Here is a 288,358-nt window from a genome sequence, read left to right as displayed (position 1 = left end):
CTCCAGAGAAGAGCCCTAACAAGTACTAAAAATGAATCTGTGGATTACTCTATTCAGTTCTGACAGTCACATCGTAGAAAGAGTGTGGAAAAATGGGGTGACCTTCAGCAAAGAACAAGATTTTAAATTCCTCTCTCTTTCGAGGCAATGAATCTTGCACTTGTACCTGCACAGGCTTGCCATGTCAAGGGATGTACCACTCACAAGCATTACTCTAGTCATAAAATGAGGCAGATACTTTTCAAATCTAGCTCTGATATTTTATTCTATGGCTTCCTGTGGCTATGAATTCCATACACTGAAAATAGATATGTCTATAAATCACCTTTATAACCATTGTTGAAAAGAAGGTGTTTAGGGAGTTTTCAAAATACAGGTTTTTTTCCTGACATATGGTAAAAGCTCCATTGTGCACAGGGAATTCTGATAGACTTTAAAACTTGTAACAGGAAGCATCATAAACCATAATAACTACAGTGAATCTACCCAGCTTCTTCTAAAATGTAATGAGCTAAAATACCTCTCTCCTCTTTGGAAAGATCATTAAATATCTTTTTATGGGATATCTAGTAACAGTTACCAATTTTTCATATGCTATAATACTAATATGGGTGTTCCCCCACAATTATAAATTTGAGTTCCTTCACACAAAAATTAGTTTTAATGGTAATAATTTGTCCTTAATAAAAAAAAATCATCATGTGCTAACAAAAATAAATATTGGGAGCATAGAAATTTTATTTGAATAATTTTTTTCTCTAATTGAAGAAAACATTGACAGCTCATCTACTGTATCTTTAAATACTAAATAGGAACTTTGAAAGGAATTAACAGTAAAGGATGTGAAAGACAGCATGATGAAGGAATAAAATTCATCCATAATATAATTTTCTTAGACCAATAACTTCTGTGAGTTTACATGGTGGATATTTTGCAATATTTAAATGCTTAATATGTTCAATGCATGTTTTCATACCAGTAAAAAGGTAATTTCTAGAAGCCTCAAATATAGAACAGCATGGGGGAAAAAGTAGCTCTTTTTATGCTGCCTCAGGGAAGACACAACACACTGTAAACTGAAAGACGAAGAACACACGTAAAATAAAAAATTAATAAAATTTTAAATAGTCAGGTTTTATTTCACACAAACAGAAAAACTCATGGATTTCTTCTGTACCTTCAGGACCTTGAGAGTAGGAAAAAAGCTCTGTAAATTTTGGCAACCTCCTTCATACTGTTTTCACTCAGTCATCAGAAAAACTTCAGATAATTGCTTCTTAAAACTGTAATTCAGCACTGCAAAACCTTTATTGCAGAGCAGCCCTTGCTCTGCCAGCGGTGCCATGCTGTGCAGCAGTGTCAGTCCTTGCGTGTCACCTGCACAAGTCTTCAGCTGCCTACACAACCTGGAATCTACAACCTCTTAAACTGGCCAGCTACATGGTAGCAACACTGATAATAATGTGCCTAAACTAGGGCTCCTGATTTTGGACCTCTCTGATATAGGCTTAATGAAACGTAATCTTTGGCCAATAAAATTAAGCAGAAAGGCTGTTGTGAGGTATTTTCAGAATCTAATTACATGGAACTCTGTAAATACCACATCCTCACTGGTTTTATTGCAAAATGCTGGTCATCAACTTTCTTGAAGACCGACGTAATTCAAGATTGCAGGACTTCATGGTTTAGGACCAGACATTTCACATCTTTTTATCACTGTTTTGAATAGCAGTTCTCAATGCTACCAAGTAAAGAAAGTCATCATTGGAGAAGGAATAGATAGAAAGGATTAATGTGAACAGTTGAATATCTAGAACTGCCATTAAAAAGTTACAAAAATATTGTTTAAAGTAATTTAATTTCATTCAGAAATGGGATAAAACTCAGGAAGTACAAAGGCTTTGTGATCTGTTCAACAGTTTTCATGGAGAAAATTACAGCAGCACCATGTGAGCTAATGTGCATATTATTGGAATTGCACTTATTTTCATTTGTGGGTTTGGTTGCTTTTTGCATTCCTCAGTCAGGAAGCATTTAAAACCCCAAGGCTGCTCAAGTCTAATTTCTGTTTGTTATAGAAATGCTAACAGACTTCTACCAATTGCAGGGAAGCAGCCACCACTTCACAAGTTTAAAACTTAAACATAAGTACAAACCCTTCACCATCAGGCTCACTGTTCTCAGCAGAGTTTCTCAATCACAGGGCTATGACCAATTAGCACAAGCTGTCCCATATTCCCATCTCCTGTTTTTTGCAGCACTTCAGGGTGTGATTCTGCCCTTACAGATGGGATGTGCTATTCTCCATATGGATCATGGTGTTGGCACCTCAGAAATCTTAGAATAGAGTATTGCAGTTGAAAGGGCCCTATAAATTCATCTAGTCCAACTGCCAATGGCTACTACATTTACTAAATTTGAATATGCTTAAAGCATGTATAAAGTATAATTTATTAATATAACTATAAAAAGTAGTGTTAAAATATGTAAAGTAATCCAAAAATATACTCTAGGTTTCTTTTTAATGTGTATATATTTCTATGAAGGAGAATTCATGAGCTCTTGTCCTAATTTTTTCTTAATTTGCAAATATCATTAATACTTTCACAGTAGACTTACTTCTATGCCTAAAAGTTGATCAAATCATCTAAGCAGCTAGATTTCAAGTACTGTGAAAATTAAGCATCTCTGTGCCTCCACAATACTTCAAAAAGAAACACAGACATTTCAATTTTTAGAGTATATGATCCATGGTGCAACCTTTGGAAAATACTAGAATATACATCCAGAATGAATGAAATGTCTACTCTGAGCCCTTTTATCTACTATAAACTATCTAATATCTGAAGTAAATTTACCACTACTTTTGTGACTCTTCAGCATATATATAAGTGAATGACTGCATGCCTGCTGTGGCAGTGTTTGCTGCTGCCCCCACTTAAGCCATAACCACCAGAGGTTGTTGTGTTGGCTGCATCTAGCTTACGCTGAACTTTGGGGGACAGATGACAACGGGGCAACGGGGTAGCCAAAGGCTGTCTGGAACAGTGGCCCAGATATCTTGCTGGCATGCAAATAAGATAGTAAGTCATTAACTTTGATATCTTAACTAAGTACTATAGAGGATTGATTGTGTTTATGTAATCCTTTAGACATAAACTATTGACTGAGTGGATCCAGACACACCTGTACTTGCCTCTGAGAGGTGGTTTAGGACACAAGGGAGTCTTTTCTGAACCTAATGACTCAGCTAGAGTTGAGGCTCCTAGCATTTTTTTCCTTTTCTCTATGCAGTAAATAATCTAGTGTACCTTGCCATCAAATCTTGTCAAGCCACTGTTGCATTACTATCAAAGTTTGTTATATCAATAAAGTGTATTGTTGCTTCTCTCTTACAAGTGAAGGACATGGCTCCATCCACAACACCTATAATAAAGAGGAAGGTTTTGATATACAATTTATTATCAGCAAAAGGAGGAAAAGCACATGATGTGTTATAGCCAAAATGTTAAACATACATTTTTATACTCTTAATTACTGTCACGTGCTGCTTTCTTCAACTTGCGTCACCCTTAGCAATGATATTGACTTCCACCTCAAACTTAGTGACTGCTGGTTTTTGTATTTATTTCACTAATTCACATCAATGAAAACATCAATGTGCTGATAGTTGATTAGTGACTCGTATTAGTCCTTGCTTCTCATTCTGGAATGATTTACTGTACTCAAAAGGGAAGCAGATTGATTCATTTAAATGATCTCATTTAATATCTTGCACCAAATGTCTGGGAGAATAATGAATTACAGCTTAGGACAGCCATCTTCATTTTGTCTCTAATAATTTGAAAATCATTGAGATGTTATTGGTTCAGAATTGAGTACTATGGAGCTTTTATTTTACGTATTCATTCATTTCACCTGTGGGAACAGACAGGATGAGCGAAAGTAAAATTAATAATGAAAAATAGGGTGAAATTTGTGCAGAGACTAGGCAGAATGAAAAATAAGCTCAGAGTTCTGTTTAGAAGCAGAGAGAAGAGAGAATAAAAAAAACGCAGCAGTAGAGTTGTCAGCTTGAAGCCTATAAACAGGTAACAAAAAAGTAGTGATGTCCAAAAACTGAGTTATACCAAAGACTTTCTAGGATGTGTAGCTCATTCTCACAAAAGGTTGTAATTCATGAGATTTGCTGCATCCTAGTAAAAACTACTACACTTAAAAGAAAAACCGTCACATAAATAAGCCTTTGAAAGTTAGGGTTTCAGTTCCAGTCCTCTGACAAAGATTACTGCCTAGCTTTGATCAAAACATTTACTTTTTCTGTTTCTTAATTCTTCATTTATTATTAAGAATTAAAATATTTCTCCTACTTAGAAAGGTTAATGAGGTCAAACCCACTTATAAGTGGTTAAGTGACTTCTTAAGCCTTCTTGCCAAGTCATTTCTTCCTAGCAGATCCATTTCACATAGGACTTTCCACATCATATACAATCCAGTGATAAAGTGCATAGTGTGCATAGGGATCAGTGTGCTGAGTCCAATTGCATGAGGTTCAACAAGGCCAAAAACCACATCCTGCCCTTCAGTCAACAACAAACCCATGCAGAGCTACAGGCTGTGGGCAGAGTGGCTGGAAAGCACAAATTTCATAATGAGTGGCTGAGAGAACTGGGATTGTTTAACCTGTAGAACAGAAAGCTCAGGTGAGACCTTATCACACTCCACAGCTATCTACAAAGAGATTCTTGGGAGGTGATGATTAGCCTCTTCTCCCAGACAGCTAGCAAGGGGACATGGGAAAATGGCCTCATGTCACACCAAGGGGGGGTCAGTTTGGATATCGGGAAAAATTTCTTCACTGAAAAAATGTCCAGGCATTAGAACAGACTCTCCAGAGAAGTGGTGGAGTCACCACCCCTAGAAGTATTCAAAAAAGAGTAGATGTGGCTTTCCATGATGTTGCTTAGTGGGCACAGTCGTACTCAGTCGAGTGTTTCACTAGATGATCTTACAGGTCTTTTCTAACCTTAATGATTATATGATTCTATGATATACCTGATGTATATCCTGCATCACTACTCACCGAAGGAGAAGGATTTTTAAAATAATTTTCCATTTTCCAGGAAGCCATTTTACAACTAAACTAAGCTCACAGCTTGCTGTCTTCTGTCACCAGCCTTGCCAAAACTACAAATCACCATACTCATTGCAGGCACATTGTTGGGATAGAACAACGGCCTCTGAAGGCATCAGCTTTTCCATCAGCTGTAGAAAGAGTGCCCTGGGCATTGCAGGGTTAAAGCTTAGTGTAGTCTCTTTAAAATGGCTAGTTTATTTGAATTTAATTGTGATTTAACAGAGAAAAAGAATTATAATGACAAAATCTCCAGAGGCATGTGTGTTGACAGCTTTGCAGTTCCTTTCATAACCAAACAACTACAATCAGCAAAAAATGCAGAATAAACAAAAGCATACAGATCAGTTTGGGAGGTTTTGTTGCTGTTTGCATACAAGCACCTTTTTCTAAATTCTGATTCTCCTTGAGATTAACAGCAGCATTCCACCTATCTTCAGGACTATACAAAGCTGCTTCACTGAGATGTTGTGCTGCACACTATTTTTTGGAATTATTAGATATACAAAACAATAGAAAAAAATCACCTAGAAAGCCTAATTTTAGCAGGCTTCACAAGACTCCTCTTGCTTCCTATTGTTTACTAATTGAAACAACTCTACCATATTAGGAGTTGATTTGCATTTGATACCAAGAGTCTGTTTAAAGCTGAATGCTGTCAGGTCTTTGTTTCCTTCACAAACAATAATGATGTTCATTTTATATATTATTGCAATAGTGTTGACCATTTCTTGGTGATCATTGGAATGCCTATTGCTATGTTTTACAAATGGTGTCTTTTGGGAGATACAATACATTCTCTGCAAGTCCTTGAGAAATGAAACATATCACTTATCTTTCAGTTTTCTAAATCAGCAGTCATACTTTTGATAAGAAAATGATGAGTGAATAATGTGTTTTTCTAGGTAAACACAAATTATTGATATGCAAATATCAATAAGATAGTTTTAAGATCATGATGTAAGAACATCTCCACAAATTAATATGAAAACCTTAGGACACTTGGATATTTGATTTCAGACACGAGAATTCTTACTGTTGTTGATATCCAACACTTTATTATTATTATTATTATTATTATTATTATTATTATTATTATTATTATTTTGTATACCTTTACTACCATTTTGTATATGTGTACTACCATACATGTGTAGTGTCCTTGTTATTTTCTATCGTGTGCAGCCTTGACTTTGAAAAAAGCTAAGTGCACATTTAAGTTCAAGCATCTGAGCAGTTTTATGAGCTTCCCAAAACCAAAGCTTATAACTGGGCTAAGAATGCCACTCAGTTGTTTTTGGTTACATTTCCCTCCAAATCCAAGGTTTATCCTTCATAACAGTGAGTACAAACTTCTGAATCTTACACAAGATTTACAGGCATTTCACAAACACCCCAAATAACAACATAAAATCAAATACAGAGACCTGTTTTTTTAAGAAAAGTCATAAAAGTGATACTGCAGACTTGAGAATGTTGCCTGGGGAGAAAAATTCAGCTACAGTATTCTAATAAAAGCAACTACAAAACAAAAAGCAAATTTTATCTGGATGAAAACAGTTACTTGGATAAGAAGTCATTCTGCAAGCATGTTAAATGATAACAAAGGATTCAAAGGAACCTATTTATAAAACAAGGGATTGCATTATGACAAATATTTTGCTGACTTTACATTGGAGAAGCATAGAGTATGCTTTGATGTTTCAGAAATTGCTGTTTCTTTGCCCCTTTACCCACACTATTCTGATCTATATAAAAGGTAATTCACATATTAAAGAGGAGCCAAATCAAAGATGATTATGTGTGTGAGGACTGCAGAAATAATACTAAAACACAGAAATAATGGACAAAAAGGTCAAGGGAAACCTTACACAGAGGCAGGTTTGCAAAATTATTGACCATCCTTAATCATATGCCCATTAACTTCCAAATGGTGTCTGAAGGAGCCAAGCAGAGTCAACCACAGCAACTCCTGCTCAATGCACTTAGTAGAGGTCAACAGATTCTGCCTGTAGTTGTGAAAAGGATATGTTTCCTGGGGGAAAAATAAGGTAACTCCACATTAGTCCATAAACCCTGGATACAATTAAGCTTTAATAATAAGTTTAACATTTGCTAAAAACGTTTTTGCAGCCTTTAGACATGCTAAATATTGCTTCTTGTAAAAAATGCTGCTTGTAAAAATCTTGAAAAGGTTCTGAGAAGCAATTCAATATTTTTCTTACACGTTTGCCTCAGTGAAGCAGGTGATGATCTACAAAAGCACCTGCATCACAAAGAGCCACAGTCTGCTCTTACCAGTCTGCATCCTCTCCCATACAAAGTGGATTCCTTGCAGGGGGCTCACATGCATGTTGAACTTTTAAAGATGTGAGTACTATAAATAGAATAGGTGCTTAGGAAGCTGAAAGAAAACACAGTATTATATTTTGACATTCACATTTGATGGTCAGAATCGTTAATGTGTATTGTTGATTACTTAATTTTCTTTTGGTGACATGTTTCATTCTGAGATATGCTTCTAAGAATGATGTGAAGCTACTTGAGAAGGAAGGAGCACAGCTCTATTTGACCATTGAACGGCTTTGCTGCACAGATAGCAAGATCTGATCCTCTAACAGCTGGGATAGCAGGTGCACCTTCTACAAGAGTTACTCCTACAAAACTACTGAAGAGTCTTTTGACCTGAGCAACCAGCTAACCTCAAAACTCTGCACAGCATAGCACGGCATAGAAAAGAATATATTTGCAGTTAGAAGAGACCTAAAATTATCATCTAGCCTACCTGGCTGACCACTTCAGGGCTGACCAGAAGGCTGGATTACTTCCAAGCACAGGAGTATTTCTTATTCACTCTACAAATCCCCCTCTTTTCCTGTATGCCTTATTTCCTGAACAGTATAGAATGAGAGCTGCTTGCTCTCATTCTACACTGAATAAGCAAGTTTCCTTGCTCTAGGGTCCTGGCCAGACCCTAGAATGAGCAAGACCCACTGAATGAGCAGACCCACTGAATGAGCAAGTTTCCATGCTCTAGGGTCCTGGCCAGACCCTGTTTCTCCCAGGGATACCTGGGATTACCTCCTGTTAACCTGGGGTGAGTTCAGACTTCACCAGCAGGCTTAACATAGATGGTGGTGATAACTCCATCATTAACCTTTTCAAAATAGCATTGCCAAGCCATTTTGAGATCATTGAATCAGATGTCTGAAAAATCATATCATCCTAATAGTACATAAATAATTAGTGTGAAAAGAAAGGTATTATGAGAATTAGAGTCCTGTAGATATGGAAAGAAGAAGCACACAGAAGAAAGGTAGGAGAAGAGAGAAATGAAATAGGAAATTAGAGGAAAGACATCAGATAGACAAGAAAAGAATATGACTTGCTCAAAAATGACTAGAGACTGAGATTTCTCAGATTTGGCTGTACAAACTTTAGGTGGCCAAAAGACCTTGATTTCTTGGGAAAGTGTTAAGTCGTTCTTGAAAGCTGCTCTTGAAAGCCGTTCTTGAATGCTGCAACCTCTGGTTAATTAAACTGTATAAAGCAGGCAAATCTCTTGTAACTTTTGAGCAACTGAACCCTAAAATCTTCTCTAAAAGATGTTGTTCCCTAAAACAAATTATGAGGAAATAGAAAATCATTAGGTATTAGAATATAGAAGGAGATAGAACATAAATAGTGCAAGAGGTTTTTAAAAATTGTCTATTTACCTGGATACAAAACAAGGTTGTAAAAAAATATCAGTAATGCCTATTTGATAATGGTGAAATTATGGGGGTTTTTTAACATAGTTTATCCTTAGTATCTACGAGCAGCTGTTACCCTGTACCATCCTTAAACTACCAGCATCATTTCCAGTCAGGAATCACAGAATGCATGCAGATCCTTATTTTTGAGCATATTTGAAATATTAGTTAGGTGTAAATAGCAAGCAAATATCTGTATTGATCATCCTTTCCTTTTCATTGGCCCTAATTATTTGTTTTCCAAGATGACCACACACATAAGGTGGGCCTGTATGTATTTTCTCCGTGAGGCATTGTCAGACCTATTTTTCTAGTAAGTAATCCTGTCCTTTGGCAGCCAATGAGAGCACTTGCTCCTGAATCTAAATACTCATAATAGTAGTTAAAGTCAATATTTAGGACACAGATTGCTGATTGACTTATTCACAGTTCTTTCTCAGGCCTTCCAATCTGCTTTAGAGACGCAAGAGCAGTGCAACTCTAAAAAATCAAATAAACAGAGAAAAAAAGGGGCTTGTTCTTAAGACATTTGCTAGCTGCCTCTTCAGATAAGGAAACACACAGCACAATGTGTGTGCTGGCCAACCTCCAAATCCCACCATGAATCCCTGGAATAGATCCCAGAATTTGAATTTGATCAGGGGATGCCTGAAAAGGACAGGTTTCTGGCCTTCCATGAGGAGAAGCTATTCTGTTTTGGGCAAGGGGAGATAATGCTCAACCTGAGAAAATGTGCAGGTGGTGGCTCTGAAAGACATTTACAGCTTACAGTATTGAAACATCAATAGATCTCCTTCCTCATCTGTTAGAGCCAGCTTTCCCTACAGTATTGCAAAACACATGTACAAGGCAACTTGCTTTCCTTGCACAAATCCAGCATGTCAAGGATGAATGCTGGCATGTCCTCACTGCACTTCAGCATCATCTACAAACTGACTTTCAACATGCCAGTGTGCCTTTGCTTGTCAATCTGAGAAAGCCACCAACACATTTAAACCACATTAAGGCTGCATTCATTTCCTAAGAAGCCAAGTTAACTGAAACGAGATAAAAAATAAGTATTCAGGGATAAAAAAAAATTAACTACATGTGGTGCTATGTAGCTGTAATAGAGCAGCTAGGGGAAGAGCAAAGCTTGTTAGCAGCTGTTACAGGAACAGGAGAGACAATTAAAATTCCAGCTGCAGAGGGTGAGAAATGTGCAGTCTGGAGTAAAAATAATAATCAGGCACAGAGACCTTCAGAGGAAGTCCATTGCTTTTTGGTCCCAAAAAGCTGATGTTCTTAAAGGTCAACTGCAGTCAGTATGACCAAGCTATCAGCATCGTGCTTGACACTGCAGTCCCCATCTTCTCCTATGTCAGTACCTAGCCTAGAGAAAGGGCCTGTCCTCAAATCTCTGAGTCAAATGTGACAGAGTTCTCACATTAGGAGTACTCACAGTTCTTTTGAATATCTCTGTCCAAAAAACAGGAGGATCACTATACCATTAAACAGAGTGTTCTACTTTCAGCTCAGAAATAAACGATTCAGTTTGGGTATAGATATAAAGTTTCTCAGCACTTTTCACTGATGTAATCTTTCAGCTATAGGAACTAATGTCTCTCATTGTCAACTTCCCCTCAACACCTCCCTCCCTCTCTATGACAGCTGACAGGCTGTCAGGCATATCTAAACTCTTGGACCAAGATACAACTCCAGCCCTTCCCTGACTTTTTAAAACAGGACAGGGGAGGCAGTAACGTCCCCTTTCCCCATCTCCCAGACAAACTACATTTGTGGAAAAATTAAAATAAAGTGATTTAGAAACAGATTTGTCACCATGGCCCATGTCAGCAAGGTCACAGGCCTGGATTTTGAGGGAAGACTCAACTACAAGAGAAGATTAGCTCACAACACTTCATCTTGATAATATTTGAGTCACCAGCCCTCTACGAAACAGTTTGCAGTATAATTCACAATTCTCAAATCATCATGCCAACGTTGCATCTTTCAATGGCAATCATTATCAAAGAATTCAAACAAACACAGTGTCAGAAGATGGCATGGGACAGTTTATTGCAGTTTCAGGATTGAATGTTAGCATCTATGTACTATAGAGTACCTTCTCCCTGTTCCATCAGCTCAACAGTATTTAAACGTCTTCTCTCCATTATGCTATGCTAAAACTCCAGTATATAAATTGGGAGCACAGTTTTGCCTACATTGTTTGGTATCTTTAAAACCTCAGACTGATCACTGTTCATGAAACCTATTCTAGAATCACACAACAGTTCTGCAGAGTATTATAAGAAACAGGGAAATGGCTCAAGAAATATTAATTAAAAAGCAGAGGAACCAGAAGAAGGTCATTGTAGATAGCAAGTATTTCTCACCTACAGGAAAGGATGAGATATTTTTGACTCTGTGAATAATGTCACAATAGTCATTTAGTTAACTGCCATAGATGCTGAAGTAAATTTACAATACCAATATTTCTGGACTCAAGAGAGGATTTTGCTTTCAGGGGTCTGTGCTTTTGTCTAGAGTATATAAAATAGCCTGTCAGCCTTTACTTAAGAGACCGTATGTCCTGGGGTGACTTTATGATGCTGAATTGTATCCCCATTTGTCTATTTAGTCTAGAAATACGTCTAGTCTTAAAACTAGATCTGAGAGTGAAGTGGGGGAGAAGGAGAAGTGGTGGAATGTCTGAGCTGGCTGTATTCAAAAAACATTGAGATAAGAGTTTCATCTTTCTCTCTCAAAGACTGTGCTGTCTGCAGCATGGACAACAGGAGAGCGATCTCATTTGCTTTGTAGTTAGGTGGGGTTTTTTTAGCTAGCTGGTCTGTGGCTTTTCCTTTTCTTGGAACTGATCACTCCTGCTCTGGACTGAAAACCCAGAAGAGCATCAAGAGTTCTTGCCTGTGGCCCACCAGGGCCCAGAACATGGCATTTTCCAGAGCCAGAGGGACTGATAGAAGACTGAGTGAGCCGAGCTACACGCCGCGACAAAGACTTCCTGAACTTGCCATCCCTTCGGAGTAGTGAGAGGTTTTATTGTTTAATATTATTCGGTGTTAATACTTTGCTTGTTAAATAAACAGTTATTTTCTACTTTTTTCTAAGGAAATCTTTTCCCAAACCAGTAGTGGGAGGGGCTGCTTGAGTATGCTTCCAAAGAGGGACCCCTTTGGAAGTTTCCTCACAAATATGCCCTAAATCAGGACAGCATACCATTGGCATTTTGTCACTTTCTTTCCAAATCACTTTCCATTCCTTCTTATGATCGTGGCTTGATGCAGCATTCACTTCAAGACTCCCAAGCACCGCTAATGCTGTTGGGTTTCCTACTGGATTTACTTTTCTACTGATGTAGACTGAGATTTCTGTATTTGGAGTCCCATAGGAACCTACCCTTGTAAAGTCCTAAATGATGATCTTGTCTGGCAATCTTTCAGCTTTTAGAAGAACCTTCTTTACAGCATTTTCTCTTTTTTTCCACTTCCAGCGTTCTAGTAATAACACTGCTTTTCTAGTTCTTTTGCTCAGCCAAAAAATCTTAATTACTTTATGCATCCCTTTTCATTTTCTATTCCCCTGAGGGCTTCAAAGGTATTGATGAACTAAATAAACTTTACAGGATCCACTTGAAATAAAAAATGGAGTTGATTCTGTTTCACACACTTTCTAATTACTTTTACATTGCGGATCAAGGAAGTTAAAAATCCACATAGCAAATCTACATGCAAAAATATACACAGAAACCTTACCCATGGGTTTGACAAAAATATCAGGCTTAAACAATTTGAACACAGATGGACAGAAGCTCATTTTCAAAGTTCATAAAAAAACAGAAGGTCTCTTCCCACTACCTTTAGAGTTAGCAAGCATACCAAAACCAGCATAAATATCTTCCTCCTGTTCAGATTTGACAGTCACACATCATTCTTGCCCTTTCCAGTTGAAGCTAATGAAATACTGTCACAATAGACAACTAATCCACAGTAATGAGCTTCTAAAATGGGGAGATCATGACTGGATTTTAACTAAACTACATTTACTGATTTTATTTCCATTCAGAGATGACTTTCTACCAAAGAAAGAAATTAACAAAAAATTGAATATGATGCCACAGGAAGAAATTAACCCAAAGCTGTAAAATTCCTATCAAAGGAAAATTGAGAAGTAAATGTGTTGGAGATGGAGCTTAGTATTTCTGGTTACAGAGGCATGAGAAAAGGAACAAAGGAGAAAAACTCTCCTTTCCTTAAATGAACTTGGAGTCATCTTGATCTTACCCTGTGTGTACATGCCCTCCGAAAGGAAACACAGTATCTACTTCCACTGAATGGCAGAAAACACCTGTGAGGACAAGATTTCAATTTCACCCAGGCTAAGGACTAGATCCCACCAAAGTGTCAGGCATATTCAAGTCAGATGGGGTTGAACAGGCTCTACCATGTACCTTCCCAGTGGGGCCACAGAGATTCTGGCCAAGATTTTGCTGATAGCTGTGTGTCTCAGAAAGCTGGTAGGTGGAAAATTCCTGAATGCTTGTGAAAGACTTCACACATATAGACTCGTATATACCCAGTTTCTAAATGAGGGTATAAAAGTTGTTTGCACACTGAGGGCTAGACCAATTCCAAGAAATTTTAAGTGCATCCCAACACTACTGTGGGATGCTCTACTAAATATGCCCAAGTCTATGAACCAAGTATTTTTATCCACTTACGATTCAGATTAAGCATCTTTTCTCCAAAGCAAACACCTGCAGCTACACCTTCAAAGACAATGCAAAGTCTTCTTTTGTTTTTATTTTCAGCCTTAAGTAAGGATAGCTCTGTCCATCCTACATTGAAAAGTTAGATTTTAGATCATTTATGCAAGAACTGAGAAAAATAAGGTCTAGGCCCTTGTTCTGGGATTTTTTGATAGCCAGATTTTCCACATATCTTAGGAGAATGCAACAGCAAACAACTTGTTGTGCAGCATGTGTGAAGGCATCCTTTAAAACATTTTCAGCAAGTAGGTGTGTAATTTCAGGTGCTTCTTAATTATGTTGCAATTCAGAATGGAGGAAAGAGATGGGGCTGAATGAGGATGGCTAAAGCCTGTTCCAGTTTTAGCATGATTTAGTGTAAGATCTCTAAAATGAAAAGTAAGCATTTCAAGAAGAGCCTACCTGAGGCTCAGAGACAGAACTAGCTGAGCCGAAGATGCAAACTGAGTTATAAATTTACCAGTGTGTGAATACAGATCTATATTTGATGGCAGTCATATTTTATTAATTGGATAGAATTTTTTTTATCTGAAAATCAACTAGATTTGTAGAAGTCAAGGAGAAGGACATGATAAATAAAATTTAAACAGCGATGAGGATCAGATCTTTCTTATATAAGCTTTATCCTGATGTAACTCAACTAGATTTTGATGCCTTATAAAGACCACATAAAGTAAGATGGATATTCTACAGCTGGTTAATCTGTTAAGGATTCTAACATTTGATAAGGCAATGCACACCATTCCTGAGTTGTCTTTCCTAGAAATCAGTGGGAATTTACACTTTAAAATATCACAGTATGACTAATAAACAAGAAGGCCATGATGATACTGATTCAGTGTAGAGATTTCCTGGGGAAATCTTGGAAAGGGCAGACTTAATTAAATAAAATTAGATAAATAGTTTAATTTCTGCACAAATGAAGTTTGCTAGAGACACTGCACATTGTTGCCATGAATTGTTTTATAGTTTGTCCTAATTTCAGCCAAGGACATGAGGGGGAGGAGCCTAGAGCCACGTGGGCATGTCTAGGTTGTTGTTCTATGGCACTGCCACCATTGTTGGGGCTGGGAGTAGGGGATTCTAACTTCTGAGAAGGTGGGTGTGGCTTCAGGTGGAGGAAGAAGATGCCTCATTTTGTCCTTTTCAGGGGAGTGAGTGGCAAAGGGAGCAGTGGGGTAGCTCTGCCGGAGTCCTGACCAGAGGGTTTGTCTGCCATTGGTTTCCAATGGTCTTGGTCTGGGGGGAAACACACACACAGAGGCCATTAGTTCTGTGTGTCAGAGGGCCAGGCAGTGCCAAGTCAGGCTGGTCAGTCGGTGAGCTTTTTCTGGATACAAACCACCCTCTTTTTGTATACTTTTGTTCTTAATGTTTTTGCTGTTACTGCTGGTTTTCTTGCTTCATTGTTATTTCCAGCAAATTCTTATCTCTACTTGGAATCTCTGCCTTTTGTCTGTCACTGGAATGGGTAGGGGGGAGAAGCAGTTTGTGGTTTTTCATTTTAGTGGAAGCCCTGATATGATCCCTAAACCATGACACAGTTTACAAAGCAAATGTTACTGTGGTATTAACAACTTGTTCATAAGCCTGTTAGAAGCAGTGTAGATCTCCAGGCATAGATCAACACACAGAAAATGCACCCAAAAGATTAATATGTTGAAAATGTTAGAGAGATGGTATCAGAATTAACTGTTTGACCCTATTCTATTTGTATTACTTGGAGAATTTCAGATAAGTAAAAAAATTACCTAAAAGCAATACCAGATGTTTTTCAGTTTTTATACTATAATTGTTGTAGAACAGTTTAAGATTACTTAGATTACTAATCATATAAAGAGAACAAAAGTAGACATGTCTCTTAATCAGTGTTCTTAGGGGAATTACAGCTTCCTTAAACAGAGGAATTATACACATAGACATAATCAAAATGCTTTTTAATTTGATTTTCAAGACTGTTATAAGTTGTTTCTGTTCAAGCCACCTGTGTATCTTTCACAAAATGGAAGCTGGAGTCACATTTGGGATACACAGTTTGGCAGATATATGTTCTTCACACTTTGCTTTTTTTTTTTTTCTCTTGCATGTGGCTGTTTACCAGAACAGAAATGTTTATAACAAGGAATCCATTTTTGTCTATATGAAGCACCATAATATAGAATATGATCTGAAGATAGTCTGAAGTATTCAACAAAGTAGCCATGCCATACCAAAAAATGAGGCTTTTCATCTTTTAGAAAATTACTTTGAATGGCTAGAAATTATATACCAGTGAAAAGGCAAATGTGAGGCAGATATTCAGCACTTGCTTTACTTTGTTCATTCATTACCAATTTAGCAGGGTTGACAACATTTTTTCATGTGATGAAATTTTGATTTGTATTGAAACCAAAAATCAATTTGCTTTCTGATGGACATTAGTTTCAGTAGAGCAAATGTAAAAGCTTCACACCTTTCATTGATGCCTGAATTAGGCCAAATTAAAGGACTTGATATGCTTGATTGAGTGGTTATATGCCACTTGTCAATATTACTAAAACAAGCCATACTGAAAATCACAAATTAGTAACACTGAAGGAGCACAGGGAAAACTGCTGGAAGATATTTGGGATAATGGTATTTTCTAATGGTGTAGCAATAGATATGTCAAATCATGAGAATTGCATGCAATTATGCTTCATCTGTGTTTAGAGCTTTGACCCAAGTTTCCATTAATATCAAGAGGAATGCTGGAGGAAAAGTCAAGGTGAAAATAACCCAGTATCTGTATCAAAGTGTTCACATTTGACTAGTCAGAACTTCTGCAAGTAAACATCAGCTTTGAATAACTCATCTCCTGACCAAAACCAAAATGCCGACACAGCACCATTTAGGCCCTAAAACTGTACAACATGACAGTGAGTGAGGTGGCAACAGCTCTTTTTAGACATGTTGTTTAATACCTTCCCTCACGAGGAAGTTTTCAGAAATTTACAGTTTCAGAGTTTAAATTATCTCCACTGGGTTTTTTATTTTGTTCAATATTTCTACTAGATCTGAGTGATTTTTCTAAGCAGGAGGCCTAAGAATAGTTGGATTTCCAGTGACTGCTGTCTTGGATTGATAGATATCCATTGGATATCCATTCTTAATGCCTTGGATATCCATTCTTAATGCCATTCATGTGATATTTGAATGTAAGCACTGGTGATTGCAACAATTTAATATAGAAAATGGGGGCATTCATTGTTAAATCACCATATTAGATTAATTTCTGTGCTTGCTTTCATTTAACTTCTTCATTTCATTAACTTCATTCAGGAGTTTTCCTGACATCTCAAAGTAACAGTAGCAGACCATGGATGAGTCTCTATTAAGCAAATTGTTGTTTCTTTTTTTGATCATCTGTTTCTGCAAACTCTGGAAAGAAACCCGTAATAAAGTGAGTGCAATGGAATTAAGATCCCTTGTTTGGAAGAAAAAGATTCTGACTTCAATTATTCATGATAATATAAAATCATAAAATTATTTGGCTTGGAAGGGACCTTAAAGATCATCTAGTTCCAACCCTCTGCCATGGCTAAACCAGCTAAAGACCCCCAGCTCCTTCAGCTGCTCCTCACAGCACTTGGGCTCCAGACCCTTCACCAGCTCCACTGCCCTTCCCTGGACTGGCTCCAGCCCCTCAGTGTCTTTCTCACAGCGAGGGGCCCAGAACTGGACCCAGCACTGGAGCTGTGGCCTCAGCAGTGCTGAGTGCAGGGGGACAATCCCTGCCTGCTCCTGCTGGCCACACTATTGCTGGTACAGGCCAGGATGCCACTGGCCTTCCTGGGCACCTGGGCACACACTGGCTCATGCTCAGCCAGCTGTCAAGCAACACTTCTGAGTCCTTCATTTACTCATTATTTTAGTTTGTGACCTGACACCTAAAGAGAATTATGTGAGTTCTTTTTAGTTTATGTAATGCAAATCACGGCAAAATATTTTTTTATACAAAAATATTTTCTAACACAATAAAAGCATTTTATCTACTAATCCTCAATTTCTTCTTCTTTCCTTGGTCCAAATAGTGTTTCTCCTGAAACTAGATATAAAGATAGGTTTGGAACTCTTACTTTCATCATGTCACCTGAAATACTTCTGTAGAGAAAGTCCTAATGTCAAAATAGACTTTTTTTTCTTTTAATTTTATACTGCAAGTTCATCCAAGGCATTTGACTCAAGAAAAGCCAAAAGTTACTTCTGCTATGATTAGATAATGTTGTTTTTTTTACTCAGCCACCTGAATTAAACACCTTGAAAAGCTTCTCAGTGCTAGTCTGATTTCATCTTGCAATCATTACCATTATTTAAACTATTCATGATCACTCATATACATCATAGTTTTATTCATCCATTTCAAGAGAGATTAATTTAAGCTGGAATATGTGCAGAGAAATCTTGCTAGAAATGGGCAACTGAATGGAGACCTTATGTTTGGAAAGGACACTTGAGATAAAATACATTCATTTAATTCAGGAAATAAAATATAGAAATCAGTCTGTAAAACCATCAAGGTGACAGATGAGAGGGAGAGAGGAGAGCTAGTTTAAGCTAAAAATATTTTGCAACAGAAAAAATTAGTTTGAGCAAGACATAAATAAACTTTGTCTGGATTTTTCTTAATAATGAAAAATAGAAATTGTCTTGCACCTGGGTAGTAGAACAAGAAACAGCTGATTTCATCTATCTACCCCATAACACAGAAAATTCAGTTCTATTAAAGTCTTTTATTGTTTCTTAAACAATTGTTTCTTCTACAGACTCTCTATAGATCATATCACTCACACTCCATATCCTGTTTATTAAGAACAAATCTCTATTCAGCCAGTCAGAGTTCCTTCTTCACCAGATATTGGCTCAACTATCCTTAGGAAAGGTAGTGAAAATGCCCCTCAAAAATATCAGTTTGTGGTGGTTGGTGGTTTTGGTTTTTGTTGTTTTTTTTTTTTTTTTTTTGCTTTCTGCCTCCATTCCTCAGGAAATATTGTGGAGCAGTCCAGTGTATAATCAGAGACCCCTAGTGTGTGATCTGCTTGCTAGACAGCCCATCTAAACCAGTTCTCTCAATCAGGTGCCAGGTTGGTTCTTTTCTTTTTGAACAAATCTACTGTTTCTGGCTGCATAGGTGCACCTCTGTGAATATTAAACTGTCAGGAAGGCAGAAGAGCAGAGAGAGTTAAGGAGGTACACCTTAAAGCTGAGAAGACTAACTTTGATTAAGATAAGCAACACCCATTGTGCTATAGAAAATTCAGAAGCAGTTGATGGGTAGATCTTCTGAATCATCACTAAATGTATTCAGCAGTACGTTTGAGGATTAGACATTAAAGCTGGGAAGCAGACCTTGGAGGAAAAAAAACAAAAACAAGCTTTTTTGGGGATCCTGTGGGGCATCCCCTAAGTTAGGGAGACACAAGAAACTTCCCTCAAAAAGCTGTTAAGACCCCGTTGGCTCCTTACCCTGTTCCTATGTCTGTTCCTGTGTCCCTGAGCCACTCCCTCCCTATTCCCCTCTTGGCCATCATCTTTGTACTGCCCAAGAGCACGCTTCAGCCCTGACCTCTGGGGACAGAGGGAAACCTGGGCCCTCAACACGTGAGTGCTCTGGGACTCTGAACATCTCACCGTGCAGCTGAATTAAACATCTCTGGATATTATCCAAAGTCCCTTTTTGCTTTTTTGCCCTGGATTTTACTAGCAGATATTCAGGCTGCAAAAATCTTTGGCCACCATAGCATATTTGCTTATTTTAAAAATTGCTAATTGGATTTGCTGTTCTGCAATTCTCACCACTCAAGCAGTCCAATCAATACATGTGAAGCAAACCAGTTAATTTTAGGGGTTTTTCCTAGGCAATTTATCCTTGGCATGTCCAACTTCTTTCAGTTAAATTTCAGTCCTTGCGTAGCACTTTGGGAGCACAGTATTCAATTGTCTTCTCATGCATGTTCATCCTAAGGTCAGCTTCAACTGTGCATTCATGTCAGATCAATTGTATAGAAATAGAAATAAGTAGATCTGAACAATAGTATTGTCACAGTTCAGGGTAAACTGTATTCTCTGATTCATCCCTGCATCTTTGTAGATGTCCCTTTCAAGCAGCAAGTCTGTATCCTGCACAGCTATGTTCCAGTGTACTGTCTCTGGCTAAGATGGAGTTAAATTTCCTCATAGTATCCTATATTGTGTTGTGCATTTGTGGCCAAAATAGTATTGAGAACACACAAACGTGTTGGCTTTTTCTGAGCAGTGCTTGCACTGCATCAAGGCTTTCCCTCCCCTCCAAAGGCCAGTAGGCTGGGTGTGAGCAGGAGGCTGAGGGGACACATCTAGGACAGCTGACCCAAACTGGCTTGAGGGACATTCCATACCATGTGACTGCAATCAGCTGCTGAGGGCAAGGAAGGAAATGTGGGTACAGCTATGGTTATGCTCTTTGGTTCCAAGCAACTGCTATAGGTGTGGATGCCCAAAGAATGGCTGGACCTTTGCCTGCCAATGGGAAGTAATAAATATTAAGATGCCTTATCTCATTCCATGACCTTTTCTGTTTTTATTTTCTGCCCCTTTTCTTTTGAGAAGGGAGAAGAGAGCAAAAGGCTGAGGGTCAGGCAGCCAGCCAAGGCAAACGATTGATTTGCACGATTGATCCTGTTTGTATTGTAACCCACAGCTTACAACCACAGAGTTATGTAGGTTGGAAGGACCTTTAGGAATTTAAACTCCTTTGCTTGGTGCTGGCTGCTCATGGATTTCTCCAAACAAGCTCTGAATATATCGAAGGATGGAGATCACTCAGCCTCTGTGGAAACTGATTACAGTGTTTGATCATACTCTTGGTGAGGTTTTCTTCCTAATATTGACCCAGAATCTGCCATCTCCCAGCTCTTCTCTATTACCTCTCATTCTTCTTCTGCGTCCATCTCTTTTATCTCCTATTTCCTTCAATTGGATAATTGTGGACAGTACTAGATGCCCCCCTGAACCATCTCTCTCCAGGCTCAACAAGACAAGGTCCCTCAGTATCTTTTAGCAGGGAAATCATTCCAGCTCCTAGCCAATCTTGATCCAGTTTATTTATGTTTTTCTTGTTCTCAGCTATCACCTGGGTAACATTACTTCAGGGGAGAAGGCACTTTCTCAGACTATGTTCAGGTACCTGCAGTTTTTATGACTCAGATACAAATCATACATAGATACATAACAGCCTTCTTAAAATGAAGGTGTTAAGCTATTGTAACAAAGGGACAGTATTTCCTGAGAGAGCAGCTGGCATTCTCATCTATCTTAAAATCTTTTGATCTCCTGATGATAATGAAGCTAGTTGTAACTTCTTCTGGTCCCACAAGGTCCTGTGTCTCAGCTGGCTGTTCCAAAATAATTACTCTCCACGGAGCAAGTGTTCATTTTTAGACCTGCAGGAGAGTTCTTTTGATCTCCTGCATGCCAGGAATGTGTCTGTCCTTCTTCAGAATAGATTCCCAACTCAGTGTTTTCACATGCAATGGTATCAAATTTTGCCTTGCTTCCTGTGCTCTGACTTGAACCTTTCTTTTTGTGCCTTTAAAAAAGAAAAAAATCTTCTCATTTACTAAAAGCTGCAATCTTGTGAAAATGTATCAACAATCAGTTCAATATACTGACTAAATTGCTCCTTATCAGTACCATTTTAAATAGATAACTTGAGTCTTCCAAGCACATATGTTTTAAGAAGTTTCTCAAATCTCCTTCTGGATTATAAACTAATATTAAATATTAGTAATTACTTTTATCAGAATTCCCACTGTGTCAGGCTCCCAGAAGAGAAGACACCAAAGTGGCTATTTGGTATTGAGTCTTTCACACATGGGAAATGTTTCCCATGCAGCTGAGCTCAGATGTACAGGTGTTCTTTCTATATCAGGCTGCCTTCTCTAAGGATGCTGAAAACCCTCCTAAGACCAGAAGTTAAAGAAAGCAAATCATAAAACCTCTCAGTTCTGTCTTTTAATGCAAAAGCTGAAACCTTCCAAGATCCTGATCTGAGCACTCAGAAAGTATTACAGAGTAGCCCCAAACAAGCTTCACATTTGCTAATCCTTGTTCTCATGGGGGACTTCCACTTATCAGATATCTGCTGGAAATACAACCCACCAGAGAGAAAACAGTCCAGAAGATCCTTGGATGTGGGAGAGATCTGCCAGACGTAGTGGGTGTGCCAAGCAGGAGAAGTGCCACAGTGGAAGTGCTGGTAATGAACAGAGAAGCACTGGTGGGTGATGTGATGGGTGGAGGCTTCTTTGTTACAGAGATCACAAAATTATGGAGTTTTTGGTTCTTCAGAAACAAGAAGGAAGGTCAACAGAATTGCCACCTTGGACTAGTGGAGGTCAGACTTTAGCCTGTTTAGCAGTCTGGGTAGCAGAGTCCCTTTGGATGCAGACCGGAAGGGCAAAGTAGCCCAGGAAGGATGGCCATCCTTCAAGAGAGAAATCTTAAAGACCAGGAGCAGACTGTCCCTGTGTGCTGAAAGATAAGGTGCTGGGGAACAAGTAGATTGGAACTCAGGGAAAAAAAAATGAGATTTTTATGATCTTTGGGAAGAGGAAGGCAACTCAGGAAGATTCCAAGATGTCATAAGGTTATGCAGGGAGAAAATTGGAAGGGAAAAAGCCCAGCTAGAACTTAATCTGGCCACTGATACAAAAGACAATAAAATATGTTGCTATGAATACAACAAAGAAATAGCAAATTGCACCAATAGACATTTAGATTAGATATTCCAAAACTTCCTTTACAGAGAGGGTTGTGAAGCACTGGAACAGGCTGCACAGGGAAGTAGCTAAGTCACCATCCATGGAGTTATTTGAAAGACATGTAGTTGTGGCACTTGGAGATGAGGTTTAGTGGTGGACTTGACAGTGCTGAGTTAACAGTTTAACTCAACGATTTGGAAGGTCTTTTCCACCCAAAACAATTCTGTTATTCTATATCAAGGATCAAAATGAATTAAGGAAAAAAGCCTCAAATAAAAAAAAATCAAATACTAGAACTAGATCAAACATGAGTTTTCTTCTGATGTTGCTCAAAAGGCAGAACTTCTTTTATTTAAAAGGTAGTGCTTTTTCTGAAGTTTTGTGCAGTGATGACCTGGAAACACCAAAGACACCAATGACTAAATACTAAATAGCAAATAGTGAATAAAAAATAATTAATACATAAAAAACCCCAAAAAACAACAGCAACCCACAAGCAGATAAAGAAAAGCAAGTTCCTTGAGGATTATTTATAGAAAAAGCCTTATTCACTGGGGGTAATTATTCAAATGTTCTGGTACTGATGATGGAACTGTGTTCAGCAAAACACTCTTCATGTAAGGCCAGATGAAGCTTCTGGCCTTACATGAACTAAACACTGGGCTGTCCAAAATGAGTTGTTACACATACAAAAATGGTCCTATGAAATAAATGGAAGTTTTTGCTCTTTTCAGGTCAATAAAATGGATTATTCATCAAGTCAAAGGCACAAAACATTACAACAGAGTGTTCTGAGCACCAGAACTGCTCGTTCTTGCTGAGGTAAGATGGCAATCACACAGAAATGTTGTGAGGAGAATGTAAAAATTCAGAAATTAGGGCTTTTTATTTCAGGAAAGCAATGCAATACAGGTACTGTGGTCTAACCAGCAATGATGGTGTGCTCAGCCAGATGTGGATAACATCTTCAAGTTAAAAATGTTCAACTTTGCTCTGAAGAGATGAGATTCAGTCTGAAATGACAGACAAGTTATCTGCATTTCAGAAAGCTTAGCCTGTGGGAGGACAGGAAAGAGCAAAAAAAATGACATAACCTACTTGATCTTTTTGTGGACTTCTGTGAAAATTAAAATCTGTGTGTATACAATGAAAACACACACAATTGAACTCTGCATATTTAGAAAACAAGCTCAGGAAGTATTCTGAGATGACAATTGACTGTAGAACTTATTAAGCCTTTTTAATGAAGCAGCTTTTAATTGTGCTTCTCTGATCACCAAAGATACTGATTAAATTTTCTTTTCACTGTACAGGGAAGATAAATCAGAGGCACTTTAGCATAAAGAATATTCAGCCTAGCACTGTAGCACTAAAAGCCTATTCCACCTGATACGGTTTTCCTGCTATTTGTGTCTCCTGGGAACTGCAGGTTTGAGTGTTTCTGTAATATTAAGCAAAAGCTGAGGCTGTACTTCTAATCCTCTGCTCTCCACCCCCCACTTCAAGACAGACATGGAGGCGTTGGAGCAAGTTCAGAGAAAGGCAATGGAGCTGGTGAAGGGTCTAGGGAGTAAATCAAATGAGGAGCAGCTGAGAGATCTGGGGGTGTTTATCCTTGAGAAAAGGAGGCTCGGGGGGCCCTTACCACTCTCTACAACTGCCTGAAAGGAGCTTGTAGCAAGGTGGGGGTTGGCTTCTTCTCCCAAGCAACCAGCGACAGAACAAGAGGAAATGGTCTCAAGCTGTGTCTGGGAAGGTTCAGGCTGGACATCAGGAAGAATTTTGTCACTGAAATGTGGAATTGGAACAGTCTGCCCAGTGGGGTTGTGAACCCACTTTGCCTGGAAATATTCGAGAAGCAACTGAACATGTCAGTGCTGTGATTTAGTTGATATGGCGGTGTTTGGTTGAAGGTTGGACTTGATGATCTTGGAGGTCTTTTCCAAACTGAATGATTCTATGAACCTATGAAACTTCAGAGGAGACTGCGTCTTGCTTATTTAAGGAGGGAAAGGTTTGCAAAATCACATGGAATGCTAGAGATATTACATCATTAAGCCAATTAATTTTCAGCAAGTGTCTCCTATCTTCTTACTCACTGAGTAGAAACAAAACAAAAAAACCCCTAATGTACCTCAAACAAAATCACATTTTAAGAGCATTACACTGCAGGTTATGTTCTAAGCAGCAGCTATGAGAGGCAGTGATTTTTGATAGGTGAGCATTTGATCAACTGTCAGAAAGAGAACTCACATCAATACCAGCCCGAATCAATGCTGTGACATGCACGGACACTTTTCACAGAACTCCAGTGAGCAATGCTGCTTTTCTCACTGATTTGTCCCATTCAGGCTGGCAACAATGAATCAAGAAAGCTGTGTAGACAAATCTCTGATGATCAGGTGAGCGATGTGGCTGAGGAAAGCATTAGTGCAGGAAACCCCTGCAGACCAGGCTGTGTTTTCCTGTCTGACCTCCAGTCAGGATGGAGAACAGTTTTTGACAGAGTGGCTTGGTTTATGGGGCTGTACAAAAAATACTTGCTCCTATAAGTAGTGGCTCAGTAGCCATCCTGTACTTTCTCTGTGCTTTTCTCTGTGCATAATATAGGGGGAGTTGTTCTTTGAGGCTCTTTCAGAATCTTATTTTCAATGTCACTTCTTACCTCTCTCAAACAAAAATTCTTGAGAATTTTTCCTCAAAGTCCTCTATCCTAACAGCAACTGTTGAGCAGAATAACCTCAGAACAGACATGAGAAGTGGCATTTTCATTAAAACAACTGCAATTTCCCTGCTCCTTGTATAAGTTTATTATTCCATTATTGATGTTGGCCAAGATCCAGGCGCATTGTACCATCGTATAAAATGTGCTACAAAGTGAATTTGGTACTACAATAAAGTGCTTCTGTCACCCCAATTATGCAAAGCAACTGGTTGACTGCAAAACTGCATCAAAAACTGAATTAGGATCTTTCATCCATTTATACAAGAAATGCCAGCAGGAAATACATGTTTATTTTGTAGTAGAGGTACTATATTACCACTACTATAGAAAATTGAGTCTGTATGAGAATGTACTTACCATAATGTAAAAGAACATTTTTTTTACTTTGGTCAATACCTCAATGGCTGTGAACAATGTCCTGCAGAATAAAACCTGACTTATCAAAGATATATTTTTAAAAAGTCCAAAAGAATCTTCTTACCCTAACAACTTTATCAAAGATAAAAGATTTTGATTCCCTTTTTCATATTGTATAACAATATATTCCATGAATATCCTCAATAATATCAGTAGAAATCCTTTGGGTTTAATATGTTATTAATTTTGATGGTATTTTAATCTCACTTTACCTAAACCTCTCATCTGCACCACAGATACTTAAATTTTGGTGAGGATCCAATGATGTCAGCAGGTGAGTTGAGGTTTGAGGTTTGAGTTCTTTCTTAGTGAAACAAATAAGCCACAGAAACTTTCTGAATGTTTAGGTCATGTTAAATTTTGGAGGTACTGAATAAGGAGGTTGCAGAATGTTCATCATCAAAGACCTGTAAGAATATGGTACACAAATCTTTTGGAAAGAAGGAAAGAGACTTTATTTGGTCTTGGGACAGACTGATGGACAAGAAAAGTTCTTGAGCTCACCTCTATCCCCAGTGTTTCTGATTCCATGACATGTGACAGAAGACCATATCTATATGCCATTCACAGCAGTAAAATCCAAGTCAAAACCTCAGGTTTTGTCCTGAATGACCAACATAAAGACAAATGTGACATTTTGTTTTACAATTGCAGGATTGGTTTTGAGGTATTCTTTCTGAAGAGGAAGAATACTTTCTTATTTTCACTGGAATATAATTTAGGAAACTCAGTATATTCTTATACATTCCGGACATCCTTTCAGAGGCTTTTTAATAGAACTTCTATAATCTTCCTGTCAAAAATTCATATTTTGATATCTTTATCTTTCCATATTCATATCAGCTGGAGCCATACCAAGATGTATGACATTTAAATGCCCTTTTGCTGGGATTAGGAAATAGTTAGCCACATGCAGAACCTCTGGGCTTTTTAAACATGTGAAGAATCACTTCAAAATTGCATTATTTTTCGTATTACCTGTAGATTTATATTACATAAGTCTGAATTAAACACCTAAAATCTCCATAAAGGCAATACAGGCATGTTTTCACAGCATCTACCTAGTAAGTGGAAGAGCCTCATGTTCTGCAATGAGTGCATCTGAAATGCTACTTACCAAGGCTATTTCCAGCTATGGGATTCTTTGACTAGAAACACATGTTGGATTTAAGACTGTACACACTCTGCTGGAATATTCATATGTTTGTAAAAGATTATTTGCCCAGCTATGCAGGATGTACCTAAAAATATTTGAATAGTGCTTGATTATTTGCCAGGAATTGACACACATTATATAATTACATTTTATGTAAGTCTCTCTACATCTGAAACCATTCCAAACCACATCTTTTTCTCCCTGCTTGCGTTATAGCCCTTACCATGAGTCCAGCAGTAACTCTATGTATTCACCAGGTATGCTTCACTTCTCATGACAGAATCCACAGCCAAGATTGTAATTCCATGGTGGTAACAGAGGACAGTCCTGGGATCTGGTTTACACTCCTAGAGCTGTTTATTCATCTATCTTTAAAAGATTCCTTGACCCTGTCTTTCAGCAGTGCTTAAACACAGCCACAGGATTTCCCCTTTCCAGTAAATATGCAAATTTTAAGTAAGAACTGATTTGGAGATAACTTCCTGCTTACTTGAACTCTTTTTAGTATTTATGAACCTGGTGCTCTTTGTTGTACCATGTTGCACCTTCAACAGGAAGGCTGGATGCAAAGTCTTTCACAGCATAGTCTTTAACGTGGCAGAAAAAAAGAGATGTTTTTTGATGGGATAAGGAGGAGCTCTTTCCTTTCTTGCACAAATATAAAATAAATTATATACTAAAAGACTGATTTTCTACCCCCTCACAGCCTTCCTTATATTGGTGGGCAGTACTAACTTCCCTAACTGTGCTTTTAAATAAATACAGCCACATTGCCCACTTACTGCTGATGCAATATGGTGAGTGTTCATAAGGTTTCTGGGCATGGAAATTTCTGCTTTTGTCAATGACGAAGAAGCCTAAATGTTTACAGATGGCAAGACACTGTTGAGCTGAGATGGTTTTGTCACCACAGCACTTGAAGCCTTGGGGTACTTCACCATCTTAATGTTCAGGCACTTATCTGGGTAGACGTAGTTGCTTTGTGGATATAATTTTTGGACTCATTCCTGAATGTTATCAAAGTTGCACTCTATTTGCCCAAGTACTTTTTTCAGATCTCTCCATTTACCAAGTCACTAGGAAGTAGGAAATACAAAATAAAGACACAAATACTGGAAATGTGTAACCCACACTAAAAATAAGGCAATTAAAATTCATCATAAATGTCAGCAAATAGTTCCCTTACTATATTTTAAAATTGAATTTGGACATGACAGTTGTCAAGCCACAGATTCTACCAGTCACACATGTCCACTATTATTACAGACTCATCTATATGCCTGAGTTTTTCTGTCTTCCCAGATTTCTGGAACACAGAGTATTAAAACAGAAATGTTCAGAAAGTGGGGCATTTTAATAAAGTTTTTTATAAATCCGTAACTTTTAGTTCTTGCTTTATTGGTTATGTCCACATGACCTGTATAATAAGATGCAATAAGCCTGATCTTGCATGTTGAGGAAAAATACTGCATACTTCAGAATGTATTACTTCAGGAATCATCTCTTGGAAGGTGCTATTCTCAGAAAAAAAAATGAAGTAACTTTAGCCAAAAGTGAATCAGTCATCCATGCTTATTTTACTATTCATTATGTTCAGCTCTGGAAAAATAAAAAAGCATTGTTGCAGCTAATAACAAGCATTTTTTTTGTTGTGGTTTGTAAACATTTGCAGCAGTACATAGTTGCTTTTCTAACTTAACTTCATTACAGGGAAGGGACAAAGCTGGAAACAAGACAATTCACAAGTAAACCTCCACATGATGTATGACTAAAATATGAGACAGGATCAAGTAAGAGCACATGTCATAGACCTTGAAAGTATTTTAGTGATTATTAAATATGGCCACTGGCATAAAAAATGAACTGGTTGCATAAACTTATCAATCATTAATGTAAAACTCCTACTGTGTGTCTCAATACCAGCTCCAGTCCCACAATCTGTTTGCAACACTTGGATTTAACCTCAGTGATAGCTGTAGTCATCTGATCTGATTGACAGTATTAAACACAGACATCCTTTTCCTGTGAGATTAAATTTGTAGAGGAAATGCACTGTGGTACAAACCAAAGACCATTAAATTTGATGTATGTGCTTTTTTGAAAAAATGCTTTGTTTTATATACCACTATGGTATACTGAGAGAGACTCCTGAGTGAGAAGATAGGCACTGGCTTTCCAAGTGTTCTGCATAAAACTAATGCTCACTTGTACAGAATTCCCTGGGTTACATCATTCCTCCACCACCACCACATCTTAAGGGCTGAAGAACAGGAAGTTCTATGAGTTTATCTTGCCTCTCCTCAAAAAAACCCTGCCCAAAGTCCTTCAGCCTAGACACTTAAGCATTTAAGAAAAGGTTGAAATCATAAAGGCTCAAAAATTTTTAATTCCTTCACTGTTTTTGAGTAAAGAGAAAATTGAACTTCAAGTATTCAAGAACCTAATAAATCTGGGTTATGACTTTATTGTTTCTTTATCCAGGAAGAATAAATCTGTACAATTTTAAATTGAAAAGAAGATGGGGAAAAAAAAAAAGTTTTAAATGTCCTTATATTATTTCAAGCTATAACTCCTTGTTCCTAAAATATGTTTTTGCCCTTTTATCTTCCTGCCAAGTGGGTAAAAAAAGATTATTTTAAAAAACAAGCAAAAAAGTTATGTTTTTTTATAAACTTATTTGAGGGATAAAAGGATACCAAATAATTTATTTTCTTGTTTAAAGGATGATCAAATAGGGAATTCCAAATATTCCTGTCAACAATAGAATATACAGGGCCTAGATAACCCAAAATTGTTCATGTCAAAGCTTTCAATACTAAATGTTTTTCTAAAAAATGCAACAAAAAAAAAATTGCTAGTACAGGTATTTGTGCATAGGACAAGAACGGTTTTGACAAATACATTATTCATAGCAAACCATTGATTTAGATCCTGTCTTGAAGTACTACATTAGCTGTCAGTCACTTCTGCATATATATTGGATGTCACATCAAGACTTCTGTGTTTTTTTGGCTGAAGATCTTCTTATTTATTTTGATTGTTTTAATGCCAAGAAGTACAGAAAATGGCATTAGCTAGTAATGCAGTCAAATATTCACAAATAATTTCAAATACAGACAAAAAAAAATCTTCCTTTTTCATCAGTAGCTTCATGCTTGGATTACAAGACAGATTCTTCTTTCATTTGTTGCACTGTAGATTCTCCTTTCCTAGACTGAAACATTGAAGAAAACATAAGCTCACATTACTATGTGAGTAGGGTCAGAACTCCCTTTTCTTGAAACAGTCTTTCTGAAACGCTTGATTGCAGTGTGATACTTACCAAACTGTAATTATCAACAGGGAAGAATATCCTAGGCTGCACTTTCTAAAAGCAGTTTGCTTAGGTCAGAGCATTTATGGCAGTATCAGCAGCAAAGCTCCTGGCTCCGTGCTAGGCTGGGTGCATGCTCAGGAGGAGTAGCTTGCATATTGCTCATGGGATGCTCACCACAGCTTGAGAGCTCTGGCCCAGACCCATATTCATATTTGGATGACACCAGGGGTGACGTCAGTCTTGCCACGAGGCAGTGCAGGCACTGTCTGTGACACCTGGTGCCTGACGGGGCACACGGTGCGAGCGCCCTGCGAGCGCAAAGCGCAGAGTGCTGCCTTAAAGCACCTCTGCTGAGCTGGGGAGGTTCTGGAGCTCTGCACCAGGTGTGCACCCCCGTGGTGATGGAGATGGCAAAGGGGAGGCTTGTATTAGCAAGTGCAGTATTTGTGGCATAAATATGCAAATCTGCCTTTCTGTGGGGAAAAATTAATAGAGGTGGTAATGATCATCATCATCTTAGTTGTTCATATTGCTTAAAAAAAAAAACTTGAGTGGGATTGTTATTGCATTTTAATTGCTCTTTGCCAGTTTTATTGATTTTATTCTGACATACATAGAAGACAAAGTAGATATACTGTAACTGCTAACATTTAAAACAGAAAATAACATTTTTTAGCTGCAAATTGGGGTATACTACAGCACATCAGGAGATTTCTTTGTTAATTATTTCTTGTCTTAGACATGCTCAGAGGTCATTCATTGCTTTCTAAATTTGCAAGCTTATTGCAGACCAGTCCAAGGTTATGTAATTCTCCAAACATAATTGTTCTGTGTACAATATTAGCTAATAAGTAATTATAACTACTAGCTGCTCCCAGCTGATAATATGCTTAGGAAATTCATATATTTGGAGTTGTCAGTTTAGGTCAAATTATTTAAGAAAAGGCTTGACTTAATTTGAGAAAATGCCTGACGTAAGAGAATGCCGAAAGGGAATATTCAGATATAAAGAATTGCATAGCATGTGCTGCCCTTAAAATTGAATAATTTAAAATCTAAATCTCTTAAAATTTACAATTCTTGAGATATTTTTTGTCAGAATATGGATTTGAAAAAACGTTATATTGATAACATTTTGACAAAGTACTGAAAGCTCAACTCTAGGACCCCATACCAGGTAGCAAAGGAGTGACATGGTTTGCATCTATCTTTAACTGAATTACTACTTTGAAGTCAATAATTGTATAGCCATCTTGGATACCAGAGGAAATTTTTTCTAATCGTGCTTGATATATATTTACTTTCAAAATAATGGAAGTTTTATTAACTTAAATAATTCTGCCTTCAATTATTTTCTTCCATACATTGGAGCGTGTTGTTTTGGAGCTTTTCCTTGAGTTTTTAAACTGTTAGGACACTATTTTTGTAAGTACTACATTACAAAGAAAAACTAATCAATAACCAGCTAGGAAATATTAAGTGCCAAAGAAAGAAGGATTTCAAAATGAGAAAAAAAAAGGTGGGGCAAAGGGAGGAAGGAGCCTGGTAACTTAAAATCCCCAATGTTCTGTAGACACTGAAAAATCACTGGAGAGAAAAATTCAGAATTGAGTTATTAAAATTATTGCAGTAACAGTTTAGCAAAAGATATAGTTCTGATTTTAGTCCAGAACACATGGCTAGAAGTGGAAAACATCACAACTTTAAGTGATTTGAGAGGCCTTTCAGCTTTGAGATGTTTAATGGGACCACCCATCATTGCAGCAGAGCAAGTAGTGCCAGAGAATAACCCACATTAGTGCTCAGAGGCCAACAGACACCAGATCTCCCAGGAGCCTCACAACTAAGTACAGCTACCTGCATGTCTCTCAGTGTCTTTATACCTTGAGACCAGTATGGTCCCTTTACCATTCTTTCTCTAACTAATTTCAGCAGGATTTTAAAGCATTTTCCATTTATTTGGATTTTGTACCAAGGTAAATGGAACTGGACCAATAGGCTGGGAAGTAACATTGGCATTTTTGCAACAAAATATGCGAACATATGTCATAAAATGTCATTTCTCCAGAAGTCAACCTGAAAAGGGTGGAAACCAATGAAAACATTTAGTTTAATAGCATGTACTCATCATCTTTTTTTAATTCTTCTAGGACACGCAGAGTTCCATACTATCTTCTGGAACTGTACAAGTTAATTTTAGGAAGCATATTATCTACACCAGAAAAACTCCTTGCAAATGTTATTTCTTGTCCCAATACGTAAGCTTTGCTTTATCTGTTTATCAGCTGTTGTCACCTCAGAAATACTACTTGTTGTACTATAACTGCACAGTTTTTTCAGCCTTCCCTGAAAAGAGTTTTGAGCTTTTGAATGCCTTTGTGTCACATGTGTGAGGACTCAAAGAATGCAGTTGCATGTCTGAAAACACGGTCCCAATAAGATAAGTCACCACAACAGGAACTTGAGATAAGCACAGTTGGCAAAACAGGAAGGCATTAATTCCAGGCCTAACAAAGGTGAGGGTTTAGAATCAGCACTCTGGACAAAATGCCACTGTGCAAACTGTAGAAATTTAAGATAAGACTTATCCAGACAAAAAAAAAAATGCACAGTGGAAAACTGGGAAAGAATACACATGCCAGCCCAAGTTGTGGGAATGGAGTCTATGCCCATGGGTACCTGGGACTGGATTGTATAAAAGTTCCATAAGAACAACTGCCATCTACCCCCACCAAAGACCAGGATGAAGAAGAACCAGCAGGATGCCACAAGAATCTATATTGTGGTGATATCTTTTGCTTAATCTCTCTCTGTGTCTCACTCCTCTCTCCCTCCTTCCTCTTCCTATTTTTTTATCTTTCTTCCTCATATTTACTGTTAAATAAAATCTGTACAATTGACTTTGCCATATGGTCTTGCTTGCACCTTAATTTAGGAAGAAGCATCTCTGATTATATTCAGATCCTAACAACATAATTCTCCTTCACATTATATTTCAGAAGAATGAAAAATCTCCTCTGCCACTTAAGGCAGTATCTTGAATAACATCATGCCAACAAAACCTGTCATTTTAGAATAGACATAACTACAGTATCAAAGTATTTTTCCTGCTGAATTTGCTTTCTCAATCTTCAGAGACTTCACCTTTACTCAGAAAAAGCATGCTGTCAGCTGAACTGTAAAATGTTGTGAACCTGATGGGCAGCCTTTACCCAAGATGTTCGGGTTGTTACAAAAGAAAAAAAAAGGCCTTTTTGTCTGAGAGATTTCCTGTTATTTGTTTGCTTTTCTTGGCGGAAATTGCAAAATATGCATTTAGTTCATACTGTGCATACTTCTCTGTAGAAATATGTATGCCCCTGTATGCCTCATTTGGCTTAGAGTTGCAGTAGTTCTATACCCATTCTTTAAGTTCTTCTTCTTAGTTCCAATGGGTTGAGCTTTCAAGTCTTTTTTCTTTGATGCACCTTCTAGTTGCTGGTGCTTGTTAAAAGAGACTGCAAAAGACCATGCTAGAGCCATCACACCACAGAAAGGCTCTAATATACCAGAGAATATGTGCTCACACTCTATGTGAGCTACTCATCCAACCAATTTCCTATATTTCCTCAAATTAATTGCTCTGCTGCTCTACTTCCTTTTTTAAAACATGACCAATGGAAATGTCACATCTAACTGCCTAAAGTTTTGAGCCTTTTTCTAAGGATACTCATTACTTAATTTTCACCTTAGACACTAAAATATTCTTCTACTATTTTAGCTATGAGTGAACAATGCTGTCGCCTACTCCTCTCCCTTTCAACAATGATCTCCAAAGGAACACAAGTGCATCACCGCACTTGTATCTGGTTTTGATCCTCAGCAGAGACCTCTGTATCCTTTTGGTCCTCAAATTCACCTTGTTGTCTCTATGCACAGTTTATAAACTATTGTACAGCTTACTCTGTGAAAGCAACACCATTATCAGTAGGTAAGTAGACCCAGCTACTTAGGCCCATGTAAGCTGTTTAAGTTCCTTCTTTACAGCAGATTTTTTTTTTTTTTTTTTTTGGGAAATCAATTGAATATTTTGTGATGGGCTCTTTGTCCTCTTTTAAATTCATGTCTCTTCATACAGTTTGCTGGAGTCAGTCTCTGATAAGGCTAACCCATAAATACCTGACAGGTAAGAGGCAATTTCCATCAATACAAAATCTGTAAAGGGCAGCCAGAGTTATTTAAGCCAGGAACAAAAGTGGCTTTTAGCTGCCTGAAAAATTATATATTCTTTGTGAGACTGGTGAATCTTAGGACTGGTTCACTAATAATGTGGATGGTGATATCTCACATCATAATCACTCCACAAAGTAATACATCTTCACTCCAAATTTGTATTTAATATCTAAGAAGTATAAGATGGCCATATATTTGGGAAAGCATGGAAGCTTTCTTTTTTTGAGGAAACTGGCAAGTTCTGGTGGTGCAGTTTATAAGCTCATATTCACATTGATAAACTCCTACTTAACTAATTTATCATACCTATCCCATCAAACTTACTTTCAATCTGGCCTTGAGTTTCAAGCTAATTAAAAAACATCAGAGGTGTTCATAACTTCTAAAGACGCAGCTTATTTTCACGAGAAAAAAAAGTAACTTTAAATGACTAAAGTAGTTTCTTTCAGTAACATGCAGTTTTCCTGACCAAGCACATTTTCACTTGGGCTTGGTTTCACATACTACGTTTTTAGCCAGGCTCTAATTGAATGAGAGAAAGACAATTAGGTATTTCACTTGAAAGGGGTAGCTGTTAGTCCAATACCAGTCTTCCCCATTGAGTGCTAATGTTACTAAGGACAGAAGATTTCCTTTAAAAGTTAAGAACGTACATGGCAAAGAAAGATACATAGCAAAAAGGGAGTTATTTCAATGCTTTGAATAATTTATTTGAGGTTTACCAGCATCACAGTATCTGGTTTACTCATTTCACATAGCAAAGCACATGCCTGGTCCAGTGCTTGCAGGCACCATTTAGATCTTTAGTGCATAGTATATTATGAATATTTTCTAAAGTTAAAAAAGCATTCTTTTCTTCCCACAGCAGAAAATTATTCTGGTACTAAGAAAAGTGTAGCATTCAGCAAATATTTAGAACTTTTAGGTAAATCACTTGTTAAATTCTTTAGTTTTCCCTCTTTGCTGGCTATTCTAGCCAGCTACAATAAAACAGCTAACCTGTTATAATGTTTGGAGAGAATACACAGTAGAAAGCCCAGGGATGGAGCCAGAAGCCAGGTTTGTTTCTGAAGTAGATTCAGAAGCTACCTTATGGATTTTCAGTAAGTGTGACAGAAGAGTTGGAGACTACAGCAGGCTGGATTCTTTTAGCCACAACTGAAAGAGAGATCTGAGTCCCTTTGTACCATTTTGACTTCATGAAACCTGTAACATGCTGTCAAGTGACACAGAAGTCCAGCCTTTCATCTAAGTAAATCTGGCTGCAGGAAATGAGCCAAGTCAAGGTCACAATGTAGGGGAGAAATCTTGGATTCAAGTTCCATATGGAACCTCTCTTTGGGAGCAGGAGATTACTCTTGTGCTGAACAGCACATTAAAATGGGAGCTAAAGTAACGTGAGGATTGCTCTCAACATCTGTAACTGTGTTACAATTATGGAATCTTTCACAGGGTTTCAGCAGCAGCCGTCTTATGGCTACAAAACCTTCACTGGCTAGTTTGAACTTCTGACAAATCAACCAAAAAGCCCTTTGGTATATAAACATCTCCATGAGGTCCTAGGAAAGGCCAGTTGGCATAGGCATGAGTGCTGAAATGTGGCATCCACTTCATTTCTATTAATAGATTGTGTCACACAGAGTGGAACAGAGGAGTCAGCCAAAAGAGGACAGTGACAGAAATAAGCATAAGGTAAAAGTTATATAAAGATCTTTTTCTGGCTTCAGAAGAACAAAAGGGAAGCTGGGTGTGGGTCTAGGCCAGGAGTTGTTCCTGTGTTGCTCTTCAACAGTTTTCATCTTAATTTCAGAAACTCAGTGCCATGTTTGCTCACCAAAACTATGATCACCAAGTTCTACAATCTTCATTTCAACAGCTTAATCAGTGCATTGCCAGGGAGGGAAGGGAATGGAAACAGTGGGATCAAAATGAGAGGCTTGTTGGAACAAGCTTAGGAAAGAGAAGATGTCTACTCACATTCCTGAGATTTATGCTTTTACAAGTCATAAGACCTGAGGAGAACAGCAGTCCAGAAAAGGAATTTTGACATTGATGAGGCAAAGGAAAGGCACTGAACTTTTGGTAGTAGTTGTAAAGCAATGTGTAACAAAAGAGAGAAAGCTCTCCTGGCACAAAGGAATCTGCACTCAACTCAGTTTGTGAGTCAAACACAGACCAGGAGATTGCACCCATGTTTACATTTTGGGATACAACCTGCTCTCGGTGACTGAAAGCCAGAGGCACAATACAACCTGTGTTTATATGTCCCAAGCAATCTTCTAAACCATGGCCAAGCACTGCCCAGGACAGAAAAAGCTGGCACCAGCCAGAATTGTGCCAGGGAGCTTACAGGTAATGATACATCAGCACTCAAATTGTGCTCTGGCACAGTGATTTTATTTATCAGGGAAGTAGCTCATGAAGCTCTTAGGCAGTAAGAAGAGTGCTGCTATGCTATGCAAGACAGGATTATGGCTATGACAGCGCTGTGCAACATCTGAATATAACTTGAAATGCACTTTCAAGTAAACCATAGCTGCAGTACTTGAAGCTTCTGAAAATTTATGGAATTAAAATCCTTTACCCATGTGAAAAATAATCCCTTACACTGGATGACAGGCAAGTGGTAAATAGCAGACCGCTACAGAGCCTGACAATGTCAAACAATCTTCTCCTGTGCTATAGGAATTCATTCATTACATAGTTTTCTGGAAGGGACACTTGTTAGGCCTAATTTGGGTTATATTATGGATACATAGTATTATGAATTTTGGAGAGAAAGCACATTTCTGTAATTTTCTGGAATTATCATGTGTGGACACAAAAATTTTCTATTTCATTAAAGCGGTACATTCAGGCTTCTCTGGAGGTTGCAGCAAATTTTGGAGATTTGTGACATCTTTCTGGAAGGTCGGCTGGTGGCATGCTCTTCTGGGAATGCAGAAGAGCTGTATCATTCAGATTAAGTCACAGAGAATTGACTCTGAATTCTCAAGCAGTTTACTAAACTAGAAGAGATTATAAAAATAGGAAAAGTGAGAAGCCAACAACAGTCTCTCTGAGGGCATCCAAGGCAAGCTCAAGCACATTTTAATGAGTTTGTTTATGGGAGTGCAGATACTACTTCTGGAATTACAAGAGATGCATCCATAGAAACCAATTTATATTACCATTCCACCTGTGCTGTTTCTAAGTTGAATGAAACAAAAGATGGGGTGATGAACCCTAAGCAGGAAAATACTTCTGTCTTACAGCAATTCAAAGTGAAATACACTGCTTTTTTGGCCCACAGGGTCACTATTTGAAGATAGTCTATTTTTGGGGGGGGTCAGGTAAACCCACAGCACTTCCTAATTCCTGGAGATATTAATTACTTATATTTCAGTTAATATCTACAGGTGGGTAAATAATTACACTGTGAAGAAGAGAACTGCCAGCTATCTGTGTGGGCAAGGCTTTACTGATGACGAGCTGAGGAACAGGGAAGCCCATAGCTGCTGTGCTCAGATTGTACTTGGGAGAAGCTGGAGCATCCCAGCAGAATGCTGCAGGACAAGCCAGCAGCCTTCCAGTTGCTACAGCTGATATGCTCAGATCCAGAAGAGGTTTACCTGGTTCTTATAGATCATACAAGAGTAAGGTAAAAGGTTGAAAACACACTAAATTGTCATCCTAAACATTTACCTTTCTAACATAAGGGGCAGCTATACTTTCCCCAGTCCTTCTAAAACCTCTCTGAAAGAAACATGCTAGGGTCTGTGGGCAGTCTCTTCCAGTGTTTCATTCATTTTACTGATATCCAACCTGCCTATTTCTACTTGAAATTTACTAAAGCTTGTTTGTTGTAATAAGATTCATCAATCTGACTGCTTATGCTCCATCCACATGGAGACCTTGAGGTAACACAACAGATCCTTGAAGGATGAGGGAGAGGATGACACTGCATTAAACCCCCATCCTTGGATCCTGGAAGGGTCTTTGCTTTAATGAGTCAGTCAAATGCTGCAAATTGTTCGCAATTGGTAACTCAATTAGCTCTTTCTTCTTTTTTAAATGTTTTGTGTTTAACTAGGTTTTCTGCAAAAATGCAGTATTGCCAAGGGGATTACTACTCAATGAAAGTCAGAGCTTCTTGTTTCTGAATGGACTGCAAAATTCTAGAATTTTCCTATGAACTGCTACCTACATTGAGTACCTTTTATTGCATATAGAAATGATGGTGCTGCTGTAAGATATGTTGATGCTGTCTATGGCGCCTGCTGCCACAGCTGCCTTCAGACTATATTCAAATTCATGCCAAAAACCCTTAGGAAATCAATAAAGCTGCTTCCACTTGTACTTTCAAACCAACTTGTCTGAAATTAATCTGAGTAGAACTTATATGGACTAACAAATGGAAGAAAATTATTATAAATCTTAAATGAACCAATTCACATATAAAGGAATCTGAGATTTTTAATCACATACAGAGGTATGCAAGAATCAGTTTTCACTGAAGACCTAGATTAAAACTGTCAAATTTGAATGGCTCAGATTTGACTCAAATATACATATCTGGGAAAATAAAGATATAAACAAAGTTTTTTGAACTACTGAGCATATGCAGTACCTATTGATTCATTGAGGGGTAAACAGAAGACATTTTATGCAACATTTATGAGTTTTAGTAACATTATACTTGTGCTGCTAAATTCATTGCTTTATTATCATGAGACAAGGTTTAAATGAGACTTTCTCACACAAATGTCATAAGCACTAGTGTGCTTGCTATCCCAAATGAAGTCCATTTAAACAACTTTGCATTTGAGTGCTGCGTTGATCCCTTCATATTTATTGTAGGGTTGGATCTGTTTTTATCAGGTGAACTTTTTAGCAGGATTACTGATGTGATAAACTGGGCAGTTGGTCTTAAGACCATTGTTTTATACCACAAAAAACATAGATAAAACTACAGCAACAATACCTTTGTGTTACAGGCTTTACTTACAGTGAGCACTTGGAGGTCTGTCTGTGTAAGGACCGAAATAGTTTGGGTTTTAAGTACTCTTGGTAGTACTAAAAGGAGGAAAATAACAGAATAAAAATCCTAACAGGAAAAAAAGCCAAAACTTAGCCAGCAACCCGGGAGCAATATTTCATTCCAGTAGTTATCCAGAAATCTGATTTCCTTTGCTTTGTGTCAGGCACTTAGCATTATTGTTGCAGTTAAGGGAACTTTATGAGAATGATTAAAATAAAACTTCTTGGAGAAGAGGTGCCACAAGAGACTGCAGCATCACTCGGGAAGTCATTTATCTACTGTGAAAACACAGATCTCTTGCTTTATTAAACATCTCTGTACAACTCCCCTTGATGTCTGCAGCCAGATATTCACCTGGCACAGTTCCACTGAAATCAATGGACCCATATTGACTTACACAAGCTGAAAACCTGTACCTCTGAGTTTATTACAACATCACTAAAAGGACTGATTAATTGTAGGATGTCATCACAATATGATAATAATGCTCAGAAACCTCTCCAGAGTACAATAGAAATTTGTTATTTCTTTCTGCAGAGCAATTGTTTTATGTAATCTACCTCTTTTTCAGTTGTGGGGGAGTTTTTTGCTTTATTTTTGAAATACAGATGGTAATCTTGTTACCATCTCTGGTTTACCCTGCAAAAAACATCATGACATGGTTGTTTGTATTTCCTGAAATCCTGATTGTCATTGGGTCTCAGGCACACAGTGATCCTCTTGAAGAAGTGGACACATTCTCCGTTTGCCAACACCCTGCAGAATGGGGGGCCTTCCTGTCCTGCAGCTCAGTCAGTCTCAGCTTCTGCCCCCAGTGAGGGGCTTGCTGCCTGTGCTGCTGGCCAGCCCTGATACAGTGCAGCTGGGACAAAAACTAAGCTGGGATCAGGCTTCTGGGAAAAAAGCTGTGCAGGAGAGACATAAAAAACTCTGTCAAGGCCCTCCCCAGCTTTACTCATGCACTTAAGCTGTACCTATTTTCCTTGATTCTGGCTAGAGCCATGTTGGAGGTATGCCCATGCCTGGCCTACATCCTGACCTCCTGATTTGACCTGGTTACAGACCCTGGTTACCATCACCAGACCTGCCCTGTTCTCCTTGCTTAGGCACAGTGAGACTGACCCTTTCTTATGAGAGCACTGTCCTACCCCCTTGCCATTAACCCAGCTCCTGCTTGCCTTCCCTGGGCTTGCCTGGCCTGTTCTTGTTGCTTCTTGAGAAGATGAACCCTTAAATACTGCACAGACACTGCTACTGCAGCAGGCATAAATAAAAGAGATATGCTGTTGCTTTTCCAAAACTAAGATAAACAAATGTCCCTTACAGGATCATTCTTATTTAATAATATATTTAGCAGGAGTAGTAAAAATTGAGCCTCTCTGTTTGTTTTGCTATGCATAAATATTCTGTTTACTAAGAGTTCAGAGTCTCAGAAGCCAAATGGCAGAGAGAAAATCGCATCCAAAGCACCATAGTCCAAGCAAATAATTTCTCTGCTTTTGCTTAATTTTAGTAATGTAAGTGGGTAGTGGCATGTTTCCCACACTGTAGATGTGCCAGCTGTCCTGCATGAGTGTGAGACACACTCAAGGCTTTACCCCAGCCTCTTGTCCTGAGGAGTCCCTGTAGCTCCAGCAGCTGTGACACAGTGCCCCTGTCTCCTTCCCTCGCCACGTGTGAAGATACAGAGACCAAAGGAGACCAGGTCCTGTGGTATAGAAAAGGTTGAGCATCTTCATGAGGCATCCCACACAGAAGTCACAACAGAAGAATTGCTTAGTCCCCTGCAGCCTCATGCCATAGTTCCTGTCACAAACTCAGCAAGGGGAATTGAGATGAACTGGAGCAAAGGGGCAGGGATATATCCCCCACAGGATCCACCTTGCTGAGTCTCAAGGGCTAGGTTAGAGGAAAAGCAGAGGTCTGAATGAAACCATCCTTGTCTGGCTTATCTCCTAATTCTCTGTTTCATGGCAGATTTGGGTCAGGAGAGGTAAAATGAAAAAACCCCAAGGGTAATGAATTTAATGCATGAGGCTCCAGCCCTGGCTGCATAGTGTAAATATGAAAGAAATAAAGCCCAAAACTTACTTATAGGACTGCGATAAAAATGTCAATAAAAATGTAAAGTCAAAATATTTTTAACAGACAACTCATATTAGAATTAAACTGTGCAAAGGGCAAGTTCTCTTTGCACAGAGGAGTTTTACAGTGCTGCACACTCAGTAGCAACACTAAATGTTAATAACATGAAAAAATTAGGTACAAGTCTGATATTTTGGTGTTAAGTTCCTCAGCATGAGTAACCCTGAAATGGCAGCAGGCATGACACATGTTCATCCTAATGCAGCTGCTGACATGAAATGGTGCTTTGAAGTGTTTTGGGGAGCCAGGATGGCAGCAGTGTTTCCATCAGAGGCACCCAGGTCCCATGACATGACAAACATAGATCACTGCAGTTTAGCAGTTCATTAAGCATTTCAATCATGCCTTGCAGTTCTCTGAATAGTGCTCTTTCCAGTACATCAATTTTTTTCTCTAATTATATTGATTTTAGCAAATTGCAGTGTCCTTCTGTTGATTTTCAACTATGTATAGCAAAAACTTGCAATGTGAGAGAAAAAACAAACTCATTGTGCTCTAGCAAGTTATTCTATACTATTAGACCTTTCATGGAACAAAACAGATACATCAGAGCTAAGAACATGTGAAAATATTGCAGTTACTACAAAAATAAACAGAAGCTAAGTTTTTAAATTAATATAGACCTTGTATCCATCACCCAGAAAAAAAAGACCAGTCAATTGTCTAAAGCACCAGCTCTGTAATTACACACCCATTTATTCAGTGTGTGGAGGATTTAATTGCCTGTGCCCAGCTCTATCTTTGGGTCATCACAATGGACCGACCATACCGTGTGCCAGCACCTGCCATCTGCAGGCTGTCCTCCCACACCAGAGACCTGAATTCTAGCCCACACTCCCAACTAAATCATATTTTTATAAGGCAGAGAACTCCTAAAATCTGCACAATTAATTAGGGGCTGCCATACAACCTCTAGAAAATCATTAACACAACCCCTATCTTGTTGCTTCCCTACAAAGACAAGCCATGATTCCCCTCTACACTTTCATTTTACAAAACAGTTCAGTATTTGTACTGCCAAATCATGCTAGAGGTAGGACTTCTGCATTGGTGGAAGTGCTCTGAAGTCAATGTAGCTAAACAGTATAGCTCCAGTCATTCAGGGTAGGAAGAAAAAGTACTTTGGTGTTTAGGAAGTATATTTCTCTTCCTGTTTCTTTGAACTTTTTACTCATTTTGGTGAATGATTTCCTAATAAAAATATGTAAGTATGTTGGGGAGCCAATAACGAAACCTGGAGTGAGTGTTTTAACAAGCCAGACAGTACCACGAGTATTTTAAAGAACACTGGAACCCGGGCCATTCATTCAAGAATGAATTTATATTCATTCTTCATTCATCATATTTCTATGATGCATAGAGCCACCTGCTGCATTTCTGGATGTAGGGCCCATATGGTGAGAGATAACTGGCTCATCACTGCAGGTAAATGTCTTATCTTTAGAGGAGGGTGTAACACAAATACACATCTTTCTGCAGTGTTCCCTTCTGGTTACCTCTGAGATACTCCTGGTTCACTGTTTTGGATTTAGGCCTTATTAGAGTAAATCAGTCCTTTATTTGATTTAGTTCATATATTTTTCAGATAGTTTGGAATTTTTTTTTGCATTGATGAGTCATGACAATATATATAAGAAATGTTTATTCTTCTGTTCTTTGTTTTGGGAAAATTATTATGTGTTCACATAACTGGGGTTAATCTAGCATCTAGCAGGCAATTTGCTCCTACAATTTCTGACTTTCTATTTAGTATTAAAAAACCCAGAAAGATACAGTTTATAGTTAGTTATATTTAGCTGTTATCCTCTGCATATTTAGTCCTTATCCCAAGAATTTTAGATGTATATATATACAAATAATTTACACAATAGAAGCTTGAAATTACATGTTTAGGGGCATTCCACATGACTTGCACTGCTTTGTGTTTAGAAAACTGTAAATCTACTTTCTCTATAAATCAGGAGACACCTTGGTAGGATCCATTACAGGGACTTACCAGCTTAGTAAAAATGCGTAGCTTCAAAACTCAATTTAAAATCTGTTCAGGTACTTGTTAACCTCACTAAAAATCAATGGACCAAATCTCATACATCTTATACATATCACCAGAATGCCACTTAAATCAAAGAGTTGCCTTAGGTAAGTGAGGAAGGCATTTGTCCAGTAGGGTTGTTAATTCAAGTAATCCTGCAGGCTTATGTCTATCCTTGTTATCAGACACTCAACAATGTCAAGTTAATTAATTTATTTCCTTTCAAGTGTTTTTTTTCCCCCATCAGTGAAAGAATTCCATGCAATGAGCAAGAAAAAAATACATAAAGATAAGCATTTTACCTTCTGTTGTGACCTGCAGTCTGCTGCCAAAGAGACTGAGAAAACAATACCAGTTCACATTTGGGGCATACCATGTGGCAGCCTTCAGCTACAGTTCTTATTGAAGCTGCAGCGTGTCAGGCACAGCAGCATCACGTTCCGTGATGGTGTGACCTAGACTAAGGCCACGATAGTCCACAGTTAGTCTCCATTTTCCACTAGATCTTTTCATTGGCCATGTGGGATTGTTAAAAGGTGAGCAGGTCCTGCTGATGGCTCCTTGGCTCTCCAGTCAACAAATCAGCTAATGCCTGGGAGCCATATTTGGTGAAATATTGCTGTCGGTGCACTGTTCTGGTGGCAACTGGTGCCTGTTGTTCTTCAACCTTCAGCAACTCCACAACACAAGGGTCCTCTGAGACACTGGGCAAGGAAGACGCCTGCCAGATTTCCTCCATCTGCAAGATTGCTATACAGAAAGCCCAATGTTTTGGGTCCTTGAAACGCCCTCGTCTGAGTGGTGTTTCCAGGACTTATTTCCAGGAAGGGTCACTTCGGCCTCCAAATACAATTAGCTGTTGGCCCACTCCAGTCATTCCAGAAATACAAATGGGTTCTGCTTCTCTGTAGCTTGGTGGTGTTAAGATACACTCTGCACCAGTATCCACTGGACCCTTATACTCCTGTTGGCCTGATGTACCAGGCCATCAAAACCACACCACCCAGTAAACTCTGTTGTCAATTTGCTCCACCTGGCTGGAGGGCGGGCTGCTCTAGTCCTGATCATCATATTGGTTACTCACTTTTTGTATGTACAAAACAGAATTCTCTTTGTTAAGATCAGAATAAGCTCAGCTCTTCTACTTTGGGAAACTCCCTGCTGAAAACTGGAGCAGCATTTTTTCTGAAGAATCCCATTTTGCAGTTGTTTTTCCTGCAAATCAGACACCTGTGAGGGTGTCAAGGTAGGTTTTCCACCCTGCTTTCTCATGTCTTCTCTGTGGTCACTCAGGTGAAGGCACAGGATGGTCTGTGGTGTGTCATTACTCTCCTCTCTCTTGAGCAGCAGAGCTCTAACTCCTGATAGCTGAGATTATGGTCCGTACAAGTGTGGACTAGGACATATCCTGTCTGAATTGCTGGAACTCTTGGAACACTTTCTCCACATCTGAGACACAGGCACACTGGGGGAAGAGGGAAATCTTCATGTTCCTGGAATTGGACAGCCAATTCATTGACTGTTTTTCTCTCTCCATCTTTCCAGGTCATTACAGTCTGTGAGTTGGAATATAACAGTGGTGAACTCCATGAAAACTTCAGCCACCTGGATGACATACACTTGATTTCATCTGGATCTTTAAATAATTTCTCATTGCTCATCATAAATCACTTCCAGCATGGCTAATTCCCTCAGGTACTGGATACCTTTCTCAATGGTGATCCATTTGCCTGAATGACATCACACCTTCCTTGTAGGGAGACCTTCCCTTACTGCCTAATAGAAGTCACATCCACAGCCTGAGGTCTTGTGCCCTTTTTCCAATCACTTTGTCAATTCCTTGTCTAGGAAGGGATCCTAGCTTCTGCTATCCTAGCATTGGAGCAATCAGGTGATAATGTGCTGGTCTGGATAAAGCTGAAATCTTTTCACATATCTCACAGCTCTCTCAAGGATAGGGATCAGGTGGTTACTGCCTTGTTTATGAGTTTTTTCACTTACCCCTCTTGTTCTCATGATGGCACTTTGAGAATCCTGCCTTATCTTCTTCTTCCTTCTTCCCTTTTTTGTAGGAATTTCTTCCCTTATTAAAGAAGCTCACTTTTGCATCCAGTATTTCTTCTCATGTATGTTGAGGCAACTGTTACCAGTACGGGTTGGTGCCGTGGTTCAGCTTTACACTTGCCAGAGTTGGAGGAGCTGCAGTGCCTGTTGCAGCGGGCTGAGCAGCCCCTGTGCCTGCTGTGGTTGCTGCAGTGTCTGACATTTTGTCATCACATCCAGAGGCCTCCTTTTCCCCCTAAAGAGTGTTGAGCAGGGCTGGATCTTCATGGGCCAGCCCCCAGCACGTGGCAGTGGTTTATTTCTCTCTGGAATTTTCAGGGTCACAGCATATTTTTTCCAAATATTTTACCAGTTTTTCTGGATTCTGTGCTTTTTAGGGGTGAAGTCCCAAAACATTGAAGGTGTCCACATACCTAGATTCCTGCCCATACTATCCCACACATCCTGTCACTCATAACTATCCAGCCTTGGAAAGATCTCTGAGTGGAATTCTTAAATATTTGTTTAATCTTAAACAAGACCTGAAATTAATCTTGTTTGAACATCCCAAGGATTCAAAATTCTCAAGAGCTATCGTAACTAGCCTGGAGGAGAAGGGGAAGGTGAAGTAGCAGGGAAGTGTTCCCTCTTGTCTCCCCCACAGATTGGCTCTCTGAGGAGAAAAGGTGGAGTGTAATTGTTAATAGTTTCTGAGAGATGGTTCCCAAAATACAGAGATGAGTAATGCTGAGTACAAATACCAGATTAGTCTCACAACCACTAATTTTATGATATCATAAGCCAGTGTTACACAGTAGAGCAAAATGATAACCTTAATCCAGCCCCCAGGGATGATAAAAGCACAACAGGGAACACATACAGCAACTAAGGTCTTACATAACATAACCCTGAGAACAAGCATAAATTCTCTGGGAGCAGATAAATCAGCAGTGTGATCAGCAACTATTAAACTAATACAATGAACTTGTAAAACTAAAATTTTTTAATATATCTCTGGTCAGATCTGTCATCTCAACCCTTAGAACCCGCTGCAGGGTACCAAAAAGAACTGCTGGGGTTTAACCCCAGCCAGCAGCCAAACACCACACAGCCATTCTCTCACGCCCCTCTGGTGGCATGGGGGAGAGAGGGAAAGAAGACGGAAAGAGGTAAATCTTGTGGGTTGAGATAAGGACAGACACTCTAAAGGGAAAGGAAAATATTATTAATTATAAGAGAAGATATAAAGCAAGTGGTGTACAACGCAGTTGCTCACCAAGCACTTGCTGATGCCCAGTACATCCCTGAGCAAGGGGCTGCCTCACCTTGTTGGCCAATTGCCCTTAGTTTTATTGCTCAGTAGAGTGCTGGCTATGGTATGGAATACACCTTGTGTCTGTTTGGACCAGCTGTCCTGGGCATTTACCCTCCCAGCTCCTTGTGCACTCCCCACTTCCTCACTGGCAGGGCAGCATGAGAAGCTGAAAAATCTTTGAATCAGAGCAAGCCCTGCTCAGTAACAGCTAAAGCATCAGTGTGTTATCAACATTATTGTCATCCTAAATCCAAAACACACCACTGCATTAGCCACTAGGAACAAAAATAACTATCCCAGCCAAAACTAGGGTACTAGTTCTTTCTCTCCCTCTTTATTTCCAAGCTGACAGCTCTGAATCAGCAGGACTATCTAGTATCTCTAAAGTTTTAGACTGACTTAAACTTGGTTCCCACAAAGGACTTCAGAGGCCAAAGAGTCGAGCACTTAGGGAGATGCTGTGGTGAAAAGTAAAGAAAGGCCAGCAGTGGAGGAGTGGAGGGAAGTAATCACAAAAATTAACTTCAGCCCTGGGGATACCTGACCTGCTTCTCTAAGCTTCTTTATAAAGAATGGAGGATAATTATGGAACAGACAAGTCAAAGCAGAAACCTAATTTTAGGCTGTCTGAAACTGCAACCCCAAGGGAACTTCACTCACCATCACAGAGCTCCAATGTCCACATTTTAAAAAGTGATCTTCTAAAAGTAGTCTCTGAGCAGAGTTCAAACACAAAAATCATTTAAGAACTGGAGAAAATATCGTTCTTCTAGCTTGGTCTGTTTATCTTATCAGGAAAGAAGACTGGGATGTGACTAGATTAAGGTGTATAAATGCTTTCAGGAGTAAAAAATACTCATGTATGAAAGGGGACTTTAAAAAAGCAGAGGAATACACAACTAGAACCAATTGTCTCGAAGCAGAAGCCAGAAAATTTAAATTAGAAAATAACCATACATTTTTAACAGGGAGAGTGAGTCGGTACTGGAACATACTACAGAGGAAAATGCTGGATTCTCACCATGTTCAGAATTTAAAGTCAGAACTAGGCTGAAAGAAAAGTTTCAGTGAAACTGAGGGTCTCAGTGCAACATCACTATCTGATACTTAATGACCCACAATATTCAGGAGATTAGATAGTCTCTCTCAACCTTAAACACCATGAAGCTTAATTCTATGAGTCTGTATCAGTCACCAGGGATGTAGGTTTTGTATAAAAAAATACTCCCCAAATTCAGCTCAACAGTTTGATAACTTCTGGTATCTTTCAACACCGACCAACCTCTGAAAGATTTCTGGACAAAACATCACTTCTGCTGAGAACTGAAGAGTCTAATGTACACTGAATACAACCATTGCAATAACTGTTTATTAATAATGTTTACTATTCTTTTATATATAGTTCTTGAAAACAATAAGGTGGCTGTAAATTTATGGCATAAATTACCATATTATACATATGATATTTAGCATCTGTAATTTGCCTACAAAGAAAGCTACAGAGAGGGAAACAGAGTATGAGTATATTGTTGTGATTTGCAAATATTCATTAACTGACACTCACTCTAATGCTGTGAAGTGAGTAAATATTATTTGTGAGATTTTACAGAAATATATGAGAAAAATAATTTTTTTAAAAAACAATGAGGAAAAGAGTGTCAAAACCCATATAGGAAGTCCTGACCCTCTTGATGCAATTTGCAAATTTGAGGGAAAATAAACTTTAAACCAGCTTCATATCTCAGCTTAAAACTAAATCTATCCTAAACACCTTGAAATGTTTTTCGTTCATTTGGTATCTGACCTGAAAATCTGTGCTTAAAGAAGTAAAATGATCACTTCAAATATATTTATTTTCTCATTTTTCTGCACTATGTCTTATTTGACAATCATGTTGAATTACCAGATAAAAAATTCTTCACTCTCTGCTCACTTTATAGGATTTTTAATATATTTCCCATGAGGGTAAAATGAACTAAATTCTGCTAACAGACACATTTGAAAATCCATAAGAAAAATGTCCAGGGAGAATGATAATGGGCCTTTATTCCTGGTAAAACAGTTTATTTCAGATGTTACCTTCAGCTAAGTAATCTGATGCTTAGGTTTTCCTTGTACTTGAAAAAAGAAGCCCAACATTAAGGCAAATCTTGTGAATTAAAAAGGATTAATGTTAAATAAGAAGTATCTAAATTATTTGAGGTGAAAAATGTAAATTCTGTAACTTGTAACACTCTAATGGAAAATAATACAAGGATAGGGGAAAGGAAAAAGGAAAGGAAAAGGAAATGAAATGAAATCTTGTGCACAGAAAAGAAAGACTTACAAACACTCTGGGAAGAAGATATGATCAAAGGAAATGCAATTAAAAAAAAGAAAAAAAAATCGGAAATTTAGTGACTACAAGAAAATGGACCTCGATTACATGAGGTGCAGTGCAAAGGACCAAAATATGCCAAAACTAACCTCACAGATGCTGCAAAATCACGGGGAAAAATCAAGGAGGAGGACAGAACTTTGAGGGGAAGATATGAGTGACATGGCAGTGATACTGAAAAAAAAAACCCAAAAAAATCTTCGCCAAAGTCAAAGCCATCAAAAGGCATGGCGCGCCATCAAGTGCAGGGATATGGACAAAAGCTTGCCAAAATTGATCTCCATTGAAATCTTGGAAACAGAAAAGGAGGACTTACGAACACTCTGGAAAGGACATATGATCAAAGGAAATGTAATTGGAGAAAAAAAAAAAACAGAAAATTGGGAATTTTTTTCCTTGTAGTCACTATTAGTGACTACAAAAAAATGCTCTGGGAGGAAATGAGGTGCAGTGCAAAGGACCAAAACATTCCAAAACTAACCTCACAGATGCAGCAAAAGCAGGGGAAAAAATTAAGGAGGAAGAAACAACTTTGAGGGGAAGATAGGAAAGACATGGCATGGATACTGGGAAAAAAAAAATCTTTGCCAAAGTGAAAGCCATCAAAAGGCATGGGATACCATGAAGTGCAGGAACATGGACCAAATATCCCCATTGAAATTGCCAGCAAACTCCCCAATAAATTGACATAGTCTATTAGTTTTGGAGCTCTTTTAAGGGATTTCCAACATAGTCATTTTGACTGGGTTTGACTTGAGCTACTGGGGAAAGACAAAAGCCACTCAATGAAACACTGAGTTTTAATATCAACCTTTGCAACCATGTGGCTGCACTCTCAGTGCCCACATGCACTCTTACACTGCCCACATGTTTCATGGCTTTTCTCTACCTTCATATCCAAGAGGAAGAGGAAGAGAGGAAGGATGAGCAGGAAGCCATGACAAAACCATGATCTCAACCTCTTCCCTACTCTGGCCCTCAATTTCACACAATTCCTCCCCTTAGCCACTATCCCACCTTCCCCTCAGACTAAAAACTGCAGTAGCTGAGAGGTTTCATTACTTGAGCAGACAGGCCACAAAGCTTTCCTCCCTCTATCCCTGGTGTTCCCCTGCAGGAATTATTGCCTCATCATTTCTAACTGACTTCCTCCATGCCTTTTCACTCAAGAGCTATACAGATTTAGCAGGGCTTAGCAGTCTGCAGCAGTTTTCAGTTCAGCCACTTGCCAGCCATTTAAAATTTCTCTTTCCAAGGAAATGGCATTATCCAGAAAAGTGACATATGTGACCTGGGAAGCACTGACCTTGCCTTGATTTCCTGGCAAGGTCATTGCAGTATATATTTGTTTTTTTGTAGTACTTTCCTTATATGTAACAGTACTTATTTTGCTAGGCTATCTACTTCCAGTGCTGGGTAATACATTTATCAGTTATCTGGGTGAGAGGATCAGAGGCACCCTCAGTCACTTTGCAGGTAAGACCGAGTGGGGGAAGAGCATTGATATGCTGAGGGGTAGGAAGGGATACGGACAGGCTGGATCGATGGGCCAAGGCCAATTGTCTGAGGTCCAACAAGGCAAAGTGGTGTGAGCCTTGGCTCATAGCAGCCCCATGGAGAGCTGCAGGCTGGGGCAGGGTGGCTGGAAAGCTGCCTGGTGGAAAAGGACCTGGGGATGCTGGCTGATAACAGCCGAACATGATCCAGTGTGTGCCTGTGGCAGGACATCGACCCCCCTCCCCTCTCTACCGCTGATGCTTTATGCACAGATGGTGAATAAAGGGATCACCCAGGCTGAAAGGCCCAGAAAGGGGTCATCTCTGATGCCAAAAGGGCTCAGACCTCAGCTAAGAATCAACATCTCAGCCTGGAGAGCTGATGTTGGAAGAGATAAAATAAATATTCTTGACTGAGACACTGTTTTACAAACTATAAAAGACACACCAATTATGACAGAGGCAGAAGCTTTCTACAGACACACCCTGAAAGTGTTTGAGACTTCTCCCTGGAGTCTGTACACAGCTTCTGCAGTTACTTCCCTGGGGATCAAGGGAAAGGATCTCTATGTGTGCCCCACCAACAACTGAATGCTAAGATGCATTAAATCCTAAGTTACATTACTTCTTCACTAGCTGTAGCATTAATAAGCACCTTTAACCTTATGCTGTATATGTCTCCTAGTAGTTTCCTTTTTGTCCTTATTCCTGTGTAGTATTTAGCTTGCTTTACGTCTTATATCTGTTTGTTTTCTGTCTATTAAATAAATAAATCATTCTATAATAGACCAAATCAGCCATTACTAAAGAACGTGTGAACGAGAGTGAGTTTTGGGGTGCAGACTGCCTCAGTAATGCCTGCTGCCAGAGGCCTGGGCAAAAGGCAAGGACTTATCTAAAGCCCCACATCCATTCATAACAGAGCCCAGGTGTCCAGGAAGGCCAATGGCATCCTGGCCCATATCAGCAATAGAGTGGCCAGCAAGACAACAAAGTGATTGTCCCCTGTACTCAGCCCTGCTGAGGCCACACCTGGAGGGCTGTGTCCAGTTCTGGGCCACTTATGACAAGAAAGGCATTGAGGGTCTGGAGCACATCCAGAGAAGGGCAATGTCCACTCTGCACATGACAGCTTCTGATCACCACATCACTCACCAGTCCTTCTCTGTCCACAAACAGCAGGTTCAGAGGGGCACCTTCCCTTGGCTCACTCACCAGCTGTGTCAAGAAGTTCTCATCCATATATTCCAGAAACCTCCTGAATTGTTTTCTCTCTGCTGTGTTGCATTTCCAGAATATATCTGGTAAGTTCAAGTCCTCCATAAAAACAAGTGTCAGTGATTGTGAGACTTCTCCCAGCTACTAAAAGAATTTTATAGACTATTTTGTCTGCCAGTATTATAGAATATTTGGTCAGTTGCTTAAGCAAAAACAAAATACTTGAAAAATGTCTCTATTAATGCAAACATGCATAGAGGAAATCACACATAATGGATACACATCCACAGTGTCAAACATCTTCACATTGCTCTATTATGAGTCATACTAAAGTACTGTCCTCAAACCATGTTTTTCTAAAATAAACCTCAGCATTGGTTTGTGAGATGGAGAGCAGACTTACTGATTTCTAGCAGCAGGAAACATGTTAGGTTACAGGTCATTTAAACAAATTGCTTTTGACTTTTGAAATGTACAGACTGCCTTTGCTGAAGGACCTGTTGGCATGATAAGGCATTTTTGAGATGCATTAAACATGCTAGTTATACAAAAGAGCATGATGTAATTGTTACAGTAGTACAGAAGGCACAGAGGTGAGTATGAATATTGTTCTCCAGATTGATCAGTTAGGACTTTGCATAGAAAATTTGACCCAGAACATAAAGATCAATTTATTTACCATTTCAAAATAGCAAGCTGTATTAATCTATCATCAACAATCCAAACAGATTATAACTAGCATCCTTAAAAACAAACTGAACTTTTTGTGCAAATCTTACAGGATGGGTTAGATATGCTAAAATTTTAAAATTCCTTTTTCTTTCCACTGTCAAATGGTCTTCTCAAATGACAATAATTAACACATTCAATTTCATCCTGGAGCAATCTGTGGTAGATCTCATGATATATTACCTTTCAATAACTTTCTGTCAAACTCTTTTGGGGAACATCATTTTCTTGAAACCATCAAGAAGGGAGCCTTGCTGCTTCAGGCCAGTCAGGAGACAGATGTGTTGGAAACACAGCTGTGGACTATGTCATTTGGTGGGACAGTGACCAAGCCACAATGCAGCTCAAGGAGATCCATGAAGCAGAAGAGGAAGGTCATTGAAACAGCTTTTGTGCAGTTAACCATAACTGCATTTCACTTACCATTCCAGTCAACCTGTGTTCATGCTACCAAAGACAGGGTGCCTGAAGTCAATTTTAAATGCTCTGAGTTTGTAGCCCTTAGCAGCAGAACTAATAACTAACTAGATGCCTCTTCATCACAGACCAGCTCCTTATGCTAAGAGCAATGAGATGTTTCTGCATTCATGCCCATGCTGCATTTCAAATCACTTTATCAAATTATGTTTATCAGCACATGGCTATGTTCCTGCAGAAACTGCTTCAATTTGAGCATATTTGCCCTTGCATCTGAATGTCATCAAGGATGTTCTCCAGGAATAAGTTTGCATGGCTATTGCTTCTTCATATTCTCTTTCTACATTCACCTCTGGTTATTGTCTTGAAGAAATCAGGCAACTACTTGTTGAGGAATACATCTGAAGTTTCTTTAACACTACAAAAGGTTAGCTTATACAACAATGAAGAGAAACAGATGTTATTTGTTTATGAAAACAAATTTCCAGATGCTTCAAGATCACCACATTGCGCAAAGCCTAAACTGCTTGCTTTTATTGTAATTACCCTCCAGTTCACTTCTGCCATCACCCTCCAGTGTGTGCTATACTTCCTTACTTCAGTTTGTATTCCAGGGTTTCATGTTATTTGAGACATGAACTTTGTCTGCTAATAAAATTTCTAGAAACATCTGCAGAAAAATGGTAAAACAGAAATTGTAATAATGGATCATAATAAAAATATCCCCATATCCAGAAATACAAAATCCCAACCAATCAGGTAGTATAACACCTATTAGTTCTGAAATTGCTTAGGAATGAAGTAGCTGTGCTTTTAACAAAAAATATGTACTTTCTCATAAATGTCTTACCCCAATAGCAGGAAAATGTCAAGTTAATGCGTTGGTCACAGCCTGTTGTTCACACAGCATGTTTCCACACAGCAACAGCTTCTAAGTCCCCAGAAGGAATTTTCTGGAGTGTTCCATCTGATAATGAAACACTCTACACACAACACATTATTCTCCCTCACAGAACAGTACAAAACCTTACCTGCAACCTCAGCAAAATGACAAGTCCTCAGCCCTGAGATGTTTGCCAAGACCAGTTGTGCAGTGTTTTGCTCTAACACCTGGTACAGTGCAAGTCCCTGACAGACGCTTTGCACTGTAGCATAAAGAAGACCTGCATGTAGCTAGTGTCCATGGAAAACATAAAGCCTCAGCCCCTTGGTAAGTGCAGATCCAAAAGAAAACTCTGTGCAGCAGTTTCCCCATCAGATATAAAACACCCAAAACTCAGGTTCCCACTGTCCTGAGAAGAGCCTGAACTTGGGCATCCCATGTACCTCTGTGACTCTTGTCACATGGAATGTTGGGAACCCCTTAGAAGGCTTGATTTCATCTACAGTGCCTGCATAGGTTGATTAACTTAAGGACTGACCAGACAGATGGTGGTACACTTGATTGCCCCAATCATCTCTGATAAGGTAGTCATTTTCCACAGGATATGCAAGACTTCATAATGCCTATACCTGCATATGATCATGGATGCAATACGAATTCAAGACTGAATGTGACATGAGTTCATGCTTTAAATGTTCTATTGATCCCTCTGATCCTACCCATTGTGCTGTTACAGCCATAGACTGCTATTCAGAGTAGTGCCACTGAAGCATGTTAGACACTATTAGCTATGTCTATTGAAAATTCACTCTGGCATTCCAATGCCTTGGTGATGTACATACCGTAAAAGCATGCAACAGTGAGTATTGCCAACCCTGTTAACATTTTTACATGGGTAAAAATTATCCTGAAGATGTTATTTTCAGTGCTGAAAATGTTAACTTATTATTCAATGTATGATACAGATACAGTTATTGTTTATTCTCCTACTACAGTTTTAAGGGGTGAAAGAAAAGGTTATCATTCAGATGAGCTACTTCTCTGAAACTGTGAGACAGCAACCAATTATAGATGCCTCAGACAGATGGGATTTTGCTCCTACTATGCAGGATCCCAATTATGTCACAAACACAGTGCCACAAGGAACAAATAAAGAACTGGAAAGAATAAGGACGTTGTTTAGCAGATGCATTTGTGTAACTCATTCTGGGCTTACACCTGTGTAATGGTGGCCTGGTTTTCTAAAACAAGCATGTCTGCTCATTAGTGGCATTGGAGCACCCCTCAGTGGGAGCAAAATGTTAACTTATCCCCATGTAAGAGGATAGCCTAGAGATATGAAGTGTGTAAAACAGCTACTGTGCATTCCAGGCAACACATGACCAATTCAGCATATTCATCATTCAGGTCATTGTGAACAGAAATGTGAGAGATTATTAGTAGTACATGCCGTCTTTACCTCTGGAAGGTACTACTTCATACAAAGACTTCAAATTTCTTCTTTTCACCCATTAATCATAGCTTTGCCCAAGGGTTTAAAAAGAAGCATCAATAAACATGGAGGGTTTCCTTCAGACCTTGTCAAACCAGAGATCAAAATGGGACTCACCTGCCACATGTCGGAGATTCTCAGAATTCCTTCATTTCCTTCCTCTGTGTCCCATTTAGGCCTTTTGGAAAATACACTTGTTAAGAAGTACTGCCGTCCTTTTTGATAGATGGGCTTTGTATTTCTACAGAACATTTTGTGTATAAGCGTTTGAGCTAGCTGAATCACTCCCAGCCTACACTGTACATTTTCAAAGGGACCATAACCACAGAGAAAGGAAATTACAACTTTAGCTTTATTGGAAGTGCTGTACCTGGCTCAAGTTAGTTAGCCAAGTGGATAAATGAATGAGTGTACAAACAACTAGAAGTGACATTTCAGTTACTTTTGCTAGACTGAAAACCATTAATCTTGTAATTAAAGGGTCTGAGATTGGAAATCTTATTAGAGTGTTTCTGTCAATTAAATATTTCCACAATAACTCTGGGTCTGGAGCTCAGGTAAAACCCATCTTCATCATTTTCTCTCTGGCCAAAGATTCAAGCTGGGACCAGTGTACCCCCAGGCACTCATCACAAGTAATTACCCTGCAGAGGGAACACAGCCAGAGAAATGTTACAGCATTACTATTATTACTTTTTCTGGATTAAGTAATAAATATTTTAGAGACTAAAGCTAGCCCACATGAAATGACAAATGAGCATACGCCAAATCCCCACCTACTCAACTGTGCACCTTTAGGCCTCTCCTGCCTGAGATAAACAGCAAAAATAATTCCCTTCCCCACCACTGTGAGCTCTTATTTTCCTTAACAAACTAGAATCTCCTTCAAAGCTAAAATCTACTGTGATATTAGTTACTTTTATAAAAGTTTCTAGTCTGTTTGCAGAGCAAGGTTAAAACAACTTCAGACAGCACAATAAAGGATGATTTCCTTCGTAGAGCTAAGGGTATTTCTCATTTTTCAGTTTGCAGAACCCCAGGCCTGTCTGAGACAGGTGCAGGTCCTTGTACAACAAAGTTAACCTTCCTGACCGCAGGAGCACATTTTCTATATGCTTTTGCACAGTATTTCAATGCTATTAAGAATCCCAAATATTCATAGACCTCAGAGTAAAAATCAACAAAACTGTTCTTTTTCCATTGCCATGTCATGCTTTGTCTCTCATTTACTAATCATTCAACTGGCAATACTTTCTCATAACTAATTTTTGTGCCAGAAAATTTGCAAAAAGTAGACAGTAGAGAAACAATAATGAACATTGTTTGAGCTTTCACTACATTTTTCCTAAATGTAGATAAACAACTTCAATTTTAAATCAACAAGTATGGTTCAGGTTTTGGGAAATATTTAGACTTCTTAGAAGTTATTTCTAGTAATTCTAATATTTCTCAGTTTTTTATAAACTATCAAAATTCTAAAAAAAAAAAATAATGCTGATTTTGAAAATTAGCTGGATATAGAGTATATTCTCAATTCCATTTTTACACACATTTTTAAAAAAAGTTTGTTTGCATGTGGTAATAATAAAAAATATTTTCAAAATTCCAAAAATTTTTCATAGGTTGATATGGATCAATACATTATTTTATTAGGAGTTTTAAAAATATTGACAGAAGGATTTGTCACTTGAGAAAATAACATAACAAACACAGAAATTCCACAGATGTTAAAAGTATGTTTTATTTGTCTATTTGTCATGTAGCATCAGCAATCTACATATTTGGTGTATCTGAACTTTCTCAGGTCATGAACACAGGAATAAAAAAAAATCTCTGTTGTATTGCCAATATTTCTAAAATGCAATGACCTTAAACAATTCCCTGAAAGCTGTTTAGCCCCACCTGAACTATGACAAATTAAACCTTTTGTGAATCAGAGGTGCATGCACCATTCCTCCAAATATCTGCTTTTCATTTTGCAGCTTCTGCTTCCTTAAAAGCTTGTGTCATATATTCTGCTCCAACTTTAAACCACAGTTATTCCCTCTTTTTGTCATTCATCTACAACCAAATAAAACATTTTACAGACATAAAAAATGAAAACTAAAAATAAGACCCTGATGAGGTGTTTTCTCATCTGTTTACTGCTAGCATTGCTTTGGTCTAGAAGATTCTGGGGAGGTTCTTATTTCAAATATATATTTCTGTAAGGAAACAACATGGATTTCACATAGACTGTTACCTCTAAATAAACATTATGAGGAAATTCAGGAGCATTAAATGCAAGAATGCAATCATATAACTTATTTCTAACAAAAGTGTGACATAGCAAAAGTGCTGATAGAGACAAGCAGTATAACTGTAAATGTCTGTAAAGCTTACTTTCACTCCAGCCTAGAAATGCAACTGCAAATCCCTTGAGAGATCCAGGTGAAGTCCACAGAGAGAGCCTGAGTGCTTAGAGGCAGATTCTACTCACTTTTTCTAAAAAAAGATATCTTAGAAACTCAGTCTCAGAGGTGTTGTTTGAAAGAGGCTTTACACACAGAACTTGGCTACTCCTTGAAAAATGCAACCTCACAAAATCAGACTAAAAGAGTTTCATTATGAGAAAATCCCATCTCTAATCTGTTAGAGATGGGCTGGATTCTTGGGGGGTGAGGTTAAGAAATCAGGTTGTAATGATAACTAGTAGATTTTTTTCTGTCCATAGAAGAACGCCGGGACAATTGATCAGATTCCTTTTTCTTGGAGCAAAACTACTATGTACTCCTAAAATAAAAAACAATATACCAGATGTCACTTCTAATATTTCCCAGTTTTAAGCTTCTTACCCAGACACAAAGCTTTGGGATCAGCCTGTTCATCCCCGTGGTGTTATCTGTCTATGTAAGGCCAGCAGGTGCTCAACACAGCTTCCCTTCTCCCAGAGCACCTTTTATGGCCAGTGCTGTCTCCCTTAACCATCCTCCAAGGTGACCATGCTCTCTTCTTAATCTTGTGTTAGAGCTCTCTATACCTACACTCAGGCAAAACAAAACAAAACAAAACAAAACAAAACAAACCCACAAAAAAAAACAAATCCACAAACAATGTACTTGGTATCAAGTAACAAACAGACTTTAGAGAGTTTTCATCTTCTTTTTGTATTTCTTTTTTTTTGTCTTTAGGTTTTTGGTCATGGTTTTGGTCTTGCCCTCTTCAGATTGTTCAGCTTGGAAAATAGAAGACTTCAAGATGACCTAATTGTGGCCTTCCAGTACTTGGAAGGGAGCCTACAAGAGAGATGAGGAGAGACTTTTTACACTAATAAGAGGGGTGGTTATAAACTGAAAAAATTAAATTTAAATTAAATATTAGGAAGAGGGTCTTTACTGGGAGGGTGGTGAGGCACCAGAATGAATGTGTTGTCTAGAGAAGCTGTGGATGCCCCATCCCTGGAGGTGTCCAAGGGCAGTCTGGGTGGGGCTCTGAGAAACCTGGTCTAGTGAAAGAGGGATTGGGACCAGATGATCTTTAGGGCTCCTTTGAACCTAGGCCAATCTAGGTGTAGAGAATTAAAAAAATCAGAGAATTAAAATTTCTGATTTTTATTTTTAAAGGACTAAGTTTTGTCATAAGAGACCTTCCAGGTCCTGAGCAGGCTCAACACAGCTGAGTGCTACAGTGGCATAAATATTAGGCAATAGTTTGTATCTCCTTGTGCCCACTGCAGTGGAACTGGGCCCAGACATTTATCTTTTAGAAAAGTCATATGAAATGTATTGCAAATTCAATTCATATTTATTTAGTTCCACCCCTTCAATATTATATGGTCTTTAGAACTAAATAAATCTTGAGGTTTTTTTCTGTGTTCTTAAACCTAAATTTAGTGTTTGCTGGGAACAGTCTAATAAATTGTTTAGTGGGAATCTGAGAAATTCTGGGGAAAAAAATGTATAATTTCTGGTTAGTTCTGTGAAACTTTCCATCAAAACTGACAAAAAACCACCAGAAATAACATTTAAAAATGCATCAAGGAGCTGACACAGTAATTTTCTCCCCAAGAAATCAACACAACTGCTGATATCCAGTGCCATTTTTTAGCAAAAAATGAAGTTCATTCTTTTAAACAATAGTTGTATCTCTTTAATTAAAGCTAGTTAGACAACTAACTTTTATCACCTGGTGGAACCTTTTTAGTGGGCTATCTTGCAGAGGTTCAGACACAGTTTTTTCTTGTAAATTTACAAACTCAACCAAATCAACAAAATTTCACCTAATTTGAACACCACAGAGCACTTGTCCCAAGCCACTCAAAGCACTCACTCACTTCAGACATAAAAGAATATGGCTTTGTGGTATCTAAGATGTTTAAGATGCATGGAATTTTAGTTAGCACTTTGACCCACATCCTCCTAAGAATTCATTTTTGTGTGCTCCATATGCCAGAAGAATTTGCTGCACAATCTCTCTCCAATAGAGAAGCCAGAAGGAAAAGCACCCTACTGGTTTTGTTCTACTGCTTATGGCTTATTCTTTTACCTCCTTCTCTAGACAGACCCTTGACTGTAAGACTGAGCCAGAGTTTAGTGTAGTTCTCATCTGTAGAACTCAGATCCAATACTTTATTCAGGTCTTAAGGCATTTTTTTCTCATAACTTCAAATATTTAGCCAATATTAAGGACTTAATAATGAGATTAGTAGAAGTTAATAAGAGATAGCAAAGAGACTTCAATCAAGCAAAGAAAGCTCTTAGCTCTGATTGACAAAAGCTGGATGCAGCTTTATTATTGGTGGCATTAAGTCTATTGACCAGAATCTAAATCCAGGAATATTAATACATGCAGAAATAAAAAGAACATGAGCTGAAATTCAAATTATTTCTGACATTTATGAAAAGTCTAGTTGCAATACCTTGTCAGGAAAGGAAGAGTTTGCATTCTGTGGAGTGTCAAAGCAAAATGCATGCCCTTACAGAGGATCTACTTAAACTATTCTCTTTTATTACTTCAAATTTGTGGTTTATTAGTTAACCTTTAAAGTGCTTTTCTCAATATGCCTCTTTGAAATTATATGCTAATAGTTTCAAATTCAATAAACAAACTGAAAAAATCCCCAAAGCATATGTTTGGTTAGCTTATGTTAAATATACCTCAGTACATGAAAACTATTTGACATATTTCTATTAAAAAAAAAAAACTCTAGGGGGAAAAAATTATTGTGCCATGGAAAAAAGTATTTTCCTAAATACAAAAACTTTCCCTTTAATAGGATACCTTGCAAACACTGAGACACTGATCAAATGTACTGCTTCTCCACTGTTACCATAGCATTAATACATGCCCAAAGCATTCTCAGTTGAATTCTATATGCATAAAACTAGTAGATATTTTTAGCAACACTTTGTTCAGAGACCATCCCAGTTTCATCTGCAAAATTTCACAGCTTAATGTTTTATATTCCTACTAAACTTTAGGACAAATGGAAGAAAGATTGTGGAAACTCCAAATTTTTAGAAAGTGTCCTCTGTCAAGTCTGCTCCCAGTAGCAATCTTGCATTTTTTCCCTTCCCTCTCAAAACACACAGTCCATGAATAGGCAGGATTTTTTTCTCAAAGGTCTCTACTTTTCTCAAAGAAAGGTGATAAGGATAAAAGGACTGGGGGACAGGCAGATTTTCAGTCTTTCATTTTAATTAATCCCTGAAGTTTCTGTCCCGTGTTACAGAAGCTGGGAGGTCTGACCTTTTTCAAGTGTTCCCAGAGGAGAGGTAGATAAGGGATAGGTTTCAATAGCTGGAACTGTAGTACTCCTGGGCTTATTTCTCTCTGCTGAAAAGGCCAACTTGGAAGGGGAAGGGGGCTGGGGGGCAGTGCAGGGTAGGGAGAGAAAAGAAAAAAAAGAATAAAAATTAAAAAAATAATAAGAGAGAAGAGGAAAAATCAAAACTAGATAAACTTAAAAGCATATTAAAGCCTAGCTCAGGTAGCCAGTTATGCTGCTCTTTAGTCACTGGAAGGACGCGTGATGTCTGCTTCCCAAGATGATCATTCCCATCACAGGAAAATAAACAGAGAGGTGCTTAACACATGCAGGATGAATAACCTGGGGCAGCTCTAGAAGGGACTCCACCATGATGGGCCATCATCTTCCCAAGAGAATCTAGAAAGTGTATATTTGACACTCAACTCTTTAGCCAGCTAATAGAGGAAATGGACCCTGCTCTTTATCTGGTACTCAGTGGATAGCTACATCTTTCATGCAGTGATTCCCCCAAGCAACACAAAAATTTTACTCAAATTCAGGAGGCCTCTCAGAGAGAGTCAGTCCTATTCTCCAAGTTTCCAAATGATCCCCCGTGTGCCTGCCCCACACACACAAAAGGACAGGCAGGCAGTGCTGAGGGGCGCTGTGGTGGCCCTGTCTACCAGTTATATCCAAAGGGAGCAGATCACAATTCAGGGCTCTACAGGAACTTATCTGACTCATGGATGATTTACAGTTATAAGGCAGCAGGAGAGGATTTCCTTTCTTTTTCTATTTCAAGCTATGCAGCAGCACATAAGAGGCTTGGCATGGACATGAAGGAAATGAGCTCAGATTGTTACCAGCAGCTCTTCTGCTCCTGTGCCATCTCTGTTTTCCTGCTGCCTCTGGCTCTCTGGCCAAGGACAAAGGATCATAGTTTGGTTCAACTACTGCCTCTAAGATTCCCAGCTTGATCAGCTGTCATGATAATGAGTAGATGGTGAGAACAAGTTAACAGAAAAAAATCCATGTTTCCACCACTGAGCACTGCAGTTACTAGTATCAATTAAAACAATGCTTTGGAATCTACTCTCTCTGTCCAGCTGAGAGCTCCTGCCCAAAATTTATGCCAGTTGTGTCCAGCCTGACTTCCCCTGAGTCACATAAAAATTAACATGCTCAGATTAACCTTCATCACTGGAATAAAATTCTTGCATTAGAATATCAAGAGTCTATTCCACCTGTTTGGAGTATGTGGGAGCTTACTGTGCATAGCCCAGTGTGAACACTTACAGAAAGCTCTGAAAATTTTGTAAGAAAAGTCTAACAGGGCTGAGGAAAGGTGATGCAGAATAAGCACAGAGAAGCAATGAAATATAAGAGGTTAGCAAGGCAATGCCATAACAAGAGGCACAGCACAAGCAGACATGGTTAAAGGGAGGGAGTTAAAAGACCTGCAGATATCTAAGCAGCAGGGCTCACCTAAGAAGAGGTGTCTGCATTTGAAAAGAGCATATTTTTTATTTGCCTAGGTCTCAGGAAAAGAGAAAAAAAAAAAAACAAAACACAGATCTCAATTTATAGAAATTTTTCACTTGAGAGAAATGTTCATTTTGGAAAAGAAAAAGAAGAAAACAGAAGAAAACTGTGGCAAGGAGGGACTAAGTATCACAACAGAGTATAATTAGCACTACAATGAGTAAATGGCCACCCTGCTTAGGGTGTGGAAAGTCCTAATAGAGACAAATAGCATGGCTGCCTGGCATGGTACATGAAAAAATAGCTTCAGCTCTTTTTCTGAAATCACTGAATCATAACAGTTCACCTATGTAATGACTGCAGAGAAAAGGTATCTGATCTAAAGGAGTGTTTTATCTATGTAGGACATTTTTGTCCTGAAAGCTGTCAGAATCACCATCCACCTGAATCCTAGAGCCTATTCATTTGAGTTGAAGAACAAAGAAACGCATCTTGCCTATCCTTGTGTTAAACATGAAAAAGTGTCTTGACCGAAAAACAAGCAAAGTGCCAGTCTTGCAAGTCAACCCAAGCTTGACTTAAGGTAAATTTTCAGTAAATTTTGGATCAGATGTAGGCTTAACCCCAAACATCTTTCACAAGCACTTTTAGACCAGAAGTAATAAATCATGCCTTTCACACAGGTCTAGCTCAGTCCCTGCACTAGGAGAGAAAGAGGAAATCCTTTTCTTGTGTCCAAAGGGCCAAACCACTTCAGCAAAGCAAAAGGAATCCCTCAGCACAGCTACCACATAGGTCTACCACATCAGTGGTGTGCAAGAACAACTTAGTTTCATGATGGCCCAGTTTTCATTTCAAGGCAATTCTAGGCATTCACAGCACACAACGTGGTGGAAAATAAGAGTCTTTGTAAAAATTCCTTAAGTGAAATATATAGGATAATGGCAGATACACCATTTAAAGGCTACTCAGGAGTTTCTCTCAGGTTTTGTATGTTGGAAAGTTAGTCATTAGTCTTCCTGTAATGGATCCAAGCCACTGGTTTTCCTTTAACAGCAGTCCTACAGGTACAGTGAACTGAATCAGTACATAAAGTTACCACTATTCCCCTGAGAAGACAGCTGAAATCACATGCCAATTAAATTTTTTTCAGTGTGTTCACCTAATAGCAAAATATGACACAGTCCAGTAGTGTTTCATATATAAAAATAGCTTTCCAGAAATAGTGGCTCTGCTGTATTGGAATTTCCCAGAGGACCAGTTACTGTTGTTTTATATGTTAACACACTTGCTGCAGAGTGAAAGTACTGAAACCAAATACATTAAGCAGTAGTTTTCTTATTGCCTACAAATGGCATTTAAGCAACAGTAATACTGCTTTAGACTTGAAAATCTTGTGCTTTCAAAATTTTGGCAAGTTATTGGAATAATTCTGTGCTCCATTCCCAGTGCATAAATCTCAACACAGTAGTTATATTCTCAGTCAAATTACTGCAAGGGGAGGAAGCCTTGCAGTTGTCTGAGTGCAATGAGTTTGGCAAGATAGCTCTATTATTGTACTTTTTAATCTGACTTGTTTTTTCTCCACTGCTCAGCAAGAGCAAGTAATCAGAACAGAAAATGATTCCAAAATGTAAATTAGTGTGTCTGATGTAGGGAACCAGTGCATACAAAAAGTCTTGTATCAAAAACATTTCTTTTTCTAGTTCACTGCTGCCAATTCAACCCTTGAAATTAAAGAACTGCTTTTCTAATTCTAGTTACATTAGTGTTTCCTTTAACTATGCAGTACATGGGCACACACATATCATGTATTTTCATTTAGAGGCTGCAGTTTCTATTAAATTTAATTACTTCTTTCTGTTTCTAGGGTAGCTTGAAAACAAGAGCAGTTTCTATTAAATACCATGACATTCCACAGAAACATACATGCTAAAGGCATCTGGCAAGTGTGGCTACAAAAGGAAGCCTTACCAAGGCCCTGCACTACTGCATGCACATACATGGAAGATGACAACAGTTGAGGCATCTCAATGCTAATAGCTTAGACTTTTAGCCTAATGAAGCACATATTCAAAACAGTTGAAACCACAATCCTTCAATCACTGCATCTTGAAAATGTCACTACAGTTATTCTAATGACTGCGTTAAGAGTTCAGAACTTGCAGGGTCAAACCTCTAAGTAATGTTGACAGGTATTGCTTGAAATTTTGTTCAGTCATCTTCACTATTTTTTCTGGCATATGAATTTCAGGTTATGGTATTTAAATAAAATGGAAATAAGAATAGGAGCTAAGCATATACTGTTAAAATTTCAGAATGTATTACTTAGAAGATGCCTTCCACTGTTTCTTAATAATTATTTTTTTAGGAAAGAGAGTAGATAACATGTATGTAACACCACTGAGGTATAAAGATATAGAGACTACAAAGGATAAAAGTATTTCACTCAATAAATATGGAAGAGTGGATCAGTAGGTTCACAAAGAGTCACTAAACTCTGTAAAAATTCAAGTATGGATCTGATTGCAGAAGTTGAGCTCCAGCCCCTGCTTTGACACAGTGCCATGTGATACAGGGAAAGATCTGACCCTGACCCAACATATCATTAAAATCCCTGTATATCAAGGAACATGTACTGCTTCACTGGCTTTGCTGTAGCTATGTACAGACACTATTATTATTTATTATTTGCATTGTGATAGCTGCCTTCAACAACCAAGGCTTGAGTGAGCTAGTCATTCTAGCCCTGGTTCTAGAGACATTTACAGGACTCACAGTTTTCATCAGAGGCAGTGTATCAAAAGACACAAGCATTATTGGGAAGGATGACATTACAGACAAACAAACAAATCGAGCAGGGAAGTCTGCTGAAGTCACACTGTTTCTTTGTGTAAAATTATAATTATCCTAAAGTATATTTCAAAACAACATTCTATATTAGGCAGGAGATGCATCTGCACAATTGAAGATTTTAAGTATTCTTGTTTGAGCAAAGTGCACAAAATTTCTAATAATTTCTTCACCTTTTTGCACACCTGTAATTCTTCTACAGAGAGTTTTTCTAAACCCATTTCAGATTGTGATTTGTGTTTGGGTCATGGACAGAATAAATAAATCACAGTCACCTAAATTAATTTTTCTATGTGGTGCTACCATTTTGCTTGATTTATTGTCATTATGCACATAACAGTTTTAAAAGCAAGTAATATTAGATTATTCGGAGAAATAGATACCAAACACCCTTTATGAAACTGGCTTCTATTCCCTGTTTGATTTTAATAAGAAAGCATTTGTTGAATGAAAAGGCTTTTAACCTTGAACTAAACAATGCTTCTTGGAAGAGCCAGTCATTATTTTGTTGGATGTGATCTTGAAAGTGAGGCATTTGCCCTGAATGTAGGGCAAAGCAAGAAAGATGCATTTCAAGTGCAGCGACAACATGCTTCCGTAACAAAATTGTCAACAATAATGCCTAGAAGTATGAAAAGAGTGGAGCTCTGCATTTGGCATTGTAAGGAAAAATAATTATTTCTGAGAAATTTTATTTATTAGAACTAGCTATGTTCTTTGACCACATTTTCAGCTATGCCTTAAGATCATTTAGGATTTCAGGCTAAATCCCCATATTTAAATTCTCTCATTATTAAGTGTGTTTGAAATTAAAACTTCAATCTAGAACATAATTTCTGAAGTTAGCACATTAAATCAACAGAGTAAGCCCATATCTTCAATCCAAGCATACCAGTGTAACTTTTAATTCAATTGAACTTTGAAGGTTTTGCCCAAACACTGACTCCTATAAAATGTTTCAAATATAATTCTTAGAACTTACTACCATCTTAACTATGAGAACTAAAAATCAAGCTTAAAAATTATTTAAAATTGTGTTTACAGCAAGTATTCATTGTGAAAATGTAGCTTAAGGTATCCAAATCACCAAAAATTGTGTTTAGATTATTTTGCCCCTGCTTTCAGACATCATGATTATGCTTCATACAATTTGAAAATTTCAACTATATATTTGCTTTAACTGTCTCCATAGCTAGAGAAATTTTTTCACCCTGCAAATTATTAAGCCATCAAAGACTTCTGTAGTAGATGGGAAAGTAAGTAATATGAAGGGGGAAAGAAAATCAAACAGTACTTGGTAATGTTTCTGATTTTACAGTGAAACTCAACTGACAGCTGAGCTTTAAGCACAATTCCTTGATTATATGAAAATCCTAGTTTTCCTATTTTCCTTTTAATAAAAAGAAGAAGAAACATAAGTTCTACCAACTTCCCATTTCTGTACAGATTATTGAAATTAAATCCTAAAAATATCCAAATCTTGTACATTTTTCAAAATAACTGCAAGTGTTTTTTGCAATTCCATTGCTTTAAAGCTATGACCATTTTGGAGAGAAAACCAAGGCTGATTTCAGTGGTTGGGTGATATCCCAGTACTCGGGTATTTGAAAGCAGATGATTGAGTAGGAAGATCCACTCTGTTCTCTGATAGAGCAAAGGCTCTGCTTTTAGATTCATTGATATGTCTCACTGAAGACAAAATCTACCAGAAATTTACTGATGCATTATGATAAAAATTTCTTACAAATATCCCTTTTGCAGTATCTGCAGCAAAGCTGAGATGTTTTTCAAAAACTACTTATACATATGAAAAAATACAGCAAACTCAGAGTTTCAGCTTTAGCATTGCCCATGGAAGTAAAGCACCTGTTCTTTCTCCAGACATCTTGTTAATGATTGTAAATACACCTGAGTTTCAAGGTAGAAGTCAGAAAGTGTGGGAGCTCAGCACATCACTCCTGATGTCCAGAGCTACCGAGAGAACCCTTGGGGGGGCTCGGGAGTCCTGGAATGTTGCCAAAAGCACTTGGTGGCTTGATTTTGATCCATCTAGGGATGTGCCACCGATGTATGAGGAAATGGAACCTGCGAGAATCACTCGGATGTAAATGGTGAAGGGAAGATATCATTATAGGGTGAATCACGAATTTTGGGGTTTCGGTACAGAGGGGTTGTAGAGACAAGATGGAGGAATCAGGGCGTGCCACCAGGCTCTTCTTTCTTCTTCCTGTCTTCCATCTTCTGGAGTGGTGTTGGCATTTGGGGATTGGTCTGGGATGAGAGTGTAGTTAGTGACGAAGATGATAGGTATTGGGGACAAAAGGTAAATATGATATACGTAGTTTTTGTTATAAAAGATGCGGCCGCCTTGGGGGTGGGCAGAGTGCCTTTGGCTGCCGCGCTGGTCAGATCCTTCAGGCAGAGAAAGGACTTTTTAGATAAGAAATAATAAAAAATTCTGAAGACCAAAAAACCTAGCATCCAGACTCATCTTTGAAGCCCAGCGTGCAAGAACCATCCTGAGCGTGTGTGGGGGCAGAGACAAACAGCCAAACCCCATAAGAAAGCAGATGCTGAAAGAAAAACTGACACTGCTTTGCTCACCTAACAACACAGCAAGGCTCTGTGTTTAGGGGGAAGTTTCTAGGAAAGAAACACAAAATACATGAGGGAGAACTCCAAAACATCAGCCTTCCTGACACTGACAATAGTTGCTGACAATAGACTACTTTCTAGAATAACATAAGCAGCTGCTAATTCAAATGCTGAAGATAAAGGACATCTGATTTGAAAACAATACTTCTTCCTGCTTTGGAAATTTTCCTTAGAATGGTCTCTGCAGGTGAACCACAACCTATCTAAGAATCTTCTGCCACAGGGCTAAGCAAATTTGAGGAGAAAGACCAGATTACATGTTTTGCACTCAATAAAACTGTGCAAATATTTTCATAGTGGACAGTTTTGAAATCTGAAATGCTGCTGTAGGTTTTCTAAGCACTATGCTAAATAAATGGTAAATTTATACTTCTAGAAATTGAAAAACATATCCTGTTATACTAAATGCTCTTAGCACAGTTACACAGAGATTGCAACAGGGAAACATTTCAGTCGCAAATTAAATTTTAAAAAACTTCCAATGGAGTTTTCAAAAAGAGATCTTGGGTGCTTTTTATTTTTGTAATGGGAACAGACGATCCTTTTGGATATTCTCTCTGAGGCTGAATATCCAATTCAATTACCAAAGAGCTGAATTGGAGAAGTTCTTATGAATAAACAAAGAGACGTTTCTTTTGACTCTTGAGCAAAACATACTGGAGAAGCATTCAGACTTCCTGTGTAACCATAGTGACATTTGTTGCTAGCTCATTTCTAAATATTTGCAGGAAAAAACACCTATCAGGATTAACCAAAAACTTGAGGGAAGTAGATAGGGGTTTTTTTGCAATTCTGTGATCATTGTTATACAGGATTTTAGGCAAAGGAAACATCTATTACTTTCTTGGGCATGCTTATGCAGACTTCCCCATGAATTTGAATGGAGAATATCTGACTATTTGCTGAAATGTAACAACCTTGAGATCTTTAACAATATCAAACCACTGCTATTTTTATTACTCTAAAAACTAGTATCTAAATCCATTGCATATTAGGACAGACTAGAGCAGAATAAGCATCTTCAGCATTGTCTAAAGCTCTACTGAATTTTTTTCAGCCACATTCCTCTCTCCTATAATTCAATTGATAGGAATGTTTTTGCAATTGCACCTAAATTTAAATGCTCACAGCTTAACATTTTGTAGCACTTTTAATCCAGTACTAGAGAAAGAAGGAAATGCCAAGAAGAATTATACTCAAGTTTGCCAGGTTTTAGCTGGCAAAATTACTGGCTCGTGACACAAATATTTCCAAATGTGATGAAGGGTAGAGAGAACTACTGGAAAGTAAGTTTCTAGATTTTAGCGGTTGTGGAAATTTGCTGTAAATGGGCAGAACAAGTATTCTTTGACTTCTCCCTATTATCATAGCACTCCAAATCCCCCAAATACAAATTCTGATGTGAGATCTGAAAAAGTAATCAAAAATCAAGTATGAGGTTAATAATTAGCAGTTATTTTATCTTTGTGCTGATCAGGCATATAAAATCTATATAGCTTTGTACTGTCTCGATGTACATCAGCTCAAAGTATCACAAGAGCATTTCAGCTGCATTTCTGCTCTTCTCCTTTGTGAATTCTTGTCTCCCAGGTCTCACAAGACTGTTAATTACTAAACAACTCATATATAAAAACTATTAATGATAACCTTGCATTGTCTCTGCCCTTGAGAATGTGTATGGCCTATCCAGAAACTTTTCCATGGGTTTCATTACCTTTCCCAGCCCCTGTATTGGTTTTAAAAGAGCATTGGAGTTAGATGTAAACAAACAAAATTTTTTGAACAAATACTTTTTTCCATTTCTTTTCCCCTCTGGGTCTGTTCCCAGACTATTGTATGAATTACTGAGTGTATCCTGCTATTACCCTCTGTGGGAGAATTGTCATTTACTTTCCTGCAACCTGGATCAGACTATAAGTTATATAACTGAAAGTTTCTGCAAGGGGGAGAATATTTTATGGTTAATAAATGAAATTTCCTCACACAGCTCAAAACAAAGCTAGATAGTAGCAAATAGCAACAAATATTTAGTTCTTATTGTAACTTTTTCTCCTCATCACAAGGTCACCTCTAATAGTCATTTACTGCTGTCTTATAAAAAAAGCTGTAAAAAATTATTCCCCAGAATTGTTAACTATTTGCCTCTAGGAAATGCCATGAAACGTGGGTTCCCACTTAACAGGGAACTATACTGCTTTTTGTCTGTAAAATTAATAAATCCTAAATTCTGGCAGGAAAAGAACTAATACCATGACTTGTTTCCAAGTTCCTCTCCATGGCTATGCTACTGGGGGGTTGGCCCAACATCACAGAACTTTGTTACAGTTTTAAGCCAACCATTTACTCAGCCCATGCAGAGTAGGAGCCCGCCACTGCCTCCTCCAGTAAAATCTTTTTCTCAGTGGACTTCTGGCACCAGCAAGGTGGAGATACACTAGTGCTGTAATGCAAAATATCTGGTTCATTTGATAGGAAATAAAGAGGGAACTGAATTTAAATTAACATCCTCTTGAAACTTTGAACTGCAAAATAGCATTTGTGTTCTGTTGAGAATTTAAGAAACCTCCTATTTATTAGCATTAAATTGAGGTCTTAAAAACTCATGTGATAAATAAAGCGTGTTTTAAAAAATTCCTATTGATGTGGTATTTCATTTACTTGGAAGGCATATTTGACAAGAAAGAGTATTATGAAATATTTTCATTCCCTTTATTTGACAAATATTTTATAACTGGTGGAAGAACTATTTCAAAGGAAATTGTGGAAGCAGGTTTACTAAAGATAGAAGTGAGCTCCAAGAAAATATAAAGAGCAAAAAACCAAAGATAACATTTAAGCAGTGCTGAATTAAGGCAACTGAGAGTGTTTGAAACCAGGAAAAAGTCAAAGATCAGAGTATGAGAAAATTGAACCCTTCTGGAATTGCAGAAGAATCTACTAAAGGGCTTAAAAAATTAAGGTAATAACGGACATATAAGACATTTTTTTAGCAGCACTTCAAGGACTGGATTCTAAAAGGCAATTGCTGTAATGTGTGACCACAAAAAGTCCATGCAGTGAGGGTAATGAAGATTGTAAGGGTAGTTTAATAAGTAATCAATTATAACATTATATTCAAAAGCTTTGGCAGAGGTCACTTATAGAGAACCTTGACTATTGTATTGTCTTCAGGCAGATATAAAAGCATAAATTTTAATTGTTTTGAATCATAAACATTGAGATTTTATTCAGCAATTAGGTTTACCATTAGCCTTTTCATTACTCAGAGAAAAAATACTACTTTTCAATACTTTTCATGTTAAAAAATGCCATGACTGAAAGTGATGGGTCCACAACAAATATATGTGTATGCATGAGAAACTTCCAAGAGCTACCCTGAAAAGCACTTGAGAATCAAGCAACCATGTAACTGAAGGATTACAAGAGACAAGCAGAGTACAAGAAGATAGACTCTGAGTAAACAACTCATAAATAGTCCAAAAGCAATTTTTAAAAATATCAAAAAAACCCATTATCAATTAGTGAGCCAAATCAAAACTCATTGACACAGTAAAATAAGTTTATTGTGTAACTTACACCAGTCTGGTGGGTTAGCTGTTTCTATATATTTGCATTAATGAATGTATTGATATCTCCTTTATTAATATCTACCTTTTCTTTCTCCTTTATGAAAAACAAGATCTTTCTGTAATAGAATTTCTTGAGACTGCAGCAAAAGGAGCAAAAGTCCAAGAGAGAGAGGTGGGAGTCCATAGTGACTCATCACTACAAAGCAGAGAAATAATGAGGTGAATCAAGGGAATACAAAAAGAAGAAAGGTAACAGGACTTGTGGCTGTTAAATAGGCAGTTTCACAGGCAGTGGCAATGTGACATGGGGAGGAGATAACAAGTAAAGCAGAAGACCCCATGGTAGCATTCTGAGGTCTTGAATATTATCTTCTGTATTGTTTTGTTTTCAAAACAGACAATATTGTGAAAGAGCTAGCGGTTTATAACACAGAATTGCACAAAATGCAAAAGGCTGAACACATGGATGAAAGGAATTCTAAATAAACAGTAAAATCTGTAGTCAGGAAATGCAGAGAAGATATGGCTTGAGATTTACACAAAGAAAGCAACATGAAATGAAAGCACATTATACATCCCTAGAGGTAAGCTGAGGGAAATATAGATCAATTATTTTAAGAGGAAGTGTGAATAAATAATGAATAATACTAATAATGTCAAAAGATTTACTGCCTTTTTGGTATGAGCCTTTGGACAAAAAGATTGATAGCAACCGTGCATGTAATACAAACTTAACAATAGAGTAGTTCAGGCAAGCACACGGGTTACAGAATACTTAGAAATATGGGACGTAATCAAGACTGTAAATGGGATGGATTTCCATCAACAGTTTTCAAGAAAGCATCAAAAGTGATTTGTGAATCATTTGGGATTAGTTACCTAAGAGAATTTGAAGGGAGAGAAACAGAGGTGTCAGTAAAAACTGGAGGGCTGGAGGACACTAAATAAAAAAAATTAGTCTTTTTTTCCCTTCAGAATGAGGAAAATGTAGGACTGAATATAATCAACCCAAAAAGATATTGTGGAAAAGTATTGAACAATCATTCAACTAGCCCCTGAAGGAAATGTGATAGGAAACATCCCAAAAGGAAGCACAAAAGCATACCCTGTCAAAATAATCTCATCTTACACAGTGCAGAGTCAATACGGAAAGCAAAAGGTATTTCATATCTTTATTATGGAAATGCACTGCAGCTAGGATTACCTTACAACAGTGACAAGACCAGACAATAAAGCCGATTAAAGTCTAGTGTTCAGTAGTTTCTAGCTGTACCTATCAAATTCTTTTATAGGTTTGTTCTGGGCTTTCACTAATAGCTTGAATGCTGGAGTAGAGAGCACACACAAATAATTGCACTAAGAGCAAGCTGGGTGAGAGGAAGCACTTCAGGAAAAACAACAACCTTCAGAATTTTTTTGCTCAATTTACAAAACAATCTAAAATTAGTAAAACAAAATAAAACTAAAGAGGAACAAAAAAAAGGCAGAAAAATGCTAATGATGGATTGAAAGTATACTAGGAGGCTGAAAGCAATCCAATCTATATTGTAATCTAACATGAACCAGTCATGCACTTATAAGAGTCTTGTTTTTCTGCTGCCACACCTCTTCCCTTTTTCAAGGGAAGACCATTGGTATATTGATTCTGCAAACCATATCAAAGACAAAATGTGAGGGAAAAATAACCTCTTTTGGCAGGTTTTCAGTTCAAAGGCAAGAGATGAGGATGGAGAGAGGAAGGCTGCAGAGGTTGGATTTATTGCAAGTTTATTCACATTTAAATTGGGTTAACAATGTAACACTTATTCTAAAAAGTTCCAAGAGGAAGACCAGATGTAAGACATCACAGACAGCAAGTCACAAGGCACCTGCTCTCCAGCCCTCCACGGCACCTCAGGAGAGCACATCTAAGGAAGGCGTTGATGTTGTGAAAGAAATCCAGAGGAATGCAGTGAAGATAAATCTTTGAAAGAACTGAGGAACTCCTACCATTGATGGGGATGGGTTGGAACCAACATTTTACAATCTTGATATGCTGGAGACTATTTCAAATACCTCAGGTTCCTTATAGGTATGTTTTAATAATTTTTTTTTTTTAACATTTTATCGTTAAAACTTTATAATCTAAAAATGCTTTGTGTTTTTTGAAAAACTCTTTATTTTTTAATTTGCAAAAACTGTATAGCTGTATATCTGCTTTATCATGTCCTGTTATCTGTATTCTGTGTAACACATTTTATGTAACACTACTGTCTGTGTAGCTATAAGTTACATTCCAGTAATCTGAACCTAATCTTATATATGTGTCTTCATTTTCTGACTGTTTTTCCAAAGGTTTCAAGTTTAGAAAACCTTTTCAGTTTAAAATAGAAATTAATGCATTTTCAAATAAGGCTATTTTCAGTTGTTTTCGACAACAGAGGTGCTGGCAAAATTTCCATAAATAAGACTTCAAAATTACTGCAGAATTACCAGAAATCTTCAGGGAAGAAGGTGATATGAAATAGTACTATAGGCAGACTCATGACATTTTGACTTTTACAGCTCCTAAGAGTATATTCAAAAGACCGTTGAAATAATGGTTAAAGAACTCCACTGAAAGGCAGTCTGCTGCCACCAATAAATTTCTTGGGTAAAAAAACCATGAGAAGATGCCTGGAAAGATATTTCTGTGGAACCTGTGTAATCAAATTTTAGCTTACTAGTCTTAGTCCATTTGTGGGACTCTTGGGAAAGACAAAAATAAGAAGTCCTTTGACAGGATCCCCCCTCAACACACTTTTCTCTAAACTGAAAAGACAGAGATTTAAGAGACTTACCATTTGCTGAAGGAGGAATTGGTTGGACAGTTGCATCCAGAAGGTGGTGGTCAATAACTCAAAGTCCAGATGGGCATCAGTGTCAAGTGGTTTCCATCACGGGTCCATATGGAGGTAAGTGCTGTTTAATATCTTTATCAATGCCATGGATAGTGGGACCCAGTGCAGCCTCAGCAAGTTTAACAAGCTGAGTGGTGCAGTTGACACACCTGAGGGACTTGATGCCATGCAGAAGGATCTGGACAAGCTCAAGAGGTGGGCCCATGGGAACCCCTTGAGGTCCAAGGCGCAAGGTTCAGCATTTGTGTCAGGGAAATGCCCAGTATCAGTACAATCTGGAGGATGAACACATTGAAAACAGCCCTGTGAAAAAGGGCCTGGGGTACTGGTAGGTGAGCCAAGAGTGTACATTCACAGCCCAGAAGGTCAGCAGCATCCTCAGCTGCATCAAAGCAGTGTGACCAGCAGATCTAGGAAAGTCATTCTACCCCTCTGCTCTTCCCTTGTGAGAACTCAACTGCAGTATTGCATCCATCTCCACAGTTCTCAGCACAACAAAGGCATGGAACATGCTGGAATGGTTCCAGAGGAGAATCGTGATGATAAACAGAGGGTTGGAACGCCTCCCCTATGGAGTCTGAGAGAGATGGAGATGTTCAGTCTGGATAAGAGAAGGCTCTGGGAAGACCATACTGCAGCCTTAGAGGGAGGTTTTAAGAAAACTGAGGACAGACATTTTGGCAGAACCTGTTGTAAAAGGACAAGCAGTTAAAATGATGGTGAAACCCCAGAAGAGATTGTCCACTGGGAGGTGATGGATGTCCCATTCCTGGAAATATTCAAGGCCAGGTTGGATGGAGTTTCAAACAATGTGATCTAGTTGAAGATGTCCCTGCTCATTGCAGGGGATGTTGGACTAGCTGATCTGTAAATGTCCCTTCTAACCCAAATCATTCTATGTTTCTATGATTTGATAAGACTGTGAAGGGCCTCCAAGGGCTGAGGTGTGGGAGGGAAGGCTGGGAGGAGCAATTTTCAGTCTTGGGAATAGTCAACCAGTTATCTCCTCATGGAGAATGTAAAAACTGGATTAAATCACATCATATTGTATTGGAATTATTTCTCTACTCCTAATACTCATAAGCATCCCACTTCAGTGTAACACAGTTGTGTTAATTTACTAACTCTGATGGCTGAAATTCTGGGAAAGCTGTACTCTCTTTTATGAGATGGAAAAAAAAGGAAAGGAAAAAAAAGAGAGAAGAAAACAAAGGCTTATGAGCTTCCCTAAGGAAAAGAGGAAAAATAGTTAATCCCATCTCCTGTTTTACTACAAAGTGAAGTCATTAGGCATATATTAAATGTTCAGTCTCCAATTTCCATTTCTTTAATTTGAACCACAAAGTACAGGAAAAATAACTTTTTCCAGGACAAATATAAAATATGTGCTCATTCTCAAATAAGTTCAGTGTTTTCTTGGCTATTGTTCACAACTCTGTAACAAGCTATTCTGTTGGCAATTGTTAGAGATGGATCAATAATTATCTTTGTCCTAATGTTTCGCTTAGATGGAAGCAAAGAAGTCATTCTTTGCTTTGAATTGCAGAAAATAGTGAAAAAAATCAAAGGAAAACCCAAAATCGTGTTTATCAGAAATATTTATTAAGCTGGTGATTGCCATAATACCACCAAGCATTATAATAATATTAAATATTCTGGAGGGTAGCTGGGGTTTTGGTGGTCTGGATAGGGAGGAGGTTCTCTCTCTCTCTTCTCCATTTCAAAACCTCTTGCTGCAGGGCTGCTCCCACTGGGGGTGCTTATCACTGAAGGCAGTGGAAGCTTGCAGATCCCAGAGACAGCCCCAGTCCCTGCCATGAGTACCAACTCCACCATTCCCATGACAGGGTTCCTCATCATCAGGAAAGCTCTGCTCTGCCATTTTTTGCTGGCGCTTTCTGTCAGCAGGGAAAGTGAAGAGAGCTGGAAAAACAGAAAAGAAAGTGGTGAAAGCACCCAATAACTATTTTCTACTAAAGGAAGCGTGCCTTGAATCTGTGCAGGTAGCTCACATGTCCATTCTCCCTTTAGTAAAGGCAGTGTGAGTGATTATTGACTTAGTAATTCTGCATCTGTCTTTGTGACTGCTTTGGGCTGAGTTGCAAAAACCAAAATGCAGTTTAAATGCTCATAATCTTGAAAGAGTCCAGGATTCTAAATATCTCTGCCCTGCTTGCCAGAGATCTCCCCCTGATCCTGCCCACAGCACAGAACCTCACACCAGTCCCTCAGTGCCATCAGCCCCTGCCCCAGGATGTCTCCAGCTTCCCACAGCCCAGCCCAGCCCAGCCATGGGCTGTGGGCCTTGCTAAGATGGGCCCAGCCTCTGCCCAGCCTCATCCCCAGGGAAGTGTCCAACATCTGGGGCTGGTGCTGTCTGGTGTCCCTGGCTTCTCTGCTCCCAGCTGGGATGGTGAAACAGGCCTGGCTGCCCATCCCTGCCTCTGCTGATGACATCTTGGGTGGCTCCCAAGGGAATTCATACCATTTTCACAACTGCCTGCAGACACCTGCATTGCAGACAAATAAATGCAGATGTTCTTATCTGAAGCTAACTCACATTCCTGGAGGTCATTTCAAGAAAATGTCTGGTGTGAGGTTTCCTGGACAAAAAATCGGTTTGACTTTGACTAATGTGAAGTTTTTATTGGTGATAAGGAATTTGATATAGCTCAGTACTACTTCATAAAACCCTGCAGTTTTCCTCTGGGTGAAATACCTGGACTTCTGAATCATTCAGCAAGATGAGTAACATGACCCTGTCAATCAGCTCAGTATCTCCTAAAAATCCATAAAAGTTTATTAAACCTTTGAAAGGCAATAGTTGCTCTCTAATTCTATCAGAGGCTTTGTTTCTCTGAAGTGACCAGCAAGAATACTGGAACAGACGGATCTCAGAGGTGCAGCTGAAGTAATAAATGGGTAATTATGATTTTTGTAAGATGACCCATATTTTCTGACAAGTTCTTCTTTAAGACTCTAAGAGCCCTATATTTCAGGGCTCAATTGTATATTGCTACTGTCTGTACTTCATTGCATGGAATTATTTTATAAAATAAAAATCTTATCTGGACATCACAGTCTGCTCTTAAATGCATTGACTCTTGGGCAGGAACAGACCTAACATATATTTTAAAATCTGAATGACAAGAGCTTTGCTAGTATTTTATCAAGAATAGGTAAGAGATGGCATTGATGATTTTCAGCCTGCCATGTCACCTTTTCCTTGTGTAGAAAGATAGCAATTGTACCACTATAATCAACTAGTGAGATGTCATATTCCCAAACAGATACAAACCACAGTTTATATCCATGAATAAATGCTGCAGCACCATAATTAAGAGGAGCAAGAGGCAATGCCTTTATGGTCTGGTGAGCAGTGACTTGAGCTGATGTATAGCTTTCTGATTTCTTCTGAAGATGGTGCTGCTGCTAGCACTTGAATTGTCTCTGCCTGTGTTTCTTTTTTTTTTTTTTTCCTCAATTGCCCTCTGCAGAAGGTTAATAATAGGTTTAGAATGCCAAAGTTTTGTAGCCAGTGAATCACTATTTCAGATTAGTCAGTTAGTGATGTGAAACCAGCTGCTATTTTAAGTGGAACACTTACACTTCCCCCCCACCTCACTCCACAGATGCTCTTCAGTTGTATGAACAAATTGATCATTTTGTTTCTTCTGCAAGCCTTCAGAATATCACTAATTTCTTATTTACCACAATTTTTTCATCTTGTGTAAGTAACACTGTAGAAGCATTACAGTTACCCTATATGCTCTGCACTGTTCTCACAGCTGGATAATGAAAGAATGAATGATATCCAGCACAGAATTAAAATTCATAAGTATGGAACTTGGTGTAGACATAAAACTGCATTCTGTCTATAAATATCCTGTAATGATGCTGTGAATTACTGTACTTAAGTTATTTTCAGGTTAAAAATTCATTACTCCTGCTATGAAGAACAATTACAAACAGATTAGTAAAACCAAGCTGATTTTACAATTATTATTTTCTTCTGACAGTCATGCTATTTGCATTTTGTATTTCCCTCGACCTAGACAACTTTTATTAGGAAATGTCAGCCTGAAGCAGCTGCAGAGAGTCAACAGCTGAGATTTGCATTGGTTTCTTTATGTCTTCTGGAGATTTTCTGCTCCCTGTTGTGCATTATAAATATCAACATAAAGGAGCAAGATGAAGTTTTAGACATTTGATCAACCTCAGGAGGAGTCACTGTCAACAGGATTTGACCAAAACCCTCTATTTCCAGACCAAAGGGGGAAATGGCTGTCACTACAGAATAGTGACATTTTTAAGCCTGCTTGCTCCTCTTTTTTCTTCTACCCTATCATTACGATACTACATCATGCATGCTCCTTTGATCTCCAGTTTCTCTCTGCTCGCAGATCATTCTAATTTCAGCTTTTGATAGGTCATTGCAACAGTGAAGAATATGCACATAGTTCAACAGCTACAGTGTCATTTTTATAAGTAATGGAAACACAACTACTTTAAAACAACATCTAACTCCACCAAAAAAATGTATAATTTAATTGACTAGTTAAGGAAAATATGAAAATAATATCTTCCCCAAATTAAAATTTAAAAATTATGGCTTTTAACTTCTTTGTTTTTCAGGAAGAACATTATAACAATTACTCAGCTTGAAATAACTCTCTACATGATGTGAGAGAAGATCTCATGAGCTGAGAGATTCATGTACTGTGTTGCCAGTGTTGCCAACTCTTATCTTGTCTTTCAAACTATGTATCACCTGCAAGTAATTGAAGCCCATCAACTGAGAGGTTCTAATGTATCTATCAAAATTCAATCCAGATTTCAAGAATCCATTGTTGACATCCTTCATTCAATAGAGCTAGATAATATACATTCTTGTCTTACATCCAGCATCATGGTACCTAAAATAATGGATAAAATTTGTCGTTCAACCTGAAGACATACTTGCTAATTCTAAATGCCTAACAATGCCAAATAACAGGTAAATGAACTTCTATCCATTCCACATAAAATTGACTCTGATAAAGACAAGTTAAAAAATGATCAGACTAGTATTGAACTACTTTCCACTGCGTAATGTTATATATTTTTAAATTGTGACTGACACACTTTTGTGATCAGAATAAAATGTTATTTATACATAATAGCACAGGAATATACATTACCTCAGCAAAAGATTGATGTAGAAATAAATAATAAAGATTGGTATAGAATGAGTTAAGCTAATCATTTCATGAAGTTTGAGAATTTCCAAAAAAAATTCTAAACACTTTTTAAGAGTATTTATGTGACTTCCACATATTTAGAATCACCAGATACATCCAAGTATTATTTGAACAAAACAAACAAGTATCTGATTTCACTTTAAACCTGACATAGATTAATTCAGCACTTGAATCTTTGTCACTGGTATTGATGAAGAATAGATACCCAAAAGCCATTGGATTGAGTCTCCATTTTAGAATTAGTATAAATACTATTTTTTCATCATTTCTTAAGCTTTCCAAATTGGATTACTAAGGAGAAATTCTTTATCTCTATGAACTTTTTTCTTTTGCTTTCCATCCCCAAAGTACTGAGGCAGATTAAACAGCCAAGAATAAACTTTTCTGAACCTTAAGAATGTTTTGTCTGGATTTGATTCAAAGTTAGGATTGATTCTTCTTTCATAAAAATGAGTTAATTCCTCTCAATATACCATGTCTGGCAATGTAATACACATCCTAATGGAGACACATATCTTAAAAATATTGAAGTTCAAATTAGTAATTGCTTTATGTAAATAGTTGCCGTGGGGAGGAGGAGGGAATATTACCTGTCAGCTTCCAGAAGCAGCTGAGATACAGTTTGAAGAATGTGTGGCTGATCTGCAATGATTTATTAACACTCTATATTGCCTAGTTGTGGCTGTATTAGCTTGCCAGAATGTCTACTATATACATATGTTGATTTTCTTTTATAAGAGAGTAGTTAGAAAACTGCCAAGAAGGGAAAATAAAGATTCTCAATCAGCATCCTGCTGGTAAATATTTCAAAGGCACTATGAAACAATATCTGAATTATTAGGCTATTCCAGGGAGCAGTCAGGTCATTTCTTTTGCTAAAAGTAAGAGCAGTAAGATCAGAGGACCAGTAACATAGTAAAGCAGTCATTTTAGAAAGGAGGTGGATGCTTTATTTCACAAGATTAAACTTTGAGCTTCTGACAGTGATAAAAAGAGGAAAAATCTGTACACAAATAATTTCTACTAAGCATTTTAGCTCCAGTGAGGATGCAACTGACCATAATTAGGTTTCATGGTTAAATTAACAATGTGAAAGGTGCAGAATCCTGACCTTATTTCGTGCAGACTCTGAAAAAAAAAATATCCCTTTTAAACTCCCCTTTACAAATCAAAATCTTTAAATGAAGGTCACCAGTACATGCAGACAATGGTTTTTGCAAAGAATTTTTTTTTCCTAACATTAGTGATCAATAAGATTGATGACCAATAAAACCAAATTGCACTGCAATATGAAAGGACACATATTTTCACTGAGTTTGCTCTGTTGTTTTTTTTTTTCCCTTCCTGCTGTTTTTTTTATACTCTCCTAAGCTTATAATGGAAAACTGGTTTTTAAATGTTTTTCTACGTTTAAACTTCTCCCTTCATGAAGCAAATTGCCAAACAAAATTACTGTCCTTAAACTTTGAATACAATGCATTGAAATGCATTTTATTGAGTTAGTTTTCATAAATTTTCTCTCAACAGAGAGAAGTTCTAAAAAGTTTGTGCCACAGTTAAACTACAGGGATAGGAGCCTCTCAAAATCATGTAATTAGCAGCCACAGGATCTTTGTAAACAGGTAATGTCAAAGGAATCAGAGGCAAGCTAGCATGAAATAGTAAAAACAAGTGGCTTCAGCAGCAAGTAATCAGCATCACAATAGGGAATATTCAGGAAACAAAGAGAATTAATTTTTAAAGCTTTAGTCCTTCAGACTAAAAAAACAATCCACACACTTCTGCATATCCTTCAATTTACATGTGTGAGTAGTAGCAAGTTGAGTAGGAAATGCAGAAAGTTAAAGAAAACTTGCAAACAATTCCAGTTGCTGCACTGATGTTCCAGTGGCAGCAAGATCAAACAAGCATGAAAATTCTAGGAATAAAGCCATGCACAGTTAGCATAGATACAATTCAAATCAGAAGGAGACTCTGCTAAGTGCATGGGGACAGAAAACCAGGATCAGAACATAGTACAGTCAAAACAAAGGAAATGAAAAGGCCTAATACTCTGCAGTGACCTTCTGAAGTGCTGCAAGGCAGTCTCAGGAGGTAGGCACAGCCCTTTATAAAAGAACAGAAAGACAAAAAAGTTCTAAACTCAAAGTATTGCTCAGTAAGGAAGCTGTTCTGGCCAGAGAGCAGAAAGCAAAGCTCTGTGAAGGCAACCAACAAGAAAGTAGCAGGTAGGACATGAGGTGTCAAAATATGTACATTAATTAAACACTTCATAAACTTGAGAGAAAACTGGGTGCAGAAAATATATATCAAAAATCCTTTGGGACTGCAGAGGAGACTGAAGTATTTTGATCTCTGTCAAAATTAGGGATGCTGATTCCACAAGCAAACAAATAGTAGGAAACTCACCCTGCTGGTACCTTCATGAGAGTAGAGTCTCAGCACTGAGAATGAGAAGGACTTTGCAAAAGCAGAACCATCTGAAAACATATGAATAAGGTAATCTAAAACTCAAAGGGATATACATGATTGAGGAAAGCATACCTAAAAGGTTTAGCTGAGTCTGTCATGCAGTATTTCAGCAGCTTTCTATACTGCATATTGCACTGACCTGCATTAACTTTACTTTTCACTTTTGTCCTGAGTGAGTTCTCCCAAGGAAACAAGACATACAGAACAAGCATTTTTTTCTGTAGGAAAAAATGAGCAAGGTCACCCCACTGTATAGAAAGAGGCATTAATGGCTTCTCAGTATCTTCCAAGAACAAATCCGTTTATGTATGCCATCACAGTAAATTCTCAGCAATCAGAGCACTACAGCAAAATTTATCAATATGCAATGTATTTCACTTCAAGCAAAATTTTAGTACTGTTTTTGACAGCACCTTGAGGTATGCTTTGGTAAATGGTAGCTTACTAAAGGTAGCCTAAAACCATAAAAACTGAATAAGCACACTTGTTTAATTTTCTTTTCAAAAGACTAAACTATGAAATGGGAAAACATATATCATGTTTTACCTAAGCAACAATATCCTTTTGTGGTTGACAAAATATATGGAAGAGGTTTCTTAAAATCAAGTTGCCTGCAGTCAAATACACATAGAAAATGAATTGTCTGCAACTTTCTCACAAAGGGAATAACTTCCATTAGGTCAGACTAATGTGATGCCCCTGTTGACTTACAGGTTATAATTTAAACATAGCTCCTATTTCCTTAACTGATTCCTGGCTCTTGCACAGTGAAGGCAAGTGTGAGGACATTGACTAGAGCACACAGCATGTTCTTCCAGAGATATCTCATTTCAGTAATACTGAATAGAATCCAGATAAAATGTGTGTTCAGGGTAGATTGAGTACCTGATCCCAATTTTATGGTGCATACAAAATATATATCGTATATATAAAAATATGCATTATATTGACTTTAAACAAGATGCTAGTACTTTTGAAACCAATGGACTTATCAGTGTACCTAATGACTTTACTGTTTGGGACACAGAGTAGCCCTTTTTTCCCCCAACAGTTGATGTTCTCTTTGCTATTTCCAGAAGGCCAAAGACAACATATATAGAGGTACATAAGCTGCTTCTGCCAGAAGACTTGCTTCATATTTGGCTTTAGCCTACCTCTGGTATGGCTTGCTCATGCTACAAATTTCTTTAAGCAGGCACAAGAAGTGTTGCACAGTTCAACTTGCTCATGTCCCATCCTCTTTTACCCTAATGCCCAGAGGAATACTACTGGTTTTCAACAGGTATAGGCAAGGATGCCTCAGGATATTCTGTTTCTGCCAGGCAGGCCTGTGAAAATTTTGCATGAGCAAGTGAAGGAGACTATGTCTTTGCTTCAGTTCAAGTCATACAAGTACAATTTACCCATCTATTCACTGACAATTTCTGATTCATGCATTAAAAATTACTCTTCATGAGTCGGTCTGCATCAATATGCTGTCTTCCCATCTTCCCCTTCCTTGTTCCCTACTCCCAGAAGTTTACCTGGGTTTTCTCACTGTCTATATGATATCTGGAACTCTTCTCCCAGAGCCCCTAGCCACCTGTCTAGTTCTGAGGCACAGGAAATGCAGATGAGCAAGTATCTCTCCCAGTGTCAGGCTGGAGAGTCAGGACTTCAGAAGAGAACGCCATCCACACAGAATGCAGTTTCAAGGATCTTCCCTAGGACTGGGTAAAGAGGCTCTTCTGTTTAGGACTCTGGCTTCAGTAATTACTATAAATAGTACATAAGGTGACACCACTATCAATTAAAAACAAAAAACCATCCTACCCCCTGCAAATCTCTATGAAAAATTATTGTCAGAGATCTATTGACAAGGTACCGTAGTTGAGACCTGAAACAGAGAAAACAACTTGTTATTTTCTTGAATGCTGAAAAAGGACACCAGTGGGAGCTGTGCTTTAGGGAGACAGCAACGTGTTGGGGTGGGACTTCAGGGGGCTGCCACCAATGGCTCAGTACTCCCTGTGCACTTACTTGGAGACAGACAGCCTCTGGTGGGCAGATTTCTTTCAGGAAGCCAAAATAGTCTCTGATTGCTGATGCACTTAGGTATTTTACTCGATCCATTCCCTAACCCATAGACACTATCAAGAAAAATATCCAAAATAGAAAAGCAAATAACCTTTATTTTTTGCAAATTAATGTGAAAAAAGAGAATTTTTATCTTCCCTAATGGAAATCTGAAACAGTAGTTTTACCCAGACACTTTATATGTTGTAGACACTGGACACATTTAAATACCCTCAGGGGTCTCTTTGCTGATAAAAAGCATTGCCAATACAATCATGATCCTCTTCACAATTTAAATTCATTTAAATGTGGGAAATAAAGGCAGGCAAAGAACATGAATGGGAACAATTACAACAGCAGGCAAACAGCAGACACTACATATGGGGATCTGTCAGGCTGCTTCCTCTCCCTTTCTGCACTTTTCTTTCTCCAAGCACTACTGAATTATTATTTAGTCAGCTTCTCTTATTTTGTCAACAAGCTCACTTAGCACATCAGTGCTTTCTATTCCCTTCAGCAAAATAATAAAAGATTGTTACCTAATAAGTTTTCAAGGACTAATAACTTCAGCACAGGTTTTCTTGTTTAAGCAACATAAACTGCTTAATCTGGTAGGGCAGAAACTAGGTCCCCAGCTAAATTTCAAAATCTGACTAATAAAGAGATAAAGGATTCATCTCTTTCAAACAAAAGGTTTATTTGACCACAAGGGAATGGGGGGAAAAGTTAAGAATCTAAGCTAAAGGTACATGAAAGGAAGAGAGAAGATGGAATAAAAGAGAAGGGAGGTGAGAGAAACACAACCCTTGCAAAAGTCCCAGGTTCTTTCTGAAGCAAACACAGTATAAAGCACTGTTGGAATTTAGGCCCCCTCAATTTGAATAACCCAGCTGTGATCAAAGCAATTGTTCATCAGAATTAAATCAAAACCACACAGAAGTGTTTGGAGCTTAAGAACTGTTATTGCAACAAGATGACAGAAAATACAGAGTCAAGAAAAGCAGGGCTTCAGCAGCAGTTTGACTTTTTCAAGGAAAATTGTACTGCAATAACTAGTGGAGAATCAATATGTTCCTAACTGACTCTCCTTTGCAATTTTGAGTCTGTTTTGCCTCAAGTATTTCCTTGTATCACAATAAATGAGGCAAGGTTTCAACTGTAATTTTAATATCAGAGGGTCAAGTACTAGTTCACACAAGTAATAATAAATTTGCAGCCAAAATCATCCAGACAAACATTGAGGACTGACAAATTCCATGAGAAAAAATGTGATATCCTTCTCTCCTTTAGAGAAAAACTGCACTGGCAAGGTCACTAAAAGGGTCTCTGATTAGCTTAAGAATAAGTCAACAATAACTTTTAAATTTCAAATTAAATTTAAAAAGAAAACACAGAATAACCTAGAGAAAAGCAATTTTTTTTAGCAATTTAGAATAACTTAATAAATTGTGAAGAAGTATTTGGACTAAATATGCCCCTAACATCAGCACAAGCACATTCTTTGAGTAAGACAGGATTAACATTGTCACTGACTAAAACATCATCACTCTAGCAAAGGAATATAAATGGTTTCTCTCCAGCAGGATTCTTTAAGTGATAAACCCATCTCTTATCAGAATATATACATTACTTGGTCTTTATTTTAAAAACATTGATCCAAAAACAATATTGAAATCTTAAGTGCAGAAAGAACATTGGACTATTAAATTACATGGTTGCAAAAGGGGCTGTTGCAATCTTTTGCCATGAGATAATTAGTTTTACTTCCATCTTGTTCAAATTCACTTTAAAATTAAGGTGTTCAGTTCTGAATTTCTGCCAAACACTGCGACAAAACATAGGCTGCAGCTGAAGTATCAGGAAACAGAGAGAGGGAGCTGGGAGCCATCAGCAAAGCAAAAGAACATTACATTGTGCTTGTGAAAAATTGAAGTAGGAGACAGCATATAAAGAGAAGAAAATATAATCGTTGCTCTGCAGAGCCCTGGGATGGAGCCATTCCACAACAAGCCAAATACAAAGGAAGAGGAGGGGAGAATTTGGTCAACAATCTAATGATGATCTCAAAGACTTTAACAGAGCCTTGATAAGGTACAAACGGTTGCCAAAGTGGCAGCAAAATATGGTTCAGTGGCACAGAATAGTAATTATGGAACTGAATAGAAGTTCTGGTTTAAAGTAGAGATGCACATGCCATGACAAAAAAGTAAATACAATGAGAAAGAAGACCTGCAGGAAAGTATAAACAATGTCTCAGCAATTACCCAAAAATGAGAAGAACAGTGGTCTTCTTCTTTTATAGGCATGGAAATGATCTCTTCAATTAACAGATACAGAATGGAACATGAAACAAAGAAGAAAGACAGCATATAAAATTACAGAAGCTGGCCTAAGGTGGCAGCAGGTAAGGCTTGTTACTGCTCAGTACCCATTGGTATAGCTTTTGTGTCATTTGTTTGACACAAAAAAATTCCTAATGGTCACAAGAAAATAGCCTGAAGACAACAGTGTGAATAGAAAGGGTCAGAAAATAATAAAGACTAAATAGACAGATAAAATGAAGAGCTAGAAAGGGACTTTTTACAAGGGCATGTACTGCTAGGACAAAGAGAAATGGTTTTAAACTGAAAGAGGTTCTAAACTGACTATGTAACAGGACTAGTTAGATAATAGGAAAAAATTCTTTGCTGTGAGGGTGGTAAGGCACTGGCACAGGTTTTCCAGAGAAGCTGTGAATGCCCCATCCCTGGAAGAGTTGAAGGCCAGGTTGGATGGGGCCCTGGGCAGCACATCCCATCTAGTGGAATGTGTCCTTGCCAATGGTAGGGGAGTTGGAACAAGGTGATCTTTTAAGGTTCCTTCCAACCCAAAACACGACATGATTCTGTGAACCTGCAACATGGAAAATTGAGCACATTTTCACTCTTTCAGGCACTACGTGTCAATGGAGAGTGCAGCACTTGGACAAAAGCAGTAGGAGGAATTCGTATTCCTGTTGACTGCAGAATTTTCACTTGTGCATAATGCAGGATGGATGGTTGGACAAGCATCCTTCCAAATACTGCATTTTGCTTTATTTTGAAAATAAATGTTAAAACTCTTGCAAAGCACTTGATAGTAAAATACTGGCAAATACCTGCTATCAAGACAAGAAATCATCTCATCAGCAAGCAGCTGAAGGATAAGTGCCTCCTCTTGACTAGGAGATGGAGAGCTATGAAGTCCTTGAAAGATATTATATTCAGATGCAACAAAGGACTTGTAGGAAGGCCAGTTAAATATCACACACATCTGTGCTGAGAACAGAACCCAGAGCTAGGGGATGACACACTGACTCGCCCATGCAGCCCACACTCAGCAGGATGCACTTCTCAAAGGAGTGCTTGGTGGCTCCACATTTCACATAATAAAACTGCCCTAAGGCTGGAGGGCTCCTCTGGGGCAGGGAACCCTAAATTCAGTGTCCTCCTTATCTGGCTGTCCTAGTCTCTTTCAAAATTATTTGTTGCATGCACATGCTTCTCCAGTCTGTGAGGGGAGTCCCATCAAAGGGAAGCCAAAGCAAAACAACCATGCACAGTATCACTGTAGGGAATGGGAGGAGGGAGAGAGAGACTCTGTTTCCTAGGGAATGAACTAGAAGATGCAGGCTTTTTCCTTTAACTCAGCAGGTTTTTTCTGGATTTTAGTTTGGGCTCTTTGGGGTTGGAGTATTCTGTTGGGTTTGTTTGTAATTTGTTTTTCCCAATAACAACTAGGAAAAATCCTCTCATAAGCATCCGATGATGAAAATGCCATAAGAAAAAGTTCTGCCAGGATGGAGGACATGGATTTAGTGTTATCTTTAAAGCAAGAGAAACTTAATTTTCAGGTTAGTAGGACGGCACACTAACCATAAAATCACTGCTACCCATGCACTGAGAGTGCATGGTACAAAGGCTTTGCTAATGCCCATCAAACCATCCCATTGAGCCTGGTTCTGCAATCTGTTCAACCTGACTCTGGATCCTAATCACTTTTAGTCCTGAGGTAGGGGCTGATCTGCTCAGCACTGCATGCTGTGCTACACCTGCTCAGATGAGCAGTCAGTGCCTAAAGAATTCCAGGTACGAGGAAGGAACCATTAGGACAGAACACATGGAAAACTTAGTAGGGACTATATCTTACAACAAGAACAAACAAATTGAAAATAATAGCACTCCTTGACTTCATCCAGCATGAAACAAGTCATCAGCCAGTTTATTTTCTTTGTTTTCCTATAAATCACCACAAAAACTCTAATTTTAGCCCTTCACAAAAAGTAGGCATACTCAGAAAATTTTGAGTATGGAGTGAAATAAAAGAAAATAATCAAGCAAATTAGTGTCCTCTGTTAAAAAAAACCTAGAAATAAATATAAATTATACTAATATAAATATAAATTATATAAATATCTATAAACAAAGCAGATGACCGCACAAATGACTGATACCAAAGAGTGAGACACCTGCTTTCATAAGTCATACATTGCAGGGCTCACAAACTAAGACAGAATTTAGGGGGAATGTGTTCTCCAGTTCAGGTGAAGAAACATAATAACAGCGATTTTCCCTGGGTCAAAAAATGTCTGCACTTTAACATCCAGTGCAACAAGCATCAGAACTCATATGGTGTCAGTTGTCTCTTGAAATAAATTACTTCCATGCTCCTACAGATACAGTTACTATTAGCAAATGGAAGTGTAGGATTTTATAAGCTGTCAAAAGTATATACATACATCTTGTCATCTTGAAGGTCATCTAACCAAACTTTGTTCTTTTCAGCACATAAAAGTGAGAACAGATTCCAGAATCAGATCTTTTTCTATGGAATAAAACATTTAAGTTTTAGCCTAGTCACTATTTATTTTAAATCACAAATTTTCATATCTCATTATTATTAATAATAATAATAAAAATCAATATTGTTATCTTTTTATTATTTTTGACATTAACATTACTTTTTCAGAAAAGGCACTGGAAAATCTTTTCTCAGAATATTTATATAATTCTGTCCTAAATAATTGCTTGGAGAAACAGGACTAATACATGCATATGTTGATACCATATGAAGCATGAGTAATGCACATTCTGCAAGTAGAGTGTTCAATCTGACTCAAAACCTTAAAAAAGGATGCTTCGGAGTTAGAGAAGGATTTTTTTCAAATGTGCAAATTTCAGCTCATTATATATAGGGGCATAAATAAAAATGAAATTTAATTTTAATCGTATTTAAATTGTCTTTTGTATAAAAATGCTAACCATAAACTTTGCAGCTGATCTTTGGGTAGAATTTATTTTTCCTAAGTTCAAATAGCTACAGTATGGACATTTACCTCTGAGCTTCTCCCTCTGTCCTTCCCACATAATTGATGTAGAGCAACAGGCACATCCAGGGAATCATTCAATTGATCTGTTTCCACTGTGTAGGGTAGGATAATACACATCACACCCTGGGGATGTCTATTTCTTTGCAAAGACTATAAAGGGAGCTTCAGGTGACTAATTCACAAAGGTACTATAGGTATCTAGATTTGTTCAGATGAAACCCACCCTAAACGTGTTCTTGAAGAGAAATGTGATGTATCTCAAGGCAAAGAGAATTACCTAGGATAAAAAGAGCATATTGAAGAAGTAGGTTAGAAAAAATAATTTAAATTTCCAGGATCAGTAGCTAAGAAATTACCATAATCAGATCTCCTGTAAGTTCTGAACTAAGGCTCATTATATTACCAAAAATCAACTTTAAAACGAATTTATTACCTTACACAGCCTGGTAAAATATATGGAGAAAATGTGGAGTGGAAAGACACAATCCATGAGAAACAGCTGGAATAGGCATTGCAAAACCAGGTATGAGACATAAAGACCATTTACCAGAGAGGGAAGGGACACTTGCCTGTTCATTTCTATTTGAAACCTGAAGAGAAAGGTTTTTATATTGTTAAAGATATCAAATTCAGTCTTTGAATTTCCCTCACTCTGCTAGGACAGCAAAACCAAACCTCAAAACATTCAGTAATCTGTGAATTGCACTGAAGTACTCCAGGACAATGTAAATAAATGCTTGACTTGGTTCAATGGTGCACACATGCCTGGAAAAAGGCAGGCAGTGCCTGAATTCCTGCTGGCCAGGACCTATCCCTCTGCCGGGGGTGGGACTCTCCATCAGCTGGGAAGGAAGGAGGAGCTTTGAGGACACCCGAGCTGCCCGGGAAAGCAACCAGAGGAGATGTGCTGTCCTTGCTTTTGGAGGTTTTCAAGACCTAATGGGACTAATGAATTTCCTCAGTCCCTTCCAACCTGCATGATTCTGTGTGCATATGAGCCTTTCAAATATGCACATATCTTAAAAATCAAGTATCATTACTTATTGATTGCTATGAAATATTAATTCATATTAATTAGCATAAAAATCTGATTTTCAAGGAACAATGCATAGTACAAATCTTCTAAATGAAATAGGGGCAAATATGTTACACCTATGGAAAACTGAATATTAGAACTCTCTCTGACATCTTTTTCCTTCTGCCTAGCACTGAAGGTGATATTGCCTAAACAAAACAAGAAGAAAATGTATAAACATGCTTTTATTGACACACAAAGTCAAAATATAAGACTTGTTTCAACTACTTACAAGCTGTGAGTAATCAATCTCTGTTCTTTTTGCAGATAGAGAGATGGTCCTCATGAAACCATTTCATTTACAGCTACTTCTATCAGAACTACCAAAATTTTGTAAAAATTTTCCTGATTAGGTTTATTTCTTTTCTACTTACTTCTTTTAGGTTTTATTTATTTTCATTTTTTCAAGAGGACAGTTCAGAAATATGCAAAGAAAAATCTATGTCCTGTTTATATTCTTGTATATAAATGCTACTTACTTTAAAAGTAAAATCTTGAGCTCAGACTAGCTAGTCATGTGAAGTCTTTAAAAAAAAGATATAAACCACAAACCTTAAACCTAGTACTTACTCTAAAAATCTGCAGTAACTTCATTCTGGTAGAGCAACATCTTTCATACTGGCTATAGATTTTATACATAGACAATCTGTAACACTTTATATTTAGTTTAGCAGTCTATGCTTAATAAAAACAAAAAATGCTTTTCTTAGTTTGAAAACTTGATGCTGTAGTGTAAATAATGATATGGAATGACAGCAGTGAAATCAAAGTACTTCTTTAAATACACTTGATGAATGAAAGGGTTTTAAGAGAGCAGTAGTAACTGTATTAGGTTTTGGGGGGTTTTTAAATGTACACAATTTCATGGGCCATTGGTCTGTACTCACAAACAGGAAGTCATAAACTTCTGTAACCTCAAAGAAAGGAATTTGAATTTTATCACTGAAAGGAATTTGCATTTTATCATTGAAGTTGGGAATATTCTCTGTGGGATCTGATTTTGCCTTAATTCTAGCCTCTATCACTGTAGTTAAACTTCAGTGGTACTGAACTTGATATTTTTCAGTGTGATAACAAATTCAGCCCCTAAACAGTTGCATTCATTATGTAATGGTGGCCCATTAATTAAATCTGAGAGATAGAATCCACTGATCTTTTATTTCAAAGCTGAAAATCTTTTTGAGGTGACCAGTTTAACCTCTAAAGATAATTTTGATATTGTGGGTATAATTCATCCCACATTCATTTTCATCTGAAAAGTAATCCAGGTATCTAAACATGGGTGTCTCTACCTACTTGAGATTTTCCAGGATGTCTAAGCCACCTACATGCGGCTAGAAGGAATGGCACAGAGCCTATTTAGAAACATGTATCTTTCTTTACAAGAAAGATGGGGATGGGGATTTCTTGAACTCGAGAGGACATTCAACACTTAAGTTAGGCAGCATAATTCCATTCTGGAACATATTTATTAGTACAAATATTAGCATTAGCTAAGTATTATTTAAGTCTGAACTGTTTTATTAATGTCTTTTTATAGGCAGCAGGAAGAAGTAAACAAGTAAACATTTCAGAATATATTGCTTATTAATTATTTTGCTTCTCTATATCTAGGTCAAATGACATACCAGAAGCAGTCATTTCTGTGCACTGAGTATAAAGAAAACCCAGTAATTGCCTGTCCCTCTGTGCTTTCAATCACTTTTATATCTACTGAGTATATAAGTGGGCATTATGATATCATATGATTCAAGTAACTTCCTTTCTCCTATCTAATCTAAATGGCCTTTCCATTAGTTACTAGAGCACTGCGTGATGAGCACAGAGGAAAAGAGCAGAGAGAGAGAGCTAAGAGATGTCTGGTTTAGACTGATAGCACTCTTGAAGAGAGGGAAGATTCATAACAAGGATGAAGGATGCATTTATTCTGCTTCACCATGTGTTATGATATACAGAAGTATAATCACAATGATAGTACCAAAAAAAAACAAAAAATCGACAGTTGCACAGTATCTCCAGGTGTAAAGTAAATGTAAGAGTGTGATACATGAGGCAACTGATAGTCTCAAGTGTACCTCTCAAAAGGGGTAATTTCAGATATTCTGCTCAGAGGTAAGCAGTTAGTGACCACATGCTGGTTTGTAAATGGTTTACATTGAAACATTTGTGTAGATAACCATTTTAACACTAGACATTTTTTCCACCAAAGACTTTAATTCAAACCTTTGTTTAAATAAATTGTGTTTGATAGGTCACCCTAACCTTCTGTGGCTACTGTTTACAATACATATGCTAAAAAATTGCCACAACTAGCAATCCAACAAGGGAAGTCAAGCTCTGCTGATGAGTCAGGGATGAAGTTCAGTGAGATAAAATGAACAGTACAGGCTCAGCTCAGGACGCTGATTTCATTCTGCCATCAAATGTACAATTATTGATCTTAGCAGTTTAAAAGAAAAGCATGTATTTGAGGTAGCTGGCAGCAGCCTCCCAGTTAAATTGCTTGTCAGCTGGCAGACTATTCTGTGAGCTTTTTTACAGAGCAGTTCAGTAAATGGACACTGTTTTTGTATTTCTCACCATACCTAAGAGAGTGAGTAATCTGAACAACTATTTAAATATTTTCAGTCACAGCCCCAAATGGGGTGTAAATGCAGCCCATTGCCCTGAACAGATGTAATGCAGACTGTGTGCATGGAACCTGCTGCTTGCCAACTAATCAGGAAGAATTCACCACACCATTGTAGCCTTCTGTTCAGCTCAAAAGATGTGTAAGAGAACAAATAGAGAAAATCAGTGACTCCATCACAGATTTGGGCCTACAGTGCTTGGGAAGAAATTCTTTGGGAATAACATATTGTTGATATGTGATAAGCTTTGGCTGAGGTGGTTCATAAATAGATTTACACTGTCAAAGGTGCAGTCTTCCTCCTTTCTTTTTCTCGTGTCTCAAAGAAATTCAGGATAAGAAAGGGGAGACAACAGGGACAGAAAAGCTTTTCCTAAAAGTGTAGAAAAGTAAAATATTGCCAGAAAGGGAGATTGAAAGAGGTAGATCTAAAACATAAAGGTACTTATGTGCAGGTTTGTACCTGATCTTTACAAAAACACTCCTGCAGCACATCTTGTTAATAGAGTATCTGTAAAGGAATTGAACATGGGCTTGTATGAAATTATCTTATTCCTTAAAAGAAATCCCAGCTGAGGTCTGAAGAATGAGAGCACAAACTGCTAAAATCTAAGGGGCAGAAATACCAGGACTATGTAGAAAAGCTTGTTGTCCAAAGAGAGATGGAGAGGGTGAGAAGAGTCAGAAGAAAAGTAGCAATTAGGAGAAAGAAAAACCTCAGAGAAGGAAAAGCCCAAAGGACAGAAATAGGCCTTAGAATGGCAGCCCAACCAAGTGGAGAGATAGCAGTTGTACAAACTCTCTAATGGGGTATATATCTAGTGTCAATAAGAGATTTTCTTGCAGGAAGAGCTTAATAAATAGAAAAGGAATACCTTGGTGGAGAAAAATACAGGTGATATCAAGCAAATCAATCTCCAGGGCATACCACTACCACCCTTCCAGGAACTGCCCTTGAAGTTGTAGGAATATTTATTAATACAGTCTAGAGCACAGTGACCGTGTTTTATTTTATGCATATATAACATCTCACACAGAGGCCTTGATTTCTTGAGAGCACCTTGATATTAACACGATAAAAGTGCTTCCTACAAGTATTAAATGCAGTAAACAACAGAATGGAAGGAGAGAAGGAGGAACTAGATGACCATGCATACTCTCCACCCAAGCACACCCTAACATAAAAAGGACTAAATGTGAGCTGTTTTACTGTCTCCCCTTCCCACTCCTTCCTGGTCAGGAAAACCACACCTAGATAAAAATGAATGTTATGGCAATAGCAGAAGGGTTTTCCTGTCTGTTCCACCTGTTAGGTAGGAATTAGCACGGTGATGTATGTTCTGCATGTTTGTAAACACTCTTAAGGTGACTATAAATATAAGAAAGTAACTAGCATGATTATGTCATAAATCACTGCACTTTGCAGAAAAGGAAGCTGAACTTAGATAACTTAGGAGCCAATTTACATGTATGCTTATCACTGTAACTACATTGTGACATGTCTTTCAATTGCTCCTCTGCAGAAGACTGAAATCCTTAGATGCAAGGTCTAAAGTTTGGGTCATTCTGATTGTATAATGCCCAAATGTGTCCTGCAGCCACTGCTGTTAAGTGGCTGAGAAGATGCATGACCCCACCAGGAAATAATAGCTCAGCATGTTGCAAGAAGCCCACTTGAACTCTTCTGGAAAGAACAAGCCAGTCATTCATTATCCCACAGCTGAATCTATTGAAGACTTATTAACACTAATTCACAAGAAAGGGGCTTGTTTCATTCCCAGTAGGGATGGAAAAGCTGGTCTAGACTGTTATTAAAAGACACCTGATATTAAGGTAGTACCTCACAAGGTAATACAATTTTAAAGTGATATTAGTAAGATTGTCTGAAATATTTTTGACCTCTTTATAAATATTACTATTGTATTACTATGTAATTACTGTTCATGTCCAAAAGAAACTTGCCTTAACTATAATATTTAGAATAACCTCTAGAGCTCCAAAAATTATCTGAACTTACTCCAGTTATTCATGACCAAAAGCTAAGTCTGCCTGTTAAAATTTCTTTAGTGCTTATTTTAGGAATCCAGACTGGTTACCATATAAAAATCTATCATGAACTAATCCAGAAAGAATTAAAGAACATTGCAGTTTTTCAAGGTATAATCAAAAACATTAAAAAATACTAACACTTCCAATTTAAACATGGCTGTCATAGGAAACCAGAAAGTAGAACAGGAATTAATTATATTGATGATGATTTTTCTGTCTATGGAAGCCAACAATAAACAAAAGCTCTAGACTGAAACTGGAAACAGAAGCTGGAAATGCATTATGTATTCCTTAAGAACTTTGAAAACCCAACAAAACACTTAAAAATTGGGTTTACTTGTGTATTTGCATTAAAAAAGCTGTTTCCATTCTAGTTGCACTGGTTTCCTTTGTTTAAATCCACATGAAGGCAATATTCTGGGACAAAGCCACCTTGAAATATTTTCTTAGTCAATAAAGGTGAACTGACAAGAATGATAGAGCAATTTGGAAATCTATAATGGGCTACATTTTCAATTTTTTAAAAATGTCTTTAGAGCATTAGTTAAAAATACATTTTTAAATATTTGGTAATAAAACCGTCTTAATTTTACTTTTTAAATTACTCATAGTCTAATCAAACTTTAACCTTCTCTGCTATGATTGTTTAATACAGTCTGATGCCTGCTGGCATGTTTTAAAAAAGCTGAAATGTCTAAAATAGAGAGAAATTATAGATGCACAGTGTGGACAATGCACAATAATGAAATTACAAAGTTCTAAAAAAATTGTCAATGCACTTGCATTTTAATTAACAGTTTCCCAAATTACTTTTATGGACATCATCTTTGGATTTCATTCAGTCTTAGGAACAGCCTGGTGCAAAACTCAAGACTGACAGGGAAGCATTTATTTGCTTATATTCATTAACAAAGTATTCTCAGTGTGTCTTTAAATGTAGTTTAGGCTCAGAGTACCTATCCAGATGATATGGAGGTTGGTTTTGTTCTTTCTCAGAACCTGAAGAAACAAATGGTCCCCAGAAGAGGATGGGATTCAGACAGTTAAACCCTTTTAGTTTCTCATACTTCATGTGCTCCTTCAGAGCTAGGAGCACTAATCTTCTTGGCACACCACTCTCTGAATCCTGCTCTGCCATGCTCAGCCTCTGCCCTGCTCAGCTCAGGCAGCCTGACATACAACTCTGGTGCCCGCTTCAGGGAGCAGGCTAAAAGGCTCTTCAGAGCTCACTGACTGAGTTCTTCTTGTTTTCAAATTAAATAATTTGCCTGACAAAAGAGAAAATATTCCTAGTAGGATCAAAAAAAATTTTGAGTCACTGGCATTTTTTATGTGCAGATACAGAAGGCTTCATAAGGATCCTTATCACACCAAAATGTGACAAACACTGCAGTTGGCACCAGGTTGACATAATGCTGTATTATGGTATGTGGAATCAATACCCTGTAACACTCAAGGCACTATTTAGATAGTCGAAGGTTTTCGTTCTTTAAAAGAGACTTTAAAAGAATGATCACTTTTAAAATGTGAATAAACGGTTACAGAGCAACAAAGCTTTTTCTGAGCTGTTAGGAGAGCCTCATAATAAAGTGATTACATCTGGTTGTCTATTATAACATCTTCCTATTAGTAAACCACTTTTAATATCTCATACTGAAGTTGCACACTCAGGACCTGCAAGCATTTCCAAAAGTGACCATGAATTTTCAAACTGATTATAGCAACCTGGCAGAAACATTTTTAAAAGCTTGACCTGGAAAAGTGCTGAGCCATTTTCTAAAGCTGGACAGCCTCAAACCCAATTGTTTTTAGGGAAAGCTGTGGCTACTCACTACATTTTAGGAATACTCAGCATTTTGCAGGATTTAACTCTGAAGATCCTCATCGAAATTCAATGAAAGTTCGTTTCCTAAAACTCAGTGTCTCTAAAATATTTCAGTACTTGAAATCAATGTAGTCAGCTCCCTAAATGCATTTGAAACTCAGAGTTTTCTCTTTCCAAAGTGCAGTGCCATGATGTCTGACTCCAGTGTAAATGTTCAGAATAATAGAAGGATATACTGATGGATTTGCATGTCTGCCATCTTCTGCAACATATTTATAACTGCCAAGGAAACAATAAGTTAGGAGGGGGAAAAGCATTTAGTAATAAGCCCAGACAATTTTTTTTTTTTTAATGTGTGCCATTTGTAGCAGAGATATCTCAATTTTGCAGTGTTAAAGGAAAATAGAACGGAGAAGAGAAAATAAAGTTAACATAGTAGGTAACAATGGAAACTTTATTTATTGATCTAAGTGTGTTTGTGCCCCTTATAAAAGCAATACAGGTGCATTCCAGTTGTTTCACATGTAAATAATATAGCTTTTAAAATTTCAGCATTACTTTGAAAAAATGCATCACTACAGCATTTCTTCATAAGTAATACCAGAACTGGGCACTCAGCAGACACAGCGCATTGCCCCAAAGGGAATAAGCATATGAAACTTGCATGCCGTTTGGCAGAAGACAAAACTAACCAAAAATGTCCTTCTGCTATTTGAAGAGCCTGACAAGGCCTTCACTGATGGACTCAGATCTAAGGCCTCATCTTCCATGATTTCCCTCTTCAGCACTTTGCAAAGTCATCAGTGAAGAAAAGGAAGAGGCCACACCAGCACAGTAGCAAGATATGGAGAAGTTCAAAGTCTCTTCAAAATACAGCCTCCAAGTGTCTGTTTGGCAGGTGGACCAATCTTTGTTCAGAATTTTCCTCCTCCACCTGCCTCCTCCACACTCCAAGCAGTGTAGCTCTTCCCCACATCTCTCCAACAAAGGAAAGGGAAAGATCACCATCCAGGCCTTGGTAACTCCAGCAGAACTGCCTATGCAAGGTCATTATTACTCAGAGTATGTTACCAAACTTTTTGTTAGGATATTATAATAATCCATGTCATACCTGTGCCAAGCCTTAGAGGAACAATTTGGGTGTTAGTCTGATGGTCTCTAATTAACTGATGTGCCCCACACTGCAGCACCAGGAGCACTGGCCTTGCCCTGGCAGAGCCCTCCTCAGCCACCTCCTCGTGCAGACACTGTGCAAGAAAAGGAAGCAGAAAGATAAGACAGCTGATGTTATGAGTTTGCACTGTGTTTTCTCTATATAAAAACAGAGTTTAGCATTACACATTTTGATTAATTTGGAATAGGCATTTTGTCATGCAATTAAAAAGCAATTAGACCACTGTCCTGCAATATTGACTTGATTTATAATCTGCTGCTTAAGTAAATTGTTTTAATATCTCTCTTGAGTCTTTCTCCAGATCCTACTTTTTATTAATACATGCATTTTAGGAGACATTTAATCTCATTTTAAATAAAAGGAAAAGAGAAAATGAGTGCAATACATATAAAAGCAGATGTCAACCATTTATGCTGTAAACCTAATCAAATTGCAATTGGGATGACCTCAGCAATCAAGAGTTTTCTACATGGTTATGTTTGTTCCTGTCCCCCAGATCCCAACACCTGGGCAAAAATGAACATAGTCTATGCTCTCAGCAAATAAAACCCAGAGCAATCAAAACCAGCAGAAATGCTTGGACACCCCGAGCAAGGAGTGCAGCCCTGGTTCCACCTGCCCTACCTCATCAGCTCGTGGAGCCTGGTGCTGGCTGTGAAGGGTTGTGGCAGCTGTCACTGCTCTGCTCTTCACTTCAGGGACATTGCATTTGATTTTGGATAATTCTTCCATCAGCTGCCACAAGAGCTTCTCTTCACACAATGCATAGCAATCTGGAAAAGTTGTGATGTTACAATTTACTGCTAAGTGAGCTATTTGTATTTGTGAGCTTAGGCTTATTCTGAAGATGATGAGTCAAATAATGGGTCAGTCTTATCCTTAGTAATTCCAGCCTATGACCAGTGATATTTAAGTCTCTTCTACATGCTTGGGATTCACCACACAAACCTCACCTGCTAAAGCTACACCTCATCTTGCAGCCTCATGGGGTTAGAAACTGGGCAGGAAAGAATTCAAACCTTGAGTCTAATTGTCTTGAGTGTAACCTCAGCTAGGTTCACTTCACTTTCACTTTTAAAAGCAGAACTAAATATTTTCTAATTTAGAAATACTATTGAAGATTTCCATTCTTTGGTATAAAAAATTCATGGTGGAGCACATAGTTCTATACTGTAGTAATATTTTTAGTATGTCATGTCCACTTCTATTTATCCTTTTCTTGTATGCACGGCTGAAAATATTTATATAATACAAAGACAATTTTAAAAATCCAACTGCATTCATTTCCAGTTTAACACAGTATCATGTAACTGTTAGAAAAGTGTATATGCTTGTATATATACAATTAAGCAAAGCTAAATCTCAAAAGCTTACTGGTTCAGGGAAAAAAAAAAAAACAGCATAATTCTTACTGCTATTTCTTTTTTTTTTTTTTTTAATTATTTCAAGAAAACACTTCTCTTGTTTGTATGTATTTACCAACAATGCACAAAAGTGTGCTTCAGTTGCTTTTTGATAGTTTTCTTTATTTTAAAATCAATCTTCTCACCATCACATCCACTGTAGATGACAAATTCTGTACATGTAATAGTGTAATTTTAGAGCAGCTTATCTATTTTTCAGAAAAAAACCCAGCTATGCTGTATTGTTGTACCACATACATGTTGCCATGTACATAAAGTATTTTAAGGGTGATTTGAATCACATAGGACCAGCAGGCAGTTCATTGAAATGCCTGTGAAAAGACAGTTAACTCACATTGATTTTAACTTCTGCAGTAATAAACACAGTGAGAAACTGGCTTGTTAAAAGCCAAGATACTACAGAAAAAAGAATAAAATAAAGTTTAAAAACTAGTTATAGATTTTTTTTAAGCTAAAGTTCCTTGCTTCTGGCATCAACTGTATTTCACCATCCAAAGAAATTTCAATCCTCCTTTACCTGTTAGCAAAAGTCACATCTAATGGAGTCTACTGTCCTGGATAACAAATGAAAGACTATGAATTTCTAAACAAGCACAGCACTTACAAGAAGCAGTAGAGAGTTTTGATATAGCAGTGACTGAGGCAGATGTAGCTGCAGAGAAACAGAAAGGTGAAAGCAGAAATTCAGAAACAGGAGGGAAAATTCAAGGAAATAACAGGTTCATTCATCTGAGAGTGGAAGTTGATGTTAAATGGAAGGAAAATATCTTCAGAAATGCCCTTGATAGATGGATCAACATGCTCTAAATAAAGCCATAATACATATTATGCTGGGAAATGTGTTGAGGGGGCAGCTGAAATAGCTATATATTCCCAGGGTTGCTCCTGAGAAATATATTTTCAGGATTGAACAGAGAAGGCTCAAAACAGTATACGTTCATTTTTGTATTGGCAAGTGATATCCAGTATTAGATTTACTGTAAAACTGTATCAAATAACTTCACAGGTTTTAGAAAGATTACCTGATTGATAACAAATTTTGCAAGGAGATAAAAGCACAACATTCCAAAACCAAACCCAACAGAATATATTTATCTCCAGAATAATATGAAGTATGGAAGCCAACAATCAGGCCATCAAATTAGATGCCGGGTTTAGAGCTGCCGATTCCTTACTGTCAAAGTTTGCAAATATTGGCCTTTGTCTGCAGTACCACCTAGTGTCAAAAACTCTTATCTCTGAGCTGAAAAGAGCTGGATTGAACTGCATCTATGCTCCTCTATTTCCTTCATTCAAAAGAACTAAACCATGCAGGAAAGGTGCCCAGAAGGCATTTTTCATTATATTGAGCCCAAGGAAGAGTCTTTCATACTTTTGTTTGCTTTATGGAAACAGAAATTACAGCCAAAATAGAGCTTTAGAGCAGACAAAAATTCCCCAAATGTTATGCACAATTTTAAGTATGGGTAATTTTTTCCACAGTGTGAAGTAGAAGAAATGCTATAGGGCATCTCTGCACTGGAAGTGAGAAAAAAGTTACAGTGGGCAAGGGTATGGTAGTATACTCTGGGCACTGCTTTGTTTTTGTGGGCAAGTCCCAGAGTGGAATCAGAGAACTCACTAAGAGAGGCACTGCCGGCATGCCAGAGAGCCAGCAGCTCCAGAAACAGCCTGAACATTCATCTTCCCACTCTACACATGTTAATTTGGCCATGTACACTTTTTTTTTAAACCAAAATATTCTCCCCAAGATCCCAGGTTCCCAGATTGCCTAGGGAGGTGACCACGCATGGAGGCTGCCTTCTGTCTGTCCATCTGGCAGGGAAGCCTGCAGGGCACAGGAGCAGGGGAGCTGGGAGCCCTGGAGCCAGCGCACCTGCCCGCCTGCGGGGCAGGAGAGCTGCCCAGCTGCCAAGGCAGGCACCTGGCAGCTCCTCAGGAGCAGGGGCTCCAGGCACCTGGCAGGCTGTGGGAGTAGGGCAGCCCCCTGCTCCTGGGCCTAAGGAGCAGGAAGCAGAGGGAGAGACTTGATGGCCACCCACTCTGGGGGTTGCCATGGAGCTGGGGAGCTCCCAAGCCTGGCAGCTGGGAAGCAGCCAGGCTGGCACGGTGACAGGTTGCACCTCACTCAGCCTAACCAGACCTGGTGGGATTTCTCCCCTCCAAACCTTTCTAGTGGAAACTGGCTTTGCCCCAGAATTTCTTACCCACTCTGTGACTTTCCAAAAACACAGTGTGTAGAAGAAAAGTTCCTGAAGTGTCTATAAGTGCAGAAAACTCACACACAACATGAATTCAAATTAAGTTAAAACAGATCCAGCAAATGTGAAAGGATACGCAGCAGGTACATTTACTGAACCAGAACAGAGTGTGTTGACTGTGAATTCCCTGGAGATGCAGCCAGCCTTTGTACTAGGGCCTCATGTTACTAATGAGTAAATGCCATGGCAGCCCAATGTATAGCTTATGGGTTTAAGGATAAATTTAATACAGGAGCAGGCCAGAGAAACAACATAAAGATTAAATATACAACAAAAATGTGCAGCAACATCAGTTATTTGCAAAGCTGAGGCAGGAGGTGTTAATTACAATTATAGATGAGCCATTTAGTAATTCACATTAGTGAGCATAGAGCAATTATCAACCTGCTGGTTTTCATGCTACTTATAATATCCATTTTTTTCCTATTTTTTATGAAACATAATGGCTGTATTGAACAATGTAAAAAAACATTAAAAGATATAATGCCTATTTAGGTAACCTACAGCTGTGATGCTCAGTATTATCACAAAGACATTCCATTTGGAGTAAGACACTAGCCAGAAAGCTCAGTGTTTCTGTTGCTACAGTTAGGTAGAAAATACATAATGGGCATTTCACAGATGGACAGATACACTTTGTTTGTAGCATTAAAATTTACAAATACAAATTAACCTTGACTGGACCTGAGGCAAAAGTACAGTTTAAATTATACACCAGTAAAAAATTAAGTCCAGGAGTATCAACATCAGTACATCTGCTCTGGGGGAAAAAAGTCACCATCAATTGATTGAAGAAATGTAGTCTCCAAGCCTGGCAAATATATGATTCCGACAAGATTCCTTCTGACTTGGTTTAACATGGCTTACCCTGGAGAGACCATGCCACCATTGTGTTAGCAGGCTTATCATATAACATCTCATCGTGTGGGGTACTAGAACTAAGGTGCTGAAGACAAGTGACCTTCTCAGGAAAGGTCACTTAGTGCTTACAAGTCACAGCCACGTTCTTCACCACAGATTTATTTCAGCGTCAAGGCTCTTGTCACACTGATAGTGCCCAGGTTCCCGGAGGAAGATGGAATGCCGGTGTAGCCCAAAGGTCCTGGAGATAGATGACTGGCAAAACTAACCTTTCTCAGTGTACTGAAACACAAAGCTCTGTTTTATGCTACTAAGACCTTGTGCTTTGTCCTGTGTACACACTGCAATGAAAATTCTTTCCAGTCAAAGGGGAGCTATGCATCTGTGACTGGGCTTCCTCGGAAGGAACTCTGCACATTCAGACTTACAGGATGCTCCACTGGTATGTTCCTGACAGTGCCTTATCCTTGATCAATCAAACCTTAAGAAATGTTATAAAACCACTGTTTGCTTCATACTGAAGCAGAACATGAGCCACATTTTGAAGATGTAACACTGTTGTTTCACATAATTTTCATATATTTATGCCATTAGTTTGGTCACATTGGAATTCAATACAAGGATATCAAGCAACTGTGCAATTTGTCTGAAAAACTGTACCTTTTTTGACAGATGCTTATCAATTAACAGATATAACTAGGATATTATAAATAAGCTACACATTTTCTGCTTGTTTAACAGTAATTGAAGCTGAATTCATTGAGCACAAATGACATTCCTCCTTGGTTAATGTGCAAAACAAAATTTCGCACCATTAGCAATATTATCATCTTCCTATTCATGTTTTGAAGTATTTGTAAGCTTCAATGGAAATAATAATGGTTAGAACTAACTAAATAGTTTTAACTAATTCCATTACTGTTTACTCATATTTTAAAAGAAATTTGAGTTGCATCTGCACCATTTCTGTGTTTCATTTCCGGATTACATTTAGCAAAATCACCTGCCTAGCAGAAGATTTGTGTATTATATAAGTCAACATGGCTGCTATTTTGAGAGCTTAGCCAAAATAGAAAGGAGCATACCCTTCATACCTTCTATGCAGCAGTATATATACCTAGAGATATGATATGAGTTTTTCTTCCTCCATTACCAAATAGGCAGTCACCCTGTCTTAATCTGGGGTTCTCCAATCAGCTTTTGATCAGATCAAATTTCCAAATGAGACGTTACCATTTTCAAGTCTTTGAGTCTGAATGTGTTTCATAGAATGTTTCCATCCTCCCCAGCCTGAAATTCCCAGTATTTCTGTGATGGCACTGGTACTCATGCGATGCCAGAGCAGAGAGCTACAAACAAATTATGATTTTCATCTTTATTCCTTCATTTTCTAAAACTCAGTTATCAGAAGGAGACATGTAAAAGGCAAGAGTCACATGTGACTTTTCAAAGAATTTCTGAATCATAACACATCTTTCACTTGTGAACACCACACAAAAACTTGGAAAATTATTGCAAGGTTTTTTTGGGATTAAGAATACATACATTATTAAGGATATGTCAGTGTAATTCTCATGCTGTGATCTCATAGCTGACACCAATTTGTGGGACATAGTCACAATTTGTATTTTGTTTGTATAGGCATAGTTGCATTTGGCTTGACGTGACTAAATGCTATAAAAAGAAGTAGTCCAAATACAAGAATCTATACCATACAAGAGGACTGATGTGAGGTAGCTGAAACACTGAGCCCAATCCACTTCCAAACAGAAATTGACTGTGTTGGGGACCAGATGATCTTTAAGGTTCCTTCCAACCCAAACCATTCTATGAATCTATGATTTTATAATTCTATGTCCTAGTTACAATAACCAGCAAAGAGTTACCAAACAGACTTTCGGAGGTCTTGGTGTTTGAGGTTACAAGTGCACCCCTGAGATGATCTTGCCCTGAACAGCATTGTGACTCATAGAATTATTGATCCAAACAACATTTAACCTGAGTGGGGGCAGCTCTGTGCTCTGCTGTCGTGCCTGTAGAGCCTGGCCTTCGGGCTGTTGTGCTGCACATACCACATGGCTGCAGGGTAACCTCGTAGCCACAGCAGAGCCCGTGTGCAGCTCACACACAGCACCAGCATTAACATCACCTCTCTGACCTTCCCTTTAAAAAGTGCACCAAAATGGTCTCATGTGAACCCCCTTTTTCTTCTGACAGTAGAAATTCATACAATTGTTTTCTTTTGAGAACAGTGTGTAAGATCTCAAAGGATCAAAAGGAATGTACTTCCCATGGATAGGATCCACACTGTATGTGCCCTGGTTGGAGATCTGTTTGATACAGTGCATCTAGGGTTTCCCAGCATCTGAAGGTGCATAAGATTATCTACACCATCCTCTTTTCCTCTATAGTATTAATACCAAAAAAAAAGAAAAGGGGCTTTAAATAAAAGTTGACAGACTCTGAGTGCCTTTCATTCTGGGATTATAAAGTATCAGCACCTTCTGCTGCAAAATAATACCATGTTTTCTTTCTAAAGCCTGCAATAGGAAAGTAGAATTGGTTTTCATTCCTCTAAGTTCATGGGGTTTTATTTTCCTTCATTTTCAAATATCTTAAAATGTATCATGAGATAGTTACTGAAATAAATCAGGTATTAAGGAAGACTGATCATCCATGTTTTATGAACATCCAAACTTCAGTTTTAACAGCAGTAGGAAATAGAAATGTCATTTTGTTGTAGCTCCTTGGCACTTATGATCACAGCATGTCCAATTGCTGGCAGAAAGACGGGCAGCTGAGATGCCCTGACACACCATAGTGCAGACATCCATCATTATGTCACCTTTCGCTATCGCCTTTTATTAAAAACTAAATTAGAAGACTGACTTAAATGTTATCAAACTCGGTCAAAAGCTAACCCCTGGCCACCAACCTTGCATGCAAATTTTGAAGCAGAAAGAGCAATTTCTAAGGGTTTCTTAGGATAAAACATGGAAGGTAGGCTTATAATGACAAAGTACTACACCTTTTCAGTGACAGTGGTGTGAAGCATTATTAACAGCTCTATTTATGCTATGGGGAAAAAATAGACCTGAAAGAAGAAGATGCAGGAAGTTTCAAATAGAAGATAATATGAGTTTTTTACCTAGGATAAGTCTCTATTTCACTCCATAATTTTTAAAGTTGAAGTTAAAAGTGGCTGCTAAAATAGGCATTCTTCTGATATAAGAGAGGGTGAGAGAAAAGATCTAAAGTACAATTTTTTTCAGCTTTTCTGGAGCTTAGTATGGTATAATTTTTTGCTATTTATACCTATTCAAACATGCACAGCTCAGACACTGAAACCCTAAGCACTTGACTGAATGTGCAGAAGAACATAAACACTGTGTCTCCAGTTGCTCTCTTCCCTTCTCCCTTGGTTCATGGGGAAAGAAAATTGGATCTGCTCTGGTAGCAGACTCTTAACTCTTGATATACTTGTATGCCTGTTCCAGGCAGGACTCTGTGGGCAGAAAACTGATTGTGATGTAAGATACTCAGGTTCAGAAACAGTTTCCATCAATCACTGGTGTTTGATGGGGGTAGTTTTTAATTGCTATTTTTAAAAATAAATAGAAATTTTACTATTTAAAAAATAATAAGAGCATTGGAAACCAAGACACTTGTGCTCCCGAATCTTTTCTGATGCTCTGTAAAACCAGTGAGAGGGACAGTGACAGAATGAATGGCATCACATCTTCCTTGGCTCTGCAACATCTAACACAGGAAGAATGAAGGTTCTGCAGACTGGTTATTTTCCTTATTCAAGGTGTATTCATATGGTTACATGTGTGGTTAGCTATTACATTTCACCAACACACTGGTTAGCTAACCTCACTTTAACATGCAAAGTTATCTGTACTTCAAAGTGGACAACTGGACCACAGCCTAAGTTTATGTGCCTTAAAATAAAGCAGAGTAGGGATCACATGTGCCCTGGAGATGACAGTCATTACCCAGTACCAAGAATTCACTTTAATGTGCTAGCAATAAAAGTTAATAATAAAGAACAAAAAAAAAAAAAAATTCAATTATCTTCTCCTTTTGATAATTAATCCACTTTTTTTTTGAGGGGGGAGGGGGGAGGGATGGGCAGTGGGAGGGGAAAAAGACAAAATTTTATCTACAAAAATAATCCGAATTTATAGGCATTTGATAGTTTTTCTCAGTCACTGGAAGCACACAAAGTTTAATGATTGGTGAAATATTAGTCAAGAGAAAAAGCTGAAAGACAAAACCCATATTGGACTTTGTTACTCCCATCTCTTCAAATGTAATGCACACACTTTACATAATATAATTAATAGCGATTCCTTTTCCAAAGGTCCTAATGACAGCAACAGAAATGGCATGCTATTGTCAGATCTTATGTTGCTTTAAATAAATGCTTAATCTATAAGCAACTCTAAAAATGGTCTGCTTAAAGGAACTGGTCCCAGAATACTATTTAGTAGCATGTCCTATGTGCAGTGCTATCTGAAGTGCTACAAATCCAATAGGAGGCTATAAAATGTTGGTTTTCCTTTCTAAATAGAGCCCACAAAGCAACCAAAGTCACAGAAAGCAATCTGTATTGTCCTAGTGTTATCACAAAGAGCACTTTCAAAATGACCCACTCAGAAAGCTAATGTACCCTATGATACAGGTAAAATATAATTAACTTTAACCCTATAAAACATTCTGATAAATATCTTATTTGTTAGACTACTTCAGCAGGATCAATCTAATCAGAAATCAGGTTACTTTCAGAATTGGCTAAAACTGCCACTACGTGGCCACAAAGCAGTGAGAAACAGACTGTTCATTAAGCATGAAGTGTCCCCTGGCTTCCCTGCATTTACTAGAAATATGACCTGAGCTTATGGAAAGGTCTTCAGCCATTGTTTCCCTAAAATAACAGCAAACAGAAGGGCAGTTCTCATACAGCTGCTGATACCACTGAAGGACCTGTTACATGGCTCGCTGCTTGATCTGTAATGTGTGATAAGAAATTTCTTTTTACAGCTGAAGTGCCTCCAGATCACATTTAAGGATGATTGGCTTTTCTTAATGACGGCTGCTCCATTTCAAAAATTCTGTACCATTAGTTATGCTGGTGCAACAGCACTGGAAACTAATCCCCTTCCAAAGCAGAAACAAAAATTCTGTCCAAATTAGCAAGTCTTTAAGACAAATAGAGGGTCAGTAGAATGAAACAGTCAGTGTTAGAGAGCAAATATCCATGGTTTTTTATATATTTCATTTGCTTTAATCTAGTCCCATTGCCCAAATGTTCATTTGCAGGTGGACTTCAGCTTTCAGATTTTATTTAATCTAAAATCCAATTCCTGTGTACTAAGGCCACTCCACAGTGTGAACTGAAGAAAGCAAGTGAGGGATGTCAGGAAATTAATTTCAAACATTCACTCCTGAACACTATGTCCATATTTTCCATAAATAAAGGAGGACTTTTCCTGCTGGTCTAAATTTACTTCCTTTTTAAACAGCATAAACTCCATTGCATCATTCCCTGCTCATTCAAGAGCTGACATTTTTCATGCTCATATTCAAAGCCAACTTGCTTGTACTGGAAAAAGTCTATTTCATGAACTTGGTATAAAAGTAACATCAAAGGCAAATCAGAACAAAGTATTTCTTCTTAACACGAGACTGCATGTCCCAAACAAGACTCCTGCATTTGCATCATTCTTGTAAAGTGATAGATATATTCATATATATTCATCATGCCATAGACAAGAGCTGCTGACACTTAATGCTATTTCTTCATGTTCTGAATTTATTAACATTATTAAAAAATGCAGCATCAACCACTCTATGCATGAAATTTGTACTTGTTGGACATTATTAATAGAGAACACAAAGCCTCTATAGGTATATGGATGTACATGATCTTTTAAACTATGGTTCACACTGCAATTGTCATTAATTTTAGAAGTCATCCAGCCATATTCTTGGACAAAGCTTTGAGAGTCCAAGAGTAAGCTCACTTGTACACAAGAATGATAAATGTTTTCCTCACAATTTATATTCACCAGCATAGTGCTCATCATTTTTATGTAATGTAATTCATTGTAATGACTTCTAAATAAATAAATACTTTAAAATAAAATAAAGCAGGGAACTTCAGGCTTGTTCGAATTTTTCAGTGAAACGTCTATTGTTTGGGAGAGACTATTTATGAAAGGTCTTGGTGGGATTAGCATGAATTACACTTCCTAGGAAATGTTTCTGATCTCTAATATGGACATGCTAGACATACAGAAAGCAATGCAGGCAACAGAAGCACTCACAATCACAGGAGATCTTTCAATGTGCCAGACTTTTAGGAATGCTTCCTTCTCATGATACTTTTCTTATATCTGCAACTATTTATTAATCCAGAGAGACACTAAAACTGTCACACATGCACTAGAGAGGTGGTCTCCAGACTGGTTTGGTTGTTCACTCCATCAACTAAGCATTTCTGAACACAGGCCCAGTATTTTTTAATTAATTTATAAAATTTATATGTTTACTCCTGTACTAATATATTACATATATCATAAAAATACATGAAAATAGAAAAAAAAAGTGTGAGATAAACAGCTATTTAAAAATTTATTTAATAACAGTAAAAAATTCATAGAATCATACAATGATTTGGGTTGGAAGGGACATTAAAGACCAACTAGCCACAGCCCTTCTGCCTTGGGCAGGGATGCCACCCACTAGACCAGGTTGCTCGGGGCCCCATCCAACCTGGCCTTGAACACTTCCAGAGATAGGGCACCCACAGAGTTTCTGGGCAACATCAGAAGTACTTCCCCACCCTTTGAATAAAGAACTTCTTCTTAAAATCTAACTTAGACATGCCCTCTTTCAGTTTAAAATCTTTGCCTTTTGTTCTGTCACCTTCTGCCTAGTATAACAACTCCTCTCCTTCTTTCTAATGGGCCCTCTTAAGGTAGTGGAAGGCCACAATGAGGTGTCCCTGCTGTCTTCTCTCCTCCAGCCTGAACAAGCCCAGCTCTCTCAGCTTGTCTTTGTAGAAGAGGCGCTCCAGCCCTGTGATCATCTTTGTGGCCTCCTATTGACCTGCTCTAACAGCTCCATGTCTTACCTGTGCTGAGATCCCAGAGCTGGATACAGCACTGCAGGTGGGGTCTCACCAGAGCAGAGGGGCAGAAACCCTTCTCTCACCCTCCTGACCATGCTGCTTTTGACACAGTCAGTTGGATTTCTGGGTTGCAAGCACACATTGTTAGCTCATGTCTGGATTTTCATTTTTCCCCCAAGGCCTTTTCAACAGAGTTGCTCTCAATGAATTAATCTCTCAGTCTGTGATCATATCTGGGACTGCCCCAACCCAGGTGTAGCATCTTGCAGTTGAACTTTCTGAGCTGCACAAATTTCTCAGGGGCCCACTTCTCAAGGTGTTTTTTTTTTTTCCCTACACTCCAATGGATTGTTTTGAGCATCCTGACACATGTGCACATCCCTCTTTGGAGGCCACAGAACAAGAGTACTCAACTCAAAGATATGAGCCTGAATCCTTTACCTGAATCTAAAAGTGCAAGGACTTGGTTTCTCACAAAAAATTCTTCCAAATAGTCTTGACATTGCTTTGATAGTTAAGATGGTATATTCCTTTCATTTGAATTCTTCTCTCTCACCACTAGCAGGAATATGCATCATTATTTCAGCTATCATAAGTCTTGATCATCTGAAAGACAGCTCACTGGAATTTCAGTATGTAGTAATGACATCTGTATTCAGCAAAACTGCTCTTATCCAATAGAATCCTCCAAAAGTTTTCTGCTAGTACTTCTATAATAGCGCCCAACTTACTCTCAAATTATTCTTATTACCCAGCCACCTTTCATATATACTCTCAGGCACAAATAAACAGTCTTAAAGTTGCACACAAGAATGCTTATTCAGTCTTGTTTAAGCTCTTAACATAATTGCTTAATACCCATTTCTAAGACCCAAATACAAAGTCCCCAAAAGCATACTAGTCTTTCTTTACTGAATACCTGTCTCTGCTTCCCTGATTTCCCAGATGCTCCATTCAAGTCACTAATACGTGTGCAGAGTGCCTTTTCCAGAAATATATGAACCTCTCTCTTCCCTAATGGACCACTGCTAACCAGGTTTAGCAAGTGGGAGCCAAATCTCTGCCCATGCTGTGGTAAGCCTGAAAAATCTGTTGTAGTCAACAACACAACTAATTTAGTCTGCTGTGATGGTAGGTTGTACACCATTTGTATAATGGCAAGCTCTTAGAGAACTCACATAATGGCTGGAAAATAGAGCTCATCAAAGGAGATTTGGGATTAACCATATGGCTTTCAGTTACTGTGAGGGGCAAGGTATGCCACCTGCCTTCAAAACTGATCTGCCGAAAGCAGCAAATAGTCAGAAGGTGGGCCAGGCTAGGTCTGGACCCCTAACGACCAGACAAATCAGGGAGCAGAGACATTTAAAGCTCTGCTTATGGTCTTGAGCCACGACTAAAAGTTTCTTTTTTAATAAAAAGCATTCTTACTGACACAAACAGACTTATCCCTGCTGGGTCTTCATCTGGCCCTGCGATACTTTTTCCTATGTATGAGTTCAAGATGCAAGAGAAGGCACAAAAAGTTCATTTATTCATATGGGAAAGGAAAATAATGTTGTTTTTAGTCAGTAAATTTAAAGTCACCTAAGACATGATTATGCAAACCTGCTGGTAAGACCTAAGACCTAAGGCAACCTTTTTAATACATTGTTGTGAAATCCCAGACATGATGTACAATCATAATTTAATCATGGCAATAATAACATTACCTTTAGTAATCAATGAACACAATGAATTTTACATTGCTGATATAAAATCATTAATATGCTTTGTCATTCCAGTGTATCAGCAATTAGTTCATTTTGCAACAGTCATCCTACTATACCAGTTAAAAGGAAGCTCACTCCGGGGCTATATTATTCATACAGAAATCTTTCCCCCAGTGGAGAGACAGATTCCAGTCAGACCCTGGGTGTTCTGCCTCCCTCTTATGTATGAAAAATTGTGGAATTTTAATTCAAAATGCAGATAAATTATGCTATTTAAAAATTAAATTCTTCTTCACAAAGTTCACATTGTGTTTACAACTCCTTTTTCTGGACATTTGAGTAAGAAAATTTTCATCCATACAGATGCCCACAAAAAGCCATTTCTGAATCTATAAAATGTATGTGTTTTAGCTTGTTTCCAAAACAATAATTGTCTTAAGTGGTAGTGGAGACTGCTTATATGCTTCAGAGTGAATTGAAAACAGTATTATAGGTTTTGCCTGATCAGCCACAGCCTGCAGATGAGATTATGTTTATGAATTCCTGAAGGAAGAAGACACTGTTCTAGATCTACACAAACTGATCCTAATGCTCTTTGACCATAGCAAAATATTAAGAATCTATGTACAATAGATAAGTCATGATTAGGTAAAGTGTGCCCTTCCAATAACAAATAACTCAGAAATTCATTCTCTGCCAGAGAATCTTGTTTAAAATATTTTAATGCAGAAAAGACTTTTTCAAAATACAAATACCTACGTTCCTTTCTCAGGGCAGGAATCACATCCACTTCAGAGTCTGTGAAGTTCAAGGAAATCCTTATTGCTGAGAAAACAAAAGGAACTACTGACACAGTCATGTCTAGTTGATTTCTTGGAATTATGATGATACTTGGTCTCACTGACTGCAGCAGCAGTCTTTATTGAAGAACTGTTAAGAAATCTAAGTGTAACACAAAAGCCTGGTTTGTCAAAAAATGAACATGGAGGGAATAGGGAAAAACAAAGAGAGCAGGACAGAAGTCAGATCACTGCTTTAGCATTCTCCTGAGTACTGAGAGACAGTTTGCCAGTACACCTGAAACCTAGACTTGAAACCATCCGTGGGACCTGTGTAGTGTCACTGCAGATACTGCTTCTTTTGAACCTGGTCAGGGATATGTGTTACAATATGGTCTCCTCAAATTTCCATGGTTTACAAATTCACATGTTCTTTCTGTTTGCAATGTCACAGTCACACAGTAAACTAAAATGGCTTTTTTCTGATTAAAATTTTTCTTCAGCAGCAAGCTGCAGACCTGAAACGGTACCTAACACTGAGATTTTTTTTTTTATATATCCATTTGCAGAAAATTAAATATGTGGTTTATGTCCACTTTTATGCTTAACATAACAGCAGCTATATCAAAAAGCTGGTATAGATCTGGTCCAAGCTTTCATAGATTATTCTGTAGATGACAGAGTGAAGTCCCATACAAATGTTTTCAAATAAACACAGACACTTATTTAAAGTAGTTACACCCAGGATAGGTACTTTTTCCCAGAAATAGTACCTGCAGTCTGTTTCTGAGAACATCTTTGCTTTAAGTGGTTTCTGTAGTGTTTGTAAAGCCTCCAGACATACAAGCCATTGAGAATACAGCTGAAACTGTGAATTGTCACACCCTACAGCAGTTTGTAGTGTTGACTGCAAACAAAAGTAAAAGTCAGACCAATTATGCCTTGAACACTAGCTGTGCGACACTGATAACCGACTAACCTTTTTCATTCCTGTATTTTTGTAATACCTCATGCATAGGATATGCTTCCCTTTCATGCTCCACCCACTCCTGGCCTAAGAGCCCTCATTCAGGTTAGGGTGACTTTCACCTCCATTTGTTCCATAAGGTCAGACTCACTGTCTATTTACTTATTTTCTAACAAAATTTTCACGTTGTCCAATGCAATCTCATAGAATACTCACTAAGTGTTGCAGATTTTCTTTCTCTGCTTTCAAGTCTCTTACTGAAACTGATTTATAGCTGAGACCACTGGCAGCCATGCTAACCATGATCTCAGTGTGTCCTCACACACTCATTTTAGGAAACAGTTCTCTTGTCCTGTGCATAGACTGTAAACTGCTTAGGAATTATATACTACCCGAGACACAGTCTAGGAGCAGCGCTCCTATGTGCAAATAGAAAGATGTTATAGGATAAAATATAGTAATTTTTGTAAGGAACATCCAGATGAGAAGCATTTTTAAAAGAAGAACAGTACTTCACAATGCACCACTCAGGCTTTTGATCAGTATCAACCCAAAAAAGGAGAATGACATCCACTAAGCTGGTAATACAGATGAATCACTGAAAGCATCCTGGAGTCATTTTATGGTAATCATTCAACTTAAGTCAGGTAAATCTACAGGATACAAGGGGAAGGAAAGTTCAAGACATAACAGAAGAAGCAGAGGGGTGGGGAGATTTTAAAGAAAGAATTCTTTTATTTATCTAACATACAATTTCCCCATAAGAAGTTCAATTTTTCCACAATGCTTACTCCACCCTTATATCAAATTACTTGGACCATAAAGAGCTCATTTAATACAGCCATTTTTGTTTACAGTGTTTAAAAATTCATAAACTTACTGCATAAGCCCACTTGCTGAGATTCATGCAAAATATTCTTCCCTGAAAACAGTGTCATACCTGCATAAAAGAAATTTGGTCATAAAATGAGGGGGAAAAGGTGAAAAAATTATGTGCTGAACTACTTAGAATATTTAACTGCCTCAATTTATACTGAATAAAATACGGTAATTAAATAATTTTGGAGCTTATCAGAGTAATATATATTTTTTAAGATTAATTTCCATTAGACATATAGTGATCCCTAACAAGAAGCAGGATGTGCCACAATGCCTACTTGCCATGAAACCCAGTTTGCATATATGTAATATAGATTTTTCTACAGAAATAAAAAATAGATTGCTTGTTTGGTTGTGGGTTTTTTTCCTAAATGGAACATTCAGAAAATCAAGAATTCTTTACAGAAAACAAAAGGAAAATAATATTTGACGGCAGCATAAGAGAGGAATTATCAATTAAGAAAAAAAAAATTGCTTTTTTCTTTTATTTATTATGGAAGCATTTGGGGACCTTACACTTGGATCAGATAACTAGTGTGTTTGGAACTGTGCAAGAATATTAAAAAAAAAAAAAAAAAAAAGAGGGAGGAAAACATTCTTGTTCTTACAACCTGAATTTCATCGTAACTTCATTCTGATTTTATGACACTTAGGCACTTAGGTACATTGAGCTTTGTACTACATTCAGAATGGAAAGCACACATGCAATTTTCAGTCGAGTGCAATTTTTTTGCTTTATTCAAGTTACAATAGGAAAGGTCTGTTTAGGTGTACAAGCACTTAAAAAACTTTAGATAAAAGCATCTCTCTTAGGTAATTCAGAATATTTTTGCATAACAAGATAAAGATGAAAGAAATTTGCTTCCCAAAATTGGGACAGAATATCAAGAAAGCACATGGATTTGGTTCTATAAGCTATCTGAACAATTTTTCATCATTAAAAGTCATAAAAATCTTGAAAATTTCTGATATGTTCAAAAAAAATCAGGGTACCTAACCACTTTTTTGGAACATGATATTAGAAGAGTTCCAGCTGTAGTCAACCCTTGACTTTGTGATGATATCGAAAAATATTGAAAAAATAGTGTTGTGACATCAGCCTCAATGTGTCATTATCTGTGGACATCAAACTTGGAAAGTACAACTTACCAAGCCTGGGATGTGCATGATGCCAGAAATTTTTAGGAAAAGAAGAATGTAAGCACAAGAAGTTAGTCATTGTGTTAGACTGAAAACATCCTCCAGAAATGTCATCAGGAATTCTGTTTTCTGAGACATCTGCTAGAAGAAGATCTCTTCTTGGAGATTGAAACTTTGCCCATTCTATGCCTGAGTGATTCCAGGAAAACAAGATTCTCTGCTTAATGATCTCAGAAAGCATGAAAAAATTATTATAATTGCTACTAAATAAATATTCCATTTTGTTGAGCTTTGCTTCATGCTTGCAATACCCTGATGGCAAATACTGCTCTATCTTAAGTACCAAATGCCTTCTTTTCCTTGTCTGTATAAATATTATTTTCAGTCTGGCTACCAAGAGGAACTGACATTAACTTCAGTAAGTAACTTAGCATCAATGAAATAGTTTCTTTTTGGAATTTGGCACAGCAAAACATTGAAACTGCAATTCTCTGCAGTGGCCATAACCTGAATCAGAAAATTAAGACATAGATATAAACATCCACCATAGATGTATGTATGACAGGTTTATCCTTTCATTCTTACACTCAGCATACTAACCCATGCACAGTTATGAAGTTCGTCTCTTGTTTGTGATTAGATAAAATTAAAAAACTGGATTTGTGATATTACACATTATTTTAATGGTGAAGCTAAAAGCATTATGAGTAGGACAATATTTAACTCAAAAAAATCTGTCCACTTGCCAACTCACTAATTAAGGAAAGACACAAGTAATTGTGGTGAAGAGTATTAATGATAAAAGGAGAATGCAAGGCTGACTCAAAATCATAGGAGTTGCAACAGTCAGATGTTGTTGCTTCTCAGATAGTTTTCCAAAAGCAGCTTTTACAATGCATGATGCTGCAATACCTTCTCCTTATGAGTTAGGAGATTGGTAATTATTTTTCTAGTCAATTCAACCAGTCAGGTAGCCAAGTTTGCAAAAGGTAAATCTTCCTTTCTTGTTGCTTGTCTCCCTTGTCACCTTATGTTGGCTCATTTCCCTTTCCCTTCCTAGAAAACAACTATTTGCATAACATTCTATTGCAAATGTCAATGAGGGTTGTTTTGAAATTTTTCAGAGGTATTTGTTATTTTTATTTTGTTAGTCAGACAAAAAAAAATTGCATTTTAAGCAAGATGAGAGAATGAGTGAAAAAGAAATCCAGCTAGAAGTGTGATTAGCTCTGATTTCAAGATAAGCCAATTTCTTGCTTCCCGCTCTGTGGGACTGATTGGCCGTACAAAAGATTTAAAAACTAATACAGTTGTTTTGATCAAGAGTCTTCCTTGGGAGCTGGTAATGACACTCAGATACATTCCCAATGACACCTGAGAGGAATCCAAAGGAATCAGCAAACAAGTTGTGGCGCATTCTTTACTGGCTACATTCCACTAAAAAATGGGAATATCTGTTATGCACCTTTCTCCCTAATATGAAACCCAAGTGAAGCTGGGGTAGCAGTGCTTCATTCAGGGTACTTCTCTGGGATCCCAGAAATGGCAATTTTTGCCTGACAAATTTGCTGTGGCACAGCCCGAGTTCTATGCTGAGCTCTTCAGGTTTAGTTGAGAATGTTTAGTCTCCACTGTGTATCCAATGTTCTCCTGTAGGTTCCATAGTCCAAGACAGGAGGAGGAGGAAGATGCCTGCACAGCAGCTGCCTGTTCACACCCAGAAAGCCATCTCCAATGGCTCCCCCGTTTGCACATGAATAAAGAGAGGCAAATGGCTGGATCACTCATAGTTGCACACTTTGACAAAATTATTCAGTCATTGAAGTTGGAAGAAAGCCTTTAAGAACTATGTAGACAACAGTGCAAAAGAAAACCTTTTGGGGGAACCAAAGCTATGCTTTCTTCATATGCTTCTCAGTGAATTCATGCTGAATACAACCTGAATACTCTGTAAATACATCAGTCAGTGAACTGTTGTTTCACTGCAAATGTATATTCCTCAACTGATCTATCAATATAAAATAATGTTGTGAAAATACTGCTTCATCTTTTGGATTACTTCTCATGCCTGATTTACATCTTTTGTAGCTTCTCCCAGTTTTGTCCTGGTTTAGGGCAAATTGGAGAGAAAACCTCCAAAGGGGGTCCCTCCAGAAAGCAAACCCACACAGCCCCTTCCCCCAACCAGTTTGGGAAGGATTCCTTGGAGAGAAGTGGAAAGAACCTGATTCTCCTTAACTGTCCTTTTGTTGCCCTCGATAGCCCTCTATACTCTTCTCGGGATATGGTTATCCATCATGATTGTGCAAGAATAAAGATTTTACAGGCTAGAACCTGTCTATATATAAATAATACACTGAATTCCATGCAGCAAAATTAAATATAAAAGTGCACATAGGCCCCAAAGAGAGAAAAGCTCATCATTCAACAAGGTATCACCTCACGTTGGTTCCAGGCAAGTTAATTCTCACACTAGGAACAACAGGTTGCTTAGCAACAGGAAAACACAAGATAGACAAACTGGTATATTATATCCAGTGCTTCAGAAAGGCTAACTTTACAAAGCTCAGGAAAATTTGAACACAGATAGAGCTGATTAAGAGGATTCCAAAGGAAGGTCTCGCCAGTGTAGTGCACAGTGGCTCGAATGGTTTGCTTTCTCTACTGAAAACAGTTACCAGATACATCCTTGTGCTAAGTTTCCTTTCCACAGACCTGTCGTATTGCCATACCCTGGCTGACCCAGATCATTGTCCTTTGCTGTCATTTCTAACTGATCCGTCCCTAGCTTCTGGAAGAAATTCCTATTATTAGTCCCTAAATGCATTAGCTGGCACTTTTCATTATTAAATGTAACACCATTCTATTACTGCAGTCTTTTAGGTTTTCCAATTTCTACTTTGTATTGATAATACTTCCCAAATTTTGTCATATGTGAATTTCATTACAACATTCCTACTACTTCTGCCAAGATTCTTAATTAAAGAATTATATGAGATCAACCTCCAAAACCAATCCTTGAGGAAATCTACAGACAACCTATTTTTCATCACAATTATTCTTTCAACCAATGTGTTGTCATATTGTCTTTAGCCACTTCTCCTGTATTTTTATCTATTTTGCTGTTCTTCATTTTAACTAGTATCTTCCCAAATGGTGATGTATTGAATGCTCAGATGAAGATCAGATAGAATGAATGAATTTCCATTACTTTTCATATCATCTGAGACTGATAAAGAGGCTTACAATGGCATGTCTCATAGTTAGGAGTCTTAAAATGATTAGTTGACAAAGCTTGTATGATTTACATACATATTAAAAACATTAGGAAGTAGGAAATTTCAGAATAGATATGTAATCAGCTAAGGAAACATCTTCAAAGAAATAAAAGTTTTCAGCATAAGACGGTTGTCATCATAACAAAAAAAAATTGTGGAGAAACACAAAAACTTAGGACAGGAATACAATTAATGTCAAGAATTTTGATTTTATAGGAAACAGGCCTTTTCAAATGAAAGTGATTTCATTCTTTCCTAAGACTGACGAAGGGAATTATATACTCTTAATATATAGCCTTGAAAATTATTTGATGTGCATTGCACTGACAAGTGATTAATAAATGAGCACCATATGCTATCAATGAAGCATGTGGCATAGAGTTTAAAAGTTACCAAGGACAGTCTATACTTGGAATACTAGACTGACTCCTGGAGTCATCTAGAAGGATGTGAACTATTCTTTCTCATCTGTATTATATATTATGCCACCCAGCAAAGCCACCCAGGTTATAGGCTAGCATTTCTAGTTTTGGTTTTTTATTTCATGAAGTGGAATCAGAGAGATTAAGAGATATGAAGTCCTGTGAGAAAATTCCAGGGATCGTTCTTATTTGGAATTTTTTAATACGCAAAGCTTGCCTATGAAAGTGAGCTTGAAATACCTTTTGAAAATGTAGTAACTTGTTAAGCAAGCAAAGTCAGATTCATGCTGGAAATTCAAGAGGGTCCCTGAAAAGGGGATAGACCATTTCTGCGATCGTGCTAAAAAACTGACAGACAAGGAAGGCTAAGAACTTCGATGCAATGGCAATGTGGTTAAGTCAGTATTGGATTCAACCTTACTGGAATATACCTTCAAGAACTCTTCTCACTGAATAGTTTTCCATTGACTAGGCGTGTTTTTCGGGCTGTCCCAAAGTCACTGGTCACTGGTTCAAGGCTTGGTTCTATTCAAAATTTTTATTAGTGAGACAGTCAAAAATTATTACACAACCATGCAGTAAGCAGAGTGATAAATAACGATGAGGAAAAGGCATCATGCAGAACTGTCTCTCTCACTTGCTAAGTTTGGCTTCTATTAAACAGCATAGAATTTACTAATGAAAAATGCAAAGTTCTATTTGAGAAACCAAAAGTAGAGGTAAAATCCACAAGCAGGATGGATTGTATCCTGAAAATTAGTGACTAAAAAGCATGTAAGAATCATAGTAGAGTATCAAATAAGCATAAACAGCTGGTGCATGCTACCACTATTCAAGGAGATTGCATCTAGATCTAGTCTATTCAACAAATTCAGTCACTGGGGAAAATGTGTCTCTTCATTTGGCTTCTCATGTGCTAATCAATTCCTAATTATCTTCAAACATATTGACCTGCTCTCACTGTTTGTGCCATATAGATTAATGAATGACATTCTAAAGAATACAATATTACACTTGGAGAGCAAGGGATTCATGTATTATTCACTCTGCATAAATATATACTGTTACCTCTTTTTTGATCTAAGCCAAACTTTGGAACTTGCAGGTTGTTTGTATGAGGAGATGCTGATAATGCAATCTTGTTTATTTACAACAACATTTAAAATTAGGAAACAGAGTACTAAATAAGTCTCTCGGTTTACAACTCTGCCCTGGAATTCTCAAATAAACACTGAATTTGAAGCACATTGGTATATTAACAATGGATCTAAGTATTTTGCACAATTTAGAAGGTTAATCTTGAACTATACATATTTTCAGAAAGTAACACTTTAAAAAGGAAAACATCCCTTATCAACTATTGTCTTACTCCAAACCTTGGACTTTGCCAAGGATAGATACAAGACCTTATTTGCAGAGACATGAACAGTGATAGCACAGTTTACAAATCTCTCTCCTAAGAAGAGACTGTATTTCTTACTGTGGATTTTCCAGTATTTTATGTATTCTTAGGTACTCTGCATCATATGGTTAAGCCCTTTACTAGAATATGTGCATAAAATACTCTTTACAGGAAAATATATAACTGTTGCTGCATCAGGGCCCATATGCTCGCTTATTTCATAGGAGCACGAATGTGCTATTTTAATTCTCTCTTTACTGCTTTCATCTGAAGAACATTTTCCCCTTCTGGTCCATGACTAACCACATAACTAGAGCTATTACAATATGAAGAGAAGTAGAAGCCAAGGGGGAGAATGTGGCCAGAAGAAAACATGAAGGGGGAGATTCTTGTACTCAACTGCTGTGAGTATCATGAATGGGGGCCTGTAACAAGTGCTTCTACACAATGGATACCAGTGTGAGAAACATCAAGAGAAATTACCAGTTCTTGTGTATCAGTAGAGAAATTATATCAGATAGAGAAATGCGGTGGAACAGCTCCCATGATTAAGTGTTGCAATAGCTTTTCATGCAAGTTTTTTACATCAGAGGACAGATCAACACAGGTGACATTGTGGTATGTATCTGCTACATATCACCTGATCAGAAACACCAAGACAAAAGCTTCTTTAGACATAACACTTTTATGTGCCCTGGTAGCATGGGGACTTCAGCCACTCTGCTATCTGCTGGGAAAACATACAGCTTGGTGCAAACAATGTGTGAGATTTTTGGGGTGTGTTGTCAAAAAGTTAAGTTGCTCCTAATGAAGGGGATCAGCTAACTAGGGATATGCTCTGCTGGACCTAGTACTCTCACAGAGCTAAGAACCAGCCAAGGATGTGAAGGTCAGGGGCAGCCTTGGCTGCAGTGATTTTAAGATTTCACAGTTTAAAATTCAGAGAAAAAGTGAGCAAGACAAATAGTAGAATCACAACCCTAGACCTAAGGAAAGCAAATTTCAGCTTGTCATGAATCTGCTTGGCAGGGTCCCATGAGAAACATTTTCAAATAAAAACTGAAAACTTGAGGAAGAACATACTTGCTTTTTGAAATACTTATAAGTTCATGACACTTCTACTGTTTAATGTTCATACTTTCACTAAAGTAATAATAGTAGAGAGAAGAGTGAGGATCATTAATCACTATATACTCAGCTCTTCAAAAATGTGACCTAAAATTAGAAGACTGGGCTAGAGTCTAAATATGAAGACTGAGCAGTGATTAACATTTGCATAAGATATGGGCATATTATGCATATACTTCTTAGAATTAATATCTAATATTTGTATGATGATTTTTAAAAAACTGATGTGTCATAATTGGGCCCTAACTGCATAGGCAACCATGTATACCAAGGTGGGAAGTCTATCAAGAAAACATAACACCTGAAAATGTTCATCAAAATGAATTTCAAAATGTTCAGAAGTCTATCCATTGTAAAGTACAGATTTGGAAACATAACCTCCAATTAACAAGTACAAGACAGAGGGTAGGATAGCATATACAGGAGCCGAGCCAGAAGACTTTAAACAAGGGAGAACATTTTCTCTAGAAGGCAAATTAAACTAGGCTCCTACTCTGAAGCATTTCATAAATGGATCTCTACTAAATACTGATGAAGTCTAGTGAAATTAACCTCCTGTGCCTGAAGCTAGTCATTGTAAATACCCCCTAATGTCCTCCTTGATACTATGTCTTTATAAAAAAGTAGATCAAATAATTGGACAATCATAAAAATATGGCAAAGGTACTTGGGCAGAGAAGGAAGGTTTCTTTGATGTAAATTTGAATTTTGAAGTTCAAGAGATGCATGATGACATTATAATAAATCAGATGGAATCCTTGTCGTTGAGAAGACAAAGATAAAAGTAAAATATAAATTTATTCTACCTCCATTTCTTTCTCTTTGACCATTAGCTGTAATCCTAAACTAATGAATAAAGGAAAAAGCACTAATGCTAATATTTAAATATTAACATATTTTTTACTTGAAAAGAAGTAGAGTCTTTTTTGCTGACCTTTATTTGCCATTTAATTATCCTATTCTGCACAAAACATCTAGGATGAACTCATTCTAGGATACTTATGAAGGCAAGAAATGCACATTTAAAATTTGCTCAGGTACAAATCACAGGACCAGATTCTTTCTAAGTCAGAATTTAAAGCACAAAAAAAAAAAAAATCTGCTGGATACAAGATAAGCTAAGCTAAATGTCTAATGAGGCTTGTTTACACAGTACTATAATAAAAATTTAGATGCTATGTATGAGCGCCCTAAGCACGTCACACCGCCATCTAAAACATTTTATATCACCTTGAAGGTCCTTTAGACAACAGTTTGAAGACAGTTTTTTGCTTACTCTCTTGGGTTTTTTTCCTATTTACATTCCTTGAATATGTACAAGGTTAACTTTGAAAGAGCTGATGCATTCCCTCTGTGCTTTCCATATTGGGAAAGGTATTTTGGATATGTATCTGTTTTATCTTTATTTGAAAGGGTTTCACAAATAGATTGCTTTATATTTCTCATCATGATCAAAAGAGAAAAAGACCTGGATAAGGCATGATCAAAAGAAATTTTAAAACAATCCCATAATACTTTATTTGAGCATAAATAAATAAATAAATAAATACTAGTCAGATAAGACTGAAGAAACAGATGGCAAATAAAAATAACATACAAATAACAATTAACTTATGACTCTGCATAAGACCTTTCATGCAGTACAAAGAAGCTACAAAGTCAAAATCAGTAGCAAGTAGTGGGCTTATTCTTTCTACATAAAAAAAAAAATCTGGTTAGAACTGAAAAGATATTTTAGTAAAGATATCTTGTTTCTTCAATTTTGCATGGACTTTTGCATATCTATTAAAGTTTGATATGCAGAATGATTTTTACAAGGGTAAAGCAACAGAATAACTAGCATCCATGTGAAAGGAATATCTTTGTATTCAAAATAGAAAGGAGAAGAAAAATTTTTGAAATGCCAGCCTCATTAGTGCAGTATTTGGTATATTGAAATTAAAATAATAATATTTAAGGCTAGAAATTGATTCAATATTGAATATTCTTCAAAAGCTGTGCCTTTGTCTTTAGGAAGATTTCAAACTTGTAAAGATTTGGGGATACATTCTTAGTGAGCAATGCTACAGGATTCCATGCAATTTACAGGATAGAAAAGTGTATTTTTTTTATTATGGATGCTTTAAGGCAATTACAGTGCTGTAAACATTCAGTATTTATCACTGGGGTGATAAATTAATCCTCCTAATTAATTAAATCCACATGGCAAAAAATTCATTGATCAGTATTTGATTACTATTTGAAATAATTCTGAATATTCCATATTATGATAATCCCCATATGATGACATGGAATTCACGCAGCATCAAATAGGAGATGACTTACTCATATAAGAGCTGAGTTTAAAAGCTTTTTGAGAAAAACCTCTATGGATTCTTTCTAAAATCAATAGAGAAAATAAAGTTCTTCAGAGAAAAAATCAGAACAGTTTAATTAGGGTACAAGTCTGAACCATCCATAAAAGAAGTCTTTCAATTAGCTATAACAAAAGCTGAGGGAAACCTGGGAAACATAAGCACTGTCAGTATAAAATTGGAACTGTGGCTGCTGAATGGTTATTACACCTTAGGGTTCAAAACTTTAAATTAATTATCATTAGGTCTAAAGGAGAGAGGAGAAAAAAAAATCCCTAAGGTTATATCCAAATGGATTAAAGTAGAATGGAAAATAAATGTTGCCTCACACACCTTCTAGTCCTGAACTTCAAAATAAGGACTAGGGTATTTATTTCCTATGATGTCCCAAGTGATTTCCAGATTTATCATTATTCCCCTATATTCATATTACCACTGAACCTGTGGTCACTGCCAGATTGTCCAAGATAGTGTTTAGTATCTTCACAATTTAAAGACAAGACAGGTAACATTAGGATGGGGGGGCTGAACACTAAAGGATGTATGCTAAATTACTCATCTACATCAGGCTATTCTTTCTTCTTTTTTATAGATAAGAATAGTGGGTCTGTTAATTATTTGCTTTTGGTTGACATTTTCCTAGCACTCTGCACTTAGCTGCATATAATCTTGAAAAATATTACCAGTTCCACCTGAAACTTTTTAATTCAGAGAATAAATTCTTTGGGAAAGTCTTTGTCTAGTTTAATCAGCTTCTCCTGGGGGTAAGTTATATTATAAAGTCAAGGAAAAAGTATTTTGAGGAGTATTTGTCCTGTGAAGATCTGGTACTCAAATGCTTTAACTTAAGACATATTTCTAAAAGGTGTCTTATCCAACTTCACACAAATATAGCTTCAGCCAGCACAGAGAAACACTTTCTGATAGTTTGGATGGCTGTGGACCATGAGGAGCCCAGGAGCAAATCCTGTTCATCTGTACACAGAGCATGAGCACTCTCCTCTGCATTCACTGAGAACTGAGGAACTGTAGGCATTCAAAATGGAAGAAGAAACAAGATGAACCTAAATGGGCATGAGAGACTGAATTAGGACTAAAAAGCATAGCCCACCGGTGGGAGAGCAGTTCAAAATTGGAACTAGAACTGCTGTAGGTGATAACAATCACACAATGGTAGAAACTACAAAGAGAAATCACAACTGGGTTAGAAAACAAGGCAAGATGAGGGAAAAACAAGAGTCAGGGAACAGGATGCAAGTAGAAAGAACTAAAATGGTTAGTGTACAAAATTAGCTCTGAAGGCATTGGGACATTGAGATTGGGAAGGGATCTGGAAAGGGCAAGTGGTGAGGCAAAAACTGGGACTAAGCAAGTTTGTGGAAAAGATAGGGACTGACTGCACCAGAAGATCACGTGTGGTAGAATTCTGAAGCAAGGGGAGTAGCTGGATAATGCCTTGGTGCATCCTGTCACTATGGAAAAGGCATAGGAAGTGTTTTGCATAAAGCCTATCTCATCAGTTGAAAAGTCTCCTGATAATTCAATAAATTACTTAATAAAGAAGGAATCAGCAGGTAATACAGTCAAGTGTCCAGAGAAGAAATGCCCATTGTTTACGTGCTATTTGCAAAGCTCTAAGCTTCTCAATTTGTAAAAAAGTTCTGGATCCCAGTACCAAGAGAGGGGTCTACAAAATTGAAGTTCACTTTATTTTCTACATCTGGCAGTGACAAACGACCAGTATGGCTAGAAAAACTTAATGCACTTTTTAATCATATACTACTATAAGCCCTTACTCTGGTGTCACTAAGGAAAAGATGATATTAATTTGAGTTTGATTGGGTAATGAACATGGTCATCAGTAAAAACAGGAAACTACCTCAATAGCAGCTTGAAAAATTCACCATCTTCTGCTTTTAGTAAAATTATACAGAGCTAACCTTTTCTGTTGGAAAATAACACACTTCTCAAGCACATGCAGCGATACAGTAGCATTTTGTCATTTTCCTTTTTTATATGGGGGATGTATTTATCTTTCAGCATGATAAATAACAAGTTCAACAGAACTGTGCACATTAAATGATGCCAAAGCATAAAAGTGGCAATGCTGCTTCATGTTGCAAGAATATAAGTAGATAAAATGTATGATAGTTCAAAGTATTTTCAGGACCTTTACATTTTATTATTGGTATGTAAATAAGTGTTAAAATATGAAGAAGATAAGGCAATTTTCAGTGCTATAAAATTTATACAAACTAAATTATTTTTTTAGATACGAGTGAGAGGAGACAAGGCAATGCCTCGCACATCAAACACATTACCATGACTTTTACATGCCCTAAGATACCTACACTGACATAGTAAATTTTATTCACTTGTTCAAAATATTTCAGCTTTCTGAAAAAAAAAGCTGAAAACAGCTTTGCAAATTTCTCTTTAAGTTTTCCTTCCAAAAGACATGATGATCTTCTACTATGTAAAAAAGAAATGGGCAGTTGTTCATAACTAAACAATAACAGGAATCTCTATCCCTTTCGACTGCCTTTCATCAGTTTGTTTTAATATCCTGGCCCATCTGGTTTTCGTCTTGATTGTTAATCTTGCCACCAGATATCAGCAAAATCTGAGAAAGTATGCACAACCTCCAAAGTCATAATGTGGACTACACAACACATAATCAGGAACACTTACAAAATGATCAGAAAACAGAAAAAAAATGTTCTCTCATCTTAGGCTGTCCTAGCATTTTAGGAGATACATAATTTTAAATTGCAGTTGTAATTGTGAAGTTAATGGCATCACTTTGAATGTCATATTTCACTTAAAGATAGTTAAACTTTTGGGCTTCAAATATTCAGATATTGTCATTGTTCTAGTATTTTTCCCTCTTTGTGGCTGTCATTGCAACTAGGATTGCTTTTAAAAGGTAATATAACTAATTTGCTAAAATCCCTTTAGAATAAATAATTTTAAATTTTCTATTTTATTTTTAAAATTAATGCTATTGTATTGTATTTTAAAGAAATGCTACTGTATATATTCTATGTGTTATACTTGTTACAAAACATGTATGTGGATAACTACCCTTCAAAGCACTTGATTTACTATAAGAAAAGACTGTAATGTTTTGCAAAGCATTTTTTCCATCTTAGCAGAATCACAACCTTAATTGAAAGTCAGCAAATGTTTCTAGGCATCTGTAACAAACATTGTGAACAGGATGATTCTAATTACACATTTTTTCCTAGAGACCATATCTTCCTGCTCTAAATCACCTGTGTTGCAGCCCTACAAATTCAAAAGCAGATGAGCACCATCTAGCTGTTTCTGTATCAAAACTGCTGTTTTCTTCTTTCAAAGTATGTACTAGTTTTGATAGTATTCTTTTAACAAACAATAAGATGTTAAATAATCATAATTGGTTTAAGTGTATTAAAGCACAAACTTCCTTTATACTGTTAAATATTTATTGCTAGATGAATGCAAGAAGATATTCTCATAAACCAGGAACTTGGTAGATTTGTCGTGCTTGGCTCTATTGTGTGTGTATGCAGGTAGGATTTGTGGCTAGACAGAGGAGATCTCAGCATCACACATCAGCAGGAATGATCTCGGGAATTCGTTTGCACTGTTTTCAGAGATGTGAGACCTGCTAGTACAGTCAGGCTCTGTCAAAGTCCTTAGGAAAGGGGAAAATAGCAGATCTATGAGATACAGCTTCCTAATGTGGGATACACAACCATGGCTCTTCAGTCTTTCCTAAAGAAAATGCCTATCCGTCAGGTGGATTTCACTTTCTCTTTTTCAGCTGTAGAATGTTTTAAAGGGTTTGGGGAACACAATCAGGATTTTTAGTCCCAATTTCAGCAGCATTCTTGTTGAATACAGCAGAAATATTTCACACAGACTGCAAGAAAGTGCAGAATCAGGATCTTTGTTGTAATCAGCTCACCTGCAGACTAATACAGCAGACTATCCACTAAAATTTAAAATGGGTAATTTTATATATGAATTCTTTAGTTTATCAGCATGCTTCCCTGCAGTATATATACTAGCCCCACAGTAAAAAAAAAAATTTTGGTAAAAACTTAATACCTAATGAGAGCTATATAAGCCTGCCTATAAAAAAGTCTGGCAGGAGATCTAAGAAGGTCATTGTATCATTTTTACAGTTTCCCAACTAAAAATTATCTTCATGCTTTAAAACCTCCTAAGGCTGCATATTCAAAGGCACTTGGAGACCTACACTATATTCTAGACATTCATTTAATACATCTAGAAAGAAGACAGAAGACCTATCCTGAAATATGTCTATTTCTTTGCTTTTGGCTGTTAAAAAAAATCTCCAAGCTACAAACTAAACAAGTTCAATCATTGGACCGGGATAAATAAAATTACCTATTCTTAGAGACAAGATAATACAAGTAAACCAAAGCTGAAGAATTGTGTACAGGTCTATAGATGTAATGAGGGAGTTCCTATGGGACAGCAAGAAAAACAAAGCACATTTATATATAAATCTTCAGTGTTATGGTAGAGTTCGTAAAGAATTATTTATTGGCTGAAGAAAAGAAAGGACTAACAAGCTGGAAAAACAATGACAACTCCTTAAAGGTAGAAGTTTGTTTTAACCAGTTATAAGATTCACTTTTATTAGTTGGTAAGCTGCGAAACATAGCTGCTAGAAATTCAATTCTTCAATTGAAAGAAATGTTAGAAGCAGCTTTCCATGACTTTCCATGAGGTCAGATTTAACATGAAGTGAGATAACGCATTTTAATATTGTAAAGAACATATAAAGTTAAAATCATCAAAATGTACTTTCATGACCTAGTGCTAATGGCAGTGCTTCTTTGGCTTTGTTTCTTCAGGAACCAGTAAACTAGAGAAATTTCAGACAGACAAAAAAAAATACTGTAAAACTGCAGATGGTACCTCATTTTCTATTCGGATCCTGGAATATTGAACTTTCGTAATCTGGATCCTCTAAATTATTCTGATCTGTGAGATAAATACAATTTAAAATAAATAAACAAAAAAAATAAGTACAAATATAGAAGAGCTGGTAATTTCACGTTTTAAAAGTTAAAATACCCAACACATTCTATAGACCAATATTAGGACCGTTATGCCAACCAACACCTACTATGCTTCTTAAATCAAAGTGTGGTGATCCTGAATTAGCTTAAAAAAGCCAGAAAAATAAAGAGAAGAAAGTTCAATATCTTTATGAGTCTGCTACCCCACTGGAAGTGGAACAGGGTGTCAAAATATTAAAACAAAGTCACTGGCAAATTTCCAAGGTAACAGCTGTAACATACCCAGCAAAGTCATAAATCATAACAATGTCTGCAGGAACAGAGACCATCTGAATAAACCAAAAATGGTTATGATTCTCTGTTTCTTGGGAACATCTACAATCTTAGCTAATACTTAGCTAGGTTCTCGATGATCAACCCAGCCATGGTGCTCCAGATCACTATGTGCTTTCTGCATCCATGAAGCAAATCCTTTGAACATCCAATCTAAACCTACGGAATTGGGTGTGCTTGTACAAGCAATCTCTTTCATAGATATCTGTAAGATGCCAAAGGCCTTCCTATTGCTTTTTCATCTCCTTTTTGTCTACACAAATTAGTTGATTCACTTTACTGTCCCAGATGCTCCTGCCTTTCATCAACCACACTGATCACATTGTATCAGTATGTGAAAAAACAGAGGTAATATGTGAGACTGGGGAAAGTCAAGAAATAGTCTGAGCCCCAAGACAGCTCTGTCTAGAGAGAAGCACAATCCAGCCTGGTAATGTCCCATTTTATTCCACTCCCAGTCCTTATTCACAGTGAAAATTTTGAATTATCCCATGCATTTCCAATGGCAGGTTCAGTCCACACGACTGCCAATTAAGGAATGAATATCAACCTTCTTGCAGACAAGAAAAGACTACAGTATAGACATTTTAAGCACTCAAAAATGCCACAGATAATTAAAAACATTCAAGCCCACTCTGTGAGCATTGAATAAATGCAACCCTTTCACACCATGGTATCAGGGTTGCATTTATTTTGAGGACAAGAGCTGTCACTCCAGATGAGCTATGAGAGAACAGAAGGACTCTAGAGCTATGTCTAAAACTGCATTTTCCTACCTGAGCTAAGGGTACACTTATCATAAGTGTCTCACTTTTGGTTCACATGACGTGGACTCCTGCAAGCTGCAGTCTTCTTTTGGATCCAGAGAAGCAGTCTGGGTAAGAATAATGAATACTGCAGAACTGACCTGCTCACTTACACATGTTCCTCTGAATGCCCCAGTTAGCTGCTGGCTAAGAACCAAGGGGCAGGTATCTGCAGACTTTGGCATTTCTGCATCTGTTTCTTGTCCCAAATTAGGCTGGTTTGGTTTTGATTTTGGGTTTGGGTTTTGTTTTTCCATTTGTTTTCAAGAGAGAAAAGGCCAGACAATGGCAAGGTCAAAAGAGCAGCAAGGCGGGTGTTATGATAGCACGTCAAAGGAAAGTACACTCGGAATTCTGGCAACAGGGATTAGTCTTCTCTGTTAGGAACTAACACTAAAATTTTTGGTTGATTTCTGAGCTTAGGTGGGGGATTTTTATAGTCTGTACAACTCCCTGTTTACTTATTTACATACGGATTACTGCTACAATATTTGTCTAAGGACAGATTCAGTTTACACCTCAAGTATACATTGCAGTGAGCAGAGACTGACCTGTTTTCAGCTGGGAGAAAGAGGTGGCATTGCTGGCAGGCAGGAAGCATCAAGGATATCATTGTTGGGGCCAGGCAATATTAGCACATGCAAGTTAACACTTTTCATTTCCAATACTAATGAAAGTCCTATTTTCTCTTCTGTGTGTAATAGAAATTTAGACCAGGCTGCATTGAGCTCTGAACAACCTGGTCAAGTGAAAGATGTCCCTGCCTACAGCAGGGGCTTTGGAACTGCATAATACGTTTCCTTCCAACCCAAAACATTTTCTGATTCTATAAGAACTCACAGTCACTAAGCAGTGGGTTTGCTTTGTAAAAGTAGATGACCAATTCAGTAAGCAAACTACATGGCTGATTATTCTCATAATATTTTTTCCTTAAAGATCTTTCTTTCTTATGTTTATGAAGAAGTGTAGTAGCTAACAGTCATTGCCAAAGATCTGCTTCCTTCCTGACAAACTTACCTGGACCTCAGCCATGTTCCTCCCCTGTTATTTTCTCATTTCCCTGAAACTGTTTTGTTCACTGTGTTTCCTTTTGGTTTCAAATACTGTTAATGAGAGAGTAAAGCCCTTTCTTAAAGAACACATAAAAATCTATTATGTTTACTCCATGCTCTGGTCAAAACAGCAGAGCTGCACCATTTTATCACAATTAATTACAGCCTTTTGCAAAAATGAAACTTGAGTTGAAATGTTTCCATTGAGTTTAACAGGACATAAGGGCACCCAAGGAAAAAGTAATGAACAATTGGTAACTAATTAATTCTGATAGCATTCCTTTGCTGCAGGGTAGTAGGAAGGATTAGATCAGACTAAGAAAACAGATGCCACTCCTGACATGTTGAAAATATATAATTGCTGGTTTCTCACATTAAAAAGTGAAAATGTTTACATGAGCTCCCCTATATTACTTTGTTGGTGCCTCTCATATTCAGAAACTAAACCTTCTGGTCCTTATTGATGAATCACTTTGGTTAGCCTTGAATTTAATAAAGAATGTCTTTATCTCTGTTGATCAGATAGCCTACTTTCAGATCAGGAGAACAAGAGCAATGTTCCTATGATGTAAAATAAAACTACTGCAAAAATTGCTAGCTATTTTCCTTTTAGTTCCTAGGTGACTTCTGAAACTCAGGTAATATTGAAAAGCAATACAAGAATAATTTTAAAAAATTAAGGAACTGCTTTCCGCACAGTATTTTAAGTTTAATCATGGTCCTGATTTTTTCTTTGTAACCAGAAGCTTTGATCAGCTTTGATTCAAGATTATCTTCCAGCATGCTTCTTTCTTGTGATGTGATGGATACAGCCTCTTTTTCTAAAATCCAATCTGCTTGTTTATTAGCAATAGTTTCTTTCTTCATTTTTTCTCCCAGCCCCTACCCCCCAAATATGTACATTTTCTGTGTTCAGCAAACATAACTTTTGCAGTAATGCGTGCCAGAGCCTAGCTTCACAGTCAGGGTGTAGTGATCCTGATGTTATCATCACAGACAGGTCTGGGACTTTGACATGATTTTCCTTTTTCTCACTGAGGCCAGATATGAATAAAGTCCTGAATTCATTTCTCATACAACATAGGGTCACAGTCTGGAAAAAACAAGGATCACCACTGAATAATGCAAAGTAGAGGAGCCATGCATAACATCACTGTCAAAAATGAGGCTGTAATTGACAATACGCTGTCTTTAATAACAAGGCACACTTAAGTTTCTCATCCTGAGGAGTTCCTTCCGTCCTCCCCTCTTTTCTCCCCTTCCCCTCCAACTTTTTCTCAAATAGATCACTAAAATGAAGTAACATTGTTCAAAGAAATGGGTGTTGGAGGAGAAAATGTCACTTTCAACCTGGACAAGATTAAGCAGTGTGAACATCTAACAGCTTAGTGCCACAAGAGGGGACAGCAAATAACAATCGTATTACCATTGTGTGTATGAAAGGGATAATTTCTTAAGCCTATTTCACCTTCAAAGATATTTCATCATGGATATACTGTATGAAATATGTGTGTCCAACTACTTAAGGTCTCTGCATTTAAAACAAGAGGAGAGAAATGTTATCCTTGCTGTAGTTGTAAAATTCAAAATGCCCTTGGCATTTATTACACTGGAATTATGATGTCTAATTTGTAGTAGACTTGTCAAACTATTGGAAAGCATACATCATTCCAGTAATATTTTCTCTAGGCTTCTAATAAGACATCCACATTCTAGATCCAAAGTGCTTCCCTTATAGGAAATAGAAAGGACACAGACCTCACTCATTCTATTGTTTCTCCCAACCTTTGCTGCTCCTGAAGTTTCTTTCTGTAAGAACACCTTGTCTCTTCCTCAGCCCTAAGAAACATTACAATACTTTTTATAACCCAATATATTGCCAGTAAGAACTCCTTGTTCCAACTGGAAGGCAAAGCAGATGAATTCCACATCACTGAGTATATTCCTAGAGCATGAATACTTTTACAGTCCCATTTGAGACTCTATATAATGCTTTTTATTTGAGCAAGTCTAGTGATGCAACTTTTTTCGCAGTAATATATTCACTCCCTTATTGCCTGACACATTTTTGCTGCTATCTGCAAGTCCTACATGAGAGTGCCACGAGTTATTTCTTTGCCCTGATGTTCTGCTATTTTTTGAGAATTTTGGGTTTAGGCCTCATTTTTACAAATCCTTTAACAGTTTGAGATGTTCAACCCAAACATGTCTTGCTTCAGAGGAAGGCAGATGATACATGTGACAAATTAACATAATGCAGCATGGTTCACATGATGTCTTAGTTCACATGACGTCTAGCTTTGTGTTACACTGTATCAGAACTACATGAGGTGAAAGAATTCAGAAACTTAAGTAGTTAGATAACCACTTCAAAATTATCTCAGACTTTGTAAAACAATATTTGATCTAAAATTTTGGGATGTCTCATAAAATAACAGTCCTGTTATCTGTCTCTGGGTTTCAGTATCTTTCATTCTGAGGATCTCTTCAGCTTTTCCAGTAGATCTTAGTGTCACTTTAAATTTTCATATCCACTGGGTTATTGCATAACAAATACTGTTCATATTCCAAATCCCTGTTAAGTGATCTATATATCTGTAGCCCACTCTTAACTGCAGAGCACCCTTTTATCTTTTTTTGCTGTGTTTTGAACAGTCTGACAAAGTTGCTGACTCTTCTCATAGCGTTCATTGTTTCCTGATGATACAAAAATATTTTATCTCTGCCTTGATGAAAGAGAAATTAGAATCCAACTTCAAACAACTGAAAAGCAAATGGGTTAATCTTTAATGCTCCCAAGTCTCCCACCTGCCATTTACCTTCTTATAATCCATTCCTGAATCTTTTCCGTTTAATATTAGCTGGCCCATAATCATTACTAGCTTAACTAGAATTGCATAAAAGATTCATTTGGCTCCTCATGACCAAAAACATGTGATGAGTAATAGAAACAATCAAAATGGGTTGGCTCTGCTTGAACATACATGGACATTCATCTAACATTTGTCATTTGTTCCTTCGCTTCTTGCCTACAATCTGCTTTCACATGTATTGGGAGTTACACTTTGTTCTGCTGCACTTCATCCACCCATTTACTGTGATAACAGGTTAGCTAAGCAGAGCTGGAAGCATGCAAAACCTTTTTGCATTTCTTAGTCTAGATGCTGTTTAAACATATTTGAAAAAGAGGAAGGAGATGGAGAAACAGAATTAAAGCAAAGCCATTTTTAGGATCAATAATTTTGTTAGAACATACAACACAAAAAGGCATTAAATTATGAGAATTTCAGTTGACTCTATCAGTATATTTTATAAATGCTTTGTAGCATTCTGGAGGACAGCATTCCTAGTAGTAAACTATTCACAGAATTCTAGAATACACCAAGTTGGAAAAGACCCATAAAGATCATTGTGTTCAACTCCCTGTCCCTCACAGGCAATATAAAATTAACCATACAACTTAGAGCATCAACCAGGCATTCCTTGAACTCTGTCAGGCTTAATGCTGTGACCATTTCCCGTAATCAACCACCTGCTCAGTGAAGACCCTTTTCCTAATTTCAGTCTGAATTCCTTTGACATAGCCTCATTCCGGTTCCTTGTGACATATCACTGGTCACCAGAGAGACAGAAGCATTTCCCTCTCTGCTGCCTGTCTTGAGAAAGCTGAGAGGTTTAGATTGCCATGAGGTCACCTTTCTCCAGGCTGAACAAGTCAAGTGATCTCAGCTGCTTCTCCTAACCCTTGCCCTCAAGAACTTTCAGCATCATGGTCCCCCTCGCCTAGAGACTCTCTAATACTTTGATGTCCTTCTTATAATGTGATACACAAAACTACATACAATCATGTGGAGGCTACAGCAGTGAAGGGCTGAGGACAATCACCTCCCTTGACTGGCTGGCAGCTCTGTTCCTGATGCACCCCAGGACATGGTTCACCCTTTTGGCTGCCAGGACACAGCTGACCCATATTCAATTTGCCACCATCACTGCTGAAAACAAGCAAAAAAGGCATTAAACATCTCTGCTTTGTCTATGTCCTTGCTTAGGAGGTGACTGATCCCAACAGACCGATATTACTTCTGATTCTTCTTTTGATATGAACATATTTTTAAAGCCCTTACTGTTGTCCTTCCCAAATCTAATCAAGCTTTGGAAACAGGAATTTTATCCCTACAGTAAAGACCAGCATCTGTACTCCTCCCATGTTGCCTGCCCTTGTCTCCTATGTCCATATATTTTCCTCCTCTTCCTAAGATCTAGAAGATCCCTGCTCAGCCAGTCTTCTGTGCCACTTGACTTCTGACATTTTGGAATTGCTTGCCTATCAATCCTGAAAAATCTAAAATTGTCCATTATAGAACCTCATCATAGGACTCATCCCATCATTTTTGTCTTGTGCCAACAATGTCATAGATATGGGACAGAGCCAAAGCTTCTAGTTCTTATTTTTTATTCCTCATGCTGTGCACATTTTTTATAAGGACATTTCAAATGTACTTGATGTAATGAGCACATTGTGGACCTCACTAGCACATGATCCTTCAAAACTTGGCATGCCACATCCACGCTTATTTCTAGGGAACTTGGTTTTATCCCCTTCCCATTTTAAATCTAGTTTAAAGCTCATGCCATGAGCTCTGCTAACTGCTATGCAAAGATCCTTCTCCCCTTTGAGACAGGTGTATCCCATCTGCTGCCAGCAGGCTCAGTGTCACACAGACCAACCCATGATCAAGAAACCCAAAATTCTGCCAGAGACACCAGGCTCACAGCTAGGTACTGATTTGCTGGTTCTTCCAGTGTCTTCCCTCATCATTTCCTGCAAGTGGAAGGATAGTGAACATTACTTCTGCTCCTGATCCCTTAACCTATTGTCCCAAGGCCCTGAAGTCTCTCCTGATTGCCCTCAGGCTCCTTGTTGCAACTTCACCAGCGCCTACAGGAAAAATCAGTAGTAGATAATAATCTGAGAGTCATACCAGAGTATGAGTTTTCCTCATCATCTCTTTAACCCAGGTCCCAGGAAGGCAGAAGGCCTATTGTTTTCTACAAGATCGAGTTACAGGTGGTTTTGTGCCAGGTGTTTTGTTTCACATCCAGAACACCACAGTCCTGGTCTACAGCACAGGGTGAAAGATGGCATGGACCACTTCCACAACACCTTACGCTGGTCCAAGTCAGATGAGCTTCCGCCCCTCCTTGGATAATGTGTTCCCATCCCTGCTTCTCACTGGCACTATTGCTCAGAAGTCATGCACTGACTTAATTCAGGGAGGTGATCTAGGTGAACATTCCTAGTATTAAAGGATAAATCTGGTTGGAAGGGATTTTGGGAATTTGTCTAGTCAGGTACAAAACTGAACTCAGACAATATTTGCTTGGGTCTTTGTGCACTGTGTTCTTGAACACTTCCAAGAACAGATATTCCACAACCCCTCTGGGAAACCTGCTCCATTTCTTGGCCCAGTTACCTCAATCTCTCCTCAAAGACCAGATGTTCCAGTCATCCTGATGACCCTTCACTGAACTTACTACAGTTTCTCCATGTCCTCCTACAGAAAGAACCCAAACCACACTTCATTATTGCCATAAGTCCTTCCCGTCCAGGTGCAGGATTTTGGATACTTGTTGAACTTAATGTTCCAATCAGCCCATTCAGGTATCTCTAAATGACAGCCTTAAACTCAGCAGTACAGATATTACCCATCAGTTGGAGTCACAAACTTTCTTACAGCATCAAGGCTCTGAAAACTTGAAACTTTAGAAACATAAAAATATGTATTCTCAGTCAGAGTTTATCTAACCCAGTAACTTGTCTCAGAGTTTCAACCTATTTATGGTTTCAGGATTTCCTGAACTAGGCATACCTGTTAAATACTTAGTAACCCACCTGAATTCTGTGACCACTTCTGCCAGCCATAACACTGAGCTGCTAGGAGTTCTACAGTTTAAATTCCTCTTGTGTTGAAAAAAAGCACATTTTCTTTTTGTCATGAACACGACTTCTACTGACTTGTTTGAATGCTTGTACTTATTGGGAAAAGAGAGCAAACAGCCTCTCCCCAGTATCCCTCTGCAGGTCACTCATCAGTCTGTACATCCCTTTTTACACATATGCCCTCACTTAGCTGTTTTCCAGACAATATCAAGGCCCACAAAACCATATGGAATCTATCACATACTTCTGCTCACACCAGTCACCCTTCTCTGAGCCTGAACCCTACCATATCCTACTTAACTTGAGAGACAAGCTCTGCTGACAGGATGTAGGCAAACTATAGTTAAAAGTATAGTAATATTCTGTTGTCTTTGATAGCATGAGTTCTAACATCATTATAGTGCAAGGATTTCATACCACCAGGGCTTCATACCTCCACAATGTTTCTCGCAGGCAGCTCCTCTAAACACTAACTGTTCCTGGTCCTTGCAGCAATACCCTGACTCCAGATCCCACCAATCCACTCTTTTATACCATTTGTTCTTATTGACTACAGGCATGGCCTGTTAAGATCAGGCCTGCTTCTAATCTTTAGTAATTGGTCCAGCAGCAACTCATTGGGGGATAAAACTACCTTCTATACCACCTTCATTTACCCATACTGTATCCCCCTACAATATTCCTTGCTTTGCTGCCTATTCCCAAAGAGACAGTAACAGAAAGCTCCTTTCCTGTGTACGCCATGCCATCCTTTATACAAGTTAGAAATTCTAATTGGCAAGTAAAGAATTTCAGATGCTTTCAAATGAGCTTGGATCTTTTGACCATTGGTCTCTTTGCTGTGCAAATTGCTTCTGATGAGTCAGCTGCAGCAAATGTGAGTCCTGCTTCAGTTCACAGCCTTAATTCCAAATTTACCCTACCATCACTTTTCTGGAGACTCAGGTGGGCTGTGGTGCTTACAGTAGGGGATGGAAACCTTAACTTGCTCCCACACGTTCAAGCAAGACCTGCCTGAACACACACAGGAGGACTGTGTTTTTAAACAGTATATTTTGGGTGGATTTGCCAAGTGAGAGTAGAATCATGAAGCATTAGAGACATCCGTTGTTAATGCTGTCTTCCATAGTTCAGAGCTGCACCTCCATGGAGGTGTATGAAAAACAAGAAGCCTGTGTTCAGTAGTACAGTCCTACATTGTTTGGGAAAATCAAAAACCTTCACAACAGAATTTTAGTACAGAGGTCAGATAAACTGGCTTTTCCACCCCTTAGTCTCAGCTTGAACTGCAGGCAGTGAAAACTGCTCAGAGGGGAAATGCATAAGCCTTCCATGCCATCATGAACAACACAGACACCTGCTTATTAGCATGTTGTTGAATCATACTCTCAATTACATGATGGGCTGTTATTTTTCAGCATGTTGCTGACTTTTTCTTCCACTATAGGCCTCTGGGGTCACAGTGCATAAAAGACATTGTCTTACTGGGTGAATTAAAACAAGGATAGATCTCTATCCTCTTATCACTGTTTCACAAAAGCAAAATAAAGCTGCTGCTGTGTCAGCACATTAGCTGTGGATATAAAAACAGTGAATTTCTAATTACAGGGTAGAAAAAGAAAATAAAACTTGTCACTGCCTTACTGAAAGTAAAAAGTATTAAATGCTTTTTCATTTCCTGAAAAAGGTCTCATACTTACTTCATGTCATTTTCTTAATCATGAACTTCACATTGGAAAATTAACAAAGTCATCTCATTGATGAGAACATTGAACAATTTTGTAAGACTACACAATCCATAATGTTACACTTTCTTTATGGCAAGAAATAAATATCCCTCATAATTTTTCCATGTTCCATGAAACAGAAATAAGGCCTGACAGTAGCAGTAAATTTTTTTTGTCAATGATGAACACACATACATCTCACAAGCATATGCAACTTTTTTTCCCAGCATTGCTCACAATGGCTATTAAAAAGCTGTGTTTTCTGATTGGTGGGTTTTTTTTACTAATACCCACTGATAGTCTACATAATATATACTAAAATAAATAGGAAAATTATGAGATAGGAATTTCCTCTTGTCTGTTTAGAATAAACTATTCTGCAAAACAGAAATGGAAAGTTAAAACATGCCTTTTTAAGCATCAGCTAGAGGAGGAAAATAGGAAAACAAACAAGCCACTGTTTGCAGTCTCAGGAGGCATTCTGCTTGTGGAGAAGCAAAGAGACTAGAATGCCTCTGAGGCTACTGAGGTGTGACTCCTCTGTCTTATCATCCTGGTTTAAAAGACAGGTGTCTGCCAAGGCAAGCAGGAGCTTTACTGGAATGGAAAATGTGACCCCCTTCCCTCCAAGTTCTTATAACTTTGAAATTACGGGGCTCTCAGGCAAAGATATTGGCAAAGGAATAACAGTTTTACAGAATTATATATACCTATATATACTAGAATATATATATAAGAAGACAAACAAACAACAATAACAGCAGCAACACCAAACAGAACCAGAGACCCAGTGACAGCCCCTCTCTCAGCCGCAGCCTCTTTCCCCTTCGGTGCAGTTCCGGTCATAGCCAGCAGGGGCGCTGGTGGCTCCCGGCGGGCAGGGCAGGTGCAGTGACTCCCCGCGGCTGCAGGGGGCGCTGTGCCGCGAGCTCAGAGTGGGTAATGGCAGGCGCCAGGAAAGGGTTTCCTTTATTAATTGGAAACTAATGAACAAACAGTTACAATCCCAACCCTCATGAGCTGGAAATATTAGTTCATCACAGAATAGTTATGTAGTCCTGAGAAAAGGATCCCAGGGTGGAGTATGTAAAGTATATCTGTCAATATATATGGCACAAAACACTGCACAGTTTTGTACGCTACTTTTCAAACTGAAACAGACACAGATAAGAACTGTTAGACTTACCTAACAGAGAAAAAAAGAAGTTTACCTTGTCAGAGTAGAAAATGACTGTTGATGTGGACAATCAGAGCTGATTTCTGGAGCTTCCTCCATGAAGGCAGCATGCAAGTTTCTACTTGCTCCAGCAACTTCTTCCCACCTCTGCATCTCTAATGGCATAGTAGCATTGTAGAGATGATAACTCCAGTTTTCATACAAGTATTCAGGTCTTAAATACACAAACTGATTGACTGGGATTTACTGCTTTAGAGGAAGCAGCTGTTTATCTGGGACATAACTCACAGTTGGAAATTTAAGATTAAAAAAAAAAAATACAAAAAATTAAAGCTATTGTTTGCACAAATTGGAAATAAGCTCATAAATCCACCCAACCAAATAAACAAACAAACACTACCCAGTGATAAATATACAAAATCAGACTTTACTTAATAATAGCAAACCTCCTTATTTGTTCTAGGAATCTGTCTTATGCTTAATGTCTAGTCCCAGGGAGTAATGCATAGCACACCATCTGAATTCTATGTCTGAGAACTTGTCTCTGTGATATAGCCTTATAATTACCATCTCAAAGTTCACATCCAATTTATTTCAATAAATTAAGGTCTGTTTGAGAAGGAATCTTTTGAATTACCAAAGCAACACTTGAGAATACAGCTCTTTTTTGTATTTTACCTAAATCTGGAAAATTATTGCATTGATAGGATTTTTTTTTAGGTTTTCAAGACTTTTTGGATGGCTGGGAAACATTTAGATGTTTATAGGGCTTTTACTTTTTTTTGAAGTATTACTTCTTTTTTATTAGGAGGTCAACTGAAATGTAACTTTCACAGTTCCTTCCTTTCTCAATATAATTAACCTGTAAAACTCTTTCTTCCTCTTACATTCTATAACCTGTATGTCTTAGTAAGTACTGACTGTAGAGAAATCATGTCAATATAACTGTTAATACTATATTCCTAGCTTCATAGACACCATGACATTACATATTATCAAGCCAAATAACAAGCCTATTTAGTGGGCATTTACATTATGTTTACTTAATGTTAATAAGCCACATTCATTGTCACTTTCAGAAGTTCATTGTGGCATGAAAGCTAAAACACCCTGATGTATTCAAACTGGCAAAATAACAGCTGTAAAAATATAGTGTTGCATTATGTAAGTACTAGAGGATGATAAATTCTGAGGGGTAACTGACAGAAAGACAATACTGGCACAAGAACAGACAACTATTAACTACCAGGGGAATTCTGAAGTTTAGTCACCATCTGAGAATTAAGTTCTTAACTTAAATCCTAAAGTAACTCTTAAGGTCAAAACTACAATCGTTTAGGAAAAAAACTGTAAATCTGTGGGACAGTTTCAGTATTCTGCATACTCATTTCCGTGATAAAAAAGGTGGACATCCCAAACCCAGTGTTCTCATGAGTAGTCCTCGTCTGCTCTGATAATGAATTACATCCTCTTGCAATTACTACTTTTCATTGTCTCTACCAGTGTAGAATCAGAACATGCAGGTGTAATTGCACATTTCAGCACATTTGCCTTTATAATCTATAAAACCTGCTACTACCTTTCAGCTAAAGGCTCAAACGTAGCCTGTGGGTTTTTTTACAGAGGGTTTTCAATGCATGTTTAAATCTCCCCTACCTCCCCTTCTGGACTTGCCTCCAGATCAATGTTTATAGATGCTGCATTAGACAAGACTCCCTTTCCTTAAGGCACAGTTGAGAACCTTGGTAAAAATATTTTATTATTGCCTAGCAAAGAACTGTGTAACATACTGATGGAAGTACAAAGGAGAGGTAAATAAAAACAAGCATATATATGTAGATTGACTGGTTACTTTATACACATAGTGAATACATAAGTGAAAGGAACATATTCAGCAGAGGAAGCACCCAAGAACTTATGCTCAACGCTTGCTACAGATCTACTGCAACACCAATGCCCTGGAAATGAAACAAACTGTATCAATGCCAAAATATTATGTACTAGATTAACAGATCTTAAGATCTTCAAGATCTTAAAAGATCTTAAAAAGCATTAGTATAGCCATCTGCTCAGTAGACTCCTAGGAGTTAAGATTTGAGTCTGTCCACGAAAGTATGAATGTGCACCACAACAAAACCTTTTTAGGTCAGCACTGTCTCTCCAGCTCAAAATGACTGAAAAAAAAGAACAAAAGAAAAGAAAAATGTGAAGTGTTCCCTGTACCTTCTCAGAGTTTAGCAATACACAGTTCAAGGCCCTGCAAAGGGAAAGGTGTTTTTGTACATTTTTGATAGTCTTAAACTGGTTTTCATTAATTTGCTAGATTTGCTTCAGAAACCATGCGGTTTGCCGGCACTCTGAACACTTCCACAGCCTCATGAGGCACAATATGGAAATATGTCTTCTGAGAAGACCCCATCTGGTAGTCTCTTTTGGTACTTACTAGCTGTTGTTGGGAACATACCTCTCCATGTTCACCTTCTGCACACACTCATGATTTTAAGACCTCTTGTACATCCCCCTTTCACCGTTTCTTTTCCAAGCGAACAAGTCCTTGTCTGAATAGTTATTTCTCACATGGAAATCACTTAGTATCCTGTTGCATCTCTGTTGTTTTTCCATGTCAGCTATATTATTTTTCAGATGATGAAATTAGCATTAGATATTGAAGATTTCAGAACAGCATCAATTTGTATGACTATATAGTAACTCCTGAACTCTGTGAGTTGCAAAAGTATGCAGCATCATTTTCCTCTATGTGCTCCTTCTTTCTCACAACAAATCTCCTTACACTCACTAATTCCCTTATTTCATTATACATTTTATCATTTTTCCTTGAGAAAAGCATGACTTTTTCTCTAATTTCCCTCTGTTATCACATTTGCTACACTCCAGCCTTCAAGCACTATAGCTGGCTCCTGTTAGGGTTCCTTAACTATAGTTGATAGCACAGTTGCTCTCAAGCAGTTTTACATGCTTTGGTAAATACTGTCTCACAGTGCTCTTTACTAACCCCTATTTTGCCGCCTTTTTATGTTATGTGTTTTCTCACTTCACAGGCTGCAGTTTGGGGCCATCACAGAGTTGAGAGACCAGCAGTTCTCTGATGCTGTACTTTCCTACAAACTAAAATTCTTCAGGAATGAAGAATTTTCATTCCTCTTTAGGACTCCTTATGGCAAACAGTCACACAGAAAATTCACTCAGTGTTTGGCTTTGTCAAAACTTCGTGACATCCTGGCCTCTACCAGCAGTAGTGTGGGCAGCAGGACCGGGACCAGTGATTGTCCCCCTGTACTGAGCACTGGTGAGGTCACCATGTGCTGTGTCCAGTTCTGGGCCCCTCAGTTCAGAAAGAACATTGAGGAGCTGGAGCAAATCCATAGAAGGACAGCAGAGCTGGTGAAGGGTCTGGAGCCCAAGTGCTGTGAGGAGCAGCTGAGGGAGCTGGGGGTGTTTAGCCTGGAGGAGGCTCAGGAGGGACCTCTGCTCTCTACAACTCCCTGAACTGAAAGGTAGCTGCAGCCACCTAAGCGTCAGTCTCTTGTCCCAGGAACTAGTGACAGGATGAGAGGACATCGTTTTAAGCTGAAGCAGGGGCGGTTTAGGCTGGATATTAGGAAGAATTTTTTTAACGGGAAAGGCGATTAGATATTGGAATGGGCTGCCCAGAGAAGTGGTGGAGTCACTGTCCCTGGAGATGTTTACAGAAAGACTGGATGTGGCACTCAGTTTACAGACTGGCGTTGGGTCACAAGTTGGACTCGATGATATCAGAAGCATTTTCCAACCTAGTTAATTCTGTGACACTGTTTCCAGCACAATGGGGTGTGCCAAGCCTTCCCCGACGCCGGAAAGGGCCGGAGCTCGGCCGAGCACACCCCATTTCCGACCAGGGCCGCGGGACGCCGCGGCCGCTCCGCGCCCCGCAGCGGCACGGCCGGGACAGGGCCGCCGCCCGCCCTGGTGCGCAGGCGCGGCGGGGCCATGCGCGGAGGCGGGTTTGAACCGTGGCGGGCGCTGCGAGCTGCTGGGCTGTGCCGCCAATGGAGCCCGCGCTGAAAGGTACCACACGGTACCTCCTCTCGGCCGCTCCGGGAGAAGCCACCGCACGGCGGCCGAGAGGAGCCGTCGGGCTGGCACGGGCTCCGTGCTGCCCATGCCCCCTTTCTCCTTGCGTCCCTTGCCCCGGCGCTTCCCGGCAGGGCGGGTGGCGGGCCGCTGTGGAGGCCCGGCCCGCGGTCGCGAGGTGTCAGGACTGCCCCGCGGGCCGCTCTGACTCGCCGCGAACCCGCCCGATCCCGGCGGCGGGGCCTGGTGGTCGGCCCCGGGTGGGAGCGGGCTGTGCCCGGGCGCAGGCCCGGCCCCGCTGCGTGGGCAGCGCGGCGGGCAGGGGAGGCCCCCTCCCTCCGCTCGTGTGCCGCTGTAGGGTGCTTCCCGGCGGGGCACTGCCCGCCGACCCCTCTGTTCTTCCTACTCCGGTCAGTCGTGGCTTTCTTCTGCATCTCAAAATTTCTGCCTCGCTAAGTTGCCTTCTCATGGCCGCTTTCCTCTGCGATCACCGCCTTCTCTGAGAACTTCTAAGGCTGACGTTCGCAAGAATCGATCTCTACTCAGAGCTCTTCTTGTTCAAAAAAGCGCAAAGCACTTCCTCATTTTCCTTTTCATTTGCTATACAAAAACTGTAAAAAGCTTTGCCTTTTGCTGGAGTGTATTTGATTAGCTAAAATTGACTAATGATTATGTATTTAAAATGCACCTTTGATCCTACTGCAAGTGCATGGAGTTTTAAAGTAGCATCTCTTTAAGTTCCTAGTTAGATCTTTACTGAAATGTTCCGATGTGTTTTTCTAGGAGAATTTTAGCTATGAAAGTTCGAAAAAATTTGATGTAGGAGGAAGATATTAACTTTTCAAATTCAAGTGCATTGTTTTTCACAGCTAAACTATCATGGACGAAAGCAACTCTGGCAGAATCTGCCTCGGTGTAGTAGCAGAATGAACACAGTTAAAAGCAATTTGAGGAGACTTGTCTTAAATTCCCATTTATATCTGAAGTCGTAGTACTGATAGTAAGATTTTTCCCAGTGCTTTGCATGAGGAAGTGCTTTGCTTCACATTTCTCTTGTATGTCGAAAATATTTCTAGTAATTGTAAAAATACTTTAATCCTTATAAGAGTACTTCTATTGTTATGAATCATTGGAGCATTTTTCTGGTTTTCATTTAGAAAGAAGATAGATGAGACTACATAATAGTTAATCAGAAGGATATGCCTAGTTATCTTAGTAGCTAAGATAATTAAGCAAGATTTGCTAAGGATGACCCTTTTAAAATTAAACTCTTTGTTTTATTCATGAGTTCTTAGACTTGTCTGGCATTTGCATGAAGTTGTTTTTGGTGAACTGCCATTTCTCCAGTTTTTGGAATTTTCCTGATTTGCCATTCAGTATGGGAAAGTGGCATGGCCAGTGGAACTTAGGTCACTTTGGTGCCTATCCTATGTAAAATTAAAGAAGGGATTGGTTTGAGTTTTATTTGTTTATCCCTCCTGGTCAGTAGTTCTGTCTTTGGTTGGTTGCTTGAAGATATTCTCAAGCAATGCAGACTTGATTCCTTGAAGAGTTTATTAATCTGCTTGATGAAGCAATCTAATTAAATCTGAATATCTCAAGTTGCATTTGGCAACTGGTATAAGACTTTATTAGCCCCTGTTATATGTACTTAATTTTGGGTGTTTCAATATAAATAAAATGAAAAATTAAGTCAATTGGAAACTGTTAAGTAATATTTCTGCAAAATTTTCTGGGAGTTTGGATAAGGAATAATTCTGTTGTGGTGATGACATTTTGTTCTGGAAGTTGTGTTGTATCAACTGGTTTTCAAATTTTTAGCTAATCTGAAGATTAAAAGTGATTAAATAATGGTAAGGGTGAGCAGTCATGTAAAGATAATGTATTGCTTGTTAAGCTGGTAGTGTGTTTTAAATAGATGAAGTAGAAAGTTAGCTAATGTCAGACTTTTTAGTTATTTCCATTACAATTAATTTAGGGGACATAAATACACTAAAAAAAATTCTGCTGCTGAAGTCTGACACTCTGTTTACTAAAAGCTGTATTTGCAACAGAATGCAATATGTATAAAAGAAACTTTTTTTGGAAAGGCAGTTTAACCGGTTTTGCCATGGTATATTCTTCATTAGTTGTTGTTTTCTGTCTTCTGATCCAGGTGTTTCTGCCTTTGTAGAAGTTTGGTCATCTAACAGAACAGAAAATTACTCAAAAACCTTCGAACAGCAGCTTCTTGATATGGGAGCAAAAGTAAGAAGATACTTTGAAATAAATGGAATAGGAAAGATCTTAATTATAAATTAGCTTGCTTGTTCTACTTGTCACATATATTTCTTTTTAGTATGAGTTTTTAAATGGCAAGTAGGCAGAAAATCAGAGACCTGAGAACAGACCAGTGTGCTGTAATATTCTTGCTACTGACAGATGGGAAATGCATTTAAAACCTTTCTACATCTACAGACCTCTTTGCATATTAACGTGATAGCATGCTCCTCATGAGAAGTATTGGGCTTGCTACAGAGTGTGGGCAAAGCAAATCTAAGTCTTGAAAACCTGTGGTTTACAAGCATGTATCTTAAATTGTTTTGTTTTCGTCAACTTCTAAACAGCTGCTCTGTTGTTAGTAATGTTTCCTAACCCAAGTACCATGACATTATATTCTTCCATTCACTCTCCCCCAATTTGTATCAGTTCCAGAAAGTGCTAGTAAAAATACATCTTAGGAGTTTCAGTATATGTCTCAATGATTTTTTTCCATACCAGATATAGTTGACTTGTAGGTGCAAAAGATATTTAATTGCCAGCTGTAACATTTCAACCAGAGACCAAAGTCAAACTGGCATCTTCCCTTCTTGCACATTGTCACTGGTTAATGGAGATTTTTACAGCCCAAATATTTTTTTCTGTGTGACTGTTTGCCATTTATTTGAAAAAAATACTTGTGTGGACTCCCAGTGCTCTTTAAAATGGGCATGTGTAGATGTCTCTTACTGTAATTTAGGAAATCTTGCTGCTCTCCCCAAATCCTCTCCTTCTGTATGAAGTAAGCTGAGTGAGTGTGACAAAACAGTAAGGGTAACTGGTTTTGTTATTAAAGCAAACACAACTCTCCATAAATAACTTGAGTAAGAAAAACAAGAAATATTTCTATGCTGTACTGTCAGACCTGTGTAATTCTATTCTTATGATGTAAGACTTTTTTCTCACAGAAAATATGGCAGAAGCATAAGGCTTCAAAATTCTTCAAAAGAGTCAAAATAACCAAATGTGGTGCAGGCAGATGATACAGATGAGCCTATTTATTATATCCCTATGACTGAGTATGGATGGTTGTGCCCCTTCCCTATTCCAGGCACTTCCCTGTTATTGGCTGAGTGTGGTACTAAGCTGGCTTGGGTCACTGTGTCAGGAAATTAAATTCTAAATTAGTTTTTTTCCTAGATTATTGATTCTGACATCTCAAAGTTCAGCTGAGCAGCAGAAGACACACAGGGTAAGGGGAGAAGTGGGAAAGGTGAGAGGGATGTGTAAGGTGGTGCTCCTCCATAATTTGGAGGCAAAGCTACATCAAGCATCCTTAGGACATGGCTGTGAGCCAGATACTGGCAGAAGTGAGTAAGCAGTTGCATCTGGACTAATAATTTATTCTATAAGAGACTAATGGATCATTTTATACCTAGATAGTGTAATGTCATGGGGTTTTGTCTTCTAAGAAGTCATAATCAGCTTGTCACCAGCAATGTTTGGAAAAGCTAAATAGTTTTCTTAAAGCTAAATACAGACCCAGCATGTTGTAGGCAAAGTATAATGATGCAACTGAGGGCACAACAGAAAATTATGGAGCTATTTCTGTTTGGCTTGAAAGATGCTGCAGTAAAAAAATAGTTCTATTGATGTAACCACATCAACAATCACAACTGATCAAGCAGTTCTGTGTGGGGTGCTTGGTCTCCACAATGGAAGCCTTGTTTGTGAAAAATGAAGTATCTAGAAATAAAAACATTGCTTGCCAATGAAGGCTGATAACTGAAAATTTAATCATTCGTGCTGACTTTTAATTTTCTGTATTTCTCATTTTTGAAGTGTTCCCGTATAAGTTTTGTTTGTAAACAGCGTTTTCCCCAAAACTAAAAGTGATTTTCATTGATGAAAAATTAGTTAAAAAGTGAGGTTAGCTTTAAGCCTGAGTTCTTTTGCCTAAAAGATATTTTGTTATTTCTTTGGATAGTGGCGTCTGCTTTCTACCCTGGCCGTTGTGTAAGAAATTATGTTGCACTATATAAATAAAAATGTTGCAAAATTAGTGATACATCTGGAGTGGGGAGCTGAAAATGGTAACCTAGAGGAGACTGAAAACAAAGGGCTATTCCATCCCTTTAGCCTGCGTTAGCTTGCCTAATGAGACTGGAGTTTTGATTGCTTGAGGCTTCTTGTGAAGTTGGGAAAGATCAAAAGGGTCCTTAATATAATGTTTAGAATAAATTTTTACGCTAGTGGTGTATGCACTAAAAATGGGCTATGCTAGCCATTTCCTTAGCATTTTCCAATTATCAGACTTAAATATGAGCTCTCTTTGTATTTCTGCAGGTTTCAAAAACTTTGAACAAGCACGTCACCCATGTAGTCTTCAAAGATGGACGTTTGACTACATGGAAGAAAGCACAGAACATGGGTGTAAAAATAGTTTCTGTACTCTGGGTGGAAAAGTGAGTACTTGATGTTATAATAATGTGGCCTATTTCGGAGATAATATTTTATTAATAATAATTTTCTAGTAATTTTAAATTGAAAAACTTAAATGCAGAAACGGTTTTATTAATGTACTTGAAATAGTTATGAATCTGTGAGTAAATGATAACTTTTCTGTGACATTATTCCTATTATAAAGCATGTGACTTACACAGAAAGGTAAAATGTAAACTCTTAAGAAATGAGTGTGGTAAAGTAGTTTCATGTTACATTTGTTATCAGTTGTACTCCTTTGCTCTCAGATGGCATATAGACAGTGAAGGCCATACTTACATTGAATACAATTCTTCCATTTTCATATGTAAAAGCACATTTCATCAAGGGCATTGTGCTGTTTCTGTAGTTAAATCCTGTAAACAGAATACATCCTAGCAAGAAAGTAAAAGATCCATATGTATTCTGGTTTTTAAGATATTTGGCAAGTTCAGAACAAAACTTTATGAAAAGTCTCTTCTACCATATGGAAAAAGTTAATTTTTTTTTTTTTTTTAAACTGAGAAAAAATTTTGTCTGTGCAAGTGGTCCTTTAGCATTTGCTAGTCTATAGCTGCTTCTCTGAATTTGCAAAGTGCTTGTGAGGCCTACCTTAAGATTTCAGATAAAGGGTAAAAACACAGTTTATGAATATGCATGGGTCAACGACTCCAATTGATAAATCAATGGAAATTAGCATATAAATCAAGTAAAGAGAACCTTACCTGTACCAGTTGTCATATGCAGGGAGAGGTAGTGGTCTAAGTGCAAATATTTTGGGCTTGTTTTTTTAAAAAAAGGGGAGCACAAGGAGAGAGGGCAAATCTATGCCCTACAGACACCTAAATGTAGGCCAGTACAGCCTGGAAACTTGTGATGCAAGTCCACTAGCCAAAAAAGAAATTCATGCAAATCTGCAGACACAGGTTTTGGTTTTTTTTAAAGTATGTCAGATATAGAAGTTACAGTCACACAACCCAGTCAGCTTTAACACCAAAGAAGAAATACCTCAAGTTCCTGAAAATGAAGGTGATGCAAAATTTTATTTATGTGAAAATGTCTTTCAGGGACCTGGTGCTATTTGAATGTGTGACAGTGATGATGATTTCAATACTGTTGTAAAATTGAATATGTTCTTCATGTGGCTAAGTGTATAAATACAGAATTTGAAATCTTAGTCACATGAACTATAAATTAATGATGATTTGGATGTGCTGTAGTAAAAAGAATCTCATAAATGTCCAGATGAGTACCACCAGCAATGGAAGACTACTAGAGTGCCTTACAGGGGAGAGTCTAGGACATATCATACAGAAATATTCTTTCTGTGATAGCAGTTCCACCAGAAGAGTCTCCTCTACACTGCTGGAAGGTGTTGAGTGTTTGAACACTGTAGAAAGCTCCGGCATCGAAACAACTGGATATGTGATACTGTAGGGGACATAATGGAGTTTTGAAATCCAGGTGTAAAAGCCTCAAGAAACTTTCACTTTTGCTGGGTAACAGCAACAAAGGATGAAGAAAAGAGAAAACATTTAGAGGGAAAACTTAGGCTGTTTGGTAGGAAGAGAAGGCTAGCATCTTCCTGGTATCTTTTAAGTTTTCCTGTTAAAATTTTCTGACCAAAGCAAGGTCTTGGTACACGACTTAGAAGATGAAGTTTGTGGGAACTTGGGGAGTCATCTAAAATAGATGTATTTTATTGCAGAGGAGGACCCAAGCTGTGAATTATGATTGAATTTTTCTGTAATCTTTTTCTTTGGCTCTTTAGTTTAAAGTAAATGCCAAAGGGTACAGAAGAACATACAGCTTATATTGCTGTATACTGTAAGCAGAATTCATGAGAATATCATATCCTTGGGCAAAATGTAAGTTAAGAGCACTGAAACTTGCATAAGAGATAGCAATGAATATTCCTACTGTTCATGGGGTTATTCAAATGAGGCACAGGCAGTACAAAATTGAAATGAGTCAGTGCTAGTATACAGACAAAATTTTGGTTTTTGTAATAAGAGAAGAGAACCAGAGTGCCTGACTACATTAACATGTCTAGTACATCCATGTCTCAGACACTGGTAGGCAGAAGATGGAAGATAATTTATTGAACCCTGGAACAATGTAAATAGGAAGGACTGAATAATATGTACCCATAAAATTATGGTCCTGTGTGAATGGAAACTTAGTTTAAACCAGATAATTTGTGTAGGCAAATCATGCAGAGTTCCTATGAGTTGAAGTTTTAGCATTGCTGAAAAAGCTGGCTTGATTAACTGGCTTCTTCATTCAGTAGCAAGTGGAACGTTCTCAAAATGGTCAGAAAAGCTGCAAAATGTTATCTCAGCAAGGGAATAGTACATATTAACTTTCTGGTGTAGACTGGAGGTTGGTGACTCCTGTAGGAGTGCAGTGCAAAACCAAGTATGTTAGTTGTTGCTTGGTCTTAATTGGTTTGTGGATTGCTGTTCAAACTATGTCAAAGAACCTTTTCATAAGTATGTCTACAGTATAAGTGTTCATACTGGAACACCAAACCCAAGAAATTCTATGACAATGCTTAAATTTAAAAAGGAGTCTACTTAAAATGGAAAAAAATCTGTTAAGAAGCTAGGACTGAAGGGAATAAAATTCTTGCTGGTGTCAAGAAGGCTGTTTAAAGCAGTCCTCTTGAGCATATACCATAGCATTGTTACCTCAGCAGTAGTCAAAAATCAAATTAAATAAAACATAAAACTTCATATAGTGGAATGATAGCATTTTATCATGGTTATATTTGGAATGTTGCCAAAGGATGGCAATGAGCTTGACTGAAGTTATAAAATAGTTTTCTTACAAGATGTGATTGAAGAGACAAGAATGCTTCAGTCTGGAAAATGAGTGAAGATGGGAGATTACTGTGAACACAAAGGTTTGTGTAGAGAGGCTGAATGGAAAATGAATCTATATTTTCCTTTCCAGTAGAAAAGTTGGAAAGCATTGCATCAATACACATGGAGACAGATTCAGAGAAAACAGTAAATAAAAATAACACAGAGTTAGACTGTAAACTCCTTGTTGCAAAATCAGAGTGAGCAAAGATCTACACAGGATAAAAAAATTGCTGAAGCAATTAAACATTTCATTTATCAAAACCCAAGTATAGTATTGCATCTAACCATCTGACAACCAGAAATCTGTGAAACTCAGTAAACTGGGAATGTTTGGCTTTGTTTTTATGTTCTTTCATTCTCTTGGGAGTCTTGATATTGGAGGATACTGCAGGCTGCTGCAGTATATATTTGATCTGGATGCTATTTTTTGGATGTTGGAGCTCTGAAAATACCAGACAAGGAAGCAAGTAATAAACAATTAGTCCAGCATTTCCTGATTCTTCCTCTTTGTGGAAAATACTCTCACATTTAACAGCTGGCCAATCCCTACTTCCAGCCTGTTAGACTTGTACCCCAGTGTTGCCTTCCCCTGAGCAGTGCTTGAGCCTCTCAGATGAATATGCCCAATAGCTTAAAAGTGCTGTAATACTTCATTTTGTCCATAAAAGCCTGAAGCATTTGAAGGGTTTGTGCAGTATTTGGTGATCATTGCATTGTTGAATTCTTACTGGATTTCTAGTGCTCTTTCCAATGATTTACCTCAAACTTTTCTTGGAAGCTTCTGCTCCATAACATGAGCATCTGTTTGAGCCTAAACTTTATGCAGTTCTACAGTTTAGGAAGTAATTTGAGAAGACAACTCTTTAGGGTGAAAATTAAAAATCAGAAAAATTTATGACTGCAGAGTAAAGTTATTTTAAATTTTAAAATTATTGTTTGTTTTTGCTTTCTTTTTTTATTTTTTTCTTCTAAGAATGATAGATGTGTCTAACTTTAAAAATAGCAAACAAAAGTCATGAACTTGCTGTCATGTAAAAAAAATTAGTGTAATGCAAAATGAGTGACATCTTTGGGATTACTGAGAAAAAGTTTTTTACTGCTTCTTCAACACAAGTACTTAAGTGAGCAGCCTAAAAAAAATCAAAACCCAAGAACAAAACCCCATATAAAATGGAATAGCTACAATCTGCCCAAATTAGGCACACTTAGTACTTCCACATCAGACGTGTAATTATGAAGCTCTACCTGTGTTTTCTTAGCAGGATAACTCATCCCACAAATGAGTTATATAAATCATTTATATTCAGATTTGTCTGCAAAGTAAAAGATTCATAGATTTAATACTAAAATTTTCTTCTGTTTTGCTTCTCTGAATCAATGAAATCTCTGAATTAATGTAACTTTTCATGTAGTCAACATCTGTGCTGATTATTATCCAGAATTTAATAACAGTTACTGAAGTCCAGCTGGTGAATCTCTCTCTTCGATGCACCTGAGAACTCTAAACTCAGTGAGTTTGACAAATACTTGCAGTGGTTTGTCTCTCTCGTCCATTCAAAGCCGAGCAAGGATGAGGCCATAACCCTACAGGCTCACACCGTGTAGCGCTTCCATCACTAGGTGTCACCAGAGCCACATGAGCGGCTACTGCGAGCACAGTCCTACAGCTTGGAAAGGTGTGGAAAATAACATGAGTGGGAATCTTGCCCTTCCAGAACAGCAAGTTGAAGGGAATCATTGCATTGGCACAAAAATTTGGATCCCATATTTGGCGTGTAATAGATGGGGAGTGGGGGGGGAAGGGATAACATTACAGTACTTATCTTAAAGTAACACACTTAGAAAGGGTTGGTGTTTCATTATTGCAGGGCTCAGACAACTCTTCTTGCAATAATGGTTCTCATTCTTCAAAGGAAAACAAGAGAATAAAAACCCACCAAACCTTCTCTTATTTCCTGTACAGGTGTCGAGAAACTGGAGTCCATGTTGATGAATCCCTATTTCCTGCAGTAGACACTAATGAAGGATTTCTACTACCAATAAAGAAAGTAAGCATGTGGGGTTTTTTAAAATGGGCCTAGAATAAAAAACTTGAAAGTTTGAACTTTACTTTTTGACCTCAAGGATTTGAACTATTTTCAGAACATTCTGTAAACTCTATCTGTCCATCTGAGTAAGAGTTTCAAAACAGTCTATTGCTGTGATCATGTGAAGAAAGTATACTACAAATCAAGTTTTTGTATTGGTAATTAAAAATATTAAGATTTAAATTCAAAATATATAATGATGACTAATCAAAAAACCACGACTACTATGTAGCTTATGTTTTACAGAGTTGCAACAAATATTTTTAAAAACTACCTTTAAATCTTTAACTTTGCTGCGAGCAAAAGAAAAGGTCTGTTAGGTTCTTTCTTATTTAATATTAAAGTTTACTTTGCAAAATGCTAATTGCTGTGATTATCTGTGACTCTCAAGGAGATTATAAGCAGCATAAATACCAATAATAAATACTCTGACAAAATGGTAGGCAAAATAGGTGGTGTCATTATTTTGGCAGTTTTGTACATAAGAGTTTTGTCTGTCTTGTAGCATAAATGTATGCAGCCAAAAGACTATGTTGAAAAAACTCCAGAAAATAATAGAAAGCTTCAAAGAAGGCTGAACCAAATGGCTAAAGAGTTAGCTCTACAAAAGACAGCAGTTAATGCTGGTAAGAATATTTTTTTAACTAAGATCCGAAGATTTTTTAAAGCACTTGATGGGGTTTCGGTGTTGGTTGGGGTTTTTGTGAGCTTTTTGCATCTTGCCATGAGAAATTAAGTTGATGTCATTTTTACGGAGTTCTTTGCAGTTCTGTTGTGTTAAGCCATCTGTAATGATCTTGATCTAAGAAAACTTTTTTTTTTGCCAAGTTTTTTTTTTTTTTTAAAGAAATAAACTTCATCTCAGGCTGTTACAGCATTCAAATATTAATATATAAATACAATTTCTTTGTGCAGATACGGATGTACCAGTTTTATTATTTGAAGACAATGGTTCACTTATATACAGCCCTGTTAATAAGATAAAAGATCAATGCAATGAAATGGAAAGAAGAATAAAGGATATGAAGGAAAAAAGAGAAAATCTTTCTCTTACTGGTAAGAAGTTGAATTTTGCTTGGTTATGAACACGCACAAATGGCTCTTGGTTTTATTGCTGACTTTTTTGTGCACCTGTGCTCTTGCCTTTAGAATTTTTTTTCATATCTTGATTGCATGTCTGGAACACAGTGGTTGCAAAATAATTTTTTGATCACTAGGCTGCTCAAGAGGACTAATGTTTAAGCTGGACTTTCTAGCTATGTATATTGATATTATCACCTCTTGCTTAAACTTTACAGTGAAACTCTACATCTTATTTCCTCTTAAATTTAATGTGGATGCTGTGCAAGACAAAGATTGTAATGTTATTACTCCCACATCAACAGTTTAAAAAGGACACCAAAACTGATGAGATATCTGTTTAGGTACTGAAGAACAGGACTTGACTTTAAAAATAAATAAATTTGAATAAACTAATCAAAATAAATCCAGTCAATTTTTAAATAAATATTCTAATGAATTAAATCTAGATTGTAGTTTTCAGATTTTTTTAGTGTTTGCATTGCCTTACTGAGAAAATATTAAGGTCTAGGTCATTAGGTTTTGCCAATTAGTATGAAAAATGTTGAATGTGGAACATCTTTTGGTAGGGCAGCATCTGTAGTATTTGAAGTTTTAAGATGTGCATGTCAGCTAGAACTGTCAACTTCTAATTTCAAAAAAAGTTGTGAAAGTAAAGAAACAGTACTACATGGATGAAAAAATAAATCTCAGTTTATTTCAGTGAGGCTTATATTTGTTTTCTCTCCAAATTTTAAGGTAAACCTTCAAACATTAAAAGCATTTCTGCTATATCAGGACGTTATTGCCAGTTGCAAGATTTCACAAATTCTTTAATGAAATGCCTCCAGAGGCCTTAGAAATATTAGTAATAATTTCTAAATAGTTTTACATTATTCTTTAGTTTCAGAAAAATGTGCTGCTGAGTTACCTGGAAAAAATGCTTACAAATACTAATAGCTTTTTTGTATTCCTAGGTTCGCAAATGGATCAAACACTTCCAAGTACCTCACCAGGGGACTGCCCACTTTCTAGTTGTATCTTAACTAATTCAGAAGATGAGCTGCTACCTGGTAACTAACAACTTAATATATTATAGAAATTAAAAATAATACATGGCCTTTATATCTTACTTAAAAAAGTACAGTATACTGAAATGAGAACTGTATCTATTTTCTCGATCTTTTATGTTTAAATCTGAATTATCTTAGTTTTTCCATACTAAAGAAAGTATGTTGAACTATGAAGAAAAATGGATCATGAGGAATACCACTAGGTAAATGCTCTGCCTTACCACTGTATTCCTTGCCTCACTTCCTCCTCTCTACTCATACCATTCTCTATTAAAACCTTTCTGTCCTACATGGTATCAATCTTCTCTGCTCTTAAGAGTGATCATGTATAGAACACAGGGTTCACGCCAAAGAGTGTGATGTGGGAATCTTAAAGGAGATCTGAATGAGGGTAAAACCTCAGAGAACTGAAATGTCTTCCAAATTTTCAGTTGAAAAACATGAATTTGAAAGTTAGACTAATGTGTTTTTAAGATTAAGTGATCAAGTTTGAAGAAATAACACGAGTAAAAATAAATCAGATTTTTAAATGTTTTATGGTTTAAGATGGATTAAAATAATTTGTTTGCAAGATAAGAACTTCATAAAATTATTCTAATAAATTAGGGGTTTGTTCCTGTGTTTTGGTGTATTAGCAGGGCAGAAGCAAGGAGATTGTGAAGTCTGTTGAGCTACATCAGTGAACATCTTAATAGTATTGATTATGTATGCCATAGGTTTGTGCTTCAGACCTCATGTCATCTGTCAGTCACAGGGGCAAAGAGCTCATGTCAGATGCTGGCCTTGATCTCATTAGAAAGGTGAGGAGAAGGGAGTCTTTAGAATTTGTAATAAGGATCTTTGTAATAACTGCAGTAGAGCAGTTTGCCTGCTCTCCATTCTCCCTCAACAGTAAGCTATACTACATGCTATTTTGAGGTGTTATATTTTATTGACATCATACAGGAGTTCTGTCCTGTTGGCTTACCTAAAAATACAGTGGGTATCTTGCAGCCTGCAGCAGCTTGTTATGTCTTCATGCAATATTAGTGAGAAGTGATAGCTGAATACTGGAAGTAGCTTGGCTCTGCCAGCAAACTCTTTTACTTTGGTAGATTAGTTGTGTGCTGATGAGGTAGAACATTGTGATTTGAGAGCTTTGCCTTTCATATGTCCCTTCAGCTTTGCAACTGCACAATGTTATTTTACATTAGGAGCAGACCACCAATTCCCATGACAGCATTCAGTGTAGCTTCCATCTCCAGTGCTCTGTGGCAGTGTTCCCTGTGTTTGTGCTTAAGAGATATATGAGATTGGGTAATAATGGTTTAGAAAGTTCAAGAAGCCAGGTTAATTTGAGGATTGAAGCTGACTTCATCAGTTGTTAGTATGAGAGACTGATCATATCATGTGAAATTTATCTCTATATGTTTTATTTTTCTTTATATAGTTAGGTACACTGTATGTTAAAAATTAGCTATATCTAGTAAGCAAATAACATCAAGAACTTACAGAAGGAGTATTCTGTGATGTTGCACTCAACAGCTACTTAAGCAAAAGCTTCTGTTGCAATCATCTTGTAGAACAACAGGATTTTAAAAAATGTATGTTGAATAAATGTATGTTAGCTTGTTTTGGAGGAATTTGTTGTGAAGAGTTATGAATAGATTCTGTGTAACACCTAACACAAATTAATTTCATAAGAATAGCTACAAGAAATAAGTCTTTATCCACATTCTTAATATCTTTAATTCATGGTTTTGATGTATGTGACATGATAGTATGGTGTTGTGTTTAAATCCATCTTAACTGCAAAATCTTCAAGGTGGTACTAATGCTGTGGTAGCAAAAATTGTTATTGAGTTTCCACTGTTACTAAAGCTAACTTTATCAGCATATAATCTTGCTTTCTCTACAAATCCAAGAGGAATAACGAGTTGCTCTTTTGCTTTTTTTTAAGAAAGCAGAATGGGACTTGTGGGTGCTTATGACCAGGTTAGGGGATACAATAGCTAGAACTGAAGGTTCTTTTCAGCATAGAATGTGCTTTGTTTCTAATCCATTTTCTGTTCAGTTTTCGTTGACTTGCCATATAATATCCAGAGAAGTGGCTAATTTTTTTTCCAGTTCAGGAATTCCATATATATTTCACTAAGAAAATGATACTCTTTCTGTTTTGTTCAATACATTTATATTGCCTCTTTTTTTGTTTTGCAGAAGAACAAATGCAAGACTGCTTGAACTCAAGTTGTGATTATCTTTGGAAAACTGAAATGGTAAAGACACAGAGAACAGAGGTAGCAGAGCATGCCTGTGATACTTGGACTGATATTCATGTGTCCATGAGCACATCAGTGAATTCTCCATCACATGGCCGTGAGGAGAAGAGATTAACATCAAAACAACGTGCCAGAAGTTTAACAAAGAAACAGATTATACAGCCCACTTTGGATGACAGATTGTTTTCAGAAAAAAAACATGTAAAATTTCCAAAGAAAAATCAGAAGAACAAGAGCAAGAGTACTTCAATTGCAAATGAAAGTTCTCTTCTTGAGGGCTTCAGTCATATTACTCCTTCCAAAAATATAGTCCAGTTAAATACTGTTCCTGCTTTGATTGACAATCTCTCTAATTTGCCTATGAATAGTGAAGACTTAAATGAATATTCACTGGATAAAAGCTTCCCTGGCAATAGAAATTATTCTGTTGTTGAAGACAAGAAGAGGAAGAAACTACAAACATTCCCAAGTTTGAAGCTGGCTACCTCAGAACTGGGTGCATCAGGCTCTATGGGGTTCTTGCAAGCAATTACTACACGTAGCAAGTCTTGCTGCACTGAGGAGACTTCTTATGAAGACTTCTTTTCATCATCTAATTCAAATGAAAAGGAAGTACAGATACAAGTACCAAAGGAATCACAGAATCCTCCTGAAGTTTGTTGCAAAGACTCTTTTACAAGCATGATCCTACCAAATGTGAGTTTCTGTGAGCCACATAAGACTACTAAGATAAGTAGGAAGATGTCTATTTCAGTAAATGATTTTCCAGGTGGTGAAAAAGATGACACTGGAGAAGCTCTAGATGCTGATGATGTAAACAGGCTGCCACAGCATGCTCATGAAAAATCCTACAACAGTGTAAATGACTGTGCTCACACTGCTGGTAAGTTACTACATAGAGCTGGAAAATCAAAAGATATCATACTGCATTAGACATACTAATGCAACTAAATTGCAAAATGAACTGCCATTCCAAAAGGAAAAATACTTCAGAAACACACCAGAAGAAGAAAGTACTGTGATACTGACTTAATTACTGAGTCAAATAAATGAATGCATAGAATCCAAAAGAACACCTATTTGTTTTCCCATACCTTACAAAGACAAAGTCATAGAAGATAAGGAAACTGCTCACTGTACACAAAAAAAGTAATGTTGAGCCTTGTTTCTCTTAGTCCCCTAACTTTCTGTTGCTATTCAAAATCTGTTTAAGAAACCATGGTCTTATCATAGGTTCACTTGTTCAAACTATTTTTATTTTACAAGTGAAAATTGTTACCAAAATTGCAGTTAGGATCATAAAATCTTTGGTGGAAAAATATATTTGAGTTATCAATGTGTAACTTGTGCGGTGAAATAAGACCTGCAAGAGTTTCAATGTTAGCATATTTTTTTCAACCATTACTTTTTTATATGGAACTGATCTTAATTTTTAATTTTAAGAGCATTTTTTATATTTAAGCATTTTCAAGTTGGTTTAGCATAAAGTATTTTTATGTAAATGATACTAAAATATTGAATCTCAGGAACTTTTCTGAAAGATGCTCCTGACTTGCATTGGAATAATTTTCACATTTTGATATTTTGAGCTTTGTCAAGTTTTACATGAATATTGAATATTTGTAACTATAATTGTGTATTTTAGTAATTTATCTTCCCTAGAAAATTCTGTAGTAGTGCATCAATTAATTATATAAAACTAATTACTAACTTAAAGGACTCAACAAACTTGCTTTCAGACTTATGAAATCCAGTGGGAATGTTGAACCATACTGTGCTAATACATGTGAATAATAAGCTGCTGAACTGTGACTTTTGAGTTCATTACACCTGTATTTTAATATCTGGAGTGCATAATTTCTTACATAGTTTAAAAAACAGTGGATGCAGGTGTATGTTATAAATGTACACCCATAAAGGACAACTTTCTGCTCCAAGTGATAGATGAGCCATGAAGTAGAGGTTCTATGTTGGATCTTGTTCTCCCCAAGAAGGAGGTGCTGGTGAGGAATATGAAGCTCAAAGACAGCCTTGGCTGCAGTGGCCATGAAATGTTGGAGTTCAAGATCTCGGGGCAGCAAGGAGGGCGTACAGCAAGCTTACTACTGACGTGCTGGACCTAATGAAATGGATTTCCCTAATTTCACCAAAGTATAATATTTCCATAGATTTACACAATGTGTAGGCAAGTAGGACCTCAAGTTTGACAGCTTGAATGAGCTCACTCACTTAAAAATTGAAGGAATCAATAATGTAAGAGAAATTGTGTTTTCCCTAGTAATGCAAGTTCTGTGGTAGAAAATTAAAATCTTGTATTACACTTACTCCTGTGATTCTCTATGATGGAATAATTGATTTTTAGTAATTATGGGTTAAGCATTTCCTTTTTTAATTAAATGTAAGTTGTTTCTTATTCCTATTAGTAAATTAATTGTAAATTGAGGTTTTTTTCTGTATACTGTACATTATTTGAAAGCTGGTAAATCCAGTATATTTTTAAAAACTAATGAATTGTCTTCATTCATCATATATATATGGTTACAAGTAATCAAATAGCCATATAAAATGGTATATCTGTTTTAAATGTCAAACATTTTTCTTGCCCATTTTTTGGTTGTGATTTTATGTCAGTGGCACTTTTACCCAGTATCTTTTACGACAAGATGATTTGATAAGCTTTCTTTCCATAGACTACTTAGAACATAACATTTCATTTTAAAGTAGAATATGCAGGCTCCTCTGCAACTAAATTTTGAAGGCCTTATGTTTATGTGATAGCAAGCTTCGGTTTCCTCTGTAGGGCACATTCAAGGCTGCCCAGTTGCTCTGCTGAAATAAATACTGCTGCTTATGTTCATCTTACTTATCTACAGGTCATGTGCCTCTTCATCTGAAAGCTACAACAATAAATAATAATGCACAAGGAGTGCAAGAGTGCACTCTCTTAAGCTTTTATCATGCTAAAATCATTTAGAAATTTGTACTCAGACCTAGCATTACTTCCAGTCTTAAAAATAAACTCAAGGCTTATCTGAGTGAATTTTATATATTTATGCTAATGTGGAAGGCAAATATTATCTTAATTGGCAAAAAAACTTAAACTAAGACCCATTGTACTGTAGTTAATGTAGTTCAGTGTTAAGTTGGAAAATCTAGAATGTCATTCTGTTATTTGGTGCCAGAAATCATTGTGTTTAATTTATATTATTGAGTTTTACCTGAGGTCCTAGGTGTTATGGGTCTTAATGCTGCTAAAATACTGTTTATGTCTTTAAAAGCACACATGTGAAAACTTCCTTAAGTTTGGTGTGCCTTTTGGTTTTTTTTCAGCTTTGGAAGAACATAGGCTCACTAAAAATATTTTATAATGTCCTCTATTGAGATTCTTTTATGTCCTATTAAAAAACAAATGAGGCATGAAGAAAGCTGTTTCTTCCTTGAGTCCTTGTTTTATTTATCATCACAAAAAGTTGAATTATGACTAATTCTTAAAAGAGGACAAGTATTTCTGAGTAGAGGAACAGGTTGAGAATTATTTTGATGTAGTCAAATTTGCCACAGCCTAATGGCACTTGTCCTAGAGCACATAACAAACTACATACAGTTTTTATAAACCATTAACAGGCTCTTTCTGAGGACCTGGGAGGGAATGTACGTTTTCAGAAAACTTGGAGAAATTATGTTCTGTAGAATAAAAAATTTGTTTGCCCATGCTTCAGTAATATCTATAATATAATAACACAAGGCATTAAATATTCTGTGCATGTGTACCTGAAGAATTACTAATGATGACAAATTTGGACTTAATTCCTTCATGTTGGGGTAAATGCCTCTGTGGATAAGTATGAAATAGTAGATACAACATACCATAAGTGACACTTCATAATTTTTAAAATAGAGAACTTAATTTTTTATATTTTTAAATACAGACTATTTTTAAATCTACTCTATTACATTTTAAAATATTCTTAATATTTTTAAAGTAGAGAACTGTACTGTAGAAAAAGATTTTATTAGATAGACATGGTTTATTTGATTGAGCAGAACTAGCTCATTTTGCCTAATCACTGCTTTTCAATTCAATGGAAATATTAAATGGAATGAAGATGATGAAATTAAGATAATCTTCTGGTTCAAAACTTCTCATAGGTGTTAAAATTATCATGAATGAGTAGAAGCTTAAACTGCATAGCAAAATCACTCTGAATTATGATAATGCTTTAGAGGGCTCAGTTGTTCATTTTGGTGCCAATCTTTGAGCAGTGTTTTGGAAGAGAATTTAGGGGATCTGATAGACCACAGTGGCAGGAGTTACCTGCATATTTGAACTTAATTTAAGGAGGACTAACACTGGATGCAATTGTTTCAAAAACTGCTGTCAACTTTAAAGTCCTCTAGGAAAAGGTACTAAAGATAAATCTCATTATTTGCACCTGACTGCTTTAAAAAGAAGAAATCAGGAAAAAACAGAAAATAGTGAAGCTTGAGACCTACAGGATGGAAAAGCTGGAAAGTGCTTGAGAAGTGCTGCTAGGCAGGAATGGAATAGCAAAGAATAGGCCTTATTAATGTAGTGCCTAAAATCCATGAGCTAATAATCAGAGATAAGGGACATTATCCTCTCTTCCTGCTTTCCAGTAAATATTAAGAACCCACAGGACTGAACTCAAACTGGAAAGAACTCCAAGAGTACAGGTTTTAAAACTTTAAGCCCAAGTGGAACAAGTGCTGTGGAGCATGAGCATTCAGGCCAAGAGTAGTAAAAAGAATATTATACCACTTTTCACTGTTAGCCCCCAAACCAAGCTACCCCTCAAAAAAAACCCCAAAAAACCTTAAATAACCTAATCAAAATTAACAGAGACTAGTTAGGGTGTAGCAGTGGAGCACATGATCTCCTTACATCCTATGCCGTCATATAATCAGTTTGATTTTTTTAAGATTTGAAATACATGTTTAAAAGTTCTGGTTTTTATGGAAAAAGAGGTATTTCTTTTCTTTATTCTATGGCAAGATGTTTTCTCCTCTTCTACTTGCCATCAGTCTTCCTCAGATTGAAAATGGGCAGTCTCAGTGCAATACTAAATAAAATTAGCATAGCTATTGGTTATCTCTTTATTACACGACACTATATACCTAAATATTGAATTTAAATCAACAGTTGTACCTGAAAACCAGGTTTACATTTATTATACAAAAATTACTGCAATAAATTTTGACTAGTTTAAAGATTATAGTTTTAAAGAGAATAATCATAATGGATTGTAATATGATGTTCTGTCACCTCCAGGATTAAGAGTTTAAGTAGCTGTCAGAGGAATAAATGATTCTTAGTTTTTTGTGCATACTAAATAGTATTTTCACTATTTTCCAGAACTAATCAAAGAAACTTAGTTGGCAGGAGCTAAATTTAGGCCACTTTAATCACTAATTAAACTTTCTTTAACTGATTTCATCCATTTCTTTGAAATGAAAAATTAACAAATGCTCTAAATTAGACTTTATTGAATGACATTTGGGAAAAATTCTCTCCCTAAATTTAGAGTAATTAAAGTTTAATTGTTTAAAAAAAATCAAAATTTTTTATCTTAGGCAGGCAAGCTAATTTCTCAAATGATTCAGAAGTTTATTATTTAGTTCTTAGGAAAGTCATCCTGACAGAGTTGAAGAATTCATAAAATACATAATGAAAAATACTTGTTTTTGACAGAGTGCATTCTTATGGATGATTCCTTTTCATATATAATAGGTCTGATATGCCTTTATGTGTACAGAATCCTTGCCTGCAAACAGTTTGCTAGATTTGGGTGCAAAATGTTGAAAACAAGTTTCAGACCTTCATGTCATTTTAGATATACAAAATGTGTATCGAAAGCACTGTGTCAATAAGAAAAAATCTAGCCACTGAAACTTCATACCCAAATATCTCTATGGAGAGAAATTGCACATTTTGTAATAAATAACAATTTAGCAGAATCTCTACTTGTAGTTAATATATAGTTTTCCAAATATAGGAAATTGGGAGTTTTACAACTGGCTTAGTTATAAGAACAGATACTCCACGATGAAGTCAGATACTTGAGTGTCATTCCTTTTCCCTAACTGAAATCCAGTGAATAAAGAACTGGTATAAATTATTAAGTATCTTAAGGGTGCATACTGCTATGCTATGATAAAATTATAGATTGCAGTCTCATTTCATAAGATTGCATTTTTCATTTTAATTTTCTAAATCTGGTTTCTAGGTGAAGTTTCAGAGTGTCACGTTACTGATGCCTCTTGCAAGATTTTTTACAAGCAAAAGGCTAAGCACACCGGGGACTTAAGAAAAACTGGAAGACTCCAAAAGGTCAGTTTAACTGACATTTGCTTTGTTAGGCTCTTTCATGGAGAGTCTTTCATTGATTGTCTTTGAATGTACAAAAATTAAAATAAATTCTCTTTGCAGTATCAATTTAAAAACTTTCGTGAATCTCACTTTTCTTGAAATATTATGCTAATGGTCTTGGTCTATAATCATAAAACTGAGCTCTCTGATAACTTGTAGTGGCTGAGTTCATGCCAAGCTGACATCATAAATTAGATTGGAAAGCCAGTTCAAACTGAAAAAAGCTGAAAAGCCACTAAAGTTACCTGAAAAGATGCCTGTCTCTTTTGGAGGTGTTACTAAATGCAGGAGGTTTTAAAAATTTGTTTTATACTGGTTCATTGCCAGTGGATGTTTCTGCAGAATGAAGATTTATGCAAGATTTTCTTTTAGGTTCTGGTAAATTTCTTAATTTAGTATTTGAGCTCAGTTTGGCTATAAAAAAGGGAGGAAGGATTGAGTCAGTACTGAATCTTTTTTTTAGTGTTTTTCCTTTGTAAAATCTTTAAAGTAAATATAAAACTGATCAGGAAAATAAATATTAGTTCTTTTAATCAGTAGGTAGCAGGTCACATTTGAAATGAGTGCTGAGTTCTTTTGAGAATGGAAACTCCTTAAGCACTAAAAGATATCTGCTGTTGCTAACTGTACAAAATAAGTTAGTTGTTTTATTGGTAGATACTGGTGGAATTTCAAAGAGACTGATACAGATTTTGAAACTTTTTTATGCAAAGGTTTTGTGCAAGTGCAATTACTAAGTTGTTGGACATTTTTAACATCCTGAAGATTGGATATTAATTTCCATAGACCAGTGAGCTCTGGATTTAAAAGATTATTTGACTTTTCTGCACCTTACTCCTTTTTATTTTTTTAATATTTCTTCCCTTTATTTTCCTAAATATATTATGTGTAAAATTAATAACTAGCATTTATAAATCACTCTAGATGCATGTCCTGTAGAAGCATTAAGGATAGTGTACTCTTTAGGCTAAAGTATCTCTCCAGAGTAGTTTAATTTCCTGGCACAGAAAACTGACTAAAGCTGCTATATGTAAATCCACAAACCACACTCAATGGCTCTTCCTAAGGCTATTTGCTGAAAGTGTGCCTGGACATTTGTCAGGTTTGTTGGTAACTGATTCCTTCTCTACTGAAATTACTCAACAAGAGCATTATACATCAGTCTGACTCATTTGTCTTAAGATCCCAACATAGTGATTATGTACTGAAGAGAAACAAAAAGCTATATGAAATTCTTTTTTATTGTTCCTCTTTTTCAGATCTGACCTTTCAGTCAGAGGTATCTTTAAGTGGTTCTACATGGTGTCTGCTTGCAAAGCATGCTCTGTGAGGTGTTTAACAGTAGCATAGCTACGTGAGTGCTAGAGAAAATTCCTATTCATTGTTTTGAGATGGCTTCTTTTATCCACCCATTTCAGCTTAGTGATAATACCATTTCACTCAAATATCAGTAAAATAGCAGTACAAAGTTTCATTCATTTCATGAATGCTTTTTAAAACTTGTTTTAAAGGTTTTCATTGACATCTTGACCATGCAGGTTCTTATGGAGACAATTTTGGGGAAGGACAGGAATTTGACTGACAAGGAAAAAAAACCAAAAAGGTGCTATGTGATTAACCAGGTGCTATGTCTGGCAATGAGACTGTTGCACTGAAAAGTTTAAATTTTAAGAGAATATTTTTCTAAGTAAAATCAGATTATGTAAATTTTTGTAAATAATTATATTGCAAAGCCTCTCTTGTACCAATCAAAATGTGTTCTTAGAGCTTTATAAAAGCAACCAAACACCATTTTTATTTAATACTTTTTTCCAGTGGCTATGGCTTAAACATTGCAACTTTTTGCTGACTTTTGGCAATGTAAAAGTTAAGTTAGAAAATGTAAGTTAGTTTCCTTTGCCTAAAGAAAAAAGTGGGAGAGAAATGGTGCAAATATTTTTTAAAGTAATATTTAATTGAATTGCAGTTTTATAAAGCATTTCCTAACACTTATTAAATCTTAAAAGAAATTCTATGCTAAAAATACAACTGTAAAAGAAATGCCATTTCCTAGATACTTAGATGTACAAGCATTCCCACCAATGTGGCTATGTGACTCTTCAGACAGACCATATTGCTGGTTATCTGTTGTAAGTGTGCTCTGTTAAATTAATTACTTTGCTTTCCAAATTTATAGACAGCTGTGTACATTGCAGCTATCTTTTTTTATAGAAAAAGGGTTTGAAATCTAATGCCACTTTAAAAATATTTTAGATGCTTGCTGAATGTAGTTCCCAGATAATTAGTGTACTTTAGTTACAGCTCGTTCAATGTGGTGTATGCTACAGTGAACATTACCATTCTAACTCATTCAGTACAGTGAATGCATGTCAGTAGGCCTTTGGAGTTCACTGTGTAATGGTAAATATTAAAAAGCCAAGGAAAAATATCTTTTAGGAAACAAAAATATTTAGGTTTAAGTGTTAACATTATTTACTTCTATGGTTCTTTCAATTTTTCATTTCTAGTTTCTTTAATAGAAATCAAGCTATAGGTTCTGTGTTCTTTTCTGTGCTATTGTGGTATGGTTTTGTTTTCTTCAAAACATGCAGGTTGAGTTTCTTGTATTTTGTTTTAGCTGAAGTCAAAACTAAGAATCACTTTGTTCAGATACTTGTATATCACAATTTTAGATTAAAGTACTTATAGTTTCTCTATCTATACTCTTTATATAGGGATGCTTATTGTACTGTAACATGGGAGATGTCTAATCAAATATGTTCAAAATTGTACGTTCAACAAACAAAAGCCATGAAGACAGAACAGTTTATAATGGCAGCTGCATGCACATTTGGGGAAGATTTTCAGGAACCTTTAATGGCTTCATAAAAAAGATTTTTGGATTTAAAAACACATTACCACCACCCCAAAACCAGGACTTTTGGTGTGTTCACAGGCAGTGCATACAGAAAAATTTTAAAAATTCACTCTTAGTTTTGAGACAGAGTTGGTAAGGATAAACACTGTCAGTTAATGCTTGTGAATGTCAGCAGGTGGCTTCCCTGGTCTAGAAATCTAAGTTGATGATAGCGGATTGCAGGGATAAAATAAACCCTTTATGCATTGTGCTGTGTTTCTCAATTATTCCATGAAATTGGATACGTAGTTCTATGTTGCTTTGCAGACGGAGGACAAAGTGAAATAACTAAAATTCATCTTAAAGCCAAAGATATATTCAAACAAGTTTTTTACAGCAGTGGTGAACTGTTGAGTGCTCATTTCATAGCTTATGGTCACAAGAAAATTTACATTTATCACAACAACTGTTGCATGTCACAAATAAAATCTTTTGTATTTCAAAAAGACCAGACTCATTATTATTAACCATTTAACTGCCATTTTTATTCAAATAAAAATTTGTTTTATAGTTTTAGAAGAGTATGAGAGGTACTGGATGTCTTTTAAGGCATCTAAGAGTCTCACATCAAAAGTCTCAAATCACTAGAAATGCAATTGGAATAAATTGTAAAGTAAAAAACCTTTAAAATACTGTTTTCTGAGTGAAAAGAAGAAACTCTTTAACCATGTGAAAAAAACAGTTAAGTATCATGAGGGATGATTAAAAACATATTTTTACAAAGAAGACAGTATGGACTTAACTGAAATTCCTTCCGTTTTGTTTTTAAAGAGATTCATCTTGGCTCTTATTTCTGTAGCTCTTGGATTTGAGTGAAGGTACATCAACACTGAACTTAAGAGATTTTTTGAGAGAAGATTTTTACAAGCAATCTAAGCTCATGCTGTGGAACAAATAGCATGAAGCAGGCCATTGTTAGATCCTATTATCACAATCCTTTTTTAAATTACTTTATTCATGGCAAAACAAATGTTAATTTCCTGAAAAATCTGTAACTATAAAACATGAAGAATCTTGCCAGACATTCAGGAAAGTGACTTTAAATGTTGCTGACTTTGAGACACAAATGAATAGACAGTGAATTAGACAAGGTGGAAGCATGCAAGCTCTGTTACAGTTAACAAAGAAAAAACTGGAACTACCTACCTTTTATGGTTTGGGGAAAATGCTTGATGTAAGGGGGGTGGTCAGAGGATAGCACCAAGAAGGATGCCTATGAAATCCCATGGTTTGGGACAGTTTAAAAGATCCTTCTATATGATTAATCCCATGACTATTTTCACTCAAACTTCGCAATGCAATTCTGGTTCTGGATTTTCCCTAGCTAGTGAATTTGTCCCCCACACTTCTCCCACATCAAGTGGAGGACTTCCAGGACAGAAGTATTAGCCTTGGCATCTGCTGCTGCACCTTACATTGCATGCTTTGGGCAATATCCTAAAGTCAACAGCTTTGTTATCACCCCTTAGGGGTGCTAACTTTCCTGACAGGATTATCTCCTGTAGGTGAGCCTAATAGGTTGATTTATGACCTTGAGTCCCTAGAAACCATTCTCTGTCTGAAAGGTTTCATACTAGCTATTTGGGACTACCTACTGAAGTGCTGTGGTCTATTTCTTCATTTTAAAGCAGTGTCTTTTAAAATCAGTGCATTTCTAGGGCAAAAGGCACATGCTTCTTTCAGCTCAAGCTGTTTCCTGTTGTTCCAGGGACACTTGCAGCTGGTGTTCACACTCTTGTATGTGTTGCTAATTGGAACAGTGGAAATGTGCTGTGATAGTGAAACCTGAGGTGGTTGACTGTAGCTTGTCATCTTAGAAGGCAGGATAGGAAAGATCCAGGAACTGAATTTCCCAAAATTTTTATATAAAATTGTCACTAAATTTCTGTAAGTAGGTGGAAAGTTTTGAAATTATTTTTTTTGTCTACATAGAATTAAGGAAAAAAAACCCATTTCACTGTTTCTTTTTTTTTTTTCCCAGAAGATTGGTAGATTTGGTGACTTTTGATTAAGAGACTGTTTATGCAGCTTCACCTTAATTCAGAACAGCTTTTTATTACTAATTTTAGGCAAGTAGGAAATTGATCAAGATCTATCTGCATTGAATGGTAGATAAAAGATAAGCACCAAGAGTAACATCCCGGAATCTCAAGTTATTTGAAGTACATCTATGTCATCTCCATCCTTTTAAATGAAAGTCTGTGGCACTCTTGGATTTAATGGTGGTAGGAAGGCTTAGGTGCAAAAAGCAAATGCAGCTTTCTGGCTCAAAGCATGAGGAACAGTACAGAAACGTTGTGCAAGTCAGATCACAGAGTCCATGCTTGAAGCATACCTCATTGCTGAAGATATGTATCTATGCTGTTCTTTTCTGATTTTGAGATGCACTCTGTTCACAACCATCATGCCAGAAACCACATAATCCACTGGACTGCAGCTGGTTTGGCAGAGAATAACTGTAAAACTGAAACTGTTTCCCTCTTGGAATCAGCAACTATCAGGAGGAAAAGAAACTGCTGCTTAGATACTCTTTTTTTTTTCTTTATTTCCTTTTTTTTTTTTACTTTATTTTTTTAATTTAACTTTTGGAAAAATGAGCAGCCTACATAAACCTATTGGTATCTGGCATAACTTTACGGGCTGGAAATCCTTTTGTTAATGGGTCTCCTTTCTAAATTATAGTCTTGCAGATCTTGAAAATTGTTGAAAATCAATCTGAACAAAAGATTTCCTAAAGTCCTTTTCATAGCATTTGTTTCTTCATAAAGATTTTTTTTAATAATTTGACAAATTTCCATCCTTACTCTGGAAATTTCCATTCTCCATCCTTTTCTTCACTGAAATTAAACATTTGATAATTATTGGTGGGGTCTTTGTAGAATTGAATTATGACAAATCTGTGTGGAACAGAAATATAAATATGCAATCAGTCAAACAGGAAAAAATCTTGCAACATATTACATACGCACTACAAAAATATTTTGTGTTTCAAATATTTGTCTGCAAGTATAATTAATTCATAATCCTTCAAGATACTAAAAAAATTTATGTGGGATTTTAAAAAATTATTATTCTATCCTTCCTAATATTGCTGTTGCACTTTAAAGCATGAAGTAAATTTTGTCCACTTGTTTACCATGTGGTCTAGAAGGCTGTAAAGCTTTTAGTCAGGTTGTTGATTACCATCAAGTGGGTTACAATCTTGTCAGCAAAGTATTTGCTGAAGTTTAAAGTCTTGTATCTTAACACAAAATTAACATAAATCCTGGACTGAGTCTTTTGGCCTGCAAACATCTTCACTTCAAATCCCACTCATTGTTGCATAGTCGGCAGTCTCCAGAGGACTTCAACTATCCAAATTAACCTTCCACTGCTAACAATTGTGCAAACCCACAACAGTTGGGGTGAAGCAAAAGGGTTCTTTCCCTCTTAAAATGGTTCCCTGCTTACAGCCTGCACGAGGGAAATGTGTCTTTATGCCTAAGTTCTTCTGTCCAATGACTCACAATAGTGAGTTAATGAGCCACCAATGTCTCCAATGAAGTAGCTGAGGCAGACATTCATTTCTGATGAACATTTCATGAAAGGTAGAAACCATCATGACCAAGAATTGAATGCTGACGAGGTCTTAAATATCAAGCAATTAATTTCACTGAAACTACTCTACTGTTGCCCACTACTGTTGTGGCTTCTTTTTTTTAATCTCAGAGTAAGGCCATAGGGTAACTCACCTGAAGCTTTATAAAACACTTTAATTGGTCAGAAGTCAGCTGTCTGGAGGCATTGTTTACTTCATTGGATCATTATGAAAGCATAGTCAATTTTTTTTAACAGATGAAACAGATTCATTCTATATGATACTTAATTTTTTATTGGAATTCTTTGTAGAAGTGTACAAATTCGTTTTTTTGATCTTGGTGAGGCTGGGATTAGGGGGCAGAAGTTCATATAGCCTAAAATTTCAGCAGAAAAAGTAAACTGTACATGACTTTTTCACAGAGTGAGTATTGGACATTATTTGGTGCTAATGACAGAATTAATTTGTGCCTTAGTGTTGTCTTTAAAATGTTTCTGCTTGCATATACAAGTTTTCTTCGTTACATAGTGTTATCCTGTGATAACCCTTTTTCCTCTTTTTCCTATCTTGTGACTTTTTTGGGGTGAACAACTACTCTTGCTGAGCTTTCATCTTGGAATCTAATCATGCTAGAATCTAAACTATAAATTATCTTTTGCATCCCCTTAGCATTCCACTTACAGAATGTGTTCACTTCTGTCACACTGGTAGTCCTGCTGTCTCAGTCTGATACTAGAAGGTCCTTCACCTAGAGGATGGTCAGGTACTGGAACAGGCTCCCCAGGACAATGGTCACAGCACCAAACCTGACAGAGTTTGAGAAGTGTTAAAACATTCAGGCACATGGTGTGACTCTAGGGGTGTCCTGTGCAGGGCCAGGAGCTGGGCTTTGATGATCCTTGTAGGTGCCTTCCAACTAAAGGATATTCTATGGTTTTGTGATTTCCTCAGGTTTCACTTAACGAGGTAAAGACATGAAACTTTCCTAGTAAAATACAGTTAAGAACTGGACTGCTGCTTTTCCTGAGTAATGCTAACCAGAAAGTCAATCCCTAATTTGTACATGCTGAAAAGGCTTGGGCTTCCCATTGAAATGAGAATCACTACTGCCTGTGTTTGTAGAAATGATAATAATAATGTCATGCTTATTGATGGAGAAGATTTTTGGTTGCAGTCAAACTATTTGGAAGGAACATCTCCTCTCTCCTTAATTTTTTACTATCCTATTAAAAAAAAGTCCCTCTCCAGTTTTGCTAGTGATCACAGACATGTAAACCTGTCCTTCAAAGTTCCAGAATCCTGGGAAAGCTATCCGTTGCTACACTTTTGCATCCCTGTGTTGGAATTTTTGATTTTTCTTAAATATAGTTGTTAGCTATGATTGGTTGCATGTGGAAAACTGAGAATGTCAGAAAGTTGTGAACTCTGACACTGCTAGTCTGAAAAGTCTGAAACTATTCATTCTCTTTTATCTTGAAACAGAAGTTCTAGGGGTTCCTATGTCTTCAGTTACAGGATTTCTCATTTTTTTCTTTTATTTGGCAGAAAAGGAAAAATGATGCCAATGCACCTGTCACATTATCTAATTTTTCTGTCTTCTAAAATACTAATTCATTTTTTCTTTCCACATGACAATACTAATTTGGTTAGGATGGATTTTTTCACATCTTTCTAGAGCCAAAGCAAAGGTACTATATTTGGTGAGGAAACTACAGTTGAAATTGGCTTTTGCAGCCAGAGGAAACTTGAAAAATATCAGTATCAAAGGTCTGATAAGAGAAAGGCCAGCCAGAAAGTAAATTACAGCTTTGAATAATTGCTGTTTAAAAATACTGAATATTTATCATTCATTACAATTACCAGTTATTTTCAGCTATGAGCCACAATTACTTGATCAAATTAATGTAGTACTACTTATAAATTGTTTCTATAAACAGCCTTAAGGTTTTGGGTCCTCATTGCAATCTTCTTAAATACAAGCAGATTGAAATTAACCTGATATTTTAATATTCTTATGCTACATACAGCTCTGTCTTCTGGTTCATATACTAATAAGACTGAAGATTATGACTTCTGAAATGCCGTTGTTAAGATCAAAATTGAGTATAAGGGTAGTAAACCAGTTTCAAAACCATCTGATGGACCTACAATAGCCAGAGAAAAAAGGGATTTGAAGATTATAAAATAGATAGTATAATATACTCTGCCTTAAACTATCTTTGCTCACACATGCACTGTTTACTTCTTGCCTGCCTCCAAAAGTTCTTTATCCCTTGTATATTGGCCAAACCACTTAGGGTATCTTGTTGAGTCCTGAAGTTGAAGATCTTTTTTCACTCCACTAAAACATGCATCTGAATTTGAGACTACTCTGAGGCTTATTTCTTTCAGAACTTCAGTCAGCACAAGAGGAGAACTTGGACTAAATAATAGGCAATTTAAAAGTGCTTTAGTTGAAATAGTTTCTTGGAAAATGTTTGATACCTGGGTTCTTGATACAAAGATAAAATGAGATCTAATGTAGATAGGCAGGAATTTAACCAGGGACAAATCTAAACCTATTCTTGTCAAATTAATTCTTTGCATGAATACACTTCATTCTTGAGAGCTAGTCTGGGAAAACATTTTATGGTCTCATTTTTATTCATTTGTCACTTATGAAAAAGAACTCATGGCATGCTTTACAAAGCAAAGTTTGAGTTCACCTTCTTGAAAAGTAGGTTGAACAAAGCAGGACTTTTTTCATCTTGTCCTTCAGGTCCAAGAAACACCAGCTCAAATTTAGAGGAGAGAAAGAATACATTTTGAGGTTGGATACCTCTTTTGTGGTGCAGATCAGTTGACAAATAGGAATTATCACTTTTAAGTACTGGGGAGATTTACAAATACTGTTTCCATCTAGCTACTGAAATGAATGTTCTATATTTCAGATGACTTAGAAAAATCTTGTTGTTGGCAGACACTAAAGAAGTGCTTAATGCAACAGTGCTTCTAAGAAATATATAAAGGAAAGCTAAAGCTGTCATTTATAATAAAGTTTGAATTCCAGACCTCAAAAATAATTCAGAAAGAAGCGTGTGCTCTGATTTAGAGTATGGATATGCAACTCTTCAGGATTCAGAGATTAATGGTAAATAAAAGGACCAGTTAACTTAATACCACCTTTTCCAGTGTTTTATTAATAATAATCCTGTTACAAACATGCTTTAGAACTCATAATGATGCTCACCAGATGTCTTTTTGCAGGTCAGAAAAGTAAATGCTAACTCTTTTTTTTTCAATAAAAGCAACATGTAAAATAAAACAGACACAAAAAGCACAGAAGAAATATTGCATAGTAGGGGGTGGGGGAGAAAGCAATTAACTTGAAAAATGTATAACTGAAAATTAGAACATAGTTTGGCTAAGTTTTCTACTTGGTAACTGTAATTAAAGAGTACTGCTTGTCTTATTGAAGCAATAAAACAAAATATTGTCTGCTTAGCAAATGACCTTTAACTTGCAAAAATATGCAGTTCTGAATGCAAATGAAATAGTAGCTTGGAATAAATTAAATTTATTTCCAATTTCTACATTTTGTGTGCACCCTTCTGCATTCTTGAGTCTTTGAACCACTTCGAAGTGCGCTGACAAGACATTTGTTCAGAATTCTCCCTGCATCATCTTGTACACAATGTGTTGTAAAATAAAAGCTACAATTCAAAAGCTGACCTTGCAGGGTAAGGTCAGGACAGGCTGTAGCTTTCCTGATTTGTGTGGATCCACTATTTTTACTTACCTATGGACATGGTATTAAGGAACTCCTAACAAACATTTCTGCTCTGAAGCTGAAGAAGCAGCTGTAGGATCTCAAGCTGCACTGGCTTTAGTTTGTTTCTTTTTAAGCCAAGTTTGGCAAAAATAGTGGTATGATTATTAATACTTTCATAACGTTTATAAAAATCGCGTGGAAGGATATTTTTCTGCACATTCTGAACTGACACATCAAGATCTACTTTAGAGCTAATACTAGACAAACACTCTCAAGTACCTAGTGCAACTGCTGTGTGTGGATTTAACTCCAGACTTTTAGACAAGAAGCTTGATTGTGATAGCAATGAGGCCTGGCTTCAGCTAATAGAGGAGAATGTCATGACCATGCTGAAACATACCCATTTGATGTAGATGAGTTTTTCTACCCGGAAAGACTGGACGGAGCAAAGCAAAACATTGTTTTTAAGCCCTGTTTTTTTGCCTTCCCAGGCTGTTACATCCCAGAGTCCTTTAATGCTCATGAGTTTATGGAGCTCCTACAATGTATATTAAGTCAGTATGAGACGTATAGTCATAATAATGCAGCCTCACATCTGATTTTAATCATTTAACCTAACTTGTGCAGTAATGTGCAATCCTTTTGCCACAAGAGCCCTTACTTAATGTGTTACTAGATGTCTTTTTTGAGTGTTTATTGTCAAAGTTTGAGTGTATGTAACTTAATACTAATATATTCATGTTATGATAGATATATTTGACATATATTGTTGCATTGTCATTACTTTTGCTCAAATTCTTTGCATATAAAAATCCAATGTAGAATTGTGTTGGAACTTTCAAGAGCAATTAAATGTGACTGCTTGTTTGGAGTTGGAAGTAATGCAGTAGAAATTCTTTGGGCTAAGAATAGAACCAAATTTGATCAAGATAGGGGCATATTCTTTTTAGCTATCAGACTAGCAGTAGAGTGAGACATCATCAGTAAGTATTGCTGGCAACAAGTTAGAATTTGGACACTTGGATTTCCAAAAATACTGCATAGAATTTCTTTCAAATATTTAAATGCACAAGTTTGATGCTTTTTTCTTTTGAAGTTTTGTTTTGTTTTCTTGTTATTTGGGTTTATATTTTCACATTGCATACATGGTCAGTTTGAAGTATTGTAGAGCTTACATAGGGTGGTCTGAGTGCTTGTTTATTATTAATCTTAAAAATTACTGAATATGCTGCATTATGTTTCTTCTGAAGACTTAAATAGTATCTGGATTTTGTGTTTTTTAAATGTACACAAACATAATGAAATTGCCATGTGTATGTTGAAATGACTACTACTTGTGTTATCTTTATTCTACATTGTCAAGAGTATCTAAATTGTGTTCTATTTATGCAAAGGATGTTCATATAATGAATAGTCTTGGTGCACATTATTAGTCTACATTCTGTTAGTCTAATAGCCTACACAGGTATTTCCAGCTCTTTTCTTAAATGTGAGAGATTACTTGGTTGTTCAATAGAGAACTTTTCTGTACTGATAACAGAGGTCAGATGGAATTGCATCAGATTTCTCTCTTCTGTTCTTTGATTCATTACTGGGTAAAATGAGTTGCCCTGAAATATTTTTTTTTTACCTGTGCTCCCAATTAGAAATATTTTTGTACTCTTACCTCATTGCATTACTAAAAAGAAACTGTATTTTAGTGGAGACTTTGGGAGCTTACCACTTGTAGTCATGGTAATATATTGGGGGGCAGAAGCGGGAGTTAGTATTTCATATGGAGCAGTAGCTATATGGAGAAGTCATTTAAATTCATATACTGATTTTTAAAATTAGAAGAACAATTTTGAAACCATTGTGTAAAATTCAGTCTCCTTTTCCTGCAAAATCAAAGTGTTTGCATATACATATACATATATACATATATATATATATATATATGCTTGTGCATGTTTATGTAGCTATGAGTAATTCTTACCTAAGATGATCAAAACCTCTTCTTACGTTTGTTTTTTAATGACCATGTTCTATGTAGTTATATATTTCTCTGATACTGCTAAAAATTGATGTTCTGTCCTGCCTTTGTGCATACTGGAGGCTTTCATGGTCAGTGGTGATGAACTTCCTCCTCTTCTGACCTCTGTAATAATAATTCTTCCCAAGCTTATTTTAAGTCCATATGGGGCAAGCATTCCTGCTTCTCACATAAGCTATGGGGAGTATTGCAGGACAAGGGAGGACTGCTGTTTAAGGTGTCTCAGAATTGCTGATTTGAAGATTGCTGTATTCTTTGAGTATGTCCTGTTTGTGATATTACTTGGATAACTTTTATTCACTAGAAAATACTGAAGAGTTGAAAGAATGTTTATTTAACCTTGACATAAAATACTGAAGTTGTGCCAAAACCCCCCAAAAATGCAGTATCAAAATAAAAACAAAATCATTAAAATTACATTTCTTGTTTCTGAAGCCTCCCAGCCAGTTTCTACCTTTCTTTTGGAAGAAACTGGAATTTTAAATTGCAGGTTTTCTTTGTTGTGGATAAGCTTCCTTTTCCTTTCCATCTGATAAAAACTAAGTAGACCAATACTGTCCTTATTTCTGTGGCATCTCAAGGTGGAAATCCTTTGCATTTTGCTTTAACTAAAAAAAGTTTACATTCCTGTCTTCTGCTATATCGTATGCTTTGACATAAAACATGATTGAAGGGTTTTCCTTCCTTCCATATCCTCAAAGTTTAGTATTTCTAGTATATGTGCTAATTAGTACAGACATTTCCCCAGGTAATAGTATAGTTATGAAGTAGTTTGCACCTTTTAACATAACATTTTCTAATTCAAGGGGTTTTTTTCCAAGAGATTTTTTTTTCAGGTTTCTAATGTTTGCTTGTTTCTTTCATGTCTCCAGCCAACAAGAACACTAGTTATGACAAGTATGTCTTCTGAGTAAGTATTAACCATTTTGACTCTTTATTCAGCCTACCATTTAAATCTGAATATTGATAAATTTGTTATGCTTATAGATAATTAAATTTATCTTTGGGCTCTGCACTTTATTTTGTTCTGTATCCTTTCTAGAAACTTGTTTGTGCATATATATTTTGTTGGCATTTGCACTGTATATATATGTTTTTGTTGCTCTGGTGGAGACTGAAGTAGTTCCATAGGCGAGCTCAGTAGGGCTTCAGAGCAATAAAACTAAAATCTTAATCAGGTTTTGAATTTATCTGAAGGAAATGTACATAGTAGTTGTATGTTGTAAATGGTTCAGCCCAACACAGCCTTTTTGGCATACATTTTAATTATTTCTAATTAAAAAGTCATAATCTGAAACTTCAGTTTAAAATGTTTTATTTCATACGAATAGTTGCAGAATAAATATCAGTTGTAGGCTTTCTAGTGACTTTGTTTCAAAACATTAGAAGCAGCTGCCACTGCATATTTTGGGGGAGAGTTAATAATTTTCTGGCATGCTCTTATCATTCTCTTAAGAGCCTTAAAGCATAAGGAACATCCAACAAAAACATGATTCCATATTTTATACTACACTTGCTTACAGTTTTTGAATTCTTTTTCAAAGCTCAAGATATTTATACTACCCAAAATCTGTTTCAGGTTTGCTGTAACTAAATGTTGACAGTTACATAGAAATAAATACTTAGAAACAGCACTTAGTGGCTATGCTTTCAGAAGTTTTTTGTAAAAGGTTATCAATAGCTATTAACAAGTGTACTTATATATGTCAGAAACATAAAATAGAATTAATATTTTTCTTCTATTTAATGTGACTGGATGCTAGTAACACCAGGACTATAAAATGAACCTCAGGAGTCATGCAATGCAGAATCATTGTGGATCATCACTACAGTGCAGATAATAGGAGAAAACAGAGGCTGTGGTCTGCCTAAAAGAAGAGAACAAATCCTGGCTGAGCTGGGGAATTTTATTTTTTTTTTAAACAGGTCATTAATATATTTCTTTCATGTTCTTATATGTTGACTTTTCCCACCACCCAGTTACTATTTCATTAAATTAAATTGTCTGGGGATAAAAATTGCTTTTCTTCAGAACCTTTTCATCAAGACTGCTTTTGGCTGACTACAGTTGTCAGCATTCATCAGCTTGTAAGTGGGTGAAGGGAAAAGAGATGCTTCTGAAACAACTAAAGAACAGAAAACAGTCCTCCAAAACGCAACCCAGTGGTCAAAAGCCTATTCTACTACCCAGTAGCTACAGCCTCAAAAGTGATTCATTAGAATTTACATTTTAAGGTGCATGAGTTCAATGGTTTCATGGCACTGGGTTCTGAGATCATAATAAAGGCTGCTCACTGATTCACAACCATACAACTATCTAATTTTCGGATTTAAAAATTCAGTGAAATTTTGCTGTAAATTTTCATCCACCAGTTTTTGCGGCTGTCTCAAGTATAAACTGGTGAGTTTTCTCTGCAATTTGTAAGATATCTACAATTCAAGACTTGTACAACAGAAAATTTTCTTCTCCTTGTGAGGAATTTTGTGTAGACACAGGAAGAATTTAGAAAAAGTTCAGGTAAAACATGGAGCATGCAGTCTGGGCAGGACTAGCCCTATGGGTTGCAATGTTGCAAAAACATTCACTCATAGGCTATATCAAGCTAAAGCTCTCAAAATGAAAAGGGAATACTAAGAATTCTAAGTAACAAGCAAAGCTATATAGTCAAGGTCAGAATTCATACCAGAGAGAGGGTTTGTCATAGGATTTTTTTAAAGTATCTCAACATACAATATCACCTTTTGATTTAATTGTGACATTAATTTGCTGCACTGTTTTCACTATTCATTTTTTTGTTTTAAACTTCTTGAAAAATGATTGCTCTAATTTTTGTGAAGATTTTTTTGCAGGTTTTTTTGGGGATTCTGTTAAGTAGGATTTGATTTAGCTGGGATATTTTGGGAGTTCTACCAGACTTCCTTTCTGTGGAGTTAAATGTATGAGAATGAAGCAACCCTAAAGGCTTCTGGAGATGCTCTGAGTGCACTTGCATTGTGTCTGTGATTACCTCAGAAGTTTTGCCTTAAAGGATCACCACTGTAATAGTGTGGCTGTGTCCAAGCTTGTGACTTATTGCTTTCTCTTGTGTTGCATGGACATTTCCAAATTAGTTCGGGGAGTAGAGAGGCCACCAGAATTTTGCTTTATTTTACAGATCTTTAAGGATCATTTATAATTGTAAAAATAATCATTAATAAAAGCAGTAATTTGCTATCATGCAACAGCTTTTCTCTTGTAATACCAAGCTCTTCCTGTTTTCATAATTATATATTTATGTGCTCCTGCATAGCTATATTCTGGAATTTAGATCTAATTTTATGTATTTCATTAGAATTGTATTTAAGGATAAGTGAATTTTTAATTGAAACATTGGCATAGATGTGTAGGTTGCAAGACAGATAGAACTTTAGGGCTTTTCTGAATTTAGACACAGCATTATTCAGATGCTGAAAATTTGGGGCTTCTTAATGAAAACCTGTTAAATGTGATAAATGCTAAATGTGTCTAAATGTTTACATTTCTTGGTGATATTTTTTATAGTCCTATAAAAGAAACGAAGAATTAGGCTCTGTTGTGTTGGGCATTGTACACAAACAACATAATAGATAATTCTGCACTCAAAGCTTTTATTTAAACAGACAAGATAGATGTGGGGGGCTAAAGGGCTTTGATGTGCAAGTAGATGTGATTATGTGATAATGGAAAAGGGCCTGTTAGGACTCAGGAGAGGCTAATGAATTTAGGGCTAGTAAATGGCTAGAGGCTTAGTGAGAAAAGGATAAAAAATGTTTAGTGGGGGAAGAAATGAGGTGAATTTGAATTAATTTGTGGTGTATGTGTATGCTTTTATAATTCTGCCTTCCTCCATTCAATGTTGCATGGGCTTTTTTACCTTTTCTTTTTTAGGAAGCAAAATACAGTAATTCAGGTCGTGAAGAAACTTGGAGACTTTTTGTTCTCAAATGAAGTGTGTGAAACAACAAGTCACGTAGTTACTGGGAGTCCTCGTCGTACCTTGAATGTTATGCTGGGAATTGCTCGTGGGTGTTGGATTGTTTCGTATGAATGGGTAAGAAATGCTTTCTCACTTTACTACACAATAAATTAAATTTAGTTTGTATAGCTGAAATATCAACCATGTTCGTGTCCATGCTACCTGCAGTGATGCCAACGTTAAGTTATTCAGGCTTACTTAGAGTTAGTTGAATTAGATGAAATTTGTCTGGGTGAAGATCTGTTAGTTAGTTACAGTTTTTCAGTGCTTAATTTAACCAAAATAATCCAGTGTTGTACCTCATTATCTAGTTTAGAAAGAGGACTTATCTCATGGATGAGACACTCATGTCCCATGCATTAGTTTTGGACAGATTAATTTCTGCTTAACATTAGCCAACTCACATTATTCAGATTGAACTTTTTATGTCCTGATATAACATATTTCTGTTATGTTCTGAAACATGTATTGTGTTCAGCACTGGAAAGAAAGAAGGGAAATTCTTAGATATTTCACTGCAAATGGGAAAAAATGTAAAATAGGAATAGTGGTGACTGGGTGGGGAACTTATCTGTCAGCCCAGGCTTAAACCATCTCAATTGCTCACTGTAAAAATAGAGATTAACCATTCAATCTGACATTGCAGATGACAGTTTCTCAGCTTTCCTCATGTTTCCAGAGCTATAAAACATAGATGGTGAAATTTATATGGAAATAGCTCTTCATTTTATACAGAAAGAGGTTGTTGAATAACTAAATTTCATGGTTTCCTCTTTTTTATGAATACTTTAAAATTTATTTGTTGGTTGGAAAGTAAACTGCTGCCTTTTTGTTTTCAAGATGTCTGGCACTTACCAGTATGAAGCTTGTCCTATAGGATATACACGCAGTTATCTGAAGTTGTTGTGGTGTACTTCAGGTTTTTCAGAAGTTCTTGGTAATTAATTTCCCTTGGAATAGAGGGTTTGCATCTTTGGCCACCTTAAGGATGCAGTAATGGGCCTTTGTGGCAAAAGAAAACTAACAGCATCCTTGGCTGCATTAAGAGGAGCATATTTGAGCAGGGGTTTTAGAGAAGAACATCTCCACAGACTCATTCCAGCTTACTATATGATTCTTTGAACAACTAATTAAATACACTGAATGATCTGTCCCACACTCAGCTTTGGAGTTACATTATGGAAGTTACATAAATACAAGTTACATAGTTATACATATACAAGTTATATACAAGTTACAATGTAATTGTCACAAGTTACTTTTTCATAACAGGGCGCTCAAACGCGAAACCTGCCTTCTTCCTTGAGAAAAATCTTCAAATAACTACTAAGATAGCTAGAGACAGACATAAGTACTGCAAAATAGTTTCCTGTCTTTGTTCATAAAGCAGTATGGATAATCAGTATTCCAACAAGTGCTGTCCTTGAATTAATTGCCCATTTTATGCCCTGCATTTCTGTGAACAAATGCATGGTGAAAATATCTACCTATGCTCTTCATAGACCAGTATTGATTGGAAATGTTGTCTTGCTGTCTTATGGTCTACCTTGTAGACTCATCATGCGATCATCTATATCCCTCATATAATACCAATAAGTTGAGTGAAATTGTTCCAAGGATTAGTTTGTCCCTGTAGATGTTATTATATCAAGTGCTGATGCTGTTTTCACTCATTTTATTGAGCTGCTATTAAGACAAAGCTCTGAAGTTACTAGGAGAGATGCATGAGAAAAAACTAGAGATGAACTTCAGATCTCCAGATCAGGTTTGATCTTATCGTATCTCCTTAACTGGAAGATTGCTATTTTTAATATTTTTAGAGCTGTGCTTATCTGTTTCACAGAGACTAGGTCCAACTTTGCCCATAAATGTGTATTCCCTCAATTTATTTATTTATTTATTTATTTATTTAACTGAAATAAAACAGTGCTTTAACCTTTTAAAAAGAATATTTCTTCACCTGTTTTAATCATATGATATAAGTGCTTCATTGTCTTATTTCATATTGTGTCAATGGCCATTTGGCCATAAGATGGCCAAATAGTTTAGCCATCTGTTTACCCAGACTGGTTAACTAGAGAAGAGAAAACTGAATCCTTACCTAGCCAGAACTGAGGAACTGAGTAGAAAATTCACCAGGAAAATTTCATCTTAGAAAATAATCTTCTCCTTTTATTGGTGCTACATAACTGAAGCCTTTAAATGTAATCAATCCTACCATTAATATTTTCACTGATTAAATAATTCAAATTGGATAATTTAAAAAATCAATCAATCTGGAAAAATTAGTAGTACCTTATAAACATGGTATTACTTTTGAACAGTGATAATTGTCTTTTGGAGATGTTTACCAGTGTTTTGAGAATATATTTACCTTTTGACTTGTAATGTGGACATAATTTAGGATGAAGTTGTTTTTTTCTTCTGAGAAAAACTTAAAATGTTATTTTTAGAGATGGATGTTGGAGAAATACCAAGTTTACCATGAGACATTTAACCTTCATAGCACTGCATTTACATTTTCAAGATGAATTATTCAAGTATAAATACCATATGATTATACATTGTGCTAGCTGGATAGGTGAGAAACCTTAAATAATAACTAACCAAATAGTGTGTTTTCAGACTCTTTGTGCTAACTCTTTTGTAACTGCACATTTGAGAACTTCTAGATAGCTCTTTAGTCTCAATAGAAACACACATTCTGAAGTATTCAGATAAGAATAACATTGCAAATCTTAACTTCTTTTTCAATTGCATGAATCTGAAGCATTTTTTGGTGTTGCTTTGAGAATATAACTGCTTGAAAATTTGCCAAAGTCAGAAACAAACTTTCAGTGACTTGGAATGGAAAGCTCTTGTCTTTGTTTTAATGAAAACGGAATATTTTAGTGAGTGGTGACCTAATTATTTACTGCAGGACCTGTTCATGAACTCAGCATCCAATTTTCTTTTTATCTAGGAGAGTAGATACGATGCCTTTGTACTCAGTTCCAGAACCATGATAGACAAGCATTAATCCATCATTTGTTAAGACAAACAAATTTAATTTCTAAACAAAATTCTGTAAATACTACAAGGGTTGATAAAGGTCATTGCTGTAGAATTGGCCTGGAAAATGAAATAGGATTACTTAATCATAACTAATCTTTTGGGTTTATATTTTAATATATTTAGGTTGTTTTCGAGCGACTTTTGATACAAACATAATTTTGTTACTATAAGGACATGATGTATATGTAATACAGCACAGTACATCTGTTCCTGCTCAAGTTTATTTATGAAGAACTTTTTTTAATGTAGTATGTCTCTGAATTTTATTCAAAGTTACAATTTTCTTGGTTCAGTTAAAGTTGATTTATATAGTGATTAAAAGAGAAATTGCATTAACAAGTTTCTTTTATGTTCAATAAATATATGCAGCTATAAGTATAAAGCCAAGAGGCTTTGATATTCTTATTGTAAATTGTTAAAAGTAATTATAAAAAATATACACAGGTACCACCCTAAAATTTATAACTTACAATCTTAAGTTTCACTCTTAACTGTATTTTTTTAAGAAGTTACAATACTTTTCTTAGCTGAACATTGCCATGCATTATTAGGTTTTGAATATTTTTAAAGGTCATTGATTTATTAATGGGCTTAACTCTTATTTTTATGTTTGGTATGATATAATGACTGTAGAAATTATTTTCTCTTTTTGCACAGCTGTTGCACTTTCAAATATTTGATTGTGCTTTTTCTAAAAATAAACATAGTATTCTTTGGATGTTTTGTAATCAAGTTTAGCAGTAAGTCTAAGGATATGCTGCTTTCTATTGTCAGCAAAAAAAATCATTTCCAATAGCCTGCAAAATTTGACATTCTCCGCACAAGTCAGACATCAAATGTCACATAAAACAAGGCAACAGCTTTTGTAGAAGTTCACATTAGAGGTTGTTGGTTTCCTTGGAAGTCATCAGGCATAAGATACCTTGGACTGAAAACTATAGAACTTATTTATTTAGAAAATAATTTTGTTATGAATTTCCAATTTACTGCTTGTAGCAATAGATTTAGGGCAAAAGAGCTCTTTACAGAAACTTATTTTCTTACAAGCAATTGGGCCATTTTATAAGGTTTACATTGCTAGTTTATGATCAATTTGTTCAGCTTAGAATTTTCCATTAGTGAGCTATAACATAGTAAAGGATAACTTTACCATGCTCAGTATATATAGTGCCAGTTTTTATCTATGGGGAATATTTCATAGACTCATTCACAAATTTTAAAAGGGAACATTTTATAATTTAAATTTAAACTAATAATATATGCATTTGTATGGCAGAGAATTTCAGTCATTGTGAATCAAGTATGAGAATAATTTCAGACACTGATGAAATTGAGCTTGTTCTAAGACGAATAATGACAACTGTTTAATTGTGCATGGTTGTGCTAATGACTTAATCTATTTGAAATGGCTAGAGAGCTATTTAGGGAAGATATGAGAGGGGATGAATTATACTAAAACAGGGATTTGCTGTCTTATAAATTCCGTATATCCCATTTAGGGGCCATGGCCATGTGTCTGCTTCTTGTTCAGTTAGCTTCACTTGTTCTAGGAGCAACAGAATGTCTCACTGGTTGGTAACATTGCTTTTTTTGAACTTAAGGGGTGCCAGATGGCCACTACAGAAGAGACATTGTGAAGCTCAAATACCTGTGAATGGGAAAAGTTGTTGAATTGAGTGACAGTGGGCATACTTGGCAAAGAAGATACCAGTGTTTTACCTCTGTGAGAATCTTCATGGCTCACCACTTATAAAATCAATGAAAAAAAGAATCTCATCTTCCATCAGAATGGTCTTCAGAATTTAGGCTGTCTACAAATTAGGTGTAGAATGTCCTTTAATATGACTCAAGGACATAGGAACTTTCTCTTTTCCCATTTTCCCTTTAAGACAATGCTTTTACCAATTGAGAAATAGTATTTGAATACTCTCCCATGGAGCTTTTAATATTATAGTATACCAACTGCAAGTTATGATAAATTGTTCTGAAGAATGAAAATCAACCCATAAAAAATTCTGGATGGAGTAGTTAAGGGAAGGTTTTACCAAAAAAATATTAAAAATATCAAAAATTGGAAATGCAACCATTTTAAGTAGGTTTTTCTGTTAAACATTTGGTTCTGGTCCTGAATGGGATCAGAAGTCTGCAAGTGGCACACAGTTTTAGGATTACTAGTCTCCAAAGAACATATCGGTCCAGTGTTTCAGAGCTCAGTTGCACACAAATGATTATGTGTTTTCTGGAGTGTCAGTGTTCTGCAGTCTTCTTTTGTGCTCTAGAGTATGACACTGACAAAGGAGGTTACCACAGAGCAAGAAATTGAGTTATTCTTCTTTGCAGAATGATTTATATATGTGATGTGGATTCTTTGCAATGGTTGCATAATCCTTGTAGTAGTAGGGGTCCAGTATTGTTTGACATCTTCATTTATGATCTGGATGATGGGGAAGAATGCACCCTCAGCAAGTTTGCAGATGTTAGAAAACTGTGAGGAGTGTTTGATACGCCAGATGGATGTTCCTGTTCAGATGGACTTTGACAAGCTGGAGAAATGAGCCAACAGGAACCTCATGAAATTCAATGATTACTGAACTGAGAGAACAGAACTTGTATATTATGACTTCCCTTTTCAAATTTTTTGCTCTATGTATTGTAATTAAAAAAAAGTCGACTTTTTGAATATCCTCACAGTGTTTTAAAATGTAATATAGATGTGCATAGAAGTATGATTGATATTTCAATGGTTTATTTTAGTTGTAAAAATTGTATCTTTCTTATTTATTCATTTTTCAGCAAATTATTTGGTTTGGGTAAATGAAATAGCAAACCAGGTATTGTAACAGCACTGTCACTTCTAATTACACATTCAAAAAGTTTATTTTAGAAATTTTAAAATTCTCCTTACCACTTATTTTATTTTAGGTTCTGTGGTCTTTGGAATTTGGCCATTGGATCTCAGAGGAACCATATGAGCTTTCATCCAGCTTCCCTGCAGCTCCCGTAAGTTTAATGGTCCTTTAAGCTTGTGAACCTTCTTTTGTTTATCTGGGAAATTATTTGCTCTCTAAATAGATTTTGTGAATAAGGAAGCCTGCTAGAAAAATATTTTTTAAAGCAGATACTGTAAGGAGTTATTTTCTTCTTCATCCAATACTTTTTGAAGTGTGTGCAAAAACTTTGTTACATGCAGAAAATGCAAAATGTTGATTCACCAATGAATGAACCGGCATCTTACGGAGGTATAAAAGTACTTCAATTTTATTTCTATTTGTATATGTGTACAAACTGGAGAGGCATGTTATTGCCAAATGGAAAGATTTGCAGGTCAGGGACTCAGTTTTTTTGGCCCAGAAATTACTTGGGCAATGGAAAATTACTGTGGTCTTCTAGAGCTGCTAAGCAGGAAAAAATAAAGCATTTTCCTGCCTCCAATAATCATTCTCAAGTACTGAACTGGGAACTAGTGCACAAGTGGGTGTGTGGGGGCATGATGTAGCTGTGTAGACCTCAGTGCACTTCACGTGTTATAATTGATTAAACAGGAATTTTATTTTGGTTTTAAAACAAGTAGAAGTCTAGCTGGTTATTAGTCAATCATTCCAATAATTTTCCCTCCACTAAATTAGTGTCTACAATTTATTTTTCAAAGTTTCATACCAGCTTTGAAGAAAGTACAGTTAATGTGGTACAAAATTTATTTTTACTGTCATTTTATTAACTGTTGAGAACTTCTATTTAACATTCTTTCTAAATATATAACTTATGTAAATTTACATATCCAACATTAATACGTAGTATTTATTATATGTATTATTTCATGATTGTAAGGTGGATGTTCTCAAAGTTTAGGGAAACTGTAGCACTTATTCTCAAATAACCCTTAAAGAAATTAATTATCCATTATAAGTTCATACTTTTTATAAAGTGAGAAAGTAGATTGTTTTACATAGCAAATACAGTAAGAATGGTAAAACTTAATGTGAAAAATAAATAAGAAGCATGTTCTTTTTTCCCCCCTTTTCTGTATTTCTATGAAAAAATTTACACTGAATTTCATATTAGGTTGCTTTGAGTTTTCTGTTTCTTTTCAGACTACCTTGATTAATAACAAAGTATGTATCAGTAACACTTTAGAAGGGATTCCTCCTGGGGGTTTTTTTGAGATTTCATTTAGAGGTTTTATTCCTGAAGCCGAAGTAAGGAGAATTTGAGAGATGGTGAGAATGTAAAATTAAGGGAGGTTAGGGTTGTTCTAAGAACCTGAATCACTTCTTTTTACAATGTGCTGTTCTTGCAAAGGAACAAAGTTGAAGTCCAAGGCAATATTTCCACTACTATTCCTCATTTAGTCACTCTAATTTCTTACTGTAACAGGTACCTTTTTTTTTTTTTGAAGCTGTGATTATTATTTGAATAAACACATTTATTCATGTGTTTTTATTTGCTTTTCTTTTCCTTGTTTTTTTCCTGCTTCCTACAAAGTACTTAGAGAAAATGGAAGTACATTCTAGTTTCACATACTGTTTATTTGATTACAGGAAGGAATTAAAAGTAGGAGTTATCTTGCTGTTATGTTTTTACCTGTCTGTACCAAGTCAAAAGCAGTTTTTGCAGCCTTCTGTTTCCTATTATTGCCTTCCTTCTGACATGTCCTCCTGCTGCTTCACTTTGGTGTTTGATGCTCAAGCCATGCAATCTTCTTTAGATGATATGTCATTTAAAGACATATTCTCTCTAAAATGTTACATTCGTGTTGATAAATTGATCCCTTTTCCCTCAAAATGGAGTCTCTTTAAACAATGTCTACATCAGTATTTTTGATCACTTTCCCAGAACAGTCATCAGAAAGCCTCAAATTTTATAAACTTTTTTCCAACAAATCAAAACTAGCCATGCAATATTAAATTATTTTAGTCATACAGGGTTTTCTTACTGAAAAAAAATTATTGCCAACCAGACGTTAGCACTGCTTTTCTTTGCCAGGTTGAGCATTCAGATGCCGTCATGGTTTTTAAGAACATTTTGGAGGATTTTTGTTTGTTTATTTGTTGGCTTTTTTTTCTCTTTCCTTTTATTATTGGTGTGGATATGCTTACTCTCTGAAATAGTGGAAGTATTTTCTTTAGTTGTCTGATTAAACGTACCAACACAGCAATTGCAGTAATGTAGACTCAACATTTCTATTAAATTTCATAGAATCATAAAGTATTTTAGGTTAGCAGGGACCTCTGAAGGTTGTCTAGTTCAACACTGTGCTCCAAGGGACTTGTCCAATCCACCCTTCTGGTAATAAATGAATAAATGAAAAGGAAGATTCATTTTCCCCAATTCCAAATTATATTTACTGCCTGTTGTCCCTGTCTCTTATCTCATAGCAGAGCACCTCCAAAAAGGTTCTGACTTTGTCTTCCCTTTGCCCTCAATCAGGCACCATTAAGGTCTCCCCTCCCCTTTCTCTGCCCTAGGCTGAAAAACAACAGCTCTTAAGGCTTCTCTTGGTATGCTATGTGCTTGTTGGTATGTGTGGCCCCTCTACTAGTGTAATGACTTTCTAGAATTCTCTCTAAGACATTTCTTGAAAATTCATGAAAGCAATTTTGGGAAGTTTTGTGGTTTTTTTTTAGTTTGGGATTTCCTTGCAAGTTTTCTATAAAAAATAATAAAATACTTAACAGTAATTTCCAATACATAGAGATTATTTTATGGAACTCTTCAGACAATGACTATTAATTTACATTCTTAAGTTTATATAAAATCAGATCATGAAATAATATTAGAAATATTTTTCATCTCTGCTACACTTAGAAATGATGACACACATTTTCAGTGAAGAATGGTGGTGGTGTGAATGGTGGGGTACTCTGACAGCAGCTTTAATGATTGTCAGTATAAAATGGAGAGATTTATTAAATCTTTCTCAAAATCATTTACTATTTTCAAAATAGAAACATAGAATCATCGATCTTGGGAGAGACCTACAGGATCATCCAGTCCAGCTGTCCACCCAGCTCTTCCACTGTAACCTGTAAATAGCATCACCCACCAGATCAAGATGCCTCTTCAACACCTCTAGGGATAATGACTCCATGACCTCTCTGTTCCAATGCCTGACCACTGTAACACTGAAATTTTTTTTCTAATATCTAATCTGAATCTGCCCTGTCTCATCTTAAGGCCGTTTTTTTTGGGCCTGTCACTGCCAGCAGTGTAGAAGAGAGATCAAACTCCACCTCACTACAACCTCCTTTCAGGTGATTGTAGGGAGTGATGAAGTCCCCCCTGAGCCTCCTCTTCTCCATCTAAACAAACCCAGATCCCTCACCCCTCCTCATACAATATTTTTTCTAGACCCTTCACAAGCCTTGTTGCCCTTACAACACCCTCTGTTAAGTTAGCTTCCAGAAATATGTCTGGGGTTTTTGTTTTGTTTTGGGTTAAGTTCTTGCATTGTAGCTAATTCTGTCATCTGCTAAAATCAAAGTTCTACAAAAATATTAGGCAGAGAATAAGCATGAGAATTAAAAACTAAACTTAATTTGGAGAAAAACCTCCACTAAATTATTGTGATGCATGAGGAAATATCTTCTCAATCTGATTTGCAATTTTAAAGCATATAGTAATAAAATGAGGGGAAAAAAAAAAGAGATCACCCAGTAGAGTAATTTATTCACATTGTGGGGTATATTGAGGGCCTACCTACAGAGAATTTTTAGGGAGAAATCCTAGCCTTACTGAAAAAAAAACCCATAGAGTGACCTTAGATAATTTTCAGATTATTTTTCTTCCTGTTCTTAAAATGTAGTAATTTGTATCTTAAGTCATAAGCATAGATTTAATTGTATCAAAGAACATGCATATGTTTTTCAGTCAGGTTATTTTTACAAAACATATAGTTATATTACATCACCAGGTGATACATGATTGTCACAGACAACCGGACATCTGGTGTTAATGCCATTGTCTCGGTTTGCAAAATACTGGTCAGTTATTTTACAGGTAAATGACAAGGGAAGAAAAAAAAAGTGCAATCTTCATAAAAATGGATAGGAATACATGCTATATTGTAATTCATAGGGATTTTTTGTAATTGAAAGACAGTGACTGAAACAGACTGAAAAAATGATGACTTTTGTAAATGACGTTTCCCAAGAATAAATGCAAACTATTTAAATGCTATTTGTCCTCTGTTAAACATAGTCATACAGGCTACTGGAAAAAATCCTCAAATAAGTGTAAAAAGTTGTCTAGGAGACTATGGGGGAAAAGAATGTATTCCCTAACTATAGGATTGAGCTAATTATAGAAAAGTTTGGGTTTTTTATGTACATATAGGGCACACATGACACAAAAAGATAAATAGTTCTAGATCTAGCAAGAACTAAGCTAGAACTAGCTAAGTGTTTTATATTAATGTTTAAAGTTCAGTGGTGAGGTGAAATGCATATTCCTAAAACTATTTTAGGGTTTTTTTTCACAGTTCCAGTTATTTACTAACACATACATAACATAAATGATCAGTAAAACAGAGTCCTTAAGTTGTCTGACATTTTCTTGGATGTTCTTTTTATTGAGTCATTTGGCCAAATCACTGTTATATCAGGTCGATGCTTTAGACGTTGTGTCTGGTTGAATAATATGAGCTTTAGCTGATCAAGGCGATTGCAATTCAGGAACTGCACTGAACTGACCCCTTCAGAACACTAGTGCATGTTTCTGGGCTTGAAAAAATGAGACAAGTTGCTTGGTAAAATAAGTCTTTGAAGACTATACAATACATAATTCACATAATGATAAAGCATTTAGAAATCTGCTGGTCGAATCATCATCGTCGTAGCTTTGAGAGAGTATCCCGAGCCCTTCCAGTAGTACCACTTGATCCCATTAAACTTGTTGTTGTTCTGTCGTAATGGATAATACATTCCATTGAGGTTAGAAGGACCACATGCGTCAAACCACCATCCTGCAAGACAGAAGACAAACATCAGCAGAAGTCATTCTCAAAATAGTATTTAAGGTCACTTTGTTGTCTGGAAATGAGAAAGGAATCGAAACCCAGTTTTTTGTTCTTATGATTTGGAAGTGTTGATGTAAAGCACTTGCCCCAAACTGAGGAAAGAAATGTATTTGTATTCTTGAATCTTACGCAGTACGTTGTATTTGAAAATTGAGAAGGGAAAATGTTCAATCAATTTATTATCCACATCAAACATTTCTGACAGTCTGAGGGCAGAACACAACTTGAATTATAATGATACTGAATTGCCTTTGGTTTTATCTAGTCTTTGGTAAACTCCTGTTTTTCACAGATTTAATGTGTGAAATTCTTAATTCTTTCTGGAGGAATTATTCAGTTCTCTGGGCTGTTCAGTTCAAAACCTCCTGAAACATCATAAGGAAAAGGAGAAAAAAACCAGCCCAAATATACTTTGTATCTGTATAGTCCTGACTTCTTAGTGGGTCATAAGAAAAAATTATTTTTATTAATAAAATAATATTTTTATATTTCTGTTATGGTGGTGATAGTGTGTGTGTTCTGTTTTGCAGGGCAGTATTCCAACTATCCTTTTGGATAAACTGAAGCTGTCTTTTTTTCTTGGAGATTGTGCTATAGGAAAATGAACAATTGCTTAAGAGATAACAGGAAGAGAAGCCAAATTTACAAAGCACTTGTTTACATTTCAGAATGTGGAATTCTAGATGAACAAATTATATGGAATTACTTATGTAGTTGAAGATAAAAATACCACCTAGAACTCAAATAGAACTAGTGAACAATCATTAGAAAATGTAAATATATCTGTGGTGTATCTTTACCACTTCATAACTATATTGAAATAAGGAATTTTGCGCCCTTCTGTGGCACTTGCAGCACGCAGCAGCTCTTGAGGGTTTTTCTTCTTGGGTAGTTAGGGAAAAGGCTTATACCAAAAAAATCAGAAGCCATTTCACTGGCAGCTGAATCTCTGAAAGAGGTTTTTTGCAGGGAGTTGTATTTTGATCTCTGAATGTACCTCATTCCTTGGAAGAGAAATCTGCTGTGTCTCTGATTAGTTCCACAATTAGAGACTTTCTTGTACCCCAACTTCAGGGACTTATTTTCCCTCCAGTTTTATTTTCACTGACTTTTGTCAAATGGTAAAATACTTAATCTAGGGTCACCATACTAGTATTTCCATCTGTGAGTTTTGAACTTTTTTGATAATCAAAATTTACTAAGTCAAAATTATTTATCTCGTAGACAATTTCAGTGCCAATAAAAATAGGAAGACCGAGAAACATAAAAACATTCGTACCTCCTGTTAGCATTTGTGAACATTTGCAAATACATTTGTCATTGTCTGCATCCTTTGTGCTAAAATCATTTCCTGGTTGGCTTATACTACTTATTTTGCCCGCTGTCCCAGTAAGTCCTTTAAGGTAAATCCTGTAGAATTGAAAAATGGAAAAACAATTATTACGTGGAAGTTGATGGAAGATGTCTGCAAAATAATGATGGAATAATTTGCAATAAATATCCTGTTCAAATAGTTTAATTCTCTTCTGGCCAATGTGCTGCTGTAAGCTGTTTTTCAGTACAATGTTTTCATAGAAACGGTCAGCACAATATTCTAATGAACACGTGTTTGTTCATGTCATGTTAGAAGAGAAAGAGCAAGTAGGTAGTAACTTCTAGGATTTTTCATACAGATCATGTATTTATTAATACTAAAAGTGCATTGTTGTACTTCAATGTAATAGGACATGTGATTGTTTTTATTACATTTATTACATTTGGTTTTATACATTAAACCAAAACTTTTTTGATTCCTATTTTGCTGTTAGTACAATACAGTAATTTAGCATTACAACCCCGCATATATGAGATGACAGCCTTACTAGGAGTATTAATTCTGAGGTAGTAAATGATATTTTAGAAGTTTCTCAATATTTCCCTTTCCATTGTCCTAGCTACTTATCCTTTTCACATCATTCATAAATTGCAGTGTTAGCTCATCGCAGGTATTTCAGTTTGCTTCAATTCCTTGCCAAGGTAAGCTTCCGGTGAGGCTGCTGCTGTAGGGATCTGCTTGCATGGGTGCCATTGCAGTCTCAGTGGGGAGAGACACAGGGCACTGAACTGGGCAGGACAATTACACAGCTATTCCTGTGTTACCTTGAATTGGAAGGACTTGAACCCTCTGCTCCCACAGTATCTTTTGGGTGATTGCATTTCTGTATCAAATAGCTCATCCTTCTCAGAGGTATTCTATTTGTTAAAAGAAGAAATCTGATTGTCTGAGGAGAATTAACTTGTCCCCCAATCAGTCTTCATCTTGCATATAATTCTCTGCTTATGATAGAAATTGTCTTTGGTAGTTGAACAGATTATTTTAACCCCTTTTATATTCCCTATTTTAAAATATGATTAATTAATTTTTATCCATTTAGGTTTCAAAAGATCAGTTCATTACAGATTTTCTGTTTTTTCTTAAGATGAATTCAAAATTATGTAAGACAATTTCTAACATAAATTATATTAAAGGTTACAAGTATAAGGTATGAGCCTAGGCTGGGTCTTCAAATATAATCTGAAGTCTAATATAAGCATAGTATTATTTATTTGTGATTAATAAATTGTTTAAGGTACAGTTTAGTATTACAGAAGATGAGAGGCAATGGATGGAAATTGGAATGAGAAGTTCTGACTTCATATCAGAAAAGCTTTCTACCATGAGGAAAGACAAGTAGGTTGTAACCTTGGAAGGTTAGCAAGACCCAAATGAAAAACTCTGAGCAACCTGTTTTGATGTCACAGCTTTGAGATCAGAAAGTTTGATTCAAACAAAGTTTGCAGTTTGATTCCATTCTGATCTCAGTTTAACATGAAAAAAATTCAGTTTTATGGCCCAACTCATAATCTTTCCAGCATTCAGAATGTATGATTCTTTTTATGCAATGGGTCTATTAATCTTTTAATGTAATGGATCACAGAATCAAAGAATCATTGGAGTTGGAAAGGACCATAAAGATTATCTAGATCTAACCTCTTTGCCATGGGCAGGGACACCTTCCACTAGATCAGGTTGCTCAAAGCCCCATTCAGCCTGGCCTTGAGCGTTGCCAGGCATGGTCATGGCAGATGGTCTTAACTGAATACTTTCTTTGGACTTTTTTATTTTTCGTAATGTTAAATATATTCTTTAAACCACTCAATTTTATGATGAATTCCTTGATTGGTTGCATATTGTAATAAAATTCCTTTTACCATCTTAGTTTTCAGTAATTATATTTTAATACTGTAAATGGACAAGGGTAATCACCCATTTTGCAGAAGCTGCCTTTCTAAGTGTTTTAAAGCATTACTTTAAAAAAATCTCTGCTGTAGATTCTGACTGTTTCCAGATGAAAAAATATTTACTTTGGAGTTGAGACAACTAAATACTACCAAGGCATTAAGATCTAACATTTTGTGGGGGGCAGATGCTGATAGTCCTGAATTGCTTTGTTTGCGTATAAGACCTGAATTGAAATAACAGCATCAGGTCTTTCAGGTGTCAAGTTTACTTTATTTACAACAAATAGTTTCTAGAGATCTTGGAGAAAATCATCTAAATGTAGACCATTTTTCTGTCCAGTCACCCAAAGCTCCATGAATCTGCAAGATTCTTACAGATACATTTCATGGACCATGTAATAGCAAAGCATCTGTTATACTGTGAAGTGTTTAGTTTCTTCTATAATAAATCAAAATATTTATTGCATTTACAGAGAGCCTGGTGAATGAACTATGAAATGCCCATATATTTCAGCTGTGGCTGGTACTGTTTCAAAATGTGTAATACTTTAAAACCATTTAAAGTATATAATACTATGATTATAGTTATATAAAATATTTATTTTCAAATTCTATTATTTCTTATTTTAACCAAGAATTTAGAAGAAATTGTGAACCTTTACATTTTACAGGATTAGAGCATAAATAATAGGTCCATTAAAATTTGGTCTTTAAATTGACAAGTTGGTGGTGATTGGTGAAATGCACATTTGCTCCATTTTCACAGGTAGGAGAGTTATTGAGAATCTTAGCCAGTTGTTTGTGAAAGGATAAGGCCACCTCGCTTCAGTGTGCTCTTTGTGACAACAGAACAATTCCTAGAAGCCACTGACAAGGAAAATCCTTGCAGTATAATTCATCTTAGTCATCTTAGTCATCTTAGTCATCCACCTTCCAGAACTGTATTTATTGCAGGGAATCAGGATTTGATAGCAACTGCAGGCAGATTCCTATTGTCCTAATGACTGTGCACTGTCACCCATTATACTGGCGCATGTATCCTGTCTTATTCCATACTATCTCATCATCTTTGTGTTTTGTGTGTTATACTCACTCAGGATGCACTAGTAAAATGCACATTTTCTCCTCTGGGAAAAGAAATTTTTTTTTAGGTGAGAGATGAAAAATGGAGAAAACATTACTTTCTGAGTGAGCTGGAAAATAGTCATGATTTGTATGAAATGAGGCCATGCATCTACACAGTTTAGAAAGATTACTATGAGAACATTTTTTAAATTAGATCTGATTTTTCTGCTTACCTGTATTTTTGTTCTTCACTTGCTAGAGAGAAGTGGTCGTACAATGAATATGCCTCATTTCCTTCCCAGTCTTTCAGTTGTATTTTAAGAACATAACGCTTCTGATTAGTCAGTTGAGAAACAAACTCATTTCCCAGCCAGTACTCCCCAGCAGGATCACCAAATCCCTGTAATTCAAGTTGTATATTTAAATATAGTTTTGTTTGGGTGGGTTTTTTCCTTTGAGTTTGAAAAGATCACTTTATCAGTTTTTAAGTTTAATAGTTTTCAGCCTGTCAACTAAGAATTTTACTGTGTCCACGGGGATTTTTGATCTGTAATGTTTCAAAAAGTTGATTTCAGCAAGGACAAGCTCAGAAATCTGAAACTGTGAATCAATATTACTTGGTAGATTTGGAGCAGTTCCTACTGTTGCCACTAGAAACACAAATATAAACAACTCAAAAAATATAGACATACGATGGAACAGTTGATTAAAAAAAAGTAAGTTTTCTCTTTGAAAACAAACATCACACTTGCAAGTCTGCTTAGGCAAACAACTTACACTACTCTGATATTTTCAAAATGAGCATCTGAGGACAAAGAGAACTTTTTAAGGTTGCTTACATTCTAAGGATGCTGTTAATATAAATTTAGCATATTAGATTTCAAATAATAATAACAGATGATATTAAGGCTTCAGAGAACATTGTTTACCATCTTATACTCCTTCCACGTCCGGTGGAAGTCCACACTGCCATCTTCTCGTTTCTGAATAACTGTCCAACCTCCTCCACCAGTTTCCATGTCACAGTAGGCCTACCAAAGCAAGCATGTAAAAGCCTAAGTGCATGCAGTCACAGCAAAACAAACCAGAAATCATGTAATTAGCATCATTCTATATAGTGGCAACTCATGTGCAAAATATGAGTTAGCCTAAAAATGCAAGTTTTCACAGCTTTCACACAAATCAGTTGTAGCTGTCCACAAATAAATGTGATTCCTCAGTATATATCACACTTAACAGAATACCTTAACAAATGACACCTTTGACTTCTCCATCGTTTTTGTGAGAAATCCATTCAAATTTCCCATGACTTGTCAGAGCATAGATACTGTTAAGTTCAGGCAATGAACAAACTGAAATATATTTTTATTATTATAGTCATTGTTCAGTGCCTTTGCAAATGATCTGACCCCAAAGTTAAATCTAAGTGTATTATCTGAAAGTTGTATCTTAAAGCCATGTTATTATACAGACTGCAATGAACATCTATGCTTGAACAAAAAGTAACAACTAGAAGATGTTCCCAAATATGCATAAATCACCTTGGAATTTACCAAATTATTGCTAAAAATTTGAAAAGACTGACATGTAACAAGCAGTTCGCTGAACTCAGTTTTCAAATACCCAGTAAGTGCATCCCTGGCACAGTAAAATTCAAGTTCATAGGTGACTCACTCTATCAGTCTCCCAAAATAAATCACTTCAGCATCAGAGGTGAAAGGTATTACTAGAAGTGCCAATATACTGCAGAGATGCTGATGGGAAAAAAGTCTTTTGAAAATTAATTGGAATTTTGGAGTGATGTTTGGGAGAAGTAGGGGATAAATTAACAATAAAATTTTTTGAATATGAGAATATCTAGTACAATTTTTCCTGAGAAAGGATTTCACATTGTTGCATCTAATTCCGCTTTTCCAAAACTAACAGAACTTATAACTAGATGTGTAAAGTCACATCTAGTTGTAAGTTCTGTTAGTTTTGGAGCTAAGCTGGTGTAAGACAGTACAATGAAAGTCAAACTGAAGTCAGTATCTCTTTAAATTGTGTGTTAGTACTAATACTATCTTTAAGAAATATATTGAATTTCTTCTACAAGAATTCCTGTTTGGAGAATTCTCAGTTAATGTTTTCTCATTTGGAAGTTTAATTTTTTTGGACCACTTTCTACCAAGATATTGAAGTTCAGAGCCTTCTTCAGAATCACTTCACATCTTTGAAAATTTTTGAATTCTAGTTTGAGTATTGAACTACATTAACTTCTAATCTGTATTCTAGATCTTTCATCCAGTAAGTGAAGTTGTGTCTTCCCATTTATAGTAGTACAGGCAACACCTGACTTCTTACACTTCAATAGGATATTTCATCTGTAATTAAATAAATCATTTTAAAAGAAACTAGGCAAATATTTCATTATTAATTTGGATGTTTCCTTCATTGTTTAACAGTTCTCTCAGTAGTCATACTTCTTGCCTAACTGCTGCTTGTCACAATATGCTTATAATTGCCCCAAATCATGACTGGGTGGTACTAAAGCTGCAATGTCTTTTTCATCCTCTTCTATAGGAGACTGTCTTATCAGTGTTAGCAGTTAGCAGATTTGAGCTCTTTGAACTGTTAGACATCCTGGAAATTAATTGAAAAAGTATGACTGCAGTGAAGCCAGTTTCCTTCTGTGCTGTGGTAGTGTTAAGTGTGTCATTTTGGGAAGTAAAGTGTGCTCCTTACTAAGCTTTCAATATTGTTCACTCTTTTAGGATATGTGTATTGTACGTATTTTATACACTCACATCTATATATTTATATAGATCAGAGTATTTACTCATCTATGTATTTATACAGATCAGAGTTCAAGCAGTGTCATATATACTGTTGAAAGGCATCAGACCTTTGAAAGGAAAAAAAATCCTTACAGCTGAAATATCAAATATATTAGTGTTTCAACAGGCTGTTGCACACTGGAAATCCAAAGCAGAAACTGTACTTTAAGCCTGCAGTAGACTCTGTTGAACATCAGAAAATCACAAGACATTCAGTTGGAGATTTTTAGGGAAGATAAAATAAATAAGGAAAGAAGTTGGAAACGGATAAAAATTGGATACCTTTTAAAGTATGTATTGTGAATGGAATTTAATTGAAACCTCAATTTGTACTGATGCATGCAATTCCTTACACCTCAAAATCTGTTTTTTGTTTGGCTTTATTAACATCTGTGTTTAATGACTGGCAAAAATGTGATGATAGTGTATAAATTAATTTAGTTAAAAAACCAATTCCCTTCAAAGGAAAGGCTGAAGATAAGGTATTGTAAGAGAAGATAAATCTGTTTTAGAAGGCTAACTCATTATGTGCAATGTATATGTGAAAACTAATTTCCGATGAGGATTATGAAGAGTGATATTAGGAATGGGCTAAAGCAGATGCATATACTTTTTTAAGCATCAATACAAGTTAAAAAGCTGATTTAACAATGAGCAAATATCACAGGTTGTAGATAATGTTGTTGACTCTGAAGCTTCACCCCACTTAAAAGAGCAGTGTATGTAGCTAGATGGACAATAGAACTGTTTCACCCTTCTCTGAAATATGAAGTGGGAGGTCATGTATTAATTTATTTGAGCTGTGGGTTCAGTCTGATATTGCTATTGTAATGTTAATTGATGGTTTTGAATGTTATGTGCAATTTCCTTTATGCCTGTTGTCTAAACTTCAATTTAGTTGGAATTAATACTTTGAAAAAATCAATGCCTTTAAATAGCACTTTATTTTGTTCTAATGAGATTAAAATATAAATAGTGAATGACTGTGAATGTCTATCATAATATATTCCTGTTACAGGTAGTATCCATTTTTTGAGTGGTAAGACAACTAGCTTTAACAGACATTACAGATTCTTTGTGATAAATGCTGGGGTACTGCAAATTAGTTCCCAAAGGAAAAAGTGACTCAGTAGGAACTGAAAAACATAATGAGAAATTGAAGAGATGACCATAAAAACCTCATGTAGATTTTTCTTACCTGTAACAATTTTTAGAAGTTTACATAAATTTGGGACAATAATTTTTCCACACCAAAAAAATTTCATGTTAATCAACTCTAAGTCTTTCTCTTAACACCACTACTAGAAGAGAACTCTTCTGACCTTTCAACCTATTCTAGGTTTTATATTCAAAAGAAAGATATGTAACATTTCATAAAACTAATAAAAATAGATTCCAAGATTAGGCAGGCAGCAGGAGTCTTCAAACAGATGCCAAAAAGAATAAAGAGATTAGCCTCTCAAGTTACAACAAATTGGAACAGGGAGTATTTGGTGTATCTTGTGAAATGCTTCAGTACTTACAGTTCTAGCAGCTGTAGCACTGTAAGGGGGTATTTGGGGTATAAGTGTTTTCAGACCTACTTTGTGAATGGTAAGGCTCAGGCTGAGTTATCAGGATGAAGAGCCACTGCAGTTTTTGTAGCAAAGCAAGTGCAGTCACCACATCTTTGCAGTGACCCTTTGCATCACTTTCAGCTGTTGTCTGAACACTTTGGGGTCATTATGTCCAATGAGTTTTGTATTCTGCTATCTCTAACTCCTAGAGGTATGAATAGATAAGAACTACAGTCTAATTGGTTCATGAGGTTGCTGTAAGCATAAAACTATTGACTCTTCATAGTTTTGCCTCTACCATTTTTGCTCGTGTCAGCAGTCTTTTGCTGTTTTACTCTGTGTTTTTGAAAGGAATTAGCTCTTGTCCTGTTGCAGAACAGGAAAGTCTGAAAATATTAATGGAATTAAATAGTTGTTTTCCTCTCAGTAGTCATATGCAATTCCTTAGTATTGGATTCTGATGGGAGACAAATTAGTAACGTAGGATCGGTTACAGATTACACAGAAGTTGTTTATAAGCCTGTTGGGTCAGAAGGTGTTACAAGAGGAAAAGACAAAAACATAAACAGCAGTGCAGCACTTTTGGCAAATAAAAAAGGTCACTCTGTTTCCTGGTCTGAGTAGCTATCCACATCATAAACAGTTGAAAATGGTTTAACATGTTGATTGTCCCTAACCTTCACTTCCCTTGACAACTCCTCTTAGGCATTTATATTTGTATAAAAAATCAGCATCAGGTTAAAACTTTTTAGTCTCTTATTTTCAATGTCATGCGGTAAGTGAAACCTTACCTGTCTTTTTCTATCTGAAATGGACAGAATAAGATTTTAATTATTTAATATTATTAAATGACTGATTTAATACTAAGTGAAATTATTGCATTTTAACTACTTTTTTTTAACATATTAAAATGGATATTTGCATTAAGCATTTAAAGCCTCCATGTTTAAATGTAAAGCATTTAATATTTTATAGTCTAGGAAATTTTTACTTTTGAAAATACAAAGTGTTAAATTTTATGACAATTTTTTCTTCTGTAATATGTCATGCACTTGTGTCTGCTTTTAGAAAATATGCATGGTCTGTATGGTATATTTGACAGTAAAATTAAAACCAAAGATAAAAGCTTGAGACAAGTCATAGTAAGAGATCCAAGGAATATAATTCCTGAGTTGTCTAACAAAGACTGCTGCATTCCATTACTTTGGAGATGCAGTAGCTTTCATCTCCTTTAGCTTTTAAAATTGTGATTGTAGATATCTATGCTATTTAAATGCCATTCAGCTTCATGTACATTTCATTGCATCTTATGTAACTCATTTTCTTGTGAAATTGATGTATTTAGACTACATTATTCTGAACGAAAACCAGCTTTTTTTTTTTTTCCCCAGAGAAGCAGATTGCAAATAATTTCTCTGTATTATATCTACAAAAAATTACAGGTTTTATCTATTGTATTTTATAGATCTCACCCAAACAAAATGCTTGTTTCCTTTAGCTGAGAGCTTCATAAGTGTAAAGATCTCAGTCTGGCATAGGCTAAATGAAGTTCTGGCACTTCAAAGTCTAGTCACCAGTGAACTTCATTTCTAAACCTTTGCTTGGGAAAAAAATGCTTTCTCTGTCAGAACTTTATCAATTCTTTTTCCACATTGCACCTCTTTTTCCACTGCTTTTATAGATTTTCTGTTAATTTTTCTGATGCAATAAAGTAGAGCCTTAGGAATTCTGTAAAATATTTCAATTTTTGGGTAAAGGAAATATCTACAGTAGAAATTAGAAAATAAAAACATAATAAAATTATTTCATGTTTGTCTTATGAATCATATGTCCCTTAGCCTCCTCAGCCTGCTGTGCCTTTATCATGGAAGCCCCACTCCTCCAAATGCTTGCTCCAGGTTTTTGGTTCTTTATTCTCAGAATCCACCTAGGACTTTTCTCCCTTTTGGATTCTATTGATTGTTTCAACTAAATTATACTCTCTGAAGCTTTATCATTTTATTACTTCAGTAGATGGAGCATCTCTGTCAGGCATCCAATGTATCATCCAATGACTGCCATTTTTAGCTCAAGGTCTTTTTTACAGAGGTATGGCATACTGCTTTAATACTTAAATTGACATTGAAGTTCATTTCAGTTAAACACATAAGGGAAAAAAGATCCATAGAGGAATTTAAACTGATCTAGTGAAACCCCTGCAAACTCACCTTTTATATGAATCAGTAGTAAAGTTTTCCAGGGCAGTATTTCCCAGAAAAGTCCTCTCTGTTAGACACTGTCTAATTGTTAATCTAATTGTTACACAAATGTCCTTAAAACTCTGTGATACAAAGGACTGAAACCCATACATGAATCCAGTACTACTAGATTACTTTCATGAGTATAAATCCATGAGATTTCCATGCCCCTGACTTTACCTCCTTTTGCCACCTGAAGACGCCCTTGGGCATATGAAGGAACTAAGAACTTAAAGGAGACAGGAGTCTGCTGATCATGCAGAGCAACTCTGTTGGAGTTACAGATTTTTTAAAGAAATTACACAACCTTATTGATTTAATTACATTAATTATGTGGAGAAAAGAATGAAATTCTTGCATGATGAAACACACAACAAAATGTTATTCATTTCAACTGAGCCAAGATTTCACCTGAAGGACTTTTTTCTTCCTGTGAGATACTCGGATCTAGGAGTGATTAAAAGCTTATTAAAAAAACTTGGTAAGTAGTAAACTTCACTATTAACTAGCCTTTAAAATAGCATATTTGCCAGATCAAATAACTTATAACATACAGCATGGCTATGTAGCTCTTTACAGTCATCCTACCTTTTTCTCTTGTGCAGTGTTTGAAACTGTTAAAGTGTAGATTCCACTTGTTGTCAGTCCAGATTTGAAAGCTTCAGCACAGTCTTTGAAGCTGATTTGTTCCTCTTTGGCTATGAATTTGCTCTTAGCTATTAAAAATACAATAGAAATTGAAGGCATTAAGAGGAGATGAATGAAAGTCACAAAGAATCAATTTATGGCTTAAAGCAGTTCCAAAAAATATGTCTGGTCCTGAAAGAAATGACAGATCAAGGTCCTTATTATGTGTGATGTTACTCACTTTGTATCATTTAAAGACATTTTTCTGATAGGACTGTGGTTGTTTGAGAGGTTGAAAAGCGCCAACACTTACTAATATGTTGAATGAGAAAACTCAGGATATTGCATCTCATTCAGTTGAACAGTTTCTGCTTCCACTCATTGCCCTTGCTGGACTCTTACATGCATTAAAACCTAGGCATGCATTAACTACTATTATATGCATCCCTAAGTAGCAAATAATTAGGTTAATAATGACTTTTGGCCAGTACTCTTACATTGTGAAATGAGTTATGAAACCTTTTATAATGCAACAGACTGGTGGACTGGTGGAACTACCCTTAAGAGATTTTAAGCTTTTTTTTGCCCCTGTGCTGAGCAGGAACAACTTTGTATGTACCAAGCTGAAGCTTCTTAGGTCAGCCCAACTCACTAAAGATACATACCTTCTGGAATTCATTTGTGCAAAAAATACATTTTCATATGTCTAAGCCTTCTTATTCAACAGAACAATCTAAGGTTCATCTTTTTGTTCAGTTCTTTATTAACTGTGGAGGTTGGAATTTCCTGGCATTTCGCCTGCTGACTGATATTTCATATTTGATCCTTCTGGGGTTGGTTCTGTGTATTTTCCCTTTTAATTTAATCTAACAATCACAGTCAGTTACTACAAAGGTTTAGGTGCCATATAAATATGTGCTTATATTACAGTTGCTTATTATGTTCTTTTTGGCTTGCTTATTCATTATTTACCTGTTTAAGTGCTTTGCCTTAAATGCAAAAATAACACATTCAGTGTTTTAATTGCTTTTCCACACTCTATTGTTTGCATACTGTCTTAGAAGCTTTCCCTGCTAATTTTGTCTTTTTGGCAAACACTCATTATTTTTTCCACTCTGGGTTTAAGGGTGCTGTAGCCAACATGACTTTGACTTGTTTACTTATTTGTGCACTAGCATAGCAGATAACATCAGCAGGAACATGTACAGCCTTGGTATTTAAGGGAATAGCGTCAGTTATGAAGACAAAAAAACTTGGAATTTACTTTGTTATGACCTATGTTATGATAATAACATATAGGACAATACTAAAAGTGAGGAGTTCCAAACACCCTTTTCCTTTTCTGTGATCCACCTTACAGTAATGTATCATAGACCACCTATACTTTCTTTTAAATTCTGATGACAACTTTAAACATTTTTTCCCAGTATTTAATTTTAAATCCTTTCTTTAAATCCTTTTTGTATGCTTCTCTATTTTCAGCCCTGAGAACTTTACAGACAACTGTGCCAGATTCTACAGTCTTTTAGAACAGCTTCTTAATCTGTCCAAGTTCCATATCAGACATGAAATTCAAGGCAGGGAATGTTTAAATCCTGTGTAGCCATAACTTTTAGTTTATGGTTTGTGTGGGTTTTTATGGTGCACATGAATCTGCATAAATCTGAAAGCTATGCTTGGTGACTATGATCTGTTGCAGAGTGTTCAGGCATTTAGGGGTGAGAATTATTGCCTATAAGGTTTGCTAGGCTGAGGAATTTTTAGGGTGAACAAGGATACCTTGGTGAAGAACTTGTGGGGGTACCAGCTTCCCAGGCCTGGTGCTTTCTGGTTTTGGGGGCTAAAAACTATACCTGTGCTTATTCCTTTGCCTTTGGTAGCCACTATAATTAATCCTTTCTTTGATAAACTCCATGTGCATAAAGCAATGAGAAGTGGCAGAAACAGTCTGTGATCCAGGAAGAAAAGTCGTAGACCTACAATATGCAGTCTCACCTAGATATATGGTCAAGCAAGTGCATACTGCCACACAGGTGAATACCATGTGAGATTAATAATACTTGGCTTCTCTGTATTTTGTTGAGCCGCTGGACCATTGGTTAAGAAGATAAATAAACCAGAGAATATAAACAAAATGTTGAAAAGAAATCACATAAATGTGGTTGTTTCTCCCACCCCCTAAAAATAGGTTAATTAACTCAGATGCAAAATTTAAGGCAAAAAATACAGACTTTTTGAGACGCAGAAGTGTGTCAGAGCTAGTTGTAAGACTATAGGTAGCAGCGTACACAAATCAGGAAATAGCACTGAAATGATATAAGCATGTCTGCTTTGACTTACAGTTTGGTGTCGATATCATAGTAAGCAAGCTATGAACCGTCTCCATCAGATCATGTTGCTGTTTTTGCAGAACTGAGTTGTTTACTGTAGCTGTAACCAACTGTTTTTCTAGTTCTTCTATAATAGAATTCTGTCTGGCTACTAGGACTTGAAGCTGATCTTTTTCATCTTTTATTGACTTCAGCTGAAGCATGTGCTTGTCTTCCATCTCAAGAACTCTTTTTTCTAAAAAGCTAAATAAAAGATTACAATTAGGCTCTCCAGGAGTAATTTTGAGGTGATGTCAAGAGAATCAAGCATGTCTTTCTTCATAAACACTCAACTTCATTCTCTAAAGCTGTGAAAGCAATAGACAACTAAATTAAATGAAATGAAAGTTTAGTTTAATACATATGCTTTCATTTATTATGTAAGTGCACTAATAAACAACATTATCTACTACAGTCTGTATTGCAGACTTTAAAAGTGTAATAATTGGGTGTTTGATAATTCAACATTATTAAAGAAAAGATAAAGTGCCTAAGTTGTCATGGGTTTACCCTATTAAAAGATGAAACTTATTTAAAGATGTAACTATGAACATTTCAAATATCCTATAATAAAATACATACTTAACATAAATGTTACGGCATTAAGACATAAGATGCAAATAGTTACTTGAAGATGGGTTAACCTTCTCCAGTTTTAGAGCTGGTATTATTAGGTAACTGGCTGGGAACATTATTCCACTGCTAATTGTTCTGATATAGACTCTGAGAAAGCTGATGTTAAAGGATGCATGGCCGGAGGACAGAAGTTCACCTAAAATCCACTGCTCTTACTGAAGAAAAAAATCCTGAACCTTATATATAACTATGTTTCAAGCAGATTAGTTCAATGCAGATTGTATTTTGTTAGGTGAGAAACATTGCTTTTGTGTTTTATGTGGATGTTACAAGGGTAGTCTAAAGTCTGCTGAGTTCAACACCAAAAAACATGACCTTTTGAAAATCAGTGTTTCCTTTGCTTTCCATTTGATAAGGATGCTTGTTTTTCTTAAGTTGGTAGATAAAACCTTTAGGGAACATATATAAATGTAGTAGAGTAGTGAACAAAAATGTCAAAACATGTCTCCTGGGTTTCTTAAGCTAATTCTTTCAAAGAAAAAGCACTTTGCACATATGGTTCTCATTGAAAAACATTGCTTTGAAGGAGAAAACTTACTGTTATTGCTGCTTTTAGATTCCTCTGTAAACTATTTATTGCCAAAAGTAAAATAAGACCGTGGTGATATGGAAACGAAGCTAGCTGAAAAAAGGTATGAGCCTTTGGACCACAGCCGAGTACGGAAGAGGATAGGAGTAATAGTTGGTTATTGGTCAACTTCAAAATATGGACTCTTGAGGAACGCTGAATATGATTAGTGCTTTTTTTTTCTCACTACATTAGGTAGAAAAATTGTAGCAGTGACCTGGTTAATCATTAGGATAGCTATATACTACCTAGAAATAAAATTTTGGAGATGTGGTTACACTCAATTAGTTTGAATCAGGTTACATCAAATTCATATGGAAAAATCTAAAGAATATAAACTGGGTACAACAGAAGTACTGTTTCAGTTTTAGCCTTAAGTTCCTCATATAAAGGAGAACTTTAGATAGTGAAGAACAATATATAAACAGACTACAAGAATAAACCTGCATGAATCTCCTAGGCTTTAGGTAATATATGACCTTTTTAATGAGTATGGGTAACATTTTGTAATCAGTTTGGAGAGCTTGTGTACAAGCCCTTATTTTCCTACTTGAGTACATTTGTTTCTAAAACTATTAGAAGGGCACTTCATGGAATAGCACTTTATTGAGCTGTGCAAACTTACCTGTTTTTTTCTTGTAATTTAGTTATCTCATTGGTCTGATCTGAAATCTGTCTTTCTAGTTTGTTTGTTGAAAGAGAGTGTTCCAAAAGCTGAAGTTCAAGTCGGGTTGTCTGGTTTAATACCTAAAAAAAAATTTACAAAAAAACCCTTCTTTTAAAAGATATGTCTTTAAAATAAATTGTAATTTTGTTATGTTGTGAAATCATGCCAATCTCTATGTACACCTGATTTAAATTATTTAAAAATATTTTTCAACACTTAATTTAGGCACAAATGTTCATAGAATCAGAATGAAGAAGAATACACAGAGTTGAACTAATTTTCTTATTACACTATATCATTGGGAATATTTCAGTAGTATGCTATATTTCTGATGAGAGTTACTGTGTACTTTAGCTTTGTTGTTATACCTTCCCCTCTGTTATGATAATTCCTTTTTCATTACTGGAACTATGACAGTTGTGGCTCAAAGAATGAGTTGACTTGTTTTCCCCATCTGGTATTGAAAGTAAGTCTCTTGCTGAAATCTTGGCACAGTCACAAAATCACTTGATAGTTCTCTCCTAGATATTTTATTCAATCCCAAATTATATTTTGAAGTGTTTATCATGTGAAACACATGACTATATTTCATGAAACACATGAAACAAATCAACTAAAGTGACCACACTTTAGTCAATTCATACTTTGCTTTTTAATATTACCTTTTTTCTATGCATTGTTTATAATTTATTTACATCTTTAAATGAAGAAATGCAAATTCTAGGAAACATGTATGATACTCTATGGTATGTATTGCATTACTTTAAGGCAAGTTTTCTAGAAATATTTTCTCATTGGTTTAGAATAACTTTTTTTAATTCAACAGAATTTGGCTTTCCTTGACAGGAAGAATTGATTACTCATGTCCTTCATGTTAAACAGTTATTCAGGACATGATTTCACACTTAAGTGTAATTGAAAATTATTGCCAAAAGTAAGTGTCCTTGAGAGAGCAATTGTTTGGTTAATTTCCTCATGTTACTAATTAAGCCCTTAACCCAGTCACCAGTAATTTCAAGCAGAGAAGGAAAGTTACAGTGATGATTTTCTTCCTCTAAGCAGAAAATAACTGAGTAATTTCCATACAGACATTACAGTGAATTAATAAATACATTCTCTCCACATGTGAAAAATATTAGTCTCCTGAATAATACAATAAAAGTTGAGCTCAGTATGCCTATAAGCTATGAATTATCAGTTTATCAAAGAGTTCACCAAGTCTTGATTTAGGTTAAAAAATGTAATTTAATTCATTGGATGAATTCTACAGATAGTAAAACTTCTAACACGGATCTTAGGCTTTGCATACTTTTTATATTATACAAAATATTATATGCTGCATGATATATCCATTATTTGTTTTGGCAATTTAAGATCTGCAACTTCCTACCATATCTGCAAAACTACAAATACATACCAGTCTACATGGATTGGACTTGTCCTTCTGCTAATATCTGCATTCTGTTTTAACAGAATGTCTGATTGTACTCAATGCTTTTCTATTAAAACCCGTTTGTTTTTGTTTGAAGTTAGCAAAAGTACAGTAGACAAGTTTACTTCAGCTTGAATATACTTTTCTAGCAGCCTCCTAATTTCTTTTTATTTTGTTAATCTCAGATTTGTTTATGTATCCTTTTGTTTACCATAATGCAGTGCATTGTGCTGGAAATGAAGTGTTACCCACTTAGAGTTATCTGTGAAAACATTAATTAAAAAGACATAGTTCTTTTGATTAGTTAACAAAAATTAAAAAGGAAAGATTTCATGTAAAAAAGCAATTAAGCTGGTAAATGGAACAAAGACAGTTTGAAGAGACTCGTTTAGCTAAGATTAGTAATGAGAGTAATGTGAATATAAAGCACACTAGGACCCAACTGATGCCTGGATATAGTATAGTTGTTTAAAATACATTCTCTTTAAAGATTAATTTAACAGTTGGCTTTCTAGACTTACTTATAATGCTACTGTAATGAAAATCACTCTAGTGACAACAGTGAGCTTGAGATGGCACTATGTATTACCCAATACTAATGTTTCCTTAAGTTGGGTAGAACTGTGGGTCACAACAATTGACTTCTAATTGTTGAACAGAAGCGTGTAACTCTCAACAGTGTTAAATGTATGGCTGTAGTATTTGGGAAGCAGAAGCATTTTGAGGTTGAAATTCATTACTTACTTGTGCTTCAACATCTGTTAATTTGCGGGTCTGTTCAGCTGTTTGATTTAGCAAGTTTGTGCCTATTTCAATCATTACTGCAGTCTGGTTCTGCACTGCAGTTTGCTGGATCTCTACCATTTCTTTCTTCATACTGTCTTGGATGTAATTCTCAAGCTACATGGGAAAGGAAAGAGAGAAGATAGTTGCATTCTTTCAATGTTGGAAAGGGGGTAGTACAGCAAGCCTGCTGGCAGCCTTGCTAAACAAATTTGGTCCTTGTCTATTATGTATTTATGTTAAGTTTCCCAACATTAAGCTCTGTGAGAGGAAAACCAAATGTGACAAGGAATGTGTGGCCACTCGTTTTCTAAAGGCAGGAACAGAGATTTGCAGGAAGTAGGTAGTAGGTACAGTGATGAAAGTGCTTGTGGGCACTTGGAAGCCTTTCTGCCCTAGTGCTCCCACCATTGTAACCATCAGAGGAGCTTCACCAGCTTTGGCAGTGATGGGAATTTTTTAGAAGATAAAAGTTTAGGAGTTTAGTCATCTTCCTGTATTTACACTTAACTATTTTAAAAGCTATTATTCATCACATGACTAGAATTCAAAGAGGTCAGATGTCATTTAACACTGTTATGTGTGCATTTTTATCAGAAAGAATTTCAGCTAAGACACAAAACAGTAGAAAAACCTATAAATACTTTAAATGCTTAATATTAAGGAATGCAAAAGTTGTTTAAAATACTTTACTCTGAAGTAATTTCTGTCTAAACTAATATGGCTTTTTTAGTAGATATTTTATAACAGAGTACCCTGCTTTCAAGGAAAGTGAGGAAAAATAAGTAGCAAGGAGAAAATTAAAGTAGCCTTTTGCATAAATCTTTCTTTCTACCTGCCTGGATTATAAAAAAGCAGTCTAGTTTTTCTTCACACTTCTTTATTTCTTGTCAGTAATTGCAAATATCTTACATTTCTTTAATGTGTCATTGCATATTTTTGAATTCATGAAAGGCCAGGCCACAAGACTTCATTTTTTTCCATTGACTGAGGAAATTTCTAGAATCAAACTTCTACTTCACTCCGACACAGTTCTTTCAACAGAACCATAATAAATTTTTAGCTTTATGCTCTACCTACAAAGAGGATACTAGCTAATAAAAAATAGCTAGTGTCATTAAGCACAAATGGTAATACATCACCAATTCCTAATCTAAGTGAAATGGTAAAACAGGTTGATATCTTGACTTTTTAAAAAATAATATTTTAATAGTCTTTATATGAATGATGGCTTGTAGTAATGAGACACTTTGAACTTTGTTTTGTGGCTATTTTCTGTATCAGTGGGGAAAAAGCATCTTGTGATTTAATATTCTATAAACCACTGTTCAGATATAACCATTCCATTTCCAATCAGCTAAAGCTCAATGGGCAGATCTATCAGCTTTGAATATTTAAGGTTTTCCCCTTAAAGGTTACTTAAGCAAGGACTGGGATAATTTTTCTTACTTCAGAGCTGCTTTTTAAAAGTGGCAAATGGAGAAAACAGGGCATATTAAGAAATCAAAACCTCGCAAACTGGTAGTATATTCTTACATTTGAAGTGACCACTATTTCTGGATGCCCAGTGTGACCAAACTGTCAGAGCAGTATTTGTTTGTTCACTCCAGTCTCCCCATGCAGCTGGTGAACTGCAATGCACAACGGGGAGATTTCTGACCTGGCATGAACTTTGACCCACATCTACTGTTCTGGTCCATAAACATACTTCTCCTTGTACCACAAAGATTCAAAACCAGTTTTTAGGCAGCCTTTACATGCTCTTTGCATAATGATCTTTTTGAATACTAGAATTAAGCATACAATCAACTGGGTTTTGGCACAATCATTGAACATGGCTATCTTCGATTGCCATCATACTATGGTAATTAGAGTTATTCACTATTCACAGGATTGGTTCTTAAGTGTTACCTTTTGCTCCATGCTATTCCTCATTTTCAAAAGCTTCTCCACCCAGAGACAAATCTAAATTGACCAAACATGGTAGAATTTTTTTAATTCTTTGGTGACATCTTTTAGGTTAGCTTCTTTTATGTTGGACAACCATCAGTGCCTTTTAATTGAGTAGTAATAGTCAGGTATCTTTAGTCCTTGATCATTACACTGTGAGATGTCGGAGTATAGTGATAATTTATTTTGAAAAGCAATGCAAATTAGTATTTGGTGCACCATAGTCAAAGGACATTTGCAAAATTCTGCAGACTTTTATATAGATAAAAATAAGTGATTTTTCTCTGAAGTGAGATGAAGACCAAGAACAACAACTAATATGTATTCCTCTGAAAAGGCTAGACATCTGGGAATTAACTTATTTATGAGTCCAAATTAACTTTAGCAACTGGATCTGGAAGACTGGACATCATTATAGATAACATTGAAAAAACTTTGCTCAAATGCAGCTCTGTTAAAAGACTATGAAGTGAGATCTCCAGAATTCATTTTATTTGCCTCAGTATCACAGTTAAGTATGGAAATACCTTTATCAAGATCAAGGATGTGGCTTCACCTGTCAGACTCAGTGCATTGAAAATACTGCATCATTTTTTATTTAGAAAAATTAAAATAAAAAGGGAGACAGTAATAAATAGAGCAACAAAGAAAGATTGTTCATGAGCTTTGATTCTTTCATGAAATAGTTGTGGATATTTAACCTTATTCTTCAAGGTTCTTTGTTCACCAAAGACAGAGCAGAATGAGAATCTGAGCAAAGTCATCTCTTCATATAGGATTGCAGAACTGCATGACTTCTTTGAAATTGTTATCACTGAGTTATTGCAAAACACACTACTAGAAAAGGAGTTAATTCTGGGCTTAAAGGTAAGGTAAACATTTTATGGTGGGCTTAGGCAATTGCCCAGTTCAAACACACAGATGTAAGGTTGCTCTGAATACAGTATGGAAAACCTGTGATTACAATTTAAGGCATCTGGTGGTTCTGGTTGCCAGATTTTTATACCCCTTGTCACTGTGCTTGTAACCTTGGAAAGCAGTTTTCTTTGGACACAGAGATGTGTATTTTCATAATTTATCTTATTTGAATATCTGTAAGTATAAACATATCTCCAAGTATCTGATCTCTTTCAAATAATTTCTCATTTATGTGGGGATTTCCAAATCACTGAAGTATTCTCTTGACTCCAGTTGTAAGTTTGTCTTCACATCTCTTTTTTAACTTAAAAAATATTAAATACGTAATTTAGGGAATATGGTATCTGTGCTTACTTGAAAGCATGAAATATGAATACCAAAAGGGATTTAAGATTTAAAGCCAGTTTTATTATCTGACTCATTTATTCTAATTTGGAACAACGTGAAGCATAAAAATTATAATGACCTATTAAGTGGCTTTGGAGCTTCTTGTGATTTTTTACCTAAAAATCCTATAAAGCATGATTACATAAAACCCGTCTGGTTTTTCCTTCATATTCACTAATCCTCTCCCACTTTTGTACGTTCTCTGCATGTACACATCATAAAATCTCTTTTTCTGACCTGAACCAAGATAATGCACTGATCCCTTGCTGCTTATTTCCCCTCTCTCTTCATCATACAATGCAAAACTGTAGAAAGTAGCACTTTTTACTGCTACAACATCCTAATTTTTTCTTAGTGGTAGGTGCTTACTTTCATCTCTCTTCAAAAAGGAGAAAAAGAACGACTTTCATCCAAAATGCCCCACCATCTCCCACTGACCTTAGTGACAGCAGAACATGTTCCCACTTATACCCCTGGCAAGCAAAGCCCTTGGGTTTCACTGGCAGGGTGATGGAAGAACCTTTTTAACACTGGCTCCACTTCCCACAGCCATGGCTGAGCTACACTGACAACACTGAGGATTAGCAGCCATTTCTACAGGACTGTAGTTCTTTGTGGCACATTTCTTTGTAGAAACTATTCATCAGCTCCTGCCAAGGAGCCTCCTTTCTTTGTAAGCAGTAGCACACTCAGAGTTTCTGAAGGGGGAAGAATAGCTTGGGTAAAAAAGAGGTTTAAAAGAGGGAAGGGCATGGGAATGAATGCCTCAGTCTCCATCCATCAGTCAGGAGGCTTGGTAGTTTGAACAGCATGTCAGTCTTCTTCAATATTTTGCTCAAATCTGGAAGGTGAAACAGGGATTATTTGCTAGATTATCCCTTGCCACGGCAATAGCTGCAGTTTAATCTCTTTTTGATTCAGATAATATTTGAATATTATAAGAACTGTGTTAACCATGATTACATTATTGTTATTGAACAAAATAGATGTTAAAACCTAATAGCTGACTATTAGTGATGCATTTTCCGAAATTTTGCTTTTGAGGGAGTAAGTCAATCAATGACTTGATCAACTTGATCAATGACTGTCTTAAAGATAATACAAGGGAGAGGGAATGTTTGAAAGAAGGACTATTTAATTGACAGCATTTTAGTGACACTTCTTGGGCTTTTTTTATTAAACATTCTATCTTTTGTGTAAGAATTTGGCTGGCATGTATTCTTGAACAGAGTATAAAAATGAAAGCACAGATGGGAAAAAACATGTCTCAAAATATGCTTAAATTGCAAAAACAGCTGGGAAAATTGAAATACTTTACAGTTAAGATTTGTTACAAAGTTATAGTGATGCATTTTTAAAGAGAAAAAATTCTCTAAGGTCACCACTTTGGGGCTGCATCATGTTTTATTACTTCAAATCATATAAAATCCTAAAATTTGGTAAAAATACTCCAGTTAAGTTGCCAAAAAAATTAGGACAGGTCAATAATATTGGAGCACATTCCAATACATTGCTTTTATAGCCAAGGCTTTTTTTTCAAACAAGCTTTAAATTGGCAAGAAAGGGAAGACCACATGTAGAGTATGCACTAAAAATATGTTTTCTAACCATTGGCAGAGATACTATTAATCCATTATGAAGGGTTATCAATACTCAGTCAAATGAAAAACCTTCCTGATTGTATAGTTTGTGTCCATACTAAAGAATTTTTGGAAGAATCAGAAACTTATTTGTGCATTTTATAGACAATTGACTTCCCATTTTTTCCATTTTAAGTTATGAATGATGTCTTGCATTTGTTCTTTGCTCCTAAATGTTTAATCTATACCAATTAAGCAGTCATGTTCCTGGCAGCATTTATGCTCCATGAATACATACATCCCTCATTTGCCAAATGCTACCCCATATTAATAGTACAAATAGTACTGGATGCTTGTTCTATTTTATAGAATTTGTCAGTTACTGGAGCAGGCTTTCCAAATAAAGTTTGATGATTTTCTTAATGTTTATAGTCTTATTCTGTCAACTCTATTTTCAGCAAGAGGTAATGTTAATCATGAGTTTCTACACAGTGCTGTGTCCTGTGTGAACAGGTTGTGTTACAACAAATATTGCACGCTTAGTCACCTTATGTAGATACAGAGAAAACTGCAGGGCTAATTACACATATGTAGTGATTTTCCTCTAACTTTCATTTTGGATTTAAAAAAGTGGAGTAGGTCCAATAGAAAACCTAGCAACAAAAAATACGTTTACAACTAGGCACCTTTTAAATACCCGTTGAAGCTACAGAGTTTGGCATATTGTAGAGGCCTGGGCAGTAAGGAATTAATGTGTTGTTATGCCTCAAATGCTGATGGCTATTCAAGTGGGCAAGTAAGAACAGGATGTGGCTAGAAAGAGAGTCTGTAGGAAAGAAAGGCAGCACCTTTGTGGAACCCACTTCCTACTTCTGGTCTGTAGGGGTAGAAGTGGGCAGAAGTGGGGTCAAGAATTAGGAGTGAGCCATCAGCTCAGGGTCAATCCAGTAGAGGGGATCAAGACCATCCCCTCTAGAAACCCTCAAAAGACCCTCAAAGACCTTCAACCCATTTCCAGAAAGGCCCAGAAATATAGACTGCACCTGTTCACTTATTTACATGAAGAGTGAGAAACCTAAGTCCCAGGGGAGGGAAATTTTCCTATAAAACAGTTCCCCTTACAAAGCTTGGGTGGCACCACCAGGACCTTGGACACCCTATTGGCTGCATCAGTGCTGGATCCAGAACTGGTGATTCCCTTTCCTCTCCTATCTCAATTCTCTTTATAGAGGCAAACATATTTCCATGCCAAGTGTGTCGTCTGTTAATAAAACTTTGTGAGCATTTTTCTTTTGGACCCCTTTGGCTTTTGCCACTCTTCTTTGACCAAAGGCATTTAGGAATTTTGGGTGCTTGCTTCCACAATGGAGTGACATGCTACACATATATTAAGCTGTCAAAAACTGAGTTACAGTTCTCACATCCCTAATAAAAATATCATGTGCTTTATTCAGAACTTACATGTGCAAATTTAAACCACTTGAGTTTAATCAGCTCTTCCAATACCTGTGGTCATCATCTTGGCACTTTATTCAACAAAATGTTCATTATATACACAAAAGCAAGCAAGCAAAATGGAAAATGTGCTTAAGCATCCATAATCAGATTTGCTTAGTTTTAGTAACAGGTCAAAATAAGAGAAGCTAAGTCTCTTTAGTTCCTTTGGGAATACTTTTTCAGAGTATAGATGTGACCTTCCTGCTTCTCGTACTCCAGATATCTTGAGGTATCTTTAACCTAGTAATGCTTGGTCTTAGTTGCCCTGCCCTTTTTTAAGAGTGGCAGTGTTCTTTGGATTGTGGCCACATCTGATTTCTTCGTGAGTCATCTGGAGTAGAATTTAGCCCATAATTTGGACTGGTTTTTTTTTTTTTTTAATGCTTTGCCAATGTGCAGTTTTTTGATTGTAAAAGGTTATCCTTATATGCCACAGAATCCTTACATTTCTCATTCACAGATACATTTTTTTAATATGAAAACAAAAAGGTAGTTTTTTTCTCAGACTATTTTAACAGACTTATTTTTCAGTTAAAGTAATAAATATTTAAATTGTTTCTTCGGAATATAATTGAAGTCTGTACATTAGGAGGGTTTTCTTGGTATGAACCACCTTGGATCCTATTGGATATGAATAACAGTGAAATGTAATGTACTTCTTTGAAAAAGAAGGAAACACTGCCTCAATTTCATTACAGCAGTTCATGTGTAGTCTGCTAAACGTGCTCCTTAATGTGCACGTATGTAACCATATTGACAGGCACTCCATGTGTGCTTGTATTTGTATTTCCACATCACATGAATGCATTGGTGTTATGAAGGCAAAATACTGTCAAAATTTCAATTTTGCAGACAGTTTTGTTCTCTTTAAAATAGCTTTTTGTACTTATTTTCAGTCTGTCCCTGTTCCTACTGCTTCAAGTTGGGATGGAAATAGAAGAATCACTACCCTTTCCAAGAGTCATTTATCTTGACAGACCTAAGGGAACACATTTTTAAGGGCATTGCATCAATCTCCATCAATCAGACCTTAAGCTATTTTAAAGCAACTTTTAATAAAATAATTTATTTCTTCATGTTTTCTGGAACTAAGTTATCAATTTTAAGAGCCTGTATCTTTTGGAAGAAATTAGTACACTGCAGAAACAAAACGCAATCATGTCTGAAAAAGAGACATTTAAAATTTTCTTTTTTTTTCTTTTCCCTAGAGCAGGAAGTCCCAATGGTCTATGAGCTGTTTCTCAAGAGAGGGAAAAAAATCTTTTGGGAATGTATGTGGGAATGCTTGAGATGTCTCTATGCCCCATCAAACATGTCTGCCTGTCCAGACCTCCAGCTAAGATTTTTCTCTTATCTCATTTTCCTGTCAGCAAACAAAAGGTGAAAGTAACATCATAAATGAATACTATCTGGAAGTGAGCTGTGATTTACTGGAAAATGCTCAAGCTAAAATTGTGTAATAAAATACTAAAGGTTTAAATGCTAACTCTTAAAATAGTAAACACAGACTTTAAAGTAAATGATATGCAGATGGTTCTGGTAGGGACGCTTGTGCACTAAATGAAAGCTTACCAGCCTTTTCTCCTGTCTGATTACACTACATTTAGAGGAAACTGTTACGCTTTTATAATTTACACTTGCTAGCAGAAGAAAATTGTTCCCCCCCTCCTTTACTGGCAAAACTCTACTTAAATAAAAACTAAATTTTCATTAATGTAACATGAAACAAAATGTATGAAATGTCTTCATTTTCTATGCAAATATTTATAAAGGATTACTTTCAATCTGTGTTCCTGAATGGAAGTATTCTGTATCTAATTTTAAAAGTTATTACAGGATGATTGAGCTTTCTACTATATGTTCTGAACTAACCATGAATGTTACAATCCAAGTGATGATGTAGAAAAGGCAAAGGAGCACAGAGGAAAAGGGAAGAGACTTTGACAACTGAAACACTCCCAAAAGTTGTTGTAGAGTTGAGCTCCCACCTTCCAGGCACTGAGCTTATTTTGTACATGTAATACTACACTACTGCTTTCCTACCTACACATGTGTTTTGTCATTTAGTGGATGACATGGGTTCTTTGTACTATATATGATGCACATACTTTCTATGGTGCATTTCTGCATTAAATTGCAAATGAAAAATAGTCTTTGCAAAAAAGCACTGTTAATGGAAACTAAATAGTCAACTTGACAAACCGCTTAACAGTGACAATTTCTATGTAGGCAGGTAAATAATTTTATAAAAACAAAATTTAACAAGAGTATCTTCAAAATTAAAATCAATTATTTGGTGATTACCCATACTCATAAGAGTTAAGGCTATTCATTAAGGCAATAATTTAAGATTCTGAATCACCATTTTTCTGGACCATAGCTGCTATGGTATTTCTCTTAAAAATCAGGGAAGGAATTCATAAAGTTCCCATTAGTCTAAAAATAAAGAATAAATAAATAAATAGTGTGAGTCATGAATGGCATTTTGCCGAAGTTCAGTAGCACTGAAGCCAGGAAGACAAGAAACCAGTGATGCTTCAGCCATTCACTGAAATGCATAAAATATTTTTCGTTATATTCAACAAGCCAACCAATACTCAAAATTAGGATTCCATATTTATTAACAGTGTAGGAAATGCTGCTAATCAATATTTAAATTTTAAACACTAGATTATGGCATTGGGCTATAATTTCTAAAACTGAATATTCAATCCTTTTGGAGACAAGCCTATATGTTTTCAATCAGATTTTGGACTTGCATGCTAGCATCAGGGAATCAGGACTTTACCAGACCAGTGTAAGGATGAGATTGTGCCCTACAATGATGACGTCTGAATAAACACTTACTATTCCAGATCTTATTTCTCATAATCCTTTCTCATTTGTGTATTTTTTCCATTCCACTGAGCAACTGAAATAAACTTACTATCAGATATGCTGGTGACATTTTTCATGGAAAACATTGTCTATGTAGCCTCATAAACTTTACAAAATATTTAGCAAATGTATTGGTCACAGTTAAAGCCATTTATCTTTTTTATCTCAAACAATATCAAGTGTTTTTTTATGAACTCCTCTTTCAACAGGACAGTCTATTTTAGAGAATAGCTCATGATGTGGTGAAGCAAATCAGAGATCAAGTTTTTGACTAATATGAAGCAAATTCCACTTTTCAAAACATGTTACTGGGGAAGTGAAAAAGAGCTAGGCATTTACAGTTCATTCTCAGCATTGCTTTCTAGGGAAGCAGTCATCTTGCATTCCATTTCCAACCAGAAGGAAGAATGATTTGGAGTTCAAGGATCAAACTAGTTAGGAAGCTATGGTACACAATTAGTCCCTTTTGTAAGCTATAAAACTGGGTGTCTCCAGTTCCTAAGCTGTGTTCACAGAGCATCTTTCAGCATAACAAAAATTAGATTCTCTTGAAAGTTCACAGGTTAAGGAAACTGGAAGCATTTTTAGTAGTCCTAATCTTTGAAACATACTGGCATCTAATTATAGTTTATTGGGTTTTTATGTGGTCTTTTTCTTAGAAGAAGCCTCAATGATGTTACCAAGTGACAACCAGTCATTCTTGCTGAAGGTCTGACAAATTTTGAATGCTCAAGACTTTGGGGAAGCGCATGTCAGCTGCTGATTTCAGTTTTGAGGGACTGAATTTCTTTACTAAGAACCCACTCACTGATTTTGGAGGGGAGGAAATAAAGTAATTTGTGCTCAAGTACTGTAGCTCTCTTTTTAAGATGTGCTGCATCTTTCTCACTGTCATTTCAATTGATAATATGCTAGATGGACTGGGGAGGTGGAGTGGCTGGAGAACTGCTACATTTACATCACCAACTTGAAAATTCCTCACTTGCTGGACCAAACCTGTCAGAGAACTTCCCAAACTTTCCAAAACACTGAGCAGGGGAAGCAGGACCCAAAAACCAAACTAGCCTTAAATATGCCTACAGAAAGCACTAAAGGCTGCCTTAAAAAAGAGAAGCTCTGGTGGTCACCTCTGCTTAGTTAAAAAAATTAGCATCCTTATATGTTCTTGTCAAATGCCACTTATTTATTTCTCTGTACTGTTTCATTAGCCCAGTTAAGAGTCTTGAGTGCAAAAGTTTCTGAGGAATTCCATGCTCGAAAGATAAATCAGGAAGCTACTGTGTTAAAAGTGGACAAACACAAATATTTGGAAGCAAGATCAGAACATATAGGCAGCATATTGCAGAAACAAAACATTGTGTGTGATGCAGGAAAAAAAATTAAATTATGTAATCCTGTAATCCTGATTAAAAATACTTTTTTTTTTTTTTTTTTTTGTCTCAATAGCCTGAATTATCCGTTTAAAAGCAGACAGTTTAGGTTTCTGGAACAGAAACATGAAGACAGGTCTTTCCATCCATTGCTTCCAAAATTTCCTCTTTGTCTCTGGTACCCCCTGAGCACTCAGGTGGTGGTGGAAAGTCACCTCTTGAGCTGAGCTCCAATCAGTGCTCCTGAAAGCTTGACACCAGGCAGCTGCCTGTGTGTGCCCTTCTAGAAAGACCAGAAGCCAGATCCTCTCAAAAAAAAAAAAAAAAAAAAATCATGCTATTGGCATTAACCATAAGAGGAGAAAATATCAGAAAAAATGTCGGAGAACGAAAGTTGTGCATTATAGGATGGGTATTTTATGAGAGGACACTGTTCCCTGTCTGTCAAGATCTGATAAAAAGGGCCACTGAAGAGGGAGACTTTTAAATAGGCTTTCCAGAGACTCTCTTGGATGTAAAATTCTGCTGTCAAGATGAGTAAGCACATGAGCAGTGGAGAAAGTACAATGACATCGATACTATGTGCACCTAGCCAGAAAAGAAAACTGGCTTACATCTGAGAGGTGGGCCCCTGCAAACATCTTAAATTTCAATAAGGTCCTGAACCTGGGTCCGGGAAATCCCAAACATAAGCACAGGCTGGGCGGTGAAGGGATTGATGGCAGCCCTGACAAGGAGGACTTAGAGATGCTGGTGCATGAGAGGCTGAACATGCCCTGGCAGTGCGTGCTCACAGCCCAGAAAGCTGATTGTATCCTGGGCTGTATCCAAAGCAGTGTGGGCAGCATGGCAAGGGAGGGCATTCTGCCCCTCTGCTCGGCTCTGCTTGGGGGGGACCCCAGCTGGACCAGTGCTGCATCCAGCTCTGGGTCCAGCAGCATTAGAAGGGATTTGAATGGGTCCAAAGGAAGGCCACAAAGATGATCCCATGGTTGAAGCATCTCTTCTATGAAGACAGGTTTAGAAAGTTGGGATTTTTCACTCTAGAGAAGGTTTTTAGAGACCTATAGAGCAGATTTCCAGTACCTAAAGGGGGCTTGCAAGACACCTGGAGAGGGACTTTTCACACAGGCATGTAGTGACAGGACAAGAGGGAATGGCTGTAAACCAAAGGAGGGTAGGTTTAAGTTAGATATTAGGAAGAAATTATTTACAGTGAGGGTGGTGAGGCACTGGTACAGGTTGCCCAGAGAATTTGTGGACACCCCATCCCTGGAAGTGTTCAACCCCAGGCTGCATGGAGCTCTGAGTAACCTGGTCTAGCGGAAGGTGTCCCTGCCTACAGCAGAGTAGTTGAACTAGGTAACTTATAGGTCCCTTCCAACCTAAAGCATTCTGTGATTCTGCAAATACTCAGGAGAGTATGCACAGAAGGTTAAAAACAAATTCAGCTAAAATGACAAAAGAATCCAGAAATGAGAATTCTGAATGAGAAAGAATGTAGAGGAAAGGGACAGCCAGGAAGATGCATAACTTTAATAGAAGGAAAGAAATAAAGAAAATCAATCAATCAGTGTGAGCAGAATTTTAGAAGTGGATGTGGATAGGAATAGAGATAGGAATTCTTAATGACAGTAAGCTGCAAAAGGGAACTGCAAGGCTGATCTTAAAGCTGAGGGAATTAATTCTCTGGTTTGTTTGAAGTTTAAGAAACATTATGAAGTTGGAAGAAAATTCACTGAGGAAAATGGTAAGTGCAAAGGACTTGACTGGATGAGACTCTTGGGAGATGTTACTCCCACATGGACTAGAGAGGGACAAGAAAAAGAAGCTATTTCCTTGTGAAGAAAATTATTACTCTTTTTTTCTATTCCAGAGGCATCCTTACTTAGAGGTAGTCCACATGAATTAAGCCTTAAAGCACATATCTGATTTACTGGTCTACTCCATTAACTTCAAATACTCTTTCAATATTGTTTTATTAATACTTAGTTTTTTAAACTAAGTGTTTTTAGTTTCACTAAGAAGTCAGTGGAAATTTTTCTACTTGTTTTGAGGAGAGCTAGGATTTTGTACACTGTCCTCAGAGCCTTTTTAAAACAATAACATTTACCATAACAAAGAAGCTGAACTCAAGACATGGCTAAGTTTATTCTAGATTCAAGTCAAATAAACGTACGTGTCAGGGGGAAAAAAATAGGGTATTTTTAACTATATATTTAAACTTTCTTGCCTAGCTGGTAAACTGTAGTTGACAGAATCCTTGCTTGTATGTGCTAAGATTTCAACAGGGTCAGATTGTTTATATTTGTTGCAGTTTATACTCTTTCTAAGGGCTAGGTTATTGGTCTAGGGGCTTACTTTAAAGTTATTTGTACTTAGTTTCATCATGTCAGAGTAGTTTTCAGAAAACATTCCCAGTAAGGCTCCAGTAGCAGTTACAATAGGGTTTTTTAATTTACTATTACTTTATAGGCAAACATTATATCTGACAGAAAATCTGGCATCAGGATGACAGTTTAACATAAGTGAAAACACAGGGATAGTTAATATGGTCAAAGTTCAGGCCTCATGCAAGGAAGCTTAGGGGGGTTTTTAAGATGATTCCTTAGCAGCAGTAAAACACAAGATTTTTTGTATTTTTTACTTATTCATTTAAGCTGTCTTTCACCTACTTTACCTGTTTTTTAAGTTGCACTAAGAAACTGGAAACTAGTGTTTCACTTGAATAGTTGAATTACCCTGTTCATAAAAAATCGTTATGAAAAGAAAAGCAAAAATAAGACAATTTTTTCATTAGGGCTTCACCAGGGAACTTTCTTGAGTAAGAAAACTGTCTGACTGGATAGGGTATCTGTTAATGCAAACTAAAGTATGGCACGTGTGTTTTCCATTACAACATGTATTTTAGTCTTGATATGCAGCTTTTTTGTGTTTGAATGTTAAGAGTTTGCACAGCTGAGGTTGTCAGTTGACAGCTGATACCCTGGAAAAATGGGGCTGTTGCTTCTTGACTGAATGGCATATTCTCCTTAAAGTACTGGTTTATATTTCATTCCGAAACTGTGGGTTTGAACTAGCATCTTGCAGGTAGTTACACCTTGTAAATGGAAAATGAGGAAAATTGTTGCATAGAATGTAATGTAGTACATGGGAAAAGACCTAAAACAAATATATAAAGTGTCATAACATGATGTCTACAAGTTCTGTCAAGGAAGACAAAACTAAAATGATTTTTAGGTACCAGGGATAAAAATGAAATCTCTCAGCTTACTCAGGTACCTCCGTGTACATCTGTACATCAGGTCACATGGTGAGCAGAGCCCTGCGGCACACGGATGTCACATCACGTGTGGGGGAGCTGCTATGGGGGCTATGGCTATTGCCCAGGAAATGTCCTTTCCACTTAGCTGGGTGTTTCCCCATTCCCACACCCTGACAGAATGGAACAAAGAGGCTTTTTCCTTCCAGGATCACGCACATCAGGTGCAGGCCTGAACCAAAAAGCAAGCATACCGATGAAGCTGATACCGTGAGTGCAGGAGGTGAATGACTCTTAGTGCCTGCAGTGTGAGAATGAACAGGTCTGCAGAGCTGTTGTTTGCACAGGGCTTAAGACACTGCTCAGTCATTTTTATACTAGAGATTTTCAGAAGATCCTACTATTTTGAAATGGATACAATTATTTTCTCCAAAAATGAGAACGTCTAGGTTGAAAGATGAGAACTTTTACGTTTTCTCCCTGTTAAAAAGTTCTTTTAAATTGAGTGATAAAGATCAAACATTTGCTCAGTGTGTTTTCCTGTGGTTTTGATAAACAGTTTATTCAAAAAACGTACTAAAACTTTGAAGATCCTGAAGTACACAAATTATGGCAGTTGTGTGATTATGCTGTACCACACTAGAATGCTCTAATACAATAGTTTTCATTTTATGCTGAACTACTCTGGTCCTCATCAATTAATGCTTTAGCACAGATTTTGAAGTGCACATAGGTAGCTTCAATCTCTTGTTACTTATATTCCTAAAAGGTATTACTCAGTCTAACACTTCAATGCCTATTAGAAGAATTTTAGTTGCTAATATTGAGAGAGAAATAATGATTCAAGCAAGGCTTTCTTTCCCCTTTCTGGAAATAATAAGCTCTCAGTTGTGTCACCACAACACGCTGATTTTAATACCTGTGCAAAATCAATGATACAAATTTGAGATGTTGTTCCCTAGAGGGTAAAGGAACTCTGTATGGTTGTGGGTTTTATTTTAAAACTCCATCATTATGCTTGAGACCTGAATACAAGTACAAAAACTAAAAGATAATTTTTCCCTACACTATTAAAAGGAGTTTGAGAAAAGCGATGACATTTCATGCTGCGTGGTTTTAACAAGAGATCTCCAGAGACAGCTGAATTGGAAAAAACATTGCTGTCATCTAAGAATTCTGAAGTATTTGTTCATCTAGAGAGGAAAATGTTTCCTTACAGCTTCTGTGAGTAGTGAATTCTGTGAAGAATACAAGATTCCCATGCATACTTTTATTAACACAGAGAGAAGTTAGAAGAAAGAGGGTTGCATATTCTATCAGCCTTCTCTTTTTAGTAGTAAGATCTTTTTATGACCTTAGTTAGACTCCTGGAAGGTTGTTAGCTAAACTGATAAAGCTTCATATGGGCAGCATAAAGACAGCAGAAAAATCCCTGTAGCTTCCTGCTCTCTCTTCAGACTAAGCCATAATGTGCTGGAAGTTGGAAAGAGAATAGATAGATATCATCTAATCATACAAATTGCAGGGTACATTTGCTGAGCTTTATAAACAACATCTTAATTTTAGGGTTAACCTGTTCCAGAAAGAGATAAAAACTAACAGGATTTTCAGTAATTACTTGGAACACAGTAAGAATTTCTTTTAAAAAAGCTTTTAAGGAGTAGTAATGTCTTTTTCTAGGCAGCTTAAGAACTGACTTAGTGAGTGTTTGCAGAAGTATCTAGGTGTGGAATTTTTTTTTATACAAAACATAGGTCTGGATTTTGTTACCTGAAGAATTCTTTAACATCTCCTTTGAACCTGGTTTACTTGGAATAGACATCAGTTTCACCAAAAAGTATTTCTTTTTGTTCTCTCTAGAGAATAAATAAAATTCATTTTTCCTCTGCCCCATTGCCTAGAAATATGTCTGGTCAAGGAAATGAAATTATCACAGTATTTTTAGTTGTAAAGCACTTTTTAACTTACTGTATGCATCAGGTTATTTGGTTTAATGCTGTGTAATGTGCCATATCTTTAAAGCATTGCCATGTGTTTAATTACTGTTCTATACTTTTTTCTCCCCCAATGCTTTGCCTTTTTTAGTTATCTGATGTTTGTATTATTTTCCCACCTTTAGTTTATATTTGGCAAGTCTGAGAAGTTCAAATAATTAAATGACAGATAAAATTGTCTGTTCATATTTCTGAAACTTCTTAGTCAGTGCCATAGAAATTCTCCTTTTTTTGAAGGATCTAGTGATACTTATGGTCCACTGACACATTGTTTTCACTGTTATTACCAGTGAGATATTTCATAGGGTGTATTTGGACTACCCAAATATTTCCTGGGCATGACATCCTTGTTTCAGGTACTTGATTTTTTTTTTCTTCCCCAAGAGCCATCTCTTCCCATTTTCCCTTATGCAGTCTGTACAAGTATCTTTCAGGCTCCCATTAGTATCCTGATATGCTAACTAGATGCAAGAACCATTTCTCTCTGAAGTACAACTTGCATCTCCAGTTCCAGGAACTTTGGGTTTTTTGTTGTTTTCTCTTTTGGTTGGTTGGCTTTGACGTGGTTTTTCTGTTTTGTTTTGGGCTTTTTTTTTTAATGGTAAGAGCGGTGACACAATGGAACAGGCTTCCTTGAGAAGCTTTGGACTCTCCATCCCTGGACATTTTCAAGGTTTGGCTGGATAGGTCTTTGAGCAACTTGATCTGGAAGGTAGCCCTGCCCACAGCAGAGGGCTTGGAACTAGATGATCTCTGAAGATCCCTTCCAAACCAAACCGGACTGTGATTCTGTGATTCTCTCAGGATGTGGCAATAAGAAGACACCAAACTCTTATGGAAAAGCCATCAATCCTGATTTGACTCTTGTACTCAAGCTGCTTTCTAACAAGTGGGAAGTATAATCTTTATATATATATATATTGATATAATATTTGCAGTCTAGTCCACAGTTCTACTTTCTGCCTATTGTCTCTGAATTTTCAGGCCTACAAACTTCAGTGCTAAAGTAGCATGTTAGGATGAGAGCCATGCAGCCTGCTGGCTTTTGTAAGTTCTTCAGCAATGCTGACAAACTGCCTCATCAACGGGGATTTCTTTTAAGTTTTCCATTCCTCCATTTGTCTCCTTGAGGCTGAAGAGGCTGATTGAACTTACTCTAGGAGTCTAATTAATATAGACTGAGGCACCTGATGAAATTCTGGGTTTGCAAAGTTCCAAAGATCCAAAAGCAGCCCCTCTCTGTTGTAGACACTAATGCAACTTCTAAACCAAGTTGGCAACATTTTGCCTGTCCAGACCTGTAACGATAGCAACACTGGGGAAGACCATCTTACTTTGCCCCCACCCTGACTTTCAGCCAAAGCTGTGTAGAAGCCCATGAAATGAGAAGTGCAGCAGGAGGTTCTTGCATTAAAGTATGTAAAAAGTTATTAAAGAAACAATGGTTAACTAAGCTGCTTAGTATTAGAAATCAAAGAATATGGTATATTTTCAAAAGCAAATACTATAGTATGTAAAGGACAGTATTAAACAGTTACTAAAGGTACTGGTTGTCATATTTTGAAGGTTAGAAATGGGTCTAATCCATTTCTGTGGGCTTCAGAATAACTTCCATTCTAGGCAACATGTACATGATAGCTTAGGAATCAAGCACATTTTACTGTTTCACTTGGTAAATTTGAGGTGAGATGCAAATTGTTGAATTTTTTTCATAATTAACATTAAAAAAGGAGCAGTAACAATAATTGTCTGTAAAAGAAACACCATCCTCAACTTCAGTCTCTCTGACAAAGTATCAAAGATATGTTAAAGGTAATGCTGGTAAATGTAATATATAAAGTGAGTTTGCAAGTAAAAAGAACTGGGAACCGGCAATTCGGGAATCTTCAAGCTCATTTCCTAAATGTACACTTGAAGAAAGAAAGAAAGAAAAAAGGAAATTAAACACTTGCTGTCAATAATCGATAGAGAAAATCCCCAATTTTGCTGTTTGGACCAGTCAAAGATGACAGGTTTATTGTCATGTTAATAACAAACAAAGCACAGAAAAATATATCTTGAATGCGAGCAAGAGACTGGTTCTGTAAGGCTCTCTTTATCCCATTTTTTATTGATAACATCTTGGAGGTGAATTCTCTATTTCAATTTTGTCTTGTAAATCTGTAGAAGAAAATCTCATTTTCTTTGTTGATTTTGTACAATTTCTTACCTGCAGCACCCATTTGGTATTGGCAGAATGATGCAGATATGGTTTCTCTAACAGTTTTTAAACACATGCAATAGCGTTATTTCAAATCCTTTCACTGAAATTTACCTACAGGAAGTACAACAATAAGCTACATAATTCTATCATCCAGAGTGGTGTGGAAACTTTCTGGTAACATACTAGTCTAAAAGTAAGAAAGTATTTTCTTTTGAGTCCTACCAGTTTTCTTTTGCTTAGCAAATAATCGTTGATAGACAGAAACAAGCACTTCTCACAATAAGTAAAAACAGATGCATTACTTAAGAAAGGAATGTAGGATTCAGAGTCAGAATCATTTCTTGAGTACTTCAAAGTCCAACTCTGTTCAATATATTTGTCCTTATTCATTGTGTGCAGATGGTTTTGAATGGCAGCATGTCAAAGTATCTTTTTGTATTTGACAAATGGCATTCAGTGCAGAAATAATTATAACCTTCCAGGGTATCAAGACAAGGGAAGATTAATCGCAGTTAAGTGTATCCAAAGATACTGCATTTCTATCAGCAGTGTATCCCCCTCCTAGTCTGCTGGGATGATTCAGGATGAAGCTCTGGTAATGGGTTTAAATGTTGACTCCTGACACAGATTTTTATTTGCCAGTCTTTTGATCGGCTGATAAACTACAAATAAATTACCCATATTCCAGATGCTATCATCAATTTGATCATACATTGTTTTCAGCTGTTTGTAACAGGAAAGACTAAGAAAATATGACCTCTTTCTTTTACACTATTGCTGTGGACAGTCATATCTCCTGAGTCATAGGATCCAGTCAATATATCCAGGCAAATTCAAGTCAGCATTCAGTTATTCCAGTGTCTTAACATCTGAAAAAAATGCAGTTCCTTGAGTACAAGTGCTGTGATCCAAATGGTAAAGCTGCCATTTATTCACAGAGAAATAAATTGTTGAACCTAAGGGGTTGCCTGTCTTTTAGGAATATCTGAAAACCTGGTGTTGTATATTGAAAGTTCCAAAGTATAATAGCCAACATAAATGTTTATATTTAATATTTCCAGTCTTGTAGCTCACTTGCTATCGTCTCTAGTTAATTAAAAATTTTATTCATGAGAGTGTTACACTCCCTGCTCACATACACATAAGAAAATAAATCTTACACTTCAGTACACAAATTGATCCCAAGATAGGAAAAGTCAAAGAGGAAAGTTCATTTCAGGTATATTGCAGCACAGCTGATGTAGCATTTTGGCCTTTGCTTCGAAGTATCACTTACTGGCTTACTGCTAAATCATGGATTAGGTGGAAAAAGTGTTTGTTCTAGTTTACCATCTGAATGCTTAAACATAATCTGCTTTTCAAAAGACATTCTCCAGTTTTATGTATGGCACATACAGTAGTGGCATAATGCATTATTAAAGTTCAGATTGAAAAAAGATGTGTTTTCATGAAGAAACAATTTGTACTAACTGTAGAAAAAAAATCTTTTGCTTCCTATGCAGGAGCAGATCAGAAAAGAACGTGGACACATCGAACTCATTTTCTTCCCATTGTGTTTGTCCATTAAGCAGATGAAGCACACACTTCCCATGCTGTTCCATTCATACAGCCCAGTGTTCATTCAGAAACAGAACGCTTCCTTTAGTTGATGGATTAAAGGCAGGAGAGGGGGAGGTGTGTAAAAATGTTTGGGGATGTGCAATATTTCAGGAGCAACATTTAAAGGTTAATTCACACTAGAAGTTTGTAATGTATATTTCACACAACTTCAAAGCAAAACAGGTTCTGCCTCTTAAAGGAACAAAAATAACTTTTAAAGAAAAAGACCCAAAGAAGGTTTTAGTGCAATTGCTGAGAAGCTAAATGTCAGGTTATTTTTAAAAGCAATCTTGTATTACACTTTGAATACACTATAAAAAAAAGCAAATACAATTTTTTCACCCCACCTTGACTGACCTTGCACTATATTTTGGGAGGTTGAAATATGAACTTAAGAATGTGTATTAGTGACCTTAAAAAAACAGCAAGTAAACTCTGTAAGCAACTTTAAAGGTTATTGTTTGCTTTTTATCTTCACTTGCAGACCAGGTGTCTCTAGCAAAGTAAATCTGAGGAAAAGCTACTTTTTGTTGGAAGCTCTTTGTGAGCAAAACAGATGACATAGAGAGCAGGTGTTAAAATAGTGAAAAAGGCAAACAGTAGATATTTTACAGGATGTTTAGCTGTGGAAGAGCTAGGAAAAAAAACAACAGGCTGTTCTAAAGCATCTTATTTAGAAGCCTTTGCTCAAATACAAGAAACGTTTCTGTCTTGTAAATCAGAATCTATCTTTTGATCCCCCAAAGAATAAGTTACAGATATTAATCCTATTCCTCTTGGCACTGAGTTCCCAAGGACTGACAGGAAAAAGCATAGTTTTTACTAAATAAGGATGCTTACTGGTTTCTGTTTACCTGATGCCACTTACAATACTGTGTTTGTCTACTTAAGTGGCATTTAAGACTGAAGTGTTGTGTGATTTACTATTTATGTTAGGAAATTGCTTAGCAGCTGGGTAGCTTAGAATGCTCTACTTTGTGTGGTTTTCATCCTGCATTGAACATCTGTTAATTGTGGTCTTAGCATTACAACAGGGAGCATTGTAAATTAATAAGTAGAAAGGTAAGTAAGTGAAGGAAAGTTTGACTGTTTAAAAAAAAAACCAAAAACTTACTGAACTGACATTATTTGTGTCTCTAAATTAAGCATCCTAAACCTATAAAGAGAGATTTAGAATTCCACACTGGAGCCTTCAAGTGTATGCATTTTGGATTTAAGCTTCAAGGCTCATTTCCAGGCTCATGAAAACCCTCTGCTGATTGTTTTGGAATGGGAAGTTTAACACTTTCAAATTCGCCAGCAGGTTTCATTGGTTGTATCACAGTAGTTCTGTAACTTTGTAACTGATGAGAGGAGTGAGTCCTAATGCAAAATTATTTTATAACTATGTATAAAATGGCTATTCTTTGTAAAAACCTGAATTCTCTCTATTCGCAACACAGATTTTTTTTGCTATGAAGAAACCATTATGGCATCACTGGAACACTTATTTGGAAATAGAGTGCCAAGTCCTTAAAATATTTATTGCTTAGAAGACAGGCATGTTGGTACAAAACATAAAGGCTCATAAATTTACATGCATTTAGACTGTATTATAACACCTTTCCAGGTAGTAGTGAAATAAAGGTTTTTTAAATAAAAATGTGCTGAACTGCATAGCATTTTGAATCAAATTAATTTCTGTAAAAATGTGAAATAGTGATCAGGTTTACTCTCCAGTAATAATAAAAATATATGCTGCATTTTTTTTCCCTGCTCTTTCAGGTACAAGTGTTGCCACTTTGGCAATAAATATGTCAATTTTCCCTTAGTTCCAATGGTATTGCATTAAGGGAAGCTCTGTGGTATCTGTAACACCTTTTCCAGACTATTTTTCCCTTGAATCTTGTATATTTCACTGAAAATGTTACAGGAGGCAAAGGATATCCACTAAAGAATTTTCTTGAAATTCTATCACTTCACAAGGCTGATTTCACTGCAAGTCTGACTAGCAGCCTTTGCTGGAACTACAGTTCTTTATCAGTGGGGTTTAATAGGTTAATTTCTGCATTCAAGTTTTGAAATCACATTTCAGATAACATTTTTCAGGCGTGTCTCGAATAAAGGCACTTTCTATATTCTTTAAATAGATCTAAAATAGCCCTTGCCAATTAATTATAAATCAGTAGCTGCTTCTCTCATGTCAGAAACTTCAGACATGCCCACAGTCCATCTGTGTATGTAATTTGTCCAAGCAACTCAAATGTGATGACAAACTTTGAGGCACGGTCTCTGCACAACTGTACAGTTCACTCTTCCTTGCCAGTTAATATTATGTTCCCAGACTGCAAAACAACTTTTTGATTGGAAGGTAATTCAGAAATGTAGCTTAGACAATGCACTCTGTGAATTTAGGCACTGTTCAAAAAAAGAGAAATCACACTGAAAAAGATAACAGGATGTTAGGTTTTGGGGATAGAAATTATATTACCCTACCTTCATTAGCCACTGAGTGTTGTTTTCCATGATGTTCTCGAGTAGCTGCAGTCTTTGAACTGAGTCATCATAGTCCAGAGGTGCATCCCTTTGCACCGCGTTGGACACGTACGGAGTCGAGGAGCGGCAGTTGTCCGCCTCAGGCAGGAGGAAGGTGTAGCTGCACGACCCGTGCTGAACCTGGTACTGCTTCTTGCCTATCGTCTCCATGCTCTTACTGAAGGAGTTGTATCCTGAAGCTAAGAATATGCCGCAGCCCAAAAAGAAGCAGGCGGCCAGCTGCATTTTAATCCCTGCGGTAACTCGGCGGACCTAGAGAGCCTGGATGCGCTGGCCAGAGCCCGGCCCTAGCTAACCTGCGGCGCAGCCGAGCGCTCCGCTGCCATGTGCCGTCAGGCGAGGGCTGGGCTTGCCTGCCTGCCCCGGGCGGGCCGGGGAGGTGCGGCCGCTCCCGCCGTGCCCGCAGCTGTCAGGCGCGGGAAGCAGCTGCGGCCGCCCCGCCTGGCCCGCTGCCTTCCTGCGCTGCTCCCCGCCGAGTCCCCGCGCCTCGCCAGCCCAGGCGCTCGCTCCCCTGCCCTTATAGCAGGAGTGGGTAAGAGCAGGCACACGTGTGGAGCGGAGCCGCTCCTCCCTCCCTCCCTCCCGGGCTCGCCGGGGCCGGGGGGCAGCGCACAGCGGCTGGCGGGAGAGGGGCGGCGAGAGGAAACCCCAGGGAGGAGCCGGCAGCGGCAGGACTCCTGCGAATTCCTGCAGCACGGCTCTAATTAAGAGTTTCCTAGACAGAGAAATCAGTTCCGATAGCCTCCAACCATGCTAGTAAATTATTTGAGATGGTAATTTTTAAGCTCTACCCTCGACCACCGCTACTAAGCACACACACACACAAACACAAACACACATACATATGTCCCTGGGCTTGTTTGTTCTTAATTTATTTTCCTTAAAATGTGCTGAACCAAGATGTAATTTAGTTGGTGTATAATACACTGTGGAATTACGGACAAAGACACTGTCCCATGCATACAAAAGCAGGCTTGGGTATGTCCTTGCAAAGAGAACACGAGGGGCAGTAATTAGAGGTTTTCAGTTGAACACAGAATTTCTATTTTACTGAATCCCTGAGATGAACACTCATTTTCAGGCTCGTATTTCAAGAGTTAAGCGTTTACAAGCTTTTTATTTATTATTTTAAAGGCACTTTTTTTTTCTTTTCGTCCTGGCTAACTTTGGAAGTGCTAATGTTAATAAAAGAGTTAGAAATCACAAGTTAGCTGGGACTGGAAGAGGAAAAACCATCCAGAGGCAGTGGCAGTAAGGCATAGCTCAGGAAGTGGCATGGCTGAGTAGGAATTACCCTGTTAGCTCTCCTTAGCCCAATTCTGTGCCCTTGGGAGTGGGAAATACCCATAAAAGGGGAGGGAAATTCTAATAAAGTATTTGAAATTTATATGTAAGAGTAAAAAGGACTACTTCCCAACTCCCATGGTCTCAGTGATCGGTCATTTTGAAAAAGCGGAAAATTACTAGCCTTACCAGACCCTGGGAAAGAGTCCATTCCACTGAAATTTTGGAAAAATTTACCTCTCTGTAAGGAGAAATTGTCCTCTTGAAACAAGCATGATAGGATACTGACTCCTGAAGACAAACTGCCTAAGGTTTTGGCTAGGTCTGGATCTGGAAACTATAGATTTTTCTTAATTAAAATAAACAAAGGGAATGCCGTGCTACTCAAACTAACATGAATTACTGACCAAAGTTTCTCATATTCAAGGAAAATCCCAGCATGTCTCAGGATCTCTTAAGACAGACTCTTACATAACTTGCTTCATCTCATATAGTGAATTAATGTGGCTTTACTTTTTTATATCACGGAAGTTGTGTTCAGGAATTGTCAAAAGTAGTTGTAGCAGCTAAAATTCATGTCTTAGGTTGTTGGAAGCTGCTAATATTTCTTTACATAGTTACCTCTGGAAAGGAACTAGAATTTAATTCTGGTGAATTCCAGAAAGGTTCTGATTATATTTGGACTGTAATGAGTGAAACCAATTATGTTGAATTTTTTCCTGTGGATTATTCATACGCCACTGTTCATCCTTCTAACCAGAGGAAACAAAGGAATATGTTTGGAACGGTCAAGATTATTTGCAACAAAATGTATGTAGTTGGAGGGTTTGGTATATGAAGTATGCATTCTCCATCCCTTCAATTTTGTCTTGCAGTAGCCAAGCAGATTATGTGACAGCTACTTGCATTGATAACAAAGTTTGAAACTTGTTGTATACTGATTTCTAATTTTCAATGAATTGAGGTCTTAGAAAGAAGGTTTAATTCCATGTGAATAACAGTCTTTGCAAGATACTTGACCAACCTACTGTTATCCAATGAAGAAAATAGCATTAGATTAATGCACTACACTGTGTGAAGCATTTCTATCTAACCAGACATTCCAATTCAGTATTTTCTGTTATTTGGGTACTTTAATTAATTTGCTAATTTAAATGAGAACTTCCCTTTGCAACTTGTCCTTAAGTTGGTCTGTTCCCTGTTTTCCTTTCACAGCTAGCCCAAAAAATTGAGGGCCACATCCTACTAGTCATCCTTCCTTTCACCACCATGTGTGTATAGTTAATAGAGCAGTGCTAAAAGTTAGATTGCTCCCGCCCTGGAAATATCTGTCTCTTAATGAGGAAAAATTGGAGGATAATCTTTATTTTTCTGATTATATTTTCATGGATTTTTTTTTAATTCTTTAGTTATGTATTAAAGGAAAGTATGAGACTGAGCAGTATAGTATTTTAGAAGTTTTCTTTTTAAGTATTAGAACTCTGCTCAAGGGACTGAACACATATAAAAGACAAGATGTAAGGGAGAATCTGCTGAGTTCATTAGACAGGATCTCCATGAGAGGCTTGATTAAATCAGTAGTTTTTCATTGCCTATAAAACTTGCCATCTGTATGCCACCCTAATGAGTCACAACACCGTTGTAATCTGGCAGCTCAGTTTTGCTGGGTTTTGGGAGAGATGAGTGTCTCTAAAGGTTTGAACTGGAGTCTGTTTTCCTTTATGAAAGGCCAAAGCATGACCCTGGGAGGCCCTTGTGCTGCAGTGAGGCCAGGAGCCAAACTGAATTTGGAGACTGCCTAGGAAGCCTTGCTGTATCTTGGGCCTCCACTAGGGAGAACTGTGGTTGTAGGAATACTGGAAAGAGAAACAAGTTCACCTTTCACTGTGTTTTAAGCTGAGCTTGGTTTTTCTGTCTTGGTTTTTTGTTGTTGATGTGAATGAATGAATGAATGAATGAATGAGTAAATGGTCAGTTGCTATGGCAGCAGTTCAGGAGATAGGGAAAACACAGGTATTATTCTAAGTGACAACAAACTGCTGATGGAAGACTCTCACCAGCACAGCAGGCACCATCACTTAGCTTCTACTCACTGTGTTTCTCATCTAGGTCTTGGAGTAACACCCTGAGGTGCACCAGAGTAAAGTTTTCCCCAAGCTTTCATTGATAATCCCAGCCTGTAGGGGCAGTAACTGAAATACAACCCCTCCAAACACACGTAACCAAGAGAGGGTTTTGCTGTTTCCCCATCTGGGTCCAATGGACTCATATTGCTTTAATGAGGTGCTCTTTCCCACTGTCCAGGAAAGTTTGTGATTGTTCACCTTGCCAACGAAATAAATACACATCCCTTTAACCCTTCGCTGCAGCTTAGTGCCGTATTTGGTGCATCTTTTGGAGCAGTAGATTGTGATCCTTCACCCTTTCTATCCTTTTGGGAGCAGCTTTCCCAGCTGTGGAGGAGGAAGTGGTCTTCTCTGCCTCTCCAGAGAGTCAAAGTCAGTCAGAGTTCAGGGAAAAAGAAAGTAGTAACAGCTAAATTTAGAAAACTGGTGTGAAAATTAAGGCAAGTTAAATCCATTTTTGTTCTTGAAATCTGAGGAAGAGGAAGGAAGATGCCTGCATACAGCCTTTTTACTGAGCCTTAGAGGCATTTTAACAAGTCTGCTTGAAAGGGAGGACTTATTCTGAAAACTGAATGACTGAGAAGATCTGTCCCCTGCCAGTTATGAGAACGACCATTTCTTTGTTAGACATGTTGAAGTAGAGAGGAATTTAAATAATTTGGCATGGAGTCTTATAAATGTCAGAAACTGAGTAAAAAGTTATAATTCAGGCTAGTCACATCCTCTTAGTATTTCTTTCATGTTTGTTGTTCTCTTCATCTTTCATTTCTGCTGTCGATATGGAGTGTTGTATTTACATTCATGATACATTTTTCCTGTAAACTAAAATACAGCTTTCAGCCTGTGAGTTCCTGCTTGCTTTAGAGCTGAGTGTATACAGTATATGCCATAAAATACCAAATACTGGATTGACATATTTAAAGTACAAATTAGATCTTTCCCTTTTTAGAAAGAAGATACCCACTCTACAGAGCTCACCTTATAAGCAGAGCCGAAATGTGTATTTTGTCAAAACTAAACATTTAGAACATTTTGCCAGATGTGTGCAGGCAATTTCCTTTCCTGGGAAACAGTAAATTCCCTTACTCAGCCAGTCGTGGGTTTCTTCCATGCAGCAGATGACTAGGCTGCTCTGAGAGATGCCTCAATTCTACTAACATTATCCTTCCAACTACCATTTTACCTACAGCTGCACAGCTTCTGTTTGACAGGCAGATACAGAGATCTTGTGAGATCTCAGATAGAAAAGGAAGCATATAAACTTAAGAAATAAAAGAAAATGTTGACTTAGCTTTAGTCTGCTATCTGCAAACTTTGTCACTTGAAAACTTTCAAGATGTTGATTTAATAGATAAGTTGTCATTTCAGCAGTTTACTCATTTTAGGAAGGGAAAACTGCATCATAAAATATGTGCAAACTAAAGGCAAACCCATGTAAACAAGTAGGTTTTGGTGCTGCATTCTTACAGGGATATTTGATCTACATATGTAAATGCAAATGCTGTAATGTAATTTCAAAATCAAATCTGAGATGAAAAATCATCTGAAACATGGAATAAATTAATAAAGTATTTTATATATTCTTGGTATTTACATTCCTCACATTTTGACACTCAATGTTAAGTTCCCACCTTTGGTTCCTGGTATTTAATATTAGTTTATGATAGTTCCATTTGCTGTCTTCAAAATATTTTCCTTCACTGTAAGTAGTTTAGCATTTTTCTCAGGAGCAAATGTCAACAAGGACAAGACTCATGAACTTGTAACTTAAAAAAAACAGGATCTAGGACCCTATTGGATTTTTAGGCTGCTGAAAATCTTGTCTGTTTTTAGATTTTACACACTTCTTCAAAGAAATGAGTGATAAGTTATAATGTTTTCCTATAAGCCAAACAATTTCTTTTCATCCAGACCCATAGTTCATATTTTTAGCACTTTAAAATTAATGATAATGTCTCAACAATCATTCCTACTTCCCCCACCATTTGCTCATTTCTATTCCATCTGAGCTTGTGCACCACTCTCTCATGACTTCTTGAACAGTCTCAGGATTCCACTCACTTTCTCAGCTGCAGTTTATTTCTAATCACTCAGAACATCTGGTGTAACATCTTGTGAATTCATAATCAACTTTATGTTCCATCTCTGACGTTCCATCACGTCTCCTTTGAGTGCCCTTCCTTACAAGGGAGGGCATTTGCCCAATAGTTCTCATATTGTACTTCTGCTGAAGGGACAAGAGGTCAATAATCTGATCCACTGAAAATTTCAGTTACCACTCTGGCTTGGTGACTCAGTCTGTTTTTTCCCATCTTGCCTTGTAACATCCAATCCATCATTTCAGTACGCAGTATTTTTCCTAGATGTCACAGCACCAGTGGAAGCATAATGCAGCCAAAACCAGACTTTTGTATTCCCTTGGAAATTCTTCCATTCTCCCTTTTTAACAATTGACACTGCCAACATCTTTCAATGCATTTAAATCTATAATCTGCAAGTTATGTTTCCTTTATGTCTATGATGTTTTATTCTCTCCCTTTTTTGATGCCATGCTTTCATTAGTGGTTCTAAAACCCCTATCTTGGTCCTTATCATCAACATACTGAATTCTGTAACATAATCTCTCTGGCTCCTCCATAATATTTGGAACATTGCTTGCTTATGAAGCTTATTATATTAGTTCTGCCTCAGTAAATGACATTTTTTGCTATCATAAGGATAAACGGTTAGGCAATCATCAGAGCTTCACACAAGTAGATTATATACTTAATTGCTTTGAATTTGGAAGATCTAAATTTAGCACCTCTCCTACCAATATGTCAACTTCATTGCTTTCTATGTAGCCACTGGCTGGATTGGTTTACCTGGGCTGTCTTAGATTAAACTTGGGATATCTTTTCTCAGATAATCAGATATTTAATTTGATCATATTTCCAAATTATAGACTAATTTTGGTGTCCCACTTCCTTTATAGTAACACTGTATTAAAAGACATTATCTATAAAGCATAATTGTATCTGTATTTATGTAAGTGCTTAGTATGTTGTTGATGCCACTGTACCTAAAATGTAATTGTTGTTTTAAATTCTAATTTAGCTTGGGACTTCATGATATCACATCCTGAGTAATAACAATAGCATGAATTAATGGGGTTTTTTTAAATTTCGGTCATTATCACTTCCAAACTCCAAAACCTTGTTAAATACAAAGTGCTTCTTAATTTCTGCCACTTCATTACTTTTATAGTGGTTTCCTTTTTCAATCCAAATTTTTAAGTGATATCTAAAGTAGAATTCACAAGTATCTACTGAACTCTAGTCTATACAAATAATGTAGGCACACATCTAAGAAGACTCTTACTGTGCATTAATGAAGTTCCTGTTTGTAGGACAGATGGTGGTGTCTTTCACTGTGAGCATTTTCTAATAATGAATGTTATTTTAATCTTTGAAAGATGAGTCATCTGCATACAGAAGTAGGAAGTGAGTCCCAGGATTATGAAGAATAGTTGCCACATGTCCTTCCTCCTTAACATATTTATATAGTTGGGCTATAGTGCACAAAGGCTTTGCTCATTCTTTTCAGAGTTATGTGATGACAACAAACTGTAGCTGGTAGCAAGTGTAATTACATCTTAAACTCAAATAACAGGGGTTCAAAACTAACAGGAAAATTGCACTGCTGAATATCTGACAGTGTTAAGTGCTCTGCCTGTCTATCTCTCATACTGGGAAAAGCATAATACAGCCCTTGTTTAAACAGGTTATCATTGGTTGAAACTGAATGAAATAACTTGTCTGCTAATGTGTAGTAAAGCCTTTAAAACCTGTTTTGAAAAATTGTTCCCATAGCACTTGTGTATTTACTCTTGACTGTTGAAATATAAGTTAAAAACTTAACAGATGTCCTTACTCTGCATGCTTATATACTGTTTCTATGCTTTGAAAAATGTCTTTTAAATTACAGTTTTGTGCATTTGGACAATTTAAACCCAAAATCTTTATGTAAGGTTTTGACTTTTGTTCTATTATGTGACTGCTGTATTATATTGATGTGAAAAGGCAGCAGACTCTGAAAGAATCCAGAAGGCTTTTGGAAAATGAGAAGTCTGTCTTACTGACATCCTATAGAAAAATGCATATGCTGTTTGTTTAAAGGAATGTATATTTAAAAGTCTAAGCAGCTGACAGTAAGAAAGCCTTACAAATCAGCCCAGTGCCGGTGATTTAAATCCTTCCTCTTGTAAGCAGTCAGTCAGGTTAGCGGAAGGTTCTCTCATCTGGTAATAGCACACTTATTTCATAATAACAGCATGTCACACTTCCGAAGAGCATGCTCAAGTTAAGATCTGAATTCAAAGATAAACTGGTGTCAAAGAGGGAATGAAAAGGAAGTGAAAAACTGTGTAAGAGGAATAAACAACGCTTTCAGAGAGGGAGAGGACATTTAGGGCAGCAGTAAGGTACCTAGTTCCTGACATCTGTTTCCCTCAAGAAAAAAATCCAGTACATGCACTAACCTTTTTATGGAGAGTGCAAGAAAAATATTTGCAGCATGTTTTCATATATTCATATTTGTTGAACTGTATTATGGATGTGTAATTTGAAGTGGACAAAGCAACTGCAAACTATTTTTGCACTCCATAAAGATAAATATTTTCCTTTTTTCAGTACTAACATAGTTCAGTAATAGCTCTCAAAAACATTGCCCACCCTCCTGCTGATTCTGCCACAAAAACTGGGCATTCTTTTTGTTGTTGGTTTTACTGCTGTACAAGCAGATGAAGGAATTAAAGTGGAGTTTTTTTCTCCCTGGTTAGTGAGGCATCAGAAGCCATGATTGGACAGCACAAAGATTAGCTGCATACAGATACCAAGATTAGGGCTTCTTTGAGTTTGGATTCCTTGCCTCTGTACAACTTATTGCTCTGTAAATATTAATGTAAGTACCTGACTGGCTGAGTAATATTCTGTTCTTTATCTCTTCAAATAAATCCTTTGCTGGATAGATAATCCTCCATCTCCAGTGGAATATATAGACAAGACCAAATCTCTTTAAAGTATCCTATAGTTAAAGTGGTATATTTTCTTCCCAACACAAACCAATGAGAAAGTCCTTTTATTGGACTTTTATCTAAATCTAAATTATTACTTGAGTAATTTCCCTACACAGAAAATTCAAATCTTTAAAAATCTTTAATCTGTCTCACAAGAAATATATGTACAGGAAATTTGGAGATGACATTGGTGATATCTACATTGTTTGAATATGCATCCACATTCAGGCTAGCCGCAGACAAAGTAACTTTTATTTAAAAATCAAATAGTTCCATCTCAGCTTATTAGCTGGAGGCTAACCTTGATTATAGAACACCTTGCTTGTATTTTTATGCTCTTATGTGAATTTTACGTCAATATTTTCAGTCAAATCTGTGATCAAATTCTATTATAAATAACTAATAAAGCTTCATGTTTGGTTTTAAATTATACATTCTGATTTATTACTGCTTCAGCATTGTGGCCTGAGCCCTAATAACAATGTCCAGTGAATAGCATTTGTCTTGAACTTAAATAACTGTATTTCCAGTTCATCAAATTAGGGATCAGCTGATGTTCTTCTACTAATTTCTGCTTTCCTTTGCCTGTTCACCCACTTGAGTATCATTTTTAGGAAGCAAAATCCATATTCAAATATTTACTAGATGATGTCCTGAAATGACGTCTCCTAACTCAGCCAGCTTAGAATATTTTCTTTTTGCATTAATGAAGATTGTATCCTTGTGTAGGGTGTTCAGGTGCCCTTCTTTGATTAAATGCATAGATCAGGTCAACCAAGATTTACTTGTGGAGTCAGAAAAATTTCTCTCTGTTGATCACAAGGAGACTGGTAACAAGTTCAGATGACAGCACTAGAATTTAGGTGAAATGAATGTCATGAACCTTATGGAAATAAGTGATGGTTATTCAAGATATCATGTGTGTTCCATTTTTTCATCTTGAAGTGCTGTTGTTAGTATATTATTAGTATTTTTCATTTTATTACAGTTATCAGACTATTGTATCCAAACTGTGTTGTTTTGCCGCTCTTCTCTTTTGGTAATGGATTCACTTGGACTGTGAATTGATTTTAAAAAAACAGGCCAGTAAGAAATTGGGTCTAAATAGATTTTTCACCCTGGAAACATAATTCTTCTACACTGTAGGCATATTTTGCAAGGCTAAGAGCACTATACCTTTGGTAAATGTCTGTGGAAATGTTTAAGCAGGGATTGTTCTGGACACCCAGTGGAGCCCACAGTGAGGATGGGTGGACTAGCAATGGATTGAGTTTTCAGCCAGCTGGGAAGTATTCCAGGCAGGACTACAGCAGGCAGAGAAACTGTAGGGAGTCATGGCCTAAAATTTGTTTTAATTTCATACAGAGTATGAAGATATATCTTCTGAAGCTAAGATCTATGAGACTGTAGAAAAGCCTCTCATGAGAAGCCATGGAATCCCTGTTGTATGAGTAATACAGATGGCAAAACACTGAAAAATGTAAAGGAAAATCCCATGCTGGCAGCAATATGAATTAAGTGATTTAATAAGCTTTTTCATCTCTTCATTTCTCTCATCAAACATCCTCACTTTGATGAAAGAAAGAAAAATGTTTATGTTGGACCTCCATGTGAAAAGTGCTTTTAGGAAAAAAAAATCCCTCTTCAGATTATAAAACTATAATTAGTATAGTTGAAATAATTCTTGCATTTTCTCACAGACATTAAATTAAACCTATCAGGCACAAGCTAATATTAATGCCTGCAAACTGTTAAGCATAATTATTCCAATATAAGGTAGCAGTGGGTTTAATATTGGAAATTGTTATGGTTTCAGATTTCTTTGCAATATTGGGACAACTTAGTTTTATATTATTAATTCCATCAATGACTTGAAAAAGAACACAGTTATTCCAATTGCTAAAAGCATCAGAGTGAGACTTTGCTTCATAGACTATTATTGCCCACACAAAAACCTTCTTGGCTGAGAAGTCTGCAACCCGACAAATTATTCTCAATTATCAATGGCTTGATTGTTGCTTTTGCTTTCAGATTTTTTTTAAAAAAGAAAACTTATTTAAACATAATATCTACAGTGAATAATTTTTTTTAAAATGCATTTCATGGACATAATGAACTGAAAAAGCCAAAATTTTACATCGAAATCAGATTGCTCTTCATTAACTTGTGATAGCTTAATTTCTCTACTTTTAAAACCTTTATTTTTGAACATTTATTTGACATGAAGTGGGCTCCTTTGGATTCACATGTGTTTTACCTTGCTGGTTCTGCAATGGGGGCAGAAAATCTGTGCTCGCTTAGCTGTGACCTAACTTTGCTGGCCCACAGTTAAAGACTACAGTACACCTAATAAAGAAAAATAACACATGCTTTTAAGATAGCTATTTCAATAAACTGATAGCCTCGAGGACTAAAAAAAAAGCGATGCTTTAAAGGCAAACTGAGGGCTTCTCATTTAGAAGACTTTTCTAGCATCAGTCAGAACCTTTTTGTGATACATCTGTCATGGAAAATGATCAGAAGCTGCAGAAATAAACAAAATGTGGGTCTGTTCTGCATTATTGTAATTTGCAGATGCCCTGTGCCTGCTTACAGAGGATGGCCTGAGGCTTTTAAAACTGTTAATGACATGAACAGTAGCCAAGAACTGTCTTTTTTTGAAACACAAGTGTATTATTAAAATAAACCAGAATGTGTGAATCCTCGCACAGTTGCCATTTGCATTAACTTTACACCGTGAGAATTTTTTAAAAAGATACAGATTTCTCAACAAACATTCTGTGGTCTAGTTAAACAATTTGAAGCATTTTCAAGAGGTGGTACCACTAGTTCAAATATTGGCTTTCGTGGCTGATCCAAATCAGGCTTTACAATAAGTGAAACTTGGTTCTCTTTCATTGATTTCTCAATGTTCATAAATTCAATAAATGTTCATTCATCAAATTCCATCTCTTTTCCATGTCAGAAGGAGGCACCTGTTTCCAAAAAAATGAACTGGCAGATGGCTTAGTAAGTATTGCACCATATCACAGCTGGTGGAATGAAATAATTTTAATGAACAGAAAACAAACAGAAATTAAAGTATTCCAAATTGGAAATAAGGGAGGAGGATTTCTTATCTTGTCCTTTTCTTTTTCTTCTTTTTTTTTTTTTTTTTTTTTTTAGTTAATATTCTTCTATAAAGGTAGGGTTGTGAATCCTAAATACTAATTGTTGAAATTCAGGACAGTTTGGGACTATGTAACAGCTTTGTACGAGGACATCAAGCACACTGTAACTGGTAGTGCATCTGCTGTACATGAAGGTTTTATCCACTTATGCATTGTGTCATTTTTCCAGTTTTCTAGGCATCTGAAAATCAGCCTGGTTTCAATGAAAATATGTAGAAAGCCATAGTCCATATGCTTTTCATATGAGACATAAGACTTGACTGTGTAATACTGGACATCCCCCATTCTGTGGGACATCTGCCAAGCTCAGCAGAAATAGAAGTTACAGGCAGGAGAATAAAACCAGAGGAATAAGTGATTGCTAAATCCTTATTCTGTTTTTAATTTTTATATTCTGCTCCGATCTCAGCTGTTAGAGTCAACTCTTAACAATGTCTGTGAACTGGAATAGCCATGTATTCTGTACTTTAAAATGCTTTGTGGTTAAAACTTTAAAATGTTAAATGTTCATAAATGAATGACAGATTTTCAGAGGTTCTCAGTATAGGCTTAGAGACTTCCAAAAATCCTAGTATGTTTCCCTTTGCATCTTTAGGTAAGAATGTATCTCTGATCTGTGAGCTTGGAAAAGCCTAAGAGCCTTTTAATGTGTTCTGTGCATGAGTAGTTTAGGTTGTATTTGAAATGTAAACTGCAGCTGTTACAAATTTTCTCAAGAGTTTTGGGGTAAAAGATAAATCTTGCCTTGTTTTTGGGTGTTGCCAGTGATTATGTTACTCTGTCCTTTTGGTCTGCTATGTCCTAGATTATGAACTAATTAGATTAAGAAAGAAATGATAGTTTAAATTTAGGGGAAATAATTCTATTCCTCATGGTTACAGAAGCATGAAAATGTTTCTCTGCAAAATGGCAGTAGAAGGCAGCAAGTAAATAAACCCCATATTTTTTAGCATGATTTTGAAAGCCAGAATCCTGGTTTCTGAATAGTTCAGTTAGCAGTTCCAGAAATGTAAATTCTAAAGTCCTATTGGAAGACCTTCCTTTCACATTTCCAGAATGTGAAAGTAAATACTGATAACATCTGCCTATTTGGCATTGCTTTCAAGTTGTTGTTTTCTTGCATCTATTTATAAATCTAATACTGTTCAACTCCTTTTTATTGGCATGTATGTGTTTATTGTACCTCTCAATACCTTGGATGCTGTAGAAAACTTCAAAGTAAATTAGAATTGGGTTCCTGTCTACAATACAATCCACAGTCACATACAGGTTTCACTTGCTAAAATTTACTGTGGCTGCAGGTAGAATTTTTATAATGTTCAGGTTAATGCACGTGGAGGATTTTTTAAGCACTTCAACTGCCAGTGTAATGGAAAGAACCCTGAGAATTTTTGCCTTCATTTATCATGCTTTCGGTTTTAGTGTTAATTATATTACAAGAGAGAGCATAAATCATCTACTTGGCATCTCACTTTACATCCCAGGTTAAAAAAGGTACTACCAGGCTGTTACTTTCTGCAAGTTACATGCTGCTTTTGTAGTATTCTAGTCCTTCACTGCTGTTTCTTTGTCTGTGTTACATCTGTGAAACTCAGAAAAATCCCTGTATTCAATACATTGCTAACAGACAAGAAAGGAAATTTTACATATTCAGGATGCATATGTAAATTACTATTTTTATTTAATAAAGATAGATTGTTGAGCCTGGCACTAATTTTATCCTTTGTTACCAGTGAAGACATGGGAACTTGAAGTATATCCTGCTTCCATACCAGGGAAGTTGGCTCAGACTGGAAGGAGGAAGACATAGGATCATTTTTTGTGGAATACGTCCTTTAAATGTTAGTTCACAAAGACCTGCTGAGTCAAAAGGCCAATTTTATCTAAAATTTGTTTTTAAAAATGTAGGATACTCAGATATACGTAGCATACATGACAAAATAGCCAAGATAAAACAGTTCTAGAAACCTACTGGACTTTAAGGATGCATCTGATTGTTGCTCAGGAGCCCATACTGGGAAGGATACCCACCTACTTCTGTGCCTTCCCTGGCTGATGTGCTTAACCTATGCACATGACTATAATCTAGGAGCACATGATTATGTTCTGCAATGACTTACAAATAACTGTAACACCCCAATTACCTCCTAAAAAGAGCTCTGTTTTATCTACATAGCTAGTTTTCCAGGATAAAAATCAGTTCTGTAATTCCTTTTTACCACTCTGTGGTCCTTGTTTATAGTGCAATGGCCTCATATATCTGACTAATAGAATCTTGCTGCCTTGGTACTCTTTGGTCACAAAAGCTTTTCACTGGTTATTTTGCTTGTAATTGTGATGTATGTCTCTAGTTTCCTCTCTGCATTTGACTAGTTTGGACTAACATGGAAATGAAAAATGAGTGAATGCAAATTTTTTGCTAAAAGAAGGTTGTTGACAGCTTGTTCCAGTCCAGAATTTTCTCAGCACATAAACATAGACTACATTTCATAAAACAAACTTCAGTTTTGTTTGTTTGCTTTGGGGTTGTTTTTTGAGTTTCTTGAAAAGATGTGATTCTTAAATGAAAAGAAACACTGGGATGTTTTTAGAAGGGAATAACAAAGTACCAGAAGAGCAAGCAAAGACTGCAGTAAAGAAGCTGGAACTAGTATACAGGTAATAAGAACAGACCCAGGCCAATATTAATTGCAAGGAAGAACAGATGTTTCTATTGCTCTATTGATGTAGATTTGATAAATTTCTACTTTGCTGCAACTGTAGCACATTATGCATGCATTACACATGCTTTTACATTATCATCTGAACTGTAATCTTGCACTTCTAGAAAATCAACACTTGGGGAAACTGTTATCATTTAAAAACACAATCAAAGTTTTACTTTGATCTTTTTTCCACTGTAGAAAAAAACATAGTCAAGTTTATGTGCCTTTGTCTTTTCTCTTCTGGTGATGTTGTACTGTGATTGTGTTTGTCTTTATGATTCATTGCAAGCTCACTGGCAGATGGTCACGTACACTTTGCAAAAGTGCTTGATGCTAATAATCAGCTTTTAGCCTTAATATTCTTTTCCAACTGTAAGTAATGTATATTATCATAATGCCTAGAAATATCATGGTTGTTTTAGCCACTGCCATCTAAATACCTTTATCCTTCAGTAAAAAAGCTTTCTCTGTACAATGTTCAGTATTTTATGAGTGGAGCCTACTGCATGTATGGATGGTAATGACAGAAAAATTGGAGTTCTGTTTTCCACATATGAACAAAATGGAAGAATAAGAGTTTCATAAGACCAGGATGTGCTAGAAAACCTCCTGGCTCCTGCAGATAGTGATTTTTTGTTGGTTAAGCCATTGGAGCCCCAGAGGGGTTATACAGCTAAAGCTTCAGAAATCCTGCTTTGTCTTACTTGATCCTCACACTTGTTGAGGTAGAAGGAAAGTGTTTATGTGTATTTTATTTGTTTATGTGTATTTTATTGCATAATAGTAAATCAGGCTTATATGCAGTGTTTATCTGTAATGGTTAAAATGCTGTCAGTCCAAAATACATTCCATTTATTTAAAAGGTGAACTTGTAAAAACTACTTCTACATAGCACAGAAGAATGTGTATATCAAGAACTGTTGTTTTGTAAGAGGAAAAATGTGCTAAATTAGGGACTCTTATCATTATATTATCCTTTATTTAATATTAGTTCTAGATGGAATAGCTGAAGAAGCCAAAATATGGTGGAACTTTGTGGAGACTCTTTATAGCTATGTTGGGAAGGGAAAATTTCTGGTCTGGCCATTTTTGTGGAGCTGTTGAGATGCTCTTGTTGGCTTTTTTTTATTATAGTTGTAGTACACTATATCCAGGAAATAAAATTAGTTATAAATCTGACTCCCTCAAAACACAGTGTCCTGCAATGGTTCCAGCAAAAGTGAATATTATTTTTTAATTAAAATTCCCTTATTTTTAATAAATTTCTTGCTGTATCTTCATTTAGTCACAAGCAAAATGTTGTACTGCAACTCTCTTTGTGTTCCTGGAAGAGAATATGACACTGAAGTCCACAACAGTGTCTCTACAGGGTAGGATCATGGCCAACAGACCTGATATTTTTCTGAATGTGTTTCTCAATTACATCTCCTGAGAGCTTTAGAATGTACATTTTAGCTGATATAGCTCATCTTCTCAGGCACTTTCATAAGTGTGTCTAAGGTACAGTCTTAACTGCAGAATTCTCTCCTCCAAAATGGAGGCTGAAGTAATTCCCTGCTAATATGAAGAAAATACTCCATGAATATGTGCCAGATTTTGTCCTGCTAGTCTTAGTTTCCCTGATATAAGCATTTTAATAGTCTCCTTTGATTCCTAACTCCCATACCTTTGCTCCAACCACACAAACACCAAAAAAATAAATTTTAAAATGTATTTATAAGATAGTTGTCAAACTAAATTCCATCATCAGCTGATAGGTTTTTTATATATTCATATATTTCTGTACTTGTTATTACTGTTTTGTGTTTTATTATGTGTTGATGACACAAGGTTTTTGGTTGTAGACCTTGGAGGTTTTTTCAAAGACAAAAAGTTCCATTGTCATGTTTTTTCTTACAATGATTTATGTCTTGTGTATTGAAGTTATTTATCATAAGTATTTAAAAGATGGTCTAAATTCATAATTTTTAAAAAGTATTATTTAATATTTGCCTGAAGTTGGTCCCCAAGGCTGCAGTCAAAATAGAGCCTCACTTTGCTAGTCAGTATATTACTATTAAAAGGTAATATTTCTTCATTATTTTCCGCTGAACATTAAAGCAGACTTTGTATTTCATTACATTGTACAAATCCAAAACAAAGATAGTGTCTGCACCAGGGACCTTTTGATCTTCAGAAAAATGTTTCTGTCCCTTTTTTTCCCCAGTCTGACTGAAAGGTCACACTTTACCCATATTTCATTCTACCAGATTTATTTGTGGCCTGAAGGCTTTATCAAATGCATTTCAAGCAGGAAATTCTGGCAGTGATTCACATGAGAGGTTTTTACCTGTGGAGATGAGGCAGCCTGGTTCTGCTCACCTTCAATAGTCTTTGCTGCATGTCATGCTTACTTTTAAATCTATTATAGAGAGAGAAGTCTAACAGCAGTATGTTTGCCTGAGGGACAGGAATTTTATGGGTAGCCTGAATTGGGTGGAATTTTCTTGGTTCTTTTAACAATAACTATTCATTAGTATCTATATTTTAAACTTATATGTTTTGAACATATTAGGACGATCCAGGGAAAAAGTATAAAAATTCTGTTTAGTACTAACTTTCTAAAATCAAAGAAAATACATATTTAAGAATTAGTTTAAAGGTGTCCTCACTATCATATTAAAACTGAAAAACTTGTCCCAAAACTTTTATGATCTACCAAAAATTTTGCCTAGCCTCAGAGATTCCTGCCTGAATCAAGGTACTTTGTAATGCCTTGAAACAGCTGCAGTTTCAATACAAAGCAAGGCCAAGCTCTACAGACTTTATTGAGTACTATTCCTGAAATTCTGGGTTTAGTCTAACATGAAGGAGGTAGATAACTATGACATTAAGTTTTGCACTAAACTTTACTATGTGGAACTACATAGTTGAGTTGATTATGGCTTAAAGGAGAAACTGTAAAATAGGAATGGCATAAACAATTGAAAGATCTGTTTGTTCCATCCCACTGGGCTTTTGGTTTGGCTAAGCTCACGCTTATGAAACTAATAATGTGCTTCTTGAAGCAGTACCATAGTGTGATCCCATTATTATTATTGTTCTCTGTGTGATGTGGATTGGGCTGCTTGCTGCTTACTCATGTAGGAGATGCTGAAGGACACATAGTAGTCCATCTGATATTGAAAGTAGACAATATTTTTTCTTGGGTTTTTTGCTTCAGGTTTGTTTGTTGATTTTGATTTTTTGTTTGGAATTTGTTTGGTTGTGGGTTTTTTTCTGGAGGTTCATAGAATCATAAAATGGTTTGAGTTGGAAGAGGCCTTAAAGATCATCAAGCTGCAAGCCCCTCCACCATGGACAGGGACGCCTTCCACTAGACCAGGCTGCTCAAAATCCTATCCAATCTGGCCTTGGACACTTCCAGGGATACACCCACAGCTTTGGAGTTCCAGTGCCTCACCACCTCACAGTAAAGAATTTCTCCCTAATATCTAATTTAAGCCTAGTCTCCTTCATCTTAAGGGCATTCTGCTTGTCCTGTCACTACATACCCTTGTAAAAAGGGTATGCTCTCTCCCCAGCTCTCTCGTAGCCCCTTTAAAGTACTGGAAGGCTGTTCTAGGGTCTCCCAGGAGCTGTCTCTTCCTCCAAGCTGAACAATCACAACTCTCTCAGCCTATCTTCATAGAAGAGGCCCTCCAGCCCTCTGGTCACCTTTGTGATATCCTCTGGACCTGCTCCAAGAGTTCCATGCCCTTCTTATGCTGAGAACCCCAGAGATGGATGCAGCTCTCCAGGTGGGGTCTCAAGAGGACAGAGCAGAGGGGCAGAATCTCCTCCCTTGCCCTCCTGGTCACACTGCATCTGATGCAGCCCAGGAAATGTTTGGCTGTCTGGGCTGTGAGTGCACACTGCCGTCCAGTCTCCTGTTGTGTGCTTTCCCCAAGAGCGTCTCACCACTGCTGTAGGGCTGCTGGCTTCTTCTCAACAGCACTGCCAAGTCATTCTCCTTTTTGATGAGATCATTCCTCAAATGTAGGGTTTTTCCAGGATTAACTGCACTATTTCTATTTTCATGCTGCCCTCGGATGGTGTTGCAGATATTATAGTGGTTGTTTCATCAGAAATTTTCGGCATCGTCCACCGGCTTTAGCCATTTACAGGGGTGTTTTTTCTACTGCATTTCAGATTTGTCTAGAACACAAGCCCAGGCAGCTGACTGGGGTTTTACCTTAACTTGCTGGAAGCCTTTTGTTTATAAGACAAAGAGGTAGTGCTCTCCACAAAGATACAATGTGCACATGGACTTATCCAAAATGACATTTGCTTGATTAATTATAACTCCTATTATAGTGTCCTTTTAAGTTTGAGCTTCTGCCTGGGTGAATCAGCATTTCCAATTCTGTGGTTAAATAAATTTAGGAAAGAAACCACAAATGTTGTAATATATAGGCTGTATTGTACTTAAGCAGACAGTTACATTATGCTGTGCTTGCAGGTCTGGTATTTACCTTTTCATGGGAATTTGTCTGTCTCATGGTTAATTGCAAATGAAGTAGACAGAGGTCAAAATGTGAAAATTAAGGAAAGATGACATTGGAAAGGATTCTTATTGCTCTTATCTTATAGATCATGCTGACGACAACACAGGAACACTTCCACTTTAAAAAAGTTCAAATGATATGTTAAAGAATAGTGTATTTAAAGTATTATGGTGTTCTAAAATTATTTCTAATTAGTTTACACAGGTGGTATTACATTTGTATGGCCTTAGAGGAATTATTACCTTTAATAGCTTTCACAAGACACTATTAGTGGAAACCCTGCTACCCCTGTTTTATCTCTGAGAACTGCATGCCATAATTAAGTGCACTTAAACAGCCAAATTAAACTGAATGAACAAGTAACCAGTAAGGATGTTCTCTCGAGCATTCATTCTTACCATGATGAATGATGCTTGTTTTTCTCTTCTCTTTAATTAGAATGTTTCTACATTTGCCAAAGAAAATGTTGGAATGAGGACAAAAACTGAAATTATAGGAACAGGGTTTGATGTAATAGCTTATTTGTAAAGGAAACACAACTTGTTTGGTATTTTATTGAAACAGGAAGTTCAGAACCTCAGTACACACAAGCACAACAAATTCTCAGGTGCTAGTTGAGTCATCTGTTGTTGGAAGTAGCCTCATAGAAGGCTTCCCCTTGATTTAGTTTTAATCTTCAATTAACAAAGGGAAGGAAATTACATACAGATTTAGTTTTAGATTATGTGCAAAGCTCTCTGTTGCTTTTTAGCTGTCACCCTGATGTGCATGCTTTGTGGCTGTATCATGCTGGCACTACCAAAGTGTGCCTCAGTGAATATATTCAGCTTTTAATGAACATTAAAAACCTGATGAATTCCTTTTATTTATAAAATAATATAAAACTTTCCTAGTCAAAGTATTTTGATTTTTCCTTCTCTAGTCATTTCATACCTGATTTCAGCTTTATTTCAAACTGGAGAGGTAATCAGCTATGATAAAATTGATAAATTGATAAAAGTACTGTTTTAAGTTTAGTATGGGATTACTTAATTTTTAACTGTCATTTTTGTTGGTAATATATAACAGTGAATGTTATATATTATATAACATTCTCTATTCTATAGCAGAGAAGAGCATAACAATGCCGTGCAGTTTTTTAAGCTGTGAAATCATTAAAAACCACTTTGGTGTTTATGTGTGTATCTTATCAGGAGAAGACTTAGCTTTCCCCTCCCTTCAAAGTCTGTATGACACTGGCCTCTCTTTAATAAGAAGGATTTATTGATATCTCTCCAAATCACATCATTACTATGTCTCTGTTTAATCCCAGGAGTGTTCCAGTATTGTGCAGTGAGTTCTTGCCTTCATTAACAGTCTGAGCAATGATGGCTTTATGTGATGGCTCCAGTATCAGTCCACAGCATAAGGACAAATGCATTGCACCTTAATCAGTAATGCCATTTAAAAGAAATATTCCATGGGTAGCATTAGAACTAGCATGCTAGCTCCTCAATTTTAAGTTTAATAGAATTTTAAAATAAAAATGCACACATGATCCAGTGAGTGTGCAGGACATTTTTAAACTTTTTCCCTTATGCAGAACTAGCTAGATTATATTCTTTTTCTTCATTTTTTTAGTGTATATACTTTAATATAGTATGTGTGCAAGCAAACAGTTACCTTCATGAGAGTTTGCATTATTATAAGACTAAAGCTGTAGTCCTGATACACCCACCTTATTGCCATGGATTTTAGTGGGAATTATGGATTGGGGCAGAGCCAAACATGATAAATATTTATTTACACACATTTACTAGAAAACTAGTTTGCAGCAGAGAAGCATTGAGCATTTGTATTTTATCTAAGCATTGAGCATTATTGAGCATTTGTATTTTATCTAAGATATCCAGATGTGTGACTAGAAAATAACTATTAGATTTGCTTGAAGACTGTGACTGTTTGTGCTTCAGGGTATTTATCTTGCATTTAAGCTCAAATCCCAGTTGCTCATATTTTATGGACAGTACTTGCTGAGTATCCTTTGGTTGTCAAATTGGAACTGCTTGCACATGCAATGACAGCCTCTTGAAAAGGCTTTCTGCTTTCACTAAAGCAAAAGCACTGCCGGTGAAATCCAGATAGACTAGAAAGTGGTAGACACTCGATCCTGCACCATTCTTAGACAAAGAACAGTAGGAATATAGGAAAGGAACTCAGAAAGGAGGATAGGGTCAGGGTTTTGACCCTACAAACTTTGCCCAGCTAGCATGAGAAGTCACTGAAAGTCCACTACCATAATAAGTCTGCCTAGTTCTCCGTCGTCACAACTGGCAGGCTCAAATTTAAAACAAACCCAAATTCCATATGGAATTTACAAGAATATTTCTTTTTTCTTTTTTTTTTAAAAGGTTTTTAGAAGACCACCATTAGATTTTCAGTAAACAGAAGGGGACTTTCTTGTGAATTGATTTTGGATTGCCACTTCAGATTAGCACGTCAATAGCTTCACCTTTAGTGTCATGTTTTTATTTTATCTTCATTAAGACAGTTGCTGCAAGAGCAAATGCAAATAAGTCAAATTAATATTGTTCCATTATCTTTGTCACTGAAAAAAACTTAAATCAGAAATAAGTCACTAAAAAAAGCAGAAATATTATTTCATGTCAAAATCCCAAATGAATCTGAAATCCAAATCAGGAGTAAGATTGCATTCCAAATAAGGTTTATGTTTCAAGCTTCTTATTCACAGCAACATTAGACTTGTTTTCCTCCAGCATTTGATCAGGTTCCTGAGACAGTGTCTGCTCTGCCTCCTGTAGACTCCTGAGAAGAAAACAGTGGGGTGATCTGCTGCAAATGTGTTTGGTGTATTAGCTCACAAGTTCATGAGTATCAATTCCTTAAACAGGTACTGGAATTGGTTACTTTTAGTAGAGCATAATTTGTTGCACAGTTTATGACTGTGGTTTGTGAATTCATTTTTTTCATTTGATTAAAACAAATCCTTTTCAAATGTTTATCCTTAACTTGAGAAATAAGAGCAAAGACAATAAACTTAGTGTCAGGTACTCAGCCATTACCCCACCAACTATCATAGCTTTAAACTTACTCTACATTTACAACATAAATATTTCTCCTTCAGTTATACAGAAGATAGTCCCAGCTTGCTGTCACAATATAGTCAAAGTTCTTATATTATTGTCATGCTAAAAATACAATCATTCATTAAGATAATCTTCAAATAGAAATCATTAGTCATGTCTTTTGTTTAGCACCTATGAAGAAAGTGGTTCTCTCCAAAAAACTTTTCTTGAGTAATGGTAATTTTAAAACATAATTGATAAAAACCACCTGGTCAAATATTTGAACACCTAGGGGGTTTTTTTGCTCTGTGTGTGCTGGCAACTCCACTTGCTACTTTTAGTGCTGGAGGATTAAATGTCTCTGCTTTCCATTCTTCTTATGGGATCTTCCAATTTGTGACATAGATTAAGTGAAGAGGAGATGTTATTACACACAAAGAAGCATTCCTGCCAAGGAGTACTACTCAGGGAAGTTATAGAGGTAATCATGATAGCAGTTCTTTTGGGAGTTTCTGAAAGCAGCCCAAATCAGGTCTAGTTTGGCAGTGGGCAGCATTCCACAGCAGCTGCACCATGTGTGATGCCAGGTAATCTCTTTGAGTGGGCTCATTTTTGTGATTCTCAGACATTTTTAAAGATTTTTGCTGTTGAATTTTGATGTAATTTCAACTGACCCTTTAGTTCGTATTTTAAAAACCAAGAATCCCCTGCTAATTATCATTGAGGTGCATGTGTTTCCCTGTAAGTAGAGAGTTTGCATGGGACTTCTCAATGCAGCTCTCCAGGTTTCTGTTGTGCTTAGTCATTATGATGCATCTTTTTTAAACAATTTAAGAAAAAAAATCTTTTAATTATACATCACATTTCTGTTACTATTTTGTTTGGTATGTCATAATATATTGTGTGTTAAACAGAAACATTTTGTGGTTGTTTTGATGAGGGAATACTTTAGGCTGCCCTACTTAGTTTTTCCTCTGTTGATACAAAAAATTAAAATAAGAAAGCATCTTTAAAAAAATCTAATTTGCTGATGCCTAAGTTTTTAAAGCCAAGTCCTTTTTTATTTGTTTCTCTGCAGCATATCAAAAAAGATTGAGAAGTCAATCCTCAGAAATTTGAAGGAAAACGAACTCACTGTGTTCAAGCTTTGACATATTTCATAAAGCTGTTGAAAACTTAAACATGAAAGCCAGATTTATGAGCTTTTTTAAAGTTATTTGTAGATTCCCAAGACAGTTGTGTTCCCATCACTTACTGTAGCCTCTAAAACTCAAATGACGCTTAAAAATATTCATGTTTGGCACACACTGAGTTACTGCTGGGCGTTGCAATGGCATTCAGCTAAAACTGAAGAGCAGAGAAAAGAATGTATTCTGCCTTCCTGTAAAACAATTCAGTCTGCTGACACACAGCAAAAGGACTCACATTTTCATATTTTAAAGATAAAACTAGCAATTATTTTAAATGTTAAGATTGCATTTATTATGGGTTCATACAACTGTTTGGGGAATGAGCCATTTGGGAACATCTGTGTAACCCTTCACATTTGCCAGGCTTTTCCTTTCAACAAGATTGCTCACTTTGTTATTACTGGACTAGAAAACTTTTTTATTTATCAAAGTATTATTCATCTGCACATTGCCAGGTATAGAAAAATCTGTTGACAGCACTGGATTTATCATTTACTGTTAAAGGCAAATGGAAGGATTCCCCACTTCACTAAGCCAGCAAAACAAATGTCATTCTTGAAACCCACTGCACAATATCCCGTACTGATTTAAAACAAAAAAAAAAAAAATTAGACTGTCCAAAATGATCCAATATCTGAAAAGCCTAAGGTAGTTGTAATGAGCTTATAATTTTGAATTTTTTTCTTTAATGCAAATACTGGGCTTCCATGCCCTGTGTCTTCATCATTTGTAGTATTTAACCATGGGGAGTATCAAATTGCTCTCCATTAAGTGCAGCATGTTATTAGCTCATGGAATTTCTGTTTCAGTGTGGTCTTTCATCACTGAAATATAGTTATCTGGAAATGTATTCTTTCAGTCTGTGAAAATGCAAGTGTTTACTCTCATATGATTAAACATTGCTATTTACTTCATTAATACTTCATTCCTTAAGCTACTCTGCTGAAATTAATAACATACTGGTGTTATGCACTGGTCTGCTTAAAACAAAAACCCAACAAACAGTTTGCCTTATGTGGGTTGGGAGATTTCGGTAAGCCTAGAGGAGACCTTACATGAAATATGGGTAAGTGGTTTCAATATGAGGGAATAAATGCCAAAATGCAACTAATCTTCCTCCTTCTGTTGCTGTATAAGAATGAACTATGAGATACCAATATGGGCATGTTGCAGCTGTTAAAAGACAGCCTACATTTTGTTGAGGTCATTAATTTGGTGCAGTTAATAAATCCATTTGAAAGAAGCATCCCATACTTATATCACTACCCCATTACATCTGCCAGAAGTGACTCCATGCTCTCTAGTGCCTATGTCTAGGAGTCAGTGATCCAGGCAACTGGAAAGGGATCTGCAGATTGTGTGAGTGAGTGATGAGAGCACTGTGCACACCACACATGCTTTGGGCTTTGGGCTCAGTCCAGCCTGCTCCCCTGAACCAAGCCCATATTCTGAGTGTATTCCATCCAAATGGAGTACAGTCTGTGCCCCGATGCCTGCTCCACAGTGAGAACTAAAGGTACACTCCATGGGAATGACTAACAGATTCATTTCAAAATTGCATTAAACTAGAACAGTAAAAATATAATTTCGCCAAAGGTCCTGCGAGGATTGATCCATCAAGAATAGATATTTGTCCACTGTGAGGAAAAACAGGTCCATCTATATATTACATAACTTTTAACGTCATGGCTGGTTGTCTAAATCAAATTAATTTGAGGTTAAAATTTTCTTGGTTTGCATATGGTCTCAACTGCCTTTGGTCAACTGTCAGTTGAATTAAGGGAAGAACCTTTCTGTTCTTATTTTGCTTGCTTTGTGTTTTTGAGACATATGGACTTGCATGCATCTAAAAACTGTGTTAGGTGGAGAGTCCTACCATAATGCCAGATATAAAAGGGTAGATTCAACATTGCTCACTTAGATCTCCTGTAAAGAAGATCCATAAATGATCACATGAGCTCTTTGTCATAAACATAATGAAGCCACCACACCAGCACATGTGGGAACCATTGGCATAAAATGTACAACTATTGCATCCATTTACTGTATTTGTTATCTAGGCTTTTGCTAAGCTACCAGGCTGTAAAGTCTGATTAATCATGACCTAAAGTTAGTAGAACCGGAGATTGATTCATTCTGTCAGTTCTTTAATTACTGAATTGCCTTCATCTCACCTCATGAGTTTTCTCACTTTCACCCTTGCGAATTTCCTCCCTCCCAACATCCCACAGAAGGGGGAAGCAAGCGGCTCTGTGGTGCTTAGCTGCCACCAGGGCTAAGCTACAATGGACTAGAATTAACCTTGAGAGATAGAAGAAATGGTCAGAAATAAGTATGATGGGGCTCAGTAAAGACAACTACAAAGGCAGAGAAATAATCACCTGCAGAGTGACAATGCAATAGTTCTGCTCAAAGAGCAACTCAACATTTTAGAGCACCTGAACCAAAATATGTAACCTCTGTCATGCTCTGATAAAAGAAGCATGCATTCAAGGATGTGTTAACAGGAATGCTAAGCATAAGACACATGAATTGTTTGCAGTGTGCAGAGAGCAGTGGTGGGGCCTGAGCTGGAATACCATGTCTAGTTTTGGGCACTGCACTTCAGGAAAGATGTGGGATCCATTGGCAAAAATCCAGGGGAGAGTAACAAAACTACCAGAGGTCTGCAAAATATGACCCCAGTGCAAAGACTGAAAGAACTGTGTTTGTTTAGTCTAGAGACAACTGAGTGGAGACATGATAACTGCCTTCAAATATTTAAAGGTTGTTGCAAAGAGGAAAAGAAGAAATTGTTCTCCATGTGCCTTGGCACTAGGACAAGAAATAATGGGCTGAAAATGCATCAGAGGCAGTTTAAGTTATATAATTAAGGAAAGCTTTCTAACTGTGAGAGAAGATAAGCATTGGACTAGATTGTGTATGGAGGTGGAAGATTTCTGTCTTTAAATTTTACAGGGATTCTTGGGGACTTGTCACATGTAGTACATGTAACCCTCATGGTATGCCAGTGGTACAGGGCTCAGAGGTGCATGTGCCGCACTCATACACCACTCTGGCATGGGGCATGGAACAGGGCTGCTTTATTGATATTCTGGTGAGGAAAACCCTTCCCAATTATAATTTGCAGAATTTTGATATAAATTTGCGATTGCAATTTGCATTCTCACCACTGCCTAGTAGTCACTTGAGTTCGCTTGAAATAAGACGAAATAGAAGAAGGACAAGTTTTGAGGTATTTTGGAAGAAAAGTTTAAATTTCTAGTCCTGAAAAATCATTTCTTAGTTAGCTAATTTGTAATTAAAGGACTTTTTAATTTCAAAAATACTTAGTTTGTGTTGAAAACAAATGCAAATATATTTGTTTCAGAATATTTTTGAAGTTCTAAGTAAATAGTTAAAGTGACCCTATCTTACAATCTTATCAGAGTGTTTTTAAATTATATATATATTGGTATTACAGCTCCTTGATTTGCAAGTCATAGTTATTCTCAAAAGGGAAAAGACAATGTTTTGCCCTGATTTGTTTTTTTATTAATCTATAGTTGATTACATTGAATTATGTAGTTTTTAAAAATAGTTCTATCTCTGGAAAACAAGGAAATTAAACTAAAAATAAGTTATTTTTTCTTTTCCTGCAAAAATTTGCTATGCCGGAAAAAAATGGTTCAGACATCTTCCAGTATAATTTTGAATATCCGCCAAACAGTAGATTTATTTGCCAAACATTTTCATACAGTATTCCCAGTGGGACTCAGTCTTTCAGAGTATAAATTGGTGAAATTAACTTTTCTTATCAGTCTGTGGGATTTGAGAGAAGCACAGTTGTCTGCCAAAACGCAGTAGAAAGAAACAATATCAGCTGAATTGTCTGGATTCAAGTGTTCTTGCTTTTGCCCTTGCCTCGGCCAGGAAACTCTTATGTGAAGGAGTCTCAGAGGAGGGGAAGAAATTGTTTTGAATAACTTTTCAGATAATACAGTTTTAACTGTAGGCCATTTCTCCTTTTATTTTCCTTTTCATTTTCCAAGACCAGACATTGAAACTTTCTTTTTTCTAGACCACATTTTCTACTCCATCCTCTTCCACTTCTGGCTCCTGGCTCAGAGCACCAGGTTTTCTACTGCAGAAACCTATGGCCTGTTTGCCTGCACACAATCTGCATGTGTGTGCATGTGCTGAGGTCTGGTGTAGCCTTATCAAGCATTCAAAATGTTCTCACTTCTGGCTGTCTGAAGTCTTGACAGACAGGGAGCTTCTGTTTCAGCCAAAGGATATCAATAACCAATGAGAAAACATTGTTTCAATAAACAGTAAGAGATAAAGATGCCATATTTGTAATTAATTTCTATTTCATGAATGTTGCAAGTTGAGTTTTGCTCTGAGAATGGAAAAAAATCACTAGCAATGTCATGCCCAAGAGTGGAATGAGCTTCTGGGTGCTGTTGAGATAAAAGGATGGCAGTACATCCAGAACCAGTTGGGGTCCTGCATCAGTGTGGTGTTCCATTTACTGAGACAACATTCTTGAAAGCTGAGGATCTATTTTTTTGTGAAACTGCTTGCTGAAGGAAGTTGTTTTCAGGTCTTAACATGCTTTTTTCATGCCAGACATCACCAATTTATTTATCTAGTGCAGCAGTTCAATGTAATTTTTAAAGCTTTTAGTGAATACTATTTCAATTTCAGTATTCCCAACATGTTAAAAAAACTCAGCCAAGGGCTAAAATAATTTTAAAAACCCAACAAACTAAAATGATAAACTTTTAATTTAAGTTAAAAATGTATGGCACATGTTTTTCCTACAAAAATAGAGCTGCTATTTGATTAGTTGCTTCTATCCTATTAAACCTGATATTTAGAAAGAAGAAAAAGAAAGCATTTCTTCTTTGTCTTGCAGCAGTACTGCACTGCTAACACGAATCATTCCTTGATCCCTGTAGGGTCCTGCAGATTCTGCAAATTCCTCACTGCAGGATAACTGTATTTTCAGAAGTCTGCACACTGCAATATTCTCCTTTTCATCAGAAGCAGGCTGAGGGTTCACTTGTGTGGATGTAAGCCCTTGATCTCTATGTATGTGGGGCTCCACATATGTGTTTTTCTTTTAAACTTTTACTAAATGAAAATCTGAAAATGCACCATGGAAGTGTAATGATTTCTAACAGAGATATAATTTTGATTTCATTTCTCACAAGGGCTTCATAAAGAATTATAGCAACTGAAAATGCAAACATTACTTAGACAGTATATTGATCTATACTGAAATAATGTGAATATTAAAACCTTAGAGCTTAATGTTTCCCCAGCAACATCAGTAAACTATGTTAATATACTTTTTATTTGTCTTTTATTGTTAAATTTGTACATTATCAAAACATAAAGCCTGTGGGGTTTGGTGTTCATCAGTTTTGTGTGGGTTTCATCATTTGATGTTTGTGGAGTAGTGAACTAATCCTTAACACTTCAACATTCGGTTTTCTTTTTACTGAAAAATGAGCAATAAATCAATTTTTGATCATCAATTTCAAATGAAATAATAGATAGATATAAACCTTAAAATACACAATCTTCTCTCTTAAAACTTGTGTCAGCAATTTTATTTTCTGTGGTTTGTATTTAATAGAATATATTAATTATTTTTGCAAGTAACAATAACCAAGACATTACAGCTTTCCATGTTTTCATAAATACTATATCAAATGCTCAAATATTAATTATAAAATAAATCATAAGGGGCTTTTTTTAGATTTATCTTTAGTCAATAATTGAAATTAGTAATGAAGATTAATAATGCGTACATTGATTGTGCAGTGCATGCACATATTTTCAGACATTGTGATCATTAAAGATGGCTACATTATGTATATTTTTGAAGCTAGTACTTCACATTGTCAGTTCTAGGCTACAAATACAATTTTTCTTACTTGTGATAAACCATAACCATACTCTTCATTTAATGTTTGTGAAATATTATTGTTCTAATAGCAATTTAGACTGCACATTTCTTCATGTGCTATTTTCTGAAAATTGGACACTGAAAATTGAGTGCTGTATATAGGAAATTAGCAGTTTCAGTGCTTAAAAATTTCAATGTGCATCCAAAATATTTATTTTCTTACATATTACATGAATTCAGGTATTGTTCAGAGATAATACCTTTGTAGCACTCAATAGCTGTCTCCTATGGAGTTTATGGAGTTTTGTGTTGGTTCTGGCACCTTGCCCAGCAGGAGGTATTCTCATACAGTCCTAGACAAAACTACAAAGTTTAGGAGTTTTTATACTGTATGCTCCTTTGGCTTGGGGGAATTGAAAATGAGTCACAGGAGGGACAATAGTTGGTGAAGTTTTTTTGTCATTTTTTTACTTTATAGCAAAGAAAGACTTTATTTATTTGTAATACATTCTCCTTAAGTTTTACTTCTGTCAGCAGTAATTTTTTTTCCATTTAAAACTTAGGTTCAAACAAACAACTACATTAATGGTACATTTATGAGAAATGTATGCGTGTAAAGGTGCCTTCCTGCCATTCATCCAGCTAGTGAAAGGATAACATTCATGGTTAGAGTCTTACCAAAAAGATTAAATAGATGGGCCAATAACACTTTGTTTTAGTGTTCATCTGCTAAAGAATACTATTGGAAATGAAAATCAGTTCTGTCTAATAGGCACTAACACAACTGTAACCATAACTACTGATTATAGATCCACAACTTGTGGAAATAGTTGCTTTTAGGATCTGAAATTTTCCCAGGCTTGGTCTCTGCTAAGGAATTATTTATTTATTTGCAGAAGTTTGAATGAAATGGGTATGGTTTCAAAGGACTAGGAGCACCCCTGGAGTGCCGCAAAGGCTTTGATGTTGCAAAGGCAGCTGAGTCAATTCAGGGGTAAGAGCTGATTGTGCCCTCCCGTCCCCCTGCCAAAGCCTGTGTGGTCAGCTGGCTGCCCTTCAGCAGCTGGCCAGCAGTGTAACTTCCAGGCCAGTGGGCCAGCAAGTAAAGTTGACCTTCCAGACTCCTCTCTGAGCTCTGAATGTAAACACTGGGATTTTTTTGCCTCTCTGTGGCCTGTGAGGGGATCCAGTGTGCTTGAGCAAATCCAGGCACAGCTGATTGGGAATGTGTTGGTGGTGCTCCAGACAAAGGAAATGCAGAGGTGACAGTCCATGTTGAACCCTTCCTTTGATGCTACCCCTGGGATGTGCTGTGTTCTTACCCTGTCCTCCTGTCAAATGCACTGGTAATGAACCCAGATGGAACTGTAAGCACAGTTTAAGAAAACCCGCTCTATAGCACAGCAGCATTTCCCTTCTCTGGGTGCTCCTACTATGTACTGAATGCATAAATAAAGCATGCTAATTGTGCACAGGAGCTGAGGTGAGTGAGTGCTGTTAGGTCCTTAAAATTTGGGTTTCCTGATTTTATAATTAGCTATCACATTTGCTTTAATATTAATTTCATCCAACAGTTGTTTCTATAGGAAGATGTATCATATAAATGAGTTTTCATTACAATGGCAGCAAATAAATCTTTTCAGGAAGCAGGAATACAGTTAGCCCTTTTAAATAATATTCCCTAAAATACGCAGAAAATACAGATTGCAACAATTTATATTTTGTATCTTCCATCTAACACAAGTCCTACTGCCTTCTTAAGATAAAAACTTATCAATTCTAATAATTTTTATCTTTAAAATCTTAGAGTTTCAGGTTGACAAAACCAGTGTGACTTCTGTCTTTTTTAGTTAAATCAAATCTATTGTAGATAAACTAGCACTATACTCTCTTTGGAATTGTCTTTTTTCTATCAGTTGCATCTGATTTGTGCCAATAATTCCAAAGAGCTCTGTGTCAGATGAACTAAGATGGCATTGCACTTGTCATGAGGCTGTTACGAGGTTGATACAAAGAGATTGTTATTTTTCACTATAGTGCATTCTTTAATTTGTTGAAAGTGCTTACAACAAGCATTTCACAGTTTCACAATAGCACAGTTTTTAAATTAAGATTAATGATCCCAATCCTAGTAATACCAAAATCACACTGCTCTGTACATCACAGATTGCAAAGTGGCTTATGTTCTTGACCTAGTCTCCTTTTAAGACAGTGATCATGGCCTCTAAGCCTCACAAGACCCATCACAAATGGTACTCTTAGAGAATCCCAAATCTGACACCATGTACTAAAACAGTACAATTATTAATTTTCTGGTTCTGTTGACACCAAGATGCCCAGCAGACAGGCACTCCTAGAAGAGTGTTCTGCTCAGATGGAGGTAGGCAATACTCCACTGAGTCTCAATCCAGAGTGCAAAGCATCGGGTGCAAGAAGGGCCATCAGATATATTCAATAAGTTTGTGTCCTCCAAAGTTTGCAATATAGCTGCAATGATACTGTGATCAACAAAATTACTTAGCAGCTATGAGACTGGATTAGGTGTGCTATGTCATTCCTAATCCTAAATTCACAAAGGAATAGAAAATATAGGGTATTTCTTGTGTTGTGATTGAGTCTTTTTGGTCTGGTTCATCCATTGCAATCACTGTCTTTATACCTTAGTGAATTCAGAAAGCAAAGAATCAACCTAATTTTATTCTCAGGAGAGAAACCAAGGAATTAACAATCTGAGAAAGCTGAATTATTTATTGATGGAGGAGATCTCAAAATTCAGGTTGACGTGGATTGACATGTCCGAGAACAGCAGAGGCCAGTGACAGAGCCACTGAGCTGAAGCCTCATGTTACCATGTGTTTCAGGCTTTGCAGAATCTTCCTCCAGCTCATTGATCAGAAATGCTAAGGCAATTCACTTGGACTTTTATCTGTCAACATGCCATGGAACTATTTGGCTTTATAAACCCCTGCAAATCAGGTAGAGATTCTTACTTTGGCTGCACATCTGCCAAGCACATACATTATCACATTAGATTCTTAAGTGCCTATAGTTTCACAGCGTGGTTGTGTTTTGAGTGGAAGGAATCTATCCAACAGCTAATTTTTTCCACTGTTCCAGTTACACCTTCTCACATGCTACAATTTCATGTTCAGATGTCTCATAAACCAGATATGTAAAAAATGACCTTGTCTCCATGCTCACGTTGTCATCTGTATAAAAAATTCCAAGCATCACATAAAATGAAACATTTCTTTTTGTTCCCATCTTGCAATTAACTCCAGTCTCATTATAAATTTTCCAAACTTTGACAAGCAATACAAAATCAGAGCTGTTACCTACATTGCTCTGGCAGGTCAGTGGCAGCCTCACACTAAGAAATACAACCTTTTTTTAAAATTTTGGTATGAAAACTTTATTTTACATATCGTGGTGTTTACACTTGCTGTATGCACTGCTTTTATGAATATTACAGCTAAAGGAAATGGCTTTAATTGCTGCAGCACTGTTCTGCCAGGTATATACTGAGAATAAAATTTGCCTTTTATAGATCAAGAAGGTTTTTGCTATAATGATCAAATGTTACAAGCTGCACAGTATTCACAGAGAGCTTATTTTGGTTTTGTGGACACAAAAGGGTTTGCAGTAAATGTTTCACTCTGAGTATGGTATTTTAGTTTCATAGGTAAAATGTCATGTAAAAATGAAATAAAATATTTTCATATGCAATAAAATAATCTCAAAATCTGGTTTGGGAATTGTATTGATCAAATAGAGCAAATTCTTTGTATATTTTACCCAAGAATTTTGATACACCTGAAAAAATGAAGTTCATACTAATATATTTCTTTTTTCTTTTCTCTGAATTATGAAAAACAAGGATTAGTTTTTCTTTGAGTGGAAATGTAACACATTGGTTAATTAATTTTCTTGTTTCCTCAAATGCAGATCTGCAGGCTTCAGCGTCATCTATCAACTGGAAAATACCAGCAGAATCTCTTTTCAAACCAGCCTGTCATGTTTGTATCTCCTACCAGTCAGCCCCCATGCAAAAAGCTGATTGAACTCATACAGCTGGCAGGAGGGAAAATATGTAAAGCTTTACGTCAGGCAAAAATCTGTATAGGAAAAAAACCAGGAAAGAAGTACCAGGAAATAATATCTTTATCAGAAAAATGGATATTAGGTAAGAAACCAAATTTCAACTTATATAAAATATTGCAGAATATGTATTTAAAAAGTTATCAAAAGAATTTCACTAAACTGAGGTTATGAAGGGAAGAAAATGGAACCAACTGCTACAGCTAGATTTTAAGGAAAGTTGTCTCTATGGTGAGATCTTTCTCTCACAGCTAAGAGGGCTTTATGATGGTCCTGGTACTCACCATTTTAATTTTTCATAGAACAAATATAATCCAAATATTTCCCAATGTATCTTTTGTATGATATGGTACCCTCTGATAAATTTTCCTTAATGCTGTATTGTACATATGAAAGAAAATTTTTGCAGTCTCCATTTTACTTGCAAAAAGTTTTTTTAACACCTGCTGTTTATGGTTCTGAGTTCTTAGTCTATCATTTTTCCAACACATTTGCCACCCATTCTGACAGACTCAGCAAGAGTATTTTCCAAAAAGGAAGCTTGTTTAGAAAAAAAACAACTTTAATTTTTGTCATATGCTCTGTCAAACTTCTCCAGAAAGTGTCTCACTCGTACCCTAGCAATAAATGCACTACAGGAGTTGATGTTATATGAGAGTAGCCAAGCAAGTCCCAATCTCTTGACCTTGAATGCTGTCAGACCATAATGACTTAAAACCTGAATGAAAATTCCATTAAAGAAGAAATGAAAAGTGAGCCATAAGGGAAAAATACTCATCTAAATGCACATTTTATGTCATACTTACTTAAAGTAAAGTATAAGACAGAATTGTGAAGATTGACAAGGGAGACGTAAGAAGGTGGCATTATTTATTGCACCTTTCTCCAGTTCCCAGGAAGACTTAGAGAGCAAGTGTGCAAAAAAAAAAGTGAGCAGGTAGTGAGACCAGAGGTTTGTGCAGGACTAAAAATAAGAGTAAACTGAACACAAAAGTTTCCAATAGTAGTGCACCAGATGGACAAATGCAATGATCTAAAGTGGTGTGTGATTCATCTGTCCCACTCTTCTGCTGGGCTCATAGGGGTCTGCCTTATCCCAGATCTCATGAGGTGTGCCTTATCCCAGGGTCTCATGAGCTCCCTGCAGCTGCACAGGCCACCTTCAGCCCATCAGTGGACTGAAGGAATTGCATAGCCAGCTGCTAACAAAAAAGACTCTAAATTTTTGGTGCTATTTACAGATTTCTCATTTCATTTTTGCAGTCTGATTTCTAATCACTACGTCCTGCTCACAAGGCATGGTCACACTCCAGTTAATAGGTTTTAATTTGTTTTGATGAATTATCCAATCTCAGAAAAAAGTATTTCAATATGATGCTTTAAAGGAATTATACAGAATTTTGAAGCTCTGAGCCTTTCCCAGCAACTGTGTGCATAATAGTATGAACAGCGTCACCTTTAAATTGCTGTCTTAAATAAATCAGATCTGAAGGTGTTTCTAATCTTTCACACTCAGCTGTTGCAATCCAGTTGGTTTGTGGCTATCTGCTTTCTGCTATTAGTACCAGCTGCCAATTAATTCACTCAAGGTTGACCAGAACAAAAAGCACATAGTTCAATAATGCAGCACCCTTTTAAAACTTAAGTAAATGGTAAGTGCTTGCACTATTATCATTTGACTGTTCACATTTATTTTCTCGCTCTGGCTTCTCAGCTTCACCAAACTGCTTTATACCAGAAACTGCTCTGAAGTACATTGTTGCTTTATCATCTGTTTCTTTTGCATTTTATTTTAACTAATCCGGGTTTTTTAATTTATTTTAGATTCAATCACTCAGCATACAATATGTCCTATGGAAAACTACATTTTTCAGATGTGAGCTAACTCTAGAGTTTCCATATGGTTGTAAGGAAACGCGCCTAACTTGGATTCAACAATAAAATAAGCTGTGAAGGAAATTCCAAAGAAAATGCAAGTCACAGACTTATAAATACAGAGGAACAATTTCTGTATTTTTAATATTTGTGCAAGTGTTCATCTTGTGAAATTTTTAGGTTTTGAAATAAAGTACTTCCCTAATAAAAGTCATCTTCTTTTTGTTTATTTGTTGAAGACCTTTGGAATTAAAAGCTGAAGGAATCACTGTTCACTGGGAGGGAGTGGAATTTTCTAGTCTTCAAGCAAAGTTGGTCATGTTGCAGTGCAGTTAAAAGATGTGCACTCAGCGTGGGTGAGCTGTGTCTGGTGCAGTCAGCAGGAGCTGTGATCCCAGGGCAGATGCAGGAATCCTGTTGGCTTTTCTAGTCCAAGTGCCTCTGCACACACCTGAAGGGCCATGTTGCCACATCTCCACCACCATTGCCAAATACATTTCTTTGTAAAAGGATAAGGTTGCCCATGGTGCTCAACTCACACCTGCTGGTGTAAACTTGCATTTCTAAACTGAGTTTTCAAAAGTGAAACTCAGTAATTATGCTCAGATGTGTAGTTAAGGTATTGTTTTATTTCAATCCCTCTAATAGAATCTCAAAATGTGTCTACCTTACACCTAGGCTAAAACCACAGTTATTGACTTTGAGTTAAATGCATTTAGACAGCACGTCATTCAAATGCTAAAATCTGTTGAAAAGGGAACATACTATGAAATCCTTTAGGTATGCTTGCAAAATGTATGCAAATGCCTTACATGTTAAATTCCTCTTTAATCTGTAGATTTGTTTTTAGCAGGTACAAAGTGAGGTTTATACATAGAGTATGTTGCATAGCACCTGTTGCTCTATAGATGTCCAAGCTCCTTTAAAGATTTCCAAGTACCATACATCAAAATGATGTATCATGACAAGAGTAATGTTATCAAGTAATTTAAAGGCAGCTCAAAACTCACACCTTCCAAACTCAGTGTTCCCCTCAGAGTTCCCTCAGTGTACAAATTGCATTGTATAGTTGCTCTGTAAAATGTTAAATATACTTGTAATGGCAAAGCTCCACATTAAGATTCTTCTATGGAAAATTAAACTGATTTTATTTTCTGAAATGTAACTCAAAAGGTTAAGACCTCATTTTCAAGTGTTACATAGCTGGATTTGGTATGTAAACTATAAAATCTAATTTGCTGAGGTCTTTTCCTTGCTTAGTTTTCTGATTCGCAAATTTTTAACAGTGGAAAGGAAAAAGTAGGAGAAGTATGTTTGATATAAAACTAGGAAAAGTAGGAAAAGTACGTTTGATATAAAAACTGTTATGTTTGATACAAAATTTGGTAATCATGTCTGTCTACAAATTGTACAGATTATCATCAAAAGTATTTACCTGTTCAGCGCAGAGCACTGGTAACATATTATCACTCTTCAGCCTTTACCTTATGAACCCCCTTATTAAGAAGGCAGTTTCCAAGTATTATATAGTGAAATAAAAATACTTATATAGGTTGTGGCATGTGAACATATGGTTGCCAGTAAATAACAGAATCATTTGTTTGAATTACACTGCTTAACTTTGACTATAACAACCTCCTGGTTTTATTTTTTAGTAATTTCCTAAGTGTACTACCCATAAAAATCTGTCACTATTAATTTATAGAATATAGCACTCCAAATCAGCTTTCTCATAAATCTTCTTAAGATTAGTCTCAGCTATTTAAGTTGTAAATTCTTGGATCATCTTGTTGGTCTTTATTAGTCACACATGTAACAGACTTGACAGTGAAAAGTCCAATATCCTTTTTTTCTAAACTAAAAGGTTTCCAACAAAACAATCTGCCAATTTAGATAATTCCACCTTAAATTCTATGGTTGATAGAAATCCCTATCTATTGGCTCTTCTTGCAGAATTTCTAGTAGACAGGCAGATATAGCCAGCAGGAAATTGAATTCCAAATTCTGGTCTCACATTCCGGGCAATCACCCTGACTGATTGCTTTCCAAGAGTAGACCCAGCACCAAGAAGCATCAGTGATTCATGAGCAGTTTTGAGTTCTGAGATCTTTCCGACCTGCAGTGGTCAGTGACCATTCTGCCACAGTATGGCCATGGGCTCTCTCCTCTGCAAACAGGTACTGGACCTCCTTATTGGGAAGATCTACTTAACTTTAATTTCCTTTATTGCTTGCTACTTTCTTTTTCTTTTTTTTTGTTTTATTTTTTTTTAAGAGAGGTTGTCTCAACCTTACCTTTTTCATCCTGTAAGAATACTTTTGCCCTTCCTTTGTGAAAATGACTCAGCATAGCTCCTGTGTCTCCTCAGAGAGCTTCTGCTCCCCTGCTAAAGGCTCTTTAGCTCGATCCCATTAGTACAATTATAGGTCTTTCTAAGATAGCTTAATTTGATTAGGAATATGTTTAAACCAAAAAATATTGGAAAATCAAAAAAAGTATTATTCCTCTGTGAGATTCACATTAGCTGAGCTAATTTGTAAATGTAGTTTAACTCCTGGCACATTTTAAACTTGTTTTACTTTCATCAGTGCTATAGGTGGTACCAATTGGGTGCACAGACCACCAATATCCCTCCCAGCCTTCCTCTTCCAGTGATAAGAAGAGCTTTTACCACACTTTGCATAATTTAGCTGGGACTCACATTGGCAAATACACAAATACTGAGGACAAACACAGGCATGGCCTTGAAGAATGTGTTGCTTAAGCTGTGTCAGAATGGCAGCAAAATTGGTGTCCTCTTCAAACCATATATCCATTAAAAAATACCTTAGGAGCTCAAAACTTTCTTAGTTTCAGTGACTAATAATGTGAGACTGGCTAAGGATGTGTTTGAAAGAAAGAGTGCCAGTGATGTATGTGGATCTTACATCTCTTTTTCCTCTTTCTCCGTTTTTGTAATCAGTTTTAGATTGTAACTGCATTTGTGGTAAGTATATCTATACAGTAAAAAATCTCTAAATATTCACAGAGATCACAATATATGAACCATCTGGTATTGACATACTAAACTACAGATTTTTTGAGCTGGTTTTATGTTTCTGGATATCTTCCTGACACAACTGTAGTCACCTTTTGAAGATTGTTCCTTTCTAAATAAAAATAACTAATAAAAACTATTGCATCACTTGATCATCTGTTTATAGTTCCACTAAAATAAACTTGTGTTATATTAATTGACCTGTATAGAATGTAATTTAGGCACAACTGCATTATGTGCTTAAGTGTTACCAGCACATTCAGTGCTAGGAAGCTGCCAGCACACACACACACACACACACACACTCACACACACACACACACACACACTTTTTTTTTTTTTGGTGAAACCTTAGGGACTGTGAGGCAAAGGTGCTCTAAATTAGTCTTTGTGGGCAGGAACTGTGGCTGTGTGGAGCAGTGTTTCTAACACTTACAAAGCTTAAAGTTGAGGTATACCAGTAAGAATATCTAGAAAACTGATTAAACTAATTATTTTTTCCTCCAAAGAAACTCACAACAAAAAAAATTAAATATTTGCTCACACTGAAAACTGAAAAGAATTAACAAACCTCTGTCTGTGCCAGCAGCCATCTTTAATGACAGCTCTCATAAAATAAAACCAAATGTCTGTGGTCCTATCGCAATAAATGGGGTCTTAATTCTGATCTCCTTTTATTGCTTTATTTCAAAATTAGCTCTTTGCATGACAGGACCAAACAGCAAGCTCTGGCAGAGTATCACCTGTACTACAGCATCATGCAGCAGCTGATAACAGGATGGTTAAAAACTGCCAGTGGTAAAAAAATAACCACTGTTATCAGCACAGGTGTCTGCTGAGAGCTTTTGCTGGGACCTCACAAAGCAGGGCTCTCCTTCTGTTGATTCAGATGTGAACCAGCCTCTGATCACCCAGGAGTGGCTCAGGCTGCTGTGCACGACCAAGGGGTTCAGTAGCAGCCAGGTGTGATGCCAGACTGCACGTTTCCTTGAACATCCTTCAGAGAGGGGTTTGTGACACAGTGCTGGAGGCACAGCCCTCCCAGCCTGCCAGCACGTCCTCACCTTCCTCACTCCTGGGAACCTCCAGCCCTCACTGGCTGAACCTTCCTGCGACCTCTTCCGTGCTGCCTTGTGTTGTTTGCCTTGTAGCTTCTGCTGTCTGGAACGCACCTGAGCTGTGACTAGAGACAAAAAACTGCCACAGGGTGTTTATTTTCCAAGGGGATTTATCAGCGCCCACAATGTCGGTCACATTGTTTTAGAGATTTATTTAAAGGAAAAAAAAAAAGGGTGTGCCTATATGGGAGTTGCTGAAAGGATTGGTACCACAACTCCAGGCAGGTTTAGGCTTTGCTTGGGGTTTGTTTTTCCCTTCTTCATCACAGATTTTATGAAGCTATACACTCAGGGCTTTTAAGAAAGAAAAACCAGGTCTTTAGGAGGGAGAGTGCGAAGGCAGGCGGTTTCACAATATTATTGATGTAACATGTGCATGTGGCAGTCATGGCAGCTGAAGCTGAAACCTAGAAACTCTTCTACAAGTGGTTACTTTTTGCAGCACATAGATCTCTCTCAAGACCCTGCTTTTTCAGAACTTTAAATAATTAAAGAACTACACTTTTTAAAAATCAGAGGCGGAGATAGCTTCATGATTGAGAACTATAAAGGAGATGATCTCATCTCTAAATTATGTTTTTAGTTGTTGGATACAAGTTAGACTTGGATACAAGTTAAACTTGGATAAAAGTATAGGGAGAGGTAAAGAAGAAACATTTTCCAGATTTTCTGCTCTGGAGTGAAGCATTCCAGCTCATTCACTCAAACTGAAATTTGTCCAGGGGAAGTTTTACTAAGTAAGTAGTCCCATGGATCTAGATATAAGCCTAAATCCAAGATGATTTTTATGCATGCAATATGGAAATTGTCATGACTTTAAATGTTCTGTGAAACATATTGTGGATAAAACTAAACCAACTTTCAAAATTCCACATTTTACTTTTTAAATATTAAGTTAGGCAAACCCAAGATTTTGATCTTAACATTTGTGGGGAGGGCAAAGGTTTTAGTTCAAGAAATCAACAAATATGGACCTGCTCTGATTACAGCCTAATTCATATGAAAATCAAGACACTTGGGAACCCTGCTAAAAGCTTGCAGATACTTGACCTCTGTGAAGAGTCTGGCTGGTCCCTTTGCCACTTTTAATGTACACTTAAAGAAATCTGGTGCTCCTCCTCCTCCCCACCAATGACTGAATATATCTGAATAACTTGAAATTCACACCCACTTGAAATGCTGACTTGGGAATACACTTTTTTGGACACATGCTTCATCATATTTCAGCTGTACACAAAGATAAGCATTTTAGAAGTTGGAGGAAGAGCATTTCCTGCTACAGAAGAGGATTTATATTTTCCCTGACATTGCCCAGGCAACACAGGCTTGAATAAAAAATTGACGCTAAAAGCAGAGTTCTCTAGTCTGGGAATCAACACTGGTATTTTATTCCCAGCTACACTCAGTATCCTACTTGATGAAGAGAAGAATGTCCTTAAGTGCAGGGATGCTGAACATATTTTGATGACCCATATAGAAGCTATTAAAGGGCATAGCTGCAAATAAAAGAATTTGAAGTTATAGAACTTGAGATTCACTTTGCCCTGATTTTATCCAGCCTCTTCTCCTTCTGTGCTTTCTTGTCTTCTCATTTTCCTTGATGTCAGTGATATTTCACATATATTACATTTTAAGAGTGTTGTATGAGAGATAGAAACCCATAGTCTCTTAGCAATACTCTCTTGCACAGCATCACTGTGTTACAGAAACAGCCCCTCTCTTACAGAAACAGATCTCCTCCTCTGCCTTCCCATTTGGAATCTTTTGCAAAACTAGACCACAAGCAGTGAGATACACACAAACGATGAAGCTACAGAAGTCATGGGAGATCTGAGCCTGGATCTGCCCAGGCTAACAAGGGCCTTGTACCCAGGCCTTCAGTTCTCTGTATACCTTTATGACAGTTACTCATACCACTCAATTTGCTATCTATGCAATTTAGAGCATCTGAGTTAAAAGTGTAGGTAGGCACAAAGACAGCAGAAGCACAAAAACTCCTAACAAAGATTGTCTGAATATCCAATTGAAGTTTTCCAGGATATTATATCATTAATGAAGAGAGGTTTGTATCTTGGGAAGCTTTGTCTCATGCGTACATTAGAGAGCTAAAGGCCTAAGTAATCCAAAAGGTGACTGCCCATTGAATTTAAGAAAGTTTCATTACTTCCTGCCAACTAGCAGCATCTTCCTTTGCATTTCCAAGCACACACATATTCAGTTCTGTTCTCCCTTGTGTCTAAACTGATATAGAACATTTGAGAAGGTTCAAAAAAGGGCAGCAAAGTCAAACTTACAAAGTGCCCTCTGTATGAGAAAGGATTGCATAAACTGGGGAATCCCCTGCCCTCAAAAGAGATGGCCAAGAGGGCAGCGTTATTCTTCACACCACATAGAATCAAGCTTAGAGGATCTTGAAAGTTTATAAGGATTTAAAAACAACTGAGGTAGGAATTCTTGGAGTCTGGACAATCTTGCTGAATGGCATGGTGACTCCCTCAATCTTGATGGCACCAGTTCCAGGTGCTTCCTGGCCTTTTTGCTGCCAGGCAGTAATACAAGACACTATGCACCTTCCAAAACTAGCTGGAAGAGATGAGTATGATGATCTACAGTGGTCTGCAATACTGCAGAGAGACAACATGTGACAATGGCCCACGACATCCAGTCAGGGCAGCAGAGATGATGTTTGTTGTATCTGTGGCTGCGACAGTTCAAGGAAACCGATGGCACCAAAGTCTGCTATAGCTTCAGTTGTGACTGTCGTAGTCACAACCTGAAACAGTGTAGGTTGAATCTTAATCTTACCCATCCTAATTAACCATCACTTTTCCAACCCTGGAGGTGGAAGTCTGTATTCAAGTAATCTTAGCAATCCAACTTTGTGGCCCCACCAAATAGGGGGTATCTTCCTTCTATTTATGCTCCCCCTACACTGCTGAAAGACTGTGTTTTCAGTGTCAATAGCACAAACCTGTCTCTTTTCATGGGCCAGACTATGAAATGAGTACATAACCACAGGAAATGAGTAGCAAAGTGGTGAGCTCTGCCTACTTTCCTGGCACAGATGACATTTCTTTGTGGCATGCGGTGAGTGGGAGAACTTGCTCACTTACAAGGACTCCCAGTACAGCTGCCAACCCTCTCTATGTCTCATATTCCACTATTGATTATATCTAAAAAAATATCAGAATTCTTTCCAATGAATTATAGAATACTTTTAGAGTGTGAACTTATCAATAAATAACCAAAGACATAACTGATTTCAACTTGGTAACTTTTTGCTTTTGTATTTCTGACAGAACTAACTTCAGTTACTGAGGTAAGAAAATCTTCACTTTTTTCGAAGTAGGAACAAGTGCTCTGTTGTATTGTAACTAATACAATTTACAATCAGTGGTCTTATCTTTCTTTCATTTCTATCTTAGTAGCTGGACTCTGTATAACCAGCAATTCATTACGAAAATTGCTACTTTACTCCCTAGTAAGACAAAATATTCTTAAGATAGACTTCCAGCTCCCAACATAGAGAAAAAAATGGTGTACAAATGTCCAATCCCAAGTTATACAAGGAAAGTACAAATACAGGGGTCTCTCAGGAAAACTGGATGTTGCAAATCGAGTGTGGGAAAATGCTGAGAGCTTCAGGTCATGGCTGACATTTAAACTCAACACCTCTGCTTCTGCATTGCTATTACTGGTAGTCAGTGACGTAAAACACTGCTTTGCTATGGGTTTGATATTGAGATAATCTGTACAACAAGCCACCAAATCCAGCCATATTTACAGACTTAATTAATTCTTTCTGCAGAATATCAATATGGGTACCTAGAGGCAATGTTTGTTTTTAGCTTGCAGAGCTGTGCCCTTTTGCATGACCTGCACAAGGAAAGTATTAATATCTGCCTCTTCACAAGTGATTTCTGTGCCAATATTATTGCCCATCATTCAGCTAACTGAATACCTGAAAACTGATAGCTAAATTTTATAAGTTAGAAAATTCAGAGAGAAGCTTTATTTATATTTATTTATATATGAAGTATGGATACTTCATTTCTGCTGCACCAGAGAGGGTCAGAGGCTCTTTATCACTGACCTGTGGTCTCTTACATAAAGGGAGAGGGCTACATTAGAACTGAATCAGCACAGGCCCTTTCTATCCACTGCTCCTGCAGAACAGTCTGGTGGGTCATGGACAAATGATGCTATTTATTTTACATCCTGTTTTGGTTTGGGTTTTTTAAATTATTTTGCTGTAAAACAGTTTTCTGTCTTTTAGGGAAAGCAAATGACCTCAACTCTTGATGAATTTGTGATTTCAAAGAAGGGAGGCACATTGTAATAAGATAAATAAGTTTGAAAACCCCCTTTAGAAACATCCAGGATTGTCATAGAAAACTCTTGAGTAATGTACATGTGGCTGCTAACAAGGCTGTAAATGGCTGTACTGCTGCCAATAAAGGATGCCATCTGCTAAGACTGTCTGTTAAAACAGAAGTTTATTTGCAACCTTTGAAGTCTGGAGGTTTGGTTTGGTTTTGGTTTTTTTTTTTTTCTTTGTTTTGTTCTTTGGGGTGTTTTTTGTTGTTGTTGTTCGGTTTTGGGGGGTTTTTTTGTTTGTTTGTTTCTCTGGGTTTTTTTTTTCCTGTGGGATGTTGCTGAACCATTGAGAAAATCACAGCAGTGTTAATAAAATTATTTATGGAGTTATCAAAATGCCAGTTGTGATCAATTAGATCCTCAACTCAACTCACTCCTTTTAATTGGGTTTTGGCTTTGTCAAACCCACTTTACCTCAGGTTTGGTCATCAGCCCTTCATACCATGAAGGGTAGTTAAGGCATGAGTGCACAAAGTTGAGCTCTAGAGCTTTCTTCTTTCAACGGTGAAGGCTGTGGTGTGACCTTGGGGAGTTATTCTGGGTGCTCATCAGCATGAAATTGCAGTGTCACCTACAAAACCTCTTATACCTGAAGAGGGAGGAGGGGGAAGAAAAGGATACCTTACTTCCAACGATATTTTTAGTCCAAGAAACCTTTTTGTATGATCCATTGTGGGTCAATACAGAAATCTAGCCAAGCTGGGGAAATCAGGTTTAGATAACAGAAGAACAAGCAGGTAGTTTGTACGTGTTTGCTTGTACACCCCATGTTTCTATTCACAGAGACTGCAGGCAGAAGGTAGGGCAATCCAGACACCCACAAGTGCTTGTCCAAAAGGCTGGAAGGACCAACAAAAGCACTAGCAAACAGAAATCCATGTTAAGCAAGAATTTACTGCCTATCTGATTAGTGGCATCACCACACAGCAGCTCTTTGCTGACCCTAAAATCATGGCAAACAGCAAGCAATACAAGCTTTAAAGACACTAGCACAAATTTCAGCATTAGGCAGGGCCAAAGAGAAGCACAGCTTAGAGCAAAAGTAACAGAACCCTCTTTGAAATGAGACATTTAAATCCACTATTCAAAGAAAAGTGAGTTTTTTCTGAAGATACTAAGATACTTCTTTCAACACTTGAAATAATCCATTTATCAGTGATACTAATTGAAAGATACTCTAGTCAGGCAGAGGAAAAAGTGTTGGATGATAGGATAATTTAAAAAAAAAAAAAAAAAAAAAAAAAATAATAATAATAATAATAATAATAATAATAATAATAATAATAATGCTTTGTGGTGTTTGGTTTGGGGAGTTTTAAAACCAGACAAGTGTTGGTTTTTCACACTTCATCAGAGAAGCACAGCAGTGGGGAGCAAACATCATTGGGATTTCATGTCTGACATTACGCAGGTTACAGTAATAAAAGCTTACCCTTAAATTAGTTACATTAACAGTGTTGATATGATATTTCTGTTCTAATGAGCTGCATTTCAGCATTTTTCTCATGTTATACAGGACATTTTTGGTCAGTTTGCATCTGCTAGTTTTGTTCAACTGTGAGTAAAGAGATATTCCTATAGAGTTTCTTTAACTGCTTCAGGCTTGGTCCAGACAATTCTGACAAAAACAGGAAAAGCTTTGGAGATGGTTTATTTTTTACATGTAGTCAGTCACCAAGGTGCTGTGAGGACGGGAAGCCCCAGCCAGCCCAAGGAACCATCCCTGCAGCCCAGCCCACCACCATCTGCACGGAGGTGATCCCAGCTGCTAGAGCTGCTGAGGCAGCATGGCCAGAATGCACAAAATAATGCCCCTGGTGATACCTGCTGCCTCCCTCCTGAGCTGACTGAAGAAAAGGCTCATGCACAGACTCCACGGATTTAAAGCATAGATTTGACACCCCAAAGCAGGCAGAGACAGCAGCTCTAACGCACAGGGATTCCCCTAACAGGCAGGCTGGGGAAGCCTGTGGCAATGGAAGACTCTAACTTGTGTCAGCAGCCACAGCCAAAGAGTGAGCATGCATGTCCCTACACCCTCTGGCCCTGGGCTGAGTCCGCAGGTGCCACAGGGCCCTTCCTGTTTGCACAATATGGGGTGTGCGTTTCTCTGGCTGGTGTTTCCACCGCATCTTTGATTCCTCCTAGCTTTCATCAGTCTCAGCCAGCCCCATCCTCTGCTCAGTCTCATTTAAGCTAACTGATGGATAAGAAGCATATGCAACTTTTTCAATAAGATTTCTGACTTCACCCTTTTAACCCAGAGAATAACTATAAATAGTTTATAATGTCTGGGATTTCCACAGCCTAAGTGCAGCTATAAATAGTTCTAAACATTTTCCCACTTCATGCTTTTGAAAAGAACATTCTCCACTTCCTTTCTTGGAGAACCCCTGGGAATAGCGCTAGATCACAGCTCAGAAAATATGTATATTGGGAGAGTTCAGCAAGACGGAGCTACAGCAGCTCTCGGGCTGATTTCGCGTCAGGAAAGGGTCAGGCGTCCTTCGCCAGGAGTTCATGTCCGTGACGCCCCAGGAGCCGACTGCGGTCGGTCCGTGCCTGCTCAGCCCCCGGTTCGCGGGGCTGCTGCTGCCGCTCCGCTCCCTGCCGCGCTTACGTGCGGGACGTGCGCGCTCGGCGGGCGCTGTCTGAAACACCAGAGCAGGACACGTCCCTTCGCTCCGCACTCACGCACGGGCTGCAGCGGCCCCCGCTCGGAGCAGCCGGTCCGCGGCGAACCGCCGACGGCCCGGAGCGGCGGGAAGGGGCCGGGATGGGCCGGGATAGGCCGGGAATGGGCCGGGAATGGCGGGCCTGGAGTGGCGCCCCCTGCCGCCCGCCCGCCCGCGGGGCCGCTGCTCGAGCAGGAGGCGGCGGCGGCCGAGAGCGGAATTCCCGCTTCGGCCCAGAGCAAGCTCGCTCTGAAACGAGTTCGGTACCGGAAAGCTGATGACAAGAAGTGTGTGTGGGGGGGGAGCTGACCTAAATTATGTTCTGCCATTCCGTCCTTCATTTCCTCTATCTTGCCTTTTTTATTTCACCTTAAACCACCATGCTGCTATCACTTTAAAAGCTCTAAAATGTCCGATATCTATTTTACCACGATATTAAGATATTTTAAGCTGATGATGAGAAAAGACTAGAATTTATCACTACAGAAGATGATAAATTATTTGCTCAGGGACACTAGATCAGGTACCTCCTAATGAACAGGCATTTGCAAGACACAGCTACAGGGAATATCTTCACACAGAAATTTTGGGAGTGCAGGGAGTAAGACAGCTCCGTCGACAGACCCAGACCATTTATTCTAGGTAGCCCAGAAAAATGTTCATGTGAAAAATATGAAAACAGAAAATACATTATGCCATTATATCTTTTTAAAGTAAAGAGAAATTTGATGAGATGATTTTGTGCATGGCTTCATGTCTACAGAAAACTAGATGAGCAGTAATGAAAGACCAGTTTCAAAACAAACATTTTTAAATTCGGCCCAGGAACTGGCAGAGATGTTGGGTTCCTAATATTAGATGGCAAGACTTTCTGTAAACAAGGAGCATGAGAAGAGAAAGCCCTAACCCCATAGGACTCCAGCAACTCAGAGAACCTCCATAGTATAAGGTGTATAGTGTGTGATTCCTAATACTAAGGGCACAGTGAAATTGGTTAGCACAAATGAAAACAAACTGAGATGCTTGCAGGAATTCATATTTGCTTTCTTTTGACACTTTAAATAAAAATAGCTTTAAATTTGTATCCATGCAGTAGCAAATTTATATACAAAATGAATGCAAATTGACTGTGATATATGCAAGACCAAAATGCTGATTCCTTTAAAAAAGCCGATGTTTCCACAAGTATTACTATCACAGCCTGTTCACAGATTTGTTACATGGTATGCAAACTCGGCACCCACTTAAAGCTTGTACACTGAATGAAGCATGGCTCACTTCAAAAATACCTCCTTTTTACATTGACTCAATTTTAGTTGGTCCAGATAAAGAGGCTGTTGAGATAATGGAAAATTCCTCATCACAGAGAAGATCTGACTGTGCACAGGGAAAGAGAGCTTTCTGCACAGCCACCTCTCACAACATCTTGGAAGACTTCAGTAGTTTCACATTGGGGAGGGGACTGGATATTTCCTTTTCTCAAACCCATTGCAGACAGAATGTGGGAATATAGCAAACCTTTGTATCACAGCTGATCTGCCAAAAAAAACCCATGTCATACAATCAGTCAGTGCTCTATAGCCTACTTAGAAATGCTCTACACATCACAGATTACCTCTATACAAAGACAATCCTGATCTCTCTATATAGTGGCCAGCATGTACTCTCATTCAGGGTATTTTTGAATGAGAATTGAGATGCCTATACCAGCAGATCAGTAAAATGATTCTGCTGTTATGACAGTAGGAACATAAGCCCAAACAAAGGTAAAGAAATAACCACAGTTTTGACATACAACACTCCTTCCTTGGAAAGAACACTAAGAATGCAACCAAAAGTACAGTGCCCTTGAAGTTATGCAGAGTAATCCCAGGAGTTTCTGTGAAGTCAAAAGAAAAGAAAAAAAAAGAATTTTTACAGCTTCTGTCTTATTGTCACAAAGTATTCTGTAAGCACTCCTGCTCCTTGGCCCAGTTTCTTCTCTTTCCAACCTTGTTTTTCAAGTGGAGCTCCTTTACCAGCAAGTATTCATTTGAATAGTCATAGTATGAGCCACAGCCTCTGAACTGGCAATTTCATTCCTCTCCCTTCTGTGCATGTTTTTCTTCTGCAGGTCCCTGTCTCTGTAGGATATAATGCAACTCACTCAAATGGATTAAACTCAAAATGCTACTCCCATTTGCACAGAGCGAGCTCTTACAGAACCCAAAAGCCAAACGCATGTTTTCCAAGCAGAAGCAATACGCTACAAGGGCTTGCTTCAAGATTCAGGCCTTAACACTATTCTAGGTAAGATCTACTACATAGCTGAATGTGGAAGTAAGCTGAGATAGGAAAAAGTTAAATTATCAAGCTGAAATGTTATTCAAATATCATGAATTAAAAGCTCCAGCCTAGCTGCAAAGAATTAAAAAGGGCACAAGCTTGGCAATGCTCCTAAGGCAGGAAAAGCAATGTTTAGAGAGAAAGAAATCTTTGTTTGAATGCAAAAAAGGAAACTAAAACTGGCAAAATGGAGCAAAGAAAATGTATCTGGGTGACTGCAAACTAACAGAATGCAAACCTCCCTCAATACAAGGAGAATTTCCACAAATTTCAGCAGGGCCGCTGTCAAAAATCTCATCATCTAATATAGTCAAGGTGAAATCCCAGAAATTTCATAGGCTACTTTTAAAAGAGAGTTTAATTTGTAGTTGCTTCTGTCACATCTCATTCTCTTCTGTTTCAGACTCCAAGGGACAAAGGTCAGTTGCTTCTTCCATACCCATCTTTGTTGTAAGAAATGCTGAGAACTCAAATCCTCTCCTGTTGTCAGCAACAGTGCACCTGCTGATAATTTCAGTAAAATGGGAACATGGACACCAGACTCTGTGGAAAATCCTCAGCAAGTGGGAAGGAGCCTGAACTTGTTGCCTCTTCAAAAGGAACCATCAGCCAGAGGAGTGAGATTACACCAAATCGGTGTGATGGCTGACAGTTGCCAAAAAAGGGAGGTCCCAGCACCCCCTCTGAAGGGGACCCAATCCAGTATGGGAACATGGAGCTAGATCAGCTTGCTGATTGGGGAGAATAATTAGCCTTTGTTTCTTGTTTCAACAGGTTAATCTTCTGCTTGAATCATCTAAAGGAATCGTCTTGTAGAATCATCTGCTTGATTGACTTGTGGTCACAACTAAATCCCAGCTCAGGGAAGCAGTGTGTGAGCACAGGGCTGTGGGGAAAGGACCTGCTCCAGACCCAGCTTATATTGTGAAATTTCGCCATAAGAAAAGCATGATCAGAATCCTCAGCATTAGACTGCAAAGGACAAAAATGAGAGTGTCTACACAGTGCAATTAATGAGATGAATGAGCATCCATTCTCCTAAATGGCAAGCCTGCCATTGAAAATTAGGTGGGGAAAATCAATACAATTTCTTGGAGGTTTATATTGCTTCGAGTGCATTTATCCTCACCCTGGCAGTGAGAAAGTCTCCATGAAAGATTGTGGAGGAGGGATGTGTGCTGCACTGGAGCTGCAAAGTCCTTTGAACCTGCTGGTTCATGGGGTAGACAGGGCAGAGAGGTGAGGTAAGCCCTGAAGGGAGCAGGCAGCTGACATGGTGATCTCTCAACTCCACAAAGCCCCTGGAAGGGTGGCTGTAACCTCAGTTCTTCAGTGGGTTTACTCTGGCCACCATATCATTGCCAGCCAACTCACAGTGTCCCTGGCAGGGTAGCACTAATAATAACTGAACTACAGCAAATGTCATCACTTCCCACAGCCCCTTCCCTGCTAAGCCAGGCACTCAGAGCTTCAGCCCAACAGGGAAAAAGGGACATTCCTCACCCAGTGTGAATACAATCAAAACATGTCACAGCACTTCTAATTAAATCCTACTTAAAATTATTGCCTCTGTAGAATCGCCTGCAAGGAAAAAGCCCCAGAATAACTCAGTTACCATGTAGTTCAATTCACCATTGTTGTCTGTGACCAATGCCAAACACGTCCGAGAAAAGGCCATCACTGACATAAATTCCTGCAATAGTATGAACAAGCAGAAACCTCTTCCTGACTGCACCTGGGATTTGGCCAATGATACATTAACAACCTTTGTCATTTTCTTGTAGGTAGTGTAACCACAGAGGCTTTCTGTATTGAGATAATTAGGACTTTGGAGATTCCCTAAACAAGTTCCCACGAGAAAAGAGGTTCTGGGTAAGGTTTCAGGTAAATTGCTCAGGCCGGAATATGATTACAGTATCTCTTGCAGTGACAGAGAGTTAAAAATCACAACGTAATATTGGAAATGGATCCCTTCAGCTGCAAATGAGATATTATGTGATCAGCTGATATTTGTTTCTTTATATCTTCAAAGCCAAGCTAGATGAATGTTATCCATCTTCTGTGCTGGCACTGACTGATAAAACATTTTGGAAATTATCTGTTCATCCACCTATATGCTTATTACAACAGAAGGATGGAAATTTAACTGCATTCATGACTTTCATTGACTTTTATTTTTCCTTATGAATCTGACTTTAGTTTTACAGGACTGGATTCTGTGAAACTAAGGAGTACACTTGTGCTGCTGCATGGGAAATGTCTTGTTTTTAATGAGTTGCCAACTTAATGACCTGTGGGATTTCAAAGTTCCTTTTTTGTTTTAAAGGAAATGATTAATATATATTCTGTCTTTAATTATAGTGTTATCATTGTGTGAAAGGAATTCCATTCATTCTTTTCTTCATTTAAATGTCTTACATTTGTGAATGTTAGGCAACATATTCTCCTAAAAGTTCTGTCTGCAAAATAGAGGCATAATATTATTCACGTTCAAATATGAGAGTAATGTAAGTATTGGTATTCCTCAGTTTATGGCAGAATATTTTGATTCTTACTTTAAAAGGATAGACAAGTTATTTAAATAATTGCTTGACTAAAATAAAATTAATTTATATGGAAAGAAATGCATGGCTTCAAGTACTTATTAATGTAATATTGCTCCTTTTTTTTTTTTTACCAAAAGAATGTTACAAAACAGGAAATGTTACGCGTATATTTTTGTTGATTCTGTAAATGGCTACTATAGCCCACTAGCAAATGTCCTAGGATAAATTTGGATAATTGGTAGTTACACTTTAGAAAGCAAATCTTAATCCTGCTGCTCTGTCTGTATAATCTAAGAACTTTCTACTAACTCTGAAATTATTTATGACTTCTGTCTCCTGTTTTTGCCCCATGTAATTGGAGATCAGGGTTTTAGGGTTTTCAGGAGCTTTTGTATGTACTGAATACAAATCCCATCCCTGTGACTCAGATATTTTGATCCTTTGGTTATCAGCCAGATATTTTTCAACAACCTGTAAATCTCTGGAAATAAACACTTTTGTCTGATTTTTTCCTTATACATAAGGAGAGTCTGGTTTTGTAAAATTGTGATTTAGAAAAACCTTTTAGGGTGTACACCACCGCTCCACACAGATGCAGAACACCTTTCTCCCACTACCTACTCAGCTTTCGTGCTCCACACCAGACACCACACCAGGTGCTCTGACCAGGTATCCCTAATTTGGTTTCCCAAATGGTCTGGCCTAGTATCAAGATCCATGCCTTAATATGGATCACAATGTCAAGACAGACTTATTGTACGACACCAGAAACTTTTTCTTTCACATATGTCTGAAAACTATTTCTTTGGGGTTTTGAGTAGTCCCCAGACCTTTTAAAAACATGTGAAACCTTGTTCACAGCTCCTTAAATGCACCTCTCCATCCTACCAGAGACAACTGGCTCTTCCCCCAGCAGCACCACCACCAAAAAGGGAACACAGACTAGGAAAGAACTATCTGGGTCATCAAATCCCAGCTGTCTGCTACTTCAGGACTATGTCATAATCCATTTATAAAGTTACCAAGCTCCATCTTAAAACTACTTAGGCTTTGTTGTCTCCCTGAACCTGTTAGGAAGACCTCATTCACAAGTGATAAGCTTCTGCCATATAACAGAATTACCTAATATTAATCTTTGAGTGCATTGACTTGCATTTTGCATAATTACATTTTATCCCACTTCCATTTCTCCAGTTCTCATCTACCCTTTAACCTTCAGTGTTTTGCCTTTACAGAGCTGCATTGGGAAGGATGTCATTTTAAGACATTTATTTGATACACAAGAACTGCATTATCGTTCTGCTGATAAAGAGAAAAGGCTCTACTTTCCTAGCAAGGTTAGAGGTCACTTCCTAGCATGACCTTCTTGTTAGCTCAGAAGTAAAAACATGTACTCATTCTGTAAAGGAGAGTGCTGGTGTCTTCTGCTAGAAGTGAAGTGCAACGTTAAATCACAATAATACCTCACCCCAGGATTATGCAAGGAATATTGAGGGTAATTTTCACAAATTGTGTTATTGTGTAGACAAAAAGAATTCCACTATATTAACAAAAAATTATAACTTAGCATATTAATGTAAGAATCAGTATAGTTAGGAAATACTTAGAAAAAGAACTGGTAAAGCAGACCAGATAAAAATGTAAGTAAGGAAGAAGATAAAAGTAAGTAATAAAGAAGATAAAAATATAAGTAAGGCTAATTTTCTGCAGCTTTCCCTCAGTTGTGTTTCTGAAAACTCTGCCTCCAGCTGTCAGCCATATCAAAATGAGCATGACAAGCAACTGAACAGGAATGGTGACTTTATTTCTCTATAAGTAAGCATGGAGCTTTGATAATAATTTCACTGTGCCTACACATGAACCAGCACACCCCAGGCACTAGCCTGCTGGGCCATTGCTGTCAGCTGTTTCTAGTTCCTCTGTCCTCATCAGCTTCCCAGCATTGTGCCACTGAGAAAGAACAATAGCACACATCTACTTTTTTGTTGCAAAGTCATTAAAGAAACCATTTAAGAGTATCAGTCTCAAGATCAGTCTATGAGGAACTCTGAATTCACACTAGTTCTCTTTTCTCTTAGGCCAGTTCCTCACCTTGCCTGCAGTTCTAATGCTGATCTTCAGGTTCCCACCTTAATTACTAATTTTCCATTTGGCACTGTATCGAGTCTTCTAGAGAAGATGATAAATTTTATTGCAATTTTTCAGTTATCTTACTAAAGAATATGAAAATCAAATTTGCACTTTATCCTCTTTGACAGCAATTTTAGTCTCTTTAGTATTTTTTCCACAAAAAATATTTTTAAGTCCTGTGAAGTCAGACTGAAAGACTATCTAGAATACTCCTCCTAAATATAGCATGTTTTGATATAATTGAAACCTTGCAAGCTGCAGAATCAATGTAATCTGTTTTTTTCATGCACACAGCATATTTTGCCTATTCTCAGTAGACCATGAAAGCACTCCTGGTAGATGAGCAGTAATTTAAAAAGTCAATAAATTCCTCCATTCAGGCATTTCAAGTAGGTTAATGTAAATGAATGCATTTTATATTGCTCAAGGAAGAACTGGATAATTTGCATTTACTCTGGATTATATTAGCAATCCCTCTTGTACCAGTGTGACATCTCCCTGCAGGCCCCTTTGGAATAAGAACATAATTTCTGTAGCCTGTGATGTTGATTCCCAGCTCTGTTTCTAACTTCTCCTCCCCAGAACTCTGAACAGAATGTTACGTGTGAGGGGAGGAGCTAGATGTATGTCACAAAGAGTAAATCTACAGCATATTATGTCCTCACTTTTACAGTCCACAGGGTATATGGGAGACTGTCCTTCCTTAGGATAGTGCAGCCACCTTTGAAACAATATTGTTCTTTCTTTTTTTTTTTTTAATATACTATTCCTTTTGAAAAGTCTACTCAGGTAAAATACTAGTGGTGCTGGGTTTATTGCTTTGATCCAGAGGGTTTTTGGTGATCACACCTGGTTTATAATTTTCATTCTCCCTTTATGGCTACTTGGTTCTTATCTCTCTAAGCAAAAAACATTTGTAAAACATTAAATAACTATTCTGTTCTGCTCTGCTTAGGGAAGGTTTTCAAACTTGAGCTTTAACATGAAGCTTACAGAACAGGGAGAGTCAAGAAAAAAGTAATATGAGAAGAGATTTAGAAATTGTGGCATAGAAAAAAGAGATTAATGAAATTTTAGATTTACTTGCTCCTGGATAAAGAAGACTGGAGAGACTTAGGGTAGAAATCTCATAATAAACTTCATGCAGGATGTAAAAGACTAGCTAGGTGTAAGTCATAGAATATTTAGAGTTCTAAAGGCTCATCAAGTCCAACTCCGGGCCCTGCACAGCACCATCCCCAAGAGTCTCACCATGTGCCTGAGGGCACTGTTCAAACACTTTTTGAACTCTGTCAGGCTGTGCTGTGGCCACTGCCCTGGGGAGCTGTTCCAATGCCCAAGCAGCCTCTGGATGAAGAACCTTTTTCTGATATCTAGCCTAAATCTCCCCTGACACAACTTCAGGCCATTCCCTTGGGTCCTGTCACTGTCACCACAGACAACAGATCAGTGTTTGCCCCTCCTCTTCTCCTCACAAGGAGCTGTAACTGCAGTGAGGAGTTTCCACTCAGTCTCCTCCAGGCTGAACAGACCAAGTGACCTCAGCTGCTCTTCATATGGCTTCTCCTCAAGGCCCTTTACCATCTTTGTTGCCCTCCTTTGGATGCTGTCAAATAGCTCAAAACCCTTCTCATATTGTGATCCCCAAAAGTGCACACAGGACTCGGAGGTGAGGCCACACAAGTGCAGAGTGGGACAATCACCTCCCTCAACCTGATTCCTGATGCACACCAGATATTTGAGCTTTACTTAATGCAAGGGACTTGAAGTTGATAATCTTCTGAAATGCGTCATTTTGCATTTCTACGCTTTTGTCTCAAGACAGAAAGTTATTGCCAAAGTCACCAACAGGCATTTTAGGCCTGGCAATTTCACCATCAGTGTCTTTGGGCATTGAGATGGTAGTTTCATGAATATATCTCCATATTTTATTTTTATTTCTCCTAGTAGTTCTTCGCAGGATACAGGGATAAAATCGGCCTATAGTCAAGGAGTGGGAAACCCTCTGTCCTGTTACATCCACTCATCCACAAATTAAAGGTGAACATAACATAGAATTGTGACTTTGCATGTGTGTATCTTCTATGATACAGGGTAAGAGTATCACCTACTCCTTGCAGGGAAGAGGAGTTGGTAGAGTGAGGATCAGCCAACTACTTCTACCTGTGATCTTACACGGATGTCTCATCTGTAGGCAAATGGCTTGAGCACTGTCTCCAGTGTTCTGAGACTGGAAACTATGACAAAATTATTGTGGGAGGCAGCAAAAGGACTAACTAACTACTGTGTCTCTCTTCATAGTTCTCTCTTTTTACATAGTTTATTGCTTTTTAAGTAGAGGGCTGTACTTCTCTTTGTCTTGTACAATGCACCAGCATTAAAGTAAAATAGTCCTGCTCTGAAAAGTTCAATAGAGAAGGATAACTTTGCTTTGCAAAAAAATTCTGTTGCTTCATAATATAATGTCCTTCTGTTGGGAACAATACCCTATTAAAAAAAAAAAGGTGTGAAAGTGCAGCTCCAGGGAACTGGAGGTGGTCTGCCCCAGAGCCGTGAGCAATGGGAGTTCCTGCACAGCAGGCTGTCCCACAGCTGTAGACACTGAGAGCTCCAGCTATCAAGGAAGAATGAGTCTGGAAGCCCTGAGAGCCACAACTCCCAGCACTTCCCAGATCTTTGCCAAGGATCCAGGTCAGCAAGCTGTCAGGAAGCTGAGGAGAGTTCTCATTGAAACACTAGATTTTGATGAGTCAGCAAATGCTCAATTAAAAACATGTCAGAATTTTTCCAACCAGCTCTACTGACAATCTAAACAAATAAAGGGTGTTGGGAGGAAATATTATCCTTATTTTACACCAAGGGGACTGA

General features: G+C 36.9%; 2 protein-coding genes across 6 annotated transcripts; one reads left to right on the top strand and one right to left on the bottom strand.

Annotated features, from left to right (window-relative positions):
- The first annotated feature begins 144,203 nt into the window (after positions 1-144,203).
- On the top strand, positions 144,204-267,492 carry MCPH1 (microcephalin 1). Of its 4 annotated transcripts, XM_059842776.1 has the most exons (15): positions 144,309-144,323; positions 146,485-146,576; positions 147,768-147,819; positions 148,914-149,032; positions 153,879-153,963; positions 154,508-154,628; positions 154,918-155,058; positions 156,039-156,134; positions 158,331-159,275; positions 164,638-164,741; positions 177,909-177,946; positions 180,944-181,106; positions 187,008-187,085; positions 265,255-265,492; positions 267,232-267,492. In XM_059842776.1, the coding sequence occupies exons 4-15, from the start codon at positions 148,995-148,997 to the stop codon at positions 267,285-267,287; spliced, it is 2,103 nt and encodes a 700-aa protein (XP_059698759.1). In that variant the 5' UTR covers positions 144,309-144,323; positions 146,485-146,576; positions 147,768-147,819; positions 148,914-148,994; the 3' UTR covers positions 267,288-267,492. The 4 variants fall into 4 exon arrangements, with proteins under 4 accessions (XP_059698757.1, XP_059698760.1, XP_059698759.1 ...); XM_059842774.1 differs by lacking the exon at positions 147,768-147,819 and having other exon boundaries at positions 144,204-144,323; XM_059842775.1 differs by lacking the exons at positions 144,309-144,323; positions 147,768-147,819 and adding an exon at positions 144,612-144,739.
- ANGPT2 (angiopoietin 2) lies at positions 191,622-232,757 on the bottom strand. Of its 2 annotated transcripts, XM_059842778.1 has the most exons (9): positions 232,229-232,754; positions 210,078-210,233; positions 207,860-207,981; positions 206,002-206,234; positions 203,623-203,750; positions 197,355-197,456; positions 196,659-196,825; positions 193,379-193,509; positions 191,622-192,045 (listed from the first exon to the last, which is right to left on the bottom strand). In XM_059842778.1, the coding sequence occupies exons 1-9, from the start codon at positions 232,511-232,513 to the stop codon at positions 191,885-191,887; spliced, it is 1,485 nt and encodes a 494-aa protein (XP_059698761.1). In that variant the 5' UTR covers positions 232,514-232,754; the 3' UTR covers positions 191,622-191,884. The 2 variants fall into 2 exon arrangements, with proteins under 2 accessions (XP_059698761.1, XP_059698762.1); XM_059842779.1 differs by lacking the exon at positions 210,078-210,233 and having other exon boundaries at positions 232,229-232,757.
- Positions 267,493-288,358: the final 20,866 nt, after the last annotated feature.

The sequence above is a fragment of the Haemorhous mexicanus genome, chromosome 3 (assembly GCF_027477595.1).
Source record: "Haemorhous mexicanus isolate bHaeMex1 chromosome 3, bHaeMex1.pri, whole genome shotgun sequence".
Classification (NCBI taxonomy): Eukaryota; Metazoa; Chordata; class Aves; order Passeriformes; family Fringillidae; genus Haemorhous; species Haemorhous mexicanus.
The sequence above is the reverse complement of the archived record's forward strand: the minus strand, read 5'-3'. Positions and strand labels throughout refer to the sequence as shown.

Excerpts from the sequence above, each read along its gene's own strand:
- MCPH1 (XM_059842774.1), top strand. Across the intron at positions 153,964-154,507 it reads TTCTACTACCAATAAAGAAA|CATAAATGTATGCAGCCAAA; the intron begins GTAAGCATGTGG and ends TCTGTCTTGTAG. Across the intron at positions 154,629-154,917 it reads AAAGACAGCAGTTAATGCTG|ATACGGATGTACCAGTTTTA; the intron begins GTAAGAATATTT and ends TTCTTTGTGCAG.
- ANGPT2 (XM_059842778.1), bottom strand. The coding sequence starts at position 232,513 with ATGCAGCTGGCCGCCTGCTTCTTTTTGGGCTGCGGCATATTCTTAGCT. Across the intron at positions 210,234-232,228 it reads ACACTCAGTGGCTAATGAAG|CTTGAGAATTACATCCAAGA; the intron begins GTAGGGTAATAT and ends TTTCCCATGTAG. Across the intron at positions 203,751-206,001 it reads TATGATATCGACACCAAACT|CTAAGAGCAAATTCATAGCC; the intron begins GTAAGTCAAAGC and ends TATTTTTAATAG.